The 288358-nt window shown below is 43.4% G+C and overlaps 3 protein-coding genes across 3 annotated transcripts in view; 2 read left to right on the top strand and 1 right to left on the bottom strand.

Annotated features, from left to right (window-relative positions):
* Positions 1–94023, top strand: part of LOC137321829 (ectonucleotide pyrophosphatase/phosphodiesterase family member 3-like) — a 108411-nt gene extending 14388 nt beyond the window's left edge. The window contains exons 7-25 of the mRNA XM_067984533.1: positions 6252–6331; positions 7803–7922; positions 13985–14094; positions 26013–26078; positions 28509–28581; positions 33820–33928; positions 34847–34978; positions 36267–36298; positions 37335–37465; positions 44863–44932; positions 45964–46051; positions 50675–50847; positions 50964–51015; positions 55441–55595; positions 73536–73671; positions 74987–75064; positions 83472–83604; positions 85555–85711; positions 89322–94023. Coding sequence (XP_067840634.1) covers positions 6252–6331; positions 7803–7922; positions 13985–14094; positions 26013–26078; positions 28509–28581; positions 33820–33928; positions 34847–34978; positions 36267–36298; positions 37335–37465; positions 44863–44932; positions 45964–46051; positions 50675–50847; positions 50964–51015; positions 55441–55595; positions 73536–73671; positions 74987–75064; positions 83472–83604; positions 85555–85711; positions 89322–89492 — 2066 coding nt within the window. The 3' untranslated portion in view covers positions 89493–94023. The remainder of the gene's footprint in view (positions 1–6251; positions 6332–7802; positions 7923–13984; positions 14095–26012; positions 26079–28508; positions 28582–33819; positions 33929–34846; positions 34979–36266; positions 36299–37334; positions 37466–44862; positions 44933–45963; positions 46052–50674; positions 50848–50963; positions 51016–55440; positions 55596–73535; positions 73672–74986; positions 75065–83471; positions 83605–85554; positions 85712–89321) is intronic.
* Positions 94024–106770: 12747 nt separating this feature from the next.
* Positions 106771–245547, top strand: LOC137321828 (venom phosphodiesterase 2-like). The gene is made up of 24 exons (XM_067984532.1): positions 106771–107015; positions 115922–116003; positions 138499–138624; positions 142249–142309; positions 152344–152441; positions 163202–163281; positions 173125–173244; positions 177980–178089; positions 185175–185240; positions 191281–191353; positions 192662–192770; positions 195340–195471; positions 197754–197785; positions 197952–198079; positions 203057–203123; positions 203282–203369; positions 216826–217004; positions 217118–217169; positions 220081–220235; positions 234122–234254; positions 235233–235307; positions 237514–237646; positions 241949–242105; positions 242669–245547. Exons 1-24 carry the CDS (start codon positions 106872–106874, stop codon positions 242837–242839), a joined length of 2571 nt encoding a protein of 856 aa, XP_067840633.1. The 5' UTR covers positions 106771–106871; the 3' UTR covers positions 242840–245547.
* A 30269-nt stretch (positions 245548–275816) lies between these two features.
* LOC137321827 (CCN family member 2-like) lies at positions 275817–278715 on the bottom strand. Its single transcript, XM_067984531.1, has 5 exons — positions 278462–278715; positions 277954–278170; positions 277242–277493; positions 276653–276864; positions 275817–276525 (listed from the first exon to the last, which is right to left on the bottom strand). Exons 1-5 carry the CDS (start codon positions 278534–278536, stop codon positions 276229–276231), a joined length of 1053 nt encoding a protein of 350 aa, XP_067840632.1. The 5' UTR covers positions 278537–278715; the 3' UTR covers positions 275817–276228.
* Between the last annotated feature and the right edge of the window lie 9643 nt (positions 278716–288358).

Raw genomic sequence — 288358 nt, 5'->3', positions numbered from 1 at the left:
GTTCTTATTTGACACATGTGAAAATGACTGTTGCCACAAAATATGCAGCTGATTTTTTACATACATTCCCTCTGAATTGATCTATAATTAGCACTGTATATTAATTTGGGGATAACAGAACTGAGTAATAAGTTCCCAGATTTCAGCACTCTTCAGTAAAATATTTTTCCTGGGTTTATCTCTTTCCTGCTTATAAATTTTAAGGGATTTCCAATATCTTCACTTGGATTTCACAGCTGGTTCAGGTTGGCTTGGATGATAAAATTGTTAGGAACTAAATCATGTTCCAATTGTGCCATGTGAGTCAAATGGCAGTGCTTCTGTATCATACACATTAGGTGCATTTACACTCTTAGTTTAGTGCCAGTGCAAAGTAAATTTTGGTTTCAAGGCATCTCACTTTACTTCACTATGGTGTCAGATCAGCCCCATACTGCAAATTTAGGTTGCATTTGCACGATTACTGCAGTTACACACCAATTACATTGCAAATGCTCCATAAACTATAGTGATTCTGCACTGTGTAACTTAACTACATTGGGCCAGAATTTGCTGTTAAAATAACGGTGAGACTAATGGCACTCGCCATTATTTATGCACAAATAGCACAGCAACTTCAGGCGAGGGGCAGATGCACGGTTAAACGTAGAAATCCACAAGTTGCTGGCCGAGATGCGCTGCTCTGCTATTAGCTTCAAGAAAATGGCATTTTGTTATCTGCCTCACCATTGAAATGCATCAAACGGCGTGAAGTTGCTGTATTTGCGCAGTAGATACGAACTAAACTCACAACAGAAAGTTAAGTCTTGTTTATTTCAGACTAAGTACCCTTTTAATGATGTGATAAGTGTTAATTATTGCCAGTCAACCTCTCTGGCACTGAAAATTAACTATTACAAGTGTGGAGTCTCATTCCTTCAGGTTTTAATTGTTGGAAATTTTAAAAATGTAAAATTTAAAGTCTAAAACAGGGGCTTATTTTTTCCTTTCTGTCTCTTTTTTCTCTTTCTTTTAATCCAATCTTTCTTTCCCTCTTTATTTCTCTTTCTCTACCTGATTTGACATTGAATTCACCCACTCTAATTTACATTTCCTTCTCAGTCCTTGTGCTATTATTTTCACAATCCTACAATCTGATTGATTAAGGAGATAGACAGTTGCTTGCCCTGTTCACTCAGGTCCCAGATGCCCTGTTTCCCTCGCTGCGATCATAGAATCATAGAAGTTTACAACATGGAAACAGGCCCTTCGGCCCAACATGTCCATGTCGCCCAGTTTATACCACTAAGCTAGTCCCAATTTCCTGCACTTGGCCCATATCCCTCTATACCCATCTTACCCATGTAACTGTCCAAATGCTTTTTAAAAGACAAAATTGTACCCGCCTCTCTACTGCCTCTGGCAGCTCGTTCCAAACACTCACCACCCTTTGAGTGAAAAAATTGCCCCTCTGGACCCTTTTGTATCTCTCCCCTCTCACCTTAAATCTATGCCCCCTCGTTATAGACTCCCCTACCTTTGGGAAAAGATTTTGACTATCTACCTTATCTTTGCCCCTCATTATTTTATAGACTTCTATAAGATCACCCCTAAACCTCCTACTCTCCAGGGAAAAAAGTCTCAGTCTATCCAACCTCTCCCTATAAGTCAAACCATCAAGTCCCGGTAGCATCCTAGTAAATCTTTTCTGCACTCTTTCTAGTTTAATAATATCCTTTCTATAATAGGGTGACCAGAACTGTACACAGTATTCCAAGTGTGGCCTTACTAATGTCTTGTACAACTTCAACAAGACATCCCAACTCCTGTATTCAATGTTCTGACCAATGAAACCAAGCATGCTGAATTCCTTCTTCACCACCCTATCCACCTGTGACTCCACTTTCAAGGAGCTATGAACCTGTACTCCCAGATCTCTTTGTTCTATAACTCTCCCCAACGCCCTACCATTAACAGAGTAGGTCCTGGCCCGATTTGATCTACCAAAATGCATCACCTCACATTTATCTAAATTAAACTCCATCTGCCATTCATCGGCCCACTGGCCCAATTTATCAAGATCCCGTTGCAATCCTAGATAACCTTCTTCACTGTCCACAACGCCACCAATCTTGGTGTCATCTGCAAACTTACTAACCATGCCTCCTAAATTCTCATCCAAATCATTAATATAAATAACAAATAACAGCGGACCCAGCACCAATCCCTGAGGCACACCGCTGGTCACAGGCCTCCAGTTTGAAAAACAACCCTCTACAACCACCCTCTGTCTTCTGCCGTCAATCCAATTTTGTATCCAATTGGCTACCTCACCTTGGATCCCGTGAGATCTAACCTTATGTAACAACCTACCATGCGGTACCTTGTCAAAGGCTTTGCTAAAGTCCATGTAGACCACGTCTACTGCACAGCCCTCATCTATCTTCTTGGTTACCCATTCAAAAAACTCAATCAAATTTGTGAGACATGATATTCCTCTCACAAAACCATGCTGACTGTTCCTAATCAGTCCCTGCCTCTCCAAATGCCTGTAGATCCTGTCTCTCAGAATACCCTCTAACAACTTACCCACTACAGATGTCAGGCTCACCGGTCTGTAGTTCCCAGGCTTTTCCCTGCCACCCTTCTTAAACAAAGGCACAACATTTGCTACCCTCCAATCTTCAGGCACCTCACCTGTAGCTGTCGATGATTCAAATATCTCTGCTAGGGGACCCGCAATTTCCTCCCTAACCTCCCATAACGTCCTGGGATACATTTCATCAGGCCCTGGAGATTTATCTACCTTGATGCGCGTTAAGATTTCCAGCACCTCCCTCTCTGTAATATGTACACTCCTCAAGACATCACTATTTATTTCCCCAAGTTCCCTAACATCCATGCCTTTCTCAACCGTAAATACCGATGCAAAATAGTCATTTAGGATCTCACCCATCTCTAGTGGTTCCGCACATAGATGACCTTGTTGATCCTTAAGTGGCCCTACTCTCTCCCTAGTTACTCTTTTGCCCTTTATGTATTTGTAGAAGCTCTTTGGATTCACCTTTGCCTTATCTGCCAAAGCAATCTCACATCCCCTTTTTGCCCTCCTGATTTCTCTCTTAACTCTACTCCGGCAATCTCTATACTCTTCAAGGGATCCACTTGCCTATGCATGTCATATGCCTCCTTCTTCTTTCTGACTAGGGCCTCAATCTCTCGAGTCATCCAAGGTTCCCTACTTCTACCAGCCTTGCCCTTCACTTTATAAGGAATGTGCTTACCCTGAACCCAGGTTAACACACTTTTGAAGGCCTCCCACTTACCAGACGTCCCTTTGCCTGCCAACAGACTCTCCCAATCAACTTCTGAAAGTTCCTGTCTAATACCATCAAAATTGGCCTTTCCCCAATTTAGAATTTTAACTTCTGGGCCAGACCTATCATTCTCCATAGCTATCCTAAAACTAATGGAATTATGATCACTGGTCCCAAAGTGATCCCTCACTAACACTTCTGTCACCTGCCCTTCCTTATTTCCCAAGAGGAGGTCAAGTTTTGCCCCCTCTCTAGTAAGGCCATCCACATACTGAATGAGAAATTCCTCCTGAATACACTCAACAAAATTTCTCTCCATCCAAGCCCCTAATGCTATGGCTGTCCCAGTCAATGTTGGGAAAGTTAAAGTCCCCTACTATTACCACCCTATTTTTCTTGCAGCTGTCTGTAATCTCCTTACATATTTGCTCCTCAATTTCCCGTTGACTATTTGGGGGTCTGTAGTACAATCCTATCAACGTGATCTCTCCCTTCTTATTTTTCAGTTCTACCCATATGGACTCAGTGGGCGAACCCTCGGATATATCCCCTCTCACTACTGCCGTGATGTTCTCCCTAATCAAGAACGCAACTCCTCCTCCTCTCTTACCTCCTGCTCTATCTTTCCTATAGCATCTGTACCCTGGAACATTGAGCTGCCAGTCCTGCCCCTCCCTTAGCCATGTTTCAGTAATAGCTATAACATCCCAGTCCCATGTGCCCATCCATGCTCTGAGTTCATCTGCCTTGCCCATCAGACTTCTTGCATTGAAATAAATGCAGTTTAATCTAGACTTCCCTTGGTCTTTGCCCTGCTTTCTCAGACCATCTGTCTGGTCATGTTTTGTACACTCTCCCTTACTGCCTTTTGTTTCTGTCACCACTTTACTTCCCACTGACTTCCTGCATTGGTTCCCATCCCCCTGCCACTTTAGTTTAAACCCTCCCCAACAGCACTAGCAAACACTCCCCCTAGGACATTGGTTCCAGTCCTGCCCAGATGCAGACCATCCAATTTGTACTGGTCCCACCTCCCCCAGAACCGGTTCCAATGTCCCAGGAATTTGAATCCCTCCCTCTTGCACCATCTCTCAAGCCACGTATTCATCCTAGCTATCCTGTCATTCTAACTCTGACTAGCCCGTTGCACTGGTAGCAATCCTGAGATTACTACCTTTGAGGTCCTACTTTTTAGTTTAACTCCTAGCTCCCTAAATTCAGCTTGTAGGACCTCATCCTGTTTTTCACCTATATCGTTGGTACCTATATGCAGCACGACAACTGGCTGTTCACCCTCCCCCTCCAGAATGTTCTGCAGCCGCTCCGAGACATCCCTGACCCTTGCACCAGGGAGGCAACATACCATCCTGGAGTCTCGGTTGCGTCCGCAGAAACGCCTGTCTATTCCCCTTACAATCGAGTCCCCTATCACTATAGCTCTGCCACTCTTTTTCCTGCCCTCCTGTGCAGCAGAGCCAGCCACGGTGCCATGAATCTGGCCGCTGCCACCTTCCCCTGGTGAGCCATCACCCCCAACAGTATCCAAAACGGTATACCTGTTTGAGAGGGGGATGGCCACAGGGGACCCCTGCACTACCTGCCTGCACCTCTTACTTTGCCTGGTGGTCACCCATTCACTTCCTGCCTGTACTCCCTTTACCTGCGGTGTGACCAACTCGCTAAACGTGCTATCCACGAGTTTCTCTGCATCGCGGATGCTCCACAGTGAGTCCACCCGCAGCTCCAGCTCCGAGATACGATCGGTCAGTAGCTGCAGGAGGACACACTTCCTGCACACATGGTCGGCAGGGACACTGGTAGTGTCCATGACTTCCCACATCTTGCAGGAGGGGCATATCACGGGTGTGAGGTCTGCTGCCATGACTTGCCTTAGCTTAGTTACCCCTTTTAAATTACGTTGAAATTAGAAAATGTGAACTATACTAGGGACCTAGGTTCACTAAAAAACAAAACACTACCTGCTATAAAACCTGCAGACCTTCCCTTTCTTATTACTTTACTTACAGTAAAATGGTAGAAATACTCACCTGAACCTACTCACCAATCAGCTGCCTCCCCTGTGCCGCGTCACTTTCTGACTGGTGACGTCACCTCGAACTCTGCCGCTGGTCTCAGAGCAACCCTCGGGTCGCTGCTCTTTATATCCCCGCTCTCCGGTCTCTCGCCTCTGGTTCCGCCCAGGTCCGCCGCCGCTCAGGTCTCGGGCCTCGGGTCGCTGCTCTTTATATCCCCGCTCTCCGGTCTCTTGCCTCTGGTTCCGCCCAGGTCCGCCGCCGCTCAAGTCTCGGGCCTCGGGTCGCTGCTCTTGATATCCCCGCTCTCCGGTCTCTCGCCTCTGGTTCCGCCCAGGTCCGCCGCCGCTCAGGTCTCGGGCCTCGGGTCGCTGCTCTTTATATTCCCGCTCTCCGGTCTCTCGCCTCTGGTTCCGCCCAGGTCCGCCGCCGCTCAGGTCTCGGGCCTCGGGTCGCTGCTCTTTATATCCCCGCTCTCCGGTCTCTCGCCTCTGGTTCCGCCCAGGTCCGCCGCCGCTCAGGTCTCGGGCCTCGGGTCGCTGCTCTTTATATTCCCGCTCTCCGGTCTCTCGCCTCTGGTTCCGCCCAGGTCCGCCGCCGCTCAGGTCTCGGGCCTCGGGTCACTGCTCTTTATATCCCCGCTCTCCGGTCTCTCGCCTCTGGTTCCGCCCAGGTCCGCCGCCGCGATGTTATCAGCTCGCACTTTCAGCAACTTGCCCTGCAAAATACCTAAACAGGCAAGGGCAAGTGCAAATAATGGCAGACGCCGTTAGATGACCTGCTACAGTAAATTATGACCCAACGATTTTGGACCATGTCACTCAAACTACAGTGAGATCATATCATGAGACTCCAACTGAACTGATATGAAATTTTATTTGACTTTTTAGAAATAGAATTAAACATGATGTAATTATTCCAGAAACCTGTGGAACACATTCCCCGTACCTGAGAGCCATGTACCCCACCAAAACGTTTCCCAACCACTACACAATTGTCACGGTAAGTTTTGTTTTTCAGCCACAATGACTTTCGATTAACTTTTTGTAGAAGTGAAAGGTCAAGGACTACCATAATGGCACAGTAACGAGCCAGTTAATCTGTGTATTCTCATGACTGACTTTCACTCTCTTTTTTATATACTTTTTTAAGACTGTTTTGCATCTGTAACAAAGTGTGGTATTTGAAGTAATGGACACATACTAAAGGCAAACCTCTTTTATATATAAGATACTGATAGATTTCCACCATGGCACATTATCGAAAATACTCATTGCAACCTACAAAATGGCTGTTTATTTTCCTTTACAATTTAACATAAAACTCCTCAGGGTAGATCTTGTCTTTGGGCGATAGTCAATAGAAATAAAAATCAGGAGTGTAAAATGGGCTGCTGATTCATTATCACCCATTTTACACTATCTCCCAGAGCCAACATCTACCCCTTCAGATTTAAAGGGAACATTGCTGAAGTGGGGAAACACTTTTATTCTTAAGGATCAATTTTATGAACGCACACTTTGGTGTAGATCCTTGCGCACCAGGATTGCATTTGCTGAAATCGTGGACATGCTCCATCTGATTTCCCCATATGCTCCCTTGGTGGGCAAGGCTCCTCACTAGAATTGTACTTTTGTAAAATTTACCCTTAAAACTGATTGAGAGTGCTTCCCCCTGAGAGACTGTTATTTAGCTAGGCTCCAAATAGTCTTGGGCCTGGGGTGCAATGCGGTTAATAAAGGGGGTGAGGAAGAAGCCCAGCGAGGATGGAAAATCAGGCTGGACATGGAAACACTGAATTTCAGCCCTGAAGAAATATTGAAACGAATTCCCACTGGGGCTTGGAACGGATAGAAATTCCATAAAAGGCCCATAATGTCAGAAGGAGGTTGAGCTAGCAAAATAGCTGCCACCGCTGGAATTGCCGCCCCTCCCACCTTCTTCATGCCAAGCAACCTAGAAACGGCAAGCTACTGGCATTAAGGTCTGTGGATTTATGGAAGTGGGCCCCAAAGGGGTCTGCAAGTCCAGGTCATGGGTGGGAAGACCCCTGAATATATTGGAAGTACAATATTTAATCATCCCTCTTAGAGAGAGAGCTGAATAACTGTTATCAATTGGCTTTATAGCCGGGCCCGCTGGCAGCTCACAATCGCACCTTTTAAATGCCACATCTTTCTCCCACCGCCCAAACAAGTTCCCAAGTTGCACTCATTCTTTGGCGGGTACTTGCTGAAAATATTTAAATTGGTTGACTCCACCCTCAGCCCAGATTGCATTTGAACCCATTTCTAGCCTTGGACTTGGCTAACTTTAACAATGAAATAAACCCTCACCCTCTCTGATTATCTATCTGATTTTGTCCATTTCTTCTGTATAATTACTGTTTGCTGTCAGGATAAGGTAGTAATTCTAATAGTAAATGATTGATTCAATTAATCTGAAGTTAAATACAATGTACTTTTATTTTTAGGGACTGTACGCGGAAACACATGGTATAGTTGACAACAACATGTATGATTATAAATTAAACATGTCCTTCTCTCTGTCTGGTGATGAAAAGAACAATCCAGTTTGGTGGGGAGGACAGCCAGTGAGTATAGTATATAATACTTCTTTTTTGTATAATTAGAACTTAGTACAAATCTGGCTGCCTGAAGATTTACATATGAGGAATGGTATGAAAATGACTCTGCCTGAACTAGGACTGTAGTGTCTATGTACATTCATTGTGTGCTATATATTGAAGTTAAAAAGCAATAAAGTACAAAATGTACCAATAAAAGCAGACAATGCTGGAAATACACAGCAGGTCAGTCCATATCTATTAACATAAAAGACAGGTTATGACATTTTGGATGTATACCCTTCATCAGAACCTGTGTTTTCTCTTTACAGATACTGACTGATATACTGTGTCTTTACAGTGTTTTGGGATATTTATTTCAGATTTCCAGCATTTGCAGTTTTCCTTTTTTATTTCACCATCGAATGTAAAGCAGCAGTGGTGTTCCACAGGGGTCGGTGCTGGGTCCCCAACTCTTTACAATCTATATTAACGATTTGGAGGAGGGGACCGAGTGCAACATATCAAAATTTGCAGATGATACAAAGATGGGAGGGAAAGTAGAGAGTGAGGAGGACATAAAAAACCTGCAAGGGGATATAGACAGGCTGGGTGAGTGGGCGGAGATTTGGCAGATGCAATATAATATTGGAAAATGTGAGGTTATGCACTTTGGCAGGAAAAATCAGAGAGCAAGTTATTTTCTTAATGGCGAGAGACTGGAAAGTACTGCAGTACAAAGGGATCTGGGGGTCCTAGTGCAAGAAAATCAAAAAGTTGGTATGCAGGTGCAGCAGGTGATCAAGAAAGCCAACGGAATGTTGACTTTTATTGCTAGGGGGATAGAATATAAAAACAAGGAGGTATTGCTGCAGTTATATAAGGTATTGGTGAGACCGCACCTGGAATACTGCATACAGTTTTGGTCTCCATACTTAAGAAAAGACATACTTGCTCTCGAGGCAGTACAAAGAAGGTTCACTCGGTTAATCCCGGGGATGAGGGGGCGGACATATGAGGAGAGGTTGAGTAGATTGGGACTCTACTCATTGGAGTTCAGAAGAATGAGAGGCGATCTTATTGAAACATATAAGATTGTGAAGGGTCTTGATCGGGTGGATGCAGTCAGGATGTTCCCAAAGATGGGTGAAACTAGAACTAGGGGGCATAATCTTAGAATAAGGGGCTGCTCTTTCAAAACTGAGATGAGGAGAAACTTCTTCACTCAGAGGGTGGTAGGTCTGTGGAATATGCTGCCCCAGGAAGCTGTGGAAGCTACATCATTAGATAAATTTAAAACAGAAATAGACAGTTTCCTAGAAGTAAAGGGAATTAGGGGTTATGGGGAGCGGGCAGGAAATTGGACATGAAGCTGAGTTCGGATCGGTCAATGCCCTGTGGGTGGCGGAGAGGGCCCAGGGGCTATGTGGCCGGGTCCTGCTCCGACTTCTTGTGTTCTTTAGATTTGTGGTTGGGATCAGATCAGCCATGATCTTATTGAATGGCGGAGCAGGCTCGAGGGGCCGATTGGCCTACTCCTGCTCCAATTTCTTATGTTCTTATGTTCTTATGTTTGTGGATGAAGGGCTAGTTTCAGTGGATTTGCTAAGGACACATAGCATTTTTAAGTGCTAATTTCAGAACTTCATTTTCCTGACAATGTTGCTGAAAATTGATGGTGATCTAAAACTGTACATAAAAAAAGTACAGCTGGTGAGGCACTGGATTATGTGGTGGGCTGACACACTGGATTATGTGGTGGGCTGACACACTGGATTATGTGGTGGGCTGGCACACTGGATTATGTGGTGGGCTGGCACACTGGATTATGTGGTGGGCTGGCACACTGGATTATGTGGTGGGCTAGCACACTGGATTATGTGGTGGGCTGGCACACTGGATTATGTGGTGGACTAGCACACTGGATTATGTGGTGGACTAGCACACTGGATTATGTGGTGGGCTGGCACACTGGATTATGTGGTGGGTTGGCACACTGGATTATGTGGTGGGTTGGCACACTGGATTACGTGTTGGGCTGGCACACTGGATTATGTGGTGGGTTGGCACACTGGATTATGTGGTGGGTTGGAACACTGGATTACGTGTTGGGCTGGCACACTGGATTATGTGGTGGGTTGGCACACTGGATTATGTGGTGGGTTGGCACACTGGATTACGTGTTGGGCTGGCACACTGGATTATGTGGTGGGTTGGCACACTGGATTATGTGGTGGGCTGACACACTGGGTCATTTCGCTCTGGGGCCTCGGTAAGAATTTATCCAAACTAATGGGATGAAAATTCTCACTTTCTGTAAGTCTTCCGTGTGAGATAAATTTGGGCAGTCTCAGTATTTTCTAGTTGACTTGAGCCCACAGCAGCCATGCTACACCTAACCCAGGGTGCTTGGTTTGAGATGTAGGTTTTCAGAATTAGCTCTCCTGGCAGAGAGCCTTACATGATGGGGACATTAATTTGCAAAATTTACCATCGGGTAGAATGAGCCTATACCCTCTGGAGTTTAGAAGAATGAGAGATGATCTCATTGAAACATATAAAATTCTGAGGGGGCTTGACAGGGTAAATGCTGAGAGGTTGTTTTCCCTGGCTGGAGAGTATAGAACTAGGGACATAGTCTCAGGATAAGGGGTCGGCCATTTAAGACTGAGATGAGGAGGAATTTCTTCACTCAGAAGGTTGTGAATCGTTAGGAATTCTCTACCCCAGAGGGCTGTGGATGCTGAGTCATTGAATATATTCAAGGTGGAGATAGATTTTGGACTCTAAGGGAATCAAGAGATATGGGGATTGGGTGGAAAGTGGAAATGAGGTTGAAGATCAGCCATGATCTTATTGAATGGCGGAGCAGGCTCACGGGGCTGTATGGCCTACACCTGCTCCTATTTCTTATATTCTCATGTTCTAATTTACCACACTAACATCCCTTACTTTGATAAACATAAAATTCATGAGACCATCAGTGCCAGTAGAAACCGTTCACACCAAAAGAAGTCAGAAAATCTAACCAGAAATTGCCTATGAACTGTTGAATGAGTGTCCTTACAAGGTCCTTGAAACTTACTTCCATATACAGCTCAGCACTTAGCAACCCTGGACATCCAGCTACATGGTGTGATTCAGAAATTGCAGGGACCTAGTGTAAAGGCTGGAAAAAGAGGCGGGAGACATGGTAACATCGCTCTTGCATCATTGGAATATTAAAATGAAACTTCAGTGTGTTTTGGGTGCGAACTTCGTCTGTCACTCCGGCACACTAGAATATGCATCATATGCGAAAGGGGTGGAGACTTAGCATTATTGGTCTCTTTTATTTACATGCCATCACACCCTATGAACTACCGCACGTGGGCATTACAAGACGAAACATTTTTTTAACCCTAACTTTAGAACAGCACCCCTGCACCGATGTCAAGAATTGCTTTCACAGAGTCTTGGTCAGCAAAGATCAAGTACAGAACTGTGTTATTTGTTGTAATGGTGCCTGATGCTAATGTAGACCACAGGGCTAGCACAGCCTGTGACAGTGCCGGTCAGCTGCAACCTCAAACCTGTCTCTACCTCCTTCTAGGCATGCTGCAATGTGGACTTTTGAGAATGGTCCATGGAGTGGTACAGTGTGCAACTTACTTATGCAACATCACCTTCATTTCAACTGCCATCAAACAAAGGGGGTCAGGTGCTGGGCTGCTCCATCACTTGCTTTGCAGTTGGGTTTTCTTTCCCTTCATTTTTACCTGCCACTTCTTAATCCCCTGCCCCTTCAGCCTGGGCAAAGGCCACTAATGAGCTCAGATGTCTTTTGAGCCTTTCTAAAGGCTTTCTGAATTTTTGTCACCCTATAAATTTCACTTATACTCAATTTTCTGCCCCCACCTCAATTCCCCAGCTGGATCTTTGAATAATTATGCGAAAGAGCTGACCCAGAAAATCTAAGTGTTATTAGCACAGTGCCATTCTGGCAAGATTAGCATCAGTTCTTAAACATTTAGAAATGAGTGACATCAATAAACAAAAATCAGCCCCATTGTTGGGACAGACTAAAAGGAGCTTTACTCTGTTTTTTGCTGTGCTGTGTCTGACCTGGGAATGTTTGAAGCTGAAACCGCCTGACAATAGTAGCAAAAAAGTGCTCCAATGAAATGCACACTGAGTTAGAAACATAGAAACATAGAAAATAGGAGCAAGAGTAGGCCATTCGACCCTTCGGGCCTGCTCCGCCATTCAAAATGATCATGGCTGATTGTCTAACTCAGTACCCTGTTCCCGCTTTTTCCCCATATCCCTTGATCCCTTTAACATTAAGAAATATATCTATCTCCTTCTTGAATACTAGTCTAATGACTTGGCCTCCACTGCCTTCTGTGGTAGAGAATTCCACAGGTTCACCACCCTCTGAGTGAAGAAATTTCTCCTCATCTCGGTTCTAAATGGCATACCCCGTATCCTGAGACAGTGACCCCTGGTTCTGGACTCCCCAGCCATTGGGCACATCCTCCCTGCATCTAGTCTGTCTAGTCCTGTTAGAATTTTACATGTTTTGATGAGAGCACCTCTCAATCTTCTAAACTCAAGTGAACATTGGCCTAGTCGACCCAATCTCTCCTCATATATCAGTCCTGCCATCCTAGGAATCAGTCTGGTAAACCTTCGTTGCACTCCCTCCATGGCAAGGACATCCTTCCTCAGATAAGGAGACCAAAACTGCACACAATACTCCAGATGTGGTCTCACCAGGGTCCTGTATAACTGCAGTAAGACATCCCTGCTCCTGTACTCAAATCCTCTTGCAATGAAGGCCAACATACCATTCGCCTTCCTAACTTCTTGCTGCACCTGAATGCTCGCTTTCAGCGACTGGTGTACAAGGACACCCAGGTCTCGTTGCACCTCCCCTTTTCCCAATCTATCACCATTCAGATAATAATCTGCCTTTCTGTTTTTACAACCAAAGTGGATAACCTCACATTTATTCATGTTATACTGCATCTGCCATGTTCTTGCCCACTCACTCAACTTGTCTAAATCACATTGGAGCCTCTTTGCATCCTCCTCACAGCTCACATTCCACCCCAGTTTTGTGTTGTCTGCAAACTTGGAAATGTTACATTTAGTTCCCTCATCCAAATCATTGATATATATTGTGAATAGCTGGGGCCCAAGCACTGATCCCTGCGGTACCCCACTAGTCACTGCCTGCCACCCGGAAAAAGATCTGTTTATTCCTACTCTCTGTTTCCTGTCTGTCAACCAATTCTCAATCCATGCCAGTATATTCCCCCCAATCCCATGTGCTTTAATTTTGCACACTAACCTCTTGTGTAGGACCTTATCAAAAGCCTTCTGAAGATCCAAGTACACCACATCCACTGGTTCTCCCCTATCTATTCTACTAGTTACATTCTCAAAAAACTCCAGTAGATTTGTTAAGCATGATTTTCCTTTCATAAACCCATGCTGACTTTGTCCAATCCCGTTAATGCCTTCCAAGTGTTCTGTTATCACATCTTTTATAATAGACTCTAGCATTTTCCCCACTACTGATGTTAGGCTAACTGGTCTGTAATTCCCTGTTTTTTCTCTCCCTCCTTTTTTAAATAGTGGGGTTACATTTGCCACCCTCCAATCTGTAGGAACTGTTCCAGAATCTATAGAATTTTGGAAGATGATCACCAATGCATCCACTATTTCCAGGGCCACTTCCTTTAGTACTCTGGGATGTAGATTATCAGGCCCTGGGGATTTGTCAGCGTTTAGCCCCATTAATTTCCCGAGCACAATTTTTTTTACTATTACTGGTTTCCTTCAGTTCCTCCCTCTCACTGGACCCTTGGTTCCCTAACATTTCTGGCAGGTTTTTGTGTCCTCCTTTGTGAAGACAGAACCAAAGTATGTGTTTAATTGTTCTGCCATTTCTTTGTTCTCCATTATCATTTCCCCCATTTCTGACTGTAAGGGACCTACATTTGTCTTCGCTAATCTTTTTCTCTTGACATATTTGACAGTTCTGTTGTAACAATTTTCATAGTAATTAACATGTATTAAATATGCTTTTGTTCTTTCCATAGTTGTGGCTGACAGCTATGTATCAGGGTCTGAAAGCAGGTACCTTCTTCTGGCCTGGATCTGAGGTTAAAATAAATGGGACATACCCAAACAAATATGTAAATTTCAATAAGTAAGTATTACGGCATATGCAAATAATGTGGACAATCTTGAAGTTGCTTGTTATGGGACATTCCTAGCTGGTGAAATGAGCATGATTATGTAATGATACAATGAATGAATATTTGAAATCTAGATAATCTATTCTCTTTGTAAAAGCCAACGCAGAGTTTTAATTTCTGTTGCTGCATAAAGATTGATGTTTAGGAGTTAGTAACTGCCAGAAAGTGAGAAATATGCCAACTGTCACATCTGAGCAGGACATTTGGAGATTCATAATACAACCAAGGAGAGTCAACATGGTTTTATGAAGGGGAAATCGTGTCTGACAAATTTGTTATAGTTCTTTGAGGAAGTAATGGGCAGGGTGCATGAAGGAGAACCAATGGATGCATATTTGGATATCCAAAAGGCATTCGATAAGGTGCCACATAAAAGATTACTGCACAAGATAAGAGTCCATGGTGTTGGGGGTAATATACGGGCATGGATAGAGGATTGGCTAACTATCAGAAAACAAAGAGTTGGGATAAAAGGGTCATTTTCAAAATAGCAATCTGTATCTAGTGGTGTGCCGCAGGGATCTGTGCTGGGGCCTCAACTATTTACAATATATATCAATGACTTGGATGAAGGAACAGAGTGTATTGAGGCCACATTTGCTGATGATACAAAGATATGTGGAAAGGCAAGTTGCGAGGACACAAAGGGGCTGATTTTCAGATATCCGAGCGGTGACGTTGGGGGCGGGGGAGCTCCTAAAATGGCGGAATCCTGGAGCGGGTTCGGAGCCCAGCTTCAACCCGCTGACTTCCAGGTTCCCCAGTGACGCGTTAGAATGCTTCACATGTGACTTCACATAGTTATTTAGATAGTTGAGGTAATTGACAGACCTTATTGAGTGGAGATTTTGGCAGGGGTGCAATTTTGAAGGATCCTCAGCGTGTTTTCCAGCGTGCTGTGGGAAACACTCACTGTTGGAGCAGACGTGTTTCAGCCAGCAGCCAGTGGGAGATGCAAAGGATTATTTGACAGTTGGGAGGAAAACCTCATTTATTGCCCTGATGTGGAGATGCCGGTGATGGACTGGGGTGTACAAATGTAAGGAATCTTACAACACCAGGTTATAGTCCAACAGTTTTTATTTGAAAATCACAAGCTTTTGGAGGCTTTCTCCTTCGTCAAGTGATGTCTGCAATGGAGGGAAGGCTACCCTCCATGGAGCTTCAAGCACGGCTCACAGATCTATCCATTGAGGCCCTGACAATGGCCCTTCAGACTCAGGGTGAGCAACTTTCTGCCGCCTTAAACAGGCAGGCAGATACACTAGCCTTACAAGGCTTCACACATGTCCTCCAAACTGCCATCCAGCAGGGTGGTAGGAGTGATGTGGGCCTGGCCCAGGAGAGGGATGATGGCGAAGGGGACAAGGAAGAGGGGACGCCACTCAAAGTGCTCCCACGTCTCACCTGTTGCCCTGCTCTCAACCAGTACCCACAATGCTGCCTCCTCTCCAGGTGGTCGAGTCTGCCCCTGCACAGATGCAGGTGGAGTAGTCTTTGGAAGGGCCCTCATGGGCACCGAAACCCAGAAGGCGTAGGCCCAAAGCATCTAATCGGTCAGGGCATGGCCAAGAGCAATCTGCCACTACCTCTGCTGCAGCCACAGGGGAAGCACCATGTAGGAGTACTCGTAATCGTAAAGCGAAGGTTTTGTTAATTTTTTTTAATGATTGATTTTTGTTAATGGCACATTAAATATTATTATTGTCACCACTACTGCCATGTCTTGGCCATTCTTGACTGGCTTGTGTAATAAGTCCCTTTCATGAGGTTCACCATGAACACCCACACTTGATGCCACCCATTGGGTCACCCTACAGTGGGTGTACGTGTAGTTGCACAACTATTTTGTGCAGGTGCCTGTGGCGCTGCACTGTGTTGTGGAGCTCCACGTGGCGGAGGTGGATGACGTGCCTGGCGAGGCTGGTGATGTTGCTCGTCCTTGGATGAAGTGTTGAATGCAGCCATGGTGCCCCCCCATCCTTATGGTGTGAGTTTGAGGGGGTCTGCAAAGTAGGTAAATGTGTTTGCACAACAGAGTTTTGCGTATAAATTAAGAATTTTGAGTGGAAAGACAAAGGTGTTGCAGCCAAAACTTTGTCTGAAGTGACAGAGTGCCCTGCTGCAATAAATGAAAGGAATCTTACAGCACCAGGTTATAGCCCAACAGTTTTATTTGAAAATCACAAGCTTTCAGAGGCTTTCTCCTTCGTCAGGGAATGTCTGCAATGAATGTCCCCTTCGCCATCATCCCTCTCCTGGGCCAGGCCCACATCACTCCTACCACCCTGCTGGATGACAGTTTGGAGGACATGTGTGAAGCCTTGTAAGGCTAGTGTATCTGCCTGCCTGTTTAAGGCGGCAGAAAGTTGCTCACCCTGAGTCTGAAGGGCCATTGTCAGGGCCTCAATGGATAGATCTGTGAGCCGTGCTTGAAGCTCCATGGAGGGTAGCCTTCCCTCCATTGCAGACATTCCCGCACATACCCACGACACTATCTCAGAGATGCCCTCACATCCCTGTGACAGTATCTCAGATATTCCCTCCTGCAACTGTGCCACCATTCCACTCATGCAGGAGTTGGACTCCTCCATCCTCTGCGCGATTGTGGAGAGTAGCACCTGTTCCAGCACCTCGCAAATGTGCTGCTGCCCCTCGATCATTCTGTGTCCAGCTGAGCAGAGCCTGGAGAAGAGTTCTCCCACCGACGCGGACTCTCCACAGCTGCACCTGCCACCAGTGTCTGCTCGTGCTCACGTGTATGGTGACTCACCATGCACAACCCTAACTAACTGAGGACGGGGACCCACCGAGGTGTGTGTACCTGCGCTGGTGGATGACTCGGCAGATCCTCTGAGGAATCGTCCTCCACCATCACGGCGGTCGCTGAAGGCCCTGCAAGAGAACAGAAGGCAATATTAAGCATGATGACAGATGTTGAGGTGCTGAAGATGGCAAGGCATGTTAACATCATTTGCTATTGTGAGTGCTGAATGTTAAAGTTCTGTCACCAGCCGTTTGTCGGATGGCAGTCTCGGCGTCCCCGACGGACAGGCACTGGAGGGTGCGACTTAGTTCAAGAGCCTCCTGCTCCGCGTCCATGAGGACGACCTGATGTTGCGGCCCCCCTCCGGTCTTTGCCCTCTCCCGTGCATTCTTGGCTCTCTTCTCCTATAAGGGGAGAAAGTAAAGAGGCATGTGTGAGGGATGGTGACGTGGCCAACCGCTGAATGTATTGGTTTGGGTGAGGCTGACTGTGAAAGATGCATCAGAGGGTGAGTATGAGACAGAGCCATGACATTGTATGAGGATTAGGTTGAGTGGTAGCGGTGGGATGAGTACTGGGGAGGTGAGTAAGTGCAGGTAAGTTGAGGATGAGGTTTGAGTGGGTGTGAGGAGTGATGTGATAGAGTAGTGTTGGCATGTACAGAAGGAGTTGTGGGGTGGGGGTGATGATGTGGAAGACGGAATGTAGGAGAATGAGTAAGTGTACTCACTTTGACTGACCTAGTTAGGTCATAGATGCGTTTCCTGCACTGGATCCATGTGCGGGAGACGTTGCTGCTGCTGGTGACCTCCTCTGCCACCTTGAGCCAGGCCTTCTTGGTGGCAGGGACTGGCCACTTCCTCCCGTCCGCCGGGTAGAAAATATTCCCCTTCCTCCTCACCCCATCCAGTAGGACCTGGTGTGAGGCATCGGTAAATCTAGGAGCAGCCTTTCCCCTGGTCTGCTCCATTCTGTACTTTTGGTTGTTTGCAGCAGGAGCAGCATTGGAGGACTGCCCCTTTAAATAGGGCTCCTCCAACTGACAGCCTGTGATGCCCGTGCGCAGTCCGCCCGCTGCGCAGGTTGACGACGGGAAACCCAGAAGCCATGGTAAGTGCCTTCAATTTACCCGCGATCGCGTGGGGAACGGATCGATTTCACTGGGTGGGTTACCCACGCGCCCAGCCGCCCCCACCCCCACTGCTGCCATCGCGCCTCCCTGGTAATATCGGGGCCAATGTGTCTGCAATGGGATATTGACAGGTTAAGCGAATGGGCAAAAATTTGGCGGATGGAATATAATGTGGGAAAATGTGAAGTCATCCACTTTGGGAGGAAAAATAAAAAAGCAAAATATTATTTGAATGGAGAAATACTACAAAATGCTACAGTACAGAGGGATCTGAGTGTCCTCATACATGAAACACAAAAAGTCAACATACAGGTGCAGCAGGTAATCAGAAAGGCAAATGGAATATTGGCCTTTATTTCTAGAGGGATGGAATATAAAAGCAGGGAAGTCATGCTGCAACTGTACAGGGTGCTGGTGAGACCACACCTGGAGTACTGCGTACAGTTCTGGTGTCCTTATTTAAGGAAGAATATACTTGCATTGGAGGCAGTTCAGAGAAGGTTCACTAGGTTGATTCCAGGTATGACGAAAGATTGAACAGGTTGGGTCTATACTCATTGGAGTTTAAAAGAATGAGAGGAGATCTTATTGAAACATACAAGATTCTGAGGGGACTCGATAGGGTAGATGCTGAGAGGATGTTACCCCTCATGGGGGAATCTAAAACTAGGGGGCATAGTCTCAGAATAAGGGGTCGCCCGTTTAAGACGGAAATGAGGAGGAATTTCTTCTCCCAGAGGGTCGTGAATCTTTGGAATTCTTTACCCCAAAAAGCTGTGGAGGCTGAGTCATTGAATACATTCAAGACTGAGTTTGACAAATTTTTGATCAGCAAGGGAGTCAAAGGATATGGGAAAGGGCGGGAAAGTGGAGTTGAGGTAAAAATCAGATCAGTCATGATCTCATTAAATGGCGGAGCAGGCTCAAAGTGCCAAATAGCCTACTCCTGCTCTTATCTCTTATGGTCTTATGGTCTTATGCTACATCCTTCTGTCCACAACATGATACAGATTTAGCCAGGGATTAATGTGGGGGTATAATTGCAGGTTTAAGTGTAAACATGACTTGGTGGTTGCACTCTTGACTCTGAGTCAGACCGTTATGAGTTCAAGCCCCATTCTAGGACTTGAACATTTGGGGCAGAAATTGATATCTGTTGCATCTGTTTTTCACGCGTAAAATGGACGCAGAGAATACCAATTTAGCAGTGGGACTGCCTGCCCAATCTGCACAGGCGTTGATCCCATTGCCAAATTTGCGGGGCCCTTTTTTTATGAATACCAGGTGGATGCCCCTTGAATATATAAATTAGGGGCTTAACACATATTAAAGAACCTCTTTGAGCAATTAATGATGTATGAGCTGGGCCTGAGGATTCTTCAGTGGCCTCCGTGGCCGCCAACTAAAGATAAATATATAAAATTTTGTTTTTTAAGTAACACCTTCCTAAGGAGCCAGGGGGAGTAGGAATGCTTCCCTGACTCTACAGAAGTCGCGATTGGCCCGCCCGTAGTCGGCTCCAACCCACCCCCCACTTCCCTGAACTTACTTGAGGGCCACTGCCGGCGAGGCAGGTGGTCCGAAATTGCTGTGTCCCGTCGGCTGAGCTGTCTGAAGAGGTGCATTCAGCGCCAACAGCTCGCCTCAAAGACCAATTTGAATCGATCCTCAGGCCTTTTGCTTCGGGCCAGCACTGCCTCTGCAGAGTCTGTGAATTCTTATCCCATAATCTATAGTGACACTCTCCTCACCTCTTCTCCATTGTCCAGCTCATTTGGACTGCCCTCGATTGATTCCGCTCTTACCTCGCTGATCATAGCTAGAGCATCTCCAGTAATGGCTTCTCTTCCAACCCTCAAAACAGCCGCCTCTGTAGTCATAGAATCATAGAATCATAGAAGTTACAACATGGAAACAGGCCCTTCGGCCCAACATGTCCATGTCGCCCAGTTTATACCACTAAGCTAGTCCCAATTGCCTGCACTTGGCCCATATCCCTCTATACCCATCTTCCCCATGTAACTGTCCAAATGCTTTTTAAAAGACAAAATTGTACCCGCCTCTACTACTGCCTCTGGCAGCTCGTTCCAGACACTCACCACCCTTTGAGTGAAAAAATTGCCCCTCTGGACCCTTTTGTATCTCTCCCCTCTCACCTTAAATCTGTGCCCCCTCGTTATAGACTCCCCTACCTTTGGGAAAAGATTTTGACTATCGACCTTATCTATGCCCCTCATTATTTTATAGACTTCTATAAGATCACCCCTTAACCTCCTACTCTCCAGGGAAAAAAGTCCCAGTCTGTCTAACCTCTCCCTGTAAGTCAAACCATCAAGTCCCGGTAGCATCCTAGTAAATCTTTTCTGCACTCTTTCTAGTTTAATAATATCCTTTCTATAATAGGGTGACCAGAACTGTACACAGTACTCCAAGTGTGGCCTCACCAATGCCCTGTACAACTTCAACAAGACATCCCAACTCCTGCATTCAATGTTCTGACCAATGAAACCAAGCATGCTGAATGCCTTCTTCACCACCCAATCCACCTGTGACTCCACTTTCAAGGAGCTATGAATCTGTACTCCCAGATCTCTTTGTTCTATAACTCTCCCCAACACCCTACCATTAACGGAGTAGGTCCTGGCCCGATTCGATCTACCAAAATGCATCACCTCACATTTATCTAAATTAAACTCCATCTGCCATTCATCGGCCCACTGGCCCAATTTATCAAGATCCCGTTGCAATCCCAGATAACCTTCTTCACTGTCCACAATGCCACCAATCTTGGTGTCATCTGCAAACTTACTAACCATGCCTCCTAAATTCTCATCCAAATCATTAATATAAATAACAAATAACAGCGGACCCAGCACCGATCCCTGAGGCACACCGCTGGACACAGGCATCCAGTTTGAAAAACAACCCTCTACAACCACCCTCTGTCTTCTGTCGTCAAGCCAATTTTGTATCCAATTGGCTACCTCACCTTGGATCCCATGAGATTTAACCTTATGTAACAACCTACCATGCGGTACCTTGTCAAATGCTTTGCTGAAGTCCATGTAGACCACGTCGACTGCACAGCCCTCATCTATCTTCTTGGTTACCCCTTCAAAAAACTCAATCAAATTCGTGAGACATGATTTTCCTCTCACAAAACCATGCTGACTGTTCCTAATTAGTCCCTGCCTCTCCAAATGCCTGTAGATCCTGTCCCTCAGAATACCCTCTAACAACTAACAAGTTGTTAGTTGTCAGGGTTTAATTGGATTTCACCCGAATTTTGGAAGAGGAGGAAGCCAAAGATAGGTTCCCAAAGACCTATCTTTGGCTTCCTCCTCTTCCCCACCTATGTGCTGCCCCTTTGACGATATCATCTGCAGATATGGGGTCAGCTTCCACATGTATGCAGACGGCACCCAGCTCTACCTCTCCATCACCTGTCAACCCCTCCACTGCCTCTGTGTGGTCAGATTGCTTGTCTGACATTCAGTCTTGGATGAGCTGCAATTCCTTCCAGCTGAACAGCTGTAATATGCATTCAGTACTCACAAAAAGCCCAGTTTCTGTTACATTTGCCAACACTTAGTGGCAATATATGGATAAATGACAGTAGTATGTTCTAGATTTCCTTTTTTTTACTTCAGTCTGAAATTAATGTTCTATCAGAGGGCTACAGCTACATTTCCCACTGCTAACAATTTTTGTTAAAATCTCTATTAAACCTTAACTCTGTGTGTAAATACATACGGATACTAACCTGTGGACCAGTTCCATAGCCATTTTTTCTACAGTTTTAACTTGTAAAACCTTCCTTAAAAAATTAATTAATGAAATTTTGGGAATTTAGCCTTTTTAAAAAATGAAATGGCTATAATTAGACTTTCTGAGTTTCCAGAGTTATTTTTGCCCAAATTTTTGACAAATCAGCTACGAGCTTTTTTGGGTTAAAAATAAAACTGAACGTTTGTAATCAGAAACCTCCAGAAATCACAGCAAGTCAAGGAAACCCGGTGTACTCAGGTCAACATCAGGTGATTCAATGAGCGGGAATCTATGTTTTGCAAAGGGAAGAGGGATTCTGCATGCTGTGTGACATTTTCCTACCCAATTATGGCAGAGGAAGGCAGAGTCTTTTGATCTTATGATTTCATTTGACTTGATGATAATATTTCTGTTTCAGGGTTTAATTGGATTTCACCCTAATTTTGGAATCGACCTTTCAGAGCAATTATCAGGTTTAACTGGGTGAAACCCTAAAATCAGAAGGCCTAGTTAAGTACATGTAATGAATCTGATAAAACCTGGCAGCTTAGATTTCTCTCTTGGCAGGAGCCAGCAGTGGCATTTCTACTGGCAAATGGTAGTGAATACAGATTTCACACTCCTCCTCCCTCTATTGCTGGTGTTAGCAGGTTACAGCTCATGTGGCTGTATGGGGGGATGGGGACAGACTAGTGGTGCTACTAGGTTTTGCTATTTTTAGCATGTTACCTGACGAAGGAGGTAAGCTCCGAAAGCTTGTGATTTAAAATAAAACTGTTGGACTATAACCTGGTGTTGTACAAGTCCTTACGTTTGTCCACCCCAGTCCATCACCGGCATCTCCACATCATCAAAAACAACTGCTGCACTTCCATATATTCACTACATGGTGTAGAAATATTGACATATATAAGGTGCATTTGAAAAGGGAATTTTTTGAAATGGATGGAAGATTTCTAGTGACTGTGGTAAACTGTTGCTGAGAGTCTAAAGCAAATTTGAGGCAATTGTTATTTGACTGGTTTAATTCAGCTGTAAGCCTCAAGATGACATTACAGTTGAAATTGTGCTGTGCTGTATCAGTAACAGTAACATTTGTATGAAATTCTTTTGTCTGCTATTTTAATAACACACTTTCATTAAAATAGTGGACAATGGAATTTCATTTAAAAAGTTAATAATTAATATCGCAGAGTTTGATTTCAACCCCATTGTTTTTGATGCAGGTAAGATAAACAGAATGGCTGTAAATGAAATAAAAACAGAAAATGCTGTAAATACTCAGCAAGTTAGGCAGCATCTATGAAGAAAGAAACAGAGTTAATGTTTCAGGTCAATGACACTTCATCAGAACTGGTTTTCTGTTTTTATTTCAGATTTCCAGCATCCGCAGTATTTTGCTTTTGATTTGGCTGTAAATGAATCTTGACAAAGTGACAAATGCGAACAGCAGAATGTTTTCATAATACAATAACGTGTTTTGGTGTGAATTACATTGTCCCACCAGTGTTTGCAAATTTAAAAAGGTTTGCCACTCTTTTATAAAGACAATGGGGGCTAAATTGGTTAACCCCTGAAAACGGGCGCTGGGATCGCGATTAACCCTCGCCTGTTCGTTGAGATGCAAGCAACACATAACATTCGTGCTGCCTGCTGTTTTACATGATTACAGTGTGCTGCCAGTACTACCTGCCCTGTTGAGTGGCTGCTCACCAGCAGGGGACCCAGATATCGCGAGTGGCTAGAACCACTTAAAGGCAGTCTTCACGTCTTAAAAGGGAGGTGCACTATGACTGCAGGAAGTGGTGGAAGTCAATGGTGAAGTGAATCTGTGCTGCAATATTGTGAAGCATGGTGATGATGGGAACTCTGGAATTTTTAATGAGCAACAACTTGGCTGCTCAAAGTTTGCGGGACTCTTATATTTTCAAAATATAAGATACAGGTTTGAACGGAGATCAGAAATCATACAGGTAAAACACAGATGCAGGTCCCAAACTGTTTACAAACTGTTGAGTTCTTTCAAAACATTGAATAAAGTTTGCTCACAACTACATCCCACATCCTCCAATCTGCACGCCAGACCCCGCCAATCTGCCGATCTGAGTTTGTACTGGGCCTGCGAGAGTGTGTTCACCAAGGTTCTCTGGTGATGCACTAGAGGCCTTGGTGCAAGAGGTGGACAGAAGGAGGGGCATCCTATATCTGCGGGGGGGGGGGCGGCAAGAAGCCCTCCAGATGCATGATCCCAAGACAGTGGGAAGCAGTAAGGGACGAGGTCAATGCCAGGCGCATAGCACCACGAACATGGATGCAATGCAGGAAAAAGTTCAATGCTTTGACACGAGTGGTCAAGGTGAGTGAGGTCAACTGTCAAGTGGCATCTCCTACCAACTGCATCCACTGCTCCACGCACTACAGCCCCCATCACCCACCTACTAACAAACTCTTTCAATCAGTACTCAACTCTTCCAATCAGATGCTTCCTCTCACCTCACACATTACCACTGTTGCAAGTCGCACACCCACAACCCACAGGTCACACACACTGGCAGCTATTCAACCATGACAGCCACATCACCCAAATATCCTGCAGGACACTTGACCATCCGGATTCTTTCCCCTCAGTCTGGTTCAGTAATAACTGAAGTCGAATACATTTTAAAGTTCAACACATCTTTAATAGCAGGGTTCTTAGCCTGCAGCATTGATTTGGACTCCTGATAGAGTCCCTCTATGCTGGCAGAGCAAGAACAAAAACATACAGAAATCCACACGTTTTTATACAGATGAATAGGGTTGGAACATACTTAACGAGGGTCAACACCAATCATAAGCCGGGCATAGGTTGCCATGCGAGGTTACATTATTTCCGACCAATCATAAATCGTCCATGTGCTGACCATGCTGCTGTTAGACATCAAAGGGGTTACTTCCTCACCTTCCAACTTGGAATGTTCTTCCCTGTTCCTCCTGTTCCTTATCTCCCAACCTGGAATGTCTTTCCACTTTGGCTAAGCTCGTTACCTATATTGATCTGCCATAAACATGGAGACATTCAGACCAGTCCTTGACTCACATCAAAGACCTATCATTGATAAGACAATGCAGGCCTGCTGACTAAGCAAACATATGGCCCAGCAGGAGGGCCAGGCCACTTGTATCAATCTCAGTTACTAACTAATTAACCCTTTCTAACCATTTTGCATTCTGCTTCTTTGCCACGTAGGCATTTTAATATTTTACCGAAAACTGACCACGTAGGGATTCTCATACTCACCTACACACGTCCCACTTTCTTGCAGGAGAAGGTGGCGCATAACAGGAGGCAGCAAATGGCAGTGGCTCCATGGACCATGAACCTGCTGTCCTCTCTCAGGATATCAGCATTCCTGTGCCACCCCTGCCACTCTGCCAGTACCCTTGCTGTTGCCTGTCAGCTAGCCAGCCCACTCGTGTAGAATATTGAAACTTTATTATAGGAATATAGGAACATAGGAAGATAGAAACAGTACTAGGCCATTCAGCCCATCGAGCCTGTTCCGCCATTCAATGAGATCGTGGATGATCTGTGACCTAACTCCATATACCCGCCTTAGCCCCATATCCCTTAACATCTTTGGTTAACAAAAATCTATCAATCTCGGATTTAAAATTAACAATTGAGCTAGCATCAATTGCCATTTTCAGAAGAGAGTTCCAAACTTCTACCGCCCTTTACATATAGAAGCGTTTCCTAATCTCACTCCTGAAAGTCCTGGCTCTAATTTTTAGGCTATACCCTTCATCCTAGTATTCAAGTATAGGAGACCTCCAAAAACAGATACAAATGCATCAACAGCCAGAAGCAATAATCCAGCAATGAACCTGTAACTCCTGCATGGTCTGTTTAAAGTGCTCTGGTGGGTGGGGGGGGGGGGGTCCTCCATGCCGTTTAAGACCTGTTCAGCTGTGCAAAGTTGGCTGAAGCGTGAAGTTCTAAAATCACATCTGTCCCTTTCAATCAGTGTTGCACAATGATCGACTCCATAATCTCTCTACTTTATACGCTGCCGGCATTCGTTAATTGCGTGTGCGCAAACACCTTTACCAAGATGGTGTCCGGCGCATGTCACGCTGGAACATCAACAATATAAGCAAATATTCATCTTGAATCTTCTTGCTGTCTCTCACCTTTCCATGCAACTGTTTATATATTTCAGAAATATTCCACATGAAGAAAGAGTGTTCACTATCCTGAAATGGCTAAGCTTACCTGATTCAGAGAGGTAATCATTTTTCTTCATGGTCAGTCTTACAATAACTCATTAGTAATCTATTTGTTTATTATGCATTATTTTTAAAAAATTGTGTCTGTCCATCTGATGTCTGTCAATTGTAAGCAGTCTCATTAGTCAGATGTGTATGTTCACTCTTGGCCTCTATGCCCCATTCTCTGGGTTTAGTGTCCTACTTCATGACCTATGTGCTCCACTCCTTGGCATCTGTAGCCACATTCACCAGTCAATAGGATCCACTCCTTAGAATCATAAAATGGTTACAGGACAGAAGGACGCCATCTGGCCCACTGAGCCCGTGCTGGCTCTTTGTAAGAGCAATCCAGTTAGTCCCATTCCCCCACTCTTTCCCCGTAGCCCTGCAAATTTTTCTCTTTAAGTATTTATCCAATTCCTTTTTGAAAGCCACGATTAAATCTGCTTCCACCACCCTTTCAGGCAGCGTATTCCAGATCATAACTACTCGCTGCGTAAAAAAGTTTTTCCTCATGTCGCCTTTAGTTCTTTTGCCAATCACCTTAAATCTGTGCCCTCTGGTTCTCGACCCTTCCGCCAATGGGAACAGTTTCTCTTTATTTACTTTATCTAAACCCTTCGTGATTTTGAACATTTCTATCAACTCTCCTCTCAACCTTCTCTGTTCTAAGGAGAACAACCCCAGCTTCTCCAGTCTATCCACGTAACTGAAATCCCTCATCCCTAGCACCATTGTAGTGAATCTTTTCTGCACCCTCTCTAAAGCCTTCACATCCTCTGTATCACTTCACACTTCTCTGCGTTAAATTTCATCTGCCATGTGTCCTCCCATTCCACCAGCTTGTCTATATCCTCTTGAAGTCTATTACTATCCTCCTCACTGTTTACCACACTTCCAAGTTTTGTGTCATCTGCAAATTTTGAAATTGTGCCCTGTACAACCAAGCTCAAGTCATTAATATATATCAAGAAAAGCAGTGGTCCTAGTACTGACCCCTGGGGAGCACCACTGTACACCTCCCTCCAGTCCGAAAAACAACCGTTCACCACTACTCTCTGTTTCCTGTGACTTAGCCAATTTAGTATCCATGCTGCCACTGCCCATTTTATTTCATGGGCTCCAATTTTGCTGACAAACCTATTATGTGGCACTTTATCAAATGCCTTTTGAAAGTCCATATACACAACATCAACTGCATTGCCCTCATCAACCCTCTCTATTACCTCATCAAAAAACTCGATCAAGTTAGTTAAACGCGATTTGCCTTTAACAAATCCATGCTGGCTTTCCTTTACTAATCCACACTTGTCCAAGTGTCTATTAATTTTGTCCCGGATTATCGTTCCTAAAAGCTTCCCCACCACTGAGGTTAAACTGACTGCCCTGTAGTTACCAGGTTTATCCTTATGCCCCTTTTTGAATAAGGGTGTAAAATTTGCAATTCTCCAGTCCTCTGGCACCACTCCCGTATCTAAGGAGGATTGGAAGATTATGGTCAGCACCTCTGCAATTTCCACCCTTACTTCCCTCAGCAACCTAGGATGCACTCCATCTGGACTGGGTGACTTATCTACTTTAAGTACAGCCAGTCTTTCTAGTAACTTATCTTTATCAATTCTTGTCCTCAAAGCTTACTTGTCGGCCTCTGTGTCCCACTTCTTGGATTCTGCATCCTTTTGCAACCCTTGTACCTTGCACCCTGGGCTTCTGTTTGTTTTTTCCTCCTGCCCTGCTGCATTCCAGCCTCCCTGCTACCTCCCAACCCCAGGCTCTGGCTTTCCCACTCCTTCCTGGCCTCAGGTCCCAGGATTCCCACTATTTCCGGGGACCCAACCTCAGACCCTAACCCTCTGTTTCTGCCTGTATATCAAGGAAGGGATGCAATAATTTCTGCAGCCATCAGAAGTTTTGTGCCCCAAATTTGGCTTAACATCTCCATAGGAGATGAAAGGAAAAGGAGAAAGTGAGACACATACAGAAAGAAAGGAAGAAATAAAGAATGAAGAGGAGAAACATACAGAGAGAAAGAGAGAGAAAGTATGATAGGCCTACAGAAAGAGCCATAGAAGGAAAGAGAGAAATGTGTGGGAGCAACTTAGGAAGAATGGGAGATGCTTAGAAGAGAGAAGAGACAGAAGGAAGGACTAACAGAAAGAGTCAGAGGTAGATAAAGATACAAAGGTGATAATGAGAGGAAACATGTAAGAGCTATACAGAGAGAGGGAGAGAGGCACACACTGACAGAGATAGGGAGACAGAAAGAATTAGAGAGTAGGAGACAAGCAGAGAGATAGTCACAGGAAGAGAGAAACACAACTTGTGTTCCAGTGGGCAATACCACCAGTAATCAACTAGTTTTAACAAAATTACCATTCAAATTAGCAGTGTTTGTTTGCTGAAAATCTCACTGTTGCTATACTAAGTGTTTGATTTTGTCAAATCAGGCCAAACTTTTACACCCTGTATTTCGAGGAACCAGACCATGCTGGACATTCATTTGGACCTGTTAGTGCTGGAGTAAGTTAATGATTTATAACTTTAATTAATTCTTTAAAATGCTAAAAATCATCCATTTTGGAAAATGCTTATTTAGCTTACACTTATTTTTCTTGGATCTATACTCAACATTATTGTTTTAAAGTATTCCATTTTCCTCAATTGTTATCTTTCATTAAAAGTTACCCATTAACATAGGAACAGGAGTAGGGCATTTAGCCCCTCGAGCCTGTCCCACCATTCAATGAGATCATGGCTGATCTGTATCCTAACTCTATATACCCGCCTTAGCCCCATACTCCTTAATACCTTTAGTTAACAAAAATCTATCAATCTCAGATTTAATGTCGTTTAATTCATGCCATTGAAATTTGTCATCTCAAAATCATATATTTTGACTTGATCCTTATTAGTGCAGATTGCTAGATAATCCTAATGGATTTTGTTCTTGAATCGCTGCAGTCTTTATGGCAATGATACTCCCACAATGGTGTTGCCTTTCCATATGCTTCTTCTCATCAAACATCACATTGTTGTCATCTTGTCCTACACAGGGGTCTGTAGTGGACCACTAACATTAATCCTGTCCTCTATCTCTTGTTAGCTGAAGGTAAACTATTTAATTTGCATCTTCTCCTGGGATATCAGTTCATCTTCCCTGATTTCCAAGTTCTCTTGAACGTAAAAAGCTACCCCTCTTCATTCCCTATCTGTTCTATCCTTCTGGAGTGTTCAACATCTGTATATGTAGGATTCATTACCATTTTCTAGGGCGAGCTATGCCTCTGTAATTCCTGTAACATAGAGCTTGAGCGCAGAGGTTGGTGAGGACAGAGAGTGAACTTCTAACGGGAGTGAATTGCTAACAGAGTGAGGACTTTTAACTGAGAATTTGGTGAGTGTAGGAATTAGGAACAGGGAGGAAGGAGGTGCTATGTAATTTAAATCAAAGGACTATAAACTAATCTATCGACGTTTAATACCTAAATTAAAAAAATACATAAAATAAAAAAAGACTAAGCAATTACTAATTATTTCGAAATCAAGCTAAATCCATTTACTAAATCTAGATCTCAAGTGATTCTAGATTTAGTAAATGGATTTAGAAATAAACTACTGATAAAAAATAACTAAATAAAAACTAGAAATGGCAGTACAGGTTGTGTGTCAGGACTGTAATATGTGGGAGATTGTGGACAGTGAGACTATCCTGGATTGCCACATCTGCTGTAAATGTCTCTGGCTTGAGACACTCTGGCTTAGAGTCTTTGCGCTGGGATGCGAGTTAGAGAAACTAACACATAAGGAAGGGGGAGGGATATCTAAATAGTTTTCTCCAGAGCACAGTCACACCTCAGCAGAAAGCACAGGTGCAGGAAGGGGAGCGTGTGACTGTTAGTCAGCAGGGTAGTGGGAACCTAGAAGAGGTAGAGAAGGAGGTCCCGCAGACATTCATCCTATCCAACAGGTACGAGGTACTCGATACCTGTGAGGATAAGGATGAAGGTTGCTGGGAGGATGCCCAGAATACTAACCATGGTACCTTGGAGCGTGAGGTAGTCCAAGGTTGGGGGGGGGGGGGCGGGGGGAGGATCAGAATAGAAAGGTTGTAGTCATAGGGGATTCTATAATCGGGGTTAGATAGCATCCTCTGCAGTCGCAACCGAGAATCCAGGAGGGTAAGTTGCTTTCCTGGTACAAGGGTAAAGGACATCTCGGAGCAACTGGAGAGGAACTTGGAAAGTGAGGGGGAAGAATTCAGTTGCCATGGTCCATGTCGGCACCAATGACATAAGGAAGAATAAGGAGGAAGTCCTGCTAAATATCAGAAGCTATCAGCTAAATTAAAAAGCAGGACATCACGGGTGGTAATCTCAGGATTACTACCCAAGCCATGTGTTAATTGGCATAGGGATAGGCAGATCAGGAAGGTGAATACGTGGCTGAAAGAATGGTGTAGGAAGAAGGGGTTCTATTTCCTGGGACACTGGCACCAGTACTGGGACAGGAAGGAGCTGTGCCGCTGGGATGGGCTTCACCTGAACCAGAATAGGACCAAAGTCCTAGCGGAAAAGATAAATAGGGCCGTGCACAAGCTTTAAACTAGCAAGATGGGGGGAGGGATCTGGCAGCAATAACAAAAGCTTAAAGATAAAAGAAACAGGAGATGAGTGTAAAGGTCAGACCAGAGTGAGGAATAAAGATAACACAAATGGTCAAGGAACAAATACTATTATAAAACAGAAGTATAAAAGGACTGTTAAAAATAAATTAAAAGGAACAACTATTAAAGATGAATTAAACTGCCTGTACAGCAATGTACACAGTGTCCAAAATAATATGGAGAAACTGGTGGCAATAACCCATAGCGAGGAACCAGATGTAGTAGGAATAACTGAAATATGGCTACATAAAGAACAGGACTGGCAGTTAAATATTGCAGGTTATAACATAATCAGAAAGGATAGGGAAGGAAGGGGGATGGAGTAGCTGTACTAATTAGAGATAATATAATGGCAGTCGAAAAAAGGGACATAACTAACAGAAGGATAGAAATGGAATCCTTATGGATTAAAATAAACAGATAAGGGATCGATCATGCTAATAGGGGTATACAATAGACCATCTAATAATGGAAAGGAGGTGGAGGAAGGAATATGTAGGGAAATATGTGTTTCAGTTATTCCTACTACATCTGGTTCCTCGCTATGGGTTATTGTCACCAGTTTCTCCATATTCTCCACCTTCCCCGTGGGCAGTGCATTCCAGATCCTAACCACTGACTGCATAAAAAAAGTTTTTCCTCATGTCACCTTTGGTTCTTTTGCCAATCACCTTAAATCTATGTCCTCTGGTTCTTGACCCTTCCGCCAATGGGAACAGTTTCTCTCTATTTACTCTGTCTAGACCCTTCATGATTTTGAATACCTCTATCAAATCTCCTCGCAACCGTCTCTGCTCCAAGGAGAACAACCCCAGCTTCTCCAGTCTATCCGCGTAACTAGAGTCTCTCATCCCTGGAATCATTCTAGGAAATCTCTTCTGCACCCTTTCTAAGGCCTTCACATCTTTCCTGAAGTGCAGTGCCCAGAACTGGACACAATACTCCAGTTGTAGTCGAACCAGTCCAGGGAACTATAGACCAGTTAACTTAACCTCGGTGGTAGGAAAGATAATGGAATCCTTACTCAAAGATGTAATAGAAAAACATCTAGAAACCAAAAATATAATGAAGAATAGTCAGCATGGATTTCAAAAGGGAAGGTCATGCTTGACCAACCTTATTGAATTCTTTGAAGAACAAACAGGAAGAGTAGATAAGGGCAATGTAGTAGATGTAATATATTTGGAATGTCCAAAAGACGTTCGGTAAAGTACCGCATTATAGACTCATGACTAAGGTGGAGTCAGGGGACAAGTAGCAGAATGGAAAGCAAGCTGGCTACAAAACAGAAAACAGAGAGTAGAGGTTAAAGGTAGTTACTCAGGCTGGCAAAAGGTGGGAAGTGGTGTTTCACAAGGATCGGTTCTGGGACCACTGTTGTTCATCATTCACATAAACGATTTGGACTCAGGAATCGGAAGTACAATTTCAAAACTTGCGGATGACATCAAATTGGGGGTATAGTTAATACTGAGGAGGACTGCAACAAAATATAGGAAGACATTAATAATCTTTCAGAATGGGTGTGTAATTGGCAAATGAATTTCAATATAGATAAGTGTGAGGTGGTACATTTTAGTAGGAAGAATAAGGAGGCCATAAACTCATTGGAAAATAAAAGTCTAAATGGGCTTGAGGAGCAGAAGGACCTGAGGGTACAGATACACTAATCACTAAAAGTAGTGACGCAGGTTATTAAGGCCATAAAAAAAGCAAACAAAGCACTGGGGTTCATTTCTAGAGGGATAGAATTGAAAAGCATAGAAGTTATGTTAAACTTGTATACAACCTTGGTTAGATCACACTTGGAGCACTGTGAACAGGTCTGGTCTCCATATTATAAAAAGGACATAGAGACACTGGAGAAGGTGCAAAAAATATTTACTAGGGTGATACCAGAACTGAGAGGTTATACCTATCAGGAAGGATTGAACAGGCTGGGGCTCTTTGCCCTAGAAAAGAGAAGACTGAGGGGTGACCTAACAGAGGTCTTTAAGATTATGAAAGGGTTTGATAGGGTAGGCGTAGAGAAGATGTTTCCACTTGCGGGGCAGACCAGAACTAGGGGCAATAAATATAAATAGTCACTAATAAATCCAATAGGAAATTCTGGAGAAACTTCTTTACCCAGAGTGGTTAGAAAGTGGAACTCGCTACCACAAGGAGTAGTTGAGGTGACTAGTGCAGATGCATTTCAGGGGTAGCTAGATAAACACACGAGGATGAAAGGAATCGAAGGATATGTTGATGGGGTTAGATGAAGAAGGGTGGGAGGAGGCTCGTATGCAGCATAAACACTGGCATAGACCTGTTGGGCCAAATTACCTGTTTCTGTGCTGTACATTCTATGTAATAGTTTCCTGCCTCTAAAAGACAACTTATTCCAATGCTTTTGGCATTCAAATATATTTACCTGATAGCAGTCTTTGCTGTTTCCTTAGATTGTTTAGTTTCTTTATGCTTGCTTACTTTTTACTTTGTTATTCTCAGCCTCCACCTGACCACATTCCATTGTTATTGCCTTAGTGAATCCTAAACAGTTAGAGGAGGAAGCCACTGAAATGTGTAATACCCCCATTATACTGTACATTTGGTATTGTTGCTGTGCGATGTTTGCACCACAGCGATGTCACACATGCTGAATAATGATGTAAATTTCTAGTTTCGTATCAGTAGGGAGAGCATCTGAAAAAGGAAGTCTCACATTTTTACAGCAGCCAGCTTTTTAAACTTCGTCATTCTCTATATTGCCTTGAATTTCTAAAGATAGATAAAATCTGAGTATCTCATTGCCTCTTCACTAACAATTCAAAATTTTACCGTTGTGGAAGGCCAGTGAATTGAGCTCTAGACATGCATTTAAGAATACACATGCTTTCTTCAGCCCGAGCATGGTGCAAGTGATCAGCTGTCTCCATACACTGTTCTTAGAAATGCTCCCAATACTGTACCACTTGGGGCTTAAAACTTTGAGGTAGGACTGTGTTCTACAAGTTTCTGGATTGAATTGTAAAGCAGTTACTGTTTGAACAAAACAGATTGCTGTAAGTGTTGCATCTCTTGACTGAAAGGAACTATCTCTTGTTATTTTTCAGGTGATTGAAGCATTACAGTCAATTGATCAGATTATAGGAATGTTGATGGATGGACTCAAACAGAAGAACTTACACAAATGTGTTAACCTCATTATTGTAGCTGATCATGGTATAAAGTTTTTAATGTTATTCAAAATCAAAACAAAAGATAACAAACAGAACAAAGACTTGCCATCAAAATAACTAAATTAAACAATTTTATTGGAACAAAGAAATGCGAGTTTAGGAAGAGACTAATATAGTGGTGTTATCACAAATTAACTACATCACATCACACAGGTATACTTACTATTCAGAGGGGTACATCACTGATGAAAATAATATGAGCTGTTCCAGGCTTTTTTTATTTTACCATAAATCACAGCAAAACAAATACAGTCAAGCCCAGTTAAATGATTAACTGATAAAAGAATAAAACGTTTAAGAGAATAAAATAGAATAACAGGTGAACCAGTTGATGCTCTGACTGCATATCTTCAGTGTAAGGGTTCACTAATGAGTTCAGCTATTCTCTGAGAGCTCCGAGTACTGGTGCTGATGGTGCTTATTTGTTGCAATGAAATACAGCAACCTTTAAGCTGGGTCCAGCAGAGAAACCCCACCAGATGCGCATAGTGGGATTTCATTTTCAGTCTTCATGGATGGAAAATCGTGTAGGACCTGCTGACCTCCATGCCTAAATTCCTGATCTGTGCTCCTTCTGGGCAAAAATTTATGCTGAGTGTGCAAATTCATAAAAGTTATCTCATTTGTGTATCTTATAAATGGTTAAACTTGATATCTGCACAGAGCTGTACTTGCATTAGTGTTAATTATACACAGACTATGTGAATAATAACAAAATGGTCTCAATGAAAATGTTAAAAATAAAGGAGCTTTAGTATTTTAATTTCTGAGCTAAATGCAAATGCCATTTTTGGAAAATGTACCCTTTCAAGTGGATATTGCATTTTCAAAACTTTAATGATTTTTCTGTGAGATTTTGCATTGTGTTACAGTTTTTTCCATGAATTTCTTTGTTTTCCAGGAATGGAGAAAACTTACTGTGAACAAATTGAATATATGACCAAGTACTTTGACACAGTGGAGAATTTATACGTGTATAGTGGCCCAGCTGCTCGCATTCGAGCTAAAAATGTTCCCAAGGACTATTTGTCATGCAAGTACCTTTATCATACAATACAAAAAAGATCTGTTAAAAATCACAGTTTGATGTACAACACAATCAATAATGCCAATTCCTCCAGAGTATGATGAATGGAGAGTTTAAAATTACAATTTAAAATACTAAGAGGGGAAAATTAACACATTGATTACTTATATTACAAATTAACTGTTAACATTTTTTTCTAATTTATTAACTGCAGTCTTTGTTCTGTTAAGAATGTTTATGGCCCCGAAATTCTGCAACGTGTTCTTCTTTCACCATAACTTTGGTAGGAAATCAGCAGACCCTCCACAGAAACAGTGAAAGTGACTAAAAATAGCCATTCATGCCATTTTTCTGGAGGTTCTGCTGGTCTCTTGCTAAAGTTATGGTGCAAGAATTTCAGGCCGATATTTATTCCCTTCACCTCCCTTCCCTTTTTTCCCATTTTCTCCTCTACAACACATCATGCCTCCATATATCATTTTTTTATCCTCCACTACATTTCTTTATCCCTGCCTCCTCAAGCCATGCGCCACCTACCCATACCTCTCACCATATTACTCTTACGAGGCCATTAGGAGGGGTGTAAGGACAATTCTAGATGGCGCTTTCCAAGGTTCCAAGGTTTCCTCTCGTGAGAAGTGTCTGGCCCTTACTTGGTGCCTTCCCACAGCAATGAGGCTGATATTGAGAGCACTGGAATTGGAGAATCAATTTGCATCTCACCACTCCATGGCATCACATGCTGCTGAAACCTGCTGCCGGTAGCCAAAGGAATGATAATGACTTAAATAAGTCTGTTTGTTTGGCTATTGACAGCTTAAGTAATAACATAGAAATATAAAGGTGAGCTCCTCCAATGCCTCTGTTGGTGCATGGTGAGCCAGTCAAATCAGGGAGCCTCTAGTTTTGTGCTGAGTGAGTTGATCTCAGCAGGGGCAATGATAAGGAGTCTATAATTGGCCTCATTGTTCCTGGGTTAGGAAGGGGCAGAATCCATTGAGGATCTTGCTCCTGATCACATTCCAATAACACTGGAAATGAGATCAGATGAGGAAAGGATTGGGCCCCACTGTAATGCTCTGCACTGGAGAATTATGTAGGCTCACACATGAAGTATGGCTACTTGAATGTGGTAGCGGAGGTCAGCAAGCACCAATGGAACTGGACCCGAGGGTGAGTTTGCACCTTCACGAGAGATGGGGGGAAAAAAGAGAGGAATAAAGAAATATACAGTAGCTCTGACTTCATTACCAGCTTTTTGTGGAATTACTACAATGATTTGTTTCTTTTTCAGTTGATCCAGAAGGAGTTACTAAAAACCTTTCTGTAAGTAAAGTAATAGAAAATGATTTCCATTTGCTGTAAAGGTTTAGCTAGTTCCTGCTGTATTGTATTTTATTGCTACAAGTGAACTACAGTAGTCCTTCACTGTAATATTCTTTGATATTCCAAGATTGGGGATTTTTTCTCTGAAATGGAGAAGGTTGATACGATCTGATATAGGTTTTTTTAAAGTGATGAAAGGTTTTGAGAGGACAAATAGTGAAACATTATTTCCACTGGTTAACAAAGGGAAATAGAATCAGGATGATCATTAGAGGAACAAAGTTAGAAGAAATGTTTTCACACTGAGGTATATTAGAATATGGAGTGCTTTATGACAAATGGCTATTGAGGCAGAGATTATAACATCTAAGAAGGGAATTAGATAAGTATTTGAAAAGGAAGAATATAAATGGATATAGGGAAAATGCAGGCCGGTGATTTTGGAGCAGATTCTTCAAATTAAGGAGCTACAGGGCTATTTTGGAAGTGCCAGAAATGTTTTTGCCTGCTTTTTACTAAGTGAAAGATCAGTTTTTCAACGGTCCAAATTTTCCTCACTGTTTTTTTTGGGCAGGAAATGTCAATTTAACGACTTATGGGATATATGTCCAATCAAATCTGAATATGAGATATTCCAATATGACTGAAGTAAGACTCAATTGACTATATTGTCTGCATTGCAAAGGAAAATTATTCATGATATAATGCATTTTACATTATAATAGAAATGTGTCATGGCAATTTTATTGGTGCATTAATATGAATGAAGAGCACTGAAAAACACGCATGCAGAAGTTTATGATATGACAAATAATTTACAGTTATGAAATGTCACAAAACAAGCCACTTGCTGCATTATTATAAATTGGGACCACATGACAGATAATTCCACAAGTGGCAAACATCCTGCTCCCTATGAGAACACTGCTCTTTCATAGCCCAACAGAAAACCGGTTTTGTTATTAAGGAGTTAAATATTTTAAAGGTAAAGTTAATATTTGTTATCTTTCTTATATTTGTATTACTTCTATTTTAGTGCAGGTTTCCTCACCAGCATTTCATACCTTATATGTCCTATGACCTGCCAAAGCGTTTCCATTTTGCCAACAACATTAGAATAGATAAGGAGGTCCATCTGTACTTGGATAGACAATGGCTGGCTGGAAGGTATGTCATTTCATTTATTCACACGTTCTCTGAATTATAATCTACACTCTCTGTTGCTCTTACGTATCACTCTGAACTGTCTGTAGATCTCCACCTCTATCTGTTCTCTATTGTTTGGTGGCTTGAAGTGCAAACAAGAATTGTACCATTTCCCCTATTTCCTAACTCTACCCATATGGATTCTGTTTTAATGCAATCTCCCAAGACATCCTTACGTTCTCGTGCTGTGATAGAATACTTCACTAACACTGCCACCCTACCTCCCCCACTCCCATTTTCTCTCCTTAACTCCCCTGAATATGTTACATCCAGGCATATCAAATTCCCAGTTTTATCTAAATTTAGGCCACGTCTCCGTTCCAGCTACCACATCATATCCCTCCATAGTTATTGATGCTTCTAACTCTACAATTTTGTTTAGAATGCTTTCTGTATTCACATACCTACCCTAATCCTGACTCCAATTTTTTGGAACATCGACCTTTATTTTTTTTCCTAGTTTTCTCATTCAGTTTTTTAATATCCTCTGCCCTTCAACTTCATTGTTTTAACTCTCATTATGTAATAGCATATTTATTTCTCTTTATTTATTTCAGCTAAGCCTTATGCATCTATTTTATTAAGTTTATTAATCTTATTGTCTTTCTCTAGTCTCAAACCTAGACTTTCCTCACCCCTTGCCATTTCTGTATTTACTCTCCCTGCAAGGACATTGGTGCTATTTGGTTCCAGTGAAGGTTATTCCTTTGCTATAGCCTTCCTTATTCTCGAAATTGCTCCAGGGCCCCAAGAATGTGAATCCTTCCCTCCTGCACCAAACCTGCAGCCATACCTTAATCTTCAGATTAACCTGTGTCCAGTGCAAGACACAGCAAGCAATCTGGAGATTAGTACTCTTGAGATCTCACCTTTCAATCTAATGCCTAACTCCACAAACACCTTCAAAGCCTCAAACATACTTCTATTTAAGTCATTGGTTCCAAAGTGGACCATGACTTTTGACTTCTGTCCTTTACCCTGGCGTCAGGGAGACAATATATCATTTGGGACTCCTGGTCATGATTGCAAAAAAGGCTATCTATACCCCTGACTGTAGAATACCCCACAACTATCACTCCACAGTGCTGCAGTATAGCTCAGGAACACTCTTCTCTGAGTTGATGTCCTTGTCCACCTTATACTTGTCCAACATTACGTATCTATTGGACAGTTCCAGTACTCAGGGTTTCCATGCACCTCTGAGTCCTACCTCCCTCTGCTGCCACCATGGATGGTCACCCACTTCTCTCTTTCTACATTATCCTTATGTCCTGAGCACTATTTCTTGGATGACCAATTTCTGGAGAGTGTGAACCAGAAATCCCTCATCCTCCCTGATGCTGCAGAGTATGGCCAATTGCTGCTCGAGCACATAGATCTTCTACTCCAGATACTTAATTTTCAGGCATTTGGTGCTGTCTTTGGATACACTGAGGATTCATGATGGCCCACATATCGTACTCCACATACACCACAAGGCTTTCCTGCACTGCCATCCTTTTGTGTTTCACTTAAAAATGTATATAGTGTTAACCTGAATTCACACTAGCACCAAACTCTCACAAGAATCAAACTCCTCTTACTAACTTTACAGAAGTATTAATTTTAGAGGGAAAAAATCCTCTCCAACAACACCTCAAGGCTGAATTCCCACTAAGGATAAACTCTAATCTTACAGCTGGCGATAAAGCTCTTGCTACTCAAATTTATACTCTTTAAACTTACAGGCCATTTAATTTACACTGTGAGTGCAGAACTGGAGAACAAAAGTTCAAAATTAATAATTTTTAAGTGAGACTGGAGATTTAAAAAAATTCTTCCTCTCCCTCACAGAGTATTGGATATATGGAACAGATTTCAAACAAAAGTAGTTGGTGCAGTTTAAATTAACTCCTTCAAAAAAGAGTTGATTAAAAATATGTTTGAGAAGAATTTGGATGTTCTAGAGGTTAAAAATAGACTGAAAAAAATCAAATAACCAGAAAGAAAGACATGTATTTATATAGCATTTTATCATGACTCTCAGAAATACATCAAATGTGCTTCACACATGGTGAATTGCAATGAATTGGTGTTTTGTAGGCAAATATTCATTTTGTCCACAGCAACAGCCCACATACATCAATCATCCAGGAAACATATTGGTTCCTGTGTTACGAGAGCTGGGGAGGAAGGTTTGTCTGTGAAGAGCAGCCAGCTAAGAGTGAAGCCTAGTGGCAATGTAGCAGCCCAATAGTTTTTTTATTTCTCTTCATTGGTCATTATCCAATGACTACATGTTCATATATATAATTTCAACCACACCTAAAATATCTCAGTTATTTCAAATTGTTGTCTGGCATTCCAGTCCGAAGTTTTTTTTAATTCATTCATAGGATGTGGGTGTCGCTGGCGAGGCCAGCATTTATTGCCCATCCCTAATTGCCCTTGAGTAGGTGGTGGTGAGCTGCCTTCTTGAACCGCTGCAGTCCATGTGGTGAAGGTTTTCCCACAGTGCTGTTAGGTAGGGAATTCCAGGATTTTGACCCAGCAATGATGAAGGAACGGCGATATATTTCCAAGTCGGGATGGTGTGTGACTCAGAGCGGAACATGCAGGTGGTGTTGTTCCCATGTGCCTGCTGCCCTTGTCCTTCTAGGTGGTAGTGGTTGCAGGTTTGGGAGATGCTGTTGAAGAAGCCTTGCCGAGTTGCTGCAGTGCATCCTGTGGATGGTACACACTGTAGCCACGGTGCGCCAGTGGTGAAGGGAGTGAATGTTTAGGGTGGTGGATGGGGTGTCAATCAAGTGGGCTGCTTTGTCCTGGGTGGTGTCGAGCTTCTTGAGCGATGTTGGAGCTGTACTCATCCAGGCACGTGGAGAGTATTCTATCACACTCCTGACTTGTGCCTTGTAGATGGTAGTAAGGCTTTGGGGAGTCAGGAGGTGAGTCACTCGCCGCAGAATACCCAGCCTCTGACTTGCATTTGTAGCCACAGTATTTATGTGGCTGTACCAGTTAAGTTTCTGGTCAATGGTGACCCCCAGGATGTTGATGGTAGGGGATTCGGCGATGGTAATGCCGTTGAATGTCAAGGGGAGGTGGTTAGACTCTCTCTTGTTGGAGGTGGTCATTGCCTGTCCATTTGTAACATTTAATATTAAACGGTATCATTAATAAACATTGGAGATGTGGGACGGATACGTCATCTGAACTTTTGGTTAAGTTTAGTGATCAAGAAATATTCATGTAGAACGTTCTTTCCCTGAGCAGATTAAAGACACATGGGGTTAAATTCGATAGCCCCCGAATCTGAGCACGGGGTTGCGGTGCGCGATTGAGATGCAGGCAGCATGTGAGATTTGTGCTGCCTGGTCATATACCTGATATCTGCGAGCAGCCAGGCCTAGCTGCGCTGTTGAGTGGCCAGCACCATGTAATAGCTGCCAGTGTGTGTGACCTGTGAGTTGTGGGTGTGCGGCTTGCAACAGTGGTAATGTACGAGGGTGAGTTGCAGCATCTGATTGGAAGAGTTGAGTACTGATTGAAAGAGTAGTAGTGCAGTTGGTAGGAGATGCCACTTGACAGTTGACCTCATTCACCTTGACCACTCGTGTCAAAGCATTGAACTTCTTCCTGCTGTTGACCGGAGGTCACCAGTTACGGTTAACGGCTTAGAGTCAATTCTCTCTTAACTCTCAATTCGCTTTATTCACGCTGTTAGATCATATACGTCTATACGTCTATATGTCTATATGTCTGGTTAGATATAGACATGCAGTTTACACCAGGTTATACAGTTTTATACCCAAACTAGGATCTAAACGCACACCCACTAGGTTTCTCTGACACTCCCTGAGTGGTCACAGAATATAAAGGATAATCCCCGAAAAGGAGAGGTGACGCTGGCCAGGCATTCCTTTCTCTCTCTCTCTCTCGACGTCGTCTCTACGTCCCTGACATAGGCTCTTCCACTTCCGCGATGGTTGGTCTCCGGAGTCTTCGCTCTGGCTCCACGCCCCAGATTCTTCATTCTTATTCCGAATCTTATCTCTTCAAGCTGTGCTGTCTCTCTCCCGTTGGTTTAGGCTTGCTCGCATAGTCTGTGTCTTCTTCTCATTGGCTCTGTCCCAAGGACTTAGGTTGCATTACCTCATTACTCCTTTTCTAAATAAGGACTTGTGTCTTATCACATCTCCTTTGTCTTTCACAAAACTTAGCTAATTCAAACCGGTTCCAGCCAGCTCAGGCCAGCGACTGAACTCAGGTTACTTCAGTTCAAAAGTTGCTTTTGCCTGTGTGTCAGCAGCTGGAAATCTCAGGTTACTTTCTGCAGCCCCTGGCCAATACTGCACTGCATCCATGTTCGTGGTGCTATGTGCCTGGCATTGACATCATCCCCTACTGCCTCCCACTGCCTTGGGAGCATATATGTCTGGAGGGCCTCTTGCCACCCTGTGGATATAGGATGCCCCTCCTTCTGTCCACGTCTTGCACCAAGGCCTCATCAGAGAATCTTGGTGCATGCTTTCTCGCAGGCCTGGTACAAACCTCATGGTGAGGTCTGGTGTGCAGAGTGGAGGATGTGGGATTTTGTAGTGTGCAATCTTTATTCAATTTATTATGTAATAAATTATTTATTAACCTTTATTATTTAACATAACTCAACAATTTGTAAACATAGTGACGGGACCTGCATCCATGTTTTATGTATGCGATGTTCTTTGCAAAATATAAGAAACGGGTCCCCACAGAGTCTGAACAGAGATCAGACATCACACAAGAGAAGGTGGTGCATAACAGGAGGCAGCAAGTGACAGTAGCTCCATGGAACATGAACCTGCTGTCCTCTCTCAGGATGACAGCATTCCTGTCCCACCCCTGCCACTCTGCCAATGCCCTTGCTGTTGGTTGTCAGCTAGCCAGCCCACTCCCTGTAGAGTATTGAAACTTTATTATAGGAACATAGGAAGATAGGAACAGGAGTAGGCCATTCAGCCCCTTGAGCCTGTTCCACCATTCAATGAGATCATGGTTGATCTGTGACCTAACTCCATATACCCGCCTTAGCCCCATATCCCTTAATACCTTTGGTTAACAAAAATCTATCAATCTCAGATTTAAAATTAACAATTGAGCTCACATCAACTGCAGTTTGCAGAAGAGGGATCCAAACTTCTCCCACTCTTTGCATGTAGAAGCATTTCCTAACTTCACTCCTGCAAGTCCTGTCTCTAATTTTTAGGCTATGTCCCCTAGTCCTAGTATTCAACTATAGGAGACCTCCAAATACAGGTACAAATGCAACAGCAGCCAGAAGCAATAATCCAGTAACTAACCTGTAAATCCTGCATGATCCCTTTAAATAGCGCTGGGGGTTGGGGGGGGGGGGGTGTCCCCTATGCTGTTCAGCTGTGCGAAGTTAAGACAGTGCGTTGGCTGGAGCATTGAGTTCCAAAATCATATCTGTCCCTTTAAATCAGCGTTGCACACTGATGGAACGCATATTCTCCTTACTTTACATACTGCCGGTGTTCGTTATCTGCGCGTGTGCAAATGCCTTTACCAAGATGGCGTTTGGCACTCATCACATTAGAAGCATGCACATGCATTCCGGATGTCATTTTGGGTCCTTAGGAGGCCGCGTAGCACCTACAAAACAGGTACTACATTGCCCAATTTATAGCCCATGAGGTTCAGTCCATGATAGATACCTTGTACATAGTTTGTGGAAGGAGCAGGCTAGATAGACTGAAAGGTCAAATGCCTTATCTTATTCCAACGATTTCTTATGTTCTTAATGAAGTTCTGAGGGAATACTGCAGATACTAAGATACTAACCTGAGGTTTCATCTGCCTGCTTAAATGGGTGTTAAAGATCACATGGCACTATTTACGGAAAAGCACAGTTTCCTGGTCAACCTACCTCTCTTAACCAATACCATTGAAAAAATACATTACTAGTCATTCAGCTCATGTAGGATTTTGCTTCAGAATGGCCGTGCATGTGTCTGACTAACAATGATCACTGAGCTTCAAAAAAAAATGCACTGTGTTAAGTGTTTTGATTTATTTCTGCATGAAAGGTGCTATATAATGCAATGATTATAGAATTATAACTGCTTAAAGGTTTTTTGCATATAGATATGCCTGTGTTCTCTTTGATAAAAATAGCCAATTTGCAAATCATTGTACCACTCCCATTTAATTATTCATTTAGCAATTCCATCGAACAATAATGATAGAAAACTTCACAAAACGATTCATTTTGCATTAAAGCGTTCTGATTTTGAAATTTGCTGCTGTTTCTGTGACATATAACGGTGATTGACAGCATTTAGTGTGATCAGCATTAAAAACAGCTAATTTGGGACTGCTTAACCTTGGATCAGAAAGTTATAAGACAGGAGCAAATGGAAAGGAATTGCTTCCTTGGAAATCTGTGCTTGGGGTAGTTAAGTCTGGCATTGAGTGACAAGGAAAGGAAAACAATAAGAAATGGTAGAAATATATTTTCTAATTAATTAATATTGGGTGCTTTTCATATTAGTGTATTTTCGGCGTCCTAAATCTGTTCTGCGTTCTGGGGTTTGAGAGCCTTTTAAAGTACAGCAGACAGTTTTATTTTATATACTTTAATAAAATCAGAGGTTACAAATGATTGAACTTCGGAGTGGACTGCCATACAAGAAGTGTCTGAAATTACTGCTTGAGTACTTTATCTGCATTTCAAGTAACAACATATACATGAACATGTATTCATTGGGTAATGACCAATAAAGCTGATGTTGAAGAGAAGTTTAAAAAAAACATTGGGCTGCTACATTGCCACTAGAGTAGAATATTGGTTTCCATGGTAATTACTTAGGAACTGAAGTTCCTCAGCTATTCTGGCGGACTTCTACCATAACTCCAGTGGGAGCCTGACAGAATGGCTCCGAAATTGGCCATGAACTGGATACGCCAAGTTCCAACTTGACCTTGTAAGAGGCGGAGCCTCCGCCCACCCTTTACAAAGCCAGTGAAGTGGAGGGGATGGGGCCGGAAACTCCCTACACTAGGAATTCCTGCTCTCCTGAACCACGTGAGACATGGCATGTGCCCAGTATGATGATGCATACCAACCTCCAGGAGGTGTGCAAATGGGACCACTAGGGGCATCCAGACCAGGGAAGAGGATAGCAGGCAGGTGCCAGAGTTTCCGGCAACATGTGCTGGCTCCATGCAAATCAGGGGCCCTCATGCTGACCCTGCATTCTTCAGCGGGACTGGAGGCCTTCAGTATTTTCGGGCAGTTAATCTTTATGTTCCTTTATCTTTTCCATTCTCCTCTAATCATATTGTTGCTCTCTTATAAAGTTGCTGTAATTTTTTTTCAGAGATAAGTTGACATTCAATTTCTGTGGTGGTGGAAATCATGGCTATGATAATGAATACAAAAGCATGCGAGTAAGTAATTAAATATGATTAGCAATGTACCAGATGCAATTGCTATATTGGGGAATGGTTTCCTCTGTCCTGTGTGGAGTTAGAATGTATGCCTAATAAACATGTTATGATTTCGGTCCACATCCAATACCATCCAATCTCCAATTTAGTGCAAATTGACACAGTGGGGCTAATTTCCTGTTTCTGCATTCTTGGTGCAGATTGTCACCCACCATGAGCACATATTGGAAAATTGCACAGACGTGATTGTCTGTCCGTATTGGAAAATCATGGGAGTACAGAAATTTGCCCTTACCTTTCAGTCTCACTTGGACATATCACAAAGATGGCTAATGTGGGAAGTGGATAAATTTACAATGGTGCAGTTGGAGGTAGTGTTTTGTGGTTAGAGCTCAGCACATTCTTCAGGCAAAGTAGTGAGATCACAAGTGTGCACCTGGTAGTGGTTCACTTGACCTCAAAGTGCTTGGTGCTGACATTGAGGGGATGTCATTTTTTGAGTCAGTTTTCCAGAGGGGAGCCTCACCCATTGGGAGTGCATATCATAAACTTGGGTTTGCCTTGCCCACAGTCTTCTGTTCATGATGGAAAAATCATGGGCGATGTGCACCCGAATTTCCAATATGCACTTCTAACAGGTAAGGATTGCTGCTAGAGTGTTGATTTGTGAGGTTACCCCATGGGTACAAAAATTGACAAGAAATATTCCATTTAGTAGAAACAACATTTACCAACTTGATGAGTAGAAAAATATAATTCTGTCATCATCAGGGATTTCAGGCATACAAACCAAAAATTCTTGGAAGTAAATAGGTACTAATTTGGGGATTTGAAAATAGTGGTGCTCATGCAAGTCCGTTATAACTTTCCATTGCAATTTTATCACAGAATTACCCCCTGTATACATGGGGGGATTTTTCTTTTGCAAGTTATGATGACAATAAATTCCTTTTAATATGCTCTTTCCCTATTTAATAAACAAACTTGTGGGTTTTTTTCTTCTTATGTTTTCCCTTGATGGTAAATTCCAGGCGATCTTCATAGCTAATGGGCCAGGCTTCAGATTTAAGACAGAGGTTGATCCATTTGACAATATTGAACTCTATAACCTGATGTGTGGTGAGTGCTTTCATTTTATAAACAAGTACTATGTAAGTGAATGGCTTTATTTCAACTCCAAATTACAGCTGATCTACCACTGATGTTGCTGTAAATAACATGTATCATTTAGTGGAGTAACTGCCTTTGTATGTTAAAGATTCTCCATAATGCACTTGTCTTTAATGTTGTTGCAGTAGACCTGCTTTAGAGTGTCTCTACTACAGCGGGCGAATGATGATTCAAAAATCCTGAAGCAATCATACCTCAACAGTGAGGACAAAAAAAGTTATTGAAATCATATTGGGCTGAATTTTCCTGTTTAATGACACCAACACTCTCCATAGAGCAGATGTAAAACAAGCACTTAAAGTTTGCTTCTAGGTGTATGTGATGGGACAGTTATCTCTTGCAACTTGCTGTAATTTTGCCACTGATGTAATTTTAGGATATTCTAATGAACTGTTCCTTCTTGCAGTGGTCTCACTCCACTTCCTGTAAGTTGACCTCATGCCCTCTACAAACCACAGTAGTAGCCTTTCGTTTTTTTTTGCCATTGCGGCGATCTCATACTCTACAGGATTGATACAATCCTAGATTGCCAGTGCCCGCTGCCCTTTATTTCCCTCCAAGCCAATCCAGAACAGTATAATCAAAATACCATATTCAGATTCTAAATTAACTAACAAAATTTATTTACAGAATTTAAACAAATCAAACACATACAGAACAGCACAGTGTAAAGAACAGTATTAGCCCCTCTTCAATATTTTCAAAAGCTTTAATAAATTTTATTCAAATTGCTTCACAGTGGCGACGCAGTTTTAGATTTGCTGTGGTAGCCACTATTGGAGCTAGTGCAAGAGTACTAGACATTTGTCTACAAAAGGATATACATGCCAAACACATGCAAAAGTTTCTCTCTGGACTTCAGTTGTTCCAATGCAAGGAAGATATTCGTTATTTGATTTTGCGTTACATCTGCTTTAATGGTGCTATTTGCAAAAAACGTTTTTCCTCTTCCTCAACCAGCTCATTCTACTTGCACAGGACAAACAAGCAGTGCTAAAACAAACATTCCCTTTGGCCCAGCTCCATGTGCAATAATATACTTACATTTTGAGCTGTTCTGCCAAGTATTGCAATTCAGAAGTAGAATTAAACATAAGTTTCTGTTCCAGCTCCGCCATTTGCAAATTATATTAGAACGCTGCTTCAGCTCTAGACTGACAACTGAGCTGCCATTTCATGTTCAGTGCCAGACAGAATGTGTGGTTCTACTGCCAGCAAATTGTGACCTAATTTTTTCCATTGAAGTTTGTAGATTTTTGCTGCAAGCATTTATTTTGGGATGGGGGGGAAGCACCGGTTTTCCCCCCAAGGATTCATATGAAAGTTAGCTCTTTATTGTGAGAATGAGCATTTGTCAACAGGACAAAATCTAACTTTAATAAAAAGAGAATGTGTTTTGCCACAAACCGCTTGTGCAGGTGTGAATTTGAACTATTAAACTTGATCTTTCATTGCCTGCAGCACTGAAGGGTTTGTTGCCATAAATATTTGTTTATTCCAGTACTAATGAACAGCAAGTCAGACCCTGGGGGTAATTTTAACTTAACTCGCCAGGCAGGAAACCCACGGGATTGGGTGGAACACTGGTTTTACACCCCTTCCAATATTACTCTTCATTGAATTCAATAGAGAATAAAATTGTGTGGGATGTAAAATCAGCGTTGCACCCGATCCCGTCAGTTTCCCGATGGGCGGACTAGGTTAAAATTGTCCCCTTTGTGTCTAGCAGGTTGTCCAGAGGAGATTGGGATTCTCAGTGTCATAAGATATAAAAGCTGCTTTCATTTCATAATATCTACAAGAATAGTAGGTAGCTTGCCAACGGAATGGTAATGAGGCCCAACCGTGAAAACTGGTCGAACCTCCCACCAGTGACGTTGATTGGGTGCGCTCCATGCACTGCCTGCCCGATGTCCACCAATACCGAAAATCGGCTCCCATAACATGACTTAAGTTTTTTTGACCTACATTATAACAATGACTACACTTCAAAAATACATTGGCTGTAAAGCGCATTGGGATGTCCTGAAGTTGTTAAAAGCGCTATATAAATGCAAGTTCTTCTATTGAATCTGCTTCTTTCTCAAACTAGGTATAATCTGCCCTATCATGGACTGTACATTTATTTAATGGCCCTAAGAAAGAATTTGTTGCTTTCCATGGATGACATTGCCATGGGATCCCAGCAGTGTAGGAATTATCATGTTCCATAAAATATTTGACCATTTCTGTCCATAATTAATTCTATATTTTATTAATGACAATCACGTATATATTTTTCAAAACCGATGTACATTTTAATTAAACACTACTTGTGGGAGGAGTGCATTAATACATCCAAACTTCTCAGTGTGACTGTGCTTGCACTGGGAGCTATGTGGGTCAAGGGGTTGAGGCAGTCTGCTTGGTCTTGGTGGAAGGGGATTAGTTAGGTCTGGGAATGGAGAAGAAGAGGAAGGCCATGCCTATTAGTAATCAAACCCAATAATATTTAAAAACAATAATATTTTATCCCATTCCTAACTTGATACTATCCAGATCTTTTTTAAATTAATTAATTGTTACAACACTAACTGTTCTTGGTGGGAGTTTGTTTTCTATCTGCCAGCTGATGAAAATGCTGATCCAGCACCATAACGATGTAAGACTACCTCAGGACCTGTTGAAAGCCACAGAATACTCAACAGTCATAATGATGGTAGTTAGTAAATACTCGCAGATCCTTAATGCATAGGAAATTATGGGAATAAAGGGTAAAATTGTATATTTATATTATGAAAACAAAATATCGCTGACAGCTATCTAGGAACATATGCATAGCAGTTCAGTACTGTATGGACCATAAATTGCGGGAAAAATAACGGTGAGTTCACGGCGCCTGCCATTATTAGTGCGTAAAAACCCCAGCATTTTGTGGTGAGGAAGATACACGCCATGAGTTGCAAATCACCGCAAATTGCTGGACGATTTGCTCCATTCCACCATTAGCCTCGCAAAAATTGGAACTCACCCACAACCTACCCATGAGTGTCAAGAAATTGCTGGATGTGCACCGTAAATACGAATGAATCTTGCTGCAGACATTTAAGGCTGCTAATTCATGACATAAGGACCCTGTTACTGACATGATTTAAGGTCCTGACATGATACTGAACCTTGGAGGCCCAGAAGGGGAACAATTGAAACTGTGGCCTTTCCCTCCTGCAGGTATTAAATTGTTCCTAGGGGTTTTTTAAATTGTAAAATGTTTTTCTTACTTTTCATTTCTGTCTCTTTTTTTATCTATCTCTTAATCCAATCTTTCTTTCCCTCTCTTTATTTCTCTTACAGTATCATATTTAACTCTAATTCACCCTATTTCCTTCTCCGTTGTTCGCTCTGTTTCTTTCTCTATCCTGAGATTTCATTAGTTAAGGAGATAAACCTCTGGGCCTGATGTTCACGAAGTCCCAGAAGCCCAGTTGATGTTGCTGTGCCTTTATCAGTTTGCATTTCCAGCAATTTGTGCCACAAATAAAATATGACCTGAAGGGTGAGGGAAAAGATTGAATTCACGGTGCTCGCTGTGAGATGCCCCTCTCCAGCAATATCTGGGCCATCAAAATTTGCTCTTTTGAATTTGTTATGATTTGAACCCAAACCCATCATCTGTTACTTTGAAAGTATGACTGCAGATGAGAAATCTGAAGCCCCCTTTCTGTAATATGTTCTGAACCGATCACGTAAGTATGATGACAATATATTTTGTCATTTTTAGTGACATACCACAGAGTGGAATTGTGTACAAAATAACCAAGGGGCAAATCCGGATGCAAACAAATGCAAACAAATCCGGATCCAGTGACAGTTATATTTGTAAGACGATTATAGACTTTCTCGGCACAAAACTGTCTTATCGAACAGTTAGTTTCAAGTTGATGAAAGAATGGTGAAGTCTGCCTTTCTCTGGGAATGGGTGGCATGACCTCATTCCTTTGTGTGTGAATGACTAAGTACTTCCAAGTGATTCAATGAACTGCATCGCCAGGACGCAGCCCCGGTGGCATTGCTCTGTGACCTGGGGCAGATGTAGTCACAGGCCTGTCACTGAAATAGGGAGTCTTGAAGGCAATGGCATTTTCTTTTTGTGCTGGCAGTGATGCTAAAGAGCTAGTGCTGGTACTATAAGCGGGAGAATGGCTGGCAGATGTAGGCAGAAGAGGGATGGGTTAGGAATTGCTCTCTCAAATGAATCTATTGCAAATTAAAACTTGATGCTAATGTAACACATGGGTGAAAATCTGTATCTTTGGAAAAATAAAAACTAGATACACATACCTGCCTTGAGGAGAGTCCAGTTAAAACTTCTTTATTGGTTTGTAAATTTAATGGGTGCTTATCATTTGCTCTATATCCAATGCCCATTGTTCCACTGGCACCAATTCAAGAGGTTGCCAGTAGTCCAGAGTAAACCATTCCTTTCTTCAAGCATGTCATTTGAATAAATACTGAAGGAAGGGAGATACCAAAAAACAAAAGGCACAAATGTGTTTTTGTAACAGAATTGCTCTGTGTTTTTTCTTCCCTTGTTAGATTTGTTGCAGATCACACCTGCACCTAATAATGGATCTCATGGCACTCTAAATCATCTGCTAAAGAATCCTTTTTATAGCCCTGCTTTTCCTGCCGAGGTATCTGCTTTATCTTTCTGTCCACTCTCCACACTGATTCCGAGTGACGGCCTGGGATGTTCATGTAATGGCTCAGTAAGTAGAGGATTGGAAGCTCAATAATCTGTTTGTTAAAATCACGGTATACTGAAGTGTACAAGGTTATTTTCAGAGGCAGCAAGTAAACTACAGAATGTATTTCTGCCCCTTAGACCCTGTCTGTTCAGGAAATGAATACAAGAATCAACCTTACTGCCAAAGAAGGTAAGACAATATATTGCTTTTATGGTTGTTTTGCCATGTCAAATGTTTAGCAATTCTGCAATGTGAGGGACGGCTCATAAGTATATTGTGACTAAACTCTAACAGTTAGGAGAAAGTGATTCAAAAAACTACCATAATATTACAGAACAAATTCCTCATTAAAAGTACCAGATGCACAAGATTTATCTTGGGAGTACTTGTTATAATTATGAATAATGTTTTCTTCACAATGAAGCTCTGTTCTTGAATATGTAACATGTATATGAAGGCCAGTGAAACCGGTGTTGTATCCTAATTTTCCAAGAAAATGTTCTCATGAATGGAATATTCCTGCAATAGATGTAAATGGTTTTCACTACTGTGTTTTCAGCAGAGTGTTAGATTAATGCATAATCTCATACTTTCAGGAATGTGGAGTATTGACAGTAGCCCTGTACCCACAGGCATACATGTGCACATATACGCAATAATAATTCAGTTTAATGTAAAGTATGAATATCAGCTCTCAACATTGGGTTAGCTGCCTAACGTCAGTAGTGGGCAAACTTTTAGAGACAATGAGGTAGAAATCACTCGGAGCAAATCAAATGCAGAAAAAGAAATAAAGAGAGGGAAAGAAAGATTGTATTAAGAAAGAGAAAAAAGAGAAAGAAAGAAAAAGTAAGAAAAAAAATTAAATTTGACTTTTTAAAAATCTCCTAAAACAAATCACAACCTGAAGGAATGAGACTGGAGACTTATAATGGGTGTATGCTATAGGCCAGAAAAAAGTGGGAAGGAGATAAAGGTGTAAATTTGCAAAAAATGTAAGAACTGATGCAAGGAAAGAAGATTGGAGGATGGCGAATGTAACCCCACTATTTAAAAAAGGAAGGAGAGAAAAAACAGGGAACTACAGACCAGTTAGCCTAACATCAGTAGTAGGGAAAATGCTAGAGTCTATTATAAAGGATGCGATGACAGGACACTTAGAAAATATCAATGGGAATAGACAAAGTCAACATGGATTATGAAAGGGAAATCAAGTTTGACAAACCTACTGAAGTCTTTTGAGGATGTAACTGGTAGAATAGATAAGGGAGAACCAGTGGATGTGGTTTATTTGGATTTTCAGAAGGCCTTTGATAAAGACCCACATAAGAGGTTAGTGTGCAAAATTAAAGCACATGGGATTAGGGGTAATATACTGGCATGGATTGAAAATTGGTTAACAGACAGGAAACAGAGAGTAGGAATAAATTAGTCTTTTTTGGGGTGGCAGGCAGTGACTAGTGGGGTACCGCAGGGATCAGTGCTTGGGCCCCAGCTATTCACAATATATATCAATGATTTGGATGAGGGAACCAAATGTAACATTTCCAAGTTTGCTGACAACACAAAACTAGGTGGGATCATGAGTTGTGAGGAGGATGCAAAGAGGCTTCAAAGCGATTTAGGCAAGTTGAGTGAGTGGGCAAATACATGGCAGATGCAGTATAAATGTGAAGTTATCCACTTCGGAAGGAAAAACAGAAGGGCAAAGTATTATTTAAATAATGATAGATTGGGAAATGTTGATGTACAAAGGGACCTGGGTGTCCTTGTACACCAGTCACTGAAAGCAAACATGCAGGTGCAGCAAGCAGTTAGGAAGGCAAATGGTATGTTGGCCTTCATTGCAAGAGGATTTGGGCATAGGAGCAAGGATGTCTTACTGCAGTTATACAGGGCCTTGGTGAGACCACACCTGGACTATTGTGTGGAGTTTTGGTCTCCTTACCTAAGAAAGGATATACTTGCCAAAGAGGGAGTGCAGCGAAAGTTGGCACTTAGAAAAGTATGGGGTATAGTACGGATTTGTTGAAGTAAAATCGTGTTTGATTAACTTGATTGAGTTCTTTGATGAAGTAACTGAGAGGGTTGATGAGGGTAGTGCAGTTGATGTTGTGTATATGGACTTTTAAAAGGCATTTGATAAAGTACCACATAATAGACTTGTTAGTAAAATTAAAGCCCATGGGATTAGAGGGACAATGGCAGCGTGGGTACAAAATTGGCTAGGGGACAGAAGCAGAGAGTAGTGGTGAACGGTTGTTTTACAGACTGGAGGGAAGTATACAGTGGTGTTCCCCAGGGGTCAGTATTAGGACCACTGCTCTTTTTGATATTTATTAATGACCTGGACTTGGGCACAGAGGGTATAATTTCAAAGTTTGCAGATGCACAAAACCTCGGAAATGTAGTAAACAATGTGGAGGATAGTAACAGACTTCAGGAGGATATAGACAGACTGGTGAAATGGGCAGACACATGGCAGATGAAATTTAACGCAGAGAAGTGTGAAGTGATACATTTTGGTAGGAAGAATGAGGAGAGACAATAAAAAACTAAATGGTACAAGGTTAAATGGTTGCAGGAACAGAGAGACCTGGGGGTGTATGTACGCAAATCTTTGAAGGTGGCAGGACAAGTTGAGAAAGCTGTTAAAAAAGCATATGGGATCCTGGGCTTTATAAATAGAGGCACAGATTACAAAAGCAAGGAAGTTATGCTAAATCTTTATAAAACGCTGAATAGGCCTCAACTGGTGTATTGTGTTCCATTCTGGGCAGCACACTTTAGGAAGGATGTCAAGGCCTTAGAGAGGGTGTAGAAGAGATTTACTAGAATGGTGCCAGGGATGAGGGACTTCAGTTATGTGGAGAAGCTGGAGAAGCTGGGGTTGTTCGCCTTAGAACAGAGAAAGTTAAGGGGAGATTTGATAGAAGTGTTCAAAATTTTGAATGGTTTTGACAGAGGAACTGTTTCCAGTGGCAGAAGGGTCGGTAACCAGAGGACACAAATTTAAGGCAATCAGCAAAATAGCCAGAGGCGACATGAGGAAACATTTTTATGCAGTGAGTTGTTATGATCTGGAATGCACTGCCTGAAAGGGTGGTGGAAGCAAATTCAATAGTAACTTTCAAAAGGGAATTGGATAAACACTTGAAGGGAAAAAATTTACAGGGCTATGGGGAAAGAGCAAGGAAATGGGGCTAGTTGGATAGCTCTACCAAAGAGCTGGCACAGGCACGATGGGCCGAATGACTTCCTCTTTTGCTGTACCTACTATGATACTATGATGATTAGTTACTTCCTGAGCAAGAGCGGCTGATTGGCAGTCACTAACAATTGTAACAATTATCATGTTGTTAAAAGGATACTTTTGCTGTTAATTACTAGACTTAACTTTCTGTGGTGAGTTAATGTGCAAATGCAAAAACTTCATAAAAATCACAGGGAGGCTAAAGGCAAGATGCCGTTTCGCAAATTTAACAGTAGAATGGCACAAATCGGCCAGCAACTTGTGGTGATTCACAATTCACGGAATGTCTCTTCGTCACTACAAGTTGCTGGCCGATTTGTGCATTAATAACAGCTTGCATCGTTCAGACACCGTTATTTTTCAGCAAAATCTGGGCCATCATTTTTTTCTCGTTTGGAAATGTTTCACTGCTTTTTTATCAGAGCGCATGATGGAGTGCATTAAATAATAATTAACTTTTCCTCACTTGCGATGCACATAGTTGACTCATTGGAACATATTCAAGCAGCTGTAACACCTCTAATGAGTTTCACTCAAAGAGGTGCTCAATGGTGAAGTGTTTGTTTCAATTTTAGTGTAATAACCTAGATAATGCCTCAAAACCTAAAGCATGTCATGACAGTACTTGATATATATATATATGTATTTTATAGCACGGTAGTGTGTGCAGGCAGGTTATATAGCTGTAAACACATGGGCCTCACTTTATTCATCAGTCCTCATTTCTGCCAGATTGTCAAAGTGACACAGAGGTCCAGTGACCTCTAAAAATCAGTGAGTTCAAACAATGGTGAAATTCCTTATGTGTTGCAGTTTGGATACCAATGAATCCTAATGAATGTACTAACAGTTAGGCAAGAAAGAGCTTGGATTAGGTTTCCTGCTCAGTGGAAGTTAAAAGGAATAAACATTAATTTAAAAATAATGCTCTCATGTTAAGACTAAAGCTTTTGCTTGAGCTCCCACACTTTTTCTTCGAGATCATCTTAGGATCATATTTCCTTCCTCTTGACATTCCCTCATATGCATTATGTCAAACCAAGATAGTTGCCAGACAACCTGTTTCCAATCTCTGCCAATGTTAGTCTGCAGTTAGCCATGAGGAAAGAGCAGCTCAGGATAACGGTCCATTCTTGTAGGGAAATGCACAGTCCTCACTTCAGCAGCCCCTCAGAATGGCACATCTATGAATGTAACCTCACCCTGTGGAGAAAGACAGACACACACTTGCATCATACCACGCTTTGGCACAGCAGGTTGAAGTTGCAAAACAATGGGATTAATAAATTAATTGTTATGCAGTAATCTGGCCTGAAGCACATTTATAATAGAAACATAATGATAATCTTGTGTCTTTTTAGTTATTGAAGCAGAAGCTCTTAACATGCCTTATGGACGACCCAGAGTTTTACAGAGGGACAGCACATATTGCCTCTTGTCCCATGGATCCTATGTGACTGGATATAGTGCTGACATTTTAATGCCTCTATGGAGTGCATACACTGTTACCAAACCGGTAAGTTTGTTGCTCCCAATAACTCTACCATTCATTAATTAGAAATCTGGAATACTGCTGCTCAGGGACAGAGTGCAGCAGGTTCCAACAATGAGCTCCAGCACATAGGTTTGAAACCAGTCCAGATTAATGATATGAATGAAATAAATACTAAAAGTGCTGTAAGTCTGTCAAAATGTGTAAAGAAAAAAGACAAATTGACATTTCAGCTGTAGAACTAGAAACTGGAGGTAAAGCATTCCCTTACTAGGGCTGAACAAATTAGCAGGTAAAAGTGAAGAGTTAGGAAAGCTAACTGCTGTCACAGAGAGGAGGTAATGAATTAAACAGCCAGTAAAACAGGCTTTTTGATAATCTGGCGCATATGGAAAGCCATGTCAATGACAGGGAAAATGCATTATAAAAACAAGAGACTGTGGCAGTAGTTAAGCAAGATGGTGAGAAGTCATCGGAAAAGTTCTTAGGCCTTTAAAATCTGTGGGGGTGGTATCCCAGCATAAATACCGGGATGTGCCCACTGGGAACCTCTGCCGCAGATCTGGGAAGACTTTTAATATGTTATTCAGTAGAAAGAACTTACATTTATATAGGACCTTAGCATTCAGGATGTCCCAAAGTGCGACACAACTAATGATTTATATTTGAAGTGTAGTCACTGTTGTTATTTAGGCAAATATAGCAGCCAATTTGTGCATAGCATGATTCCACAAGCAGCAAGAGAGATGACTAACCAGATAATCTGTTTTTGGTAACACTGGTTGAGATATGATTATTGACCAGGACACTGGGAGAACTTCCTGCTCTTCTTGCTCTCCTGCTCTAATAGTGCTGTGAGGTATCTTATGTCCAGTAGAACAGGCAGATGGGGCAGAAATTGCTTGTGAAATAATGGTGAGCTTGGTAGCGCTCACCGGTGCTAGTGGCGAAATGGAGGAGCAAGTTCCAGCATTTGTACATGCGCAATGAAATGCAAAAAAACGGAACTTGCTCCTACAGGTTCGCCAGCGATGTGACAGCTTCGAATTAAAGGTCTATCACACGCTACAATCAGGAAAATCAATGAAAAAGTGCCAACGTGCTTATCGTTTTTAGTGGTTAGTGTTTTGGTATCAGATAAACAGTAAAGTGCCTTAAAGCTAAACAAACAGTTTAAATAACTGTTAGCTAATATGGCAGGACAACTGGGACCCCTCGCATGCACATCCTGTGCCATGTGAGAACTCCAGAACGCTTTGTGTGTTCTGGAAAACAACATGTACAGGGAGTGCTGCCAGCTGCTTGAGCTCGAGCTCAGAGTTTCTGAGCTTGAGGGGCAGCTGGTGCATTCAGGAAGCTAAGAGTTTCATGGATAGCACGTTTCAGGGGGTGGTCACCCCGCAGCTACAGAGAGTTCAGGCAGAGAGGGAGTGGGTGACCACCAGACAGACTAGGAGGAACAGGCAGGCAGTGCAGGAGTCCCCTGGGAGTGTGGCACTCACCGGTATTCAGTGTTGAATTCCAGTGAGGGTTTTGATATCTCGGGGGAGTGCAGTCAGGTACAATCCACGACACCATGGGAGACTCAGCTGCTAAGGGGGGGGGGGGCAAAAGAAATGCAGTTGTTATAGGGGACTCGATAATCGGGGGATAGACAGGCGTTTCTGCAACCGTCAACATGAGTCCCGTGTGGTGTAAGAACATAAGAAATAGGAACAGGAGTAGGCCATCCGGCCCCTTGAGCCTGCTCCACCATTCAACAAGATCATGGCTGATCTTCTACCTCAATGCCATTTTCCTGCACCATCCCCATATCCCTTGATGCCTTTAATATCTAGAAATCTATCGATCTCTGTTTTGAATGTACTCAATGACTGAGCCTCCACAGCCCTCTGGGGTAGAGAATTCCAAAGATTCACCATCCTCTGAGTGAAGAAATTTCTCCTCATCTCAGTCCTAAATGGCCTACCCTTTATTCTGAGACTGTGACCCCTGGTTCTAGACTCCCCAGCCAGAGGAAACATCCTCCTTGCATCTACCCTGTCGAGCCCTGTAAGAATTTTGTCTGTTTCAATGAGATCGCCACTCATTCTTCTAAACTTTAGAGAATACAGGTCTAGTCTACTCAATCTCTCCTCTTACGACAATCCCGCCATCCCAGGAATCAGTCTGGTGAACCTTCGTTGCACTCCGTCTATGGCAAGTATATCCTTTCTTAGGTAAGGAGATCAAAATTGTACACAATACTCCAGGTGCGGTCTCACCAAGGCCCTATATAATTGCAGTAAGCCTCCCTGGTGCCAGGCTAAAGGACATCACTGAGAATGCAGAACATTTTGAGGGGGAAGGGGAACAGCCAGAAGTCGTGGTCCAGGTGGGAACCAATGACATAGGAAGGAAAAGGGTCGAGGTCCTGTAGTAAGAGTTTCAGGAGTTAGGGAGGAAGTTAAAAAGTAGGGCCTCAAAGGTAGTAATCTCTGGATTACTCCCAGTGCCACACGCTAGTGAGTATAGGATTAGTAGGATAAGTCAGGTTAATGTATGGCTGGAGCAATGGCAGGAGGGAGGGCTTTAGATTCCTGGGACATTGGGAGCAGTTCTGCAGCAGGAGGGATCTGTTCAAGATGGACGGGTTGGACCTCAATAGAGCTGGGATCAATGTTCTTGCAGGGAGGTTAACTAATGCTGTGAGAGAGGATTTAAACTAATTTGGCAGGGGGATGGGCACCAGGATGAAACAGTAGAGAGGAGAAACAAGGTGCACAGAGTACTGGGAGGGACAAATAGCACTAGAGTAAACAATAGTTCAGAAATAGGAGGGATCAGACAGGAGGCAAATGCGAGGCAGTCGAAGATTGGAGTACATGAGCATAAATGCACATAGCGTGGTAAATAAAGTTGATGAGCTGCAGGGTCAAGTCGCCACATGGGACTATGATATAGTGCCAATGACAGAGACCTGGCTCAAAGAAGGGGAGGGTTGGATACTTAATATTCCTGGCTACAAGGTATTCAGGAAAGATAGGGAAGGAAAGAAAGGAGGGGGGTTGGCAATTTTACAATTCAAAGAAACTATTATAGAACTGGAAAGGGATGATGTAGTTGAGGGGGTCAAAGTCAGAATCTATTTGGTTAGGAATAAGGAACAATGGAGGAGCTATTACGCTATTGAGTGTATACTATAGGCCACCAAATAGTGGGAAGGAGATAGAGGAGCAAATTTGCAGGCAAATTCCAGAAAGATACAAGAACTATAGAGTTGTGATAATGGGGGACTTCAATTATCCCAATATAGACTGGGACAGTAACAGTGTAAAGGGCATAGAGGGGGAGGAATTCCTGAAATGTGTTCAAGAGAACTTCCTGGAACAGTGGGGCTGATTTTCGGATGGCGGAGTGGGTGTGTTGGGGGTGGGGGGGATCCTAAAAGCATAGAAATCGGAGCGGGTTCCAAGCCCGGCTCCAACCCGCTGACTTCCGGGTTCCCCAGTGACCTGTTCGGGTGCGCGCGCCTCCCGAATGCGGGACTCCCACCGGCAATTAAAGCTGGCGGGATGCTGCTTTACATAGTTAGGTAGATAGTTGAGATACTTGACAGACCTCATTGTATGGAGATTTTGGCAGGGGTGCAATTTTGAAGGATCCTCAGCATGTTTCCCGTGCTGTGGGAAACATTCCCTGTTGGAGCAGACGTGTTTCAGCCAGCAGCCAGTGGGAGATGCAAAGGATTATTTGACAGGTGGGGGGAGAACCCCATTTACTGCAGCAGGGCACTCTGTCACTTCAGACAAAGTTTTGGCTGCAACACCTTTGTGTTTCCACTCAAAATTCTTACTTTCCACCCAAAACTCTGCTGTGCAAACGTATTTACCTAATTTGCGGACCCCCTCAAACTTACACCATCAGGATGGGGGAGGCGCCATAGCTGCATTCATCATTTCATCCGAGGACGAGAAACATCACCAGCCTCATCAGGCACGCCGTCCACCCCTGCCACGTGGAGCTCCACAACACAGTGCTGCACCACAGGCACCTGCACAACAGCACGGAGGGCAACAACAGAGAGAGCGGTGTCGCAGGAGGCACCACCCTCGCAACAGGGTCCACAGACCGAGGCTCAGCTTCCTGGACCTCTCTGAGGAGTAGTGCATACGGAGGCTCAGAGTCAGTCGCCAGGTAGTCGCAGACATCTGCAGCCTCCTTCATGCCGAGCTGCTCCCGGCTGGCCCGAGCAGCATCTCCTTACCTGTCGCTGTCAAACTCACCACTGCCCTCAACTTCTTCGCCTCCGGATCATTCCAGGGTGTCACTGGGGACATCGCTGGGGTCTCTCAGTCGTCTGCACACAAATGCATAAGGCAGGTCACCGACAGCTTGTTTCGTGGGGCCTCGCAGTACGTCAACTTACCCATGGATGACCTCAGCCCGACGGAGAGGGCAGTGGGATTCCACGCTCTGGCTGGCTTCCCACGGGTGCAGGGTGTAATCGATTGCACCCATATAGCAATACGAGCACCTCCACACGAGCCAGGACTGTTCATCAACAGGAAGGGCTTTCACTCCATCAACACTCAGCTCATCAGTGACCACCGCAAGAGATTCCTTCACATGTGCACCAGATAGCCTGGCAGCTGCCACGATGCCTTCATCCTCCGAGAGTCCAACATCCCGCCCCTCTTCCACGCACCGAACACCGGCAAGGGCTGGCTCCTCCGGGACAAGGGATATCCCCTGCACACATGGCTTGTGACACCTCTGAGGAACCCCATCACCGAGCAACAGCGTCAATATAACGACAGCCACATCGCCACCAGGTCTATAATTGAGCATGATATAGGGCTGCTCAAGATGCGCTTCAGGTGCCTTGATCATTCTGGTGGAGCACTTCAATACACACCAGACAGAGTGGGACACATTATAGTCGTGTGTTGTGCCTTGCACAACATGGCACAACAGAGAGGGGTGCCACTTGACAAGGCCCCATCCACATCTGCCACCAACATTGAGGAGGACGAGGAGGAGGAGCAACCCATGGGCTGAACAGCGGCTCACCTGGCTGCTCGTGAGGCCAGGGAGTCACTGATATGTGAACAGTTCTCCTAACATAAGGGATATTGGCCAAAGGCAGGTATATGGAGTTAGATCACAGATCAGCCATGATCTTATCAAATGGCAGAGCAGGCTCAAGGGGCTGAATGGCCTATTCCTGTTCCTATGTTCCTATGTTCTATGTTCCTAACATCAGACAGTGTGAAGACTCCAATCCTCACCACCTTGATAGAGCAGCGGCCACACCCCCACCCCCCGCCCCCTGGACAAAACAGTCCTGTAATTACACATACACCCACTGTAGAGTGACCCAATGGGTGGCATCAAGCATCAGCATTCATGGGGAACCTCATGAAAGGGCCTTATTACAGAAGCCAGTCAAGAATGGCCAAAACGTGGCAATAGTGGTGATAATAATAATACGTGGTGCATCCCCTGTGGCTGCAGCAGAGGTAGTGGCAGGTTGCTCTCGTTCATGCCCTGACCGATTAGATGCTTTGGGCCTACATCCTCTGGGTTTTGGAGCCCATGAGGGCCCCTCCAAAGACTGCTCCACCTGCACCAATGCAGGAGCAGACTTGGCCACCTGGAGAGGAGGCAGCATTGTGGGTACTGGTTGAGAGGGGGGCAACAGGTGAGAAGTGGGAGCGCTTTGAGTGGCGTCCCCACTTCCATGTCCCCTTTTGCCATCATCCCTCCCCTGGGCCAGGCCCACACCACTCCTACCACTCTGCTGAACGACAATTTGGAGAACACTGTGAAGCCTTGAAAGGCCAGTGCTAGTGTATCTACCTGCCTGTTTAAGGCGGCAGAATATTGTTCACCCTGAGTCCGAAGGGCCATTGTCAGGGCCTGAATGGACTCATCTGTGAGCCGTGCTTGAAGCTCCATGGAGGCTAGCCTTCTCTCCATCGCAGACATTCCCCCACTTACCCATGACACTATCTCAGAGATGCCCTCACGTCCCTGTGACAGTATCTCAGAGATGCCCTCACGCCCCTGTGACACTATCTCAGAGATTCCCTCCCGTACCTGTGCCACCATTCCACTCATGCAGGAGTTGGACTCCTCCATCCTCTGCGCGATTGTGGAGAGTGCGCGTGGCACCTGTTCCAGCACCTCGCAAATGTGCTGCTGCCCCTCGATCATTCTTCTTTTAAAGGATGGCCCCCAGGGTTCAGCATCTGTGTCCAGCTGAGCAGAGCCTGGAGAAGAGTGCTCCCACCAACGTGGACTCTCCACAGCTGCCCCTGCCATCAATGTCTGCTCGTGCTCACATGTGTGTGGTGACTTACCATGTGCAACCCCAACTAACTGAGGCAACATTAAGCATGATGACAGATGTTGAGGTGCTGAAGATGGCAAGGCATGTTAACATCAATCGATATTGTGTGTGCTGAATGTTAAAGTTCTGTCACCAGATGTTTGTCAGGTGCCAGCCTCGGCGTCCCCGATGGACAGGCACTCGGGGATGCAGCTCAGCTCCAGCGCCTCCTGCTCCGCGTCTGTGAGCACGACTACCTGTTGCGCCCCCTCCCCCCTCCTGTTCTCTTACAGGGCCTTCAGCGACCGCCGTGATGGAGGAAGGCGATTCCTCAGAGGACCTGCCGACCTCTGAGGGGGCACCGTCATATCTGAGCGAACCATCCACCAGAGCAGATACACACACCTCGGTGGGTGCCCGTCCTCAGTTAGTTGGGGTTGCACATGGTAAGTCACCACACACATGTGAGCACGAGCAGACATTGATGGCAGGGGCAGCTGTGGAGAGTCCACGTTGGTGGGAGCACTCTTCTCCAGGCTCTGCTCAGCTGTCCAGGGGGCGGGGGGTGGGGGTGTGGCCGCTGCTCTATCAAGGTGGTGGGCCTCGCCCTCTCCTGTGCATTCTGGGCTCTCTTCTCCTATAAGGGGAGAAAGTACAGACGCCTAAGTGAGTGATGGTTACGTGGCCAACCGCTGAATGCACTGTTTTGGGTGATGCGGGTGCGCAGTCCGCCCGCTGTGCAGGTTTCGGACGCCAAACCCAGAAGCCACGTTAAGTGGCTCCAATATACCCACGATCGCGTGGGGACCATATGGATTTTACTGGGCGGGTTACCCACGTACCCAGTCACCCCCCCGGCTGCCATCCTGCCTCCCCGCTAATATCGGGGCCAGTGTGTTTCCAGCTCAACCAGGAAGAAAACAGTGCTGGATCTAGTTCTGGGGAATGAAGTGGGGCATGTTTCAGTGGGGGAGCATTTGGGGAACAGTGATCATAATATCATTAGGTTTAGAATAGTTATGGAAAAGGACAAGGAACAATCAAACATGAAAATGCTTAACTGGAGGAGGGCAAATTTCAGTGAGTTAAAAAGGGATGTTGCTCAGGGGGATTGGAATCAAAAGTTGGCAGGCAAAACAGTAATTGAACAATGGGAGGCCTTCAAGGAGGAGTTGGTTTGGGTACAGAGTAAACACATCCCTACGAAGGGGAAAGGAAGTGTATTCAAAGCTACAGCTCTCTGGATGACTAAAAATATAGAGATTAAAATGAAACAGAAAAAGGAGGCTTATAACGAATGTAAGGTTCACAATACAATAGAGAACCAGGCTGAATACAGAAAGTACAGAGGAGATCTAAAAAAGGGAATAAGAGTGGCAAAGAGAGAGTATGAGAATAGATTAGCAGCTAACATAAAAGGGAACCCAAAAGTCTTAAACATATAAACATATAAATAGTAAACGGGTAGTTAAAGGAAGGGTGGGGCCGATTGGGGACAAAAAAGGAGATCTTCTTGCAAAGACAGAGGGCATGGCTGAGGCACTAAATGAATACTTCACATCAGTCTTCACTAGAGAAGAGGATGCTGCCACTGTAGCTGTAAAGAAGGAGGTAGTAGCAATATTGGATAGGATAAAAATAGATAAAGAGGTAGTTAAAAGATTGGCAATACTCAAAGTAGAAAAGTGACCCGGTCCTAGGTTACTGAGGGAAGTAAGTGTGGAAATTGCGGAGGCTCTGGCCATAATCTTCCAATCCTCTTTAGATATGGGGATGGGGCCGGAGGACTGGAGGATTGTAAATGTTACTCCCTGTTCAAAAAAGGGGAGAGGGATAAACCCAGCAATTACAGACCAGTCAGCCTAACGTCAGTAGTGGGAAAATTTTTGGAGACAATAATCCAGGGCAAAATTAATTGGCACTTGGAAAAGTATGGGCTAATAAATGAAAGTCAGTACAGATTTGTTAAAGACAAATTGTGTTTGACTAACTTAATTGAGTTCTTTGATGAAATAACGGAGAGTGTTTGTGAGTGTAGTGCGGTTGATTTTGTGGATATGGACTTTCAAAAGGCATTTGATAAAGTACCACACAATAGACTTGTTAGCAAAATTGAAGACCATGGGATTAAAGGGACAGTAGCAGCGAGTATACAAAATTGGTTGGGGGACAGAAAGCAGAGAGTAGTGGTGAACAGTTGTTTTTCAGACTGGGGGGAAGTATGCAGTGGTGTGCCCCAGGGGTCAGTATTAAGACCACTGCTCTTTTTGATATCTATTAATGACCTGGACTTGTGTATAGAGGGTATAATTTCAAAGTTTGCAGATGACACGAAACTCATAAATGTGGTAAACAATGTGGAGGATAGTAACAGACTTCAGGAGGACATGGACAGACTGGTGAAATGGGCAGACACATGGCAGATGAAATTTAACGCAGAGAAGTGTGAAGTGATACATTTTGGTAGGAAGAATGAGGAGAGACAATATAAACTAAATGGTACAATTTTAAAGGGGGTACAAGAACAGAGAGACCTGGGGGTGTATGTACACAAGTCTTTGAAGGTGGCAGGACAAGTTGAGAAAGCTGTTAAAAAAATGGGATCCTGGGCTTTATTGATAGAGGCATAGAGTACAAAAGCGAGGAAGCTTTGCTAAACCTTTATAAAATACTGGTTAGGCTTCAGCTGGAGCATTGTGTTCAATTCTGGGCACCACACTTTAGGAAGGATGTCAAGGCCTTAGAGAGGGTGTAGAAGAGATTTACTAGAATGGTGCCAGGGATGAGGGACTTCAGTTATGTGGAGAGGCTGGAGAAACTGGGGTTGTTGTCCTTAGAACAGAGAAGGTTAAGGGGAGATTTGATAGAAGTGATCAAAATCATAAACGGTTTTGACAGAGTAAATAAGGAGAAATTGTTTCCAGTGGCAGAAGGGTCAGTAAACAGAGGACACAGATTTAAGGTGATCGGCAGAAGAGCCAGAGGCGACATGAAGAAAAATTTTTTTTACGCAGCGAGTTGTAATGATCTGGAATGCACTGGCTGAAAAAGTGGTGGAAGCAGATTCAATAGTAACTTTGAAAAGGGAATTGGATAAATACTTGAAGGGAGAAAAATTACAGGGCTGTGAAGAAAGAGCAGGGGAATGGAACTAATTGGATAGCTCTTTCAAAGAGCCGGCACAGTCACGATGGGCCAAATGGCCTCCTCCTGTGCTGTACTTAATATGATACTATGATCTGCCCAGCTGGAAAGTAACTAATTACACCACAAAACAGGTACACTTAAAAATACCAGATCTAAACTAAGTTTTAACAGTGCGGTAAGTCTTAATGACTGCCAAATAACTAAAAAGAAACTTTTAAAATTGTGAAGTCTCACTACACCCTATTTTAATAGTTTTTGATCATTAAAAAACCTTTTTTTAAATTAATTTTTTTTTAAACTTTTCCCTTCAGTCTCTTTTATTTAATTCAATTATTTCTTACCGTCTCTTTTCTCGCTGTCTCTAACTGTTTTTACATTGATTTTAATGTTGTACCTTTCACTTCCTGGTTTAACGTACTAAGCCTGCAGAGAGAGGTAATATAGCTTGTCAAAAATGCTGCGATCTGATTGATCAGGGGGGAAGAGATCGCTCCTCCCATTTAGAATCATAGAATCATAGAAGTTTACAACATGGAAACAGGCCCTTCGGCCCAACATGTCCATGTCACCCAGTTTATACCACTAAGCTAGTCCCAATTGCCTGCACTTGACCCATATCCCTCTATACCCATCTTACCCATGTAACTGTCCAAATGCTTTTTAAAAGACAAAATTGTACCCGCCTCTACTACTGCCTCTGGCAGCTCGTTCCAGACACTCACCACCCTTTGAGTGAAAAAATTGCCCCTCTGGGCCCTTTTGTATCTCTCCCCTCTCACCTTAAATATGTGCCCCCTCGTTATAGACTCCCCTACCTTTGGGAAAAGATTTTGACTATCTACCTTATCTATGCCCCTCATTATTTTATAGACTTCTCCCAGGGTCCTTGCTTCGGTTGAACTGACGCTGGGCTCTTCTCCGCTTCCTCTTCGAGGAAGTGCCCGGTGAAAAGACTGTAGTAAGTTAGTGGGTTAGTATAAATCTATGGAGCGGCGAGCACTGTTGGTTCACCGCTCTGAGCAATTTCTGGGCCAATGTCTCATACAAAAGATCACTGTGACCGGCGCCAGGGACTAACTGCTTCCGCTATCGATGACGAGCATGTGCATTCCATCCCGAGCGTGTTGGGCCACTCAGCCTGACGATGAAAGACATGCACAGGACGGCGATCTTGCCGCGCATGCGCATTGCAGGTCATCACCTGCCCTCGCTGCCATTCACTAAAAGCGTGGACCAGAGACCGATCGCTGAGGATTAAAAATGCAGCCGATGCAGGTAGCCATAAGGGGTGGAGGAAAGCTGAGCGGGGGGGGGAGAAGCAGGTGTGAAACAGGAGGAGAATTGGAGAAGCAGGGGGGAGAAGCAGGCGGCAAGGGAAGAAGCAAGGGGAAGGAAAGAAGCAGAGTTGAGAAGCAGGAGGAGAAGGGGAGAAGCAGAAGGAGAAGAGCAGAAGCAGAGGGGGAAGGGGAGAAGCGGGGGGTGGGGGGGAGAGAGCAGAGCAGCGGGGGAAGGGAGGGCCGAGGGAGCAGAGCACCGGAAGGGTAGGGGTGGAGAGAATGTGATCCAGGTCCAAGTGGGGGGCAAGAGAGAGAGAGAATGTGGTCCAGATAGGGACATGGATCATGTTCTCTTTCTCCCCCCATTAGGCCTGGATCACGCTCTTCTCTTCCCCCTATTAGACCTGGATAGGAACATAGGAACAGAGGAACAAGAGTAGGCCATTCAGCCCCTCGTGCCTGCTCCGCCATTTGATAAGATCATGGCTGATCTGTGATCTAACTCCATATACCTGCCTTTGGCCCATATCCTTTAATACCTTTGGTTGCCAAAAAGCTATCTATCTCACATTTAAATTTAGCAGTTGAGCTAGTATCAATTGCCGTTTGCGGAAGAGAGTTCCAAACTTCTACCACCCTTTGTGTGCAGAAATATTTTCTAATCTCGCTCCTGAAAGGTCTGGCTCTAATTTTTAGACTGTGCCCCCTACTCCTAGAATCCCCAACCAGCGGAAATCGTTTCTCTCTATCCACCCTATCCGTTCCCCTTAATATCTTATAAACTTCGATCAGATCACGCCTTAACCTTCGAAACTCTAGAGAATACAACCCCAATTTGTGTAATCTCTCCTCGTAACTTAATCCTTGAAGTCCGGGTATCATTCTAGTAAACCTTCGCTGCACTCCCTCCAAGGCTAATATGTCCTTCCGAAGGTGCGGTGCCCAGAACTGCTCACAGTACTCCAGGTGCGGTCTAACCAGAGTTTTGTATAGCTGCAGCATAACTTCTGCCCCCTTGTACTCTAGTCCTCTAGATATAAAGGCCAGCATTCCATTAGCCTTCTTGATTATTTTCTGCACCTGTTCATGATCTATGTACCTGTACCCCTAAATCCCTTTGGACATCCACTGTTTTTAACTTTTTACCATTTAGAAAGTACCCTGTTCTAACCTTTTTTGATCCAAAGTGGATGATCTCACATTTGTCTACATTGAATTCCATTTGCCACAGTTTTGCCCATTCACCTAATCTATCAATATCCCTTTGTAATTTTATGTTTTCATCTACACTGCTTACAATGCCACCAATCTTTGGTCACAATCTCCTCTTCCCTCCATAAGACCTGGATCACGCTCTTCTCTTCCCACCATTAGACCTGGATCACAATCTCCTCCTCCCCCCATTAGACCTGGATCACGATCCTCTCCTCCCCCCATTAGACCTGGATCACGATCCTCTCCTCCCACCATTAGACCTGGATCACTCTCTTCTCCTCCCCCCATTAGACCTGGATCACGATCCTCTCCTCCCCCCATTAGACCTGGATCACGATCCTCTCCTCCCACCATTAGACCTGGATCACTCTCTTCTCCTCCCACCATTAGACCTGGATCACTCTCTTCTCCTCCCACCATTAGACCTGGATCACTCTCTTCTCCTCCCCCCATTAGACCTGGATCACGATCCTCTCCTCCCCCCATTAGACCTGGATCACAATCTTCAGCATGAACGGCAGCAAGTTGATTTCTCAGAAAACCCGGCGCATGCGCGGCAGGTAACGTCATTGGACACAGTGTCACTCTTCACTTTGTAATGTAAAAGGTGACCCCTCCCCCCCCATTTTCCACTCAATAAACCTGAAAACAATCCATGGCCCACAATCAATGCCCCATCAGTCACCGCAGCTCTCTCCCAGTATTTAGTTTGATGGAGTGATTAGTGACAGTGTGGGTACTTCCGGTTCTCAATCAACACGTGACGTGACCTTAACCGTGATCTAATTGAATGGCGGAACAGGCTCGAGAGGCTCAATGGCTGACTCCCATTCCTATGTTCCTGTGGCAGTCCAAGAGATAAAAGTAGCCGCCAGCCAAACATTAGGAGGAGGGTATAGCAGCTGTTGTCACTTCTGTAGTGGCAAAAGTTACTGCCCGCCCGTGTGTTTGAATTTAGCAATTCAGCAGCCCCCCCCCAACCCCTGTTCATTTGATTCCGGTGGGTGCGCTGCCAGCCGAATGATCAGGGCTACAGAGGGGTCACAGGGAAATCATGGCAAAAATCGAAGTGGCCAGTTCTGGTGCGGAGTTTTGGCTGAGGTGCCCTGCCCCACTCCAGTTGCCAGACCACCGCCCAGAAATGGGTGGTTTTCATAAGGAAAGTCCAGGCCTTTATGTCAGGGGAAGTTGTGAACACTCTGCTGCTCAGACCACACCTTGACTCCCTTGTGCAGTGCTGGTTACTGAGGCATAAGGGAGCTACTGATGTGTTGTGGCCAGTGCAGAGAAAAGCCACAAGGAGGATCGCCAGTATAGGAGAAAACAACATAGGTTCAAATGTAGGAACGATATCAAGAAATCATCCTTCACACAAAGAGGGATCAACACTTGATTCAAGACGAGCCAAATGGCCTTGCTCATCCATAGTTATCTAGTGATCTCTTCTTCTTAAATGAAGAAGAGAAGGAGCAATGGAAGGAGGGTGAGCAGCATTCATTGATACACATAATGGCAGGGCAGCTGTAGGAGTGAAGAGGAGGCACTGTGCAGTTTGTGTTGCCCACAACTCCCAATACCTATCGTCCTGTGTTCCAAAAGAACTGCATTATCTGCAGCTGTGGAGTAGAAGGCAATGCTGCTGTCCGTTAGCCCCATACCTGTCTGGCATTTTTCCTGCAACTCCATGTTTGAACTTCTCCGATCAGGTTTCAGCCCTAATCAAAGTCAAAAGTGACATCCTCTATAACTGTGGCCGTGATGCACTATCCCTCCTCATCTTTATTTCAGTAGTTTTTAAACATGGTGAACCACACCATCCTTCTCTTGTGCCTCTCCTCCGTTGTCCAGCTGAGTGGGACTGCCCTTGCTTTGTTCCACTATTAACTATCCAGTCGTAGCCAGAGAATCTCCCACAATAGCTTCTCTTCCCACCTCCGCACCATTACCTCTGGAGCCCCCCGTGGATCTATCCTTGGCCCCATCCTATTGCTCATTTACATGCTGCCCCTTGGCGATACCATCCGAAGACATGACGTCAGGTTCCACATGTATACTGATGACACTCAACTCTACCTCACTACCACCTCCTCTCTCGACCCCTCTACTCCCTCTGTATTGTCAGACTGCTTGTCCAACATTCAGTTTTGGATGAACTACAAATTCCTCTAATTAAACATTGGGAAGTCCAAAGACATTGTCTTCAGTTCCTGCCACAAACTCCATTCCCTTGCTACTGATTCCACCCCCTTCTCTGGCCACTGTCTCAAGCTGAAACAGACTGTTCACAACCTCGGCATCCTAATTGGCTCTGAGCTGAACTTCCGACCCCATATCCGCTCCATCACCAAGACCACCTACTTCCACCTCCACGACAATGCCCGTCTAAGCCCCTGTTTCAGCCCAACTGCTACTGAAAGGCTCATCCATGTCTTTGTTACCTTCAGACTTAACCATTCCAATGCTGTCCTAGTCGGCCTCCCGTCTCTACCCTCAATATATGTGAGCTCATCCAAAACTCTGCTCCACATATCCTAACTCGCAGCAAGTCTCATTCACCGATCACCCCTGTGCTCGATGACCTACATTGGCTCCTGGTCCAGCAACACCTTGATTTTAAAATTCTCATCCTCATGTTGAAATCCTTCCATGGCCTCACCCTTCCTATCTGAACTCGGTAGTGTTAGCGCTGCCTATTCTCTGAATTCGGTAGTGTTAGCACTGTTTGTTCTCTGAAATCAGTAGTGTTAGCACTGTTTCTTCTCTGAAATCAGTAGTGTTAGCACTGTTTGTTCCCTGAAATCAGTAGTGTTAGCACTGTTTGTTCCCTGAAATCAGTAGTGTTAGCACTGTTTGTTCCCTGAAATCAGTAGTGTTAGCACTGTTTGTTCCCTGAAATCAGTAGTGTTAGCACTGTTTGTTCCCTGAAATCAGTAGTGTTAGCACTGTTTGTTCCCTGAAATCAGTAGTGTTAGCGCTGTTTGTTCCCTGAAATCAGTAGAGTTAGCACTGTTTGTTCTCTGAAATCAGTAGTGTTAGCACTGTTTGTTCCCTGAAATCAGTAGTGTTAGCACTGTTTGTTCTCTGAAATCAGTAGTGTTAGCACTGTTTGTTCCCTGAAATCAGTAGTGTTAGCACTGTTTGTTCTCTGAAATCAGTAGTGTTAGCACTGTTTGTTCTCTGAAATCAGTAGTGTTAGCACTGTTTGTTCTCTGAAATCAGTAGTGTTAGCACTGTTTGTTCCCTGAAATCAGTAGTGTTAGCACTGTTTGTTCTCTGAAATCAGTAGTGTTAGCACTGTTTGTTCTCTGAAATCAGTAGTGTTAGCACTGTTTGTTCTCTGAAATCAGTAGTGTTAGCACTGTTTGTTCTCTGAAATCAGTAGTGTTAGCACTGTTTGTTCCCTGAAATCAGTAGTGTTAGCACTGTTTGTTCTCTGAAATCAGTAGAGTTAGCACTGTTTGTTCCCTGAAATCAGTAGTGTTAGCGCTGTTTGTTCCCTGAAATCAGTAGTGTTAGCACTGTTTGTTCTCTGAAATCAGTAGTGTTAGCACTGTTTGTTCCCTGAAATCAGTAGTGTTAGCACAGTTTGTTCTCTGAAACCAGTAGTGTTAGCGCTGTGCCTTGTCTGAACTCTGTAGCCTACCTGACAATGACTGGATCAAATTACACATTTCAGAGCACTTGAATTACTCTGCAGCAGACTGAATCAAATTACACATTCCAGACAAAGGGTTGGGTGAGTATTTTCCTCCCACATCCTGTCGGTGGCAATAGCAGAATAAGTTATTGCCATCATAATGGTGCCAATAGATGCAATCTAAAGTTATTAAGAAATTCACTGACTGAGGATGAGACAGAGAGAGAACGAATATGTGAGATAGAGGAAAGTACAAAGAGAGAAAGACTGAGAGTGAGCAATTAAAGACAAATGAGAAACAGACCAAAGAGCAGAGACCTAAAAAGAGGGAGAAACAAAGTGACAAAGAGAGACAGGGAGACCAAGACAGAAGAGATAAAAAGGCAGTATTGAGAGTTCAAGTTCTGATAGTGAGGGCAAAGCGACAGAAGCTGAGAAAAAGTGAAGACAACCAGAAATAAATAAGAAGCCCAAGTAAAACTAAGTTGCAATGTTGGTACATGGGTGAGATGTGGGAAGTGGTATTGTGGTTTGAAGACTGACAAAGGTCTATTTGTGCTATGTCAGTGAAAGCCTTGTACCATTAAAATAATCCTAACTGAGACAAAAACCACTGGAAAAAATAATCATTTCCCACATCCTCGGTGAGTCTCCAAAATTAATACCAACTCAAGCCAAATTAAGGATAATTTTGTGCTGTAGGTTTTTGCCCAAATATGTGTTATAAGCTGGACTTGATTTTGTGCCTATATGGTAAAGAAAGAACTTGCATTATATAACATCTTTCACAACTGTAGGATCTCCCAAAGTGCTTTACAACCAACAAAGTACCCTTGAACTATAGGCACTGTTTTAATGTAGAGGAATGGGTAGTTTAATGTTGCACACATAGCAAGATTCAAATGTATTCTGATGTTTGGAAAACAATATATGACGCATCACTGCTATTATAAACTTGTACCATTTAGACTCAATAACCTATTGAACAGAAAACAACAAATATTTGAGAATGTTTACTAGGGCTTAATCAAAGAGTTACAGATGATGCCATAACCTACAAGCTCATAATTTAAAGTCACTATGGGATGTCCGTTGCCAGTTTTTTTCATGTGGTAATGGACGTTTTCATTGTCTCAACTTTTGCCGATAAGAAGTGTCCAGCACCATGGAGCTTCTACAGCCATGAAGGTAGGCTGGAGACCTGCTTTATGCTGCTAATAAATCCGCACTATAGTTGGCCACTAAGAGGTGGATGAGGGCGATGTGGACCACTAATAAGCTCATGAGGGTGTCCTGGGCTACCAGGAGGTACATGAGGGTGGCGGTTTCTGATTTAACCCTCCTGTGGAAGTGTCCTTTCTCGACTCATCATCTTTCCATGTCATTATGGCACGGATTCAAAACAAACTCAGTCCAAAGCCCTCAATCTCATGCTGCTGCCACAACTATGGCAAAACAACACTTCTGACCTTCTGGTAACCTTTATGCCTGGCCAGTCAGGCAACTTGCATAATGTTGATGGACGGTCACAACAGTATTGGCAGCTTGGGTGCCCCTGGATGAGAGGGTGAGCAAAATGAAAAGCTAACAAGCCACCAGGTCTGGCTGAAGAATTAAATTAAAAGAAGAAAGTGATCCCTTTTCAGCAAACTGACCTTCTGCCAAAAAGTCTTTGAGGTAGAAATTGGACTTCGGGCATAAAACAAGTGTAATGAGCCCCAATTTCATGGAACAACAACCTGCATCCCAAAATTGGGTTGGGAAATTTTTCAGGCATCCCTGGCAGCAACCTAAAACAGGTGTTAGGTCCCTTATAGACGAGGGGCCTAACACGTCAGGCCTGCCCTGCTCAGGATTCTTCAGTGGCCACTGTGGCCTAAGCAGCAGCCGCTAACTAAAGGTCAGTTTCTTGAAATAATTTTTTTTTAAAAAAACCTTCCCATGGATCCAGAATGATCAGGAGTGGTCCCCGATTCCACAGTCGTCGTGATTGTCTCCCCCGCCTTGCCCGCTCCAATCCCCCTCCTGGGACTTACCCTCGGGCCACTGCCAGCGAGGCAAGCGGCCCAATATTATTTTACGCAAATGCGTGAGCTGCTTCTGGAAGCCGAGAGTTCATGCAAAAAACTTCAATGAGGCCCAATTTCAGGCCAGTTGGGGCACACGATGCATTTGCAGCTAAAAGTGGCCTCAGACAAATTTCCACCCCTTTTCGGGAGTGTTCCAGGTCATTAAAACGCCCTGGAATAATCTGGGGCTGACGTGCTGTACGTCTGTTAATTTCTGGCTGTCTCAGGAGCTGAGCTCAGTGCAGCAAAATGCCTCTTTTCATCAAAATGTAATTTTTTTAACCGTTTCTTGTATTTCACCAACAGGCAGATATTACTGCTCCACCACTAGTCATTTCAGACTGCCTGCGGGCTGATCCTCGAATCTTTGCAAACAACAGCCAGAAGTGTTCAAACTATAAAGCAGAGTTAAACATCACCTACGATTTTCTTTATCCTCCCAGTAAGTGCATTAGTGAAGCTTGCTTTTGGCAAAGGACACCGAGCATGTGAATGCAAAGGAATCTCAGTTAAACCACATTGGTCCCAGATTTTTTTTTTAGTATTGGGGCCACCATGCTACAGTCAAAACTGTCGATCGCCGTTTCAGGCTGTAATTCATAACCTGGTAAACCCACACACTCAGGGAAGTCCAAGTAGGAACGTCAGTTGGAATTGGGTTTTGAAGTCAGATCTCCTACTTGAACTGTGGTCAGTGCTGAGCTTTGGAACTGTGATTGAGTATTGCGATCAATATTCAGAACTGGGAACGATGCCAAACTTCAGTTTGCGAAATGATAGCTGGCCAGAGATGAACCCTTCAGATGTGTTGTTACAGGTGTAATGGGGGTGATATTAAAACGGAGCCAGGAAGGGGGCGGGGGGGTCAAATTGAGGTCGGGAAACCCATTAGTACGGGTTTCCCAGACGTCCTTACGATTTTGACGTAAGGATGTCTTTTATTTTTTTTGTCGGTTTCCCGTCCGACTGACCGGCTGATTGACAGGCTGGTCTCGGTCGGATGGGAGACCAGCCAGGGAGAGGATGTGTTCAGGTAAGTCTGCAGGTAAGTCTTTGTATGTATGGCTGGGAGGGGCGGTAGGCATGGGTGGGCAAGGGATGCATGGGTCGTCATGGGGGCATAGGTGGGCACATGTGGGCATGGGTGGGCATAGGTTAGCACGGGGGTCGCGAGTCATGGGGGATGGGATTGGAGGTCAGTCATGGAGGGGGTCCACGATCGGGGGTCGGGGGTCCGTGATCGTTGGGGGGTCGGTGCAGGTTGGACCTGGGGGAAGCACTCCTGCTCCTCCAGGCCCAAAGCTGTGCCTTTCTAGGCACCTACCTGTTAGTCTCAGACCCTCTCGCCTCCTTTCATGAGGCGTAAAACAGAAGACCCGGGAATCCTGGCCCCACGGGGTTGGAATTGGGAATTGGTGAAAAATGGAGGCCTGAAGCCTCCTTGAAAGGTTTTAAGGCCCAACCCTCCTCCTGGGAACGGGTTAGTCGCCAACCCCTCGTCCTGCCCCGGTGAAAACCGGAAATGGAGAGGTTGGGGATGGGTCTGAAATGGTGGCAATTTTCAATGCCCCCAACCCACCTGTTTTTTAATTTGAGTCCAATGTCTCTATGAGGTTGCATTTTGACTTGCAAAACAGACATTTTTTTTGTCATATGCTTCGATTGTTTTGTAAAGGGGGATGGAATGGATTCACAGTCACTGTAATTCATGTCAGAATATCCTTTCTCTTTAATAACATGTAATGGTATTTTTCCAGATCTGAATAAAACAGATACTGACCAATACGATGCATTAATTACCAGCAACACCGTGCCTATGTATATGGCTTTTAAAAGTAAGTGAGATTAAAATGCAATTATTTCCTGGGTAATTTGTCTCTTTACTAAATTACTAACTATTTGAAATACACTATATAAAGTTTACTTCTGATTGTTGGGTTTTTATTATCCAATAATTTAAATTAAACAATGTAAGTAATACAGCAAAGTGGAAATTTAGTATTAAAAAACAAATGATCAGATCATTTGAATTAAGCAAATGAATTAAGAATAGAGTTTATTAAAAATTAAGTGTATGTGTACATATTATACATATATATATATTATATATACACACATACATATTTACACACATACACATATATATGTCAATCTCCCATGGCATTATAAAATGTAAGTCAAAGAATACCTGTCTCTGATGTCATTGTGTTACTGTTTCTCTCTGTCTCTCCTTTTCTGCTTCTGTGCCCCTTTTCTCTCTCTCCTGTTTCTCTCTCTGTCAATTTCTTCTTTAATGTTGGCGGGGGGCGGGGGGGAAGTATGACCTGGTGAAAGAGCACAGGAGAGGGGGAAAGGGGAAAGAGGACAAGAGGCAGAGGGAAGAGGACAGGGGAATTGATAGAGGAAGAACATGGAGTAGTCAAAAATAAAAATGGAATTAAGAAAATGGATTAAATAAAGATGAATTTAAGGCCGCCTTACACAAAATGGGGACAAATGGCTCTAAATAAATTAATTAAAGAAAGTTGGCGATAATTGGGGGGGCAACGAATTAAACAAACTGGGGAGAAAGTTGACAAAATTAGCTAAATAAAGATGTGGAATTAATAAATTGAAAGGGCTGTTATACATAAGCAATATTAATTAAATATAAACCAGGGCTTCAGTCAACAAAATTTATTAAATAAAGATCAGGGTTTCACTCGGGAAAAATAATGCAATATAGGGGCTGGCTTGAAGGACCTGTGGGGGAGATGGAGACAGACACCAACACGCAGAGCAGGTCAGTCAATCTGACAAAAATTGAGCAGAAGGTGATGGGAATGGAACGAATGCCAGCTGATCAGAGCCACCAGTGGATTATAGATCTGCAGGGAAGGCCGAGAGGGACAGATGAGAGAGGGAGTGAGTAGGGCAATCAGCCACTGGAGGCGATTATTGGGCCACTGATCAAACAGGGTGAGAAGCTGAAGATACAACAGGCCAGTGGGTGATGGGAACCAGGTGTACAATGAGTTGAAGGAGGGAGGAGCGAGACAAACCATTCCCTGACTGGGAGCCAAATCAGTCAGCACAAATAGCTTGTGGAGTGCACAATTACTTTCAGTAGGGGATGAAGGGAAGAGCTGGCTTTGGGCAAGTGAACATATCAATGTGTGATATGGTCACATTGGTAGTGGTGCATAGATCATTAAACAGCTACAGAGAACTTTGATTTACAGGCTGGAAAATGTGACAAATGAGCAGTTTTGCTCCTATGATAATTATTAGGAGTGCTGGAGATCAAATGGCTCAGCTATGCCCACCTCAGTCAGGATGTAAAAAAAAACACAAGTAAAAAACTGCAGATGCTGGAAATCTGAAATAAAAAATAAATATAGAAGGTTCCCTGTTCTCTAATGGATGAGAAAGTGCTTTCAAGTGCATTCTAGTAGCCAATGTGTGGCGGTGAAGAGCACTCCACTATCCTTTTGAGCTTAGCTTTACCGATTAAAAACCAAATTAAGATTAAAAACCTACCAGTTCAGTCACTTCTTCTGTGTGACACCCTTTAACATTGAAAACTCTCATCACAGTGCCACCTACGGGCAGTATAATGGGTTTACCCATGGGGCAAGGTGATCATAAAAGTTTTCAATGAAATATAAGCCCGACCAAATGCATTATATAATAAAATATATATTATAGAAGTATTCTTTAGTTAAGTTTAACTGCCCAGGAGCCTGCTGGGAGTGGCATAGCTGGTGGCCTCTGAGGTAGCCAAACAGGAGATGGGGAGTTTAATCGAATGCTTAGCAAAGTGGGAGGGGGGGAACGGAGAGCCAGCAAAACGGCTCCTAAAGGATTTCTTGACGTGCTCTGCTTGAACAGAAAATCTTGACCAGTATTTTTATTACAAGGACTTGAATTGTAGCAAGTGATATCCTAATGGGATTGGGTAGTGAATGAGTTAAAATCTTATTGGATGTGCTAAACTAACTCATTAATCCACGGTACTGTAATTTTGAAAAGTCTAATGTGATACAAACAGGGTTTGTACCAACAGCAAGGCTGCTTTAGTTTTGAAAATTTTCTCAATGACAAGGTAATCAGTGCAGAGAATGAATTGTGACAAACACAACATTGATCTCTTAACTAGAATGAAAATTACAATTTACAAGTCGGTGCACAATACCTGCAGAGGCACATTTACAGTTCAAAGATTATTGGCCTGGAAATCACGCTAAGCATTATTGTCATGTGGACTCCTAACATATTCCTTTATCAAATTCCTCAGTTTGCTATTTTAATAGTGGTGTTAACTCATTTGCTGGGCTCTTTTTAAGGAGTCAGCTTTTGCTCAACGGTAGCACTCTTGCCTCTTAGTCAGAAGGTCGACGGTTCAAACCCTACGCCAAAGACTTAAGCACATAATTGAGGCTGACACTCCAGTGCAGTACTGAGGGAGTGCTGAACTGTTGGAGGTGTGTCTTTCAGATGAGATGTTAAAATGAGGCTTTGTCTGCTCTCTCATGGCACTATTTGAAGAAGAGCAGGGGAGTTCTCCTGGTGTCCTGGCCAACATTTATCCCTCAACTAACATCACTAAAAACAGGGGGTATATGCACACAAATCTTTGAAGGTGGCCGGACAGGTTGAGAAAGTGGTTAAAAAAAGCATACAGGATTGTGGGCTTTCTAAATAGAGGCAGAGAGCACAAAAGTAAGGAAGTTATGTTGAACCTTTATAAAACACTGGTTCGGCCGCAACTGGAGTATTGTGCCCAATTCTGGGCATCGGACTTTAGGAAGAATGTGAAGGCCTTAGAGAGGGTGCAGAAAAGATTTACTAGAATGGTTCCAGGCATGAGGAACTTCAATTACGTGGATAGACTGGAGAAGCTGGGGTTGTTCTCCTTAGAGCAGAGAAGGTTAAGAGGAAATTTTATAATAGTGTTCAAAATCACGAAGGGTTTAGATAAAGTAAATAAAGAGAAACTGTTCCCATTAGCGAAGGGTCGAGGACACATATATAAGGTAATTGGCAAAAGAACCAAAGGTGACATGAAGAAACATTGTTTTACACAGCGAGTAGTTATGATCTGGAATGCGCTGCCTGAAAGGGTGGTCGAAGCAGATTCAATCGTGGCTTTCAAAAAAGAACTGGATAAATAGAATCATAGAATGGTTACAGCACGGAAGAAGGCGATTCGGCCCGTCGAGCCCATGCCAGCTCTCTGCAAGAGCAATCCAGCTAGTCCCACTCCCCCACCCTATCCCCATGGCCCTGCAAATTTTTTCCCTTCAAGTACTTATCCAATTCCATTTTGAAAGCCACGATTGAATCTGCCTCCACCACCCCCTCAGGCGGTGCATTCCAGATCACAACCACTCGCTGTGTAAAAAAGTTTTTCCTCATGTTACCTTTGCTTTCTTTTGCTTATCACCTTAAATCTATGCCCTCTGGTTCTTGACCCTTCCCCCAATGGGAACAGTTTCTCTCTATCTACTCTGTCCAGACCCTTCATGATTTTGAATACCTCTATCAAATCTCCTCTCAACCGTCTCTACTCAAAGGAGAACAACCTCTTTCTCCAGTCTATCCACGTAACTGAAGTCCCTCATCCCTGGAATCATTGCAGTAAATCTCTTCTGCACCCTCTCTAAGGCCTTCACATCCTTCTGAAAGTGCGGTGCCCAGAACTGGGCACAATACTCCAGCTGTGGCTGAACCAGTGTTTTATAAAGGTTCATCATAACTGCCTTGCTTTTATACTCTATGCCTCTATTTATAAAGCCCAGGATCCCGTATGCTTTTTTAACCGCTTTCTCAACCTGCCCTGCCACCTTCAACGGTTTGTGCACATATACCCCCAGATCTCTCTGTTCCTGCACCCCTTTTAGAATTGTACCATTTAGTTTATATTGCCTCTCCTCGTTCTTCCTCACTTCACACTTTTCTGCATTGAATTTCATCAGCCACGTGTCCGCCCATTCTACCAGCCTGTTCATGTCCTCCCGAAGCCCATCACTATCCTCCTCACTGTTCACCACCCTTCCAAGTTTTGTGTCATCTGCAAATTTTGAAATTGTATCCTGCACACCCAAGTCCAAGTCATCAATATATATCAAAAAAAGCAATGGTCCCAGCACTGACCCCTGGGGAACACCACCGTATACCTCCCTCCAATCCGAAAAACAACCGTTCAACATTACTCTCCATTTCCAATTACCTAGCCAATTTCATAGAATCATAGAAAATTTACAGCACAGGAGGCCATTCGGCCCATCATGTCCGCGCTGGCTGAGAAATGAGCCATCCAGTCTAATCCCACTTTCCCGCATTTGGTCCGTAGTTCTGCAGGTCACGGCTCTTCAAGTGGACATCCAGGTATTTTTAAATGAGTTGAGGGTTTCTGCCTCCACCACCCTTTCAGGCAGTGAGTTCCAGACCCCCACCACCCTCTGGGTAAAAAATATTTTCCTCATTTCCGTTCTAATCCTTCTACCAATCACTTTAAATCTATGCCCCCTGGTTATTGACCCCTCCGCAAAGGAAAATAGGTCCTTCCTATCCACTCTATTTAAGCCCCTCATAATTTTATACGCCTCAATTAAATCACCCCTCAGCCTCCTCTGTTCCAGGAAAACAACCCCAGCCTATCCAATCTGTCATCATGGCTAAAATTCTCCAGTCCTGGCAAATCCTCGTAAATCTCCTCTGCACCCTCTCTAGTGCAATTACATCCTTCCTGTACTGCGGTGACCAGAACTGTGCACAGTACTCAAGCTGTGGCCTAACTAGTGTTTTATACAGTTCCAGCATAACATCCCTGCTTTTATATTCTATGCCTCGGCTAATAAAGGAAAGCATTCCATATGCCATCTTAACCACCTTATCTACTTGTCCTGCTACCTTCAGGGATCTGTGGACATGCATTCCAAGGTCCCTCACTTCCTCTACATCTCTAAGTATCCTCCCATTTATTGTGTATTCCCTTGCCTTGTTTGCCCTCCCCAAATGCATTACCTCACACTTCTCTGGATTGAACTCCACTTTTCTGCCCATCTGACCAGTCCATTGCTAACTTCCTGCAGTCTACAGCTTTCCTCCTCACTATCAACCACACGGCCTATCTTTGTGTCATCTGCAAATTTCTTAATCATGCCCCCTACGTTTAAGTCCAAATCGCTAACGTATACCACAAAAAGCAAAGGACCGAGCCCTGCGGCATCCCACTGGAAACAGCCTTCCAGCATCATATCCATGCTGCCATTGCCCCCTTTATTCCATGGGCTTCAACTTTGATGACAAGTCTATTATGTGGCACTTTATCAAACGCCTTTTGGAAGTCCATATACACCATAGCGTTAGGTTGAGAAATAGAACAAGCACATCATATAGGACTACCAAGCGGAAGCATGACATAGAGATTAGAGTGTTTAGCATAACGAAAATAGCAATAAATAAATAAATAGAGATTTTTTTTATTTATCAGTTGTGATTGTGGCAAGATTGTAAGTGCTGGGATGGGCAGAAAGAGGGAAATGCAGGTCGAGTGATAGAAATGTGTGCCATACTTATGGAGGCTACAAAGTGTTCATTTTCATAACACAACCACATCTGGACAGTGGCAGGAAATGTCCATTACTGAAAGTAGTTGGCAAGCAGTGCATTTCGCTCCACTCTGCCTGTCTCCACATCAGTTCACTCTATGCCGGCCTCCTCCTCCTGGGGTTCTGTGCTCCCCTTGGGATATTTAACAGCCATTCCGCTTCTGATACTTGAAGGAAAAAATTTGCAGGGCTATGGGAGAAGAGTAGGGGAATGGGACTAACTGGGTTGCTCTTACAAACAGCTGGCACAGGTTTGATGGGCCAAATGGCCTCCTTCTGTACTATAACCATTCTACGAATCTAAAAACAAATTATATGGTCATTTATCTCATTGCTGTTTGTGGGATCCTGCTGTGCATAAATTGGCTGTTGCATTTTCCTACATTACAACAGTGACTACACTTCCAAAGTACTTCATTGGCTTTGGAGCATCTTGGGATATCTTGAGGTTGTGAAAGGCACTATATAAATTCTTCCTTTGTATATCTGTGTATTTTTGTATGATTCCCAAGGAACCTTTTCAAATGGATCAATTTGAATCTAAAAGTTGACCATCATGTAACACAGGGCTCTGAAACATTGGTGAAATAGATTTTTGTTGCTGTACTGTCTTGTGAACCTTGTAATTAAACAGAGATGTATGCTGCTTTTTTTCTATGTCTCAATGTTTGTGGTGGAGACTAGGTTTAACTGGAATGAAATGTTGGCTATGTTTTTCAGTTGCTGTGCAATGCTGGCAGAGGGAGACTAATTGTTGTGTAAGATGGCAGGGTTTAGATTTTTAGGACATTGGAGTGAGTTCTAGGACAGCAGGGCGTTATACAAATTGAGAGGGTCTTCACCTGAACCATACAAGAACCAATATACTGACGGAGAGTGTAAGCGAGGAAAATCTGGAAGGTAAAACAGAACTAACAGACTCAGGTGTTACCCAGATCAGTAGTTTATTACGAGTGCACACGGGAGAACAATCTCAGCCACCCCAGCTGGAGATCTCATTCTCAAAGGAAAAGTGGCAATACAACTTAGTTTATACAGTTTATTAGACAACACCCACTAATTACTAATGGGGGTGTATATACGGTAATATTGATACATCATTGGTTTATAGGGTTAATCAATCAGCTACTAGGCCTGCCCTTTGAACTCGAGTACCCCCTGTGAGAAGCTTATAGGCTGCAGAGGCTTCACTCTCAGTTTCCATTCTTGAGCTATCTCCTACCCTTGTTATCACTGTAGAGAGGTATCTTCAGCAGGAACATGGCCTGCTGGACTACAAAGCTTTATTGAATTATGCAGCCAAACTGACTCCTTTCCCATACCATCAGCAGATGTTTCATCAATACGCCTTTGTACTCTTATCTCTTCTCAGGAACAGACACCTTCTAAACATTCCTTAAGTAAGCTTGGAATGTCCTTGGTCAGCTAAACCTATCTATGTTAGTTTGAAAAGGGTTAACATAGTCAAGTATCCCATGGTGCTTTGTGTTTTATTTCCAGCCTAACAAGACTGAATGTTACCTTTCAGACCGTTTTATACCGGTGAATTGGGGCCCACCCCTTTATATCCCTTAATCCAAATTTTATCCCTACAGAGAGGATAAATAGAACAATGGAGGTGGATTTAAATTAGTATGGCGGGGGGAGGGACATTCAGAATCAAGAAACAGACAGCATAGAATTGAACAACATTGCAAGTAAAATTCCTTCAGATCTTTTTTCATTGCCAGCAACCAAAGGAAAAGCTCTACCATTTTTTTATTTGCTCTTGGGAGATGAGCAACACTAGCATGTATTGGCCATCCTAGCTGCCCTGAGGGCATTAAGAGTTAAGAGTAGGGATTGCACATTTCCTTCTCTGAAGGACATTAATGAGCTAGTTGGATCTTTACAACAATTTGCTGGATTTCATGGTCATTTTTTTTTTGGGGAGGGGTTCACCTACAAATGACCAAATTTACTAAATTCATTTTCACAACTTTCCATGGTAAGATTTGGACTCAGGACCACCAGATTGCTAGTATAATACCATTACCATTAAACAACTTTACCCATACCAATTCACCCATGGGAAGCAATACTAAACATGGTTCAAGCTCACCTACGCTAATGCATCCCAGGGTGATATGTGATGACAGCAACATCAAGTTTGATGTCTAAAAAGTTGCCAAGGCTGAGCCTGATGGAGATAACTTGTGAAGATCTTCAGTTCTGTAATTGACTGATGATGAATGGGAGGATGTTACTTTTTAGTTGTTTTATAATTGTAGGTTTAAAGGAATTGCACTGACTTTGTATACAATCTCAAAATGCATCACAGGGCAAGAGTCTAATGCTGGAAATTATAAACAATAGTACATTTTTTTAAAGTTTATTTTATCACTGGCAAAAAAATTGCATAATTTACAAACACAAAATTTGGGTTTGTACAAGATCGAAATGCATGATTCTAAAAGCTAACGGAATGATCTGATTTAACTATTTCTGTGATTGCAATAAGCAGGCAACTGAAATAAATCTAACATTAGGGCTTGGAAAACAATCATGGGACGTAAGAGAAGAGTTATGGACATTTATAGAAATTCAACATTTAACATCTCATTAAATTTCAAAATTACCAAGTTCCATCTGGCCGATTGCTTCACAGAGATATGGCATTACTTCCACAATGTGTTGCTGCTGAGGTATGCCACACAGAAAAATGGCATCAATGTAATGAGCGGACCAGTGTTTGACTATGATTATGACGGACATTTCGATACTCGTGAGAAAATCAAAAAGTAAGAAAACATTTATTTTGTAATTTTTTCAGTTTGCTGGAAAATAAATCAGCTTTAATCTGTCCTTGGCTAAGAGCATAATTAAGAAATCATGAAGGAGAAAGCCAATTTATAGGGAGGTTTATCACGCTGCGTGAAATTCATGATACGATATCTTCTTGCTCAGCATTGGCATTATATTCCATTTATTTAATGTAGTGTAAGAATAATTTTTTTAAAATTATAATAATTAACTTCAAAATCTTTTAGTTTGGATCCGTAAATAGACTTCAGTTTGGAATAACTATTAGTCACTTCAGTGACTAGAATGTTACATAATGGCACATGGAAGATATGATTAAAAGATCTTAGTGCAAAGTTCTGTGTGTATACCAAGGATTTTACTGTGCTTTGGCATTGTGTAGTTGTCTATGTAATTAACAATGATCTAATTTTACTTTTGAAACATTTTAATTATTTTTTTAATAAGTAAAATGTGATTTATTTCATAATGAACCATAAACTACAATAAGAAACCATTAACAATAAGAACATAAGCTGACATCAAGCCCAACATGTGAGACATCAACATCAGAAAACATGGACTGATGTTCCATGAACCCCTATTATACCCCTGCAATCCCATTTCTTATCAACCCACCAAAAGAAACAAAAGAGGAATAGCACAGATAGGGGAAAAAAAGAAAAATTAAAAATAAGGAACTAAAAAGAAAATATGGGTGCTCTGCTTGACTCCAGGACGTGCCCAGCATCCACAGATGTCACTTGTGTTCCCTGTCCCCAGGAGAGAAGTTGGATCCTGGACAACTACACTAAATGATGAAAAGGAAAAGAGCAGCTGGTCCATTGAAATTGTCCTGTACGGTCATGGTGCCACTGAGGATCATGTTCCCCAATGTCCCCATTCACCAGCAGCCACGTAATCTCCTGAGAGAGGTGAAAAAAGATGAAAATCCTAAAAATCAAGAAAAAAAAATGGAAAATTCCTCTCTGACCCCCCCCCCCAAAAGGTGATCATAACAAGTTCCAGGAGACCACAGTGACCATAAAATATATCACCTGATACCACGTCTATCTTTTTTACACTGTGATATCAGCCACTGCCAGGAACTTGTCCAGCTCCCTTTTGAATGCTTGCAGCTCATCCACACTCCTTGCATGAGCTGTTGCAAAGTTCACTGACCCTCTATGAAAAGAAAAATCTCCTTATACACATGTCCCCTCTTTCCCTCTACCCTATCTAACTTAAATAATCTATCGACATGAACACAGTCTAGTCCCTTCATTATTTTAAAGACCTAGGGCTTGTAAAATTGCTTTTGGTCAGCTTGATTTGCTGAACATCTAATTGAACTAATTTAAGGAATCCTCTTTCATGTATATCCTTCACACAGATGATTTCTGTTTTAATCCAGTTATGGAATATTTTTGGCCACCAATCTAATTAAATAAGGATTCCTCCATAAGGGGTCTGCAACAGAAGATGGCCAGTCTGTCTTAAACTAGTGATCATAGATAAGTAGATATTTCCAAGGCCAGTGTATTATTTCATTTCAAGACTTCAAGTCTCTGGCAGGACCAAAAAATAAATTCTTAAGTGATGCCATTGTGACAGGAAACTCTGTCACATTTCAAGTCTGAAGAAATTTAGATGGGCCTGAAAATCCTGGTATAAATGCGTCCGCTGGTGACATCTAGTCTTGATCCCGCTGAAGTACGCAGGAAACACCTTCCTGTGTGGTTTGCTCACTAGTGGACTGGTGCACTGGTAACAAATGCTGTCAGTTGAGCCAAACTCTCTAGATTATAGACATAAAATACTGAACTATTGCTTACCTTCGAGAAATGCCATTTAAAAAATTTTTAGCAACTTAAAAGTTATTTTTCTGTAAGTACTTCTAATAATGAATGTTGAAATCTTTTGAATTATTTTGCATGTTATTTCTCTAGGTATGTAAAGGACACAGTGATCCCCATCCCAACTCACTATTACATAGTCCTTACCAACTGCAAGAACACCACACAAACCCCTCGGCATTGTAAAGGCTCACTGAATGCAATGTCCTTCATTCTACCACACAGACCAGATAACAGTGAGAGCTGCCCAGTAAGTAAAACAGAACAGTTCTGGCAAGAGCACAAATTTTGATTTTGTTTCTAATGTATAAAATCTATCATTTAAATTCATTCATTTATCTATACAAGCTTTTCATTGTTGGAAGTGTTGTCATTGTGCAAGCTTATATTATTATAATGGTCTTTATTTTTATTCATTCATGGGATGTGGGCGTCGCTGGCGAGGCCGGCATTTATTGCCCATCCCTAATTGCCCTTGAGAAGGTGGTGGTGAGCCGCCTTCTTGAACCGCTGCAGTCCGTGTGGTGAAGGTTCTCCCACATGTAGTCCTGATTGGTATTTCCTGTTTAGTTTAAATGAGGTGTAAACCAACTGAGCCACATTCTACCCCAAATTCCAATCCCCAGCCAGAACTCCACCAGAATTTGTATCCTAAAATATTGCACTTCAGTATAATTTATATTATCCTATTGTGTTTGTTAACAAACAAAAAAGGCTTCTGAAACACTTTTTCATGAAGAGTGTCTCTTTAATATTTTAACGCAGAAGGATTTTGTGATTTGAAAAAATTGAATATTTTGTTGTGAAGAATGTTGCAAATACAAATGGTGCCCCAGTATTCATTCAGAAGATTGCAGAATTATAAACAGGTCTTTAGCATTAGTGCAAAAAGCAGCAACATTCTTTTAAAAATCGCTTGTATTGCTTATGAGCACATCAGAATAAGACTGGAATATTAATTTCATGTTGGAAATTCTTTTTTGTGTATAAAAAGACCATGAGCACATTTGCCTGGAATTTCCACAGAAGTTGTCTGGCAGGAAATTGGCAGAATCCATCGAGAAATTTTGTAACCATTCCATTTTGCAATACTTGTTTAAAATGCAAGCAATCTTTGTTGTTCTTTCCTTCTGAAAACCTCATATTCTGTTATTTAGATTATAATTGTTTTGCTGTGCCTTCCACAGTGGATTATTTTTCCTGGATTCCTGCCCAAAATCCTCTTGCTTTTTCTTATTAATTACATGATTCTGAAAGATAAATTTTTCTCCCCCTTACTTGTCATAATAGTACTAAAGAGTGACAAATCCCCAGGACCAGATGGTTTCCATCCCAGGGTTTTACAGGAAGTAGGTGAGCACATTGCAGATGCCCTAATTATAATCTTTCAAAGTTCTCTAGATTCAGGAACTGTCCCTCTAGATTGGAAAATTGCACATGTCACTCCACTTTTTAAATAAGGAGAGAGAGGGAAACCAGGGAATTATAGACCAGTTAGCCTAACTTCTGTTGTGGGGAAAATGCTGGAGTCTATAATTAAGGATAGGGTGACTGAACACCTTGAGAATTTTCAGTTAATCAGAGCGAGCCAGCATGGATTTGTGAAAGGTAGGACGTGCCTGACAAACCTGATTGAATTTTTTGAAGAGGTGACTAAAGTAGTGGAAAGGGGTATGTCAATGGATGTTATTTATATGGACTTCCAGAAGGCATTTGATAAAGTCCCACATAAGAGACTGTTAGCTAAGATAGAAACCCATGGAATCGAGGGAAAAGTACGGACTTGGTTAGGAATTTGGCTGACGAAAGGCGACAGAAAGTAGGGATAATGGGTAGGTACTCACATTGGCAGGATGAGACTAGTGAAGTCCCGTAGGGATCTGTCTTGGGGCCTCAATTATTCACAATATTTATTAACGACTTAGATGAAGGCATAGAAAGTCTCATATTTAAGTTTGCCAATGACACAAAGATTGGTGGCATTGTAAGCAGTGTAGATGAAAACATAAAATTACAAAGCGATATTGATAGATTAGGTGAATGGACAAAACTGTGGCAAATGGAATTCAATGTAGACAAATGTGAGGTCATCCACTTTGGATCAAAAAAGGATAGAACAGGGTACTTTCTAAATGGTAAAAAGTTAAAAACTGTGGATGTCCAAAGGGACTTAGGGGTTCAGGTACATAGATCATTGAAGTGTCATGAACAGGTGCAGAAAATAATCAATAAGGCTAATGGAATGCTGGCCTTTATATCTAGAGGACTAGAGTACAAGGGGGCAGAAGTTATGCTGCAGCTATACAAAACCCTGGTTAGACCGCACCTGGAGTATTGTGAGCAGTTCTGGGCACCGCACCTTCGGAAGGACATATTGGCCTTGGAGGGAGTGCAGCGAAGGTTTACTAGAATGATACCCGGACTTCAAGGGTTAAGTTACGAGGAGAGATTACACAAATTGGGGTTGTATTCTCTAGAGTTTCGAAGGTTACAGGGTGATCTGATCGAAGTTTATAAGGTATTAAGGGGAACGGATAGGGTGGATAGAGAGAAACTATTTCCGCTGGTTGGGGATTCTAGGAGTAGGGGGCACAGTCTAAAAATTAGAGCCAGACCTTTCAGGAGTGGGATTAGAAAATATTTCTACACACAAAGGGTGGTAGAAGTTTGCAACTCTCTTCCGCAAACGGCAATTGACACTAGCTCAATTGCTAAATTTAAATGTGAGATAGATAGCTTTTTGGCAACCAGAGGTATTAAGGGATATGGGCCAAAGGCAGGTATATGGAGTTAGATCACAGATCAGCCATGATCTTATCAAATGGCGGAGCAGGCACAAGGGGCTGAATGGCCTACTCCTGTTCCTATGTTCCTATGTTCCTCTGATGGATTTGTAAAATTCTGCTGTTTATTTCCCCTTCCAAAATGTACTATATTTATTCTATATTAAAAATCTTATATCTGTGCATTATGTCAACTTTACATTAAAAATTCCTCGATCGGCATTTATAATGAAAACTGCCTGTTAAATTGTCACATTGTAATTATGCCTTCCCAACAGTGGGAATGCCTCAGTTTTGCAACTGCCAGCTCCTCAGTCTATACTACAAAGAAAATCCTATGTTCCCACCAATTCTACGTCTCTGTGTCCCAAATTGCAGTGTTTTACTATTTAACTATAAATAATAATATTAAATCAAACTACTGTATAAAAATAAGGACTGAATGTACGACTTCAAAATTGCAACTGAATTATTTTGTCCATTTTGACCCAGTTATCTCCTGCCTTCTAATCCCACTTCACCTGAAGACTACATTTGGTTTCGACTCCCCATATGCAATGCACGGGAGATTGACTGGTACCCTCAAAAAAAAGTTTATGATTGATGCCAAGACTGGTTATTCACAGAGTGTGTCATGACTTCATGTTTGTAATCTCACCCTTGTGTCCATTAGATTTAATTGAAGGTGGCAGCTCTGAGCTACACTCTGGTACTTGTAGTCCACAGGATGCATGCACATTAACCCTGGATCATTTGGGGAGATATGGTCTGCTACCTGGTTGAGCCTCTTCATTCAGGGAAGGCTCGGGCACACAATGGAAGAAAAGAATGTCTCTGTGAAGGAAACTATGCAAATGCACACTACATACAAGACTTTTAATTATATCAATATACTAGTTAAAGACACATGTATATTAAAACAATGTGATCCAGTACATTTCTTGAACTGTAAGCAGTAAGTAGTAAGTCTCCTTAATTTTATTTAACAATGCAGTCGGTTTATAAGAAGAATGTGTATAATCTTAAACAGGAGAGAGACCAAACTGAGTAGATAATGAATCCTGTATTCTTTGGCAGGATGGTAAAAAGGAATCCCAGTGGGTTGAAGATCGAATCTGGGCTCACACAGCAAGAGTACGGGATGTGGAGCTGATCACGGGACTTGATTTTTATCAGGACAGAAAGCAGCCAGTCACAGAGATTTTACAACTAAAAACATTTTTACCTGAATTTACACCTAAAGTTTAATTATTAATCTTAAAAAAGATTTTGTTAATTTAGAACTTATAATATATGCATGTTTCCTCTCTGGCAAATCTTTAAAACTGATTTTGAGCAGTGTGACATATATTTTGATCTCTTGCTCTCTGTGCATTTAGAATCCCAGCATTGATAGTCTACATAAATAGTCTACATCATATTACATAGATCAAATTCTGCAAAAGATAATATTCTACTTACTGTAAGGTATTATTATTTTTCCCCTACCAGGGTCATCACCGGCTTCTCCTAGATCTTTGCCAATATCATTTGATAATCAGCTGTTAGGAGATGCATTTGTCAGCTCATGGTGCCTACCCTTTAGATTTAATCTCCTCTCCTCTCCTCTCCTCTCAGTGCTTCCGTAAGATGGCCGAAATGGCTAGATCACTGCGAGAGCAGAACTAAAGATGTGATCCAGTGCCCCCCAATCTCTGACTTTTGTTCATTGCATACAGCATGTTGTACAGGTTTTCCATCACATAAGATCATTGTTAGTTTCAGGGATGGTGGGGGTGAAATTGGACCTTGTCCTACCCACTTTTCGGGCGCAGAACGGATGCAAAAAGCACAGATCTTGTAGTGCTAAGAGCCATGCCTGAACCACGCCTGAAGTCCGTCTGATGCCATATTGACTCAGACAATATATAGGCGTCCCTGACAGTCGCCTGAAACAGGCTCCATTTTTTTGTATTCTTCTGAATGAAGAGGCAGCTGGATGCCACCAACACGAAGATAAGTTTCTGAATTTTAACTTATTTTAATGTGGATCCAGGAGGAACAGGAGTGCTCCGCCTGGCACCATAGCACTACTGCGCGCTTCTGCCGGCTCGCGTTTGCCCCCTCCCATTTTCCTCCCCCACCCCCTACCTAAGGGCCGCCATCAGTGTCGCAGCCAACTCAAATTGAAACCGGCGAGCTGCACTGGGATCCGCAAGAGGTTCGACATCATCCTGAAAAGCAGTCTGCTTGATCGGCACCCCATCCACCAGCTTAAATATCCACTGCCTCCACCATCGGCATACATTGGCTGCAGTGTGTACTATCTACAGGATGCACTGCAGCAACTCACCAAAGATTCTTTGACAGTATCTCTAAAACCTGCGACCTCCACCACCCAGAAAGACAAGGGCCACAGGTGCATGGGAACACCATCACCCTGAAGTCAGACACCATCCTGAGTTGGACATATATTGCTGTTCCTTCACTGTCGCTGAGTCAAATTCCTGGAACTCCATACCTAACAGCATTGTAGGAGCACCTTCACAACACAGACTGCAGCTGTTCAAGAAGAAGGCCCACCACCACCTTGTCAAGGGCAACTAGGGATCGAGCCTGCTCCGCCTTTCAATTAAGATCATGGTGGATCTTCTACCTCAACTCCACTTTTCTGCCCTATCTCTCTCACTCTTTATGTGAAACATTTCATGGTATCGCTTCAGAATCTACCTTTAGTTAGTTTGGCCTAAGGGGTACTCTTAAGGTTTAATTAGAAATAGTGTTCCAATTTGCATCTTCTACTTTGTATCTCTGAGGTCCCTGTTTAGTCACCTCATTTCAAGGCTGGAAAACCCAAGTCTTTCTAGTCTTTTCTCATAATAATTCTCTGACACTACAGATCAATCTCATGGCTCTCCTCTTCTCCATCACCAGGACTTGAATGTTTCCCAATATCTCAGTACAAAAAGAGCCCTTTATTATAGACCTGATTTGCTTTCTTTATTGTGAGACATGGAGAGAATTGTGTCTTGTTCTATTGTAAACTTCTGTAACGAATTCAACACATTGGCATTCCCCCAGATCGCAGTTGTGTTCATGCTCTGAGCTTTCTCTGTGTTCTTGTGTTAGTATTCTTTTGTTAGGAGTCATATTATTTTGCATGTTTAGAGCACTTAAAAAGACATGAAAGAAGAGAGGTGTCTTTCCTCCAAAGAGAATGTTGTATGAGGGACTGCTTATTTCTGTTAAATTTGAATTTTCTGAACAACCCTCTGCGATGCTTTCTTTTTTTATCATTCTTGGGATGTGGGCATTGCTGGCAACCTATTTTGTTGATAGAAAACAAAAACATTCTAATTACTGACAGCTGTGCAAGATAGAGACACAAAGGGAGATACAGTTAGTGAGAGATAGGCAAACAAACAAAGAAGGAGAGAGAGAGAGACTGAGAGATGCACTTCCAAGACCCAATCACAAGTACCAATTCCTTCACTGCTGACAAACATCAAGGGGGTAATTTTAACTCCCAACAATGCGTGGGCTAGAGGCGGGTGGGTAGTGGAGATAGTTTAATTCTTCAGTGGGACCGCAGCCCAGCTCCAACTTCCAGGTTTAGGGCACGCGCGGGCAACAGAAACCTGGAAGTCCCATCCCTGCTTAATGCCGGCGGGCCGATAGTTAAAGGGGTAATGTACCTCATTGCGATAGATGAGGCATTTTTTTTGTGTATTAGAAATGTACAGCTTCTGATTCACGTCAGGTGAAAGCAGGCATGAGGTGAGTGCCTTTATTGCATGAGTACTTCATCCAGGCCCAACAAGCTCACCTGGCACAATCTGCCCCCTGTGATCTGCCGATCCCCACCCTCCCCAATGGTGGAATCCCTCCCATGGCTGAGATCCCTCCATACCTCCAACTCCTCCCAAACTCTGAACGTCTGGCGACATCCTCTGATCTTCTGGCGATGTTCTCCGATCTTCTGGCAACCTGATCACCTCCTAGCCCACGATGTCCTCCACGGTCCCCCGCCCCCCTCTACCGATGTCCTCTACGGCCCATGATCTCTCCCTCTCTCCTTTCTGATTCCTGCCTGATAGCCAGCCTGGCAATGAAGCTGGCTGCCAAACACAAAATGCAGAAGTAAAATTTATTGCCCTCATTAAGGTTGCGATTGCAGATGGCGACCCGCCAACCTTACTTCCGGGTTTCGCATCCGATTATCTTCCCCCCCCGTTCCCTTCCCACTGCATGTAAAAATCATGCCCCAGGAATCGATAAGTGAGCTAAACCCCAAGTTTCACCACTTCTGCGAAGCCCCATGTTCACCCTCCACAATGATACCAGACTAAAGAATCCCCATGCTGCCAAACCCCTGAAGCCCCATCACAGTGTGCGAACTCCAGAACCCCTATCTCAGTTCTACTAAAACTCTGGACAATTCCCCAGTGCTCACCTCCTGAGTCCCCAAAGCCTCTATACCACCTACAAGGCACAAGTCAGGAGTATGATGAAATAATCTCCACTTGCCTGGATGGGTGCAGCAGCAACAACACTCAAGAACCCCGACACCATTCAAGACAAAGCAGCCCACTTTATCAGCACCTCATTCACCAGCTTAAACATCCACTCCTTCCACCATCGGCGTACCCTGGCTGCAGTGTGTACTATCTGCAGGATGCACTGCAGCAAGTCGCCAAGGCTTCTTCAGCAGCACCTCCCAAACTCGTGACCTCCACCACCTAGAAGGACAAAGGCAGCAGGTGCATGGGAACACCATCACCTCCAAGTTCCCCTCCAAGTCACACACCACCCCAACTTGGACATATATTGCTGTTCCTTCATCGTCGCTGGGTCAAAACCCTGGAATTGCCTACCTAACAGCATCATGGGAGTACCTTTACCACATGGACTGCAGCAGTTCAAGAAGAAGGCTCACCATCACCTTCTCAAGGCCAACTAGGGATAGGCAATAAATGCTGGCCTTGCCATAGACGTCCAAATGCTGAGAATGAATTTAAAAAAAATGGGCTGAGACAAAATCCTACCCAGATGGCTATAAACCACTTCAGCATCAATCTGTGGTTTATGACATTTGAACTCCTAACAAAATTATTGCTGTCTAAATACTATTGTCCGTTATCCTCCATAAATATATTTAAAAAATAAGATTCTGTAATTTCACTGGAAAATAAATACCATCAATAAAACATGTAGACAATATTTATAGCATCTAGCTTTCATCTGTTTTATTAGTTGAAGACCAAAGGTTTAGGGTTTGGTCATTTCGTACTCATTGAGATTTCACTGAGAAACTGGATTGTGCAGTCTTAGGCATTGGTGTTTCACCTCAAGGACCCAGATTTAAAGCCTGTTCTATTTCCTGGCTGTATGGGATCCATATGAAATTGTAAGATGGCCACTGTGTTGGATTGACACGTGGAATGGCCACTATTTTAAATTGGGAAACTGTTACTAGGCTGACTGTTAATGAGAAGATGGGTTTTGCGGCCCACTGACTAAACTGATCAAGTGAGATTTGCACACAATTGATCATCATGTTGCAGCCACGATAATTGAGGACATAAATATGAGGGTGGTGAGAGATCTGGGCACTGCAGTCAAGAACCAGTCCTTGGTTTGGTCACCAAGTTGAGGCACCCAGGGCAAGGTAAGCCTGACCAACACTTGAGTCTGGGTAGCTTAAATGGGAACCCTTAAGGTATTTTCTCTGTGTATGTTGTGCTAAATTGTGTTTATGTAACTCGAGTTAGACAAATAAAAATGTTAATGGTTAATCTGACATTGTGTGTATGTGTCTGTAATTCCCGGAGTCACAAACATTGTAACGTAGGGTAAAGGCACGTTCCTTTTTGCCTACAGATTTGGCGACCTGCAGCAGGACTCTGAGGTTAGACTATTATACAGAATGTGGGGCTTAAGCTGTAAGGGGAAGAGAAAGAGGCCCACACCGGGCCATGTGCAAATACCAGTATTGTCTGCGAAAGGTAAATCCTAAGGAAGAATGGATAAAATCCATTTTGGTAGCGCCCAGTCCGAAGGACCGAGCGTTTGAGTGGTCGGGGAAAGTTCGGCTCGAAAAGAGAAATCCGAACAGGCGGTCTGGCTTTTGACCATGGATCGCAAAATTACTAACAAACAAAGGAAAAATACCCAACAAGATGGGGAGATCTTGAAGGAACAGTTGAGTTGTCAGGAAGCAGTGGTAGAAAGGTTGATGAAAGAGCTACAAAAGATGGGGGAGGAGAAGTTACAAATGCAGGAGGACTTTAAGTGTGAAAAGCTGTTTCTATAGCATTCTCTGACTAATGCGAAGGATAAATTGCAGAAACAAACACAGGAAAGAGATGAGTGGGAGCAGAAATGTGAGACGGCGAAAAAGGGCTGTGAGGATATGAAGGCAGCATATAGTTTTAATACAGCAGCAAAGTGAGACCGTTTGTCACAGTCAGTGTCAACAAGAAATTAATAGGCTGAAAACAACACTTAGTGCCCAACGAGGGGCTGTCTGTCTAATGACCCCGGCCATAGAGCGGGACGAGACAGAGGTATAAGGACCCGATGACGGGATCCAATGTGCCAAAAGTCGCCCTCCTCTATTTAACCCCTGTGGCCCTCAGGCGAGCCCGATGTTGCCAGTAGTGCAATGGAAATATACCCCCGGTCAGAATGAGGGTGACGAACCAGTACTTGCAAGCACCTTTTTGATTCCCCACACTATGGGCCAACTACAGGAACTTGCTACGAAATTGCCACCTATCAGACATGGCCAAATGCCCAAACCCACCTTCTTAATGGCCGTGCAATTTCCCGGCATTCATGACTTGGACGAGGAAGAAAATCGGAAATTGCTGTTATTTACTCTCGATCCGGGGATATACGGGGGGGCTGGGACAGAACCTGAAACTAGGTCGGGGGACTACTGCCGGCTTGAAGGTGGCGATCTTGAAAGCTGTCGGTGTGTCAGGAGGGAACCCTTTCCTGGAATGTTCCCAGACCCGACAAAAGCCAAGGGAATACCCGCAAGCTTTCGCTGATCGACTTTGGTCTTCCAATTTATGAACCCAAGGAGGAGTGGCGGCCCGCCACCAACTACATGATGGCCCTCTAAACCACTGGCTCCGGACACTGATCAGTCAGTGCCTTCCCTCGATCCAAGTCAAGGCACTTAATTGGTTTGACCCAGACAATGAGAATATCACTGAGGCAGAGGTCCTACGGAGACTCACCCTCCTCCATACTACCAACTGAGCGCCAGAACCCAAGTCTGACAAACTGCTCGAGAATCACCCAGGAGGAGAAACTGATTAGTCTCAGTTTCAGACCCCAAATAAGCAATGGAGACAAGAGGGGAAAACCCCCTCCAAACTGCTTACAGGGCTGTGCTATTAATGTGGGAGGAGAGGACATTTTGCAAAGGAATGCAGGAAACCGCAGCGCCCGTGGGATTCTAAAGACCAGTCCTCAAACAAAGACGAGCTGCAGGCCACGCTGCTTCAACTGATGCACGTCCTGCACAATCTCAAAGCCAGCCACCCCGTACATGCCGTAACGGGAATGACAAGTGGACCCCCAGGGTCTGCCCCGCAATGGCATGGCCGCGCCCAGCCCGAATATCAGACCCCGATCACCTGTGACGGGTGGGGTTGCCCCTGGGTGAAATTAAAGGTCGCGGGCAGGGAGGGAGATTATTTGGTGGACACCGGGACCTCCCGGACAGTTGTCCACGATAGCGACCCTCTTAACTCACCCCACTCACCCCTTATAATCTCTCAGGATTCACGGGCCAGGAAAGGACTGGGGCGGTATCTAAACCTTTAACAGTCGCAATCGGTCCACTCCAAACTGATTGGACCTGTATATTAATGAGATGGGAGTATGGGGACAGTGGGGTACTTGGGTCTGACTGGATGCTTCACCATCAGGCAATTATAGATTTAAGAAATAATTGTGTTTGGGCAGGGGTAGGAGGTGCTAATGCCCCTGAGGCATTGAGGTGAGTAGTTAAGAAACATCAGAACGTTTTTGCACGTCATAAGAATGACTGTGGGAGAATGACTGGTGTAGAAGTTTGCATCGTGGACAGCCAATGTCCGTCGATGTAAAAACCAATATCCCTACCCTGCGGTGACTAATGCCCACCTTGAACGAACGGTTTGGACAAGGGGTTTTGCACCCCATCGCCACTGAGGTTAATTCCCCTATCTGGTGCATGACTATAGACTATTGCATTCTAAACCAGCATATCCCAGCGTGCACGCCCACCGTGGTAGCAGTGGTGGACCTTGTTGCCCGGCCACCACCACTTCTACCGTCTTGGATATCTCCAGTGGGTTCCCATTAGAAAGGAAGATCAGTATAAATTAGCTTTCACTTTCAAGGGACAACAGTACACTTTGACCTGTCTCCCACAGGGATTCCACAATAGTCCCTCTATTTTTCACCAGTATATGGTGCAGGTACTTGATTCCCTAAGCCCTCTTCATTGGTGCAATATGGAGACGACCTCCTACTATTCACTGAAGGTGGGGAAGATCATGGGCAATTGCTGGGGGAGCTCCTCCAGTTACTGCAGCAGGCGGGGTTAAAGGTCAATCCAAAGAAAGCGCAGATCAGACAGTCACAGCTCCAATTCCTGGGTCTTACGATAAAACAAGGTGAAAGGGGCATAGACCGGGCTAAACGGGAGGCTGTTCATGCCCTCCCTATTCCGGCGAATGTCTCTGCCCTCCGATCGTTTCTCGGTCTCACCGGTTACTGTAGGGAGTTTATTGAGGACAATGCAGCAATGGCAGCCCATCTGTACTCCCTTTTAAGGAAAGATCAACAGTGGATCTGGGATCCCGTTTGCCAATGCACTTTTGAGACCTTAAAGAACCAGATTCAACAGGCCCCGGCTTTGGGCTCCATCCACCGGAATAGACTCTTTGTTCTCGAGGTAGCCGCCACAGAACTAGGGCTCAGTGCTGTCCTGAAGCAGCCCCTGCATGGTAAAGGTCAGCCTGTAGCATACACGTTGTGGTTACTGAGTGAGGTCGAGCTTGGATACTCGGCTTGCGAGCGCCACCTGTTGGCAGTCTTTTGGGCGGTCAAGCACTTCATGGTCTTTACAGGGGAGAGTCCCAATCACACTAAGTCATTACTGACCGGACGACCACAGGATGGCACTGTTAGCAGTGTTAAGCTGGCCCGCTGGACGTTCCTACTGTCCAGTCGACATAACCCTGCAACAGTTAACGGAGCCCAAACTGGCCTAAAATATGGCTTATCCAGGGACCCCTCATGAGTGGATGATCCATCTCGGCCTCCTCCCGACATCCCCACCATCACAGAAGCCAGTCTTCAGCCAATTCGATTCACTCCACGTGATATCAAGAAACGGCTGAGTGTACTGGATACAGCAAAGACTATGGGCCCCGACAACATCTCGGCTGTAGTGCTGAAGACCTTGTGCTCCAGAACTAGCTGCGCCTCTAGCCAAACTGTTCCAGTACAGCTACAACACTGGCATCTACCAGACAATGTGGAAAATTGCCCAGGTATGTCCTGTCCACAAAAAGCAGGACAAATCCAATCCGACCAACTACCGCCCCATCAGCCTACTCTCAATCATCAGCGAAGTGATGGAAGGTGTCGTTGACAGTGCTATCAAGTGGCACTTACTCACCAATAACCTGCTCACTGATGCTCTGTTTGGGTTCCGGCAGGACCACTCGGCTCCAGACCTCATTACAGCCTTGGTCCAAACATGGACAAAAGAGCTGAATTCCAGAGGTGAGGTGAGAGTGACTGCCTTTGACATCAAGGCAGCATTTGACCGAGTGTGGCACCAAGGAGCCCTAGTAAAATTGAAGTCAATGGGAATCAGGGGGAAAACTCTCCAGTGGCTGGAGTCATACCTAGCACAAAGGAAGATGGTAGTGCTGGTTGGAGGCCAATCATCTCAGCCCCAGGGCATTGCTGCAGGAGTTCCTCAAGGCAGTGTCCTAGGCCCAACCATCTTCAGCTGCTTCATCAATGACCTTCCCTCCATCATAACGTCAGAAATGGGGATGTTCGCTGATGATTGCACAGTGTTCAGTTCCATCTGCAACCCCTCAGATAATGAAGCAGTCCGAGCCCGAATGCAACAAGACCTGGACAACATCCAGGCTTGGGCTGATAAGTGGCAAGTAACATTCGCGCCAGACAAATGCCAGGCAATGACCATCTCCAACAAGAGAGTGTCTAACCACCTCCCCTTGACATTCAACGGCATTACCATCGCTGAATCTCCCACCATCAACATCCCGGGGGTCACCATTGACCAGAAACATAACTGGACCAGCCACATAAATACTGGATGCGGGATATGGGGTGAGAAGCGTAATGTGACTCTCGCCCTTAAATTGCCCACCCATTTGCACACAGGCATAATTGGCGTAGGTGGCATACGTTGTCACCCACCCCACCGAATTCCCCACTCCTTTCATTCTATGTTCTGATTCCATGTTCACCTATAAATCTATGACAGAATACTTGAACCTTTGGCAATGACAGGGTTTTAAGTCAGCAGACGGCAAACCTTTGTCTAGGCCCCCATTCTGAGGACCATTTTTAACGCTATCCAACAATCCCCCACTAACAAGGCACATAGCAAAGCAGAGCCGCACTGGGAGGGCAACCAAAAGGCGGACGCACTGGCTAAGCAGGGAGCGATGGAGGGAATGCCTTGGAACCCCCAACGATCAGGGATGCTTCAAGCAATGGGGGATTGCTCATCCAACATTCCCCCCCCCACCCAGTCGACCTTTCAGTGGTGCAACTTGCGGATCCAGTTCTCAAAAATGTTATCCGGGCTAAATGAATTGATGAGGAGATTTTGGGACCCCACCTTGACATAGTGATAAAACAGGGAATGCTCTTCCATAATGATCAATAGGTTGTCCCACACCATCATAGGGAAGAATTTATACAATTGGTCTACGGCGGACCAGGAGCAGGCCACCCGAGCCCTGTCATGACCACCAAACAAATAGAGGCTGTAGCGTAACCTCCAAGATGATGTCCGGAATTTCTGTGACAGATGCTTGGTGTGTGCAGCAAATAACCCCGACCCCCAGAAGAGAAAGGCACCCCTCGGTCACACACCGAGAGTGGAAGGGACATGGCAAGCTGTACAAATTTTTATATTGGGCCCCTCCCCACCACATCCAGTAGGAAAAGTACTGCCTTGTTGTTGTCAACAATTCCTCTAAATGGGTGGAGGCCTTCCCGTGCAAAGCGGTGACAGCCCACGGCCTGGGCAAAATTCCAGTAAAGGAGGTTTTCTCACGGTGGGGAATTCCAAGGATAGTGGAATCTGACCAAGGGAGACATTTTATGGGGCAAGTACGGTATAGGGGTATGGACCCCGCACAATATAGGGGTATGGACCCCGCACAGTATAGGGGTATGGACCCCGCACAGTATAGGGGTATGGACCCCGCACAGTATAGGGGTATGGACCCCGCACAGTATAGGGGTATGGACCCCGCACAGTATAGGGGTATGGACCCCGCACAGTATAGGGGTATGGACCCCGCACAGTATAGGGGTATGGACCCCACACAGTATAGGGGTATGGACCCCGCACAGTATAGTGGCAAATAAACGAAAAAGGAGAAAGCCACTTCGGTTTTTACCTAATTAACTCACAAACCTCCTGAGAAACGAGCCAATCGGGAGACTTACCCGTGTGTTCTCTTTTACGTTGCCATGGCGACTCTGAAGATTGGGATGTCCTGCAGAATCATAATGCCAATGCTAGGATTTGTACTTATGAGCTTCCTGGGGTCTAGACTGATCATTGCTCTCTAAACAACAGGCGAAATGATGAATGCAACGTGAATTGTATCGTATGCACCACAGACAAGTCTGTTTAAATACACAGAGCCACTATCGATGTGCCTCGGTGAGAAGGGGATATGAGATGCCTCAGAATTGGAGACCAATCTGTAATGCTACTGTAGGATGGATGCAAGGCACTTGTACCATGTTTGTTTCATGCGGTGATTGTGTTCACATTCTGGTTGATAACAGTACGTCAGGGATACATAACATCACAAAACGGTCAGGTATGAAACTATGGTGTGTATATTCGGCTACCCGGGGAGCTGGACAGTGTCAGAAATTGTACAGCTGACAGATCGTCCAGCAGACCCCCAGGGAAAGGAACCCGGTGGGCCAAAGGCAGAGACGACAGGGAAGACTGGCCTTCTTGGACTTCGGCCGACAGTATCGAGTGGCCAGCCGCCACTTTTACACATAACGGCGCCACATGTTGCAGTGATAAAGGGACAGAAATCCAGGGATCACCTTTTGAGAATAGTGTGAAAATAGTAGCGGTACCTGGAAAAAAGACCCATTTTGACATCAATCATGCAGGCACTTGCCCAGGTATTTGACAAGGGCCTAGTATTGGGCTGGTGGTACGCCACGCACACCAGATCTTGATCAATAACGTCATATGGGAGAATGTTCCTGTGGCTTTTGAGATCTCGGCTCTAAACATTCCAGAACAATTATGTGAGCAGAGATACTGACGACTATTCCAGATGCTGTTAGACCAAACAATTGAGAACTTTTATAAACACACTGCGGGAAGAGAGCGGGGAGATTAGTAGACACCAGGAGAGGAAAAATGGGTTGAGGCGCCTGAACAGGAGGGGCAGAATAGCACCAGCAAGGGGAATATAACTGTATCAAAGAGGGGTACGTGTAGAAAGAGTGACCTCATGGAATGAATGGGGATAGGAGGAGCCCTGGGAACCGCAGCTATGAATTCTTGGGACATAGAGGATTTTTGGGAGGAGCATCAGGCTATGCGCAAAGCGTTGTACGGCTTGCTGAAAGATTTGAATGAGGAACAAAAACAAAGTGAGCACACCATAACACACCAGTCAATTATTGAGGTCGTGACGGTACTCGGAAAAACTCAGGAAAAGATTAATGATATTATTTTGGAAAATGAGGAATCAGATTGTCAAGCTGCAAAGGCGGTAGCGGCACAGTGTACAGGAGGGACTACAAGACCTAGAAAAGGGGAGGATCCCCTTCTGGGTGTCTGATGACCAACTCCGCAGGTGGGTCTTTCCAATGTACCCTGGAATTGACTCCGCTCCTCTGTGTAAGATCTGTAGATACAGGAGGACGATGGTGGCCTGAGGACCATGCCCTAGTAGTAATCTCATGGATAACAGTCCCGGACTCTTCGTTGGGGCAGCCATCCGGTTGCCCAAATTGGAGAAGTCACAGGAATGGGAACTATTTACGGTGTCCTCGGTGGGAGTATTAGAAGGCGAGGTACATTCGGAACATAGTAAACCGGCCCTAACCTTGATAAGGAGAGGCGTAATTTGGAAGGTACCTAACACTGAATGTTGCCACCCGTTTGGAGGAGCATTGGTTTACTCCTGTGATGTAACCGAACCAGAGGATCCGGGATGTGGATTCACCTTAAATGAGGATGATTCCCCGGTCTGTTCCACGAGCGTTGAAAAACGGGACCACCCAAATCATAGGGGGGTTTATGCTCCCAATGGCACAATCTGTGGAATAACCAGTCGAAAAACGTATAAACGTTGATTAAAGACATGTGTGTTCACAACCTCTAACTTCTGCTTCCACCCTACTGAGAAAACCATAATTGGGGAGGATCAGTACTATCCCCACACCAACACAATTCCACCACCCTCCGAATAAAAATCAAAGGAATCCCTGCGGCCGTTGAGGCAGCGCACGCCTTCAGGCACCCAATTCCTCTACTCTCTCTAAATCTGAAGCAAATCTTGCAACGCATCTCGACCTCCCAGAAACATCTGATAACCATGCAACAGAGAGTTAAGGAAAGAGCTAGTCAGATAGATGAGGAACTAGGAGCGGGACCCTGGTATGAGACAACAACAACCTGTCCCAAAATCCCTGGCCACGTCTAACATCTATGATATTGTTATTTGTACAGTCTTGGTTAGTCCTAATAATGCTTATGTATTGCTGTTATGTTCATTGCCTGGTGAGGAGCCTGCGGGCTACCCAGGGCTGGATAGAAATGGTGCAATTACTATACTTTGCGAGAGAAAATAAATTACTTTCAGTCATTAAAGGCATGTGAGGGGGGACATGTAAGATGGCCACTGTGTTGGATTGACACGCGGAATGGCCACTATATTAAATTGGGAAACTGTTGCCACGCTGACTGTTAATGAGAAGATGGGTCTTGAGGCCCACTGACTAAACTGATCAAGTGAGTCTCCAGTCTTGAGGCCCACTGACTAAACTGATCAAGTGAGTCTCCAGTCTTGAGGCCCACTGACTAAACTGATCAAGTGAGTCTCCAGTCTTGAGGCCCACTGGCTAAACTGATCAAGTGAGTCTCCAGTCTTGAGGCCCACTGGCTAAACTGATCAAGTGAGTCTCCAGTCTTGAGGCCCACTGGCTAAACTGATCAAGTGAGTCTCCAGTCTTGAGGCCCACTGGCTAAACTGATCAAGTGAGTCTCCAGTCTTGAGGCCCATTGACTAAACTGATCAAGTGAGATTAGCACACAATTGATCATCATGTTGCAGCCACGATAATTCAGGACATGAATATGAGGGTGGTGAGAGATCTGGGCACTGCAGTCAAGAACCAGTCCTCGGTTGAGGGACCCAGGGCAAGGTAAACCTGACCAGCACTTGAGTCTGGGTAGCATAAATGGGAACCCTTAAGGTATTAACTCTGCATATGTCGTGCTAAATTGTGTTTATGTAACTCGAGTTAGACAAATAAAAGTGTTAACGTTTAACCTGACATTGTGTGTATGTCTGTAATTCCCGGAGTCACAAACATTGTAATGTAGGGAAAAGGCACGTTCCGTTTTTGCCTGCAAAATGAGATTGGGTAGCCTCACTCCAGTGTGTGGGTGTGGGCCTATAGCACAAAGCTGTCCCTAATCTGGCACTCAGGAGCAACCTCATTCTCATTTAGGCCTCAATTTTAACTCTGGGTGGGTGGGTAGCAGCGTGAAATTCACCTGGCATCCCAGAAAAGGCCTGTGGGCTGGGTAAGGCCTTCTTCGAGCAGCCCCCTCATCTACTTTCTACTAACAGGACCACCTGCTGCTTTTCCTGGTTCACCAGGCTGCTGCAACTCTTCCTCCAACTGTTCATCCATCCTAAGGAGTGAAGCAAAAACAGCATCCATGAGAGCCTGAGTGCTTAATGAAGGTAGATAAGGGGAAAAATAATCAGAAAGACGCAATCTGGAAGCTCAGAACTGGCTTGGAAATGCACTACTCATAATGATCACAGATTCTAATGACCTGTGCCTGCAGCTGTGTGCCTTTTTACATTCAGCATCCAGTCATGTCAGTCACTGTGAAGTCAATGCGGCCAAGTTTTAATCAGCGGGGTTGCCGCTGGGTGGCACTTCTGACCCACTCAATTAAAATCGTTTTGGGATCCAGATGACATCATGGACTTCATGAGGCACACACACATTCCTGACGGGTGCGTTTCTTCTCCGAGTCAGTTCCTGAGGTAAAATGGCGGTCGTCGGGATACTAGTGGGAACAGGGCGGTAAATCGACTTTCGCGATTTTAACTGCTCACCTGCCCTGTTCCCGCCAGGTGGGTTGGGTTAAAATCAAGACCTTAGTGTTCCTACAGGATGGCTGGTGTGGGAAATGAAAAGAAATGCCACACTGGCAGTAGTGGTTGGTGGTAGAGTAGAGAGAGCCTGCTGTGCAACTGTTTGCGCTATTTTTGTGCTGTGAGTGTTTGATGCCTTGAAATGGGAAGAGTTCTATTCCTTAGCACCTCACTTGATGAGCACAAAATTTAAACAGGAAAATAATCTAAATGGTATAAATGTATTTGCAAACAGAATATGTTGTTACTCACTCCTGGTCTATCAAATTGCATTATTATTTAATCGCTCCACCATTGGTGGCCGTGCCTTCAGCTGCCTAGGCCCTAAGCTCTGGAATTCCCTTCCTAAACCTCTCCATCTCTCTCTCCTCCTTTAGTACACTCCTTCAAACCTACCTCTTTGGTCACCTGTCCTAATATCTCCATATGTGGCTCGGTGTCAAATTTTGTTTGATAGCGTTCCTGTGAAATGCCTTGGGTCATTTTACTATGTTAAAGGTGCTATATAAATGCGAGCAGTTGTTGTTGTAAATATATCTTACAGAAAGGAAATTTCTAAACAGCGAAATAAATGAAGTTTCGGCATTAACTTGTTATGTGTGAAGACATATCTTCAGAGGTCACATTAAATGTCAAAGGTTTTTAATCAACAATTACAAATCCATCATCTTCACCTGAAATTGAATTGTGAAAGTGTGACATCTCAGAAATACCTGTTGGTGGATAATCTCCAGTATTTTCACCAGTACACAATAGTAACTTTTCTTGCAGACTTTTTCAATGTGCCCATAACAAACGGCAGACATATATTAGGAGCAAGATTTTAAGCATGTTGGATAGGGTCTTGTGGATTTTAATCTAGGACATACTTTTCTTTTATAGTTCTTCTGTTAGTGGCAACGTTGCATCAGTTAAGCCTTTCAAAACTCCACAAATGTAATTTTGTCCTATCTCTGCACTGATGGGAGAATGTTTGAAAAATGGCAGGGATTCTGTAGGTGTAGAAATAGAGGTTTTTTTTTTATTTATTCGTTCATGGGATGTGGGCGTTGCTGGCGAGGCCGGCATTTATTGCCCATCCCTAATTGCCCTTGAGAAGGTGGTGGTGAGCCGCCTTCTTGAACCGCTGCAGTCCGTGTGGTGACGGTTCTCCCACAGTGCTGTTAGGAAGGGAGTTCCAGGATTTTGACCCAGCGACGATGAAGGAACGGCGATAGATTTCCTAGTCGGGCTGGTGTGTGACTTGGAGGGGAACGTGCAGGTGGTGTTGTTCCCATGTGCCTGCTGCTCTTGTCCTTCTAGGTGGTAGAGGTCGCGGATTTGGGAGGTGCTGTCAAAGAAGCCTTGGCGAGTGCTGCAGTGCATCCTGTGGATGGTACACACTGCAGCCACTGTGCGCCGGTGGTGAAGGGAGTCAATGTTTAGGGTGGTGGATGGGGTGCCAATCAAGCGGGCTGCTTTATCTTGGATGGTGTCGAGCTTCTTGAGTGTTGTTGGAGCTGCACTCATCCAAGCAAGTGGAGAGTATTCCATCACACTCCTGACTTGTGCCTTGTAGATGGTGGAAAGGCTTTGGGGAGTCAGGAGATAAGTCACTCGCCGCAGAATACCCAGCCTCTGACCTGCTCTTGTAGCCACAGTATTTATATGGCTGATCCAGTTAAGTTTCTGGTCAATGGTAACCCCCAGGATGTTGATGGTGGGGGATTCGGCGATGGTAATGCCGTTGAATGTCAAGGGGAGGTGGTTAGACTCTCTCTTGTTGGAGATGGTCATTGCCTGGCACTTATCTGGCACGAATGTTACTTGCCACTTATGAGCCCAAGCCTGGATGTTGTCCAGGTCTTGCTGCATGCGGGCTCGGACTGCTTCATTATCTGAGGAATTGCGAATGGAACTGAACACTGTGCAATCATCAGCGAACATCCCCATTTCTGACGTTATGATGGAGGGAAGGTCATTGATGAAGCAGCTGAAGATGGTTGGGCCTAGGACACTGCCCTGAGGAACTCCTGCAGCAATGTCCTGGGGCTGAGATGATTGGCCTCCAACAACCACTACCATCTTCCTTTGTGCTAGGTATGACTCCAGCCACTGGAGAGTTTTCCCCCGATTCCCATTGACTTCCCACACTCACCTGACGAAGGAGAAAGCCTCCGAAAGCTTGTGATTTTCAAATAATACATTTGGACTATAACCTGGTGTTGTAAGATTCCTTACATTTGTCAACCCCAGTCCATCACCGGCATCTCCACATCATACTGAATCAGAGCAGCATATAATGTACCACCGGGCTGATTGCTTGCCTTCCATTTATTAGGGTGAAAAGCAGTAATCAAAGTTATGGAGGGACAGTAAAGCAGAGTTCCCATTCCATCCCATTGGTACCTATCTCTGGATAGGGAAAGTACACTGCAACTGATTTTCTTCAGGATTTTCTGAAAATGTACTATAAGTGACTTCAACAAAACTCTTTCTAGGTGTTAGTTAAAACAACTCAAAAGATCTATGTCATTTAAAAAAAACGAAATTTCCAACGATCAGACCCTAACAATACTGCCTATGCCCCCTAAACAGGAAGGCTCAACTTACTTTTGGATTTTCTCACTTGCCATAAGCGTTTAAATTCCCATTTTTTTTCATACAGTTTGGTAATTACACTCCAATAAAAGTAGAGCAAACTGTCGCAAACAACAGTACGTGTGCAACAGTCCCAGTGGGACGCCTTTGAGCCCTGCGTGGTGTTGCTGGGGTTTACTTGTCCTCAGGAAGCCCTGCATTGTCCCGGCCTGGGGGGAGCAGCTCTCAGGCGGGGCGGTTCCCTCCTCTCCCCTCTCAGCAGCAACACTTCTTGGGGATTGGTTCGCCCAGTGAGACGGGGCGTGCTGACGGAACGCTTCACTCATGCACCCTGGCCTTTCTGCCTTGTATTTTTTTTGAAGTTGTTGCTTTCTGTGCTAACAGAGAGGTGAAAGCGAGCGGGATGGATCTGGAGCGAGGCAAAGAAGGGTATGAAGCGCATTACTCCAACGAGGAGCAGCGGGCATCAATGCTGCCCCCAGCCTCGGAGCCGGCAGTGAGGAGCCGCAAACCCCAGCACAGTTACAAATGCCGAGTAATCACTGCGGTGAGTGGAGCGACTGAGGAGCAGTGGGTGGAGGGTCCACAGCAAACTCCCCACTGCAGGCAGCCCCTGACCGACTTCCTATCGCTCGTTATTTTGTATTAACAGCAATGAGCACGTGTTGAAAAACTACAGTGTATCGTCTAACCAACTTGCTCACTGTTTCGGGATCAGTGCCATTAATTCAGATTAAGACAGTTGTTAGTTGGGGAATATGTATAATTTCTTTTATCTAAAATTTATTTGTTATTTTAATTCTAATATACAGATCAAAAGTATTAGAATGAGAAGAAATCTGCAATAAAAACAGAAAATGCTGGAAATACACAGGCCTGGAGTTTTCCCCGTATTTGCGCCCAGAGACACCTGTAATTTGGGCGCAAACAAATTACGTGGCTTAAAAGATCGCAGAATTTTGGCTGTAAGCGAGTTACGTGCGTAACTACAATACGCCCAAGTTTCCTCGATCTTCTACGTCCGTCCATCAACCTCCCCGCCTGAACGAATCTCCACCCTCAACCTACCGCGCCTCTAAATCCCAATTGCGCTTGTTCGGCGCCAGGGGCTTAACACTGCGATCAGATTTTCAGATGCAGCAGGAAACAAAGTCATTTTTCTGGTCTTTTAATTGCTATTTTGTGAGCGTTTTAAAATTTTTATCCTCACTGAGATCTGCTCTGTATTTTCTGTTTCTTTTAATGCATTTTTATGGTATAAGTCACATTGAAAAGCTTCCCCGATTTCAGATGCTTAAACACGCTGTGCCTGATGTGCATGAATGATGGGTAAATGAATTGCAACCTAATTTTTAAGACTTGAGTAAGAAATACGAACGTACAAAAATGACAGGCAGGAAAAGACCAGTGGTGTGGGTTCAGTGTTTCCTTGGCACCCGATTGTTTACACTGATTTAGGCCCTTTGTGCCCATTTTAAGTCTGGGCATATTCTAATGAGATTGGGAGGACAGTTGGGTGTAATTTGACATCGAAAAAATGGGCACAATTTTGGGTGCAACTTCCGGGTTGTGCCCACGAAGGAAGCTCCAGGCCACTGTGTGTGTAAGGAGGTTAATATTTTAGGTTTAGGTTCTTGGGAGTTCTTTCCTCTGAACAGTTGCTGATGGATCCACTGGCCCAGATTTTGCTGGAGCGGGGCATCTCGCAGCGTGCCCTGTTAGTTAGTCTTGTTCATGCATGTTTAGGTTTTAACATTTTTTGCCCTGTAAGTTGCTGGATGTGCGAGCCGATAACGGCGTAGTGAAGGTAACAGGGCATCTGGGACCTTGGTGAACGACGGGACAAACAGTGCATCTCCTTACCCAACGAGATTTAAAGATTGAGAATTAAATAGAGGAAGGACTGAGAAGGAGGATGAATTAGAGTGGGTGAATTCAATGTCAAATCAGGTACGGAAAAAGAAATAAAGAGAGGGAAAGAAAGATTGGATTAAGAGCGAGATTAAAAAAGAGACAGAAAGGAAAAGTAAGGGAAAAAAAATTTAAATTAAAAATTTGACATTTTAAAAATCTCCAACAGTTGTTCACTTTCTGAGCAAGAGAGGTTGATTGGTAGTCATTAACAATTATCATGTCGTTAAAAGGGTACTCACGTTATTAATTACCTGACTTAACTTTCTGCGGCTAGTTTAATGGGCAATTAAGGTGCAAATGCAGCAACTTCATGAAAATCACAAAGAGGTTTTCACGAAGCTAACGGCAAATCAGCCAGCAACTTGTGCCAATTTGCAGTTTGTGGGGTATCTCTTCCTCACTACAAGTTGCTGCTAATTTGTGTATTAACAATGGCGTGCGTCGTTCAGACACCATTATTTTTTCAGCAAAATCTGGGCTAATGTATATTTGCAGCAATTTTTGTTTCTATTCATGTATGTGTATAATTTTTGTTCTGGGCATTTGTAAATGTGTCTCAATCAAATTACACATAGTTACGTGAGGCTTAGTTACATAGAAATTACAACATTGAAACCAGCTGTTCAGCCCAGCCAGTCCATGTTGGTGTTTATCCTCAATACAAGCGGTAGTCCTAATCCCATCTGCCCATCTTATTCCCTTATCGCTTTATTCACCTTTCGTTCAACCACTTCTCTAACCTATTCTTAAATGTTGACATGGGCTGTCAGTTTCCTTGGAACTGCTCCTGGTCCATTCCCATGACTTCACCGATCGTGTGGCGGAAACCACGTTAATGCATGTAAATGGGGTTTCTGCTGCACTTCCAACAAAGTTATGGTGGTGGAGCAGGAGCTGCTCTGAGCAAATTCCAGGCCATAGTACCTGTTTCAATCACTAACTGTGTTTGTACATTTCATAGCTTCACAAGCCTCTGTGTATAAAAACAAAGGTTTCTCCTGCTCTCTGTCCTTAATCTCTTGGATTTAATATTGTATTTATACCCCCATATTTTTGACCCTCACTGGAAATAGTCTGTTTCTACCTACTCTGTCTCAGCCCTTCATAATTTTAAGCATCTCTGTCAAATCACCCCTTCATTTCCCGAGCTATTTTGCTGTATTTATTGTTTAAAATGGTACTGGTTTATTCATAGCAATTTAGTGAATACTGTGTATAATCCTCAAGCAAATAAAGGCCATATAATTTGAGAGAGAAAATCACAACTGTGTTCTACAGACTGTGGTCTACAAGTGCCAGCTTGGCTCTGTGGTCTACAAGTGCCAGCTTGGCTCTGTGGTCTACAAGTGCCAGCTTGGCTCTGTGGTCTACAAGTGCCAGCTTGGCTCTGTGGTCTACAAGTGCCAGCTTGGCTCTGTGGTCTACAAGTGCCAGCTTGGCTCTGTGGTCTACAAGTGCCAGCTTGGCTCTGTGGTCTACAAGTGCCAGCTTGGCACTGTGGTCTACAAGTGCCAGCTTGGCACTGTGGTCTACAAGTGCCAGCTTGGCTCTGTGGTCTACAAGTGCCAGCTTGGCACTGTGGTCTACAAGTGCCAGCTTGGCTCTGTGGTAGCACTCTCATCTCTGAGTGTTATGTTGTGAGTTCAAGCCCTCCTAGAGGACTTGAGCATGTAACCTAAGCTGGTGCTTCAGTACAGTACTGAGAGAGAGAGAGCTGCATTGTTGTTGTTGTTAGTCCGCAGACCCCCCTTCCCGTTCAGGTGGATGTAAGAAATCTCATGGCAGTTTGTGAAGACGAGCAGGGGAGTTACCAAAGAATGCTGGCCAATGTTTATCCCTCAGCCAACACCAAAAAAAGCCAGATTAACTGGTCATTATCTCATTGCAGTTTGTGGAACCTTACTGTGCACAAATTGGCTGCCGTGTTTGCCTACATAACAGTGCCTACACTTTGAAAGTAATTAATTAGCTATAAAATGCTTTGGGACACCCTGTGGATGTGAAACACACTATATAGATTCAAATTGTTTCTTTTCTCAGTATCATATATAGTATTCCAATTATGCAACATGTATGCATGACTTTTGCATTTTAGAAATTAACATAAATTTGTTTGCTTTGAGCAGAGTTTTGGCCAGATATAGTGTCTTATTTATTTTTTGGTGATATTACAATGGTTGTGATGCCATCTGTTGCCATTTATTGTCTGAGGGAGATCAGCTGTTGAAGAGATGCAGCAATAGAGTGCAGGTTATCAGAACATGCCCTTAGTGGGGAAATTTGCTTGTTGATTGTATTTGTAGAATGTATAAATAGTTAGTGGGTCATTTGTGCAGATCACTTATCATTGGGTATGGGTTTTCTCACTGGTTTATAGATCAGATTCTACATATAAATAGAATTAGCCTGCCAAAAACATCCTTTTAGGAAATTTATTACACATGTTCATCCATATGTTCAAAATGTCTTGATGTGTGCTTTCTCCTGACTAGGTGAATGACAATTTGAAAAATGAAAATGTGCACTTTTCAACATATTTCAGTTGTCCCTGCTCTAGGCAGTGATATCTGCAACATGGATCCTCAGTGAACTTGGAGAGTGCCTGACTTAACAACATCTGCAGATAGGATAATCCTGCTGGTATGCCACTAACCAGTAGGTCAATTTAGTGGTCTTGCACAGAAATTGCAATGTATCCATTCTCCATTCTGACAAGTTGGAAGTTTTCCTGGAAGCTAAAAATATATACATTACAAATTTACTCCTCTGAACTGGCCCTCGAGTCATGGAAGCTCTGTGGCACATAGTCACTGTGTCATATCTGACTGATGGGCCAAGTGAAACAGCTGAGAGCTGAGAGATTGGAGTAGCAAATCTGCCTCAGCCAGCAAGGAGTCACACAATGGTTGTCATTTTCACTGCTAACTCTTGTGTTATGAAGTAAAAAACGTACAAAAATTTCTCCTGCCAGGAAATCAACAGGCCATCGAGGGCTACTGCTCTATTATCTCTGAACCTGCAGTGACTTCTTGTTGTGAAAAGTAGCCATATGATCCATATCTGGAAGACCCCATCAGTTGAATGCCGAATCAATTACCTCTTAATGAAGGTTCTGCCTTTGCAGCTTGAACCTTCCTTCCACTTAGGATGTGGAGATGCCGGTGATGGACTGGGGTGGACAAATGTAAGGAATCTTACAACACCAGGTTATAGTCCAACAATTTTATTTTAAAATCACAAGCTTTCGGAGATTATCCCCCTCGTCAGGTGAGTGAATGAGTGGGGAAATTTGCTTGTTGATTGTATTTGATATTTCTTACCTGACGAAGGGGATAATCTCCGAAAGCTTGTGATTTTAAAATAAAATTGTTGGACTATAACCTGGTGTTGTAAGATTCCTTACATTTGTCCACTTAGGACAGGCACTGCATTATTCTGCATTCCTGTGCCTTGCTGAGCTAACAGGTGTATAAAGTTAATCTGGCATCTGCATTCCACCACAGAAGAGAATTAGGGACCAAATTCAATTGTGCTTGTTAATGTATAAGACTACGGTTACATTTTTAGCCTATAACCTCTGTCATTTATTGAAGGTCTGAACTAAAAAGCAATTTGGGGCCCTGAAGGTAGTGCAAGGGAGGGTCATAGGGCTGATGCTACAGTCAGAGGACTGATCTATAGGGAAAAGATTTTTAAAAATTGGACTTTTCAGCTTTGAAAGGGAATCTTATAAAAGTATATGATACTAAGTTGAATAGAAGAAAAAAAAATCCTGAGTACTATTTCGAATTAAACCATGACCACAGGACAAGGGGATAAAGGTACAATCTGATAAAGGCAAGTTGAAGGCTGAAAAAAAAACAGAAAATGCTGAAAATTCACAGTGGGTCAGTCAGTACCTATGAAGGGTAAAGGGTGATTTGAGTGTGCACCCTTGATCAGAACTCTAATTCTGATGAAAGGTACACACCTGAAATATCATAACTTGTACTTTCTCTTTACAAATGCTGATAGAATTACTGTGTATTTCCAACATTTTCAGTTTTTCCTTTTTATTTTACAAGTTGAAGACTGATGTCAGGAAGCAGTGCAAAGAAATGAGTTCAATACGTGAAGCAGTCTTCTAGATAGTCTAAAGTAGGCAGGAACTCTCGAGCTATTCAAGAGGCAGTTGGATACAATGATGGATTATAGGTTCCTGTGGAAAGATGAACAAGATGGGCCGATTGGCATCCCTCTTCTTCGCTTATCTATCTGACAGTTAGTATTGTACAGGCATCCCCTATTACCGTAGGTTTAGGCTTCTCTCCGATACTGAGGAGACTGTAAAGGAGACATTTGTCACTAGTACTAGTGAGAAAGGTGGGGCTACAACTCCGATCCTGCCATATGATTGGCTTCTTGTATCTACCATAAAAGGCTGTTGTATGTTCTTGATTTATGGATACTTCTGAGAGTCTTGCAAAAGAAAGTGCTAAGATCAATGGGTAAGAGAGTTCATTGATAGCTGTGCTTAAAGTACCACATCATGGTTGATGCAATCATACTGAGTATTCTCTTCCCTAACTGTTCTAGAATGCAGCAAAACAAATGTATAGTCTAAACTACAGTCAAAGATTGGGATTATGTCTATGCAAGTTGCAGACACAGTCCTTCGAATCGGAGATCAATGAACATAGACTATTTGAACAAAAATGCAGATTACTCCCATTATACACATATTTTCTGGTAAATCTTATTGTCTTATTGAGTAAATATCATTGGTTTGTTTAACATCTGCCTCTTGTATGGTTCTGACAAATCCAGTGCATATAATAGCAATTGTTCTAGTAGAAAATAAACATTGAGTTATATTCCAAAAGAATGATGTTCAATAGCTGGATGACAATACATATCTCAAGAGCACCATATGAAAGTTAACACTAATCCATAGGAGTTTTCTTTATAAATTATAGGTATTCTCCATGATAATAAATGAGACCTGTGTTTAAAGGATGTTCCACTTGGTTGCTTATTCACAATGAAAAGTTACTTATTAGGATATGACCCGGATCTAGTTGTGATGCATTGGTGGATTCATTTAATGGATGTTATTCTTCAATTGTGACCTGTTCAGAAGCAAATTTATTAAAATACTACTACAGGAGGCAGCTTCAAAACGCACTGTGACAGAACAACAGTGATTTTCATTAAAACCCAAGCTAAAGGAAATTAAGGGGCAGGATATGAGGCAGCCCAGGATTATAAAATGGGTAAGTGCATCTGTGTGGCAAGAAATACACGGTGAGTAATGTGCCATTTGCTGTTACGCTGCAGCAGAAACAATGCTAGAACGCTGGAAAACCACCACTGACCACTTTGTTGATGGCTTGGTATAAAGTTTGAGTTAGCATATGGGGAAAGGCTCCAGTAGACTTTTGTGGGGAACTATGGAAGAACTTATTAGGAATATGGCACTAAAAGTCTACCTTATGCATAACTTTGCTCAGAAGATTAAATGCGTGGGATAGAGCTCATGATAGAGTGGACTGTACAAGGTCTATGGAAGGAACAAGCTAAAGTCCCTTTCTCATTCTGTACTTTCTTGTATACTGTTGAATGTAATATTTGAAAAAAAAAATCAAGTGTTTAGAAATGTTTTATTGCTCGCCCAATGTCTTGGTGAGTTTAGCCAATGAGTAGCAGAACCGTACAAGGTAGAAATGTCCCAGCTTCATTATTGAGCTAGTTGATCTCAGCAGGTGACCCTGGGGACACCTCAGTTGGCATCAGCTTCTGGGTTAGGGAGGGTGTGTGTTCAGTGAGACCTGGATATGACTTGACCGTGATGTTACGCCCCCCACCCCCAACTCCCCTAGTGAAACGGCTTACCAGCATTCACAGCAAGATCTCGCACACAAAGAGCAGCCAATAAATGCAATGTGATTATTTAGAAAAAGAGATTTGTTTCCTTTAAATCTAAATCTAATTTGTAACTATTTCTTTTTGTCAGTAATTGATAGCAAATTTGGAAAATTATTTACCCCCCAAGACAATTCCAGTACATTTTCTTTGTCTTAAATGCTCCCAACAACCACCAGAATCAAATTCGTGAGAATGTTGCACTAAGAAAAATACATTTCAAAAATGATTAATGGATTTTCTTGCATAAACAAACAGTTTTAATTTGAAGTTTCAAGCATTTTGCTAACTAAACAGCACCGAAAGTTAAAAGTATATATCTTTAATGTAACAATTTTATATAATACAGACCAGAGATCTATATCCTCTGGGAGCACTATGTACAGCTTCGCAGCTAAATAGATTATCCACTAAGAGTCTATGTGTATTTGTTGGAAACATCCAGCAATAAGAAACACTCAGTCTGGCGTATACAGATAAACCTCAGTACATGGTGCCAGAAGAACTAAAAACCAAATTGTTCAAAAAACCACTGAAGCTAAATAGAAGAAATGACTAAAATACAAACTCCTAATTGAAAGCCTAGCATAGAACATTAAGAAAACAAAGCAAATCTGGGTGATTTATATGTTAGCCACAGCTATTATAGGTAAAAGAAGAATCAGAAGGTTTCAACCCTCCTTACTGTGATTGGTAATGAAGCAGTAAATCTTTAACACATTTAAAGGTGATGAAAATGCAAAAAGTTATAGTGAAGTTTGAGAATTTTTACTAGCCAAGGAAGAATACTGCATCTGAAATGTATGTTTATTTATAGAAAACAAGAGTGAGAAGCTGATTGATCATGGTTATTATGTTGAAAAAACTCGCAGATTCTTATGGCTTGCGGTGGATTAAATATTCACTGATTTGTGATGGAAAGCCATGAGCCAAGAATAAATTGCTTGATGGGAAGCCCAAAGAAACAGAAGCCCAAGCTGATTCGAGATAAAAAGATTTGTGGAAATATCCGGTGGATAAGAATCAATGCCCAGCGTTCAGATATGTAGCAAGCATCGTTTAAAAAAATCACATTGTTGCCAAACATAGAAACAGGAAAACTGTGCTCTGTAGAGGCAGATGAACAAGATTGAGTACAAATACACAACTGGAGAAGTGGAGACATGGCGTAAACTATTCCAAAAGAGTTGTTTGTGACAAAGAGGATCATTGACATTGTGGACGTTTCAGGTAGATTGTGGAGCTATGTGCAGTCTTCTCCTTCTTAGAGGACAAAAATAATTATGGGAAATTCTGACGATCTCTATCTCTAAAGGAGTAAAGTTAAGCAAATATTGAGGGTAATTTTCACCTTCACTGGTTGGGCAGTTAACTGGCAGAGCAAATTGCCCACCCATTATGGAACATGCCAGATTTCCATCCCATTGAAGTCAATGGAAATGAGATTCGGTCAGGTTCTATAATGGGTGGCCGATCTGCTCCGCCATGTATTGAAGGTGAAAATAAACCCCATCATATAATGAGTCTGTGAAGCTTCCAGCAAACAAATGGTTCTTCATCGTAAAATATAGTAAAATTGAGATGGTTACACATGAATGGATATGTGAAAACTTATGACAGTTATTTTCTTCTGCATAGGTGCTGCTTGTGTCTTTGATAATTTTACTTCTTGGACTTGGATTTGGACTTGGCCTAAGATCATGTAAAAGTTTAACAGCAGGTATTTGATACTACTTTTTCAAATTTAAAATTTACAAAAACGTATTTTTCCCATTATTGATATTAATATTTACTTCTATTTTATCTTTTTATTGTGATTCCTTTGCCATTTCTGATAAAAGAAAGTGACTCGTGCTGGCTTTATAATAACTTAAAATTAATTGAAAGACAGGTAATTATTTTCTTTCATAGATTTAAAGGACAAGGTTATATTTAGATGTATGGAAGTGTATCTAGCTTTTTGATTCAGCCTACAATCAGCTCTATCGTGACCTCTACCATGCTTGTGTAAACTTCCCTCACCCCAAAAGTATCTCAATGAAACTCCAGATATCTACTGATCATTACAGAGCCGTTATTCAATCCTGAGTGTCGCTTTCTATTCAAAATATTTCTGTGGTCGCAGCATTGCAGGCACTATCTTCTTCCAAGGATCACGTAATTTCTTTGTACTTATACCTATAATCTTCAAACCCAATCCTAACTATATATTTGTTCAGCTCTTTTTTTGAGAGAATTAATACAACGTTGACTGTTTTTATTAGGAGTTTGCTTCACGTGCTCAAAGTGGAGGGGGAAGCAGAAAAAAGGGGCATCCTCTAATCTTTGGTCTTCCCATGATTGTGGATGGGGTGGCAAATGGGAGCAAGTTACCAACAAAGGGGTTGGAAAATTGATAGCAAAATTGCCTCAGCTCCTTTTGTGCACCACCTTGTGATGAGTTACAAAGCAGCACTGGCAGAGCCCTAGAAGTGTGGAACTTACCTGCCCTTTCCACGAATGAATAGTGCATGAAGAGGGAGACTTAAAGGAGCTCAGCAAATTAGTTACAGCAGTTCTAATCATTTATAATGTATAGTGTTTTAAAATGACTTGACATGAAAGTATTATTATAATACATGTTAAAATCATGGTTCTTGTGGCCACAATGATTTTATGCCATATACTAAACTTATTTGTGGATGGCACCAAATTGGGGAGTGTAGTTAATACAAAGGAACAATGCGTCATAATGTAAGAGGACATTAATAAACTTGCAGAATGGGTGTGTAATTGGCAAATGAATTTCAGTATAGATAAGTGTAAGTGGTGCATTTTGGTAGGAAGAATAAGGAGGCCACATACTGCTTGGATAATAAGAGTCCAAATAGGATAGAGGAGCAAAGGGATCCAGGAATCACCTAAAAGTAGCAATGTAGGTTAATAAGGCCATAAAAAGGCAAATCAAACACTAGGGTTTATTTCTAGAGGGATAGAATTGAAAAACAAAGCAGTTATGCTAAAATTCTGCAGAATCTTGGTTAGACCACACTTGGACTACAGTGCACAGTTCTGGTCTCCATATTATAGAAAGGATATAGAGGCATTGGAGAGGGTGCAAACAAGATTCACAAGGATGATACCAGAACTGAGAGGATATTCTTATCAGGAAACGCTGAACAGGCTGAGACTTTTTTCTCTAGAAAAGAGAAGGCTAAGGGGTGACCTGATAGGGATCTTTAATATAATGATAGGGTTTGATAGGGTAGACATAGAGAAAATGTTTCCACTTGTGGGGGAGACCAAAACTAGAGGTCATAAATATAAAATAGTTGCTAATAAATCCAGTAGGGAATTCAGGAGAAACTTCTTCACCCAAAGAGTGGTAAGAATGTGGAACGCACTCTCACAAGGAGTAGTTGAGACAAATAGCGTAGATGCATTTAAGGGGAAGCTGGATAAGCACATGAGGGAGAAAGGAATAGAAGAGTATCCTGATTGGGTAAGATGAAGTAGGGAGGGAGGAGGCTTGTGTAGAGCATAAATGCCGACATAGACCAGTTGGGCCGAATGGCCTGTTTCTGTACTATAGTTTCATGTAACTTGATGTATTCTGTAAAATGTCTCGTTCATTATTAATAAGGTAACTACATTTACAATGGTGGATTGTTCGCTATCTTTATATCTTTTTCTTTTGGTGCATAAAAAGGAAGGAGAGTCTGAGGGTGGAGTGGCGTGTGATGCTTTTTATTATTTGAAGGGATACCTCTTCAATTAATAGAGAAAAAAATTGGTCTCGGAGGAATTTTTTGATTGACATTTAAAAAAAATGTTCTTACTGCCGGGGGACATCTGTGATTTACCAGAGAAAATCTCGAAGTGAAGGTACCTGCAACTTCATTTTGGTCTAAGAACTGCTCTTGAGCTACCTGACCCTGGGAAACCAGAGCACTGGCTGGAAGTAGAGGTCTATTTATCAAACCTCTGAATCTGACCTTCAAAGTTAGATTGCTTCATCAACTTTTCTAAAATGTCCAAAGCTAGCTGAGTAGACAAATTTATAAGAATGTGAACTGTCTCAATGTAGACTTTGAAACCACTTCAGACTTTTAACGATCAGATGTCATCTCGTCCATATGTTCTAGAAGTTTTTGTTTAAGAACAAACATTCAAAACAAAGGGATTAGGATAATACTTGAGGAAAGCAAATGCATTTCTATGTGTTGTTAGAGAACTTGACAAGGCTTCCTTGGTGGAGTCCAATTCTTCTGGTCCTCTTTAGATTTCAGTTGGACAAATTGTTCTCCTCAAACATCTAACCACCAGCTTCAGGAGAAAAAAGCAATTTGGTTCGTAAAATTAAATAAAAACACAAAATGCTAAAATACACCAGCAGGTTTGTCAGCACCTGAAAAGATAGGCTAACTGTTAGGGTAGAGGTCCTTCGTTAGAACTGGAGGGAAAAAAATGAGGTAAATTTATAAGACTCAATGAAACAAAGAGAGGAAATCAACAGGTGAAGGTCATAGGTCAAATATGGTAAATATTAATACAAAGAAAAATAATTTCTAGGCTATTAAACTCATTATCTGTTGCTTTGTGCTAGTATCGAGCATATTTGATCGGTGCGTCTAGAATTTCCATAGAAGTGTTCTGTGAAAATTACAGCAGGTGATCAGGAAATTCAGGGTCATGACCTTTATCTGTTCTTCTTTCTCTTTCCCCCCCCCCTTTAATTTGGTTGGCTACTTTAAGATCATCTAACTTCCTTCCCCAGTTCTGAAAAAGACTTTTATATAATGTTTCAGTAATAAGATGAAAAAACGAGTTAAGAAGTGAAATACATTTCCATTAATTAATTGGCTTACAAATGTTCAAATCAGCAACCCACGATGCAGTGATACAAGTCTTATTCAACAATAATCACTGATCATCATCTAAATATATTCTGCACAACTCATGAAGCAAGCTGAAGAACCTTTTACATAGAGCAACATGATAACCATACAGCTCGTTTTGTTTGATTTCTACCAAACTTTTTACATTGTCTATATTTCAAGTCAAAAGTAATCAATAAAGAATTTCAAGGATTTTTTTTGTGGGGGAGGAGAGGAGCACACCATGAAGCTAACTTGCTGCCATAGTACATCTTGTTCCATTATATTTATCACTCAACATTAGGACTGGTCTGGCAGACACCCATTTAACAGCTGTATAACTGAATTTATTTGCAACACAATACTTGTACTATTCACATATGCCCTACTTAAAAAAAAAACTTACTTGGTTGTTGAAACTTCTTGACAGTGATTTTGACAAGGTCGCATTTACTACCAATCGCTAGTTGCCCCGATAAGGTGATGCTGGACTTTCTTGTTGAAGACCTTGTGGTGATGGTACTCCCATAATGGCGTTAGGTACCGAATTCCAGGATTCTGACCCACATCAATAAAGGAACGGTGATAAATGTCCAAGTCAGAATGGTGTGTGGCTTGGAGCTCATGATGTTCCCACAACTACTCGTCTTCTTGGTGGTAGAGGCCGCAAGGGAGGGAGGTGCTGTCGAGATAATGCTGGTGAGTTGCTGCAGTGCCTCCTGTAGCTTGTACATACTGCAGCCTCATTTTACCGTATGTTTTAACTGTACAGTACCAGGGGACAGAGGCTATCAGGAAGATCAGAGAGTGACCCATTTATCTGATGCATTGTAAAATCATCGGGCCAGAAATCGCGCAGAGTGGCAAGTCAAAGCATACCGCGGCTCCTGTGAATTAAATTAACGAAAATACTTGCTGTGGGCTCTGTGGCCTCGAATTGCTTGATTTTGAACTTTTAAAAAAAATTGCGCGCTATCAACCCAGCCTCTGAGCAGCGTGAGTTGATGCGCAATGTGTGAGAATAGAAAACATGTCCACAAAATCTGTCAGGAAGAGAAGTCATGCCCACAGATTCAGGCTACATTGCTCAAGCAGAATTCATTCATTTAAAGTTAGTATTTTGGATGTCATTGTAAATAAAAATGTAATTTTTTAATATAAAAAGCCAAACAAATAATTGAATTAAATAAAAGAGACAGAAGGGGGGGAAAAATAATTTTAGTTTTTGGTCATTATATAAAAAATAATAAAATAAGGAGTAATATGAGACTCCACATTTTTAAAATTTAATTTTTAGTTGTTTGGCCGTCATTAAGACTAACTTTTAAAACTTAGTTTAGACCTGTATTTTTAAGCGTACCTGTTTGGTGGCATAATTAGTTACTTTCCAGCTGGGCGGATGAGCAAGTTCGCAATTTTTCAATGATTTCTCTGATTGCCACATGCAATGGCCCTTTAATTCAAAGCTGTCAAATTGCTGGCGAACCAATAGGAGCAAGTTCATGATTTCCACGTTTTAGTGCACATGTACAAACGCGGGAACTTGCTCCTTCAATTTGCCATCAAAAAATGGAGAGCACTGTTGAGCTCCTCCGTTATTTCGGGAGCAATTTCTGGCCCATCATTATTGCTTAATTATGAGAGATTCTAGCACTACATGAATCATAAAAGGGAGCAGTCATTAGAGACAGATTTTTGCAACAAATACAAGGCAAATATTATCCTAACATTTATACCATTTGAGCCAGCCTTGGCTCAGTGGTAGCATTCCTGTTTGAGTCACACGGTTGTGGGTTCAAGACCAACTCCATAGATTTGAGCACATAATCTAGGCTAACATTTCAGTGGGAGTGTTGCAATATTGGGGTGCTGTCTTTTGGATAAGATGTTAAACCAAAGCCCTTTCAGGTGGTCTCATGGCACTATTCAAAGAAGAGCAAGAGAGATCTCCCGGTTTCCTAGCCAACATGTATCCCTCAACCAACATCATGAAAAAAACAGATTATCTGTCCAATTATCTCATTGCTATTTGTGGGAAATTTTGTACCCTGTAACAGTTAACAAAGTTGTGTGTCTGAAGTTTGGTGCATTGATACTCCAAAAGGAATGTGACAAATACAAGAATTGTTAGAAACAGAAGAAGTGCTTGCATTAGTAAGGTGCATTATCACAGCTCTCAAAAGGACCTACGACACTTCATGTGAAATAAATTATGTAGGTAAATGTCGTTGCCATTTTGTGAGCAGCAATGGCGCATGTACAGTAATGAGAAAAATGACCAGTTAATTTTTTTTGGTGTTGAATGAGAGAAGAACGGCCTGGACAGCAGAAATGCTCTCTGCTCTTCTTTGAATTATAACATGGGATCTTTAATATCAACTAGAACAGTCAGAAGGAGCCTTTGGTTTATTATTTAACGCAAAGGATAGCACCTCGGACTATGCAGCACTGCATTCAGATTTTTTTTATTCATTCATGGGATGTGGGCGTCGCTGGCAAGGCCAGCATTTATTGCCCATCCCTAATTGCTCTTGAGAAGGTGGTGGTGAACCGCCTTCTTGAACTGCTGCAGTTCATGCGGTGAAGGTTCTCCCACAGTGCTGTTAGGAAGGGAGTTCCAGGATTTTGACCCAGCGGCGATGAAGGAACGGTGATATATTTCCAAGTCGGGATGATGTGTGACTTGGAGGGGAACATGCAGGTGGTGTTGTTCCCATGTGCTTGCTGCCCTTGTCCTTCTCGATGGTAGAGGTCGCGGGTTTGGGAGGTGCTGTCGAAGAAGCCTTGGCGAGTTGCTGCAGTGCATCCTGTAGATGGTACACACTGCAGCCACGGTGCACTGGTGGTGAAGGGAGTGAATGTTTAGGGTGGTGGATAGGGTGCCAATCAAGCGGGCTGCTTTGTCCTGGATGGTGTCGAGCTTCTTGAGTGTTGTTGGAGCTGCACTCTTAGTCAAGTGGAGAGTATTCTATTACACTCCTGACTTGTGCCTTGTAGATGGTGAAAAGACTTTGGGGAGTCAGGAGGTGAGTCACTCGCCGCAGAATACCCAGCCTCTGACCTGCTGTTGTAGCCACAGTATTAATGTGGCTGGTCCAGTTATGTTTCTAGTCAATGGTGACCCCCAGGATGTTGATGATGGGGGATTCGGCAATGGTAATGCCGTTGAATGTCAAGAGGTGGTGGTTAGACACTCTCTTGTTGGAGATGGTCATTGCCTGGCACTTATCTGGGCCACTTATCATCCCAAGCCTGGATGTTGTCCAGGTCTTGCTGCATGCGGGCACGGACTGCTTCATTATCTGAGGAATTGCGAATGGAACTGAACACTGTGCAATCATCAGCGTACATCCCCATTTCTGACCTCATGATGGAGGGAAGGTCATTGATGATGTAGGTGAAGATGGTTGGGCCTAGGACACTGCCCTGAGGAACTCCTGCAGCAATGTCCTGGGGCTGAGATGATTGGCCTCCAAAACCACTACCATCTTCCTTTGTACTAGGTATGACTCCAGCCACTGGAGAGTTCTCCCCCTGATTCCCATTGACTTCAATTTTACTAGGGCTCCTTGATGCCACACTCTGTCAAATGCTGTCTTGATGTCAAGTGCAGTCACTCTCACCTCACCTCTGGAATTCAGTTGTTTTGTCCATGTTTGGATCAAGGCTGTAATGAGGTCTGGAGCTGAGTGGTCCTGGTTGAACCCAAACTGAGCTCAGTGAGCAGGTTATTGGTGAGTAAGTGCTGCTTGATAGCACTGTCGACGACACCTTCCATCACTTTGCTGATGATTGAGAGTAGACTGACGGGGCAATTTTTAAGCAAGTACAGAGCCAGGGAAAGGGAGAGGAAGGGGAGGGGATAAAAGAACAAAAGGGAAGGTCTGTGAAAGGGTGGAGGGCAAGAGTGATTAAATGACAAAAGGGATTATGATGCAAGGCAAAGGAGGGCAGTAATGGGACAAGTAAAGAAACAAAAGATGGGTCTAGAAGAGCTGTAAGTGGCAACAGCAGAACCATTACCAGCACCTGTTGCCTGAGGGGGAAAAAAAGGAGCAGCGGTTATGATCTGAAGTTATTGAAGTCAGTGTACAGTCGGGAAGGTTGCAAAGTGGCTAATCAAGAGATGAGGTGCTGTTACTTGGGCTTCTGTTGCGCTTCATTGGAACAGTGTAGTAGGCCAAGGATAGAAGGGTCAGAGTCGGAGTGGGACGGAGAATGAAAATGGCAAACGGTTGGAAGATCAGGGTCACGCTTGCAGACTGAACAGTGGTGTTCAGCAAAGCGATCACCCAATCGGCGTTTGGTCTCCCCAACGTAGAGGAGACCGCACTGTGAGCAGCGGATTACAGTGTACTAAATTGAAAGAAGTACAAGCAAACCGCTGTTTCACCTGGAAGGAGCATTTGGGGCTCTGGACGGTGGGAAGGGAGGAGTTGAAAGGGCAGGTGTTGCATCTCCTGTGCTTGCACAGGAAGGTACTGTGGGAAGGGGACCGGGTGTTGGGAGTGATGGAAGAGTGGACCATGGTGTCACGGAGGGAATGGTCCCTTTGGAATGCTGAAAGGGGAGGGGAGGGGAAGATGTATTTGGTGGTGGGATCGTGCTAAAGGTGACGGAAATGGCAGAGGATGATACTTTGAATGTGGAGGCTAGTGGGGTGGAAGGTGAGGACAAGGGGAAACCCTTTCCGTGGTTTTGGGAGGGAGGGGAATAGGGAGAGGGCAGAAGTGCTGGAAATGGGACGGACATGGTCGAGGGCCCTGTCAGCTTTAGTGGAGGGGAATCCTCAGTTGAGGAAAAAGGAAGACATATTGGAAGCACTGGTGTGGAAGGTAGTATCGTCAAAACAGATGCGACAGAGAAACTGGGAGAATGAAATAGAGTCCTTACAGGAAGCGGGGTGGGAAGAAGTGTAATCAAGGTAGCTGTGGGAGTTGGTGGGTTTATAGTAGATATTGGTTGGCAGCCTATCCCCAAGGGAGTTTGTCAGTATATGTTACAATTCTTCGGCTGTAGACATCGGAGGGTGAAGCCAGATAAGATTCCAGACAATGTGCATTTATCTCTGCACAAGTATTCCCTGGGGTCTTTAACCGGATATTGTGGTCAAATCTTAGAGAAATATTAAGATGATTTATATTGTCACATGTCAAATAATATTACTCTGTCCTGCAAAGGAATTAATGGTTTAAAGCAATATATCCTTTCTTTTGTGTTTTGAGTTCTTTTTTCTGAAGGACATTCAGACTAAACAGTTTTCTGAATGGTGTTTCCAGATCACAAGCTTTTGATGCAATAATAGAGTTTTTCGTAGAGTCCACGCTGGTTGTAACATGTCTAATGACGTGATTATTAACTATCATTCTGGATCTTGTAATCATTCTGACTACTCAGATCCGAATGCTGCTACAAGTAATTATTTGGAGAGCTGAGCTTCATTAAGTATGTAGCTCAACATTCTATACCAAGGAAAACATTTACCTACATAGCAAGTTACATAGAACATACAATGTTTTCGCACAAATCAATACAACTGACAACTATGGCTGGTTCTCTGTAAGTTATCCATCACTAAGGATGGTATTATTCTACATGGCAAGTGCACAGACATACCAGCAGAGCTGCAGGATCAAGTGCTACCTCTTGCCCAAGTTGGCCATCAAGAGATAATTAAAACCAAAGCCCCCATCAGAACCAAAATGTGGTTCCCAGGCATAGACAACAAGGTGGAAAAAACACTTAAACAATGACTGAGCTGTCAAGGTGACAACTGTTGAACCCAAGGCAGCACCACTCAGTATGTCAGATTTATCTGATTATCTGTGGCATAGAGTTAGGGTTAATTTTGTGGCCTCTCCCCATCAGGAGCCTTTGGGGTAGAATTTCAACTGGGGCTCTTCAATCTCCCTTGTAACTTTGGCAGCCGTTTCTCCGGGGTTCCCGTTGATCTTCCGTCGAAGTTACAATGGGAGATCGGGGAACCATACGAACATACGAATTAAGAGCAGGAGTAGGCCGTTCGGCCCCTCGAGCCTGCTCTGCCATTTGATGAGATCATGGCTGATCTGATTGTGACCTCAACCCTACTTTCTCGTCTACCTACTATAACCTTTGACTCCCTTGTTAATCAGGAATCTATCTAACTCAACCTTAAAAACATTCAATGGCCTTGTCTCCACCGCTCTCTGGGAAAGGGAGTTCCACAGACTCAGGACCCTCTGAGAGAAAAAATTTCTCCTCACCTCCATCTTAAATGGGAGACCCCTTATTTTTAAACAGTGGCCCCTAGTTCTAGTCTCTCCCACAAGGGGAAACATCCTCTCAGCATCTACCCCTTCTAGTCCCTTCAGGATCTTATATGTTTCAAAAAGGTCACCTCTCATTCTTCTAAACTCCAATGTATACAGGCCCGACTTGTCCAACCTTTCCTCATAAGATAACCCCCTCATCCCAGGAATCAGTCAAGTGAACCTTCACTGAACCGCCTCCAAAGCAATTATGTCCTTTCTTAAATAAGGAGACCAAAACTTTACACAGTATTCTAGATGTGGTATCACCAATGCCCTGAACAACTATAGCAAAACATCTCTACTTTTATATTCCCTTCCCCGTGCAATAAATGACAACATTCCATTTGCCTTCCTAATCACTTGCTGTACCTGCATACTAACTTTTTGTGATTCATGTACCAGGACACCCAGATCCCTCTGTACCTCAGAGTTCTGTAATCTCTCTCCATTTAAATAATATTCTGCTTTTCTATTCCTTCTGCCAATGTGGACAAGTTTATACTTTCCCACATTATATTCCATCTGCTAAATTTTTGCCCACTCACTTAACCTATCTATATCCCTTTGCAGACCCCTTATGCCCTCTTCACAACTTACTTTTCTACCTACCTTTGTGCCATCAGCAAATTTAGCAACCATACATTCGGTCCCTTCATCCAAGTCGTTGATATAGATTGTAAATAATTGAGGCCCCAGCACTGATCCCTGTGGCACTCCACTCATTATATCTTGCCAACCTGAAAATGACCCATTTATGCCTACTCTCTGTTTCCTGTTAGCTAACCAATCCTTTATCCATGCTAATATGTTGCCCCCTACACCATGAGCTCTTATTTTGTGTAGAAGCCTTTGATGTGGCACCTTGTCACAAGCCTTCTGGAAATCCAAGTATACCACATTCATAGGACCCCTTTATCCATGTTGCTTGTTACTTCCTTAAAGAACTCTAATAAATTAGTCAAACATGATTTTCTTTTCACAAAGCCGTGTTGACTCTGCCTGATTGCATTGAGATTTTCTAAATGCCCTGCTATAACCTCCTTAATAATAGATTTTAGCATTTTCCCTATGACAGATGTTAAGCTAACTGGCCTGTAGTTTCCTGCTTTCTGTCTCCGTCCTTTCTTGAATAGAGGAGTTACATTTGCTATTTTCCAATCTGATGGGACCCTTTCAGAATCTAGGGAATTTTGGAAAATTAATACCAATGCATCTACTATCTCTGCAGCCACTTCTTTTAAGACCCTTGGATGAAGTCCGTCAGGACCTGGGGACTTGTCAGCTTTTAGTTCTAATTTTTTTTAAAACCCTTTCCCTGGTGTTTGTAAATGTTTTAAGTTCCTCCCTCCCCTTCACCTCTTGATTCATAATTATTTCTGGCATGTTATTTGTATTCTCTACATTGAAGACGGACGCAAAATGTCTGTTCAATTCATCCGCCATTTCCTTATTCTCCATTATTAATTCTACAGACACTCTCTCTAGAGGACCAACACTCACTTTACTTACTCTTTTCCTTTTTAAATACCTGTAGAAACTCTTACTATCTGTTTTTATATTTCTAGCTAGCTTTCTCCCGTACTCTAATTTCTCCCTCCTTATTATTCTTTTAGTCATTCTTTGCTGTTTTTTATATTCTGTCCAATCTTCTGACCTGCCACTAATCTTCGTGGAATTGTATGCTTTTTCTTTCAATTTGATACTAACTTTAACTTCCTTAATTAGCCACGGATGGTTCGTCCTTCCCCTAGAGTCTTTCTCACTGGAATGTATCTTTGCTGAGTGTTTTGAAACATCTCATTAAATTTCTGCCACTGCATCTCTACTGACATATCTCTTAACCTACGTTCCCAGTTCACTTTAGCCAGCTCTGTCTTCATGCCCTCATAATTGCCCTTATTTAAGTTTAAAACACTAGTCTTAGACCTACTCTTCTCTCCCTCAAACTGAATGCAAAATTCAATCATATTGTGATCACTGCTACCTAGAGACTCCATTTTAATGAGGTGATTAATTAATTCTGTCTCATTACACATTACCAGATCTAGAATAGCCTGCTCTCTGGTTGGCTCTAGAACGTGCTGCTCTAAGAAACTGTCCCAAAAGCACTCTATGAACTCATCTTCCAGGCTATCTTTGCCAATCAGATTCTTCCAATCTATATGTAGATTAAAATCACCCATGATTATCACGGTTCCTTTCTCACAAGCCCCCATTATTTCTTCCTGTATACCCTGTCCTACAGTGGGGTTACTGTTAGGGGGCCTATAAACTACTCCACAAGTGACTTCTTGCCTTTACTATTTCTTATCGCTACCCAAACTGATTCTACATCTTGGTCTTTAGAACTAAGGTCATTTCTCTCTATTATACTCATGTCATCTTTAATTAACAGAGCTACCCCTCCACCTTTTCCTAGCTTCCTGTCCTTCTGAAATGTCAAGTACCCTTGAATATTCAGGTTCCAGCCTTTGTCATCTTGCAGCCATGTCTCTGTAATGGCTATCAGATCGTACATATTTATTTCTATTTGAGCTGTCAATTCATCCATTTTGTTACGAATGCTACGCGCATTTAGATACAAAGCCTTTAGTGCTGTCTTTTTACTATTTTTGCAACCTCTAGCCTTATCTGCTGACGCACTCTTAAGTTTGCATGTTCTGTCCCTTCCTGCCACTCTCTGATTATCATTTCCCTTATTGCTACCTTGCTCTCTTGCCTTGTCTTCTTTCTTTAATTTATCACATCTTCCCTTACTTGCACCCTCGCCCCCATTATTTAGTTTAAAACCCTCTCTACCGCCCTAGATATACGATTCACCAGAGCACTGGCCCCAGCACGGTTCAGATGAACCCTGTCCCACGGTACAGCTCCCACTTTCTCCAGTACTTGTCCCAGTGCCCCATGAATCGAAACCCATTTCTCCCTTGCAGAAATTACTAGTGTACCTCTTAGTCATGTTCAACCACTTTTCCCAATTTCCAGTATTGAAATAAGCAAATTGATAGCCAGAGCCACCATTCCAAGCCTAGACAAGATCTTTGCAGTAGAAATAATTCTAGAGGTGTTTGACAGACAACAGGGGAGTAATTTTATAACCCAAGAACGGTTGGAGGTAAAAATTTTTTTTAGCTTTTTCCAGCGTGACTGCAACCCGGCACCAACGAGCCCACTTCTGGCTTTAACAGGGAGTGTTTGGATGCGTACGCAGCTGAAACCTGTAAGTCACGACCCCAATTAATGCCGGCGGGCAGATTGTTAACGGGGCAATTTATGTACTTGAAATACTGGAGGTAGGTCATTTTTAATTGATTCTGAACCAGAAACTAATTTTACTTCACCTGCACGGGTTTCCCATGGCTTCTAAATCTCGCCAGTGAAACAGAAGCGAGATTCATACAGAAGTTGATTTAGCCCTTTAAACCTGTGATTGACACATCTCAATAAAAGATCAGGCATTGCAGCAGGTCTCTCGGTTCTCTCAGGCAAACGTTTGGCTGAGAGTTCTTTATTGAAACTGAGGGCTATAAATTGGGCTGTGTAGCGCCCGTTTTTTAGGTGCTACGTGACCTTCTTAGGTCCCAAAATGGCATCAGGAAAGCACGCGCATGGATGCCATCTTGGTAATGGCGTTTGCGCAGGTAACGAATGCCTGTACCATGTAAAGTAAGGAGAATATGCGTTAGATCAGTGTGCAACGCTGATTTAAAGGGATAGATACCATTTTGGCACTTAACTACAAACAGCTGAACATGGCATAGGTGGCCTGGAGGACCCCCCCACCAGTGCTATTTAAAGGGACCATGCAGGTTTGACAGGTTAGTTTCTGGAATATTGTTTCTGGCTGCTGATGCATTTGTACCTGTTTTTGGAGGTCTCCTATACTTGAATACTAGGACTAGAGGACATAGCCTAAAATTTAGAGCCAGGACTTGCAGGAGTGAAGTTAGGAAATGTTTCTAAATGCAAAAAGTGGTAGAAGTTTGGAACGCTCTTCTGCAAATGGCAGTTGATGCTAGTTCAATTGTCAATTTTAAATCTGAGATTGATAGATTTTTGTTAACCAAAGGTATTAATGGATATGGGGCTAAGGTGGGTATATGGAGTTAGGTCACACATCTACCATGATCTCATTGAATGGTGGAACAGGCTTGAGGGGTTAAATGCCACTGCCACTTGCTGCCTCCTGTTATGTGCCACCTTCTCCTGCAAGAAAGTGGGATGTGTGTCAGTGAGTGTCCTGCAGGATGTTTGGATGATGCGCCTGTCATGGTTGAATAGCTGCCAGTGTGTGTGACTTTTGAGTTCTGGGTGTGTGGCTTGCAACAGTGGTAATGGGTAAGAGGAAGTGTCTGATTGGAAGCGTTGAGTACTGATTAAAAGAAATTGTTGGTATGGGGGTGATGGGGGGTGTAGTGCGTGGAGCAGTGGATGCCGCTAGTGGTGCAGTTGGTAGGAGATGCCCTCACTCACCTTGACCATTAGTGTCAAAGCATTGAACTTCTTCCTGCACAGCATCCAAGTTCATGGTGCTATACGCCTGGCATTGACTTCGTCCCCTACTGTCTCCCACTGCCTTGGGAGCATATGTCCGGAGAGCCTCTTGCCCCCCTGCGGATATAGGATGCCCCTCCTTCTGTCCACTTCTTGCACCAAGGCCTCTGGTGCATCATCAGAGAACCTTGGTGCACGCTCTCTCGCAGTACAAACTCAGATTGGCAGATTGGTGAGGTCTGGCGTGCAGATTGGGGGATGTGGGATTTAGTAGTGTGCAACCTTTATTCAGTGTTTTAATGTATCTCAACAGTTTGTAAACATAGGGATGGGACCTACTTCTGTATTTTACGTGCGTGATGTCTGATCTCCGTTCTGACTCTGTGACCACACATGTACCTTATATTTTGCACATAAGAGGTGCAGGCTGCCTTTAAGAATGCGAGGAATCTTACAACACCAGGTTATAGTCCAACAATTTTATTTGAAAATCACAAGCTTTCGGAGGCTTTCTCCTTCGTCAGGTGAGTGTGGGATTCCATGAAGGTTACCGCATATATAGTCAGAGAACAATGCCTGGTGATTACGGATAATCTTTCCAATTGCCTGTTGTCAAGGCAATCAAAGTGTTCAGACAGAGAGACATTACGTACAGGACTACTGAATATACAAACGGTCAGAACCCAAAGACAGAGAGAGAGAGAGAGAGAAACATCCAAAAGGAAGAGAAAGAGAGAGAATGACCAGTTGTATTAAAAACAGATAACTCTTTATTCGCTGGTGGGGTTATGTGTAGTGTGACATGAACCCAAGATCCCGGTTGAGGCTGTCCTCATGGGTGCGGAACTTGGCTATCAATTTCTGCTCGACGATTTTGCCTTGGAGAATGCTTACCCGAAGATCGGTGGCTGAATGTCCTTGACTGCTGAAGTGTTCCCCGACTGGGAGGTGGTCGCAGACATCTGCAGCCTCTTTGAGGAAGAGCTGCTCCCCGCTGGACCTGGTGGCCACACATTGCCCGGCGCAGTAAAAGTCACCACTACCCTTAATTTCTTCGCCTCTGGATCCTTCCAGGGCACCACTGGTGACGTCTCCAGGGTGTGATTTTCAAATAAAACAGTTGGACTATAACCTGGTGTTGTAAGATTCCTTACATTTGTCAACCCCAGTCCATCACCGGCATCTCCACATCATCTCCAGGGTATGTCAGTCGTTTGGACATAAGTGTATAAGGCAGGTGACGGATGGGTTGTTTGTCAGGGTGTCTGATTACGTGAACTTCCCCTGCGACGATATCAGACAGAATGAGTGAGCAGTAGGTTTTGCCTCTCCGGCTGGCTTCCCACGGGTGCAGGGCGCAATCGATTGCACACACATGGCAATCTGAGGACCACCACATGAGCCAGGAGTATCCATAAACCGAAAGGACTATCACTCCTTCAACAATGCACACACCCATTGCACATCCGCCCAATGGGCCCCATCATGTATTGGCATTCATCATGAACCAATATTATAGAAAGGATATTATTAAACTAGAAAGAGTGCAGAAAAGATTTACTAGGATGCTACCGGGACTTGATGGTTTGACTTATAGGGAGAGGTTAGACAGACTGGGACTTTTTTCCCTGGAGAGTAGGAGGTTAAGGGGTGATCTTATAGAGGTCTATAAAATAATGAGGGGCATAGATAAGGTAGATAGTCAAAATCTTTTCCCAAAGGTAGGGGAGTCTATAACGAGGGGGCATAGATTTAAGGTGAGAGGGGAGAGATACAAAAGGGTCCAGAGGGGCATTTTTTTCACTCAAAGGGTGGTGAGTGTCTGGAACGAGCTGCCAGAGGCAGTAGTAGAGGCGGGTACAATTTTGTCTTTTAAAAAGCATTTGGACAGTTACATGGGTAAGATGGGCATAGAGGGATATGGGCCAAGTGCAGGAAATTGGGACTAGCTTAGTGGTATAAACTGGGCGACATGGACATGTTGGGCCGAAGGGCCTGTTTCCATGTTGTAACTTCTATGATTCTATGATTCTATGAAAGGTCGACTTAACACTCGGGACGCAATAATGGCCAAGACGTGGAAGTGGTGATAATCAATAAATTTTGTTGTGCCAATATTAAAAAAAAGGAGACCTCACAACATAACACGTCTTCAAACACCCTTGTGCTTGACCTTGGTGAACTACAATTGCTTAAACCTATGCTTCCTACCGCTTCTACGTGGTACATCCCCTGTGGCCTCAGCAGAGGTAATGGCAGGCTGCTCAGATCCCTGCTCTGACTGCTGAGATGCATTTACCCTACGATCTCTGGGTTTTGGAGCCAATGAGGCCCCCGCCAAAGACTGCTCCACCTGCACTTGTACAGGGGCAGACTTGGCCATCAGGGGAGCAGCATTTCGGGTACTGGTTGAGGGCGGGGTGGGGTGGGGGGGGGGGAACGGGTGAGAAGTGTGAGTGCTTTGAGTGGAGTTCCCACTTCCAAGTCCCCTTTCACCTTCATCCCTCTCCTGAACCAGCACCACATCACTCCCACCACTCTGCTGGACAGCAGCTTGGTAAACATATGTGTCGTGTTGTAAGGCCATGATAAGTTATCTGTCATCCTGTCTAAAGTGGCAGACATCTCCTGCACGGCGTGGTCATGGCCTACGTAGACTCGCTTGTGAGCCATGCTTGAAGTTCAATGGAGGCGGCCATTCTCCCCATTGCAGACCTTCTGGCACTTATCTGTGTCAACAATCCACTAGTGTTGGCATTAGACTCCTCCATCCTCTCCGTTATTGTGGAGAGTGTACGTGGCACGTTTTCTACTACCTCGCAAACGTGCAGTTGTACCTCAATCATTCTCGTTCTTAACGATGGCCCCTGGGTTCAGCATTTATGTCCAACTGAGCAAGGCTTGCAGAGGAGTGCGCCCTCTGACACGGACTCTCCACAGCTACTCCTGACACCAGTGCCTGCTCGTGTTCACTTGTGAGTTGTGAATCACCAGGTGACAACTCGACTAACTGGCTAAGAGGACCCATCGAAGTGCGGGTATCTGCGCTGGTGCATGGCTGTATGTCCTGTGACGGTGCACTTGCAGAAGGAATGAGGTCCTCTGAGAAATTGTGTCTTCCACCTCGCCACATTCTTCTTGTACGGGTGAAGGCCCTGGAAGACAACAGAAAGCGATATGAATTAGTCATGGCAAAGTAACAATCTTTCCAATCACCATACTCAGGTCTCTCATAGTTATGTCATTGATGAAGTAAAGTCATCACGTATGTGAAAGATGTTTAAGTTCTGTCATCAGGCATCTACGGGTTCCCAGTCCCTCCATCTTCGATGGATAGGGATGCAGCTGTCCCATTTATCTCCATGGCCCCCTTCTGTGCATCTGTGAACTGGACTATTTGTGATGGGCCATCTCCAGTCCTTGTCTGCTCCCTTGCCTTTTGCACTCTGTTCTCCTACCAGGGGCGAAAGAACAGACTTGTGAGTGACTGAAGGAGACGTATTCACCCGATGGATGCAGTGCATTGGGTGAGGTTGCATCAGAGGGTAACTGAGACTGATTCATCACATTGCATCAGGATTGGAGTTAGTAGCAGTGGTAGGTGCATAAGTAGGGAGGTGAACAAGTGCATAGACAGTGAAGGATGATTGCCAGTGACACTTAAGTGGGTGTGAGGAGTCATCTGATGGAGTAGGCGTGCCAAGACTGAGTGACAGGGCGGGTTTTGTACAATACAGGATGTGGGTGAATCAGCAAATGTACTTATTTTTCCTGACCTGGTTAGGTCATTAAACCGCTCCCTGCACTGCAGCAAGACCTGGGCACCATGCTTCTGCTGCTCACCTCTTCTGCCACTTCCAGCCATGCTTTCTTGCTGGCAGAACCAGGTTTCTTCCTCCCATCACTTTGGTAAATTACCTCCCTCTTGGTTCTCACTGCACCCAGAAGTACTTCCAGTGAAGCATCATTAAACCTGGGTGCTGCCTTTGCTCTCCTGGAATCCATTCCTATATTTCTTCCTTTCTCTACCATTTTTGCATTGGCCCTTTAAATAGTGGACTTCAGATCGCATCATGTGGGTGCACAGTATGCCTGCTGCGTAGCTCGTAGATGTGAAACCCAGAAGTAAAATTAGTTGCTTTCAATTGAGTTGCAATCGCAGATTTCGACGCACTCACTTCACTTCCGGGTTTCCCATGCGAAAATCTACCTGCCTGCTCTCTTCCCGGCTCCAAGTAAAAATCATGCCCCAGATCTCCATTCCACAGTTCAGAATCCCAGCAGTTTGCAGAACACCTTGGATTTTGCCACCTTTGAGTCATACTACAATGACCAGCTGCAAATTCGGAAGCTAAAGGTTTCTGGAGAACCATCAGAGTCATGTTGTTTGAGCTGAAGACTAAAAAATGGTCACCCCAGGGAGACACTCATTTCCTTTCACACGGTTTCCCAGTGGTCTTAAGGATTTATGTTATAGTTTAGCCTTTTTATGTTAGTAATGAAAGGGAATACTTGTAGCAATAAATGTTATGAATGGTGATCTTCGTGGTAATTGTTTGAATTTGAAGGAACTTGCCTATAGCCAGATCTTGCATGTCTATCCATACAGCAACATGTTTAAGATATTGTTAAATTATCAACAATATAGCTATCATGAGTTATTAAAGGGAATGTAATCATTTTAGAGAGCAAGTACCTTTCATTGGGACTTGTACGTTGTACATGTGTCTTTTATGCTGCTGTACCTATATGGTTTTCTTTTTTTTTCTACAATCCATTCTTTGTTGTACAACCATGGGCAACTCTGATGCACTGCACTATGGAATGGTAAAAAATGGATTTGTGGCTATAGTTGCCCACATAATGAGAGGTTCAGAACAGAGGCCGCAAACATCCACAGCATGGAAGGAAAGCTGGAAGAAGATTTACCGTGGGTTCATCTTCCATACATGCCACATCCTAACTTGTGGTAATGGAGAGCCATTGGAAGAAATCTGGGAGCAGTTCTTCTGCCTGTCTCTTTGTGAACAAAAAAGGGAAAAATATTTGTATATGTGACACTTTAAACAAAATTGCCTCTAGTAATTAAATCTAGTTAGTTGTGCTGGAAGCCGTACTTCTAAACTTGGCAAGATGTATCACTGTGATTGGGCTGCTTTCTGTTGCTGCAGGATGCAAGAAACTATCCTTCCATTTCTGCTGTCACTGATTCAGAGTAGAGCCCTTGGATTGTCTTATCTGCAAGGAGAGCTGTGTTGGTGCAGTGCCAAATGTTATTGTAGCACATTAGTAAGTTATATGAAACATGTATTGAGTATTATTTTGGAATAAATTAATCTGGATTTGGATTAGATTTTTTTTATCATGGCTTTGTAACAATCATGCCACAGCCAAAGTTCTGTGTGTGTGTTTGTATTCGCTCATAAAATAATGTACTGTACTGTCACAAATGAACTTGTTGACAGTTTTTGCATGGGTCGGATTAGCTCATGGTGCCTTCAACGTCTAGACCCTAAGCTCTAGAACTTCCTCCCTAAACTTCTCCACCTCTCTCTCCTTTTAAAACCCTCCTACAACCTACCTCTTTGACCAATCCTTTAGTCGCCTGTCCTAATATCTCCTCCTTTGGCTCAATGTCAATTTGTTTTCTTATTTTGCTCCTGTGAAGCACCTTGGGACGTTTTCCTCTGTTAAAGGTGCTATATAAATGCAAGTTGTTATTGTTGTTAGTGTTCATTCCTTTGGAGAGTTCTGAATGTTAAAGGGAAAACATGGGCTGAAACTGTAAACTAAAATTAGCAACATTATGATGGAAAATCTTTCATTGGGTAAAAAGGCAGATATTCTGAAACCTACAGCCACATCCTTTAGCAATGCCATAAAAAAATCTTCAGTAAAATACAGATTGCCAGCTTGAATATAAAAATAGGTCTGTGGTTTCAAGATAAACAAGGAATTCTCTTATGTGAGCACAAAACCAGTTTTGGAAAGCAGATGCTGTGGGAAAGAAATTTTCAGTTTTGAGGATTTAATTTACTTTTAGAAAAGTGAAAAACAAACTGGGATTGGCTTTAAATGTTCTTTTATCGCCTTGTGGTAGCTGCTAATTTATTTTACAGTGAATTTGCTGTTGCTATGAATTGAAACCTGTGGTGTGGATGGTGTTAGTGTTAACTTGGGTGCTACCACAAGTGAAAAATGTGCTTTTTTCCGGTTCTGTTTCTCAGCCAGCTGCATATCGGAGACAGCTGGAATCGGATTTATTTTGCACTGGTCAAATAAAAGCAGTGTAAGTGGGAATATCATCGTACATAGAGGCAATATTACATATGGAGAATTTAGGAAAAGTACACAACATTGCTGAATATAGTGATCAATGACCAACTTCCCAGATCGGAATGATTATTTTGCCAAAGTGTCCGTGTGTGGCTTTAAGCATCTTCCTGTAGGTGATAAAAATCAGCATGAACTAATATAAACAAGTATTGTAGAGCACATAGTGGTTCCTATGCTGCTGGGGAAGCAGGGATGGTGAGGTGGAAGGTCAGAGAGTGATCTGTGCTTGGCAGAAGGCAAGGGTTGTGATGTGGGATGAATGGATATTCTGGAGTTCAGTTTGATTACTTCTGACGATCAGGGAGTATTTATGGAGAACTTTCTTTCAGGAGATTAAATGGGTGAGTGTAGCATATTGTGTCATCATATGATATTACAATTAGAAAAAAGGCCCATATGCTGTCAAAAACTAAATGCCTTCTAAAAATGGATGGAAACCTTGCAGTTGTGGTGCTATTTTGTGAAGTAATAAATGTTGTCCATCTCACTTATACTGAAGAGCACCACTTTTCTGACCCATATCTAGCCCATTCCTCCTGAGTTGGAATGCCTACCTGCACTAAGGGAGGCTGACTCAGATTAATAAGGAGGAGGAGGAGGGATGATGGAGGCGACAAGTCATCCCCGTGCACGCCAAATTTTAATCAGGGTTTTCCTGTAATATCTGAGAATCCCGCAGTTATACCCCGGCTCATTTAGTTCAGCTGACTGTGTTGGTGGTAGAACACTTTCTCAGTACTGTCCTCTCCCTCTCTGCTCTCCCTCCCCCTCCCCCCCAAAATGAGCATCAGTAGTCTTCAAAACCTAACTAGTGAATTCAAAGAACACTGAAGTGAAATTCCTCCTAATATTTAATGTTAGAGGAAAAGTCAGAATGGGTACAGAATGAATTTCCCGGTTAAGACTTGGTGTGACTCTTCTGCTAAACATTCTCAGTAGGAGGAATTTCATCCCAGAGTGATGGATGGAAGTGCCTGTAGCATTTGTGCAAGAGTCCTTGTGAAATCCCTGTAATGTGCCACTCTCAATCCCATATCCTGTACATTTGATCAATGGTAATGCTGCAATTGTATTATTTTGAGCTAATAGTAAGTGTTTAAACCTAAAAAAAAATACAGTGGGTGATTTTTTTCTGCTTATGAAAGTGAGCAGTACAATTGTTGGAAATGGAATACTTTTCCACCTTAGGCACCCAGACCTAGAAATTTGATGGCACTGCGCCTTTTTTTTTTACATCTCGAATATGGCAGGCAAGAAACTCCGCTCATTACTATCCAGGAGTGCGAGCATTGGTACAGGCAAAAACATAGGCGTCTAGGGCCAGTGCCTTAAACAGGTATTAGTCCCTTTGTATATGTAAATAAGAGGCCCAATGTTTGGTTGAGGCCCTCTCTGCAATATTGGTTTACCCTGAGCGCCAGTTGCATTCAGGAAAACCAGGTTCACCTGCGGCCTTCTGGCAGTTCTTAACGGAATCGGCTGCGGGCGCAGCCAAAAAAGTAAGTTTATTAAAAATACTTGCCTGAATTTGGAGCTGGGAGAAGCAGGTCAGCAGCTCCTGGCTCCACATTTAAACTATATAGGCCGCTGCTCAATAACCCCCCCTCCCCCTCCCAGCCTTCCTATCGTGACTTCCCCGATCCCAGCCACTGCTACTCTCTATTTCCCATGCCAGCCATCCTATGGCCTCTCTAAAAGTGCTAATTTTTTTTGCACCCAGTAGGATTTGGGTTGTATAAACTCATTACAGAGAGAAGGGATGTTTTTACCACTCCTACCCACAATTTACTTTCCTCCTTTTCTGATGGTAGCCAAGCATCATCCTATCCTCTACCAAAGCTCACACACACTTGCATTTTACAGCAGGAATCACTGAAAGCTGGTACGGCTCACTTCGATAAGCAGAAAAATCCGCGTCCTACTGGGAGTCTTGGGTGACATTTGTTTTGTTCCCTACTTTGCAGATAGAGGCAAATTACAGTGACAAATTACAGTGACATTCACTTCTCCCTCCCCTGCCTGGCCTGGCCTGGGGTAGTTCGGCAAAGACCCATTGAGCCAGTAGAGGAGAATTTAGTCCCATCAATCTGGGTTGGATTCAAATTTTTGGTGAAATGACAGTGTCCCAACTCACTACATCACCAGGGTCTTCCCCTCTCCCATGAATTGTGCTAACTAAAATTGGTGTACGTTGTGGAATAGATTCATATTAAACTATGTTCTAAATTTGTTTTAGCTGAATCCTGGACATGTACTAAGTTGCGTTGTGGTGAGAAGCACTTAACAGAAAGCCACTGTTCATGCTCTGATGACTGCATCAAGAATAAAGATTGTTGCACCAACTACAACAGTATCTGTAAAGGTAAAGTTCTTGCATATATCATAACTTTAGAAAGGAAGTAAGTTAAACTCAAACACTTCTCTGCAATTTCCATTCATGTTAATGTAAAATGAATATACTCTGTATTAAAGATTCTCAAATATTACAAATGACACATTTGACATTTTATTAAAGTTAAATTTGTTAGAAAATCCCGTATGCCGGTACGGTGATTCCTTTCAACCAATCTGAACTGACACCATATTGGTTAGAGACTTGAGGTTTATATTGTTCACAGACAGCATTTGATCATTTTATATAACAATCATTGAGCGGTAACTAACAGTCTTAAACAAGCGTGATATTACCCGTTTAGTGACTGGACAGCCGTGCAGATAGCCCTTTCCTAGTTGTTCCTCGGAGAGTTACACAGGGTTAGGCCAAAGCCAGCGTTAACATCCCCTGGAAATATATATTTTTAATTTGTTTATGGGATGTGGGCATCGCTGGCAAGGCCAGCATCAATTGCCCAACCCTAATTGCCTTTGAGAAGGAGGTGGTGGTGAGCCGCCTTCTTGAACCTCTGCAGTCCGTGTGGTGAAGGTTCTCCCACAGTGCTGTTAGGTAGGGAGTTCCAGGATTTTGACCCAGCGATGATGAAATCCTCCGACTGTGGGGCTTCTGGCTAAAAGCCAGCCTTTATATACCCTATTTCTGCCTGAGGAATGTACAATTCTGCACGTACTGTTTGCAGGTGGTGAGTTAGATAATAGTATCAGCTCCTCTATTTTCTTACTTGGGCAAGGGTGGTTAAGATATTCCCGGAATCGGTGCAAAGGTCATCCTGCAACTGGTACCATTTTTGCAGAAGCAGAATGAAGGTTTTCCAAAATAGCTGATTCAGGCAGTTTCCTGAGGGTCTGCAGCTTTCCAGCTTTCCTGTTATCTGTCCACATTGTCCTGTTAGAAGGGTCAGTAGTTTTCCATGCTGCTGCTTCATTATACTTTGCCCCCTGCCTGGTTTGCTATTTGATCTTAGTTTTTAATCTGTTTACAGCTAATTTCATATTTAATAGATTCTTAGCTTACTCGATAGATTCTTACAAATTTCATTAATGTTTGTGCCCATTGTTCCATCCGTATTAATAGTTCCTCAAGAAATAGCTAATTATCTATCAATCAGTCATTGTTTATTAAATACATCACACTTTTAAACTGATTCTAATCAGATTCTCATTATTTTGTTAAGACATTATAATTTGTTTGTCAGATATTCCCATAAATATTGGGGGTTAAATTGGATAACCCCCAAAACAGAGCGGGGGGGTCGCGGTGCGCAATTAACCTGCGCCCGGTCGTTGAGATGCAGGCAGCACGTAACATTCGTGCTGCCTGGTCATTTACCTGATTGCTGCGAACAGCTAGGCCCAGCTGCGCTGTTGAGTGTCTGCTCACCAGCGAGAGGGGCTCCGATATCGCAAATGGCTAGCACCTCTTAAAGGCAGCCTGCACCTCTTATTTGCAAAATATAAAATACGGGTCTGCACGGAGTCTGAAGAGAGATCAGACATCTCATACATGTAAGACACAGATGCAGGTCCCATCCCTCTGTTTACTAACTGTTGCGTTATGTTAAAACATTGAATAAAGGTTGCGCACTACTAAATCCCACATCATCCAATCTGCATGCCAGACCTCGCCAATCTGCCGATCTGAGTTTGTACCGGGCCTGCGAGAGAACGTGCACCAAGGTTCTGTGATGATGTACTAGAGGCCTTGGTGCAAGAGGTGGACAGAAGGAGGGGCATTTATATCTGCAGGTGGGCAAGAGGCCCTCCAGTCATATGCTCCTGAGGCAGTAGGGGATGAAGTCAATGCCAGGTGCATAGCACCACAAACATACATGTATTGCAGGAAGAAGTTCAATGCTTTGACACGAGTGGTCAAGGTGAGTGAGGTCAACTGTCAAGTGGCTTCTCCTACCAACTGCACCACTAGCCGCATCCACTGCTCCAAGCACTACACTCCCCCTCCCCCATCACCCACATACCAACAAACTCTTTCAATCAGTACTCAACTCTTCCAATCAGATGCTTGCTCTCACCGTCACACATTATCACTGTTGTAAGCAGCACACCCACAACTCACACACACTGGTAGCTATTCAACCATGATGGGCACATCACCCAAACATCTTGCAGGACACTCACTTACACACTTCCCGCTTTCTTGCAGGAGAAGGCGGTGCATAACAGCTGGCAGCAAATGGCAGTGGCTCCATGGAAAATGAACCTGCTGTCCTCTCTCAGGATGACAGCATTCCTGTGCCACCCTTGCCACTCTGCCAGTGCCCTTGCTGTTGCCTGTCAGCTAGCCAGCCCACTCCCTGTAGAGTATTGAAACTTTCTTATAGGAAGATAGGAACAGGAGTAGGCCATTTATCCCCTCGAGCCTGTTCAACCATTCAGTGAGATCATGGTGGATCTGTGACTTGACTTCATATATCCGCCTTTGCCCCATATCCCTTAATACCGTTGGTTAACAAAAATCTATCAATCTCAGATCTAAAATTAACAATTGAGCTAGAATCAACTGTCGTTTGCAGAAGAGTGTTCCAAACTTCTACCACCCTTTGCGTGTAGAAGCATTTCCTAACTTCACTCCTGCAAGTCCTGGCTCTAATTTTTAGGCTGTGTCCCCTAGTCCTAGTATTCAAGTATAGGAGACCTCTAAAAACAGGAGCAATAATCCAGCAACTAACCGGTAACTCTTGCATGATCCCTTTAAATAGCACTAGTGGGGGGGGTCCGAGGTGTGCGAGGTTAAGACAACGCTCCAGCCAACACACTGAGTTCCAAAATTGCATCTGTCCCTTTAAATCAGCGTTACACACTGATCTACCGCATATTCTCCTTTCTTTACATGCTGCCGGCGTTCGTTAGCTGTGCATGCGCAAAAGCCTTTACCAAGATAGCGTCCGGCGCATGTCACACTAGAAGTGTGCGCGTGCATTCCAGATGCCGTTTTGGGTCCTTAGGAGGCCAAGTAGTGCCTACAAAGTGGGTGCTACGCAGCCCTATTTATAGCCCATTATGTTTCCAGCATTCCATCTTAAGTATATGTAATCCATGGCGTAGTTATTTCCTAAAGTCTGCAGAAAAAAAATTCTATTGCGTTGATCCACTGGAGCTACCTTGTATTTAAAACAGTCCTAGTGTCGTTCCTTTTGAGCAGCAATAGTAGTAGGGAGTTAATTGTCAGTAGATTAGATGGGAGCTGTAGAAGTCTGGTATATCCAGAGTGGTATCAGTGCTCTGTACGAGGACAATGAATGCATTTTAATATTTGATGGCAGAATTGGGACAAATGAGATTAATATCAAAATATTTTCTAAGTAAGAAGAGTAATCTTGCTAATCTTTAATTAAAATTTGAGGTGCTGTATAGGTGATGACATATACATTCAATATGGTAAAGATTAAATGATCCCTTTTCAATAATGAAAGAGGAATTGTTTGGTGCAGATAATTTATGACCTTAATAAAGCCGAGTTACAATTGTCTGAAGTAACCACATTATTAGAAATGTATTTATATCAATAGAATTCCTCAAAAGTGTTTTCTTTTAAAATAATGTCTTTTTACATTAACGTTTTATTTTTCCATAGATGAAAAAAGCTGGCTGCAGGATGAATGTGAAGACTTTGACACACCCCAGTGTCCAGCAGGGTAGGACTTCTAAAGCTCCTTCAGGTTAAATATTGTAGGTCAGTTCATTGGGCAAGTAATTGACAAAGTAAGAACAGAGCCTGGGTAGGGCAGTGTGTTATTAAGATTTGAGTTTGACTAGCTCAGACTGAAAGTCTGTACTCTGGCTTCAAGGGTCATAAATTAAATGAATTCAGAAATTCCTAGTGCGCACATGCTTACAACGTGCAGCTACGCACAACTCTTGGATATAAGGATAATAAAAAAATAATTTTGAGGATAATTTTTTATTATCCTGAGAACACATAAAAATAACACTGGTGAGGCCAAATTTATTGCCCATCCCTAGTTGCCCTGCGAAGCTGGTGATAGATTAAACCAGGACCAGAGGAAATAAATTTGCAGTGAAACAGTTAATTATGACATTTTATTTTACTTAATGGACTAATAGATATTTAGAATAATCTTCCGGGTGGGGAAATAAAAGGATGTTTATAAAGATGCCAGATAACTACAAAAGAGTTAGCGTATTGCAAGAACGTGTATTAATGGACCAAGTGCTTTTTCCTTGTTTTGGACTTTTTTTACGCTCTTATGTTATTTTCATTCCACTTCCAGTAACGGTTGATACCACTTTTAGTAACTATGTGGGATTTTGCTTTTGGGTGGGTGGGGGGTGAAACACTCATTTTGCCTCCCTCCATCTCTTTCTGTAATAGGTTCTCGAACTTCAATAGTTCTGTGTAGCTTTGCTGGAATTTGAAACTATAGAAGGATCTGGTTCCATATTGAGTTGAGGAAAGGATACACATAAGGAATGAACAGCTGAACTAACAAAACCAGTAATCTGAGGTAATAATGTTTACCTCTTCAGACTTAATCTTTGAAACCAGTAGAGTGTGCATTCTCAAGAGATCACCCACTCAGATAGCTGTCGCTATAGAGTCATAGAGTTATACAGCACGGATAGAGGCCCTTCGGCCCATCGTGTCCGCGCCGGCCATCAGCCCTGTCTACTCTAATCCCATATTCCAGCATTTGGTCCGTAGCCTTGTATGCTATGGCATTTCAAGTGCTCATCCAAATGCTTCTTGAATGTTGTGAGGGTTCCTGCCTCCACAACCCTTTCAGGCAGTGAGTTCCAGACTCCAACCACCCTCTGGGTGAAAAAGTTCTTTCTCAAATCCCCTCTAAACCTCCCGCCTTTTACCTTGAATCTATGTCCCCTTGTTATAGAACCCTCAACGAAGGGAAAAAGCTCCTTAGTATCCATCCTATCTGTGCCCCTCATAATTTTGTACACCTCAATCATGTCCCCCCTCAGCCTCCTCTGCTCCAAGGAAAACAAACCCAATCTTCCCAGTCTCTCTTCATAGCTGAAGCGCTCCAGCCCTGGTAACATCCTGGTGAATCTCCTCTGCACCCTCTCCAAAGCGATCACATCCTTCCTGTAGTGTGGCGACCAGAACTGCACACAGTACTCCAGCTGTAGCCTAACCAGTGTTTTATACAGCTCCATCATAACCTCCTTGCTCTTATATTCTATGCCTCGACTAATAAAGGCAAGTATCCCATATGCCTTCTTTACCACCTTATCTACCTGTTCCGCCGCCTTCAGGGATCTGTGAACTTGGACACCAAGATCCCTCTGACCCTCTGTCTTGCCTAGGGTCCTCCCATTCATTGTGTATTCCCTTGCCTTGTTAGTCCCTCCAAAGTGCATCACCTCGCACTTTTCCGGGTTAAATTCCATTTGCCACTGTTCCGCCCATCTGACCAACCCATCTATATCGTCCTGCAGACTGAGGCTATCCTCCTCGCTATTTACCACCCTACCAATTTTTGTATCATCAGCGAACTTACTGATCATACCTTTTACATTCATATCCAAGTCATTAATGTAGACCACAAACAGCAAGGGACCCAGCACCGATCCCTGTGGTACCCCACTGGCCACAGGCTTCCAGTCACAAAAACAACCTTCGACCATCACCCTCTGCCTTCTGCCACTAAGCCAGTTTTGTATCCAAAGTGCCAAGGCACCCTGGATTCCATGGGCTCGTACCTTCTTGACCAGTCTCCTGTGGGGGACTTTATCGAAGGCCTTACTGAAATCCATGTATACCACATCCACTGCGTTACCCTCATCCACACGCCTAGTCACCCCCTCAAAAAATTCAATCAAATTAGTCAGACATGATCTTCCCTTTACAAAGCCATGTTGACTATCCCTGATTAATCCTTGCTTCTCCAAGTGGAGACTAATTTTGTCCTTCAGAATTTTTTCCAATAATTTTCCTACCACTGATGTTAGGCTCACTGGCCTGTAGTTCCCCGGTTTTTCCCTACTCCCCTTCTTGAATAATGGTACTACATTAGCGGTTCTCCAGTCCTCTGGCACATCCCCTGTGGCCAGAGAGGTTCTGAATATATGTGTCAGAGCCCCCGCAATCTCCTCCTTTGCCTCACACAGTAGCCTGGGATACATTTCGTCCGGGCCTGGGGATTTATCCATTTTTTGGCCTGCTAAAACCGCCAATACCTCCTCCCGCTCGATGTTAATATGTTCGAGTATATCACAGTCCCCCTGCCGTATTTCTATGTCTACATCGTCCTTCTCCATAGTGAAAACAGATGCAAAAAATTCATTTAGAACCCCTCCTACATCTGCCGGCTCCACACACAGATTGCCATTTTTGTCCCTAATGGGCCCTATTTTTTCCCTAGTCATCCTCTTACCCTTAATATACTTATAAAACATCTTAGGATTTTCCTTTATTTTGCTCGCCAGTGTTATTTCATGGCCCCTCCTTGATCTCCTAATTTCTTTTTTAAGTATCCCCCTGCACTTTTTGTACTCCTCTAGGGCTTCCTCCGTCTTTAGCCTTTTGTATCTGCCAAAAGCCCTCCTTTTTTTCCTAATCCATTCTCGTATATCCCCTGACATCCAAGGTTCCCTGGAGTTCTTGGAACCACCCTTGACCTTTACGGGAACATGTTGCCATTGTATGGTCTCAATCTCCCTTCTGAAAGACTCCCATTGCTCCGATGCGGATTTTCCTACAAGCAGCTGATCCCAGTCCATTTTGGCCAGATCCTGCCTTATCCTATTAAAATCGGCCTTCCCCCAATTTAGAACCTTTATTTCCGGCCCCTCCCTGTCCTTTTCCATGACCACCTTAAATCTCACCGAATTATGGTCACTCTCACCAAAGTGTTCACCTACTAGCACTTCTTCCACTTGGCCGGCCACATTCCCTAGAATTAGGTCCAGTACCGCCCCCTCTCTTGTAGGACTTTCTACATGCTGGCTCAAAAAGCTCTCCTGGATGCACGTTAAGAATTTTGTACCCTCTAAGCCTTTTACACTCTGAGTATCCCAGTTAATATTGGGGAAGTTGAAATCCCCCACTATTATTACCCTATTATTTGCACAATTTTCTGAGATTTGCCTGTTCCTCTATCTCCCCCTGACTGTTTGGGGGCCTATAGTACACTCCCATCAAAGTGCTTGCCCCCTTTTTGTTTTTAAGCTCCACCCATATGGCCTCATTAGAGGAACCTGCTAATATATCATCCCTCCTTATGGCAGTAATTGATTCTTTAATTAATATTGCGACCCCCCCCTCCTCTTATACCTCCCCCTCTGTCTCGCCTGAAGATTCTGTACCCCGGAATATTGAGCTGCCAGTCTTGCCCCTCCCTCAACCATGTCTCTGTGACAGCAACAATATCATACTCCCATGTGTTTATCAACACCTTCAGTTCATCCACCTTATTCGCAAGACTCCTTGCATTAAAATAGATGCCATCCAGCCTTGCCCTCACATATTTGCCCTGTCTTCCAAGCTGACTTGTTTTTTTCTCTATATTTGGCTGCACATCACCCCCTATTGTAGCTCCACTCTGTATCCCATCCCCCTGCCAAGTTAGTTTAAACCCCCCCCAACAGTGCTAGCAAATCTCCCCGCAAGGATATTTGTCCCGCTCTGGTTCAGGTGCAACCCGTCCGACTTGTACAAGTTCCACCTTCCCCAGAAGCAGGCCCAGTGATCCAGGAAACTGAAACCCTCCCTCCTGCACCAACTCTTTAGCCACGCATTCATCTGTTCTATCCTCCTATTTCTATACTCACTAGCCCGTGGCACTGGGAGTAATCCAGAGATTACAACCTTTGAGGTCCTGCTCTTTAATCTGCTACCTAGCTCCCTAAATTCTTGATGCAGGACCTCATCTCCCTTCCTACCAATGTCGTTGGTCCCATCAGTGACATCCATGACCCTGGCACCAGGGAGGCAACAAACCATCCTGGAGTCACGTTTACGGCCACAGAAACGCCTGTCTGTTCCCCTTACGATAGAATCCCCTACCACTATAGCTCTTCCACTCTTTTTCCTCCCAGCCTGTGCAGCAGAGCTACCCCTGGTGCCAGGAAGTTGGCTGCTGCTGCCTTCCCCTGATAAGTCATCCCCCTCAACAATATCCAAAGCGGTATATTTGTTTGAGAGGGGGACGGCCACAGGGGACCCCTGCACTGCCTGCCTGCTCTTCTTACTCTGCCTGGTGGTCACCCAATTACTTCCTGCCTGTACAACCTTTACCTGCGGTGTGACCATCTCACTAAGCGTGCTATCCACGACGTTCTCAGCATCGCGAATGCTCCTTAATGAATCCATCCGCAGCTCCAGTGCCGCAATGCGGTTTGTCAGTAGCTGCAGCTGGATACATTTCCCGCACACATGGTCGTCAGGGACACCGGAAGGGTCCCTGATTTCCCACATAGAGCAGGAAGAGCATAACACGGGGCTGGGCTGTCCTGACATGACTTACCCTTTAACTAATTAATTCAAATTAAATGAATCCCACCAATTTCACTTCAATTAAAAAGGTATACTCAAGGGCCCTTGCTGAACAGCAGTCCCCCACTACACAACAGTTATTTGAATAGATAAAGCAAATAACAAAGATTGATCGTGCCACTGTAGACCTGCTTTTCAAAAGTATAAGGGATATATTAGTAAATCTGCAATAAAATCAGTATAGAATGATATTTGGTTGGCTTAGACTATCAGGTAGATTTGTCCATTGTGGACACACACAGATCTGCAGTATTAACTCTGGAAAGCTTTGAAAGCAGTGCAGAGAAGAAGAAATTCAGAGTGGGGAATTTTAGTTGTCTTTTTTTGGTCAGAACCAGAGTTGATTGTTCAGGTAGTCATTTTAGTTGTTCACATGACTGAAATTAATAGTCTGTACATTGAAAGCAGATAGCAAAAATGGAAATGGTGTCACCACAAACCGTACACAGAAAGGTTAACCCCACATCGTACAGTTGTAATAAATTTTCCACTCCTTGCAGGCTGTTTCTCACTACTTGCTGTCTTCCAGTCAGGAGGGTGGAGCACTGAACTGTGGAGTTGTCCATAATTGCAGTCCATGCCACTCTCTGACCGGCTGTCAGGAGATATTGGGGCCGATTTTCAGATGGCTGAGCGGGTGCATTGGGGACGGGGTGGGGGGGCTTCGAAAATGGCAGAATCCAGGAGCGGGTTCGGAGCTCGGCTCCAATCCGCTCACTTCCAGGTTCCCCAATGACGCGTTCGGGTGCGCGTGCAGCTCCCGCATGCGGGACTCCCACCGGCAATTAAAGCCGGCGGGATGGTAATTTAGATACTTATTTAGCTAGTTGAGGTACTTGACAGACCTCATTGAGTGGAGATTTTGGCTGGGGTGCAATTTTGAAGGATCCTCAGTGTGTTTCCCGTGCTGTGGGAAACACTCCCTGTTGACGCAGACGTGTTTCAGTCAGCAGCCAGTGGGAGATGCAAAGGATTTTTTGACAGTTGGGGGGAAAACCTCATTTACTGCAGGACACTCTGTCACTTCAGACAAAGTTTTGGCTGCAACACCTTTGTCTTTCCACTCAAAATTATTAATTTATACCCTAAACTCTGCTATGCAAACACATTTACCTACTTTGCGGACCCCCTCAAACTCACACCGTCAGGATGGGGGGCGCCATAGCTGCATTCATCACTTCATCCGAGGACGAGCAACATCACCAGCCTCGCCAGGCACGTCATCCACCTCCGCCACGTGGAGCTCTACAACACAGTGCTGCGCCACAGGAACCTGCACAAAATAGTTGTGCAACTACACATACACCCACTGTGGGGTGACCCAATGGGTGGCATCAAGGGTGGGAGTTCATGGTGAACCTCATGAAAGGGACTTATTACACAAGTCAGTCAAGAATGGCCAAGACGTGGCAGTAGTGGTGACAATAATAATATTTAATGTGCCATTAACAAAAATCAAATATAAATAAAAAACATGACAAACCGTCAAACACCCTTTGTGCTCACAAAACCTTTGCCATACGCTTCCGACTACTCCTACGTGGTGCCTCCCCTGTGGCTGCAGCAGAGGTAGTGGCAGGTTACTCTTGGTCATGCCCTGAACGATTAGATGCTTTGGGCCTACGCCCTCTGGGTTTCCGTGCCCATGAGGGCCCCTCCAAAGACTGCTCCTCCTGCACCTGTGCAGAGGCAGACTCAACCACCCGGAGAGGAGGCAGCATTGCGGGTACTGGTTGAAAGGGGGGCAACGGGTGAGACGTGGGAGCGCTTTGAGTGGCGTCCTCACTTCCATGTCCCCTTTCGCCATCATCCCTCTCCTGGGCCAGACCCACATCACTCCTACCCTGCTGGATGACAGTTTGGAGGACATGTGTGAAGCTTTGTAGGGCCAGTGCTAGTGTATCTGCCTGCCTGTTTAAGGTGGCAGAAAATTGCTCACCCTGAGTCCGTTGTCACGGCCTCAATGGACTCATTGGTGAGCTATGCTTGAAGCTTGATGGAGGCTAGCCTTCCCTCCATCGCAGACATCCTGCACTTACCCGTGACACTATATCAGAGATTCCCTCACGTCCCTGTGATAGTATCTCAGCGATTCCCTCCTGTACCTGTTCCACCATTCCATCCTCTGCGCGATTGTGGAGAGTGCGCGTGGCACCTGTTCCAGCACCTCGCAAATGTGCTGCTGCCCCTCGATCATTCTCCTTTTAAAGGATGGCCCCCAGGGTTCAGCATCTGTGTCCAGCTGAGCAGAGCCTGGAGAAGAGTGCTCCCACCAACGTGGACTCTCCACAGCTGCCCCTGCCATCAATGTCTGTTCGTGCTCACGTGTGTGGTGACTCACCATGTGCGACCCCAACTAAGTGAGGACGGGGACCCACCGAGGTGTGTGCATCTGCGCTGGTGGATGGTTCGCTCAGATGTGACGGTGCATTCTCAGAGGCCGGCAGGTCCTCTGAGGAATTGCCCTCCGCCATCACGGCGGTCGCTGAAGGCCCTTAAGAGAACAAAAGGCAACATTAAGCATGATGACAGATGTTAAGGTGCTGAATGTGGCAAAGCAGGTTAACATCATTTGCTATTGTGAGTGCTGAATGTTAAAGTTCTGTCATCAGCCGTTTGTTGGGTGCCACTCTCGGCGTCCCCGACGGACAGGCACTCGAGGGTGCGGCTCACTTCAAGATCCTCCTGCTCCGCTTCCGTGAGGACAACCTGATGTTGCGGCCCCCCTCCGGACTTCGCCCTCTCCCATGCATTCTGGGCTCTACTTTCACCCCTTATAGGAGAAAAGAGAGGCGGAGTGAGGGATGGTGACGTGGCCAACCACTGAATGCATTGTTTTGGGTGAGGCTGACCGTGAAAGAGATGCATCCGAGGGTGAGTATGAGACAGAGCCATGACATTGTATGAGGATTGGGTTGAATGGTAGTGGTTGGATGAGTTCTGGGGAGGTGAGTAAGTGCAGGTAAGTTGAAGATGAGCTTTTGAATGGGTGCGAGGAGTGATGTGATAGAGTAGTGTTGGCATGTACAGATTGAGTTGTGGGGTGGGGGCGATGATGTGGAAGACGGAGTGTAGGAGAATGAGTGAGTGTACTCACTTTGGCTGACCTAGTTAGGTCATTGAAATGCTTCCTGCACTGGATCCATGTGCAGGAGACGTTGCTGCTGCTGGTGACCTCCTCTGCCACCTCGAGCCAGGCCTTCTTGGTGGCAGAGACAGGCCACTTCCTTCCGTCCGCTGGGTAGAAAATAACCCTCCTCCTCCTCACCACATGCAGTAAGACCTGGAGTGAGACATCAGTAAATCTGGGAGCAGCCTTTCCCCTGGGCTGCTCTATTCTATAATTTTGGTTGTTTGCTGCAGGAGCAGCATTGGAGGACTGCCCCTTTAAGTAGAGCTCTTCCAGCTGACAGCCTTTGATGCGGGTGTGCAGTCCGCCCGCAGTGCAGGTTTCCGACGGGAAACCCGGAAACCACGTTAAGTGGCTTCAATTTACCCGCGTTAACGTGGGGAATGGACGGATTTCACTGGGCGGGTTACCCCGTCGCCCCACCCCCCCGCTGCCATCCTGCCTCCCTGGTAATATTGGGGCCATTATATCAACGTAGTAAGTTGGGTGATATCTGTTTTTTAAGCCCTGTAATCTGGGTTGCTTCATGTTTGTGCAATGATGCATTTTATGGCTTAAGCAAGAATTTATGAACTTTCTAATTTAAACAAGTGAAATGACAACCTTGGGAGTTGAATATTCAACCTTTTATTTGGGAGTCAAGTGCCTGAGCCACCAGGTCACCTTGAACTTCCCAAATCCTGTTTTATTACCTTAAGTGAAGTACAGTTCTTTGGGATAGTTAGCCAGTGTGATTTTTCTTTTCTTGGGTTGCACGTATAGAGCAAGATATAATTTAGAAGTTGTAGTTAATACATGTCGCTATTATAAATCCAACGCAACATTGTTAAGCATAGAAGTTATGGCTTCTGGTTGTTACATGGTACTGAGTGCATTAGCATTCAACACTATCACCAGGTTCCATTCTGTCCTATGAATTATTTTGATAACTAGGATCCTGCAGTATCTTATCGGTCTAACTGTGGGATAGGGATGTATTTAATAATAATGAAATTTCTCTCTCCTGTTTCTGTCTTAAAGATGGTGACTCATGCAGGAGTACAGCTCCATAGGTTTACAAGTCTGAGATTGATAGATTTTTGTTATGTAAGGGTATCAAGGGATATGGAGCAAAGGTGGGCAAATGGAGTTGAGGTACAGATCAGCCATGATCTAATTGACGGGTAGAACAGGCTTGAGGGGCTGAATGTTCTACTCCTGTTTCTATGGAAGTTAGGCATATTCTTTTTAGAAGGTGATCTATTTAAAGTATTAAAGATTATGAAGGAGATGGACAGCGTTGATCCAGGCAAGTTGCACGCTGTGGCAAAGGATTGAAATACGAGGGAATCAAATTTGAAAACTAAGGCCCTGATATTTACGGGGTGGGGGGGAGGGGGGATTAGCAGGGGGAGGGGTAGGGACCGGGAAACCTGGAAATGCCTGTTTCCCTGAAGGCAGGACCTCATCTAAATATTTTTCTCCGTTTCACAGTCAGCAGCCAGCTAGATTGAGAGGCTGTTGGGCGGGGAGGCCTGCGGCACCAGGCTGCAGCCAGGGAGTGGAGAGGAGGGAGGAAAGGCGGGGGGTGAGATCGGGACATCGTGGCGGGGGGGGGGGGGGGCAGAGAGGAGAGTGCGGGCTGTAAGAAGATCGGGGGAGAGATCGCGGGCCGGGAGGAGATTGGTGTGGGGTCGGGCCGGGGAGAAGATTGCGGGCCAGTCGGATATTGGGGAGGTGGGTCCGATCGCGGGAGGGAAGCAGGTTTGCTTGAGGGGCCAGGGGTAAGCAATCCTTCTCCTGGCCCACAAGCAGTGCTGGAAAAGCACTTAACTGCTGGATCCGGCCATTATTACCTCCCTTCAGCTGCTGGGTTTCCCGAGCCTTGGGTCGCTTAGATAATCCACTTTGTTTTATTTTACATATTCTATGATATGTGTAAGAGCAGTGTTGGTTATTTCATCCTAAACTAAGAACATCTGAAGCAAAGTTACCTGCTTGATAGAATTCAGTTAGTACTTATTTCTGTGAAAAAGTTACAATCGTAATTGTAATCTGAATTTGCTTCCAACATGCTGATTTTATAGGTATACTCGGCCTCCTCTCATCTTGTTTTCATTAGACGGTTTCAGAGCTGATTATTTGCAGAAGTGGAAGAGTTATGTGCCTGTTATAGACAAACTGAGTAAGTATCATCAAAAGGGAGAAAAACAAATATATTCCATTCTCTTGTAAGTGTCTTTAGGTTGTTATTGTTTGCACTCTTTCTCCCCTCCCAGAAATTAGTTTCAATATGCATTGTTGGTGAAAGTTACTTGGATCATGCAAAATGTTCAATACCCTTGCCATATACCAGCTATTCCATTCCCTTATTGCTTAGCTAATGAATAATTGACTATGCATTAGACCATAGAATTTCCTGGCAACCAACTGCAAATTATGTCTTAAATTGCGGTATTGATGTTGTTGCGTTTTATTATTTAAGCCAATTGTTATTGTGCATCAGTGCCATAGAAGTGCCAACTGGAATAGGGACAAAAGTGGATCCAAAATTTAAAAAGAAGTATCCTTACAAAATGCACAGAATCTACTTTCCAGAGGTTGCCATGGCTCAAACTCACAAGGCAACTTAGCCGACAGTGTTTGCAATGATGCTAAATAATGGCCAGGAAAATGGGCAGCAAATGGAATAAATCTTCTTACCAGCCCCGAAGTGTGTATAATTTAAGAAAAAACATTAGAGTAGAGGATAATCTTACCTTGGGAATCATATAGTGGTTATAAACTTAAGCTTTTCTCTTAAGATATTCAAATAACAATGCAAATCATGAGAACAAATCCATTTCTGTTGTGTGTCAAACCATCATAGAACTGCTGTAACCTTGAGCCTGTGACTCGTGTATCTGAAGAGATTTCCAATAGAGTAAGTGTTAATGCTACTTAATAACTGCTACACACATTTGGCTGAATGCATTTTTCACACTTTAAAACAGGTACTTTGGTTTGTCAAATTTGTCAGATTTTTAAAACAACTATGTTTCATGATTTTCAGAACTTTTTCAAGTACTCAAAAAATTACATTTAACATCTTTTTATACAAAGATGCTACTGTAGTGATTGGAGAACTGAAGCTGAAGTATCTAATGAGCATGCTTTCATATTTTAAAAGTTCATATTAAAATGGCTTGCATTTCAAATCTAATCCTTTTTCGGTTTTTCTTTCCAAGGTGTCCCGATTTGGTGATGAGCATTGCTGATCACTGCTCTTTGTCCCCTAACTGCTGTTGCTGTGATTGTCAGGAGAAGGCAATGAGTAATAGAGCACAGCATAATTAGTAAACAAACCAGGAAGGTTACAGAATTCCATGTATCAGACACTTTTTAAAAAAAAACATGAACTATTTGTGTGGAACACTCAGCATGACAACCAGTGCTGTTTTATATTCAAAGTAGTCTATACTCACATGATTTTCATTAGAATTAAATGTGTACAAAATCAAATTGTACCATCTGTTATATGGGGGTAAATTTTAACTTCCAGCTGGGAAGGGAGTGGGGGTAAGATTTCCAGGTGCAAAACCCGGAAGGTAAGTCGACGGGTCGCGATCATGACCTTAACGAGGCCAATCAATTTCACTTCCGGGTTTCGCGTCCAGCAGCCAACCTGATTGACAGACTGGCTGGCTGTCGGGCAGGAAGGCCTGCGGTAGCAAGTGGCAGCCGTGTTTCGGAGGGAGGGAGGGATTGTGGGCCTGGGAGGAGATCAGGGGGTGGGGGGGTTGCTGGGGAGGAGATTGGGGTGGGGTCGGGGAGGAGATTGGGGTGGTTGGGGAGGGAACATGGGTCGGGGAGGAGACCGGGGGAAGTCTGGAGTTCGGGTGAAGAGTCAGAGGTAGGTGGGGGTCCACCAAGGGGGATGGGGATCCTGTCGGCCAGGTGAGCTTGTTGGGCCTGGATGAAGCACTCCTGCTCCTCTGGGCCCACAAGCAGTGCAATAAAGGCATCACCTCATGGATCCGGCCCTTCCCGCCTGCTTTCACCTGATGGGAATGGGAAGCGATGGGAAGCCCAAACATGTTAATTGTCCAAGCCGCAAAATATTGAGTACCTCAAGTATTTCAATGAGGTACATTGCCCCTTTAAATATCGGCCCGCTGGCTTTAAGTGGCGGCAGGACTTCCTGGTGCCTGCTGTGCGCACGCATACAAACCTGCCTGGGTTAAACCCAGAAGTGGGCGAGTTGGAACCGGGATGTGGTCCTGCTCCAAAAACCTGTTATTTTTACTCCCCACCCACCCCCAATCCACCCGTTCTAGGGGGTTAAAATTTACCCAATTGTATCACTTTCCCACCAATAGTCATTGTGTAACTCTTTCCAAAACAAAGGCAAAGCGCAATAAGTTTTAAAGTCTCTGAACTGAAAGTAAATATGCTGACTGAAGTTTTTTGTTCTTTGCGAAGTTTGATTTCATTAATATATTGGGTCGGATTTCTAGCCGTTCATTAGACTTGCATAGACGTGCCCATAGACTTTCCATGAGATTTTGCACAGCAAGTTACTGTAAGCAGGAGATCCAAACAAGGCATCTGGGACCTGTGTGAACAGGGCAAGCAACTGTGTATCTCCTTAACCAATCAGATTGAAGGATTGTGAAATTAACAGCGTAAAGTCTGAACCAGGAAATGTAAGTTAGAATACTGAATTCAATGTCAAATCAGGTACAGAAAGCAAAATAAAGAGAGAGAAAGAAAGATTGGATTAAGAAAGAGAGATAAGAAAGAGAAAGAAAGTTTAAAAAAATTTTTTTTATTTAAATTGTTTTTAAAAAAAATCTCCAACAATAATTAAAAGCTGTAGGAGTGAGAATCCACCTTGTAAAAGTTAATTTTCAGTGCCTCAGAGGTTATTTGGCAGTAATTAAGACTTAGCATATCGTTAAAAGGGTACTTAGACTGAAATGGACAAGTCCTAACTTTTTGTGGCGGGTTTAGTCCGTATCTGCTACATAAGTACAGGAACTTCATGCCATTCAATGTATTTGACGGTGAGTCAGATGGTGAGATGCCATTTTCCTGAAGCTGACAGTGGGGCAGCGCATCTTGGACTGCAGCTTCCGGATTTCCGCGTTTAACTGTGCCTCTCCGCTCGCCTGAAGTTGCTGTCGAATTTGCAAATAAATAACTGAGTGCTGTTAGCCTCACCATTATTTTCACAGCAAAGTCTGGGCCATTATTTGTGTGCATGTAGCTAGAGGGTTATTTTCTGAGCACACACATGTACTTGAAAAATTACCCTCATGATATAATCTCTCAAATCTCCCATGGTGTTGCACACTTTAAGTTGGACATGCTCTGCTTTATAAGGACTATATTATATCATGTAATAAAGAATATATTATTCAGCTGCTAAAATTATGCTGTGTCCCTTTAAGGCACAAAGTTAACTTCTGTTAAGTAAACATTGGGTGAGTTTATTCAGAGTTTAATAGGTAATTAGGTTGCATTGTCTTTTTTTAAACTGTACTTGGTATGGTCATTTAAGAGGCTGTAGCCATTCTGAGCTTAATTTTAAACATAAATTGCGGGGGTGGGGGGCTGCGAAAATTGCAGAAATGCAGAGCGGGTTCGGAAGCCGGCTCCAACCCGCCGACTTCCGAGTTTCCCACAGATGCACCTGTATGCGCGGGCATCCCGAATCCGGAAGTCCCGCCGGCAGTTAAAGCCGGCAGGATGATAGTTAAAGAACCAAATGTACCTCATTGACGTACTTAAGGCACTTTGCTTGTGACATTAGGTAGTTAGAACGATTTTTAACTTAACTGGGCGGCTTTCCCACGGTTTCTGATTCATGCCTGGTGAAACCAGGCGTGAAGGGCTGGATCAGGTAAAAAAGAAACAAAATAAATTAAATAACAAACCATTACACAAAATCAACCTACCTTTCCACCCTGCTCTGATGTCCAATGTGTGCCTCTCCAATCCCCCCCCCCCCCCCCGATCTTCCCCCTCTCCTCCTCCCGCCACCCCCCCCTCCCCCAATCCCCATCCCCGATCTTCCGTTCCAGCGCCGGCTGGCTGCTGACAGGAGCTGCAACGCTGAGTTGGGTGGGTGGGGGGGAAGAGAGAGAGAAAGAGATGTCATCCGGCGCTGGAGCAGAAGATCAGGGTGGGGGGGGAAGAGGGGAAGATCGGGCACGAAACCCAGGAGGAACTTTAACCACCATCAATTACATTGCGATTGCGTTGGAAATGGTAAGTTTTTTTTAAAATTCTGTTTTGCCACGCGCTCCTTCACCCCCCCCCCCCCACCCACCTCCACCCGCCCCAGCTGCCAACCCACCACCATTTCAAAATTGGGCCCTCTGACTTTGGTATTTTCTGTTCCTGGAGAGCTTCTCTGTACATTCCAAATGACTGCCCATGTTTCTTTATACATTTTGAACTGGTTGATACTTGAAGTGTAATGGATAGGACATGTGCAGTAGATTTAATGTTTTTATTGTATTAAATAGATATAGATACATAGGGCCGATTTCACAAATACGGCTGGAAGCATTATTCGCCAGGAGCACATTGGGAAATCGTGGGTGAGCCAGTCACAATTTTCCACCCATTGAAATGAATGGATGAAAAGTTGTGGGGAGCCTCCCTGTGATTTCTTGACACGCACTCCCAGTAGGTGAGACTCCGTACTGGGACTGTACAATCATAAAATCGTCCTCCACTTTTATTTAGAGGAGCAGTGATTTACAGGTTCTTTTGTCAGTGATATCACTCTAAAATGTAAGTTTGATGCCTAATTACTACATAGGATGAGCTATCTTTCATTGTTTGAAATAAGTGGTATAACCAGATAGCTCCACGCAAAGCCCAAATATAGAAGCGATTTAATTGAGCCCATCTTTGTATATATTAAAGTTGCAGCTATCAACAAAGCTGAAAAATTTAATAGAGATCTTTGGGGAAATTATGGAGTGTATTATTAAAGGAAATGCCATGAATATTGTGCGTATGGATTTTCAAAAGTTGTCTGATAAGGTGCCACATATGAGGCTTGTTGATTAAAATTAAAGCACATAGTTTTAAAGGGAGTATGGCATTGCTCTTAAAATATATATAGAAATTATATGGACATGAGTATAAGGGTACAGTATCAAACAGCACAAGAACAGGGAGCGTGGTTAACTGTGAGGAGGAACGTAAGTAACTCCAGGAGGAGATAGAGGTTGGAAGATTGAGCAAATAAATGTCAGATGAAATTTAATGGGGAGAAGCGTGATGTGATGTATTTTGGGAAGAAGAATGAAGTTAAAGCTTTAATACGAAAGGAGCAGAGACTCTTGGGTTCATAATGACATCTTTAGAATTGGGAGAACGTTGATAAAGCTGGAAAAAAAGCATATGGGATCCTAGGTTTTATAAATTGGTGTGTAGAATACAAAAGCAAAAAGGTAAAACCAAACCTACACAAAGCATTGGTTAGGCCACAATTAAAATATTTTGTCCTATTTTGGGGACTTTACTTTAGGAAGTATATCAAGGCCATGGAGAGGTTGCAGAAGAGTGATGTGATGTATTTTGGGAAGAAGAATTGGGACTAGCTTAGTGGTATAAACTGGGCGACATGGACATGTTGGGCCGAAGGGCCTGTTTCCATGTTGTAAACTTCTATGAATCAATTTTTTTTTTTATTATTCGTTCACGGGATGTGGGCGTCGCTGGCAAGGCCGGCATTTATTGCCCATCCCTAATTGCCCTTGAGAAGGTGGTGGTGAGCCGCCTTCTTGAACCGCTGCAGTGCGTGTGGTGACGGTTCTCCCACAGTGCTGTTAGGAAGGGAGTTCCAGGATTTTGACCCAGCGACAATGAAGGAACGGCGATATATTTCCAAGTCGGGATGGTGTGTGACTTGGAGGGGAACGTGCAGGTGGTGTTGTTCCCATGCGCCTGCTGCCCTTATCCTTCTAGGTGGTAGAGGTCGCGGGTTTGGGAGGTGCTGTCGAAGAAGCCTTGGCGAGTTGCTGCAGTGCATCCTGTGGATGGTGCACACTGCAGCCACAGTGCGCCGGTGGTGAAGGGAGTGAATGTTTAGGGTGGTGGATGGGGTGCCAATCAAGCGGGCTGCTTTATCTTGGATGGTGTCGAGCTTCTTGAGTGTTGTTGGAGCTGCACTCATCCAGGCAAGTGGAGAGTATTCCATCACACTCCTGACTTGTGCCTTGTAGATGGTGGAAAGGCTTTGGGGAGTCAGGAGGTGAGTCACTCGCCGCAGAATACCCAGCCTCTGACCTGCTCTCGTAGCCACAGTATTTATATGGCTGGTCCAGTTAAGTTTCTGGTCAATGGTGACCCCCAGGATGTTGATGGTGGGGGGGTTCGGCGATGGTAATGCCGTTGAATGTCAAGGGGAGGTGGTTAGACACTCTCTTGTTGGAGATGTTCATTGCCTGGCACTTATCTGGCGCGAATGTTACTTGCCACTTATCAGCCCAAGCCTGGATGTTGTCCAGGTCTTGCTGCATGCAGACTCGGACTGCTTCATTATCTGAGGGGTTGCGAATGGAACTGAACACTGTGCAGTCATCAGCGAACATCCCCATTTCTGACCTTATGATGGAGGGAAGGTCATTGATGAAGCAGCTGAAGATGGTTGGGCCTAGGACACTGCCCTGAGGAACTCCTGCAGCAATGCCCTGGGGCTGAGATGCTTGGCCTCCAACAATCACTACCATCTTCCTTTGTGCTAGGTATGACTCCAGCCACTGGAGAGTTTTCCCCCTGATTCCCATTCCCTTCAATTTTACTAGGGCTCCTTGGTGCCACACTCGGTCAAATGCTGCCTTGATGTCAAGGGCAGTCACTCTCACCTCACCTCTGGAATTCAGCTCTTTTGTCCATGTTTGGACCAAGGCTGTAATGAGGTCTGGAGCCGAGTGGTCCTGGCGGAACCCAAACTGAGCATCGGTGAGCAGGTTATTGGTGAGTAAGTGCCGCTTGATAGCACTGTCGACGACACCTTCCATCACTTTGCTGATGATTGAGAGTAGACTGATGGGGCGGTAATTGGCCAGATTGGATTTGTCCTGCTTTTTGTGGACAGGACATACCTGGGCAATTTTCCACATTGTCGGGTGGATGCCAGTGTTGTAGCTGTACTGGAACAGCTTGGCTAGAGGCGCAGCTAGTTCTGGAGCACAAATCTTCAGCACAACAGCTGGGATGTTGTCGGGGCCCATAGCCTTTGCTGTATCCAGTGCACTCAGCCGTTTCTTGATATCACGTGGAGTGAATCGAATTGGCCGAAGACTGGCTTCCGTGATGGTGGGGATATCGGGAGGAGGCTGAGATGGATTATCCACTCGGCACTTCTGGCTGAAGATGGTTGCAAACGCTTCAGCCTTGTCTTTTGCACTCACGTGCTGGACTCCGCCATCATTGAGAATGGGGATGTTTGCAGAGCCTCCCGTTTAATCGTCCACCACCATTCACGACTGGATGTGGCAGGACTGCAGAGCTTTGATCTGATCCGTTGGTTGTGGAATCGCTTAGCTCTGTCTATAGCATGTTGCTTCCGCTGTTTAGCATGCATGTAGTCCTGAGTTGTAGCTTCACCAGGTTGGCACCTCATTTTTAGGTACGCCTGGTGCTGCTCCTGGCATGCTCTTCTACACTCCTCATTGAACCAGGGTTGATCCCCTGGCTTGTTGGTAATGGTAGAGTGAGGAATATGCCGGGCCATGAGGTTACAGATTGTGCTGGAATACAATTCTGCTGCTGCTGATGGCCCACAGCGCCTCATGGATGCCCAGTTTTGAGCTGCTAGATCTGTTCTGAATCTATCCCATTTAGCACGGTGGTAGTGCCACACAACACGTTGGATGGTGTCCTCAGTGCGAAGACGGGATTTCATCTCCACGAGGACTGTGCGGTGGTCACTCCTACCAATACTGTCATGGACAGATGCATTTGCGACAGGTAGATTGGTGAGGACGAGGTCAAGTAAGTTTTTCCCTCGTGTTGGTTCGCTCACCACCTGCCGCAGGCCCAGTCTAGCAGCTATGTCCTTCAGGACTCGGCCAGCTCGGTCAGTAGTGGTGCTACCAAGCCACTCTTGGTGATGGACATTGAAGTCCCCCACCCAGAGTACATTTTGTGCCCTTGCTACCCTCAGTGCTTCCTCCAAGTGGTGTTCAACATGGAGGAGGACTGATTGATCAGCTGAGGGAGGACGGTAGGTGGTAATCAGCAGGAGGTTGCCTTGCCCATGTTTGACCTGATGCCATGAGATTTCATGGGGTCCAGAGTCAATGTTGACGACTCCCAGAGCCACTCCCTCCTGACTGTATATCACTGTACCGCCACCTCTGGTGGGTCTGTCCTGCCGGTGGGACAGGACATACCCAGGGATGGTGATGGAAGAGTCTGGGACATTGGCTGAAAGATATGATTCTGTGAGTATGGCTATGTCAGGCTGTTGCTTGACTGGTCTGTGGGACAGCTCTCCCAATTTTGGCACAAGTCCCCAGATGTTAGTAAGGAGGACCTTGCAGGGTTGACTGGGCTTGGTCTTTTGCCGTTGTCGTGTCCGGTGCCTAGTGGTCCGATGCCAGGTGGTCCGTCCGGTTTTATTCTTATTATGACTTTTCGTAGCGAGATTTTACAACTGAGTGGCTTGCTAGGCCATTTCAGAGGGCAATTAAGAATCAACCACATTGCTGTGGGTCTGGAGTCACATATAGGCCAGACCGGGTAAGGGCGGCAGGCTTCCTTCCCTGAAGGACATTAATGAACCAGATGGGTTTTTACGACAATCCGGTAGTTTCATGGCCATCATTACTGATACTAGTATTTTAATTCCAGATTTTTATTTAATTAATTGAATTTAATTAATTAATTGAATTTAAATTCGCCAGCTGCCGTGGCGGGATTTGAACTCATGACTCTGGATTACTAGCCCAGTAAGATAACCACTATGCTACCGTATTTATTAAGATGATCCCAAGGATCAGAGGGCAAAGAAACTTTTTTTCATTAAAATAGGATGCTCAGGAGGAGACCTAATGGGGGATTCAAATTTGTGATAAATTAAATTGGGAAAAATAATATCACTGGCTAATGTGCCAATAAATAAAGGGCATAAATTTATGATTGTCACCAAAAGAACAAAGAGAGGTTAGGAAAATTTTTCTTTACATAGAGAGTTGTTAGGATATGGAATGCTCTACCAGACACAAAAGTGGAAGTAGAATCCATGATAGCTAAAAGGGAAGTGCATTATTATTTGATTTTTTTTTAAGTGAATGGGACTGAGGGGATAGCTCTTCCATGATGGGCTGAATGGCTTGTGCTGTACAATTCTACGGTTCTATGCTTTCTTAACCAGCTTATTTTGAAATTAAAAATCTGCTTCCAATTTCTTTGAATGGCTGAAAAGTACATTTGTGTTTATGTGTTAAATATATGCTTTGGAGTTGTCAGTGAGTCATTAGACATGCCTTGAGTCACGAGTTGCTGTTTGACTTCAGCTTATGGTTTTGGTTATGCTGTGTGATTTTGATTAGCAACTGTAAAGGAAACAAAGTCTACAGAGCTCTGTCGCCAAAGTTAAACCAAATTTGAGGCTGATTTTATTTTCCTTTTTAAGGTTATTTTGAGATGTAAAAACAATGTGAGATACAGCAATTTTGTTTACTTTCTTCCAATAAAAGGTATCTTAGTAATTCCTTTATCTGATTTTAGTAACATGGTAACACTATCCAGGCAGAGGTAGACTACTGCTACATCTAACCTACCCATCCAACTTCTCACAAAATTGCCTAGAAGTATTTTTAAATCGAATAACCTTAAATCCCATTTGCTGACAGGAACTTGTCTAGACCTTTTTTGAACCCAGTCATAGTTCCTTGTGCCATAGTTCCTTGTGCCATAGTTCCTTGTGCCATAGTTCCTTGTTGGTAGTCTGTTCCACACATTTACCACCCTTTAAATGAAAAAAAATCATTTTCTGTTGTGCATAGTTTGAAGCCGTGACCCCTTTGTTCTTGAATTTCATACACAGCAGAAAAACTTAGCTGAATCCACATTCTTGAAATACCTAGTAGCCGTCTATCAAATCGCCCCTTTCACGAAAAGTCAAGTCCCATGGTAGCTAATCTCTCCAAATTGCGCTGTCTCCTTGGTTCTGGAATTAATCTAGTAGCTCTCTTTTGCATTCACTCCAACAACTTAATATCCTTTTTTAAAATGGGGAGACCCAAACTGTATGCGGTACTTTCACCAAGGCCAGATATAATTTTAGAGCTACTTCTCTCAACTTACAAATTACGCCTCTAACCATACATCCCAACATTCTCTTCACTTTCCTAACTTTAAACACTGTTCCAACAGTTTTAGTGACCTGTCCACCGAAACCCAAGATAATTTTGCTGTTGCAACACCGCAAGCAATTATTGTTAGTACATAATCCACACTGTCTTCTGCTAAGTCTCATAACTTTACACCTCTCTGTATTGAATTATATTTGCCATTTCCTGCCTACTGACATAGCTTTTCTCTCTAGGTCCTTTTAAACTTGTTCACGTTGATCATTTATCATTTTGCTACTGCTCCCAATTTGGTGTTATTTGACCATTTAGACATCTTGAATGCAATTCTATCCTCCACATCATTTTATAAAAATTATAAACAATAGCAATCCCAACACCGACCTCTGTGGTACACCACTGCCACCCGGATATCTCCCCATACACCACAACACAATGGTCTCCACCAACTCGACAATTGCTGATCCATTCTAGTACATTGGTATCTATTCCATCGACCTAAGTCTTTCTTGGGAATGTCTTTCTGAAATCCAAGTTTATGTTGACAAGTGCATTTACTTGCAGTGAAATACAGCACACTGAGTAAAAATATGTTTATTCCATTTATCGTGATTCTTGGCAGGTACCTGTGGCGTGCATACTCCATACATGATACCAGTGTACCCAACCAAAACCTTTCCCAACCACTACTCAATTGTCACAGTAAGTAGGCTTATGTTGTTCCATGATATTGGATGTATGTTCTGTTACATGTGTTGCTTCATGATTTTAAATGCACACTAATAAAACTAATTTTGAAGTCAAGAAAATCTTGGTACATTGCGACGTCTTAACCACAAGATGTTTCAGGTAACCAGAATATAAAATATAATTTCATTTATCTTGTTTCACTTACATTTTTAAACAGAAATCATCATTTTAAAATTCAAGAACAATGTTACACAGAGCTGGGTGATGAGGAGTGAATGGCAGTAAGTTGTTCGGAACTGCACAGTGTGCCAAACCTAGATTATGTACTTCTGACACACCCAGCAACTGTTCCTCTTAACATTATGCGTTTATTTGTTTGGTAGCCCAACTTTGCTTGATTTTCAGGATGTTCATAGCTCAACAATCATTTTTAAAAAATCATCAAAAGTAGTCTTAATATTTCTCAATTAAACCAACCCAAAAATCATAAAATAAATGTATGTTGTTTTGTGCACCACAACTTTATCTAATACTGTTCTAGTATAATAACAGCAAATCCCAGCATGTCAACTGCATACAAATGAATGAAGGACTAAGTCCAAAAGACAAGTGATAAAGACTTCACCTCTGCACTTTACAAGCATGTATGGGTTATTGAACTAAATATTGCAACATATACTTATTAAAAAATTGATTGCATTGGATTTCCCTCTGCAACTGCAACTCCACTGGAAGTGTGGTAGAGCAGGACTTCCATCCATTCCATGTATTTGGTGCTGGCCGTGACAAATTTATAATCTTGATGGAATTCCAGCAGAGCCCCATTCATTGTTGGCCCTGGGAGGAGTGGTGGGGGGAATAATGTTGCTGCAGGTTTTAAAGTCCTGCTGCCCTTATATGGCCAGGCAATGTAAAGAGGCTTTTGGTCCCCTCCCCTCACCTGGAAGTTAATAGAATCGTAAGGGTAGGACTTTCAACTTGGGAACGCCCAGTTTATCTTCAGAACATTAGTGCTAAGACGTTGAAAGTTGGGCCGTGATCTCACATGGCCATTTTGTGCACGGAATTCGCCCGTCGCCACTTTTAGGCGTCCAGCCACCCAGCTGAAATCAGCAAGCACCTATTTAACCATGCTAATTAAGGTCCTCTGCTTGCTTTAAAACCCACATGCCCTTCTCATCAAGTCTACTGTCTTATTCACCAATTCTAAATCAGTAACAGAAATAATGGATGTGAACAGTCTGTGGAGTGCCATTTCTAGTGATATTTAAAGGAATCATCAGCTGCTCGCAGGTAAATCACTGGTTACTGCTGCTTTTGAGCTTTTTGGGAGTTTTATTTGCTGGAACCGGCAGTAGTTGTGTGTGAAAGTAATTGGTGAGTCATCAGGGGGCCTCTGGCAAACATCTGTTTGGTTTCAATGGGTTTGGTGCTTGCACTGTCATTTTGGCTGGAAGAGAAGGAGGAGGAGGAGGAGGAGGAGGAGGAACAGTCTAGAGTCTAGGGACCTGCAGGTGCAGAGAGATGAGTCAGAAGAGAGCAGCTTGCAGGAGACCTTACCCTTCATGAGTCTACAGGCCCAGAACTTCTTACCTGCAGTTCACTGAGTAGCAGTGTGTGAAAAGACTTTTGCAGAGTTCTGTCACTTGCTGCAGTACCAACTGCAGCCTAACGCCTGGTCACATAAATCCTTGCCTGCAGCTGTTAAAGTCACTGTGGTCCTGAACTTTCATGCCTCAGTGTGTTTCCAGGCTACAATATGTGACATCTGCAATATTAGCCAATCAGCTGTGCAGGTCTGTATTTTCCAGATGACTGATTGCCAAAGCCAACATCTGTTGGGAAATTACTAGAGTCTGTAATTCAGGATAGAGTGACGGAACACGTTGAACATTTTCAGCTGATCAGAGAGAGCCAGCATGGACTTGTAAAGGGTAGGTCGTGCTTGACAAACCTGATTGAATTTTTTGAAGAGGTGACTAAAGTAGTGGATAGGGGAATATCTATCGATGTTGTTTATATGGACTTCCGGAAGGCATTCGATAAAGTCCCTCATAATAGACTGTTAGCTTAAGTTGAAGCTCATGGAATTGAGGGAAAATCATTGACCTAGTTAGGAAATTGGCTGAGAGGCAGAAGACAGAGTAGAGATAATGGGCAGGTACTCAAATTGGCAGGATGTGACTAGTGGTGTCGCACAGGGATCTGTGTTGGGGCCTCAACTATTCACTGTATTTATTACGACTTAGATGACAGGGTAGAGAGCCACATATACAAGTGGCTCTCTACCCTGAGATAGGCAGCATTGTAAGCAGTGTAGATGGAAGCATAAAATTACAGAGAGATATTAATAGATTAAGTGAATGGGCAAAACTGTGGCAAATGGATTTCAATTTCAGCAAGTGTGAGGTCATCCACTTTGGACCTAAAAAGGATAGATCAGAGTACTTTCTAAATGGTGAAAAGCTTGAAACAGTGGAGGTCTAAAGAGGCTTAGGGGTCCAGGTACATAGATCATTAAAATGTCAGGGACAGGTACAGAAAATAATCAAAAAGGCTAATGGAATGTTGGCCTTTATATCTAGAGGACTAGAATACAAGGGGGTAGAAGTTATACTACAGCTATACAAAGCCATGGTTAGACCATACTTGGAGTACTGTGTTCAGTCTTGGGCACCGCACCTTAGGAAGGATATATTGGCCTTGGAGAGAGTGCAGCGTAGATTTACTAGAAAGATACGTGGACTCCAAGGGTTAAATTATGAGGAGCGATTACACAAACTACGGTTGCATTCCCTGGAATTTAAAAGATTAATGGGTGATTTGATTGAAGTTTTCAAGATATTAAGGTGAACTGATACGGTAGCTAGAGAGAAACTATTTCTACTGGTTGAGGCGTTTAGGATTAGGGGACATAGCCTAAAAATTAGAGCCAGGACTTTCAGGAGTGAAGTTAGGAAACACTTCTACACGCAAAGGGTGGTGGAAGTTTGGAACTCTTCCGCAAACAGCAGATGATGCTAGCTCAATTGTTAATTTTAAATCTGAGATTGATAGATTTTTGTTAGCCCCATATCCCTTAATACCTTTGGTTAAGGCAGCTAAATGGAGTTAGGTCACAGATCAACCATGATCTCATTGAATGGCGGGACAGTCTCAAGGGGTTAAACGGCCTACTCCTGTTCCTATGATTTCATCTCCTTTCCCTTGAAAGCCTTTAAACAGGAAGACAGGGTTCTGAGCTTTGCCAGGATTTAAGGCTCTCCCCAGGTGCAGGGCACCATCGACTATATACACATAGCCTTGCATGCTCCAGTAGAAGCGCCAGAATAGGAAAGGAGTGCCTCCCCCTGTGTGGGTCCTTTCCCTGGCATTGTGCACTAGTTTGTCCTGCAAGAGGAAAGGAATTATTAGTGAGTGGTGTGCTAAAAAAATTCTGAACATCTGTGTGTGAGGGTAAAATAGTTTGTTTGGGCTATGAAGAACCATCAGGTATGTGCAAGACAGGGCATTAATAGGTGGAGCAGTGGCAGAGTTTGGGTGTGGTAGCAGGAGGAGGGCCACTGAAGAGTGTTACAATGATTGGATGAGAGGAATGTGAAGTGGGGGAGGTCAACATTTTCATTGATGCTGTTACAGTGAAGTGGTGCAGGGCTGTGCTGACAATGAGCAAGAAGATTGTGAACGGGAGTCTCACCTTAGCAGCCTGGGTCAAGTCATTGAACTTCTTTCTGCACTGCTTCCAGGTCCGAGGGGCTAAACTTCTGGCATTGACAAGCCCATCCACCTCTGACCGCCCAGTATGGTGGGGCACTCTTCTCCTATCTGGTGGAAATAGGATATTCTTCTTTTACCTTACTTCCTCATTAAAGCATCCAGGGCATTATCGGACAATCTGTGTTTAAATTGGATAGCCATGTGGTGAAGGATAGAATACTCAAGCCTGATCTTTAGTTGTTCCCAAGCATTTATTCATAGAGATTCCCCTTACACACACCACACCCTAGATAAGCTCTCCTATAAAAAGCATACAAGAGCGTCCCCAATTGATACCCACCACCTAAATACAATTAACACTGATTGATATAAATCATACAATTAACAACCTGGGATTGCCTGGTGTCATCAAAAATAAACTAACAAAAATATAGTGAAAAAATAGACGAACCTCATGCCATCAAAAAGGAAAAAAAAATCAATCTGGGCACTCTCCCAGTCGACATTTATTTTTCTAGTACATAAGCAGCCTTCAGTTGAGCTCCACAATGTGCACAGCATCTCACCTTTTAAAAGGTGCAGGCCCCCCAGTGGGCGAGATGTCCAATTACCGGAGTGATTCGTACGGGCAGCACGCCCATCAAATTTAAATGAGGCGCAAACCTCTTCGGTCAAGTAAAGTGGTCGACCCAATAACTTCCCACCTGTTTTGGGCACAAGTTGAACGTCCACCCCCAATAGAATTTTATTGTACAGAAAGAGCTCATTCAGCCCATCATGCTTGTGCTGGCTCTCTGAAGAGCTAGCTGTTTAGTTTCATTTCCCTGCCCTTTCAAATATTTAGCTACTTTGGATTCTGCTTGCACCACTGTTTCTGGTAGGCTACTCCATGTCCTAACAACCTTCCTGGGCAGTTGCACAGGACCAAATATGTGAAAATCCACCTTTTTAGGCACAGAACAGCCAATTTTTCTATCAGTGATCTTGAGGTCCTGCTGCATGAGATGAGATTTAGGAGGGACAGACTTTGGTAGGTGGGGGAGAAGGTTGGTGAAAGGAACTGCTTCTGCTTTGTGGAGGGAGGTGGCATTGGCAGTAAATGCCACCTCAATAACCCCTTGGGCGATTACTTTGTGCCAGAAGAAGCTTAATGAGTTGATGAGGGCTGGCAAGATAAGAGGCATCCCCCACAGCTTTCAAAAATGTAATGTACTTTGTATCATTTACAGCCAACTTATCCTCATTGTGTTTAAGACTAGTTGACTATTGACAGTTGACTATTAGTGTGCAGGCTCAAACCAAGAGGTAAACAGTTGTTAATAGTATTCCTTTGAATGTAGTAAGTTTTTGAGCTGAATGGATTATTGTGCATTCCTAGGAATAAAGTGGCAGAGAGATTACCTGCAGTTCCATTTACATGATGTTACTGTAGAGATGCCCAGTCATCCACATGTGTCAAACTGGATTTAAGGAGCCCATTCCCTGCTCTGTACTCACATCCCTCGTCCGCCTGTACTCCACTCCTGGGGCTACCTGTGTTACACGATCTGGCTTGAATTTCCTTTTATTTCATAAGAACATAAGAACATAAGAAATTGGAGCAGGAGTAGGCCAATCGGCCCCTCGAGCCTGCTCCGCCATTCAATAAGATCATGGCTGATCTGATCCCAACCACAAATCTAAAGAACACAAGAAGTCGGAGCAGGACCCGGCCACACAGCCCCTGGGCCCTCTCCGCCACCCACAGGGCATTGACCGATCCGAACTCAGCTTCATGTCCAATTTCCTGCCCGCTCCCCATAACCCCTAATTCCCTTTACTTCTAGGAAACTGTCTATTTCTGTTTTAAATTTATTTAATGATGTAGCTTCCACAGCTTCCTGGGGCAGCAAATTCCACAGACCTACCACCCTCTGAGTGAAGAAGTTTCTCCTCATCTCAGTTTTGAAAGAGCAGCCCCTTATTCTAAGATTATGCCCCCTAGTTCTAGTTTCACCCATCTTTGGGAACATCCTTACCGCATCCACCCGATCAAGACCCTTCACAATCTTATATGTTTCAATAAGATCGCCTCTCATTCTTCTGAACTCCAATGAGTAGAGTCCCAATCTACTCAACCTCTCCTCATATGTCCGCCCCCTCATCCCCGGGATTAACCGAGTGAACCTTCTTTGTACTGCCTCGAGAGCAAGTATGTCTTTTCTTAAGTATGGAGACCAAAACTGTATGCAGTATTCCAGGTGCGGTCTCACCAATACCTTATATAACTGCAGCAATACCTCCCTGTTTTTATATTCTATCCCCCTAGCAATAAAAGCCAACATTCCGTTGGCTTTCTTGATCACCTACTGCACCTGCATACCAACTTTTTGATTTTCTTGCACGAGGACCCCCAGATCCCTTTGTACTGCAGTACTTTCCAGTCTCTCGCCATTAAGAAAATAACTTGCTCTCTGATTTTTCCTGCCAAAGTGCATAACCTCACATTTTCCAATATTATATTGCATCTGCCAAATCTCCGCCCACTCACCCAGCCTGTCTATATCCCCTTGCAGGTTTTTTATGTCTTCCTCACTCTCTACTTTCCCTCCCATCTTTGTATCATCTGCAAATTTTGATATGTTGCACTCGGTCCCCTCCTCCAAATCGTTAATATAGATTGTAAAGAGTTGGGAACCCAGCACCGACCCCTGTGGAACACCACTGGTTACTGGTTGCCAGTCCGAAAATGAACCATTTATCCCAACTCTCTGCTTCCTGTTTGATAACCAATCCTCCACCCATGCCAGAATATTACCCCCAATCCCGTGATTTTTTATCTTAAGTAATAATCTTTTATGTGGCACCTTGTCGAATGCCTTCTGGAAGTCTAAATACACTATGTCCACTGGTTCCCCTTTATCGACCCTATACGTTATATCCTCAAAGAACTCAAGCAAATTTGTCAGACATGACTTCCCCTTCATAAAGCCATGCTGACTTTGTCCTATTAAATTATGCTTATCTAAATGTTCCGTTACTGTCTCCTTAAAAATAGACTCCAAAATTTTACCCACCACAGATGTTAAGCTAACTGGCCTATAATTTCCAGCCTTCTGCCTACTACCCTTTTTAAATAACGGTGTTACATTAGCAGTTTTCCAATCTGCCGGGACCTCTCCTGAGTCCAGGGAATTTTGGAAAACTATCACCAAAGCATCCACAATCCCTACTGCCACTTCCCTCAAGACCCTAGGATGGAAGCCATCAGGTCCAGGGGATTTATCCGCCTTGAGTCCCATTATTTTACTGAGTACCATCTCCTGAGTGATTTTAATCGTATTTAGCTCCTCCCCCCCGAGAGTCCCCTGTTTGTCCAGTGTTGGGATTTCATTCATTTTCTTTCTTTATTTTCTCAATGCACAGCCCTGCTACCTCCAAACCTCAACCTAGCATTGTTCTCATTTTAAGCCTTGCCACTGTCCTCCACGTTACACCCGTACCTTGCTCAAAGAACTGGTCCTACCTACCTACAAGCATCTTGATTACCTCCTTAGTCTGCAAACAACACCAGGAGCGATCCACTGATATGTTTTAAAAAATCATCAAATATTAAACAGTTTGGACATATTAGAAGATGTCAATAAAATATATTTAAATAAAAACCTTTTTTCAAACGCAGCGAGTTGTTATGATCGGGAATGCACTGCCAGAAAGGGTGGTGGAAGCAGATTCAATCGTAACTTTCAAAAGGGAATTGGATAAATACTTGAAGGGGAAAAATTACAGGGCTATGGGGAAAGAGCAGGGGAATGGGACGAAATGAATAACTCTTTCAAAGAGCTGGCGCAGGCCCGATGGGCCGAATGGCCTCCTCTTGTCCTGTACCTACAATGATTAAATTCTCCAATATGCTCAGCTTAGTTATAGTAGAGATGTTAAGCCTTCTTTTGTTTACAGCATACTCCAAGGATTAATGGCACAAAATTTCAAGTAGTGCAAAAAAATTAATCCATACTAACTACAAATATATAGGGGCTTGGAAGTTTTTGTTCCTTTTGAGAAGCTTAGTTTACAGCATAGGTGCAGGGGAGCAACAGCTCCCTCACTGTTAATATGGAAGTCCAGTGCACCACGAATCTGAGACAGTTGCCTTTGCCTCACACAGAGTGGGCCTGTTCCAGTCTATGACACACATGTCTGCCCTCCACCATGATAATAAATGCTTTGTTCTTCAAAAGCCACAGGCACGTCTTAGCTGCTGAATTGTTGAAAATTAATGCTGTCTTGTGGAAATGGCTCAGAAGCTTATCCAGCATTTTCTTTTTAAAATAACACAAGTGGTATTACACCAGATCTAATATTCCCCTAACAATTTAAGCATATACAGAGTAATGGCTTGCCTCACAGTCAGAGCGTGAACAGAGTATCGGGACAGTGGGACTTGGGGGCAGTGCATGTGTGAATTAAACAGCTATATCAAATTTCCAGCATTCTTGGGAGATGGCATGACTTTTAAGAACTTTATTTTTAGTTTTCTGGCCTCTTTCAATTAGTCACTGCACATCAAAAGTAACTCATCGTATGTGACGCACTTGGAAACATGTATGAGAAATGTGATAAGGCGATATAGAAATGCAAGTCTGACTTTATCTCTTTTTTGTTTTACTCCTATCTATCTCTTTCTCTCTCTCTCTACCTCCTTTCTATCTTTTCTATTGAATATCAAACCAGTAGGCTTTAAGGCTGTAATTTATTTGAGTAGGCTCATGTCACACTGTCCTTGGGTTCAGTCATTAGTTATTTCTGTAAGGAAGTTTGTGTGTTTACACACAGCTGTTGATTTATAGTGAAAGCTGCCCACTTACAATGGGAACCTTACAATTGTATCACAAAATAGGAGTCACCACTAACTCGTATTGAACATTTTATTTTTAAGAAAGTTTTAAACAATATCCTATAAGGTTCATCAGTTTAAGAAGTTGAAAATATTTTAAAATGCTAAAATATGCGAAAATGAATATCATGCCTCAACTCAGTGTTAGGGTATTATGCAGCGCTTCATCTGACCTGGACATTCTTTGTGCAGTCACTGAGTGCAAAGTGAAAACTGTACCAATCTTTTGCATTATATTCTCTTTCTATCTTCTTCACCATTTCCTCATTCACACTTATTTTATTCCTCAGAGCTGCTATCTTAGTTTTTCCTGTAAACACCAGTTATGATGTAGAGACCAACGTTTTCTGTTCAATTATGATAATTATGATATTTTTATAGTGATATCAGTATTATGATGCCTTTGTCAATTTTATTGTAATTTGGCCAGACCTTTGTGTCCACTGTCTCAAGTCGAACAGACTTCATTCAACAAAGTATCTGCAATCTCTAGGATTGCAGTATTCTGGTGCTACAGTATTAAGAACATAACAGACTTCACTAATGGCCAAGGCACCTGAAAATGCCAAGAGTTGTGGTTGATGTATGATAATCAAGTGAACTGTAATATTATCAGCAATGTATCCATTTTATAGAATTAGACTCCTTGGCCTAGAAGTTCGATCACGTTTGAGTCGAGGTGTGACCCTGGTGCTGCACATGCCTAAAGAGGCCGGTGGCCAGCTTCATTTGTTTATTACACGTGAGCAGCAAGCACCAAAAGCAACTCATCGGTCCAAGGAGTCACCAAGATCGGCCGGCTTGAACACTAGTTGAGGTTGTAAGGAGAGTCTGGTGGGGGTCTGGGAGGTGAGCAGGGGCTGGCAGCGGTCCGTGAATTTAATGTGGAGCTGGGAGGAGCACCCCTTCACCTCCCAGCTCCACAATATAGTAAGTTTTAAAAAATAAAATAAAACCTACCTTTTACGGTGCAGGCTGCGGTCAGTTGCAAACAAATTTTGGAAAGAAGGCCCACAAACGGCGTATGGACCCTATTTGCATATGCAAAGGTACAAACTCCTGTTTCAGGTGCGGACTCTGGATGCCTATGCAGCTGGCTTTATGGCGGGCCATGCACGCTGCTCGCCATATTAGACTCTTGGGCTCCCTTAACACGGACGCGGTGCAATCCAATTTCTTGGTCCGTTATTATGTTAATTGAAATATAACCTTTTGCTAAAACAAACACCAGAGTAGTCTTGTGTCATTGATTTCACTTTCAGGGGCTATATCCAGAATCTCATGGTGTGATTGACAATCGCATGTATGATGTGGACATGAATGCCACTTTCAGCCTTAGAGCGGAAGAAAAGTTCAATCCCCTTTGGTACAAAGGACAACCTGTGAGTATTAGAAGCAATAATATTTGTGTGTTGGAACCGCAACAGTATGATTATAGTGCACAGTTTCTTTGGAAGTATTCTAGCAAATAAACATTCTAAAGATGCTGAAATATAATTGAACCACGAATAGAAAGAATAGTGTAGTGACAGTCCTGTGAGTATTCGAAGCAGTAATGTCTGTTTGCTGGGCCACACTGTCTGCTAATAATTTTCCATGCATATTGAAGAATTGTTAATTTAATTTTAAGCTTGTGTACATATACGTGCTGACTGGTGCACCCACTAGTGTTCCCCAGGTAAGGCAACTGCAAGATATTAAAGAAATGAAAAGAAGAAACTACAAATACTAGAAATTGAAATAAAACCCAAAAATGCTGGAAATGCATAGTACTCTCAACATTTGTGGAGGGTAAAGATGGACAAACATTTTAGGTGTAGACTATATGCACAAAATGCAAATCTGTCTTTTCTCTTTACAGATGGTGATAGACCTACTGTTCAAGCATTTTCTATTTTTATTGTGGAAACATGAGAAATAATGTCCTTTTAAGAACTAAGTACTTGCAGTTGAGAAACATTCGCTTGAAATTAAAAATAAATGACTATAGAGCAGCCCAGGCTGGTGCTCCAACATGTTATGCTGTGAAGTGGTAGAACACAATTTTGCAGCCAGATTTCTCAATAGGCCTTATTCCAGATTTTAGTTGCTACATTTGAGTGGCACTGATAAGAGGTCAAGTTCTTTTCCACAGCAGAGGGGAAAATTACCAGACTAGCCCCCCTAAGGGACCACTCACTACTTAAGAATAACACTGGGAGAGGTCTGTTCTTCTTGCATTTTTGTTCAAGGAATGTGCATTATCGTGGAGCAGAGAGTTGGAAAATGGGGGAAAAGGCAAGAACATACATCATAAATAGTGTAAAGTAGACACATTTTAAGTAGAAAAGTAGCATGTGGAAAGGCAGGGTGCAGTGAATTGTCAGCAATAATACCTCTTTCTAAAGTTTATGGGGGTGATTTTTAAACCCCAAGAACGGGTGGGTTGGGAACGGGTGGGAGTTGAAAATAGTTGTTTTTTTGGGTAGCAACCGAAAATTTTTGGACTTTGCATTCCCAGTGGGAAGCCTGTACTTTTACGCGCCGATGTTAAACCCGGAAATAAAGCTGGGTTGCGGTCGCGACCCAAAAAACAACTATTTTCAACTCCCACCATCCCCAACCCACCCGTTCTTGGGTTTTAAAATCGCCCCTTATATCTTTGAGTGCTTGTTGTCAACATTCTCTTACCACTGTGGTATGAATTTTAAATATAGAATATTGACTTTAGATAATGTATTATATAAACTATTTAGCTGATAGTTGGAATGCAGTTGATTTTTAGGACATGTTACCTAAATCATTCAATGGCTGTGGGTGTTTACCTTCTGTGCACTATCCACCCAGAAGTGCTGTACATTCAGTTGACACCTAACTTTAGAGACGATTCATTGGTTTGTAGAGGGTTAACAGAATCACTGTAGTTGAATCCAAACTTTTCAAATGTGTTACATATGTTGTGAAATGAGCCACATTACTCTGCCCCTTATTAAAATGTTCCATTTTTTTCTCGTCAAATGTTTATCCCCAACTATAGTGGTTTCAGATGGTAGGATCAGAGTTACATTTTGTCACTTCATAAAACTAAAGAAAATGTTAAAATCACATTCTTTTTAGTTTCTGCCTTCCTACCCTCCACATCTTGCTCCAGCTGAGTGGGAAGGTAAACATAGCCTGGATTTCTTGGCATCTGCTATTGCGATTATAATTCTGTGCCTGAGCTGTTGGAAATAGTGTTCTTCTGTTTGCAAGGATTCCTGCTTGTTTTTAGGTAAAATGCATCTAAGTTAAACACAGAAAACATCGCCAATAGTGAGGTTTTAGGCAATTGCTTCTGATCCAAATTCAAAATAGTTGTCTCATGTTTCATGAATCTAAAATGATACTGTAAGTTTTGTGCTAGCTCACTGGTCTGGTTCGCTGCTTGGGACACACATAATGGTTTTGCTTGAGTTCCCTTGCATACAGATAAAGCTGCACCCAAAATGAGAAGTTCAGTCCTGTAGCTCTTTGTTAACTATCATAATGGTTTTATTATTTGCATGCTCAAAGCATTTTCAGTTATAATTTATAAACTGTGTTAGAGACGTTAAACAAATATTTTGTATTTGTCTTCACAGTAGAAGACACAAAAAGCATACCAAAAATAGTGGGGAACCAAGGGGTAAATGAGAGTGAGGAACTTAAAACAATTAATATCAGTAGAGAAAAAGTAATAGAGAAACTAATGGGACTAAAAGCCGTCAAATCCCCTGGACCTGATGGCCTACATCCTAGAATTCTAAAAGAGGTGGGATAAACGGGTCATTTTCAGTTTGGCAGGCTGTAACTAGTGGTGGGCCGCAAGGATCGGTGCTTGGACCTCAGCTATTTACAATCTATATTAATGACATAGATGAAGGGACCGAGTGTAATGTATTCAAGTTTGTGGACGTTACAAAGGTAGGTGGGAAAGTAAGCTGTGAGGAGGACACTAGACAGATTAGTGAGTGGGCATGAAGGTGGCAGATGGAATATAATGTGGGGAAATGTGAGGTTATTCACTTTGGAAGGAAGAATAGAAAAGCAGAATATTTTTTTAAATGGTGAGAAACTATTAAATGTTGGTGTTCAGAGAGATCTGGGTGTCCTCGTACAAGAAACACAAAAAGTTAGCATGCAGATACAGCAAGCAATTAGGAAGGCAAATGGTATGCTGGCCTTTATTGCATGGGGGTTGGAGTACAAGAGTAAGGAAGTCTTACTACAATTGTACAGGGCTTTGGTGAGATCATACCTGGAGTACTGCATACAGTTTTGGTCTCCTTATCTAAGGAAAGATATACTTGCCTTGGAGGCGGTGCAACGAAGATTCACTAGATTGATTCCTGGGATGATAGGATTGTCCTATGAGGAGAGCTTGAGAAGAATGGGCCTATACTCTCTGGAGTTTAGAAGAATGAGAGGTGATCTCATTGAAACATGTAAGATTCTGAGGGGTCCTGACAGGGTAGATGCTGAGAGGTTGTTTCCCCTGGCTGGCAAGTTTAGAACTAGGGAACATAGTCACAGGATAAGGGGTCGACCGTTTAAGGCTGAGATGAGGAGGAATTTCTTCACCCAGAGGGTTGTGAATCTTTGGAATTCTCTACCCCAGAGGGCTGTGGATGCTGAGTCATTAGGCATAATCAAGGCTGAGATTGATAGATTTTTGGAATCTAGGGGAATCAAGGGATATGGGGATAGGGCCGGAAAGTGGAATTGAAGACAAAGATTAGCCAGGATTTTATTGAATGGCGGAGCAGGCTCGAGGGGCCGTATGGCGTACTCCTGCTCCTGTTTCTTATGTTCTTATGTACAGGGAAGATATTTGCTTTTCTAGCAAGAGAAAATTCGATCAGGCAGTCAAAACTGAGAATCTGAGAATTGGCAAACATTTCATATTTATACTTAACAATTAAGTATATTTAATCAGCTTATTTGATCACTGAGAATTTAAAAATTAACTATACTAAAAAATATTCTGGAAATGTAAAATATTGCAATGCAACAATGATCCTATGATCCTCTTTTGTAAATTATTTATTCTAGGAGGCGTTTCATCTCAGTGCATGAAAGTGCTGGAGAACATGTGTCTTCCATTTATAGAACAACATGTTTTCCAAATTGAAATAAAAGCAGGACTTGCTGGAAATGCACAAAATGTCTGTCAACATCAGTAGAGAAAAGACAGGTTAATGTATTTCCAGAAAGATTTTTATTTAAATTATCAGCATTTGCAGTTTTTTGTTTTAGTTCTCCAAGTTGAGTTTTGCTCAGGTACCTCTGAATCAATATCAAGACTGGTTGTAAATAGTTTTGGAGCTGTTCCTTTATGGAACCTTTAATTGTCAATGGAGCAAGGGCAGACCTGAGTGGTAGGCCTCCTGGTGGCGAGAAACTCAAGGCTGCAAATTACAAAAGCTCTTATAAGATAGAAGATTCTTAAACCATTCTTTTTATTTCTCCTGTTATTTCCCTCCTGAAGGAACGATTCCTTGTTAGAATACAGCTCTACAGTGCTGGTGCTTTTCCTGAGTGACTATTATTCATCTATGAACTTTGATCATTTCTGTTTTGACTGCAGTGATTAGGAGCATCACGGATGAACCCAGTCATTTCCTCACCTGATGCACACAAATATGAGTTCCAGTAGAATAGAAATATAAAGTGGGAACTTTGGCTGATCTCTTTCCCTCTACAGCCCAGGGATGCTGAGGCTAATTGAAGTGCCCCACTGTTGCCCTGAGATAATGTATCTCAGCACAGACCAGGAATTGAACCTGAGTCCTTCTTTACCTGTATGGCTTAGCTACTCATTGGATAATCTTACTGAGCTATTGGGGGAAGCCTTCTTAGATCAGCTTTTGATGTTATGTATTTAGTCATGATGGGATGGGGCAGCGAGACTGCATTCAGTTTTTCTCCCTAAGCTACTCTTCTGTTTTTAAGCAATTCTGGAAGTATCCATGACGACGCAACACAGTGTGTACTTCCACTGTAGTACAAGCATCAATTTTCTATGGTACCCCACAAGCAGGCACAAGAAGTGCTGGGTAAATTCTGTCAGAGTGTTCAGAGATCTCATTAGTTAATAACTGCTATTTGTTCTTCCTGTAGTTTTGGCTGACAGCAATATATCAGGGTCTGAAGGCAGGTTCCTTCTTCTGGCCTGGATCTGATGCCAAAATAAATGGATCATTACCAAACATTTACGAAATATTTAACAGGTGCGTATAACAATGGCTGGTAGATGTTCCTATCTTAAACATTTTGAATGGTATTTGGATAAGTTAGTGGAGCTATTAGTATTACCTCCAGACAATATTTCAGGCATTGCAAGCAGCTACTGGGAGGGCATGCATGTCCTGTTATCCAGAGAGTGCAGCATCATGTCATGCCATGTCACTAGTACAGGACAACATCTCCAAATGGCCAATGAGTTACAGGAATGCAGACCTAATGAGAACACTGTAGCCCCAGGAGCTACTTGGCTGCAATCCAGACCCAATTGTTTGAAGACCAGAAGAGACATCCTCTCCAATCTGATACCCCAGGCCTCTGGAGGAACCATAGACATTTTTTATTTGTTCATGGGATGTGGGTGTCGCTGGCGAGGCCGGCATTTATTGCCCATCCCTAATTGCCCTTGAGAAGGTGGTGGTGAGCCGCCACCTTGAACTGCTGCAGTCCGTGTGGTGAAGGTTCTCCCACAGTACTGTTAGGAAGGGAGTTCCAGGATTTTGACCCAACGACGATGAAGGAACGGCGATATATTTCCGAGTTGGGATGGTGTGTGACTTGGAGGGGAACGTGCAGGTGGTGTTGTTCCCATGTATCTGCTGCTCTTGTCTTTCTAGGTGGCAGAGGTCGCGGGTTTGGGAGGTGTTGTCGAAGAAGCCCTGGCGAGTTGCTGCAGTGGACATCCGCTACAGATCTCTCTGGAGTTGCCACATGCGTCCAAGTTGGACTACAGTGTTGTGAATCCATCAACTGGGTACATGTGGAAGTGGACTCCTCCATTTGACTCATCATCTGCAGCAAAGTGTCTGACTCAGTCCCCAGTGCCTGCACATACTTTTGTTGCCCTGCAAACATCCTTTTAAAAGAAGCACTTACGAGATCTGAGTCCCTTGGCTGTTCAGCCAAGGAGTGATGTCTCCTCAACCTCTGGTCAGCAATGTCTTCCTTCTCATCTTCCATCCCAGCTGTTCCTAATTACTCATGCTCAGTGTTTTACCCTATGCAGTCCCCTCTGCCTCGCACTAATTCCCTCAGGGTGGATGCTTCTGGGCTATTGTTTGGGAGGGAGAGTGAGTGATAGTGTGCGTTGTGAGGTGCTGGTAAGGATGCAGTGGGGACTTTCTCCTCCTGCCGCAGGTGAGTTGTTGGATAATATCCCACACCGTCATCCTCCTCCTGAATTAATTTCGATTGCTTTCAGGGGTCAGAGAGGAATTTCCCAATTTTTTCTCCCTGAATTGGCCTAGGATTTTAAAAAATCTTTTTTTTGTCTCTCCCAGGAGATTACATGGCTGCAGGTGGGTGGGGAGCGTTGGGGGTCATGATGCCTAATTGCAACATTACTGCATGGGACAGGCTTGATTGCCCAGCTCGTCTTTTTCTGTCTATCATTTTCATATGATCCCTGGGTTACACTGCTTCCATTCTTTCTCCAATCCGAGCAGCAGCCATTAATTCTAGCCCCTTGTTTCCTGTCTGTCTACCAACTATCTGTCTAACGAGCTTAATTGAATTTTTTGAGGAAGTAACTCAAGTCGTAGTCAGGGTAATGTCTATGGATGTAGTTTATATGGACTTCCAGAAGGCATTCATTAAGAGACTGTTAGCTAAAATTAAAGCTTATGGAATTGAAGGCAAATTATCGACCTGGTTAGGAGATTGGTTACGCAGCAGAAGACAGAGAGTAGGGATAATGGGTATGTACTCAAATTGGAAAGAAGTGATTAGTGGCGTCCTACAAGGATCTGTGCTGGGGCCTCAACTATTCACTATATTTATTAATGAGTTGCCGTATATCCAAGTTTGCCGATGACACAAAGATAGCTGGCACAATAAGTAGCCTTATTACAAAGAGACATTGATAAATTAAGTGAGTGGGCAAAACTTTGGCAGATGGATTTCAGCACAGGTAAATGTGAGGTCATCCATTTTGGACCAAAAAATGATAACTCCAAATATTTTTTAAATGGTGAAAAGCTAGGAACAGTGGAGGTCCAAAGAGATTTAGGGGTCCATGTACAAAGATCACTAAAATGCAGTGGTCAGGTACAAAAAATAATCAAAAAGGCTAAAGGTATATTATCCTTTTATATCTAGAGGGTTAGAATATAAAGGGGAGGAAATTTTGCTACAGCTATACAAACCCCTGGTTAGCCCACATCTAAAGTACTGTGTACAGTTTTAGGCACTGCGATTTAGAAAGGATATATTGGCCTTGGCAGGAATACAGCGCAGATTCACCAGAATGTTACCAGGGCTCCAAGGGTTAAATTATGAGGAGCGATTACATTATCTAGGCTTGTATTCCCTGGAATATAGAAGGTTAAAGGGTGATTTGATTGAGGTTTTTAGGATTTTGAAAGGAATTGACAGGGTAGATGGAGAGAAACTTCTTCCGCTGGTGGGGGAGTCTAGGACAAGAGGATGTAACCTTAAAATCAGAGCCAGGCCATTCAGGAGAGAAGTTGGGAAACACTTCTTCACACAAAGGGTGGTAGAAGTGTGGAACTCTCTCCCACAAAAAGTAGTAGATGCTAGCTCAATTAATAATTTTAAATCTGAGATTGCTAGATTTTTGCTAGCCAAGGGTATTAAGGGATATGGAGCCAAGGTGGGTAAATGGATACAGATCAGTCATTGAATAGCAGAACAGGCTTGAGGGGCTGAATGGCCTACACCTGTTCCTAATTTTTTATTCATGTTACTATACCATGCTCCTAAATTTTTGTAACAAGCCTCCTGTGATACACCGAACCAGATGCCTTCTGAAAATCTATATATGCTGCATCTACAGCATTCATGTCATCTATCCAATCTGTTACAAAAAAAAATTGTCATACATGACTTATCTTTAACAAATTTGTGCTTTAGAGGATTGGAAAAGTTGTGGCCATAGCATCTGCTATCTCTTCTTTGACATCTTTCAACAGCCCAGGCTTGGTGTTTTATCCACCTTGTTCTACTATTCTTTTTCTTTTCTATAGTTATCTTTAACAGTTGTTTCACACACTTCCCTAGCACACCTACATTCTCACTTCCACCATCATTTGTAAAAACTGATGCAAAATATTTATTTACTATTTCCACTGTGTTTTCATCTTCCTTAATTACATTTCTCTTCTCATCCTTGAGAGGCTGCCTTTCTCTCTCTCTCTCTCTCCCTTTCTCTCTCTCTCTCTCTCATACTGAAAGCCACCATTTGTTAACTTTAGTCGTTATACTTAAATCATACTTTGAGTTATAGTGAAGTCCATACAAAGGGCATGTAAATAGCTAAGGAAGTGGGAGGCCTGGGAAAACGCAAGAAAATGGAATACATGGGGGTCAGATATGAAATTTGGGCCTGGCTTGGGCTGATAAGTGGCAAGTAACATTCGTGCCAGGCAATAACCATCTCCAACAAGAGAGAGTTTAACCACCTACCCTTGACATTCAACTACATTACCATCGCCGAATCCCCCACCATCAACATCTTGGGGGTCACCATTGACCAGATACTAAACTGGACCAGCCACATAAATACTGTGGCTACAAGAGCAGGTCAGAGGCTGAGTATTCTCCGGTGAGTGACTCACCTCCTGACTCCCCAAAGCCTTTCCACCATCTACAAGGCACAAGTCAGGAGTGTGATGGAATACTCTCCACTTGCCTGGATGAGTGCAGCTCCAACAACACTCAAGAAGCTCGACACCATCCAGGACAAAGCAGCCCGCTTGACTGGCACCCCATCCACCACCCTAAACATTCACTCCCTTCACCATCGGCGCACTGTGGCTGCAGTGTGCACCATCCACAGGATGCACTGCAGCAACTCGCTAAAGCTTCTTAGACAGCACCTCCGAAACCCGTGACCTCTACCACCTAGAAGGACAAGGGCAGCAGGAAAATGGAAACCACACCACCTGCACATTCCCCTCCAAATCACACACCATCCTGACTTGGAAATATATCACCGTTCCTTCATCGTTGCTGAGTCAAAATCCTGGAACTCCCTTCCTAACAGCACTGTGGGAGAACCTCCACCACTTGGACAGCAGCGGTTCAAGAAGGCGGCTCACCACCACCTTCTCAAGGGCATTTTGGGATGGGCAATAAATGCTGGTCTTGCCAGCGACGCCCACATCCCATGGATGAATAAAAAAACATTACAACAGGTTTGAAAATGAGGATATAGCTAAAGTTTCAAGTAACTGAAATCAATCTTCAGTCAAGAGCGTTGCAGGTTGCTGAGGAACTGCAAGTTCCAAAAGATATAGATTGAAATAAGGGGAGTTGAGAAACTGAAAGAGCCGTTATCATACCAGCAGTTCTTGATGAAAAGATCAAGAAGCAAGAGGCCTGAGGGAGAGGTCCAGGTGGACAGCAAAGGCTGAAGTCCAGAGAAAGGGTCAGATGCACGAGGGAGCGTTCCTGGCCGAAACAGAAAGCACAGAGGTGGAGGCAACAGAAGAAGAGCCCAGCAGTATGTTGAGCTTGGAATTAGTTGATGTAGCATAGGGAATGAAGCTGAGGTCCTTGCTGAGGGCAGACTGTTCAGGGTTAGAGAGGAGAAGGTCAGAGGAAATGGGTAAAAATTGGGCAATGAGTAAAATTAGGTGAGATGACATTCGCGGGAGATGAAAGTGAAGAGGGATCAGGAAGCAGACTGGCATCCAAGAGTTGTTTGTGTTTTTGATCCTTGTCACCTGAAAGGAAGAAAAATGTCTGGTGAATATCCAGATGATATGGGGCTGAGGAACATGATTGCTCTGAAATATAGGCCTGAATTTCCTGTATTTTTTTCTCCTTGTCCAGTCTCTTCCAACCTCCATCTGCGACTCTTCCAATGTTCTCCACTACTTTAACCATTTCCAGTTTCCTGGCCCCATCTGTCTCCTTTTCACCATAGAAATCCGTTCCCTCGACACCTCCATCAGCACCAGGACAGTCTGTGGGCCCTCCAATTCTTCCTTGAACGGCAACTCAACCAGTCCCCGTCCACCACCACCCTGCTCCGCCTGGCCGAACCTGTTCTCACATTGAACAACTTTTCCTTTAACTCTGCTCACTTCCTCCAAATAAAAGATGTCGCTATGGGAACCCTAGCTATGCCTTTTCGTGTGCTACGTGGGCCATTCTTTGTTCCAGTCCGGTCCCATCTCTGACCTCTTTTTCCGCTACATTGATGACTGACTGTGTTGGTGCCGCTTACGGCTCTCACCCTGAACTGGAAAATTTCACCAACTTTGCTTCTAGCATCCACCCTTCCCTTACCTTCATGTGGTGCATCTCCGACTCTTCCCTTCCCTTCCTTGACTTCTCTATCTTCATTTCTGGGGCTAGGCTTTCCACCAATGTCTACTATCAGCCCACTGACTCCCACTGATTATACTTCCTCCCACCCCGTTTCCTGTAAGGACTCTATTCCATTCTCCCAATTTCTCCGTCTCCGTCGTGTCTGTTCCGACGATGCCACCTTCCACACCAGAGCTTCCAAAAGATTATTTCCCATTTCCTGCACTTCCGCCCTCACCCCTTCTCCTTCCTCCCAAAACCACGATAGGGTCCCCCTTGTCCTCCCCTTCCATTCCACCAGCCTCCACATTCAACGGATCATTTTCCGCCACCTCCAGCACGATGGCACCACCAAACACATCTTCCCCTTTCAGCATTCCGAAGGGACCATTCCCTCCGTGACACCCTATCCACTTTTCCATCACCCCCAACAACCGCTCCCCTTCCCACGGCACCTTCCCTTACAAGTGCAGGAGATGCAACTCGAGCCCCTTCACCTCCTCCCTTCCCACCATCCAGGGTCCAACACACTCCTTCCGGACGCAACGGCGATTTACTTCTACTTCTTCCAACTTTGTTTACTATATTTGCTGCTCACGATGCAGTCTGCTCTACATTGGGAAGATCAAATGTAGATTGGTTGATCGATGAGTGACCCTGAGCTTCCGGTTGTTTGCCATTTTAATTCTCCATTGCACTCCCATTCTGACCTCTCTGTCCTCGGCCTCCTACACTGTTCCAATGAAGTGCAACGTAAGTTCGAGGAACAGCACCTTAGCTTTCTATTAGGCACTTTACAGCCTTAACATTGTGTTGAACAACTTTAGACCTTAACTGCCAGCCCCATTTTCTCTTGGACAGCAGGTGCTGGTAATGGAGAATGTTTACACCAGAGCAACTGTGAGTGGAGGAGGTTTGGGCTAGTGCTTGGGGTGGGGATCCCCTACACGGCCAGTGAGGTGGTCTGCACCTCTAGGATCTGCCTGTCTTCCACTTCATTCCCAAGCCATGGGAGCCTTCTCTTTGCCAGATTTTTCGTTCTTCCCTCCCCCTCTACTATTCTTCTGCAACCATTTATTCCTCCTCTGGATCCGTCTTTTGTTTCCATGTTTCTCCCATTATCCTCCTTTCACCGTCATCACTTTTATCATTTAGTCAGTCCTGCCCTCCACCCTATCACAGACCTCTCCCTTTTCTTCTTTTCCTGCCTCCTTTTTCCCTGGTTCTGTACCTACTGTTCATCTTTAATGTCTTCCAGTTCTGAAGAAAGGTCATTGACCTGAAATGTTAACTCTGTTTCTCTCTCCACAGATGCTGCCTGATCTGCTGAGTATTTCCAGCATTTTCTGTTTTTATTTCAGATTTCCAGCATCTGCAGTATTTTGCTTTTGGATAAATGAATATTTTTTCTGCCAAATGTCTGTTAGCATAAACATGCTCCATTGCAATCATAAACCTTTTAGAAACGGCAGGGGTTAGGGGGGTGGTAATTTTCACCTTCACCACTTGGGTGGCAGAGCAGATCACCCACCTGGTTTTCAATTCCATTGTGGAAATGAAAATCAGGCGAGCTTGACAATGAGTGAACAGTACACTCTGCCCGTTTATCACCCAGGTGGTGACTGAAAATCACCCTTAGTGTATTTGGGGATCTTATGAAGTACAGAATAACTCACTTATGTGGTTGCACTGTAAAACATAAACATTGTCTGTTCTTTTGTTTAGCACTGAAACTTGGCACCTGTGAATAATTACTGTGAATAATAATTTTCAATTTGTGTATTTTTTCTCTCTCAAGCAAAATTCCATTTGAAGAAAGAGTTTTCACAATTCTTAAGTGGCTTGATTTGCCAAATGAAGACAGGTAATCATTTTAAAACTATGGAATATTTATAAATTACTTTGATGGAATGATTAAGCAGAATGTACTCATTGAACCATTTTCATTGTTGTTTAGTCCATTAATAACAACACCCCCCCCCCCCAAGAATTATGGGGTTGAATTTCTCTCTGGGTTCTCATCGCCCACAGTAACTTTGGAGGAAGATCCCTGAAGAAACGGCATAAACACACCATTTCTCTGGGTTCCCGCAGATCTTCTGCCGAAGTTACGGTGGATAATTGGGAGAACCACCATGGAAAATCAACCTCTATATTTTTCAACTTGTTCAAGTCAATCACAGTTCTTTGTCATGAGTCTTGAGTTATCTTCCCCTTTTCCCTCCCTCCTTGAAGGCACTGGCCCATGCTGAGATATGATTCCACAGGCACTGGCTTCCCTCCAAGTCTACATCTAAATGACCATTCATGTGTGAGATTACAGAGGGAGTGTTAGCAGATTTCTGGGGGCAAAACACAGCTATGTCCAATCTTATTCTCACTCATGGGCTACCCATGCATGCAGGGACCCCTGGACACTGATAGATAGTGGGAACCCTAGACGACAAGATTATTTTTCCCATCCTAGTCTGGGAACACCAAGGCTATTTGTAGCGCCTCCACTTGTATCCCAAGATAACCTGAGCTAACTCCGCACAGACCAAGCATGCAAACTTGGAACCTTCTTGGTCTCCTTTGTTTCAATACCGCATGACACACTGCATTTATAAATTGAGCTATGGGAAGGCCGCAAATTTTAATTAACCCCTCCTTTATTTTAAAATTATGAATGCGAAATACATGAGTCAGAGGAGCTGAGCTCATTGGTACACTGAGATTGATTTAATGAGTGTATGTGACTTTGTGTGTTCAGTCAGCTCTCTTACACAATAAATTATTCCCCGGACTACTGTTTAAATAGAAATGACCTTTCACATTCTTATTTCCCTAAATTCTTAGGTTGAGCTGTCACTTGTCCAGAATGTCTTTTAGCAGTTTACAGGTTTATGTTTAAAATATGATATTTTGGGATTCAGTTGGAAATGGCCCACTCCTTAAAAAATCTGCTTTAAAAAGGAAGAAAGGGCAGCTTCCCTCCGAAGTGGGGTGGGGGGGGGAGAAAGAGAAAATATTGTTGTACTTCCTCTCCTCCCCCCCCACCCCAATAATGATCTTTTTGTTGAATAATAAAAAACACTTTAATTGGAAGCATTTATTTTTCAAATGTTTATCCAGTTCCCTTTAAATAATGTTAATCAGGATGGTTCACGCTCCTACCTTTTCCCATTGTGGGGCAAATTCAGTAATAATGACCTTGACATTGCACCTTATATATGTCTCGAAGTGCTTCATGTATGATGAATTATTTTGGAGTGCAGTGACTGTTGTTATGTAGGCACAGTAGCCATTCGGTGGACAGCAAGATCACAAAGATAGGAATCATTAAATCTATCCTTTCTGAGCATAGAGATTTTCAATACTAAAAAGTAGTCAACAGATCGTGGAGATGACCATGCTGAGTATCCCAGCAGTAAGAAGTCTACTTCAAACGTATCCAGTGACAGCTAGGATCAGCATTACTCCTGTTCCTGGATGCAGGCCCCATCCATCCTGAATGCAAACTGCTGAGAGAGGAATCTCCCAAATATGTCACGCCATAGTATCAGCTCTGAAATGGCAACTTTCCACCAAATGTTTTCCAACCTTTAATAACTTAGGCTTTAGTTATGCTGCCAATTTCACATCAATGTGAAGCTATTTTGAGCGCACATCAATATACAAAGTGACTGACAGTGTTACTCAGGTGCCAGTGTACTAAAACCCATCTTAAGACAAAATGTTTGCACCCCTGTGCTTTTCTGACATTATGGGCTCGATATTGCCAGGGCTGCGGGTTCGCGGTGGGGGGGCGACTGGGCGCATGGGTAACGCGTCCGGTGAAATCAGTCTGCTCCGCGCGCGATCGCAGCCTAATTGGATCCACTTACCTGCTCTTCCGGGTTCCCCACTGCTGATCTGCGCGTCGGGTGGACTGCGCATGCGCAGTAAGGTCTGTCAGCTGGAGGAGCTCTATTTAAAGGGGCAGTCCTCCACTGACTGATGCTGCAAGAAATAGGAAAAATTACAGCATGGAGCAGCCCAGGGGGAAGGCTGCTCCCAGGTTAATGATGCCTCACTCCAGCTCTTAATGGATGGGGTGAGGAGGAGGGGAGGACAGAGATCGTCCCCCCGGCGGGCGGGGGAAAGCGGCCTGCCTCTGCCACCATGAAGGCCTGGCTCGAGGTGGCAGAGGAGGTCACCAGCGCCACCAACATATCGCCCACCTGCATACAGTGCAGGAGACGCTGCAATGCCCTAAGTAGGTCAGCCAAAGTGAGTACACTTACTCATTCCCCTACACTCCGTCTGCCAAAACACCGCCCCCACCCCACATCTCCTTCTGCACTGCCAACACTACTCTGTCACATCACCCCTCACACCCACTCAAACCTCATCCTCATCTTACCTGCAATTACTCACCTCGCCAGTACTCATCCTGCCACCACCACTCAACCCAATCCTCATACAATCTCATGGCTCTATCTCATACTCACCCTCCCGTGCATCTCTTTCATGGTCAGCCTCACTCAACCTGCCACTACCTGTGCTGCAGCCACAGGGCATGCATCACGTATGTGCAGTCAGAAGCGTAAGGCAAACGTGTCGTGAGCATGAAGGGGATGCACAAGGGTGTTTGAGGGTTTGTCATGGTTTTTACTTATATTTAATTTCTGATCAACTCCCATCACATATTATATTGTCACCACTACTGCCACGTCTTTGCGAATCTTGTCTGGCTTGTGCAATAATGCCCTTTCCTGAGGATCACAATGAAGACCCACACTTGATGCCATCCATTGTGTCACCGCAAAGTGGGTGTAGGTGTATTTGCAGGGCTCTTTTGTACAGACGACTGAGAGACGTTGGCGATGTCCCCGGTGCCACCCTGGAAGGGTGTGGAGGAGAAGTTGTTGAGGGCAGTGGTGACTTTGACAGTGGCAGGTAAGAAGATGGTGCTCGGGCCAGCCGGGATCAGCTTGGCATGAAGGAGGCTGCAGATGTCCACGACTACATGTCGAGTGACTCTGAGCCTCCGTGTGCACTGCTGCTCAGAGAGGTCCAGGAAGCTGAGCCTCGGTCTGTGGACCCTGTGGCAAGGGTAGTGCCCCCTGCGACGCATCTCTCTCTGCGGTTGCCCTCCCTCCTGCTGTGCAGGTGGATGTGTCACAGCACTCTGTTGTGGAGCTCCACGTGCCAGAGGTGGATGGTGAGGCTGGTGATGCTGTTCGCCCTCCAAGGAGGTCATGACTGCAGCTACGGCAGCCCCCATCCGGAAGATGTACATCTGAGGGGGTCCGCAAGGTAGGTACATGTCTCTGGACCCCGGGGTAAGTGTGCAAGTTGGTGAATTTGATTGTCAGGAGGAGGGTGGTGGAGGCCAAACTTTGTCCCAAGTGACAGAGTGGCCTCCTGCAATGAGTGAGGGTCTCCCCACCCCCACCTGTCAAATGGACCTTTGCAGCTGCCACAGGCTGATGGCTGCAACACGTCCATTTGAACTGGGAGTGTTTCCCCCAGTATGGGAAACAGTCCCAGTTGTCTCTAAAATCCCACCCCTGCTGACATATTCCCATAATCAGGTCTGTTAATGACCTGAAATACCTGAATAAATACTCTCAAGTGGCACCCCGCCGGCTTTAATTGCCTGCGGGAGTCCCACATGTGGGGGCTGCGCGCGCACGCTGGCGCATCTGTGGGGAACCCGGAAGTGGGCGGGTTGGAGCCGGGCTCCCGACCCGCTCCGGGATTCCCCGATTCTCAGAGCCCCCCCTGCCAGGAACGCACCCGATAGCGGGTGCTAAAATAGAGCCCTATAAATTAGTTGTTAGGGGAGCTGAGCTCTGCACATGACAGCTGGCAGATACTATTCTCAGATTAGTATCTCCAGCCAAACAGGAGATATATTTCGAAATCTTTTCAAGGAAATCTCCCCAGGTCCTTCCTTCCACATCTTCCAGTTCCGAGCCTCCTGTAACCATAGACATTTGGCATAGAAGAAGGTAATTTGGTCCATCGTGCCTGTGTTAGCTCTTCAACCAGAACTATCTACTTTGATGCCATTTCCCTGCATCCTTTTATAATTCTTCTTTTTCAAATGTTTTTTTTGATTCGTTCATGGGATGTGGGCGTCGCTGGCAAGGCCAGCATTTATTGCCCATCCCTAATTGCCCTTGAGAAGATGGTGGTGAGCCGCCTTCTTGAACCGCTGCAGTCCATGTGGTGAAGGTTCTCCCACAGTGCTGTTAGAAAGGGAGTTCCAGGATTTTGACCCAGCGACGATGAAGGAACAGCGATATATTTCCAAGTCGGGATGGTGTGTTACTTGGAGGGGAACGTGCAGGTGGTGTTGTTCCCAAGTGCCTGCTGCCCTTATCCTTCTAGATGGTACAGGTTGCGGGTATGGGAGGTGCTGTCGAAGAAGCCTTGGCGAGTTGCTGCAATGCATCCTGTGGATGATACACACTGCAGCCACAGTGTGCCGGTGGTGAAGGGAGTGAATGTTTAGGGTGCTGGATGGGGTGCCAATCAAGCGGGTTGCTTTGTCCTGAATGGTGTTGAGCTTCTTGAGTGTTATTGGAGCTGCACTCATCCAGGCAAGTGGAGAGTATTCCATTACACTGCTGACTTGTGCCTTGTAGATGGTGGAAAGGCTTTGGGGAGTCAGGAGGTGAGTCACTCACCGCAGAATACCCAGCCTCTTACTTTCTCTTGTAGCCACAGTATTTATATGCTGGTCCAGTTAAGTTTCTGGTCAATGGTGACCCCCAGGATGTTGATGGTGGCGGATTCGGTGATGGTAATTCCGTTGAATGTCAAGGGGAGGTGGTTAGACTCTCTCATGTTGGAGATGGTCATTGTCTGGCGCGAATGTTACTTGCCACTTGTTGAAATGTTGACCCATTTCCCTTTTAAGTGATGTGATTAAAGGTAAATTTGATCATTTCACACTCCTGCTGCAGAGCTTCGCTCACTGGGAATGTATATTGGGAATTTGAGCACCGAGATTAGGGAGCCCCACATGTTTTTCCGTCCATAAAATTACCTGCATAGTTTCTGCCTCAATATTCACTTGTGGTAAAGGATTCCATGTTCTAATAATCCTCTGTATGAAAGCATATCTTCCAACTTCCCCCTTCATTCCTCTAGTGATAATCCTGAGCCTCTGCCCCCTTGTTACAGATTGGTCAACCTGTAGAAACACTCGTTCACTATTCACCTTCACAAAACCCGTCATAATTTTAGAAACCTCCGTTAGATCCTTCTTAGTCTTTTGTGCTCCAGTGGATAAAAAAACATATTTTCAAACTTTTCTTCACAACTATAACCTTTCATTCCTGGTATTATTCTAGTGAATCTTTGTTGCATCCTTTCCATAGCTTGAAAATCCTTCCTATAATGTGCAGACCAGATCTGCACCTGTGACCTAATCAATGTCTTGTACAAATTCAACATCACTTCCTTTTATATTCGTTGCCCCTATATATAAAACCCAGAATCCGATTTGCCCTTTTTATTGTCTTTGCCACCTGCATACCTGCCTTTAAAGATATTTATGTATCCGCACCCCTAGATCAAAGATGAAGCTATCACATTGTTGCACGTAAGTTCTGAATGCTTAGAGTAGAGAATGAGAATGGTTAGCTGTTGTCTACTCTGTTTCTACCACATTTTTGTAATTTTTGTCATTGGTTAAATTGTGATGTGAACTGTTATTAGCACAGCCGATACTTTAATAGTATGTTTATATTCAGTGGATGTTGATCTTCATTTTGTGCTGTGAGTCCCCATCATTGGGGATATCTGTTACTCCATTGACCGATTACTTGTGATTCTCATGTTTTCAGTGCCAACATTTTACAGTATTGCTGAACTGTAAAGGATTAATGCATATATGCTGTTTCAAAATAGATTTGTTGTTGTTTCAGGCCTGATTTCTACACCCTATATTTGGAAGAACCAGATTCTTCAGGGCATTCATATGGGCCTGAAAGCAATAAAGTGAGTTAATTTTGGTTCTCTGCCTGGATGGTGATTGTAGCTTAATTTAATAATTTTACAAAAAGTAAAATTATATCCAGATACTTCTAATGCAGCAAAATGAGATTCTGGGTGTTAACAGTAATCGAAGTTAACATTACTTATTACAGGGAGATCCTATATACAGTTCTCTAGTCTCTGCTGGATTAGCTGATTTCATCCAGGAAGGCAGTGAGTGCTGCAGTTAGCCTCAGTGTCCCTGGGCTACAGAAAGGGAATAAATCAGCCCAGGTTGCCTTTTGGAAAGTACATTTATGTAAATGTCTGGTAAGGGAAGAATCGAGCTTGGCTATGCACACCATGGTTAATTAGTCCCCCCCCCCCCCAACACATACCCTGCATGAATTAACACTTTCTATAGAGGAGGGCAAAATTACTTGTTACACTCCGTTACTTAGTGCAAAATTATAGGACCAGTAATTCTTACCAGAAGTTCATTTTAACAGAAATTTGAGTCCTTTTATTTAGTTATAGAATTATTGTTGTGCAATTATTGTGACAGTGAGCGTTTGTAAAATGAAGTTCCACTATAATTATCATGTGATGCTTTCAGAGTGAAATATAGTTGTAAACCTGTTTCAAAATGATGGGATCTGTTACAATTCAGGCTACTTCCCAAAACTTTTACTTTTGCACAGTACAAAAGTTGGCTTCCGTAGGCAAGCCAATGAAATAGGATAGCAGGTTATAGGGTGAATGATAAACCCTTTTACCATTGTATTATGCACTGGAACTACTACAGACTACCCAGTGTGCTCCAGATCTCCCGAGCTGGAGTTAACCACATAATTTGTGTTTATTAAAAAGTGAAATTATACAGAAGCGAGAATAAATCTACATAATTCAAAAAATACAGTTCTTAATTCTCAAAGTAACTTTAAAATTATTTTCCTTGAATCAAAATAACAAAGATCTTTGAGGTGCTCTTTATGTAAATACACAAAGTTGGGCTCACTGCTCTCTGTGGATTCAGGACTCTTGTCACAGAAGTCATTTTTGAAGTGCTGCAATACTAGGCATGGCTACAAATTCCTATGAAAGTATATAACATATGTAAGCATCGCAGTAACATTAGCTCATTCATTATTCCCTATCATTTTGGGGTCAATTGACTGTTGCCTGCTTAGCTGAAATAAAGATCTTTCTGGGATCTAGAACTGCAGCAGAAATGATATGAATAATGTTGTAATAAGTGAGTTAGTAAAACCATTTTGGCTTGTTATGTATTGTGCACTCCAGGCTTTGTATTTTTTTTCTCTTGATATGTAGGTGGCAAAAGCACTGCAGAGAGTGGACATGATAGTTGGAATGCTGATGGATGGGCTCAAGCAAAGAAACCTGCAGCGATGTGTCAACCTAATTCTGTTATCTGACCATGGTATGACACCAGAGCTTGCACACACAACCCCTCAAAGGCAGTGGTTTAATTGCTACAGCAAACCTAAAGGGGCAAACTACAGTCTTTCACAGCGCTTCTCACAATTTGCCATACTCCCAATTTGATGTCATCAGCAAATTTCAATATTGTTTTCTTTTCCTACATGCAGATTATTTATTTACAGTAAATAAGAGCAGTCCAAATGTAGATTTGCATGGAATACCATTTGTAACATTGGTGAATTTTCTTTTATTTCTACCCTTTTGCTTTCTCCTTTCCAATCATATCTCTGTCGATGTAGCCACAATCCCCGTAAGTCCATGTGCCATTATCTTTGGCATAAGTCTCTTATGTAGTATCTTAATAGATGCTTTTGAAAATCCATATAAACCACATCAACTTCATTTCCTTTATCAATCCTCTTTTTTTCTACAAAGAATTCTATATGGTCAGTCATGTATGACCTGCCTTTTTGAAATCCATGTCGGCTAGCACTGGTTAACTCCTGTTTCACCACGTACTCAGTAATTCAATCCTGTGTTCTAGATTCTTAGGCCCTTAAAATGAGGATTTCTGGCAAACCTCCACAGTAACTCCGGCAGAAGTTCAGCAGAAGGCCCAGCGTATCTGAGTCCCAGTCTTCGCTGGGAGTTACTTTGGGGGCCTTGTTTGGGGAAAAAAATCTCTGTCCACCCCAAACATGATCTGCATCAATGGGGGCAAGGCTGGGGCCAGGGACTGCAATGCTGGGTTCCTGAATCCCTGGCTTCCTAGGGCTTGGTGACAACTTGCATTTATATAGTGTCTTCAATGTAGAAAAGTGTAGTGGAAATCTAGAACTCGCTCCCCCAAAAAGCTTTTGAGGCTACATTAATTGAAATTGATAGATTTTTGTATATACCAAGGCGAGTAAATGGAGTAAATATATAGATCAATCACTATCTAATTGAATGGCAGAACAGGCTTGAGGGGCAGAATGGCCTACTCCTGTTCCTATGTTCCTAAAAACATTCCAAGGGCCATGATGAGATGTACAAACCTCCAAGAATAAAAGGGACCCCCAATGGTTGATGCAGGCTAGGAAAGCAGCCTGTACCCTTAAAGATAAGGTAATTTAAAAACGTTATTTTTTGTTAATAGCCCCTTTTATTAGGGGCCAGCGAGTCAATTTTCCAGTTCTTCTCCTCCCTCGATGGCACCAAGGTGCCAGAGATTCCTGCCTGTGTAGGCTGGCAGGTGCCTGAGATGTGCCCCTAGTGATGTCAGTGGCCTGCCAGGCCTATGCAAATGAGGTGTCCTCCCCACCAAGCCCCGCATACTCTGGTGGGGCCAGCACTGAAGGGTACAAGAGAGGAAACACTACATGTCCTGGATCTGGGTAATGAAGTGGAACAAGGCCATAGAGGGATTTGAAGATAAGATCAAGAATTTTGAAGTCAATATGCTGGGGGATAGGGAGCCAACGGAGGTCAGTAAGGACAGAGGATAGGTGTGTGGGATAGGATGCTGGTTGCAGATGATTTGGAGTTTGTGTAGAGTGGAGTTGGGGACGCTTGGGAAGAGAAGTTCAAGAAATCAAGCCTTGAAGTGATGACTGAATGGATGAGGGTTTTAGTGGCTGTGGGGGTGAAGGGCATAAAAGGGTTATGTTCTGGGGCTGTATTACATGGGATGAACCAGATGTGGGATTTGAAATTCAGCTCAGGATTGAACAGGAAAGTGAGGTTGTACACTTTGGATTTGGCCTGATGTCAAGCAAAAACATGATTAGATTTAGTTGTGATGCCTCTGACAGTCAAGTAGCCTGCAATATTCAGTGTCTAAGCTTCACACATGAAGGATGGCATTGTAGGGAAGGTACTGGAGATCTGCTCATATCTGCCCTGGTATGAGCCAATGCCTTCTGGAGGGGGATATACAAGAGCATAAGAAAAGTCAGGGACAAGAAAAGGTCATTCAGCCCATTGACATTTATCCCTCTAATATCCCAACTCTCCCATTACAGTGTCTTGAACAACAGCATGTTTTCACCTCTACTATCCTGCCTGGCAGATTATTGTAAACATTTACCACTTTTAAGAATTCTTCCTGAAATGTCTACTTTAAATTTATTTTTCACTAATTTCAATTTATGTCCTCTGATTTATTGGTCCTGGTTTATTTTAAAGCAATAATTTAGGTTTACTTTTCTGACCACATGCCATCTAATATTTCACATACTTAGATGAATTCTTCTCTCCCCTTTTAACTGCTTAAACCTCCCATCTTTACTGGCAGCTTCCCCTTTCCCCTTGGAATGTCCCATTGCTCGTCTCTGTACCCTTTCCAATGCATGGATATCTTTTAACTACTCTGAAGTAGGTCTAATCCATAGAGTTCTAATTAAATGGAGAAAATTGATGGAAAAAAGAAAACCTGGTGACAAAAAATTCAAAGCTTATTGTCTGTTCAAAAATTGTCTATTTTAGCTGCTTGCATACAGAGAACAATGGCCATTTTATAATAAAGTCTTATGCTTTTAGAGAAATGTTATATTCACTGTAATCTGCTGACTTTTAATATCTTTCAGGAATGGAAGAAGCTAATTGTGAAAAGATTGAATATATGAACAGTTATTTGGACAAAGTCGAGAACATCTACTTGTATTATGGGCCAGCTGCTCGGATAAGAGCTAAGGATGTCCCTAAGGAGTATTTCACATGTAGGTAATCAACAAATTTAAGTATTTCAGATATTTGCAGAGTTGAGGATAGTAAACAAAGATGACATTTCTCTTTGGTGAAACTATGTGGACTGCCCAACAGTTTGAGAAGAGGAGAAATACAAGTGTGTGCTTTGTGCTGTTAAACTTACATTTGCCTTCCCACAATCCATAAAAAGTAATGTGAACTACTGCAGCAACATTCTATGAGCAAAGAGATGACGGCTGATAGTTGATACAATGTATACTCTAAGGCAGTCTATATTCACCATTTAAAAATAAGGGGAACACAGGGCAGAAGCTGAGAATGTTTAAAGTGCATCCAATTATTTTTCTGACAGCCACTGTCTACTTATTGTAATGACCCTGAGGCGCTGCTGATGTTGAAGACTCCATTATTTAGTGCTGTGTGTGGGTCTACACAAGTTTCTCTCTCTGCTCTCAGAATCTTCCAGGTCTCGCTTTGTATATTAAATTATGAGGACAGGTTGCATAAACTTGACTTGTATTCCCTTGAGTATAGAAGATTGAGGGGTGATCTGATTGAGCTGTTCAAAATGTTAAAAGGTTTTGAAGGGGTAGATACAGAGAAACTAATTCCTCTGATGGGGGAATCAAGAGCCAGGGAACATAATCTTAAAATGAGAGCTAGGCCATTCAGGAGCAAAATCAGGAAACACTTTTTTTACACAAAGGGTAGTAGAAATCTGGAACTCTCTCGCCAAAAGGCTGTGGATGCCATGACAATTGGAGCTTTCGAGACTGAGATAGATAGATTTTTGTTGGGTATGAATATCCAGGGATATGGATCAAAGGCGGGTAGATGGAGGTGAGGTACAGATCAGCCATGATCTAATTGAATGGCGGAACAGGTTCGAGGGGCTGAATGGCCTACTCCTGTTCCTGTTCCTATGTTCCTATACCCGATCCATCCCTCCCGGGGTGGGGAAATGATGACCTCGTCATCCCACAGTGCTCTCCCCAGGGTTGTTACATTTTTCATTACCCCTTTGTTTTGAATTCTAATAGCTCAACAGCAACAAAGTTTCTGGATATTGCACATACAATAAGATACTTGAATGAAGTCTTTCAAGTGAAATGGGCACATAATCTGCTACCTGTAGAGTGTGTCTCAAGAAAATATCAAGGCAAAAATAAAGAGGTCACATTTTAAAATGGAATCAGTTTTTTTAAAAAAAAAACTTAACTGCAGTGTTCTGTTATGACATGCTGGCTGTTGCAGGATCAGGTGATACAGATTTTTTTCCGTACCTTTTTTATGTGTCCAAAGGTTTTTTTAAAATACCAGCAGATCTCCCGTGGTGTTGCACACGGTGAGTCGGAGGATTTGCTTTTTGATAACGCTATGGGGGTTTCTGCCAGTTAGGAGATAACGTTAACGGCCACTGATTTACAGAGAGCGAGTAAGTCAAATTCCACTTTCATTAAATGATATTCTGGGAGTTTCTCTGGTGTTTTGGGGATTGAATTCCCCAACTCTGTCCATTATTCTGTGAACACTGTAGCTGTGGTCTTTATTTTATTCATCTATTCCTCTAACTATATGTATTTAATATTTATCCCTTATCAGTTTTAAAGCTGAGAATACACAGCAGGAAGAGATATCAGTTGGAAGTAGATAACTGGAATTTAGCATGCCTGGGTAGGAGGAATGGGTCTAGCTGCCCTGGAGGTGGCCTTGCTGTTTGGTAGTAAAGGCAGACCTGGGCTTTAATAGCTCTGGGGACAGTCATGGTAAGTTGTAAGACTGGGGGATGGTCCTGGGGTTCAGCAGAGCTGAGGTGGATGACCTGCAGTTTGACAGCATGAGAGGGGCGTCCTTTGATCTGGCATTACTATGTAGGGGGAACCCGAGGTTTGACAGAACTCGGGGTTGGGGGGGGGGTTGGCGGTGGAATGTGGGGTTTGGCTCACTGGTGGGCTTGTGGTGTTCGTCAGCAAAAAATGCAGGAGTAGTAGAATGCGAATTTGCCAAGCTGAATTTCTGCTCTCAGCCATTCCATCATAAGAGATATTTAAATGGTGGTACACTCTTTGCCATGATGGGCGAGGAAAGGAAAATGAAATCAGCCCATGCCTCCTACTGACTGTTTGTTTGTTTATAGAGTATTATTAACAGAAGCCAGTAGGACTTTGGCTGGAGTCTGGGACTTCAGCCTGTTCTTTTGGCTGGGAAGGTGTGAGGTGCTAGGATGTGGAAAAGGTATTTATCTTAATTAACAGTTCCTTATGTGACTAATTCTCCTGTATTTTTGTTTCAGTTGATTCAGAAGGTGTTGTAAAAAATCTTACAGTAAGTGGATTTCATAAACTTCTAATACGCATGATGGATTTCATACTTTCCTTGAATAAGCACAATTATAATTGAATAATATAAATATGAAGTGGTAGTTAAGTTCTAATATAGAAATTTTGGAATGGTAGTACAAGAAATTAATATGTAATCTTTGTTGCGTTAGTGCAGATCATCAGATCAACACTTCAAGCCCTACCTGAAACATTTCTTGCCAAAGCGTTTGCACTATGCCAGCAGTGGAAGAATTGAGGACGTTCATTTGTATTTTGACCCACAATGGCAGGCTGCCCTGTAAGTTAAAGACAAAGCAAAATACTGCAGATGGTGGAAATCTGAAATAGAAACAGAAAACGCTGGAAACGCTCGGCAGGCCAGGCAGCATCTATTGAGAGAAAGCGAGTCGACATGCCGGGTATCGCACTCCGAACCGGAGGAAGAGTGCTACAAACGCAACGTCGATTTGTGTTCTTGCCACAAATCCTGCCTGACCCGCAGAGTGTTTCCAGCATTTTCTGTTTTCAGAGTCATGGAATCATAGAATGATTACAGCACAGAAGGAGGTCATTCGGCCATCGAGCCCATGCTGGCTCTTTGTAAGATCAATCGAATTAGTCCCAATCCCTTGCTCTTTCCCCTTAGCCCTGAAATTTTTTTCCCTTGAAATACTTATCCAATTCCTTTTTGAAAGCCATAATTGAATCTGCTTCCACCACCCTTTCAGGCAGCGCATTCCAGATCATAATTACTCACTGCGTAAAAATGTTTTTCCTCATGTTGCCTTTGGTTCTTTTGCCAATCATCTTAAATCTGTGTGCTCTGGTTCTCGACCCTTTCGCCAATGGGAACAGGTTCTCATTATTTACTTTATCTAAACCCTTCATGATTGTGAACACTTCTATCAAATCTCCTCTCAACCTTCTCTGCTTTAAAGAGAACAACCCCAGCTTCTCCAGTCTATCCACATAACTGAAGTCCCTCATCCCTAGAACCATCTTTTCTGCACCCTCTGAGGCCTTCACATCGTTCCTAAAGTGCGGTGCCCAGAATTGGACACAATACTCCAGCTATGGCTGAACCAGTGTTTTATAAAGGGTCAACATAACTTCCTTGCTTTTGTACTTTATGCCTCTATTTATAAAGCCCAGGATCCTGTATGCTTTTTTAACCAAGCTGTGCTGCCATCTTCGAAGATTTGTGTACATAACCCCCAGGTCTCTCTGTTCCTGCACCCCCTTTAGAATTGTACCATTTAGTTTATATTGCCTCTCCTCGTTCTTCCAGCCAAAATGTATCACTTCGCAATCCCCTGCATTAAATTTCATCTACCACGTATCCGTCCATTCCACCGGCCTGTCTATATCCTCTTGAAGTCTTTCACTATCCTCCTCACTGTTTGCTACACTTCCAAGTTTTGTGTCATGTGCAAATTTTGAAATTGTGCCCTGTACATCCAAGTCATTAATATATATCAATGTCTGTAAGTTAGTTTTAGTTGTTAACTTTGAATTATTTGCACATGGATAATTCTAATTCTTTACAGACAGAAAATTCTAATATACCCATCAGGAAAGACTAAACAGGCTGGGGCTCTTTTCTCTAGAAAAGAGAAGGCTGAGGGGTGACCTGATAGAGGTCTTTAAGGTAATGAAAGGGTTTGATATGGTAGATTTAGAGAAAATGTTTCCGCTTATGGGGTAGTCCAAAACTAGAGGTCATCAATATAAGATAGTCACTAATAAATCCAATAGAGAATTTAGGAGAAACTTCTTTACCCAAAGAGTGGTAAGAATATGGAACATAAGAACAGGAGTAGGCCATTTAGCCCCTCGAGCCTGTTCCGCCATTCAATGAGATCATGGCTGATCTGTAACCTAACTCCATATACCTGCCTTAGCAACATTTCCCTTAATACCTTTAGTTAACAAAAACCTATCAATCTCAGATTTAAAATTAACAATTGAACTAGCATCAACTGCCGTTACCACAAGGTGTAGTTGAGGAAAATAGCATAGTTGCATTTAAGGGGAAGCTAGATAAGCAGACGAGGGAGAAAGGAATAGAAGGGTATCCTGATAGGGTTAGATGAAGTTGGGAGGGAGGAGGCTTGTGCGGAGTATTAACATCGGCATGGATCTGTTGGGCCGAATGACCTGATTCTGTGCTGTAGACTTGATATAATAGGCACAAAAGTATGCATAAAATAATGGTTTAAACTTCAAGGATGGCTATGGCAATGTGATCTAATTAAGTGCAGATACCACGATGACCCTCTCTCCAGTGTTTCTGCATGATAATTCCATTACTTTTACAGGAATCTCTGGATCAAGATTATATTTCACAAACATAATATAATCTTATATTTCCCTGTATGACACAGTTAATCTAATATCTCTCATGGAACTTGGTGGTGACTTTGTTATTTTTGCTTTTTATAAAAGAGCTCCTCTTACTGTTCTGCTTTCCTTTATCAGTTAGCTCTAGGCAATATCTAATTGGCGATTAACCTCCTCAAATATGCGCGCCATTAATTTCCAAGGGGGTTCTACCGATCGTCTGCTGTAACTTCTGTGGAAGATCATTGTTTCTATAGGGTTTCCATGGATCTTCTGCCAAAGTCACGGCAGACAGCTGGGAGAATCTCTGCAGAAATTTGACACCTCAATGTATATCAGATGCAAAAGGGTCAATTTTAGGATGGCCGAACGAATACGTTCATGGCGGGGGGGGGTGGGGGTTCCTAAAATTGGGGAATCCCGGAGCGGGTCCGGAGCCCAGCTCCACCCCGCCCACTTCCGGGTTCCCCAATGACGCAAATTGGTGCGCGCGCAGCCCCCGCATGCGGGACTCCCACCGGCAATTAAAGCCGGCGGGATGACAGTTTAGATAGTTAGGGGGGTACTTGAGGTCATTGACAGACCTCATTGGGAAGAGATTTTAGCAGAGATGTGATTTTGGACTCTCCTCAGCGTGTTTCCCATGCCGTGGGAAACACTTCCTGTTGTTGCAGACATGTTTCCATCAGCAGCCATTGGAAGATGCAGAGGATTCCTTGACAGTTGGGGGGAATACCTCATTCATTGCAGCAGGGCACTCTGTCACCTCAGACAAAGTTTTGCCTGCCACACCGTTGTCTCCACACTCAAAATTATTACATCATACCCTAAACTCTGCTGTCCAAACACATTTACCTACTTTGTGGACCCTCTCAAACTCACACCGTCAGGATGGGGGAGCTGTTCCATAGCTGCATTCATCACTCCATTGGAGGACGAGCAACATCACCAGCCTCGCCAGGTACGCCACGTGGAGCTACACAACAGTGCTGCGCAAGAGGCACCTGCACAAAGTAGTCGTGCAACTACACATACACCCACTGTAGGGTGACCCAATAGGTGGCATCAAGGGTGTTCATGGAGAACCTCATGAAAGGGCCTTATTGCACAAGCCAGTCAAGAATGGCCAAGACGTGGCAGTAGTGGTGACAATATATGTAATGTGAGTTGATCAGAAATCAAATATTGGTAAAAACCATGACAAACCCTCAAACACCCTTGTGCATCCCCTTCATGCTCACGACACGTTTGCCTTGCGCTTCCTACTACACACATGCCCTGTGGCTGCAGCACAGGTAGTGGCAGGTTGGGTGAGGCTGACCGTGAAAGAGATGCATGAGAGGGTGAGTATGAGACAGAGCCATGAGATTGTATGAGGATTGGTTGAGTGGTAGTGGTGGGATGAGTACTGGCGAGGTGAGTAAGTGCAGGTAAGATGAGGATGAGGGTTCAGTGGGTGTGAGGAGTGAAGTGATAAGAGTAGTGTTGGCAGTGCAGAAGGAGATGTGGAGTTGGGGTGGTGATGTGGCAGATGGAGAGTAGGGGAATGAGTAAGTGTACTCACTTCGGCTGACCTGGTTAGGTCATTGAAGTGCCTCCTGCACTGTATGGAGGTGCATGATATGTTGGTGGTGCTGGTGACCTCCTCTGCCACCTCGAGCCAGGCCTTCATGGTGGCAGAGGCAGGCCAATTCCTCCAGTCCGCCGGGTGGAAGATCTCCCTCCTCCTCCTCCTCACCCCATCCAGTAAGACCTGGAGTGAGGCATCATTAAACCTGGCAGCAGCCTTCCCCCTGGGCTGCTCCATGCTGTAATTTTGCCTATTTTCTGCAGCATCTGTCAGTGGAGGACTGCCCCTTTAAATAGAGCTGCTTCAGCTGACAGCCTATGATGCGGGTTCGCAGTCCGCCCGTTGCGCAGCTTTCCAGCGCGAAACCCGGAAGCCAAGGTAAGTGGCTTCAATTTACTTACGATCGCGTGGGGAACCCACCGATTTCACTGGGCGCGTTACCCACGTGCCCAGTTGACCCCCCGCTGGCAATCCACCTCCCTCCTAATATCGGGCCCAAAGTATCAGTCTTATCATTGCATCTGATTAGTTTTTCCTTATTTGGGGCTGACTTTTTTTTCAGTTTGCAATGCAATTTTGTAGCAGTGCAGCATTGTGCACATATTCAGTTCCATTTTTATGCTGTATTTCTTTTACATTACACTGCAAATGAGATCCTATATGATGGGAATTGCTAAAAGTATTTCAGTTATTGTTCCGTTGAAGTCAATGGAAAGAAAAATTGGGAGAGATGTAAAACAGGCTGCCGACTTGCTATCACCCGTTTTACACAATTGCACAGAATCCATGTCTACCCCACTGTGACTAAGCTGCATGGCACACTTTTGAAGGTGGGGATGACAGCCGAGGAACAGCAGACAGGTGCTGCAATACCTGTGGCTGAGATGCTGCTTTGCTATTAGGGCAGCTTCTTAGTGGGATTGGCAATCATGGATACAGAGGATAGCCTTATGCTCCACCCAGTGTTTATTTTCCTTTAATAATGCCGACTCTGGAATGCTGCATAACGAAGGCATCATGGCTACTTTGTCCACATTGGCTCCATGCGATTCTGCACTTGAGGGAGCCCTGCCATCTAGTGAAAGCTGTACGTCCTGTCCAACTGGTGCCTTCTCTCCACAGGAAAAGTGATGAAGGTGCACGCAGAATATTTGTCACTTCACTGCGCCCTCCTCGATTCACTGCGCCTTCCCCGATTCACTGCACACTCACTTAATTTTGGTGTCTTTTGAAGAATTTACTCCACTCATTTTCAGGATTGCCTTTTGGTTTTGTTAACTATTGTATAATTTTTTTTTTAGATTTTGCGGTACATGTCATTCTGTGTAGAGCTAACATTTCAACCATTCTGCACTCTTTTCTCAGGAAGTCTACAAATAAAAATTGCAGGGGGGGATTTCATGGTTCTGATAATCAATACAAGAACATGCAGGTGAGGTGCAGATGTTACTGGAGGATTTCTATCCTACTTGTGTCTTGCATTATGCTCACTAACCAAGACAGTAATTTAAATATTGACTTCTTTTTGGAATGTAACTTATTACCATGAGAAGTAATTGCATTTCCATTTTCTTTCTTTGACAATGGAAGACCATCTTTTTAGGTCATGGACCTGGATTTAAAGGCAGGACTAAAGTTCAACCATTTTCAAATATTGAAGTCTATAACCTGATGTGCGGTAAGAACATTAAGATTTTTATGGTTACATTTGCTCAGTTATGATTGTGTATTTAAGGCTTTTTTTATTATCAGATAGTTCACAGACAACCCAAATCCCACTCTAAACTTGTGGTTATCGGATCATTGAAATGGGTGTTGATGTGACACACAAAGTAAATGCGTGGAAAAAAAGTAATGATGGAAATTTCACAAAATTAGGGAACATTATTGTACTTCAATTAAAAACTTCATTGGAAACCAGGGCATTGGCTCTAAACTGCAACCTGTGATTAAAGTGCTACTCTATCAAGTCCAGGAAGTGGGTATTTTATTGAACAGATCTAAAATGAATACACTTCTCTGATGTTGCAAAGACAGTTCACTATGGAATTCCATATAATTATGCTGAATAGGCTGACTGAAAAACTATTTAAAATTATTGTTGTCTAGTTGTGCTGTTGTATAGGTTTAAAAATAAAAATGTGACTGCTACTTAATGTTTGTAAACAATTTTACAACACCAAGTTATAGTCCAACAATTTTATTTTTAATCCCACAAGCTTTCGGAGGCTTCCTCCTTCCTCAGGTGGTGTGGAAATAACATTTTCGAATCCTTCGCATTTTAAAATCACAGAACAATGCCTGGTGATTACTGCCCGTTGCCAAGGCAATCACAGTGAGCAGACAGAAAGGTGTCACCTAAAAAGGCCACCGAATATACAAACCCCCAAAAACAAAAAAAGAGAGAGAGAGAAGGAAGACAGTCAATGACCCGTTATATTAAAAACAGATAACATTTGTTCGCTGGTGGGGTAACGTGTAGTGTGACATGAACCCAAGATCCCGGTTGAGGCTGTCCTCATGGGTGCGGAACTTGGCTATCAATTTCTGCTCGACGATTTTGCGTTGTCGTGTGTCTCGAAGGCCGCCTTGGAGTATGCTTACCCGAAGGTCGGTGGCTGAATGTCCATGACTGCTGAAGTGTTCCCCGACAGGGAGAGAACCCTCCTGTTTGGCGATTGTTGCGCGGTGTCCGTTCATCCGTTGTCGCAGGGTCTGCATGGTCTCGCCAATGTACCATGCTCTGGGGCATCCTTTCCTGCAACGTATGAGGTAGACAACGTTGGCCGAGTCACAGGAGTATGAACCGTGCACCTGGTGGGTGGTGTCCTCTCGTGTGATGGTGGTATCTGTATCGATGATCTGGCATGTCTTGCAGAGGTTACCGTGGCAGGGTTGTGTGGTGTCGTGGACGCTGTTCTCCTGAAGGCTGGGTAATTTGCTGCGAACGATGGTTTGTTTGAGGTTGGGTGGCTGTTTAAAGGCGAGTAGTGGAGGTGTGGGGATGGCCATAGCGAGGTGTTTGTCATCATTGATGACATGTTGAAGGCTGCGGAGAACATGGCGTAGTTTCTCCGCTCCGGGGAAGTACTGGACGACGAAGGGTACTCTGTTGGTTGCGTCCCATGTTAGTCTTCTGAGGAGGTCTACGCGATTTTTCGCTGTGGCCCGTCGGAACTGTCGATCGATGAGTCGAGCATCATATCCCGTTCTTACTAGGGCGTCTTTCAGCGTCTGTAGGTGTCCATCGCGTTCCTCCTCGTCTGAGCAGACCCTGTGTATTCGCAGGGCCTGTCCATAGGGGATGGCCTCTTTGACGTGGTTAGGGTGGAAGCTGGAAAAGTGGAGCATCGTGAGGTTGTCTGTGGGCTTGCGGTAGAGTGAGGTGCTGAGGTGCCCGTCTTTGATGGAGATTCGTGTGTCCAAGAAAGAAACTGATTCTGAGGAGTAGTCCATGGTGAGCTTGTTTTTAATATAACGGGTCATTGACTGTCTTCCTTATCTCTCTCTCTCTTTTTTTGGGGGGGTTTGTATATTCGGTGGCCTTTTTAGGTGACACCTTTCTGTCTGCTCACTGTGATTGCCTTGGCAACGGGCAGTAATCACCAGGCATTGTTCTGTGATTTTAAAATGCGAAGGATTCGAAAATGTTATTTCCACACCACCTGAGGAAGGAGGAAGCCTCCGAAAGCTTGTGGGATTAAAAATAAAATTGTTGGACTATAACTTGGTGTTGTAAAATTGTTTACAATTGTCAACCCCAGTCCATCACCGGCATCTCCACATCATGGCTACTTAATGTGTGCAGGGTATACCTACCTCAAACACAGTATGGATGTGCGCACACATTCCATGAGGATCTGCATACCTGATATCAAGAGAACATCCACTGCAATGAAATACCTTTCTCCTAGGCCCTGGGGTGGAATATTTAGGTTTCTTAAAATCTAAAGTACTTAACTCTCCCACGCACAAAACAGACTTAAGGGCTGGCTCCTCGGAGACAAGTGATACTCCCTGCAGATGTGGCTCATGACTCCTCTGAGAAACCCCACCAGTGAGGCACAGCAGCGGTACAACGACAGCCGCATCACCACCAGGTCTGTTATTGAACGAGCAATAAGAATGCTCAAGATGCGCTTCAGGTCCTGGATCGATCTGGGGGAGCCCTTCAGTACTCACCGGCGAGGGTGTATAGAATAATACGTGCGTTGCGACCTGCACAACATCGCTCAACAGAGAGGGTTACCGTTGGATGAGGTACCATGCACTCAAGAAGCAGCCGCATCTGACATCAACATTGAGGAGGAGGAGGAGGACGACGATGGGCAAATCATCGGCAGAGCAGTGTCTCACCTGGCTACTCGTCATGCCAGGAAGTCACTCATATTTGATAGATTCTCATAGGGAGATCTACAAAGTGAAGATAGTCAAGTATTCAGACCGCCTGTAAGGATCACCAGCACCGCCCCCCAAATTGCACTACACATACACCCATTGTAGATACATCTAATGGGTGGCATCAAGTCTCACTGTTCATGAAGAAGCACATGAAAGGACGCTTTCACAAAAGGGACTCAAGAATGGGCAAGATGTGGCAGTGGCGGTGATAATCATAACATTTAATATGAAGTTAACATAAACCAAATATAAATGAAAAACATGACAGTCTGTCAGACACCCTTGTGCATGCCCTTAGTGATTACAAAATCTTCGACTTCCTCTTCCTATCGCTTCTACATGGTGCATCCCCTGTGGCAGCAGCAGAGGTAGTGGCAGGTTGCTCAGATTCATGCCCGGACTGCTTAGATGCTTTCGGCCTACGACGGAGGCTGTGAGGGTCCCTCCAAAGACTGCTCCATCTGCACCTGTGCAGGGGCAGGCTTGGCCATCTGGAGAGGAGGCAGCATTGCAGTTACCGGTTTGGGTGGTGGCGGGGAGGGCAGTGGTGCAACGGGTGAGACGTGGGAGCGCTTTGAGTGGCGTCCCCACGTCCATGTCCATTTTGCCATCATCCCGCTTCTGGGCCACAGCCACATCACTCCTACCACTCTGCTGGACAACAGCTTGGAGCAGATCTGTGAAACGTTTCATGCCCGCTGCTAAAGTAACTGCCGCCTTAAACAGGCAGACAGACATGTTGGCATCCTGAGTCCGCACGGCCGTTGTCGGGGCCTGAATGGACTCATTTGTGAGCCGTGCTTGAAGCGCAATGGAGGCTGCCATGCCCTCCAATGCAGATATTCCCGCACTTACCTGCACCACCAGTCCACTAATGCTGGACGTGGACTTCTCCAGCCTCTGCGTCAATACGGAGACTGAGCATGGCAAGTCTTCCAGCACATCACAAGAATGGCCCCGGGGTTCAGCATCTGTGCCAAGCTGAGCAGAGCTTGGAGAGGTGTGCACTCACCGAAACGGACTTTCCACCGCTGCCCCTGCCACCATTGTCTGCTCAGGCTCACTTGTGAGTGGAGAATCACCAGGTGACAACCCAACTACCTCTCTAATAGGACCCACCAAGCTGTAAGTATCTGCGCTGGTGCATGGCTTACCAAGATGTGACAGTGCGCCTTCAGAGGTAGGGATCTCCTCTGAGGAATCACCCTCATCCACGTCTTCAGTCCGTGATGCACCTGGAAGAGAACACACAGCAATATTAAGAATCATCGCAGGGGTAGTGTGTGGCAATGAGCATTCTGAGGTGTGAAACAGGTCAATCATTGATAACGTCAATCCATGTTATGTGTGAGGGATATTAAAGTTCTGTCACCAGACGTTTGCGGGATGCCAGCCTCTGCATCCCCGATGGCCAGGCACTCCACCGTACAGCTTATCTCCGAGGCCTCCTTCTCTGCCTCTGTGAGGGCCACTATTTGTGGAGGCCCCCCCTCCAGTCCTCGCCCTCTGCCTTGCATTTTGCGCTCTCTTCTGCTACAAGCAGAGAAAGTACAGACTGTGAGTGAGTGAGGGTGACCCGGTCACCCGATGGATGCAGTGCTTTGGGTCAGGATGACAATGAAGCAGATGCATCAGAGGGTGATTATCAGACAGATTGATCACATTGCATCAGGATTGGGGTGAGTGGGAGAGGTGGGTGCACAAATGGGAGGGTGAAGAAGTGCATAGAAAGTGAAGCCGACTTGACATTGAGCCTTGAGTGGGTGTGAGGAGTGATGTGATGGAGTAGGCTTCACAGGGCAGTGTGTAGGGGGGAGGGGGTAATAGTCACCACAGAATGCAGGTGAATTAGTAACTGTACTCACTTTTCCTGATCTGGTGAGGTCAACTAAAACATTTTAAACATGCATTAGCGCAAAACATATTCATACACACTGCCACGTGTATTTTTGGGTTCCTGCCCATGTTAAGTTGAATATGATTGTCAAGGACAGAACTGGTAGTCTGACTGATAGCAGATCTCTTGTAAAGAAGGGTGGGACAGCTGCAACAGTGCAGAAAGCAGACATAATTGGAGGTGGCCTTTTGATTACGCCACTGTTCTTTCCTGCTCATGCTGGTTATAAACAAGAACCACACATTAAATAGATCACACTATCAAAACAAAGGCAAAAACATCAGATAGTAGGGTAGATTTTCTGAAATGGGTGGAGTTTACAGCTAAATAACTAGAAACAGGCGCCAAATTCACCTGCGTGCTGGGTTTGTACGCAATTTTCCACACTCTGGTCATCATCATAATTAAGCATAGCTTCAAATGCAGATTTGGATGTGCGCAGGGAGCATAATAGTGGCGGGAATAAAAAAAATGTGATCCAACTGAAATTTAAATCATAGGGATAGTTATAAGGAGTGCCAGAATAGAGGGAGAAAAATCTCTGCAGCCTTTGGAGAGACTCCAAAGATATTTCAGCTCATTGGCAAACTTTGCCAAGTCTGAAGGGGGAGAAGGCTAAAAATTGAAGGGCAAAAATGAAATGAAAAACTGAATGGCCCCGATGTACATGGGGAAGCGGGGATGGAGGGGGGGTGAGGGTGGTGGCGGGAGGGCTTGTAGCGGCCAGGAAACCCAGAAGTACGGGGAACACGGAGGTCCTGCCCAATTTAACGGCAGGATATCATTTGATTTTTCTTTCTCCGTTTCCCGGCTGGCAGCCAGTCAGATTGAGAGGCTGGCTAGCTGTCGGGTGGGAAGACCTGCAGTGGATGGCCATAGTTGGGGAGCAGAGCTGCGGGAGGGAGAGATCACCTCCAATTATGTCTGCTTTCTGCACTGTTGCAGCTGTCCCACCCTTTTTTACAAGAGATCTGCTATCAGTCAGACTATCAGTTCTGTCCTTGACAATCATATTCAATTTAAAATAACATGGGCAGGAACCCAAAAATACACATGGCAGTGTGTACGAATATGTTTTGTGCTGTTACATGTTTAAAATGTTTTGGTTGCTTCAAGTACATGATGTAGGAAATAGAACCAATAGTAGCTTCTGAGAAAACTTTATTTTATTTATACATTGCTTTTCCATAGGCACAGACTTATTTAAATGTTTCATTCTATTGCATTTAGAGATGTGGTTGCATAAGATATGTTACTTATCCAGTGCACAGCTGAGCCGTAGAGACCAGGAATATCTCAGGTTAAATGTCTAGTCTGTGCTGAGTTAGTTGATATCAGGCAGAGTATTATATTTGACCTAAGCACCTCTAACTTAGAGGGGTGAGAATTGGCTAGGTTTCCTATTCCTGATTGCTATCCAATGACATTGGGCCAGATTTTGCTGTAATAATAAGTGAGGCTAACAGCGCTCACTGTTATTTATGTGCAAATTGGAAAGCAACTTCCAGTGACTACACATGCTCAGTTGCACGCGGAAATCCAAAAGTTTCTGGCTAAGATGCCCTACTCCTCCAAAAGCTGCGGGGATGCTACATCACACCATCTGACTCGCCATTCAAACGTATTGTACTGACCTCATAGGTACAGACTAAATGCGCCAAAAAAAGTTAAGGCTTGTCCATTCCAGTGTAAGTACCATTTTAATGGTGTAGTAAGTCTTATTTACTGCCAAACAACCCCTGTGGCACTGAAAATTAACTTTTACAAGTGTGGAGTCTCATTCCTTCAGGTATTAATTATTGTTGGACATTTTTTTTAAAAATTACATTTTATTTTTACTTTTTCTTTGTCTCTTTTATCTCTTCAATTTTTCTTTCTCTTATTTTGCATTGACATTGAATTCACTATTCTAACTTACACTTCCTGGTTCAGTCTGCGCTACTCATTAATGATGCTTCAATCTGATTGGTTAAGGAGATACACAGTTGTTTGCCCTGTTCACACAGGTCCCAGATGCCCTCACCATGCTGAATGGATTTCTAATTTACAGGAACTTGCAGTGCGAAACCCCACTAAAGTATGTGTTGTGATTCTCTAAAATAGACTACATTGATAGTAATTTTTACCAAAACCAATTTTCATATCCCATTTAGTGGTTAAGCCACTTATGAATATTTTGTTTTGGGTTTGGCCTCAGCAGAGGTGGCTGCTCTGACCACATCATTTTGCCAAATTGTAGACTGTTGAAGGAGAATCTAAGTTTTTGCTGAAGAAAGCATTGTGCTAACTGAGCCTTACAGAAGCACTTATGTCTGCAGCTTAGAAATGATTGTTAGCTACATTAGTGCATAAGAGCTTAACTTTTTCATATGACATTTCTTTGTGCACTATTTCAGTGGTGGTGTTATCTCCACTTTGAATAGGTTAATACCTGTTGAAATAACCCACAGAGGAATGTCATAAATTGCGCTATGGGTTCAGATGCTAATTTTGCAAACTATGTTTGCAGGCTCAGAATTCTTATAGTCACTTCTGCGGATGTATTTAGATCACCTTTATAGTGATGGGCTTTATTGACCCCTCCAAGCCATCAGCCCCGTCTCAGATGAGATCATCTAAGCCATCAGACCCCTCCAAGCCATCAGCCCCGTCTCAGATGAGATCATTAAATTTCTAAAAGTTAATTCTAATTCTTTTTAACCGGTTGATTTTTTTTTTGAAAGAGATCTGATGGTGAGACATCAGGTTTAGTTAACATGATAATGTTGGCAAACAGATATTTATTTCAGTGAGTTAATAACATTCTTCCAGTTGTTAACAGGCCTCTGGGACAGGCAACACACATCAGCTATTCCTTCATTTAATTTCCACAACATTAATAATACATAACTTTAAACTTTCACGGGAACAGTATAAGTAATTCATTATGAAATTCATGCCCTAACAAATGATCATTCCTTTTATTTACATTTTACTTCCTGAAATGTTGAATTGGCTCTCATCTATAACTTTCATGTTCAGTCACATCCCTTCTCCATTCCCTAAAAATACAAGGAAGCTTGGGAAGACAAAAGGACATTTGATACCTTGTGGAAATAGCTACGGATGAAGTTTTTCTTTTGTTTTGAACTTTGTAGCAATTATTCACGACTGAGTGACTTGTGAAGCCAATTCAGAGGGAATTAAGAGCCAGCTATGTAGTGTGGGACTGGAGTCATGTGTAGGCCCTTTCCAGGTAGGGGTGACATACCCTTGTCAGGAGGACATTAGTGAACAAGTTGGGTATTCACAACAATCTGGAAATTTTCATGATTATTTTTTGCTGCCAGACCATAAATTAGCAGATTAATTAAATTCAATTTAACAATTTGCCATGCTGGGATTTGAACTCACAAACTCTGTTTCTATTGTAGTATATCCACCAGGCTACCATACCTATCCAAGAATATGGAAGATTGCCCTATCCTCAAAAAACAAAATAAATGTAACCCAGCCAATTACAATCCTAATAGCTTCCTCCCAATCACCAGTAAAGTGATGGAAGGAGTCATCAATAGTCCCATCAAGCAACATCTACTCATCAATAACCTACTCAGTTCAGGTTCTGCTGGAATCACTTGGCTCCAGACTTCATTTCAGCATTGATCCAGATATGGCTGCAGGAGCTAAATGTCACAGAAGTGAAAGTAGCTGCCCTCAACATCAAGGCAGCATTTGACAGAGTTTGGTACCAAGGAGCCTTAGCAAAACTGGGGTGACGGTGGGTGGGGAGGTCAAGAGACAAAGGGAAAACACTTCAACAGCAGAAATCATACCTGACACAAAGCAAGATGGTTGTTGTTGTCATCACAGCCCCAGGATATTGCTGCACGAGTTCCTCAGGGGAGTATCTTCAGCCCAACCATTTTCATTTGCTTCATTAATGACGTTCCTTCCATCCTAAGGTCAGGCTGTTTGCTGATGATTCCAAGTGTTCAACTCCATTCACAATTCCCCTGATAATGAAACAGCCCATGCCAGCCTACAGCAGGACTTGGATAACACCCAGGCTTAGGCTGACAAGTGCCCGATAATGACCTTCTTGAGCCGGGGAAAGCCCATCCATCTCCTGTTGCCTACTGCCAAATCCTCCACCATCAACATCTTGTCGGTCACCCTTGATCAGAAGGGTAACTGGACCATCCATGGCTATAAGAGCAGGATAGAAGCTAGGTATTTCTGTGATGAATGGCTCATCTCCTGACCCCTCAAAGCCGTCTACAAGGCTCAAGCCAGGAGGGTGATGGAAAACTCACCACTTGTCTGGATTGGTGCAGCAGCAACAACACTAGAGGTCCTACATCATCCAGGACAGAGTAATTTGCTTGACCGACTCTGTTCCACTGGATTCAATATCCATCTCCTCCACCACCAGTGCACTGTGGCTGCAATATGTATGATCTACAGGATGCACAGCAGCAACTCACCAAGTTTACTTTGACAGCACTTTCCTCTCCTTTGATCTTTACCACTGAAAAGCAGCAATCTTATGGAACACCATCGCCTCCCAGTTCCCCTCCAAGACACACACCATTCTGAGTTCGACATGTATTGTTGTTCCTTCATTGTCACTGGGTCATTGTCCTGGAATTAATTGCCTAGTACTATCGAGAGTGCCATCACAGCATGTTATGCAGTAGTTCAAGGAAAATGCTCATCAACACCTTCTCAGGGTGGCCAGTGATGGGCAATAAATGTGGCCTTGCCAGTGTCGCCCGCAGCCCAGGAACAAATGTTTTTAGTCAATTTGACAGCTTCATGATCACTTTGACTGATATCAGCTTTTTATTTCCAGATTTTTAAAACTGAAATTCAAATTCTAAAACTGCCATGGTGGGATTTGAACTTGCGTTCTCTGGATCATTAGTCCAGGCCTCATGCCTCTCATCACGACATTCGTTAGGGGAAAACGTGGTTATGTACAAAGGGACTGTCCAATGCAGTACAATTTCATTGCTGATATTGTATGTATTTCAATCAAAAAAAATTGTGCAAATTACATTTCCAGACAAGGGGACCATTGGGAGTTATTTTCAAAGTTTTGAGCATGATTTAATGCCATTTGGAAAGTAGCTAACTTGGCTTGTAATTGTGTTTATAGGGAATGCATAATTAGAAACAACTGGATGAGTGGCTTTGGATAATCTGCAGCTGTGGCTGATAGTTGTGAGAAGGATTTAGTGGTAGCAAGGTCTGCGTGCTGCTGATCTATGGTGTGAGGACTTCTAGGTAAAATGTGATAAAAGACAAGTATGGTTTACAACCTTGGAACAATACAGGCAATCATGAAATCAGTAGAATTTCTTTGTGTATTACTAAGATATTGCACCAAATAAGGATAATAGAACAGGCAATAATGCTGGATAAAAATGGAACATTTAAGACAGCGGAGCCTGTTGATCTGGAAGATGTGTGCTTCAAAAGAGAAGTGGGATTTTATATTAATGACTTAGATGAAGGGGCCAAGTGTAATGTATCCAAGTTTGCTGACGATACAAAGCTAGGTGGGAAAGTAAGCTGTGAGGAGGACACAAAGGGCTCGATTTTCGCACCCGCGATCGGGTGCGTTCGTGGAGGGGGGGCTGCGAAAATCGGAGATTCCCGGGGCAGGTCTGGAGCTCGGCTCCAACCACCCCATTTCTGGGTTCCCCACTGACGCACTCACGTGAGCACACAGCCCCCGCATGTGGGATTCCTGCCGCCAATTAAAGCCGGCGGGGTGCCACTTAAAGTACTTGAACAGGTGCTTCAGGCTGTTTACAGACCTGATTGACCTGATATTTCAGCACGGATGGGATTTTGCAACCGTACTGGGGGAAACACTCCCAGTTGAAATGGACGTGTTGCAGCCATCAGCCTGTGGCAGCTGCAAAGGTCCATTTGACAGGTGGGGGGTGGGGGGGGGGGAGACCCTCACTCATTGCAAGAGGCCACTCTGTCACTTTGGACAAAGTTTGGCCTCCACCACCCTCCTCCTAACAACAAAATTCACCAACTTGCACACTTACCCAGTTGTACAGACACATTTACCTATCTTGCGGACCCCCTCAAACGTACATCTTCCGGATGGGGGCCGCCATAGCTGCAGTCATGACCTCCTCAGAGGACGAACAGCATCACCAGCCTCGCCGGCCACGCCGTCTACCTCTGACATGTGGAGCTCCACAACACAGTATTGTGACACATCCACCTGCACAGCAGGAGGGAGGGCAACGGCAGAGAGAGATGCATCGCAGAGGGCACTACCCTCACCACAGGGTCTGCAGTCCGAGGTTCAGCTTCCTGGACCTCTCTGGGCAGCAGTGCACACGGAGGCTCAGAGTCACTCGACATGTAGTCGTGGACATCTGCAGCCTCCTTCATGCCGAACTGCTCCCGGCTGGCCCGAGCACCATCTTCTTACCTGTCGCTGTCAAAGTCACCACTGCCCTCAACAACTTCTTTGCATCCTTCCAGGGTGCCACCGGGGACATCGCCAACGTCTCTCAGTCGTCTGCACAAAAGAACCCTGCAAATACACCTATACCCACTCTGCAGTGACACAATGGGTGGCATCAGTTGTGTGTCTTCATTGTGATCCTCAGGAAAGGGCATTATTGCACAAACCAGACAAGATTCGCAAAGACGTGGCAGTTGTGGTGACAAATAATATGTAATGTGAGTTGATCAGAAATTAAATATAAGTAAAAACCATGACAAACCATCAAACACCCTTGTGCATCCCCTTCATGCTCACGACACGTTTGCCTTACGCTTCCTACTGCACATATGTGATGCATGCCTTGTGGCTGCAGCACAGGTAGTGGCAGGTTGAGTGAGGATGACTGTGAAAGAGATGCATGAGAGGGTGCGTATGAGATAGAGCCATGAGATTGTATGAGGATTGGGTTGAGTGGTAGTGGCGGGATGAGTACTGGTGAGGTGAGTAGGTGCAGGTACGATGAGGATGAGGTTTGAGTGGGTGTGAGGGGTGATGTGTCAGAATAGTGTTGGCAGTGCAGAAGGAGATTTGGCGTGGGGGCGGTGATGTGGCAGACGGAGTGTAGGGGAATGAGTAAGTGTACTCACTTTGGCTGACCTACTTAGGTCATTGCAGCGCCTCCTGCACTGTATGCAGGTGGGCGATATGTTGGTGGTGCAGGTGACCTCCTCTGCCACCTCGAGCCAGGCCTTGGTGGCAGAGGCAGGCCACTTCCTCCCGCCCGCCGGGGGGAAGATCTCTGTCCTCCCCTCCTCCTCACCCCATCCATTAAGAGCTGGAGTGAGGCATCATTAACCTGGGAGCAGCCTTCCCCCTGGGCTGCTCCATGCTGTAATTTTTCCTATTTCTTGCAGCATCTGTCAGTGGAGGACTGCCCCTTTAAATAGAGCTCCTCCAGCTGACAGACCTTACTGCGCATGCGCAGTCCGCCCGCCACGCAGATCAGCAGCGGGAAACCCGGAAGCACAGGTAAGTGGCTCCAATCAGCCTGCGATTGTGTGCAGAGCAGACTGATTTCACCGGGCGTGTTACCCACGTGCCCAATCTACCCCCCACCGCCATGATAATATCGGGCCCAAAGAGTCTGTAAAGGGGCTATAGACAGGTTAAGTGAGTGGGCAAGAAGGTGGCAGATAGAGTATAATGTGGGGAAATGTAAGGTTATTCACTTTGGTAGGAAAAATAGAAAAATTGGATTTTTTTTAAATGGTGGGAAAGTATTAAATGTTGGTGTTCAGAGGGATTTGGGTGTCCGTCACATGCGAAACACAGAAAGTCAGCATGTCGGTACAGCAAGCAGTTAGGAAGGCCTTTATTGCAAGGGGGTTGGAATATAAGGAAGTCTTGCTGCAATTGTTCAGGGCTTTGGTGAGACCCCACTTGGAGTACTGTGTGCAGTTTTGGTCGTCTTATCTAAGGAAGGATATACTTGCCTTAGAGGCGGTACAACGAAGGTTCACTAGATTAATTCCTGGGATGAGAGGGTTGTCCTATGAGGAGAGATTGAGTAGAATGGGCCTATACTCTCTGGAGTTTAGAAGAGTGAGAGGTGATCTCATTGAAACATATAAAATTCTAGGAGGGCTTGACAGGGTAAATGCTGAGATGATGTTTTCCCTGGCTAGAGAGTCTAGAACTAGTGGACATAGTCTCAGGATAACGGGTCGGACATTCAGGAGTCAGATGAGGTGGAATTTCTTCACTCAGAGGGTCATGAATATTTGGAATTTCTTGAGGCCTGCTCCTGCTCCTATTTCTTATGATTTCCATCTACCACTACAATTCTAACAATAATAAAATTTGCATTTCTATTGTAATACAGATATTGGAAAAGCTACACATGCCTGAAGCTGTCTCCCATTGGAGCATTGATTTGCCATTCAACGTATATATTTTTTGTCTGTATGCTAATTTCTATTCTTTAGTAATATCTTCCAGGTCAGGAGGTCCTGCTGTCTTAAATGTTCCATTTTTATCTCGCATTATTGCCTGTTCTTTTATTTTTCTTTGGTGCAATATTTTAGTAATATACAAGGAAATTCAGCTGTTAATGTGTCACTGATTTCATGATTGTCTGTATTCTTCTAAGGCAATAAGCCATACTTGTCTTTTATCACATTTTACCTAATTCTATTGAAAATAAAGAAAATTACAGATAGAGATAAAAAAGAAAAAAATGCAAAGCCAAAATAAAAACAGAAAATGTTGGAGATACACTGCAGGTCCCTCAGCATCTTAAGAAAAATGACAGATTAATATTTTGGTAAAAGACCCTATATATTCCTTGTTTTAAGTTTTACTCATTTGTTCCATTAGATTTGTTGCAGATCATTCCTGCACCCAACAATGGAACTCATGGAAGTCTAAATCATCTTTTAAAGAAACCTGTCTACACCCCTACTCATTTCAAGGAAGTATCTCCACCTTCTTCCTGTCCTTCAACCAAATTTACACCAACTGCTATTCCACAAATGGAATGTTCATGCAGTTCTCTGGTAATTAAAACTATTATTATGACAATTATTATCTTACAAATACGGTTACAAGTGACTAATTACTTGCAAAGCCCCTTATGTTGGCTTCTTACACAAATATTTTAACATTTTAGGAATCATTGCCAGGAAATGCATGCGATGAATTAAAACTCTCCTCAATTGAAGGTAGGAAACTGCCACACATACTGTTCCTGTATAATAGTTATTGAATGTTGCTTATTCAGGCTTAGAGAACTTGGGATAGATTTTCATCTTCACTGCCTGGGTGATATCTGGTGGAGCAGATAGCCCGCCCTTTATAGAAGCCAGTTGATTTTCATTCCATTGATTTCAGTGGAATGAAAATCAGGCAGGTTCCACAAAGGATGTGCGATCTGCCCTTTCAGATTACCACCCAGGTGCTGAAGACGAAAATCTACCCCCTTGTGTTTGAATAGTTATTGCAGTATGAATTGTAATATGAAGTTTTCTCTGTATTGTCCACTTGTTACATTTGCTTTCGTGGGTAAGGTAGCTGATTCAACCAAGAAAATAGCTGAGACACTCATTTCCTTTTAAGCGATTTCAAGCCCAGAACTGTGTGGTTTCTCTTCCTGCACTACATAAGACGCTTTTTCTCCCCTCAGCCCCAAACCCAACAGCCATCTTCAGTTACTTCTCTTCCACCATGGAAGTGACACTACTGCTTTTCCACAATGCAGAAAAAGCTCAGGAGTATCATGTCACCAAATGAGATGGTACTCCTGCTCCCTGAAGCGGTTTGAAAGGGTTGGTGGATGTTTATTTTGGTTTAATGTTATTTTGCATCAATTGTCCTGCACCTAGTGTTGCACTCCAGACATCGAAAATAGCTAGAGATACAAAGTTTATAATACTTTAAAATACTTGCCTGTGCACACGTCCTGTCAACTTTTCCCATTGTAAATTTCTATGCCCATATTTAATGGAACTTCCTATGTAAACTTGTTATGCTGTAATTACACCCTCCCAACAGTGGGGGCACTGTTGGGCTACCACTGGCAGGAGAGTGTATAAGTGTGATAGATTTACATAGAAAGATTCCATTATAAATGTGGACATATGAACTTATAATGGAAATATAAAAATAGGGACAGAAGGTATGATGTTAAAATGGGGACAGATGTATATCTGCACACTCTGGTTCAAATGTTGCCCATCCTCTAACCCTAGTTTCCCTGAAGACTACAATTGGCCTTGATTCTCAAAGGAGATCAGCTATAATATTCCAAAATAGAAACAAAGCCAGGTATTTCATCCTGGAACCTAAAATTTACAAGTAAATTATTGACCTTTAATTGACTTGAGGTATTTACAAGCACAAACACTTATCTGGATTCCTACAATAATTGACCGGTGGCTTTAAATGGAGAAGCCACACATCACAATTGTGTTCTAGACCACAGACTACCCATCAATACTGCTTAGGCTGTTCCAGCTTGTGGATGGGGATGGTGGCGCTGATACACACTTCTGTCTGAAGGGCTTGCATATGTGTTCATGCCTCAGAAATTAGCTTGTTAGGATATATGGTCTAGAACTGACCATATTAGATTGTGCAAATGCACCTAATCAAAAATCCAGATAGGCCACTGCCTACCTAATAGTTGCTGGAATAATTCAGTTATCACTCAGTTATAGCAGCCTCCCCTGCCCCCAAACTCATATCTTATGCAGGGCATATTTATACAGATATATATTGGAAATGCTTCTGGACAGACAACACAAGTGGTTTTGAACTTAACAGGTATTAGAATATTAAAACATCTTTGGTTACTTTGTAACAACTTAAAGTTGCATTGTCCCTAATCCTGTACTGGTGTGTATTTTCCAGAGTGGGTCATTTTTTGAACCTGGTTTTAAACTATATATACCATAACCAGAAAGAAAGAAGCAAATAATAAAATATATAATACACCATTTGTCTAATGGTAACAAAGAGCAAGACATCCTGAATGAGATACAGTGTAGGTGTATGGAACTGGCACATACCTCACACACCCTGATGAATGGGGGAATCATTAGAAGTGTAGTTTAATGAAAAGAGCTTCAGAAACCAAGCACCAAATCAAACCTCTTACCTTGACTGGTCCCAGGCTAGTATTTCATGAGCTCATTTAGTCTTATTTGGCTGAATACAGTAATCTGGCATTGTCTTGGCAAACTATTGCTGTTATTGGTCTCATCTTTTTCTGAACATTGTTTTTTATGTGTAAATAATTTGTACTTGTCCCTTTCTTTGATTAAAAAGCAAATTAGATCTGGACTGCTTTATTATTAATGCTTCCAATAATCAAAGGAACTGAGAAGTACTGGTTAGACGAGGGAAGAGATGGTCTGAAATCTTTTAAAGGGACAAGCATCATTTTAATTTTTCTGGTTAGGTTTGTTACCTTACTCATGATACAATATGTGGGGCCAAAGTTTTCTTTTTTGCACTTGGGCGTAAATAATTGCCTGAGTGAAGTAGATAGAGGAAGTTTGGGTGAGCACCGTTACAGGCAAGTGATCCTCTCCAGCTGACTTTCCTTCTAGACAATTCTTTACACCCAAGCACCAAAGAGAAAAATTTGCCTTGTGGTGTTTTATCTTTGTTCAAAGAATGGTGATCACTATACCTAAATGCAAATGATCTGATTTGAGCATTTTTGGAAGGGTTAGAACACTAAAAATGAGACATTTCTGCAGTTTGAAACGTTTAAGTGTGAATATTAATGTTAGCTGTTACAGTTTACAGCATGTTCTGTCCTCTTGATAAAGTTCTTTAAATGTACCAAAAGATATTCCTCAAGGAAATGGTTCTTGCATATTGCATGCAGTTTGAGTATCAAATACAAGCTAGTGTTTAAGGCCCATGTGCCAACATTTTATACCATTCCAATGCAGTCTTATTTATTTAGATGGCATGGCAGGTCTTGGTAATAGTAGACTGTAATTTAAAAAGTGAATATGGTATACATCAGTGGTTACTGGTCTTGTGACTGCATTGCAGCTGTTAGAAGTGACTTATATATTGCATAAAACAAATGTTGCTGACCTAGTATATTGTATGTTTTAGTGAAAGATGCAAATGCTCATCATTTACCATATGGACGACCAAGAGTTGTGCAGGAGAACAGTGAGTGGTGTCTCCTGCATCAACATTTGTATGTAAGTGGCTACAACCATGACATTCTAATGTCATTGTGGAGTGCATATACTGTCAACAAAACTGTAAGTTTCCTATTCATATCACTTTTGCATTTATTTAAATATATCATAATTGTTTATTATCAGAGGTCTCTGTCACTTCTTCCCCTTTGGCCATTCTCCAAGTAACTCACTGGTCCATTTAAAAAAAAAATACATTTCCAGTTGTTTGCATGTGCTATTTTATTGAAATAAACAAGAAAAGATCCTCGCCTCAAATTGAATCAATTCAGTCATATATAACAACAACAACAACTCACATTTATACAGTGCCTTTAACGTAGTAAAACATCCAAAGGTGCTTCACAGGAGCAATTATCAAACAAAATTTGACACCGAGCCACATAGAGGTATTAGGACAGGTGACCAAAAGCTTGGTCAAAGAGGTAGCTTTTAAGGAGCGTCTTAAAGGAGGAGAGAGAGGTAGAAAGGCAGAAAGGTTTAGGAAGGGAATTCCAGAGCTTAGAGCCTAGGCAGCTGAAGGCACAGCGTTCAATTAAGGAAGCGATTAAAATTGGGGATGCGCAAGAGGCAAGAATTCTGTGATCAAGTGAAATTTGCTGTACTGATTTTCTGTTGCTGTCTACCATTAGAGGCATAAGTGGCCTGTCATCATTGGTAGAAGTTACTAGCTGACAATTTCTTCTCACAATAAAACTGAGGACTGGAACATGAATATAAGAATTAAGTATTTTTTTGGCAAAAGAAACGTCTTTGATTTACAAGTTTGTTCTTTGGATTGAAACCAGAGATTGTCTCCATAACTTGTGGAATTTGAAAGTCATCCTATATTTGGAGAAAACAGATAGTAAGAGCTACAAAAAGGGAGTATGAAAAGAAACTTGCAAAATCAACACAAAAACTTTTACAGTTATACTAGGAAAAAGAGGGTGGTCAAGAACAATGTGGCCCCTTAAAAACTGATAACGGTGATATTGTAAATGAAAATAAGGAAATGGCAGACATGTTAAATAATTACTTTGCATCAGTATTTATAGTAGATGAAGAGGATAACATGCTGGACACCCCAAGGAAACTAATTTTGAAAGAGGGCTGGGGACTCTCCATAATTAACACAAGCAAATTAACAGTAATAAAGAAAATAATGCACAGAAGAGTGACAAATCCCTAGGACCGGATGGTTTCCATCCCAGGGTTTTAAAGGAAGTAGGGGAGAACATTGCAGATGCCCGAACTACAAGCTTCCAAAGTTCTCTCGATTCAGGAACCGTTCCTTTTAGATTGGAAAATTGCACATTTTACTCCGCTATTTAAGAAAGGTGAGAGAGGGAAACCAGGGAATTATAAACCAGTTAGCCTAACATCTGTTGTCAAGAAATTACTAGAGTCTCTAATTAAGGATAGAACACCGTGAAAATTTTCAGTTGATCAGAGAGAGCCAGCATGGATTTGTAAAGGTTAGGTCATGCCTGACGAACCTGATTGAATTTTTTGAAGAGTTGACTAAAGTAGTGGAGAGGGGAATGTCTATGGATGTTATTTATATTAACCAAAGGTATTAAAAGATATAGGGTTAAGGCGGGTATATGCTCTGGAACCTCCCTAAACCTCTCTGCCGCTCTACCTCTCTCTCCCCCTTTAAGGCGCTCCTCAAAACCTACCTCTATGACCAAGCTATTGGTTACCTACCCTTATATCTCTTTATGTGGCTCGGTGTCAAATTTTGTTTGATAATCGCTCCTGTGAAGAGCCTTGGAACGTTTTACTATGTTAAAGGAGCCATAAAAATGCAAGTTGTTGTTTATAGCTTCTCTGATATAAAAATAAGAAAATGTGCAAAATCTTGATAACTTAATAATTCTAAATCAGGATTAACGTCCATCACAAAACTTACATGTGAGGTTTCATCTACCTTAACTTGAAATCTCCAGTCTGCATTTTGATTGGTTCAGAAGAACTGAAGTGATGAATTAGAGAAGGCCATCATATTGACCCTCAGAATAAACAGTTCCTGGTTACAAAACTGGTTGTCAATTGGACTTCGAAGGTTCAGGGCCCTTTTCTCAGAACCCATCTCAAGCCAAATAAGCTGCAAATCTGCCAGATTCAATAATTGATAACTATGCACATAGTTATCTGAAAGTGCTTTTGCCATTTAAAAAGCATGATCGCATTAAGACCAACTAGTCTTATCTGCAGCCATGTCATTTGTGTAAGCAGTTTTCCCTACAGTGCAATTTCTAGCCACATATAAAAAACATCAGTGCCAGGGTCCCTGGCAGTTCGTCCTGCTCCAATCCTGCATTCCCTCCATGATTGAGAAAAGGCAAGAATCCAAGAGCTGGCTGCTGGAGGACCTGGGCTACCTGTTGTTGCCATGGGTCACTGCGGTCACCATCTGGTGAAGTGGAGCAGAGATACAATGATGTTCGTGCTTCCACCAGAGTCACCGTGGAGAATATAGAGGCAGACTAAAGCAGAGGTTCCGTTATCTGAATCATTCAGGGGAAGTCCTGCAGTACAATCTGGCAGAGCTCTCCAGGATCACTGGCCTGTTGAGTGCTGCACAACCTAGTTGTTGACGGGGGGCCTGCCTGTGGAAGAACAATAAGTGGAGCGGGCAGCGGAGGACCAGGAGTTTCTTCCTGCCAAACCTCCATGGGGCTCATTTGCATACCAGTCAAAATAATATTGGTGAGAAATTCATGAAGTAATTTGAGAAAGAAATGAGAGAGAAGCAGTGTTTGCAACTTAATTGTTCGTCACCTAGAGTGCTGTTGAACAGCTGTTTTAAAAGGCTGCATAGAAATTTCCTAGCGGCTCAGCTGCTTACATCTGTTCTACACCGTTGCTCGCACCAAGAGATATGCAAATAAACATACCCAAGAAACAGCTGCATATCTCCCTCTAGAGGTCAGCGGCAGATGTAATACTTTTTTAATTTAAAGGCACAACGGCAGTGTAAATCACATCAACCTGCAACATTTGGAACAGCTGGCAAACAGCTTCAAATTAGCTGACATTGTCCCAAAAAAGTTGACAGCTCAACAAATAATGTACAACTTAAAATCAACCCTGTATAAAGGCCTATGACCAAGGCCACTGTTTTAACGCAACTGAATAAATTAAATTCCTTTTTATTATATTCAGGATCTTTATTTGGCTTTGATATCACAATTCAATTTGTTTTTCTGTGAAAACTGAAATTCTGTGATCTCACATGTTATACAAAAGGAAGTAATGACATTGAGGTGTAATGGGACATGAACTTGTTAAGACTCAAGCTGCAGATGTACTAGAATTCCATTGGGGATGTTATAGCAAAAAAAATTGTGTAGTACACAAAATCTTTTTGTAGTGGTAGATTTAAAACTTTTTGAAGGGAGGGGTGAACTCTTGCAAAATTTACTTCTTAGGAGGTCTGGCTCCCCTCCAAATAATTTTGATTTTTGCATGTTTCTGGTGCATTTCCAGCATTTTAAAGTGTACCGTGACTCAGAATGATTTATTCTGGAATGATGTATATAATATATTAAATATTAAAATAAATTAGTTGTTATGTGTCACAAATAACTCTTGATTTTTGAACCATCAGAAGGTAATGCTCAGTGAGCCTAATACAGCAGGCCTATATGTATGCAGGTGCCATAGCTGAATGAGATAACAATATGAATAATAATGGTCTGTAGGCTGATTTACAATATTATTGAAGATAATATCAATAACACAACATTTTAATACAAAAAACATTGGGATGTAAAGAAAGTAACAACTTGTACTCCTATAGTTCTCCTCAAATGCAGGAAGATGCTTATTGCACTCCAACTCCTGTTGCTTGTCAAAAATGAAATAATAAGGCACCATTATAGCAATACTTGTGACATCATTGTAATCATCTGCAACATCTCCACTATTTAGAAATTCATTTAGATCAGTTTAATTATATTTGGGCCATCTTGTCCAAGCTGCAGAGATTCCTTAACTCTCTTACTTGCTACTTAGGTGGGAAATCTCCACTTGCTTTTATCTGTGTTGCTCCATTCCTGTTCTTGTACCTTCAAGGAGAAATCTCACTTATATCTTTGCAAGCTTGTGTCTTTTCTTTGTTCTCGTATATTGGTGCCCATTCCCATAGTGAGATTTCCAGGCCTCACGAGATCTCAAAATCCTGCATGCTTGAGCATGTGAATGCTGTTACACACAGTTGGGGAGGCAGCAGGGAAGTTAGAGGGAGGGGAAATTCCCAAGAGAGAGAAAAATGTCCCTAATCTTACTTACTCTACAAAATGCAATAACTTAGCTATTCCCTTCCATCCCACGTCCCCAGAACACAGACTTTAGTGATAGAGAGAGGGGTTGGCCCAGAATGAATACAGTAGATTCAAAGTACTTTCAGTTTTATGACAGGATTTTTAAAGTAAAGTGCTGATGATTTCATTATTTTTGTGGTGGGATTCAGCTGACCGAGATTAAGAGAATATACATATTTTCAAATTAGAAGTCAGGTGCAACAAGTGAAGGGGCAACTTTGAGCAATATGATTTGTGTTGTATGTTTTAAGGATGAAGGATCACATAGCAGTTTTGTTTGATTAGTCGCTCAAATCAAAAGATTGATACCATTCTGTGCAACCACTTTCTGTGTGAACAAAACCAATATCCCATAACTGAGGTTTTGCAATCTACTGATTCCTTTTTTTTTAGAGACAAGAAACATAAAAATGAATTACTTATAGCTTTTATAATTGTAAAGAATCTTACAACACCAGGTTATAGTCCAACAATTTTATAACCTGGTGTTGTAAGATTCTTTACAATTGTCAACCCCAGTCCATCACCGGCATCTCCACATCATAGCTTTTATAATGTTACAGCTGTCGTATTGTCAGAATTTTAAAGTTTCATAGGACTGGGGTTCTAATACTCTTGTTATAGGAAAGCAGTGGTGTCACAGAGATATTACCATACTCAAAGAGAAGCATACAATCACTTTCTCCCCAGACCAATTGATGCCTCTAGATCAGTAAAGGTCAGACCAAGTTAAGGAACAAGGTAACATAAACGGTCAGGGAACAAACATAGTTATAGAACATGAGTACAAAATGACTGTTAAAGACAAAGGGAGGGGAACAATGACTAAAAACAAATTAAATTGCCTGTACAGCAATGTGCACAGCATCCGAAACAAAACAAGGGAACTGGAGGCAATAATTCATAGCGAGGAGCCAGATGTGGTAGGGATAACTGAAACATGGTTACATAAGGAACAGGACTGGCAATTACATATTGCAGGATATATGATGTATTTAGAAAGGATGGGGAAGGAAGAAGGGCGTGGGGTAGCTGTACTAATTAGAGACACCATAATGGCAATAGAAAAAAGGGACGTAAGTAACATTAAGATAGAAACAGAATCCATATGGATTGAAACAAATGATAGGAAGGGATCGATCACGTTAATAGGTATATTCTACAGACCACCTAATAGGGGAAGGGAAGCGGAGGAAGAAATATGTAGACAAATCTATGAAATGAGTAAAAACCATCTAATAATAATGGTGGGAGATTTCAACTACCCCCAAATAAACTGGCAAGAAGATGTGGGAAAGGGGAAAAAGGAATGGAGTTTTGAGAGTGTGGACGTGACTCCTTTCTTACCCAGTATGTGAGAAGCCCAACAAGAGAGGAATCACTGCTGGATCTAGTAATGGGAAATGAACCAGAACAGATGAGCGAAGTAAGTGTAGGAGAACATCTAGTTAATAGCGATCACAACATATTAATGTTTAAAATAATGATTGAGAAAGTCATAAGTAAGACAAAGACCAAAGTAATAGATTGGATAAATGATCATTTTGAGGGGATGAGAATGGAACTAGGGTAGGTAAACTGGAAAAAAAATTTGACAGACAAAGAAATAGAACAACATATTTAAAACGGTGATCAATAGAGTTCAGGAGAAATATCTAAAAAGCAAGGAGAAACTAGCCAATAATGAAACACCATGGATGAATAAAGAGATAAGGGTAAAATTGAAACTAAAGAAAAAGGCATACTCTAAGTACATTGACAATAAAGGAGAGGATGACAAAAGGAAATGTGTAAAGATTAGGAAAGAAGTCAATAAAACAATTAGGAAGACAAAGAGGAATTACAAGATTAAATGATCAAGGAATATAAAAAGAAACAGTAAAGTATTCTACAGACACATAAAGAACGAAAGAAAAATCAGAATAGGGATAGGGCCACTAAGGGATGGACAAGATAAACTCACAGGTAATGACAGCGAAATGGCAGAAATATGGATAGTTACTTAGTCTCCCTGGTAAATACGGAGGCTAACAAGGTGGGCAGGACATTAGAAGAAGAGATCGAAAAAGATAATAAAACATTTAAGATAGAAAGGGGGAAGTAATAAACTAATCAAACTTAGGGAGAATAAAACCCCTGATCTGGGTGGATTGCAGATGTCCGGTGAATATTAAAAGAAGTTAGGGAGGAGATAGCAGAGGCACTATTACATATATATAAAAATTCATTAGAAAAGGGAATAGCGTCAGAGGACTGGGAGACAGCTAATGTTATTCCTATATTTAAAAAGGGAGATAGAACAAGTCCAGGGAACTATAGACTAGTTAGCTTAACGTCGGTGGTAGGATAGATAATGGAATCTTTACTCAAAGATGTAATGGAAAGACACCCAGAAAATGAAAATATAATGAAGAAAATCAGCACGGATTTCAGAAGGGAAGGTCATGCTTGACAAACCTTATTGAATTCTTTGAAGAAGTAACAGAAAAAGTAGACAAGGGTAATGTAGTAGAGGTAATATATTTGGATTTTCAAAAGGCCTTTGATAAGGTACCACATTGTAGACTCATGGCTAAGGTCAGAGCATGTGGAGTCAGGGGACAGGTAGCAGAATGGATAGCAAGCTTGCTACAAAACATATAATAGAGAGTTGTGGTTATGGGTAGCTATTCAGAATGGCAAAAGGTAGGAAGTGGTGTTCCACAGGGATCGGTGCTGGGACCACTGTTGTTCACAATTTACATTAACAATTTGGACTTTAGAATCAGAAGTACAATTTCAAAATTTGTGGATGACACTAAAATGGTGGGGGGGGGGGTGGTGGAGTGTAGTTAATACAAAGTTAATACGGGTTCCCCAGTGACGCACTTAGATGCGCGCGCAGCCGGAAGGATGCCACTTAAGGTAATTATTTAGGTACTTCAGGTCGTTTACAGACCTGATTAACATGAGGGGTGGGATTTTCCAAACAACTGAGACTGTTTACCGTACTGGGGGAAACACTCCCAGTTGAAATGGACGAATTGCAGCCATCAGCCTGTGGCAGCCGCAAAGGTCCATTTGACAGGTGGGGGGGGAGACCCTCACTCATTGTAGGAGGCCACTCTGTCACTTTGGACAAAGTTTGGCCTCCACCACCCTCCTCCTAACAACAAAATTCACCAACTTGCACACTTACCCCGGGGTCCAGACACATTTACCTACCCCTCGAACGTACATCTTCCGGATGGGGGCTGCCGTAGCTGCAGTCATGACCTCGGAGGACGAACAGCATCACCAGCCTCACCGGCCACGCCGTCCACCTCTGACACGTGAGCTCCACAACACAGTGCTGTGACACATCCACCTGCACAGCAGGAGGGAGGGCAACCGCAGAGAGAGATGCGTCGCAGAGGGCACTACCCTCGCCACAGGGTCCACAGACCGAGGTTCAGCTTCCTGGACCTCTCTGAGCAGCAGTGCATATGGAGGCTCAGAGTCACTCGACATGTAGTTGTGGACATCTGCAGCCTCCTTCATGCCGACCTGCTCCCGGCTGGCCCTGGCATCATCTTCTTACCTGTTGCTGTCAAAGTCACCACTGCCCTCAACAACTTCTCCTTTGCATCCTTCCAGGGTGCCACCGGGGACATCGCCGACGTCTCTCAGTCGTTTGCACAAAAGAGCCCTGCAAATACACCTACACCCACTCTGCAGTGACACAATGAGTGGCATCAGTTGTGGGTCTTCATTGTGATCCTCAGGAAAGGGCATTATTGCACAAACCAGACAAGATTCGCAAAGACATGGCAGTAGTGGTGACAATATAATATGTGATGTGAGTTGCTCAAAAATTAAATATAAGTAAAAACTATGACAAACCCTCAAACACCCTTGTGCATCCCCTTCATGCTCGCGACATGTTTGCCTTAAGCTTCCTACTGCACATATCTGATGCATGCCCTGTGGCTGCAGCACAGGCAGTGGCAGGTTGAGTGAGGCTGACTGTGAAAGAGATGCATGAGAGGGTGAGTATGGGATAGAGCCATGAGATTGTATGAGGATTGGGTTGAGTGGTAGTGGCGGGATGAGTACTGGCAAGGTGAGTAAGTGCAGGTAAGATGAGGATGAGCTTTGAGTGGGTGTGAGGAGTGATGTGACAGAGTAGTGTTGGCAGTGTAGAAAGAGATGTGGGGTGGGGGCGGTGATGTGGCAGACGGAGTGTAGGGGAAAGAGTAAGTGTACTCACTTCGGCTGACCTACTTAGGTCATTGGAGCGCCTCCTGCACTGTATGCAGGTGGGCGATATGTTGGTGGTTCAGGTGACCTCCTCTGCCACCTCGAGCCAGGCCTCCGTGGTGGCAGAGACAGGCCACTTCCTCCCGCCCGCTGGGGAGAAGATCTCTGTCCTCCCTCTTCTCCTCACCCCATCCAATAAGACCTGGAGTGAGGCATCATTAAACCTGGGAGCAGCCTTGCCCCTGGGCTGCTCCATGCTGTAATTTTGCCTATTTTGTGCAGCATCAGTCAGTGGAGGACTGCCCCTTTAAATAGGACTCCTCCAGCTGACAGCCTGTGATGCGCCTGCGCAGTCCACCCGCTGCGCAGCTTTCCAGCATGAAACCCGGAAGCAAAGGTAAGTACCTTCAATCAAGCTGCGATTGTGTGCGGAGCACCCCAATTTCACTGGGCGCATTACCCAATAAATCCAATAGGGAATTCAGCAGAAACTTCTTTACTCAAAGAGTGGTAAGAATGCGGAACGCGCTGCCACAGGAGTAGTTGAGGCAAATAGCATAGATGCATTTAAGGGGAAGCTAAATAAGCACATGAGGGAGAAAGGAATAGAAGGGTATCCTGATAGGGTTAGATGAAGTAGGGAGGGTAGTGTGGAGCTTAAACGGCGGCATAGACCAGTTGGGCCGAATGGCCAGTTTCTTTGCTGTAGTTTCAATGTAATTCAATGTAATTCTTATTTCTGACTGGCTGTAAAAGGTGCACTTCTGAGATAGATCTTCATAGGTCATAGATTTTGTAAAGATGCTCATTCCTATTTCTTATAGGATATATCATGTGTAAAACATGGACTAATGGTGTCTTACAGAAATATAACGTTGCGATGTGAAAAATACTCCTTGTGCAGCCACAGGCGGAACATTTGTGGTAACTGCTAAAATGTATTTTAAAATAAGTTTTAAAGAGCTTGCACTTAAGGTCATGGAGCTTTTTATTGCTGCTCTCGAGTTATTTGGCCTAACAGCCAATGGTGTATTTTTAATTTTACCGTCACTACCCATTGTGGATCAACCAACAGTCAGGTGTGGTTCCTAATTCTGCAATATGATTGGGAAATGAAAAACCTAGTCATACCAGACATCACCCACAGTTATAAAGGTGCTGGGTGAGTCTTCTACCCATCAACAGATGGGGGCCGATTTTCGGGTGACAGGGCCAGGGGTGGGGGGGGCTCCGAAAAGCGCTAAAATGCTGAGCGGGTTCGGAGCCCAGCTCCAACCTGCTGACTTCCGTGTTCCCCAGTGACACGTCCAGGTGCGCGCGTCTCCTGAATGCGGGAGTCCCAAATAAAGCCGACGGGATGATAATTTGCATAGTTTCTCCGATAGTTGAGGCACTTGAACAACTTGATTGACTAGATATTTTGGCAGGGGTGCAATTTTGAAGCATTCTCAGCGTGTTTCCCGTGCTGTGGGAAACACTCCCTGTTGCAACAGACGTGTTTCAGCCAGCAGCCAGTGGGAGATGCAAATGCTTACTTGACAGATGGGGAGAAAACGTCATTTATTGCAGCAGGGCACTCTGTCACTTCAGACAAAGTTTTGGCTGCAAGACCTTTGTGTTTTCACTTAAAATTCTTACTTTCCACCCAAAACTCTGCTATGCAAACATATTTAACTACTTTGCGGACCCCCTCAAACTCACTCCATCAGGATGGGGGGCGCCAAAGCTGCATTCATCACTTCATCCGAGGACGAGCAACATCACCGGCCTCACCAGGCACGGCGTCCACCTCCGCCACGTGGAACTGCACAACACCGTGCTGTGCCACAGGCACCTACACAAGAGCACGGAGGGCAACAACAGAGAGAGCGACGTCAGAGGAGGCACTACCCTCGCCACAGGGTCTACAGACCGAGGCTCAGCTTCCTGGACCTCTCTGAGGAACAGTGCATACGGACACTCAGAGTCAGTCGCCAGGTAGTCGCAGACACCTGCAGCCTCCTTCATGCCGAGCTGTCCCGGCTAGGCCGAGTAGCATCTCCTTACCAGTCGCTGTCAAAGTCACCACTGCCCTCAACTTCTTTGCCTCCGGATCATTCCAGGCTGCCACCGGGGACGTTGCCGGGTTCTCTCAGTCGTCTGCACACAAGTGCATAAGGCAGGTCATCGATGGCTTGTTTCGCAGAGCCTCGCACTACGTCAACTTCCCCATGGACGACCTCAGCCCGACGGAGAGGGCAGTGGGATTCCACTCTGTGGCTGGCTTCCCACGGGTGCAGGGTGTAATCAATTACACCCATATAGCAATACGAGCACCTCAACATGAGTCAGGACTGTTCATCAACAGAAAGGGATATCGCTACATCAACACTCAGCTCATCATGATCCTTCATGTGTGCGCCAGATACCCTGGCAGCTGCCACGATTCCTTCATCCTCCGGGAATCCAACATCCCGCCCCTTTCCCACGCACCAAACACCCGTAAGGGCTGGCTCCTTGGGGACAAGGGATACCCCCTACACATGTGGCTCATGACACCTCTGAGGAACCCCATCACCGACCAACGGCGTCGATATAACGACAGCCGTATCGCTACCAGGTCTACAATTGAGCATGCTATAGGGCTGCTCAAGATGCGCTTCAGGTGCCTTGATCATTCTGGGGAGTGCTTCAATACGCACCAGACAGAGTGGGATGCATTATAGTCGTGTATTGTGCCCTGCACAACATGGCACAACAGAGAGGGGTACCACTTGAGGAGGCCCCATCCACATCTGCCACCCAAATTGAGGAGGAGGAGGAGGAGCAGGAGCAACCCATGGGCAGAGCAGCGGCTCACCTGGCTGCTCATGTGGCCAGGGAGCCACTGATATGTGAACGGTTCTCCTAACATCAGACAGTGTGAAGAGTCCAGTCCTCACCACCTGGACAGAGCAGCGGCCACACCAGCACCGCCACTGCACAAAACAGTCCTGCAACTACACATACACCCACTGTAGAGTGACCCAATGGGTGGCATCAAGTGTTGGTGTTCATGGTGAACCTCATGAAAGGACCTTATTACAGAAGCCAGTCAAGAATGGCCAAGACGTGGCAGTAGTGGTGACAATAATAATAATATGTAATGTGAGTTTAACAAAAAGCAAACAGAAATAAAAAAAAATATGACCAACCGTCAAACACCCTTGTGCATACCCTTCGTGCTTACAAAATCTTCGCCTTTCGTTTCCAACTACTTCCATGTGGTGCTTCCCGTCGCTGCAGCAGAGGTAGTGGCAGGTTGCTCTTGTTCATGCCCTGACCGATTAGATGCTTTGGGCCTACGTCCTCTAGGTTTTGGTGCCTGTGAGGGCCCCTTCACAGACTGCTCCATCTGCACCTTTGCAGGGGCAGACTCGGCCACCTGGAGAGAAGGCAGCATTGTGGGTACTGGTTGAGAGGGGGGCAACAGGTGAGATGTGGAGGCGCTTTGAGTAGCCTACTCCTACCACTCTGCTGGACAACAGTTTGGAGGACATGTGTGAAGCCTTGAAAGGCCAGTGCTAGTGTATCTGCCTGCCTGTTTAAGGCGGCAGAATGTTGTTCACCCTGAGTCCAAATGGCCGTTGTCAGGGCCTCAATGGACTATTTGTGAGCCGTACTTGAAGCTCCATGGAGGCTAGCCTTCTCTCCATCGCAGACATTCCTGCACTTACCTGCGTCACTATCTCAGAGATGCCCTCACGTCCCCGTGACAGTATCTCAGAGATTCCCTCCCGTATCTGTGCCACCATTCCACTCATGCAGGAGTTGGACTCCTCCATCCTCTGCGCTATTGTGGAGAGTGCGCGTGGCACCTGCTCCAGCACCTCGCAAATGTGCTGCTGCCCCTCGATCATTCTCTTTTTATAGGATGGCCCCCAGGGTTCAGCATCTATGTCCAGCTGAGCAGAGCCTGGAGAAGAGTGCTCCCACCGACGCGGACTCTCCACAGCTGCCCCTGCCACCAATGTCTGCTCGTGCTCACCATGTGCCACCCCAACTAACTGCGGACTGAGATCCGGCTGGTCCTCTGAGGAATCGTCCTCTGCCGTCACAGCGGTCGCTGAAGGCCCTGTAAGAGAACAGAAAGCAATATTAAGCATGATCACAAATGTGTCATGATGCGATGAGCATACTGAGGTGCTGAAGATGGTGAGGCATGTTAACATCAACTCATATTGTGTATGCTGAATGTTAAGGTTCTGTCACCAGACGTTTGTTGGGTCCAGTCTCGGCGCCTCCTGCTCCGCGTCTGTGAGGACAACTATATGTTGTGGCCCCCCTCCGGTCCTCGCCCTCTCCCGTGCATTCTGGGCTCTCTTCTATAAGGGGAGAAAGTACAGATGCGTGAGTGAGTGATGGTGACGTGGCCAACCGATGAATGCATTGGTTTGGGTGAGGCTGACCGTGAAAGAGATGCATCAGAGGGTGAGTATGAGACAGAGCTATGACATTGTATGAGGATTAGGTTGAATGGTAGTGATGGGGTGATTAATGGGGAGGTGAGGAAGTGCAGATAAGTTGAGGATAAGCTTTCAATGGGTGTGAGGAGTGATGTGATAGAGTAGTGTTGGCGGTGCAGAATGAGTTGGGGGGTGGGGGCGGTGATGTGGAAGACGGAGTGTAGGAGAATGAGTGAGTGTACTCTCTTTGGCTGACCTAGTTAGGTCATTGAAGCACTTCCTGCACAGGATCCAGGTGCGGGAGACGTTGCTGCTGCTGGTGACCTCCTCTGCCACCTCGAGCCAGGCCTTCTTGGTGGCAGAGACTGGCCACTTCCTCCCGTCCGCCGGATAGAAGACATCCCTCCTCCTCCTCAGCCCATCCAGCAGCACCTGGAGTGAGGCATTGCTGAATCTTGGAGCAGCCTTTCCCCTCTGCTGCTCCATTGTGGTCTGTGGGTCTTTTCTCCAGGAGCCGCCATTGGAGGACTGCCCCTTTAAATAGAGCTCCTCCAGCTGACAGCCTGTGATGCGGGTGCGCAGTCTGCCCGCTATGCAGCTTTCAGGTGGCATACCTGGTTAAGTGGCTCCAATTGACCCGCGATCGCGTGGGGAACGGACAGATTTAATTGGGCGGGTTACCCACACACCCAAACGCCCCCCACCCCCCTTGCCATCACGTCTCCCCGCTAATATTAGGGCCCATGGAGTATTTGTGCTGATTTCTAAAACGGAATATAAAATGCATTATTTTATGGTAACTATTATAAAATTGCATTAGCTGCATACTTTGTCACTAATGAAAAAGTAAAGAGCAAAGTTCTGAATGAGAGTTCATCCCTCAATGATTTGTATGTTACATTGACCTAAGGAATACTGCTCAGCTTATGATTGATTGAGAACCTTCATTGCAGAAACTTCATTGCATACCATTGTTTTTCTTTTGTTTTGCTAACAGCAAAATCTATTTACTCCTCTGCCGGACATTCCAGACTGTGTGCTTGTTGATGTTCGAATTCCTTTTACCACGAGCCAAAGTTCATATTACAGTGAAGATCAAAACATAACTCACGGGTTCCTTTATCCACCCAGTAAGTGTAGCATTGACTTGTATCCTAAGTACGGGTAACTCTTGAAATACCCCAGATTTTCACCAACATCTGCCTGGAGATTTCATTGCAACTATGACACTTGTGCAAGCTGTTGTTTCATATCTATAACGAGATGTACCTTTAAACATTAAAAAAGATTGCCATTGTTGCTTTCTTGATGATGTTTGTGGATGGATTGCTGCTGTTCACATTTATTGTTGTTACAGTTTTGGCTGTCTGAATTTAAAATTTGCCACATAGGTTTCCTCTCTCCAACAGCTGTTCCTGAAAAAGTTTCACAGCACTGTAATAAAATTACCATATTTCATCACAGTTGCAAATTACAGTTCTATGGTGACATGAAGGCCTGGATATTCTTTGGTAAAAGTGTCCATTTTTGGGCAGGTTGGCGGTGGTAAGGGAAGGAAATTGAGGTGGGGGAGGTAAACCTTGCCCCAAAATAAAAGCCAGTCAGTGAGGCCACCTGCCCTGAGTCTGCCCCACCACACTTACACGTGGACAGTTAGCTATAGATTACTTGACCCCACTTGGTTACTGCCCCTATGCTACCTGTAAAAATCTCTCCGAGCCTGCTGCTCACCCCGGTTCTCCCCCCTCCCACCTCCCCATCCTCCCAGTAAAATTAATCCATACGAGTTAGTTGCCAAATTATACCAGAGGTGCCCATTCAACAAGAAGACTGTAATTCTTTCTAACTGTGTGCTTTTAGAACTGTGCTGAGGGTAACTAATTGAAACAATAGTGTGAGATACCTTGTTTTAAGCTATTGTTAATTAATGATACATGAAGAAGTTTTGCACACAGAATAAGAATTACTAAACTTATTCAGTATTATGTAGACTATATCTACATCCAGTTTTGACAATGAATAAAGCAAAAACAACCAGACAAATGTGCTTTCATCTGTAACAAGCTTCAAACTGATAATTTTTAAAAACATGGTCACTTTTTATCTAGACTTGCAGTCAGGACAATATCAATTTGAAGGTCTATTCATCAGCAACCTTGTACCCATGTACAAAGCCTTCCAAAGTAAGTATAGAATATCTCTTATTACATGATACAAACTGTCACAATGGAAGATCAATTTGCACATTGTAATTTATTCTGTAATCATTATGATTATGTGATCAATTGATGATTTCATTGTGCCCCAATTTGAATTTAAGTTGAATGTGCTAATTACCTGCACTGAAGCATCATTTAATATTCTCACTGGCTGTGCTCAGAAGTAACTGTAATCCTAACTAAAGGAGCCATGATGTGGAGATGCACGGTGATGGACTGGGGTGGACAAATGTAAGGAATCTTATAACACCAGGTTATAGTCCAACAATTTTATTTTAAAATCACAAGCTTTCGGAGATTATCCCCTTCGTCACCTGACGAAGGGGATAATCTCCGAAAGCTTGTGATTTTAAAATAAAATTGTTGGACTATAACCTGGTGTTGTAAGATTCCTAACTAAAGGAGGTTATGGCATCGGGTGTCTTTATTCCAATTCTGATGATTTACAGGACATGTACTCTCCTGCTGCCCTTGACTCATTCATATATTTGATGAAAACCAATTCAGGTCCACTTATACCTCTACAATTCATCACTAATGATGAAATGATCTTGCTTAATATATTATACCAATATACATAAAATCTAAAGTGCTGAATTTTCTGAAATAATAAGTTAATACCACTCAAAAGTCAATTCTTTAAAGTACTACATCAAGTGGCAGCAGTGTACAAACATAAGAAGGCCAACAGATTGTGTAACTTCATCTTGGGATTCTAAAACCTATTTAATATTTAAAATTCACTGCCTATTGTATTCTGCTGTTTGTTGTTATGTAACTGCAGTTGAATTTGTAGTTTAGTGAAGTCATCCATATCATCATATCTATGACATCACTAAATAATTAGGTTTTTTAAATGCCACAGTCCAGTGACAAAATGCTTTTATTGCAAAGGTTGAATCCTTTTTAACCCTTTCATAAGCTTCTGTACAGAGAGGGGTAGATTTTAACTATCGGGTGCCCAACAGGTGGAGAGCGCCGCCCGACCGCCCAACCCTGCAGAAGGGAGGGCCAGTCCATTTTGAGGGCCTGGCCTGATTAACATAGCGATAGCGAGCTGTGGGCACCAAACGGGCACCCTGCTGCAGCTTGTCGATTCCGGGCCAGCAGGAAAATAGGCCCAGGGCAGGGTAGGCGGCAGCGGCCCACATTCTTTTGGAGCCCAGAGGAGCATCCCTACTTCTGGCCCCATAAAAATAATTTTAAAATAATCTTTTTGGTGCCGCTTCTGCTGCACCACCCCGTAAATCTGGGCAGAGTGTGCATGGCCTACACTCTGCCCAGTTCTTTGTCAAAATTACAACCGGTGTCCTATGTACATAATAGGACCCCGATCTGTATATTAAAAGACCCTGCTGCCTAAAACAGGCAGGTGCTTTGGCCACCCAATGGAAGGTGCCTTTGAGGCTGGCGGCTGCTCGAGTGCCACCGTAAACAAGGTGGTAAGCCATTTTCGAGCTGCTACCCCCCGTTCACAACAAGTAAAATCTACCCCAATAGGTTTTCACCAAACCGGATACCTGGAACCCTATATGTAAGCTATTCACCTAGCCCACCAAAGCAAAATACTCACTGTACCTTTAGAGCAAGGAATTATACACAAGGCTAGAGAGGCGGTTAAATACAATTGTGGATCATACTTTTTTAATGAGAAGTCTGATTTGAGGTTTGGAAACATATCAGATACCATAAATGAACACATAAGCTTCCTACTGAATATTGAACCCTCGACACCTTGGGCTACAGTTATACTGAAGCTACCAATCTCCGTTTCTGTAGAGTGTGATGTGCAGCTGGCTGACCAGAATTGTACAGTAGCTGTGTGTTACATTGAGGCTAGACATCTGATTCAAGGCATTTCACTTTTTGCGTGGAAGCTTCTATGAGTAAAGGATGATTTGGGCACTTGTGCAGTTTCTGTCTATTCTTTTCATTCCTGGGCGTTTGACTGGTAGAAACACAGTAATTACATAAGCTGAAAGTCGCTGCTCCCAATCTCTACTGCAAGTAAGTAAATACATTACAAAAGATTTACTGGAAGGCTTCCTTAGCTCCAGGAAAAGTTTCATAGTGGAGTACCTTTACAGCTATCTTGCTCACTTTGGTATTTGTGCACAATAAAGCTGCACAATGAAAGACGTTGTGAATTAATTGTTTTGTTATTTGACAGAGATATGGAATTACTTTCACAATGTTTTGCTGATGAAGTATGCTATACAGAGAAATGGCATCAATGTGATCAGTGGACCAGTGTTTGATTTTGATCATGATGGACGGCCTGATACTCTTGACATAATCGCAGAGTAAGCAGTTTCTACCACTTTTCAGTGTTGCTATGTTTCATAGATTCCCTGTGCCTTTATATAATGGCCGAAATATACTGGTCTTAACTTAATCCAGAGCAGACACTAATGAATTTGTTGTCATCTGCTAATCTCCATTTCCCCTTGTGGCAGCATTGCTGAAACTTTAATATTAAAATATCTGCAAGTGATTTTATGTTTAATAGAAACATTAAAAAGTCAAAGATGAGAAATGCAAGCCTTTCAGCTCATTGAAGCCCATTTCTCCAGTATCATAGTATGTTACAGCACAGACAGAGGCCATTTGGCCCATTGTGCCTGTGCTTTGAAAGAGCTAACCATTAGTCCCACTCCCTTGCTCTTTCCCCATAGCCCTGTAAATTTTTTCCCTTCAAGTATTTATCCAGTTCCCTTTTGAAAGTTGCTATTGAATCTGCTTCCCCCACAATTTCAGGCAGTGCATTCCAGATCATAACAACTCTCTACGTAAAAAAAATGTCTCCTCATGTCGCCTCTGGTTCTTTTGCCAATCACCTTAAATCTGTGTCCTCTGGTTACCGACCCTTCCGCCACTGAAAACGGTTTCTCCTTTACTTTATCAAAACCTTTGGTTCCTGACCATTTTGCCACTGGAAACAGGCTCTTCTTATTTACCCTATCAAAACCATTCACGGTTTTGAACACCTCTATCAAATCTCTAAGGAGAACAACCTCAGCTTTTCCAGTCTCTTCAGATAACTGAAGTCCATCATCCCTGGTAACATTCTAGTAAATATCTTCTGCATCCTCTCTAAGGCCTTGACATCCTTCCTAAAATGTAGTGCCCAGAATTGAACACAATACTCCAGCTGAGGCCTAACCAGTGTTTTATAAAGTTTTAGCATAACTTCCTTGCTTTTATACTCTATGCCTCTATTAATAAAGCCCAGGATCCCGTATGCTTTTTTAACAGACTTCTCAACTTGTCCTGCCACCTTCAAAGATTTGTGTACATATACCTCTAGGTCTCTCTGTTCCTGCACCCCCTTTAAAATTGTAGCATTTACTTTATATTGCCTCTCCTCATTCATCCCACTAAAATGTATCTCTTCACACTTCTCTGCGTTAAATTTCATCTGCCATGTGTCTGCCCATTTCACCACACTATCAATGTCCTCCTGAACTCTGTTGCTATCCTCCACATTGTTTACTACATTCCCGAGTGTCATGTCATCTGCAAATTTTGAAATTATACCCTCTAAACCCAAGTTCAGATCATTAATATATATCAAAAACAGTAATGGTCCTAATACTGACCCCTGGGGATCACCACTGTATACTTCCCTCCAGTCTGTAAAACAACTGTTCACCACTTCTCTCTGCTTTCTGTCCCATAGCCAATTTTGTATCCACGCTGCCACTGTCCCTTCAATCCCATGGGCTTTAATTTTGCTAACAAGTCTATTATGTGGTACTTTATCAAAAGCCTTTTGCAAGTCCATAGACACAACATCAACCGCACTACCCTCATCAACCCTCTCAGTTACTTCATTAGTCAAGCACGAGTTTCCTTTAACAAATCCATGCTGACTTTCATTTATTGGCCCATACTTCTCCAAGTCCCAATTAATTTTGCCTGGATTATTGTCTCTAAAAGTTTCTCCACCACCGACGATGGGCTGACTGGCCTGTAAATTGCTGGGTTTATCCTTCTCCCCTTTTTTGAACGGGGTGTAACATTTGCAACCCTCCAGTCCTCTGGCATGCTTCCATATCTAGGGAGGATTGGAAGATTGTGGCCAGAGCCTCTGCAATTTCCACCCTTACTTCCCTCAGTAACCTTGGATGCATCCCATCTGGACTGGGTGACTTTTCTAGTTTGAGTACTGTCAACCTTTTAAGTACCTCCTCTTTATCTATTTTTATCCTATCCAATATTGCTACTACCTCCTCCTTTACTGTTACATTGGCAGCATCCTTTTCTCTAGTGAAGACCGATGCGAAGTATTCATTTAGTACCTCAGTCATGCCCTCTGTCTTCACAAGATCTGTTTTGTCCCTATTCGGCCCCATCCTTCCTTTTACTATTTATATGTTTATAAAGACTTTTGGTTTCCCTTTTATGTTAGTCACTAATTTGTTCTCATACTCTCTCTTTGCTCCTCTTATTCCCTTTCTTAGATCTCCTCTGTACTTTCTGTTTTTAGCTTGATTCTCTACGGTATGATCCTTATGTTTATCATAAGCCTCCAATCACCCAGCCTAGCATCCAGCTGCATTTTTGAAGGCCCCTTATGATTTTGACTATTACCTTACCTTACCTGGTAGATTATCCCAAACATTTATCAATGTCTGAGTAAAGAGATTCTTCCTAATATATTTTAAAAATTTTCTTTCACTAATTTAAATTTATAGTTGTAGTGTCTGCCTTGCCTAACTTATCGTGAAGTAATGTTCTAGAATATTCTGTATTCATCTTATCTAGAACATATAATACCTTGTATAGTTTGATGAGGTTTTCCTTAACCTTCCCTCTAAACTCCAGAGTTTAAACTTATTAAATTTTTTCTCATAATTTAGCTCCTTTCCACTTGGGATCGTTCTTGTTTCTTTTCTCTCCTGTAGCTCCATTACATCTATGTTTCGAAGTGTGGTGATCAAAATTATACTTAGTACTCCAAGTGTGGTCAGACCAGTTCATTCTAATGTCTCAGTGTAATCTTTGTAGTCCTTTTTGTAAATATTCCTGAGTAGTCACATGGATAGTGGGATGGAATGCTGAGAGCAAGAGTAAATTAATGTTTTCAGGATGGCAGGATGTGGGTAGTGATGTCCCCAGGGTTCTATACTGGGACCTCATTTGTTTTTATTCACATAAATATTTTGACATAGGGACAAGAGTAATGATATTGGAGTTTGCTGATGACACCAAATTAGGGGGCATGGCAAACTATACAGGTTAGAGGAGTGGACATCTTGGCAAATGCAGTTCATTGCAAAGGAATAAAGAAAAATGAAACGTGTACACTAAATGGTAAAACTTTTAAGAGTGGAAGAGCAGAGAGATGTAGGGGTGCAGTTTATAGTTCTTCCAAAATGAGAATGCAGATAGAAATGGTCATATGAAAGGCAAATGGGATTCTGGGTTTTATGCATTGGGCATTGCATATAAAAGGAAGGAAGTAATATTGAATTTATTGAAGGTATTGGCTAGGCCACAGCTGGAGTCTTTCAGATTTCTGGTACCCCATTATTGGAATAATATTAGAACCATGGGTTTTGTAAGTTTGCACTACATCTGAGTGAATCAGAGTAAAATACACACATGAACAATTAGTGATCATGTATTAACTATAAATAAACAGCTATTTTTGTACAAATTATACAAAGAAGCCTTGGTGAGTTGCTGCAATGCATGTCGTAGATGGTACACACTGCAGCCACAGTGCGCCGGTGGTGGATGAGATGTCAATCAAGTGGGCTGCTTGATGAAAATGTGAACCTGTCCACTTTAGCAAGAGGAATAGAAAAGCAGTATATTATTTAAATGGAGAGAGATTGCAGAACTCTGGGGTACAGAGGGATCTGGGTGTCCTAGTACATGAATCACAAAAGTTAGTATGCAGGTACAGCAAGTGATTAGGAAGGCAAATGGAATGTTGTCATTTATTGCAAGGGGAATGGAATATAAAAGTAGAGATGTTTTGCTACAGTTGCACAGGGCATTGGTGAGACCAAATCTAGAATACTGTGTGCAGTTTTGGTCTCCTTATTTAAGAAAGGACATAATTGCTTTGGAGGCGGTTCAGAGAAGGTTCACTCGACTGATTCCTGGGATGAGGGGGTTATCTTATGAGGAAAAGTTGGACAAATTGGGCCTGTATACACTGAGGTTTAGAAGAATCAGAGGTGATCTTATTGATCTTACTGAGGGGACTAGAAGAGGTAGATGCTGAGAGGATGTTTCCCCAGGTGGGAGAGATTAGAACTAGGGGCTACAGTTTAAAAATAAGGGGTCACCCATTTAAGACTGAGATGAGGAGAAATTTTTTCTCTCAGGGGGTCGTGAGTCTGTGGAACTCCCTTCCCCAGAGAGCGGTGGAGGCAGGGTCATTGAATATTTTTAAGGCTGAGTTAGATAGATTCCTGATTAACAAGGGAGTCAAAGGTTATAGGAGGTAGACGGGAAAGTAGGATTGAGGTCGCAATCAGATCAGCCATGATCTTAACAAATGGCAGAGCAGGCTCGAGAGGTCGAATGGCCTACTCCTGCTCTTAATTCGTATGTTCGTAAATTGTTTATTTACTTTTTTTTTTAAAAAGGTATGTTAAGAACACAAACCTCCCCATCCCAACTCACTACTACATAGTCCTTACCAACTGCAATGACACAATGAAAACCCCTCTGAATTGTGAAGGCTCACTGGATGTACTGGCTTTCATTCTGCCTCATAGACCTGACAACAGTGAGAGCTGTGCAGTAAGTAAACCTGAAGCGATAGAGGTGGGAATCACTGAGAGAAATTAAGGGGGTGATTTTAAACACCAAGAACCGGTGGGTTGGGGGTGGGTGGGAATTGAAAATGGTTGTTTTTTGGGTCGCGACCGCAACCCGGCTTTATTTCTGGGTTTAACGTCAGCGCGTAAAAGTACAGGCTTCCCACTGGGAATGCAAAGTCCAAATATTTTGCAGTCACGACCGCAAGTGCACAAGTTACTGCTACAATAATTTTGGAAAATGTTTTGATGTGATTTTTTAATGAGGTAAAAGAAATTGCATCAATTTTTTATTTTAAAAATATTTTAAAAGGAACTATATGGTACTAAGTCGCTACATAAAACTAAATGTTACATAGGATCTATTCAGTCTTCCCAGTGTTGGTACTTGGCTGGTTCTAAAACCCATCAGTTTTGTTTCCTTTTACATTTCAGGGCTTTAATTTTTTTTTCTATAGAGTGATCTGCCTTAACGACATAATCTTACAAGGTTTTGATTTATATATAAAAAGTGTGTAAATTATTGAATCCTGTATTCTTTGGCAGGATGGCAAAGAGGAATCCCAGTGGGTTGAAGATCGAATCTGGGCTCACAGAGCAAGAGTACGGGATGTGGAGCTGATCACTGGACTTGATTTTTATCAGGACAGAAAACAGCCAGTCACAGAGATTTTACAGCTAAAAACATTTCTACCAAAATTTGAAGATCAAATGTGATTTGATTTTATTAAATTGCTTGTGAAGTATACAGTGACATTTTTATGTTTATAATGTATTTATTTTGTTTATGCATAAGTTTAATTATGGAATTCAGCGTGCAGTGCACTTCAGACATGCTTTAAAAAAGGTTCTGATAGCACCCAAGAGATTCAGGGCATAGAGAAAGTAATGGAAGTGTAATACAATGGAATGTATTGTCATCATTTTCATTGAGAATATTCACCTAATTTGTTTTTAACTTCAGATTATTTTTAAACAGAGATCCGTTGTTTTCTGTTAAGTTTTTTAGCACAACAGTTTTGTAGGAAGAATTGGATTGAAATAAAATAGGAAGAATTCGATTGGGAATTACCAAGTATGTCTAGGATCATGTATGTGATACCATTTGGCTTGAGGATTCATCCTACATAAACAAGTAATTCTTACCACACTTGGAAGACCTCAAGGACCTGACACAAAATTGAATGTAGTGCTTTATTTAAATACATCTATAATGTTATAATTATCAACACTAAGTTGCACTTGCAATATCAATAATCACAGTAAAAGTTTAGTTGGCAGAATCAGAATCATACAGTAATATAGCATTAGTTGGGATTACCCAATGCCAGTAACAGAATACAGTTTTCAAGATTACAGCATTTACTTGGCATTAAAGTGCAAAGTAGTTTTCAACTTAAATATCTAGCTTTAATTTATAAATACAGCTTCATGTAGTAACAGGTTAGGTAGAGGGTTCAACAGTTCAGCCGGTTTTAATGATGCACTGATTCAGGTTTTGTTAGTTTGTCTTTTGTTGTCTATTTTCTTAGCAATTTTCTTATTCTTCTTTGTTTGAACGTCTAAATATCCTTCCCAAACAATTTCTCCTCAAAATCTTCCAAGTAGGCTTCCCAAACATCATCATTTCCAAAACCTTTCCAAATTAGACATATATTAAGTTCAACATTTAATTACCAATAATTGAACATCATTTCACACAGTTGGACCAATCATAGAAATAAGTGCATTGTCCTCAATTATTTGAAGAGAAGTGATTTAGCTAGAAAAGTTGTGGATGCCAAATTAATTTGTATAATATCATAACTTTACTAATTGTTTTGTTTCATTTGAAGGATTTTGCTGCACTATTATCGGTCACAAGAGCAGGGAGGATAAAACGCTTTGAGCTAGTCCAATTAACTTTTATCTATATGATATTGTTACTGGTTGCAAGATCAAAGAAGATAAATCCCATTATCTTTACTTGAGCTAGTTAAACACATCCTGGAAAACTCAGCAATCATGGCCGGGAATTTCCTCAGATCAGCTGCCGCTCCATTGCTGTAACCTTTTTAGAAGTGCAGTGTAGATGCTGTTTACATGTGTTAAATGGGGTTTCTGCTGCACCTCCAGCAAAGTTACATAAGCAGAGCAGGAGCAGCTCTGAGGAAAATCCCACCCCATGTTTACTTTATTCACTCATGCAATTTTAACTTATTAGTCACAAGACTAGAAAAAGAAAAACCTTTTTTGTTGTTATTTTGTTTGCTCATCATTCTTGATAGTATAATTTCAGTATTGTCTGTACCATATCATTAATTGAATGGCAGGATTAACCTTAAAATTTAGCCTATAATTTGAACTCCTAATTTTATGTAGTGTACACTGTGTTATTGTTACCTGGATATTCAGACCAATTATATTTCAGACAACACAATAGATATTCTTTGTATCTTTTATTTTGCTCTTATAATGGTGGTGTCATTGCAGTGTCAATACTACCTGTGCAGTGATACTGCCCACTCATACTGCCATGTATATGTGATCAAGCACTTTTTTGGAGTGCAGTTTAACCTTCCAATGGTGGTGTATTTTGTACTGTTTGAAAAGAGCTGACTGTGCAGTCACCCTTTTACATTATTAGAATAGAAAGCTCAAATTATAGACTAAACTCGCGCATATTTGTTCGCTGGTTTGAAGATGTTCCATTTTAGTTTGCACTCAAACTAGCCCTACTATTCTGATATTACATTTTTTTCAAAGGATTGAAATTAAAATGGCCTTGAATGGACTTAGCCTTTTTATTTAATAATTGCTTATTTCCCCCTCCCTGGTGTAAAAAGTGGGTGTGGGGGGGGGGGGGCGGGGGATTTGGAGGAAGAGTTACCTTGACTAACTAACTATCCCTATCATTTATATCGTGCTTACCTTAATTAAAACCTGTCTAATGTACTGCAATAATAGTTCCAGAACTAGCACAAATTAAAAATATTTGTCCTTTTATGCATCCATACACCTATAATAGAATTGTGACTGATGTCTCTCTTAATTCCATATGAAATGCACAATTCAAGCAGTGTACCTGAGGTGGGAATTGTTTTTGTATTTCAATTTACAGTTTTTATACAGTGTATTGGTATATTTGCATCTTATTAGCTGCGAAAATGTCACTGAGAAAATAATATATTATGTTTATGAAGAGAGGGCATCTTGAGAGTTATGGCCATGCTTTTGTCACTTCTTTCTTAATATTGGTTGTTTTGAGTTGGTACATGAGACTTACAATGAAAGGGCTCAATTATAGAGCAATGTCATTTTTGGTCGTGTTCGAACTCTGGGACATACAAGGGCAACTCATTAAAGCTCATAATTCATTAAAGTGTCAACATAGCAATGACTACTCGTATGTTTTTAAAAATCAGAAATAAAAAGTTGAAATTTTAGATAGTGTTTTTGATTTTCTATGTTGTGTGTTTAAAAATTATCTTTATTGCAAGTCTCTATTAATCTCTATATAACATGGAGATTATTATCCATGGAAAAGTCTTTATTAACAGACAGATCTTCAATAGAAGAAAAATGCACTATACCAGTATTAAGGATCCTCAATTGCATTATTACAACAGCTAATTCAACCAGGGTCTACTGCATACTGGCATCTCAATGTACTGTTAAATCTCTTCTTTTTCTCTAAATCCCCAGTAAATATGTTTAATGAGATTGAAATGCTGTCCCAATTGTTTCTTGTATATCCCTTAAATTATCTAAATGGCTTGATTACCAAGTGCCTTTCTGTGATTGGCTGCTTGCCTATCTCCCAGAGTTCCATACATGCCCTTTACTGGGGCAATAGGTGAGCACTTTTGACCACCCATGTTAAAGATTTTGGAACTCTTGATGGAGAACTCCCAGATGGATCCTGTCAGGACACTGAATTCATAAAATCCAGGTTCTAGTCAGTCATGGCAATAGTTTGTCAAAAGAGCGCTTGCAGGAAATCCAGAAATTTTCATCCTTCACTGCTCGGATCATGATTAAAGCAAAAGCCTATCTCAGGGCTTCGAGCCAGTCATGTTTGTAGTCCAGTATGCAAGCTCCTCTTGAACCCAATTCAGGTAGCAGAGAAACATCTGAGTGAACCTGGAATGGTTGAGGAATAGACACGGCAAGTTCTCAGTCATCAGGTTTAACAGCTGTTATCATTGTCAAGGCATGACTGATGGGCTGCTCATCTGGATATGGATATGATTTGAAAGCTGATTTTCCTCTTTGGGGAGGAGATGGTGCTGCAGGGTGCCTGATAGGTGCTCCAAAATTTCCTGTACTGGGCCATTTGCATCGTCCTCCCCTTGGGGCCTTGCGCTAGGATTAGTGGTGGAAACAGGAACAAAGCTACAGGCCTAATAAACATGCAGCCACTCTCCTGATGGCAGCATCGAGGCCCTCTAGCTGCTGCAAAACAGCAGCAACCAGAAGGACTCAAGGCTCACAGATTGAGCTGGGGGGAAAATGATTTTCTCACCTTGCCTGTCCTGTCTCCTTTGAGCTTCAGGTAAATCTTGGGGCCCTCACAGGCTGACTCTCTGATCCATGTAGGATCCTGGCACAAGCCCCACCTCCTGCTTTTTTGAGCGTTCCTTCCATTTGGGCACCCCATGGATGTGCATAGAGGAAAGTGAGACAGGAAGGCCAGGAACTCCACATAGTGCCTCATCTACATTACACCAATTTGGGTAACCCCCAGAAATCCTAGGAAAGCATTGTGGGGTGTTAAAATGATTGTTTCATGTCTTTGTGCCTAAAATCAGTCTTCACCCCATTTCTTCTTTGCCACACCTGTGAACTGAGTGTTCTCCAGGCACAACAAAGAGATTAGGCATCATGCCAGAAGATTGGAATTTGAGCAGCCTGGATGGAATTCCAGCAATCTACTTCCTGAGGGAAGGACAGTTAGTCCTTCGCTAGACATACAACATAACAGAAATTAAACTTTTAATTGAGTGTTGGGTGGTGGGGGAGGCGGCTTTTTAGGGGCAGAGTTAATATTCATTACCTTCTGCAGTGAACTGTTAAGAGATTTGGTACTGAACTATTACTTTAGGTAATATACCAGTTTTGGACTGAGGGAGGCTGTGATAGCACCATCACTCCTGTTTCCACCGAAAGAGTTCTCTGAATCTCACAATAAGAATGGAAGCAGGATTGAATAGAACTAGGTCACCAATGCACTTGAGACTTGAAGGAACATGGACAAGGATTGAAAGGAAATTAAGGCATGAATGGGAACTAGACACGGTGCACCACAGGAATGGATTTGATAGGAGATAATATATCATTTCCAAGACCACCAGTGCACTTACTACCATTTAGAAACCTTGGATGCCCATTTCACATAGGTATGATTAACGTGGGATATCTCCCTTTTAAAAACACCATCATCTCCCTCTGCAAAATAAACCACTCTTGACCCTATATCCTTGCAAACTACTACCCAAGTCCAACCTTCCGTTCCAAAGTCCTTGAATATTTGTTGCACCCCAAATCCATGGCCATCTTTCCCACAACTCTGTTTGAATCTCATCAGATTTTCCCCCACAGAACTGAAAAAGTCATAATTAAAGTCACAAATGATATCCTCTGACTGTCACCATCATGCACTATCCCTCCACATCCTTTTTAACCTCACTGCAGCCTTTGTCCTGGTCAACCACACCATCCTCCTTCAACATCTCTCCTCTCCTGTCCAGCTCAATGGGACTGCCCTTGCTTAATTCCACTCTTACCAATGCAATTGTGGCCAGTGCATCTCCAGCAATGACTTCTCTTCCTGTCTCCACACTGTTGCCTCTGGAGTCCCCAAATGGTCTATCCTTGGCCCCCTCCTCTTCCTCATCTACATGCTGTCTCATGGTGACATAATTTGAAGACTAGGGTTAATTTTCACTTGTACGCTAATGACACCAACTCTATGCTCCTGCTCCGTCGGCATTACTTCACTGGAAGTGGGGCAGAAACCCCATTTACGTGCATGAGCTGGGTTTCCACCACACTTCTACCCAAGTACGCCAGCAGAATGGGAGCAGCTCTGATTTCCTGGCCCATCTCTCCACTACTTGTTTCGACCTCTCCACTGCCTGTGTTGTCAGACCACTTGTCCAACATCCAGTCTTGGATGAGCCACAATTTCCTCCAGTGAAACAATGGGAAGACCAACGCCATTTTCTTTGGCCCCCATACCTGTGCTACCAATTACATCCCCTACCTGCTTACTGTCTCAGGTTGAATGAGATTGTTTGCAATCTCTGTGTCGTATTTGACCCTGAGCTAAACTTCTGACCCCATATCCTCTCCATTATAAAAACTGCCTACTTCGACCTCCAGAACACTGCCCACCTCTGCTCCTGCTGCAGCCCATCTGATGCTGAAACCCTCATCCATTGCCTTTGTCATGTCCAGACTTGATTATCCCAGTGCTCTACTGGCCAGCCTCCCTAAACTTCAACTCAACGGAAACTTTGCTGCTCATATCCTATCCCACACCATCCCTAAACCCTGTCCTTGCTCCCAGTCCTCTAGCATTTCCAATTTAAAATTCTTATTCTCGTGCTAAAATCCCTTCGTGACCTCGACCCTCTCTGTCTCTGTAACCTCCTCCAGCCCTACAAACCTCTCCACCTCTCTATCTAGCTCTCCTACTTTAAAACCCTCTTTCAAATCCACCTCTTTGACCAAGTTTTTAGTTACACCTCCTAATATCTCCTTCTTTGCCTTTGTGCCTGTTTTGTCTGATTATGCTTCTGTGAAGTGCTATATAAATGCAAATTTCATTGTTATCTAAGTTATTTTAGCCATTTCTTGACCATTTTTTCCATATATTTTTTTTTATCCCTGCTGAGATTTAGATTCTCATCAGCCTTTGTGCCAGTTGTTCCAAATTATTTTTTTTACTCACAGCACCATTATTGGCACCATATTTAAAAGAACAGGAAGACCTATGGGGCGATGCCAGGCAGGTCAGGCTGCACTAAAGATGTCCTGTGCCCACCTCTTGGTACTTTCACACCTGCATCTCCAGACAGAAGTAAACATGTCGCACTTTAATCAACAGTTCATGTGGAGGTTCCTATTCTAAAAAGAATGGGGCCACAGATCTGATGTCTCCTCTAAGACAAAAGCAAAGTACTGTGGATGCTGTAAATGTGAAATAAGATAAGATGAAATGGTGGAATGGACTCGGCCGATTTTAACCCCTCCCACACACCGTTCATATCCAAACACCCCCTGAAAAAAAAATCCTGCTCAAACAACTGCCCTTCTGCCTTGGCAAAGGATACAAAGGTGATGTGATGTCTTCTAAGGCTCTCAAAAGTGTTTCAGAATTTTTTTTCACCTTATTGTGAAAGTCCCATTTAGAGTCATAGAGTCATAGAGTTATACAGCACGGATAGAGGCCCTTCGGCCCATCGTGTCCGCGCCGGCCATCAGCCCTGTCTACTCTAATCCCATATTCCAGCATTTGGTCCGTAGCCTTGTATGCTATGGCATTTCAAGTGCTCATCCAAATGCTTCTTGAATGTTGTGAGGGTTCCTGCCTCCACAACCCTTTCAGGCAGTGAGTTCCAGACTCCAACCACCCTCTGGGTGAAAAAGTTCTTTCTCAAATCCCCTCTAAACCTCCCGCCTTTTACCTTGAATCTATGTCCCCTTGTTATAGAACCCTCAACTAAGGGAAAAAGCTCCTTAGTATCCATCCTATCTGTGCCCCTCATAATTTTGTACACCTCAATCATGTCCCCCCTCAGCCTCCTCTGCTCCAAGGAAAACAAACCCAATCTTCCCAGTCTCTCTTCATAGCTGAAGCGCTCCAGCCATGGTAACATCCTGGTGAATCTCCTCTGCACCCTCTCCAAAGCGATCACATCCTTCCTGTAGTGTGGCGACCAGAACTGCACACAGTACTCCAGCTGTGGCCTAACCAGTGTTTTATACAGCTCCATCATAACCTCCTTGCTCTTATATTCTATGCCTCGACTAATAAAGGCAAGTATCCCATATGCCTTCTTTACCACCTTATCTACCTGTTCCGCCGCCTTCAGGGATCTGTGAACTTGGACACCAAGATCCCTCTGACCCTCTGTCTTGCCTAGGGTCCTCCCATTCATTGTGTATTCCCTTGCCTTGTTAGTCCCTCCAAAGTGCATCACCTCGCACTTTTCCGGGTTAAATTTCATTTGCCACTGTTCCGCCCATCTGACCAACCCATCTATATCGTCCTGCAGACTGAGGCTATCCTCCTCGCTATTTACCACCCTACCAATTTTTGTATCATCAGCGAACTTACTGATCATACCTTTTACATTCATATCCAAGTCATTAATGTAGACCACAAACAGCAAGGGACCCAGCACCGATCCCTGTGGTACCCCACTGGCCACAGGCTTCCAGTCACAAAAACAACCTTCGACCATCACCCTCTGCCTTCTGCCACCATCCAAGATAAAGCAGCCCGCTTGATTGGCACCCCATCCACCACCGGCGCACTGTGGCTGCAGTGTGCACCATCCACAGGATGCACTGCAGCAACTCGCCAAGGCTTCTTCGACAGCACCTCCCAAACCCGCGACCTCTACCACCTAGAAGGACAAGGGCAGCAGGCGCATGGGAACAACACCACCTGCACATTCCCCTCCAAGTCACACACCATCCCGACTTGGAAATATATCGCCGTTCCTTCATTGTCGCTGGGTCAAAATCCTGGAACTCCCTTCCTAACAGCCCTGTGGGAGAACCGTCACCACACGGACTGCAGCGGTTCAAGAAGGCGGCTCACCACCACCTTCTCGAGGGCAATTAGGGATGGGCAATAAATGCCGGCCTTGCCAGCGACGCCCACATCCCGTGAACGAATAAAAAAAAAACTAAGCCAGTTTTGTATCCAAAGTGCCAAGGCACCCTGGATTCCATGGGCTCGTACCTTCTTGACCAGTCTCCTGTGGGGGACTTTATCGAAGGCCTTACTGAAATCCATGTATACCACATCCACTGCGTTACCCTCATCCACACGCCTAGTCACCCCCTCAAAAAATTCAATCAAATTAGTCAGAACATTTAATTGTTCCCAGCTCTTTCTATTTCACCTACACATTATTTTCCACTCCTTCCACTAGTCTGCTCCCCACAGCCATTTGAATCTGCATCTGAAGCTCAGGAGGCCTCAGAAAAATCGATGCAAACATACTTTTATTTGAGTCTATCAAAAACCTGTCATTAGCCATTCTGGCGTAAGTTATGCCAACAATGGAAAACCTAGCCTATCAACTCCATGTCATTCAAACCAGATCGATCGCCAGTGTCTGCTGGGTTAGCTGATCTCAACCAAGCAGCTCTGTTAAAATTGTTCCTGCTCACGATTCTATCCGGCGGACTGCGCTGCTCACGATTCTATCCGGCGGACTGCGCTGCTCACGATTCTATCCGGCGGACTGCGCTGCTCACGATTCTATCCGGCGGACTGCGCTGCTCACGATTCTATCCGGCGGACTGCGCTGCTCACGATTCTATCCGGCGGACTGCGCTGCTCACGATTCTATCCGGCGGACTGCGCTGCTCACGATTCTATCCGGTGGACTGCGCTGCTCACGATTCTATCCGGCGGACTGCGCTGCTCACGATTCTATCCGGCGGACTGCGCTGCTCACGATTCTATCCGGCGGACTGCGCTGCTCACGATTCTATCCGGCGGACTGCGCTGCTCACGATTCTATCCGGCGGACTGCGCTGCTCACGATTCTATCCGGCGGACTGTGCTGCTCACGATTCTATCCGGCGGACTGCGCTGCTCACGATTCTATCCGGCGGACTGCGCTGCTCACGATTCTATCCGGCGGACTGTGCTGCTCACGATTCTATCCGGCGGACTGCGCTGCTCACGATTCTATCCGGCAGACTGTGTAGACATCTAGTGAGGAGAGAATCAGGCTCAGATGAGATGGAGAAAATTGATCAGGATGATTTTCTTTTGTTATATTACATGGCATAACAACAAGGTGCAGCCAGAGACAAATTTAATAAGGCCAAGGTCATGATTTTAACCCCGAAGAATGGGTGGTTTGGGGGTGGGGGGAGGGGGGGGGCAGTAAAAATTTTTAAAGTTTTGAGCAGGAATGAATCCCGGCTCCAATGCACCGAAAAATGAGTTTCGTCCAGACTCATCTGGGCGCACGTGCGCTTCAGAAACCCGAAAGTCCCGCCGGCAATTAAAAACGGTGGGATCACATTTAAAGGGACAATTAACATCGTTGAAGTACTTAAATCAATTAAATTTGTGTGGATTGAGGCAGAGAAATGATTTTAACTCTGCCTGAACGTGTCTCCCTAAGTCTCTGAAACACGCCATGGAAACAGAGGTGAGTTGCAGCCGGCAGTCATTTGGACATTTAAACCAACGATTGACAAATGGGGATTAAAGGTGAGTTTTTGCTGCAGTTCTCTCAGACACACATTTGGCTGAGAGTTCTTAGTGTTTAGACTCAGATTACTTTGTTCACACCCAGAATTCTTCTGTTCAGACATAGTTGCCTACATTTTGGACCCCCTCAAACTAACACCATCGGGAAGGGTGGGGGGGGGGCAATGGATTTATTCAGCACTATATCTGAGGAGGAGGCACATCACCATCCGCGGCAGACACTGCGTGCAGTTCTGGGATTTGCAGCTCCACAAGAGAGGTGGCCACAAGGACCTGCAGAAAAGCAGAGAGGGGAACAACGGAGGGCCCGACGTCGCAGGAGGCACTACCCATGTGAGAGGGTCTACAGGCAGAGACTGAGCTTCCCGGACCTCTCTGAGGAGCAGTGCCTACAAAGGCTGAGATTGAGTGGCCAGATGGTCGCAGACATCTGCAGGCTCCTTCATGCAGAACTGCTCCCGACTGGGTCTGGTGGCCATGCATTGCCCGTCGCAGTTAAAGTCACCACTGCCCTCAACTTCGCTTCTGGATTCTTCCAGGGTGTCACCTGTGACATCACCAGGATCTCTCAGGCATCAGCCTATAAGTGTATGACGACAGGTTACGGATGGCTTGTTTGCCAGGGCATCCCACTAAGTCAACTTTCCCATCGACAACATCAGCCAGAGTGACAGGGCAGTGGGTTTCCACTCTCTGGCTGGCTTCCCACAGGTACAGGGCTCAATTGGTTGCACACACGTAGCAATCCGAGGACCTGCACATGAGCCAGCAGCGTTCATCAACCGAAAGGGATATCATTCTATCACTCCATAAACGCGCAGCTCGTTTGCGACCACCGGAAGAGGTTCCTGCAGGTATGTGCCAAATTCCCGGGCAGCTGCCGTGATTCCTTCATTCTGCACGAATCCAGCATCCCGGACCTCTTCCACACACAAGACAGACTTAAGGGCTGGCTCCTTGGAGACAAGGGATACCCCCTTCAGACGTGGCTCATGACACCTCTGAGAAACCCCACCAGCGAGGCACAGAAGCGGTACAACAACAGTCACATCATCACCAGGTCACAGAACAAGCCATAGGAATGCTGAAGATGCGCTTCAGGTCCTGGATCGATCTGGGGGAGCCCTTCAGTATTCACCGGCGATGGTGTGTAGAATAATTGTCGTAAGTTGCGCCCTGCACAACATCGCTCAACAGCGAGGGTTACCGCTGGATGAGGCCATCAACATTGAAGAAGAAGATGAGGAGAATGAGGAGGAGGAGGATGAGGATGAGGAGGATGAGGAGGACGGTGATGGGTGAACCATTGGCAGAGCAGTGTCTCACCTGGCTGCTCGTCATGCCAGGGAGTCACTCATATTTGATAGATTCTCGTAGGGAAATCTGCAAAGTGACTACAGCCAAGTACTCAGACCACCTGTAAGGATCACCACAACCACAACCACAACCCCCACCCAGGTTAGACAAAACAGTCCTACAACTGCACATACGCCCACTGTAAACGCACCCAATGGATGGCATCAAGTCTCACCATTCAAGAGCAACCACATGTAACCACAAAAGGGACTCAAGAATGGGCAAGATGTGGCAGTGGTGGTGATAATCATAACATTTAATGTGAAGTTAACATAAATCAAATATAAATGAAAAACATGACAGTCTGTCAGACACCCTTATGCACACCCCTGGTGATTACAAAACCTTCGATTTCCTCTTCCTACAATTTCTACGTGGTGCATCCCCTGTGGCAGAGCAGAGGTAGAGGCAGTTTGCTCAGATTCATGTCTGGACTGCTTAGATGCTTTTGGCCTACAACCTCTGGGTTTTGGAGCCCGTGAGGGCCCCTCCAAAAACTGCTCCACCTGCACCTGTACAGGGGCAGACTCAGTCACCTGGAGAGAAGGCAGCATTGTGGGTACTGGTTGGGGGTGGGGGGGCAACGAGTGAGACATGGGAGCGCTTTGAGTGCCGTCCCCATTTCCATGTCCCCTTTCGCCATCATCCCTCTCCTGGGCCAGGGCCACATCACTCCTGCCAATCCCACAGGGATCAGTGCTTGGGCCCCAGCTATTCACAATACATATCAATGATTTGGATGAGGAAACCAAATGTAATATTTCCAAGTTTGCTGACAACACAAAACTAGGTGGGATCGTGAGTTGTGAGGAGGATGCAAAGAGGCTCCTCGGCAATTCAGACAAGTTGAGTGAGTGGGCAAATACATGGCAGATGCAGTATAATGTGGACAAATGTGAAGTTATCCACTTTGGAAGGAAAAACAGAAAGGCAGAGTATTATTTAAATGGTGATAGATTGGGGAATGTTGATGTACAAAGGGACCTGGGTGTCCTTGTACACCAGTCACTGAAAGCAAACATGCAGGTGCAGCCAGCAGTTAGGAAGGTAAATTGTATGATGGCCTTCATTGCAAGAGGATTTGAGTACAGGAGCAAGGATGTCTTACTGCAGTTATACAGGGCCTTGGTGAGACCACACCTGGAGTATTGTGTGCAGTTTTGGTCTCCTTACCTAAGAAAGGATATACTTGCCATAGCGGGAGTGCAGTGAAGGTTCATCAGACTGATTCCTGGGATGGCAGGACTGTCGTATGAGGAGAGATTGGGTCGACTCAGCCTGTATTCACTCGAGTTTAGAAGAATGAGAGGGGATCTCATTGAAAGATATAAAATTCTGACAGGGCTAGAGAAACTGGATGCAGGGAGGATGTTTCCCATAGCTGGGGGGCCCAGAACGAGGGGTCACAGTCTCAGGATACGGGGTAAGACATTTAGGTCTGAGATGAGGAGAAATTTCTTCACTCAGAGTGGTGAACCTGTAGAATTCTCTACCACCGAAGGCTGTGGAGGCCAAGTCACTGAATGTATTTAAGAAGGAGCTAGATAGATTTCTAGACACAAAAGACATCAAGGGGTATGGGGAGAGAGCGGGAATATGGTATTGAGATAGAGGATCAGCCACGATCATATTGAATGGCAGAGCACGCTCGAAGGGCCAAATTGCCTACTCCTGCTCCTATTTTCTATGTTTCTATGTTTCTAAACTAAAGGGCACAATTCTAAAAGGGGTACAGGAACAGAGAGATCTGGAGATCTTTGGGTATACGTGCACAAATCGTTGAAGGTGGCAGGGCAGGTTGAGAAAGAAGTTAAAAAAGCATACGGGATCCTGGAACTTATAAATAGAGGCATAGAGTACAAAAGTAAAGAAGTTATGATGAACCTTTATAAAACACTGGTTCGGCCGCAACTGGAGATTTGTGTCCAGTTCTGGGCACCGCACTTTAGGAAAGATGTGAAGGCCTTAGAGAGGGTGCAGAAGAGTTTTACGTGAATGATTCCAGGTATGAGGGACTTCAGTTACGTGGATAGACTGGAGAAGCTGGGGTTGTTTTCCTTGGAACAGAGAAGATTGAGAGGAGATTTGATAGAGGTATTCAAAATCATGAAGGGTCTGGACAGAGTAGATAGAGAGAAACAGTTTCCATTGGCGGAAGGGTCAAGAACCAGAAGACATAAATAAATTTAAGATGATTGGCAAAAGAACCAAAAGTGACATGAGGAAAAACTTTTTTACACAGCGAGTGGTTAGGATCTGGAATGCACTGCCAGAGGGGGTGGTGGAGGCAGATTCAATCATGGCCTTCGAAAGGGAACTGGATAAGTACTTGAAAGGAAAAAAATTGCAGGGCTACAGGAATAAGGCAGGGGAGTGGGACTAGCTGGATTGCTCTTGCATAGAGCCAGCACAGACTCGATGGGCCAAATGGCCTCCTTCCATGCTGTAACCTTTCTATTTCTACTTTGCTGGACAACAATTTGGAGGATATGTGTGATGCCTTGTAAGGCCAGTGCTATTGTATCCGTCTGCCTGTCTAAGGCAGCAGAATGTACTTCACCCTAAGTCCACACGGCCATTGCCAGGGCCTGAATGGACTCATTTGTTAGCTGTGCTTGAAGCTCAATGGAGGCTAGCCTTCTCTCCATTGAAGACATTGCCGCACTTACCTGTGCCACAATCCACTAGTGATGGAGTTGGACTCCTCCATCCTCTCTGCTATTGTGGAGAGTGTGCATGGCACGTTCTCCACTCCCTCACAAAGTTGCTCCTGTACCTCTATCATTTTCCTTTTCAAGGATGGCCCCCAGGGTTCAGCATCTGTGCCAAGCTGAGCAGAGCTTGAAGCAGAGTGTGCCCACTGAAACGGACTCTACACCGCTGTCCCTGCCACCAGTGTCTGCTCAGGCTCACTTGTGTGTGTTGATTCACCAGGTGACAACCCAACTACCTCTCTAATAGGACCCACCGAGGTGTGAATATCTGCACTGGTGGGATGGCTCGCTAAGATGTGATGATGCACCCTCAAAGGTAGGGAGCTCTTCTGAGGAATCGTCCTTGACCACATCTTCAGTCTGTGACACCCCTGGAAGAGAACATACAGCAATATTAATAATCATCACAGAATAATGTTGCAATGAGCATTCTGAGGTGTGCAACAGGTCAATCATTGATAACATTAATTCATGTTGTGTGTGATGGATGTTAAAGTTCTGTCACCAGACGTTTGCGGGGTGCCAGTCTCGGCATCCCCGATGGCCAGGCACTCCACCGTACAGCTTATCTCCATGGCCTGCTCCTCTACCTCTGTAAGGGTCACTATTTGTGGAGACCTCCTTCCAGTCCTCGCCATCTCCCTTGCATTTTGCGCTCTCTTCTCCTACGGGGAGAAAGTACAGACACGTGAGTGAGTGAGGGTGATGTGGTCACCCAATGGATGCAGTGCTTTTAGTCAGGGTGACAATGAAGCAGATGCATCGGAGGGTGACTATCAGACAGATTGATCACATTGCATCAGGATTGGGGTGAGTGGGAGAGGTGGGTGCACAAATGGTGGTGGGGGGGGTGCGGGTGGTGAAGAAATGCACAGAAAGTGAAGGCAACTTGAGCCTTAAGGGGGTGTGAAGAGTGATGTGATGTGTAGGCTTCGCAGGGCACTGTGAGGTGGGGTAATGTTCACCACAGATTGCAGTTCAATCAGTAGCTGTACTCACTTTTCCTGACCTGATGGGGTCATTAAATCTCTTTTTGCATTGCAGCCACGACCAGAGCACTGTGCTCCTGTTACTGACCTGGTCTGCCACCTCCAGCCACGCCTTCTTTGTGACAGAGCCAGGTTTCCTACTCCTGTTTGGTGGATAAAGCACCTCCCTCCTGCTTCTCACTGCACCCAGCAATGTCTCCAGGGCAGCATCAGAGAACCTAGATGCTGCTTTGGCTCTGGAACGTTGCATAGTCATTGTAGCCTCCTTTCTCCTTCAAAATGCATTGTTGGAGTGGCCCTTTAAATAGTGGGCTTTAAACGTGTCATGTGGGTACGCAGTCCGCCCGCTACATAGTTTGAGGACACAAAACCCAGAAGTTGAATTAAGTGGCTTCAATTGAGTCGGGATTGCTCGGGAATCCGCACAATTTTTTTCTCCGGGTTTCCCACCTCCTAGTTAAAATTTAGGCCCAGATGTCTCCCACATTTGAATGTCTGCTGCCGGGAGCACAGAACAACTTTGAGAAATAATACAGAGTATGAAAGGGCAAGTTCGAGATTTCCCACAGCCTACTGAAAGCTTCAGAAATCCTAATTCAGCAAATGTAGGCAAATTACAGAAAGATACATTTGAATCACTGCTTCAAAGGGAAGGAGTTCCCAAGTGATGACATGATCTGGGCCAGATTTCCACAAGTAAGAGAAGTGGTGCGTGAGACATCATAATATTTTCCTGAAAAATTCACATTTTGCTCTTTTATAACTTTTGTGCAGCCTTTGATAATTGTGCATAAACTTTATTTGAGAAGTTGAGGTCAATGTGTGTAAAGCACCATCTAGTGGTAAATTAAATTAGCTAAAATATTTGAACCTTGGCTTAATACAATATTTTACATTGTAGAGGTTTGTTGCAGGAATGAAATAAGTTCCTTTGTTAATGCATTTTTGTTTTATCCGCCAACATTATTTTCTTTCTTCCCCTCTTATCTACATGAAGACGTTGACTACTTGCTGGAGTATAGTTCCACAGGCACCGACACCCTCTTGTACCAAATGATCATTCTTCACCGTGGTTGGCTGTGAAGGGAGGGACATTACAGTAGAGCCTGATTCTGTCCTTACTTTGGAGCAGCTGACACTGGACAGTGATCAAGAAGGAGGAAACCCAGTCTATTTCCCTCTCCCCAGCCCAGTGTTGCAGATATCAAATACAGTGCCCCACAGCAACTCAGATCAACTAACTTTATCAACTGAACTATTGGTGGAACATTTTGATTACAATAACAATAACAAAAACAACTTATATAATGCCTTTATTATACTAATATGCCCAAAGATGTTTCAAAAAGGCAACAAATAGATGGACGGGTTGCACCTGAACAAAGCTGGGACCAATGTCCACACAGGGAGGTTAACTAGTGCTGTTGGTGGTTGGGGGGGGTTTAAACTAATTTGGCAGGGGGATGGGCAACATGATGAAGTATTAGAGAGGAGAAACAAGGTGCACAGAGGACTGGGAGGGACAAATAGCACTAGAGCAAAGAAAAGTTCAGAAATAGGAGGGATCAGACAGGGGCAATTGAGAGGTAGTCTAAGATGAGATTGAAATGCATGAGCATAAATTCATGTAGCATGGTGAATAAGGTTGGTGAACTGCAGGTTCAAGTCACCACATGGGACTATGATATAATAGCAATAACAGAGACCTGGCTCAAAGAAGGGGAGGATTGGGTACTTAATATTCTTGGCTACAAGGTATTCAGGAAAGATAGGGAAGGAAAGAAAGTGGTGGGAGGGGGGGGGGGGGTGGCAGTATTGATCAAAGAAACCATTGTAACACTGGGAAGGAATGATGTAGTTGAGGGGCCAAAGACAGAATCTATTTGGTTAGAATTACAATAGAGGAGCTATTTCGCTACTGGGAGAATACTATAGGCCACCAAATAGTGGGAAGGAGATAGAGGAGCAAATTTGTAGGCAAATTACAGAAAGATACAAGAACTATAGAGTAGTGATAGTGGGGGACTTCAGTTATCCCAATATGGACTGGGTCAGTAACAGTGTAAAGGGCAAAGGAGGGGAGGAATTCCTGAAATGTGCTCAAGAGAACTTTCTGGAACAGTGTGTTTCCAGCCCAACCAGGAAGGAAACAGTGCAGGATCTAGTTCTGGGGAGTGAAGTGGGGCAGGTGGAGTATGTTTCAGTGGGGGAGCATTTGGGGAACAGTGATCATAATATCATTAGGTTTAGAATAGTTATGAAAAAGAACAAAGAACATTCAAACGTGAAAATACTAAACTGGAGGAGGGCAAGTTTCAGTGAGTTAAAAAGGGATCTTGCCCAGGTGGATTGGAATCAAAAACTGGCGGGCAAAACTGTAATTGAACAATGTGAAGTCTTCAAAGAGGAGATAATTCGGGTACAGAGTAGATATATTTCTACGAGGGGGAAAGGAAGGGCATCCAAAGCTAGAGCTCCCTGGATGATGAAAGATATAGAGATTAAAATGAAACAGAAAAAGAAGGCTTATGATGAATGTAAGATTCATTATACAATAGAGAACCAGGCTGAATACAGAAAGTACAGAATCCAAAAGTCTTTTATAAACATATAAATGGTAAAAGGGTAATCAAAAGAAGGGTGGGACCCTGAAGGCAGCAGGACAGATAGATATGGTGTTTAAGAAGACATACAGGATACTTTCCTTTATTAGCCGAGGCACAGAATATAAGAGCAGGGAGATTGTGCTAGAACTGTATAAAACACTAGTTAGCCCACAGCTAGAGTACTATATACAGTTCTGGTCGCCCTATTACAGGAAAGATGCAATTGCACTAGAGAGGATACAGAGGAGATTTACGAGGATGTTGCCAGGACTGGAGAATTTTAGCTATGAGGAAAGATTGGATAGGCTGGGGTTGTTTTCTTTGGAACAGAGGAGGCTAAGGGGGGATTTTATTGAGGTGTATAAAATTATGAGGGGCCTAGATAGAGTGGATAGGAAGGACCTATTTCCCTTAGCAGAGAGGTCAATAACCAGAAATTGGTAGAAGGATTAGAGGGGAGTTGAGGAGAATTTTTTCACTCAGAGGGTGGTGAGGGTCTGGAACTCACTGCCTGAAAGAGTGGTAGAGGCAGAAACCCTCATGACATTTAAAAAGTACTTGGATATGCATTCGAAGTGCCATAACCTACAAGGCCACGGACCAAGAGCTGGAAAGTGGGATTAGGCTGGGTAACTCTTCCTCGGCTTGCACAGACACGATGGGCCAAATGGCCTCCTTCTGCGCCGTAAATTTCTATTATTCTCTACGATTCTATGATTAGGGACAAAAAAGGAGATCTTCTTGTGGAGGCAGAGAGCATGGCTGAGGTACTAAATGAATATTTTACTTCTGTCTTCACTAGAGAAGAAGATGCTGCCATTGTGGCAGTAAAGGAGGAGGTGGTAGCTATATTGGACAGGATAAAAATAGATAAAGAGGAGGTACTTAAAAGATTGGCAGTACTCAAAGTAGAAAAGCCACCCAGTCCAGATGGGATGCATCCTAGGTTACTGAGGGAAGTAAGGGTGGAAATTGCAGATGCTCTGGCCACAATCTTCCAATCCTCCCTAGATATGGGGATGGTGCTGGAGGACTGGAGGATTGCAAATGTTACACCCCTGTACAAAAAAGGGGAGAGGGATAAACCTGGCAATTACAGGCTAGTCATTGGTCGGTGGGGAAACTTTTGGAGACAATAATCCAAGACAAAATTAATTGGTACTTAGAAAAGTATGGGTTAATAAATGAAAGTCAGCATGGATTTGCTAAAGGAAAATTGTGTTTGACTAACTTGATTGAGTTCATTGATGAAGTAACGGAGAGGGTTGATGAGGGTAGTGCAATTGATGTTGTGTACATGGACTTTCAAAAGGCATTTGATAAAGTACCACATAATAGACTTGTTAGCAAAATTAAAGCCCATGGGATTAAAGGGACTGTGGCAGCGTGGATACAAAATTGTCTAAGGGACAGAAAGCAGAGAGTAGTGGTGAATGGTTGTTTTTCAGACTGGAAATATAGGAGAGGCAATATAAACTAAATGATACAATTTTAAAGAGAGTACAGGAACAGAGACTCCTGGGGGTACACATACACAAATCTTTGAAGGTGGCAGGGCAAGTTGAGAAGGCTGTTTAAAAAACATATGGGATCCTGGGCTTTATTAATAGAGGCATAGAGTATAAAAGCAAGGAAGTTATGCTAAACATTTATAAAATACTAGTTAGGCCTCAGCTGGAGTATTGTGTTCAATTCTGGGCACCACACTTTAGGAAGGATGTCAAGGCCTTAGAGAGGGTGCAGAGAGATTTACTAGAATGGTACCAGGGATGAGGGACTTCAGTTATGTGGAGAGGCTGGAGAAGCTGGGGTTGTTCTCCTTAGAACAGAGAAGGTTAAGGGGAGATTTGATAGATGCGTTCTAAATCATGAACAGTTTTGATAGAATAAATAAGGAGAAACTGTTTCCAGTGGCAGAAGGGTCAGTAAACAGAGGACACAGATTTAAGGTGATCGGCAAAAGAACCAGAGGCGACATGAAGAAACATTTTTTTATGCCGCGAGTTGTAACGATCTGGAATGGACTGTCTGAAAGGGCAGTGGAAGCAGATTGAATAATAACTTTCGAAAGGGAATTGGATAAATACTTGAAGGGAAAAAATTACAGGGCTATGGGGAAAGAGTAGGGGGATGGGACTAATGGGATACCTCTTTCAAAGAGCCGGCACAGGCATGATGGGCCGAATGGCCTCCTCCTGTGCTGTACCTATTATGATACTATGATACTTTGAAATGGAGGGATTAGAGGTCATGACCTAAAACATCTAAAAAATAGATTTTGAAGAATCTTTTGAAGGAGGGGAGAGATATACCAAGATGGAGGGATTTAGGAAGAGTGTTTCAAAGTGGGGGGCAGAAATGGCTCAATGCTCTGTAGTCAGAGAAGGAGTAGAGAGAAGGAAGATGCAAAGGAGGCCAGAGTCAGGACAGCAGGGGGCATGTATGGGAATATAAGGCTGAATGAGTTTCCACAAGTGAATCATGGATAGGGCGAATAGGGAGGCAGTGAAAGTTGGCAAGCACAGAGTTAATAGGGGAATGGATTTAGTGCGGGACAGGATGCAGGCACTTGGATTTTGGATGAGCTGCAATTTGTGAAGTGTGGATCTCGAAGGCCTGGCTAAGAGAGCATTTGAGTAATCAAGTTTGGAGATGACAAAGTGTAAATAAGAGTTCCAGTGGTAGTAAGAATGAGGAAGACTGGAGTTGGGCAATGTTGCAGAGGTGGAAAATGGCAGTCTTGTTGTCGAGTAGTGTAGGGTTTGAAGGTTAGCTCAGAGTCAAACAGAATACTGAAGTTACATACCATTGGGCTCAGTGTGAGGGAGCTTCCAGAGAGAGAGGTTGTTGTTTGCTAATGTGTGGAGTTTTAGGCAGAAGTCGAACTGGATGGCTTCAGTCCTGCCAATGTTGAGTTGAGGAAGTTCTTGTTCATCTAAAACTTGATGTTGGCTTAGCAATAGAATAGCACAGTGATGGTTAAGGATTCCAGACTGATAGCAGAGCTAGGTATTGTCAGCGTACATGTGAAAGTTGAATTCGTACATTGAATGATATTGCTATATAGACAAAGAAAAGAAAGAGGGCTGCTATGTTTATGTTTTGGATATTCTTAAACCTTTTACACTTTGGTACTGGTATTTCTGACCACTATAATGAACGAGTCACGACCTCCCAAACCTTCAAAAGTGTCCATCTTTGCCGTGAGCTTTTGGTGACATGTCCAGGTTAATGAACAGCAAATCTTATTTGGTAATCCCTATTAGGTATTACACCATAAGATTTGCAGCCTTTGAAGGCAAATAGAGTCTCGCAATAGATTTGGCTTAACAGTTAAAATGTGAAGTGAATTTATTAAATAAATGGTGAACAAGTGAATAGCCCAACAATGATATAATAGATATATATTTACAGCAGAATGCCTTTCATCATTCTCCTTGAAATAATAAAATAACAAAAGACTGTGGAGGAAAAAATTGGATAGGGGCCGTTTTTGAGCGCAGGACGCAAGTTTCAGCCCATGCCAGGACTGACCTGCAATCAGCGTTCCTTTCCAGGCCTTGCACGTGGAATCAATGCAATTTGCACTTTCCACCACTAGAGGGAGCTCAATCTCTTAAAGGGAGGATGTTTCTTACAAATCTCTTAAAGGTAGCTGGTACCTGTTGTTTGCTGAAAATAACAGTCTACTGTCTGCATGGAGTCTGAACGGAGATCAGACATCGCACATGTATAACACAGATGCGGGTCCGATCCCTATGTTTACACACTGTTGAGTTATGTTAAAACATTGAATAAAGGTTGCGCACTACTAAATCGCACATCCTCCAATCTGCACGACAGACCTCACCAATCTGCCAATCTGAGTTGGTACCAGGGCTGCGAGAGTGCATGCACCAAGGTTCTCTGCTGATGCACTAGAGAGGTGCAAGAGGTGGACAGAAGGAGGGACATCCTATATTCGCAGGCATATATCCAAAAGACAGTGGGAGACAGCGGGGGAAGAAGTCAATGCCAAGCGCACAGCATCATGAACATGGATACAGTGCAGAAAGACGTTCAATGCTTTGACATGAGTGGTCAAGATGAGGTCAACTGTCAAGTGGCGTCTCCTACCAACTGCACCACGCACTAAACCCCCCATCCCCCACATACCAACAAACTCTTTCCATCAGTACTCAACTCTTCCAATCAGATGCTTCCTCTCACCCTTACACGTTACCACTGTTTCAAGCCACTCAACCACAACTCACAGTCCACACACACTGGCAGCTATTCAACCATGACAGGCACATCACCCAGACACACGTCCCGCTTTCTTGCAAGAGAAGGTGGCGCATATCAAGAGGCAGCAAGCAGCAGTGGCATTTAGCCCCTCGAGCCTGTTCCGCCATTCAATGAGATCATGGTGGACCTGTGACCTAACTCCATATACCTGCCTTAGCCCTATATCCCTTAATAATCTTGGTTCACAGAAATCTATCAATCTCAGATTTAACTTTCACAAGTGAGCTAGCATCAACTGCCATTTGCAGAACAGCGTTCCAAATTTCTCCCACCCTTTGCATGTAGAAGCATTTTCTAACTTCACTCCTGCACGTCCTGGCTCTAAATGTTAGGCTATGCCCCCGCATCCTAGTATTCAAGTGTAGGAGACCTCCAAAAACAGTTACAAATGTCTCGGCAGCCAGAAGCAATAATCCAGCCACTAACCTGTAAATCCTGCATGGTCCCCTTAAATAGTGCTGGTGGGGGGGTCCTCCAGGCACCCTAAGACACGTTCAGATGGTCGGGATTAAGACTGTGAGTTGAGTTGAGCATTAAGTCCAAAAATGGTGTATATGACTTTAAATCAGCGTTGCACGCTGATTGAAGCCATTTTCTTCTTACTTTACATGATTCCAGCGTTCGTTATCTGCGCCTGCGCTAACTCCTATACCAAGATGGCGTCTGGCGCACGTCACGCTGGAAACGTGCGTGCCCATCCAAGACGCCATCTTGGATGTCAGAGAGGCCGGGTAGCGCCGAAACATATATGGCTGATATATATGATTCTGTGATTATGACTGTGTCAGGATTTTGCTAGGCTACTCTGTAGGACAGTTCTCTCTGTGCTCTCCCACTCAACCAGCCTAGTCTTTAATTATCAGATATGGCTGGGCCACGTCAAGCATTGCCATGGTTTATTCTCCTCAGCCAAAATTGCCTACTACCAGTCTAGGATTTCCACATCCAACCTCTGATGTTAATGAGGAAGAGTTCAGGGTTGAGTGGACTGAGATTGCCTAAGTTTTAACCTGATACGATGCCGGTGTCATTGCCAATAGGTTTGTCTGAATTTCTTCTTCATCTTTAATTTTAAGGCAATTGTTTACAACTCGATGGTTTGCTAGATTACTTTAGAGAGCATTAAAAATCAATCACATAGAATGGAACTGGAGTCACATGTAGGCCATACTGGGTAAGAGTGGAAGGCTCCCTTCCTTGAAGAACAAGGATGTATAGGTGAAGGCTGGGTTTTATGAGGAGAGGATTGATTATAGGAGATTTAAATAGAAGAGGAATGGTGCCTGAGAAAAGGCAACCATTGAAAATATCTGCTACTATGTGTCAGGAAGGGGAGTTGATTGATCAGGAGTTGAATAGGAATGCAATTAAGAGAGCAGGATGGGACTCATGGATGGGACGAGTTTCGAGAGAACGGAGTAACTGTAACAAAGTTACAGAGTAACAAAGATGGGGGTTCAGGGCTAGAGTTGGTGGCAGATATTAGGAGCTGGGATGAGAAGAAGGGGAGGATGAAGCAGAAGCAGCTGGTCAAAGAAACCCCTTAGATTTTCATACTTGGTGTTTGAAATGAGAATGATGGGGCGGGCACAGGGGTTAAAGTAGGAGGTTGGATGTGGAAATCCTGGACTGGTAGTAGGCAATTTTGGCTGAGGAGAGTAAACCATGGCAATGCTTGACTTGGCCCAGCCATATCTGATAATTAAAGACTAGGCTAGTTGTGTGCGAGTATGTTTGAGTTTGCATTCCTCTGACTTGAAGTGGTGAAGATAGGAGGTGTACAGGGGAAATGACAGGGTGGAAGACAGGAGTTGATTTAATGCTAACAAGGTTTTGGAAGTCAGAGTCGAGGGAAATGCCAAGTAAATGAATAGCATTGGAGATGTGATGAATAGAGGGTCAAAGGCAAGGGAGTTGGGAATTTAAGAATGAGATTATAAGGGGACTATGGTTATAATGGGGCTGGGGGACAGTTTTTTCCATGGCTGGATGGTGAGAAGAGTCCGACGGGGGAAGAGTTGGGGGGTGTGGGTGGTAAGGGGGATGAAGAAGTGGTCGGAGATAGCTGGTCAGAGATCAAGAGCTGATACATAAAGTAAAACTATTATAATAAACCTTCATCCCAGTAAAAGCTCTAATCTTGTTCTTAAAAGAGCTTAGATTTCCTTGAGTTGTTGTTTACCATAGGTCTGTAATGACATATTTACACACACACATGCATAATTTGAATTCTGTGTACAAATCAGTTTAAAAGAAGTCAGTTTTTCCCTGCAATTCCATTTTTAGTCACTAAGTGACAGTGTTGGTTAGGCAAAAATTAATCTGAAACTTTCACATACAAATATTGTTAGAAGCAAATAGTACTAGCAGTACTTGATGATGTGGTTGAAAATATTAAAAGTTCCAGGAAGGAGCTAAATAGATTTTTATGGCAAGAGAGTTCAAAGTACAAAAAATGGAAGAATAGAGATTGCCTATAGACTGATCATTTAATTATAATAGACCATAAATTGTGTGAATCTGAGGAGCATATTCAGCTATATTGCCAATGGCCAGGGTGCGGGCTGTATTTTGGGGTGGAACCTGATGTACTGGCTTTCAGCCCCGTTGATAAATTTGCACAAAGTTGCATTCTGGGGAGGGGTGGGGGCCGTTCTTCTTCTGCCCCCGTTGTGTATCTGAAGAACTTTGCAGGCATGTCTGTGCCCATTCCAGGGCTATCCTGGGAATTCCACACAGAAGGATCAACATCTGACCTAACCTATTGTTAGCATATAACCATGCCACCTTGTGGGTTGTCTGTATTATTTCCATAAAACCATGTAAAGTATTGACTTTCTCTCCAGTAAAACAACTGTTTTCAGGAGTCAAGCCAATATTTAATGTTACATTGCTGATTCCTAAAGGTGGCTACTTATTCAGATATGCTGTCTGCTGTTTTGCAAAATTATTGTACATAGTGAAGTAATTGTATTGTAGAATGTTTTTAAAATAAATTAATATACTAAGCACAGTAAACACAGCTTCATGCTATGAAACGCATACAGACATATGATCATACAGACAAAGGATAGGAAAAGACCAATTAGTCCACCAAGGCTGTCTCAGTGATGATCCAATCTATATGCACCTGCAACCCCACTCCCCATAGCCACACAACCTCCCAGAAAAGGCAAAAAGCCTTAGGCCAATTTGATCCCTAGAAACAACCAAGCAAGCTCCGGGAGACCATGGTGATTGATATCACTAGTCCCAGTTGACCCTCCTACCTTTTATAACTCGAGATGTCTTCCACAATAAATAAACAAGCAACCATTGCAATTCTGTTTCAGTTCCTTTGACTTTGCTTTGTGTTCCATTTATGGCACATTGTGTCCTTCCCACTTCAAATACTAAGTGGGAAAAGTCTGCATCAGCCATCAGATATGTCTTTGAATAAATGTTACCAAATCAATTTTGAAATTACTTTTCCTTGGTGAAGTTGCAACCATAAAGCAATAAATTGTGCACATCTGAAGAGAGCCAACTGTATGTGTTCCATAAGAACTATCTGGTAACTCTTACAGTAATGATGCTAAGTTATTTATTGCATCATATTAACAAGAATTTTTGTGATATTTTGATATAAATATGGAGTTAATAGCTTACCAAAGCCAGTTTTTCTTTCAGTGTTCATCCAAGCCAAAATATCTGAACAAAAGACATTATGAAAAAGTAGCACAGAATATAATTTAGATTGTGGAAAAGTTCTTGTCCATTTGGAATACTGTATAGTTATAGTAAAGATTGAAGATTTCCTTTGTTTTCTATTTGTAATTAAATCATAAACTCGTGCTTTATATATTCATTTAGATTTTGCTACGAACAGCAAACAGAAGAAATCTTCTTCCACCTGCTAGTTTATTTCATGTTTGCTGAAGGTTACACAACTTATTCAAATATGCTTAATGGTTGAAGATATTTTGTGGTTTTTAATATGTTAATCATCAAAGTGTTTAAGGTTTATAGAGAAGTTAAAAAAAATGTTTTCAAATATCTTCTGAATTTCCACCTATGAAAGGATCTGTTTTTCTCTTTCCAGAACTGCAATCTTACCAGCCTTTGAAGCTGTAAACCACAGAGATACTTGTGTACTGACTTTATTGGGACTTTGGCTTTTTTCTTGTTTCTTTGGTTTGTTGGCTGGGATTCTTATTGGTTTCAATGATGCACTGCTAAATCCAATACTTAAAAGGTTACTCACATTCCAATCTTTGGTTTTCTAAATCTTTATAACTTCTCACCATGATTCAAGTAGGTGGCTGTCTCAGTTTCCAGTACAGATGTATAAACCAACAATTGATGCACTGAGATGTGCCTTACTCTTTAGAAAACTGGTAACATTTATTTTCTCTGCAACTTGTAACCTAGGAGATGGCATTTTATTTGTAGCTTTACTGCTTTAGGTTTGGCATGGCTGTTTGGAGTTCGAGGTATTTCTAACCTGGTTTCCACCTTCTGGAAACTTCTCACATGCTTATCTAAGCTCCTCTCTCTCAAAGTACTAGTTTGTAAAGCTTGCTCTTCACCTACAGTCTGATGACCTTCAATTTAATTTTAATTCACACATTCTTTTAGTCCATTAACTTCAGTTAATTTTGCTTTAAACCTTAACTAAAATCCTGCATAGATACAAGGATATATCTTCTTGGCACGCTGAATTGAGAGGGTAGACCTCAGCATGATCGGTGCTGAACTCCCATTTCCGGCTTCAACTGCTGAACTTATTTTGCGGGAGAAAATGAGGATCAAGTGTGGTAACACATTGTTACTTGTCAATGAGGACTCTGTGACTCATCTGTAGTGCAGCCTCTGTTTCTACTTGGCCAAGAACTATCTCTGTCCCTACTGTCAGCACCTTAGCTGGCTGCTGCTTTCCTTTGTAGCTTCTACTTTTGCAGTCCTTTCAGTGGACCAGTTGGGAGGGAAAGAAGGGTCTTCAACATGAGAGATGAAGTCCTCATTCTTCCTCCTCCTGCTGTTATCCCAAATGCTGACTGTGTCTTGTAAACAACCAGGGATATGTGTGGGGACAGACCATTGTCTGCCACTAAAGAACATGAAGCCTGCCATCAAGGTCCTCTGTAGCCAATTACCTAGCCTCTGTAGACCTGAAATAGGAGCCTCCTGTAAGTTGGAGCCTAAGGTCTCAATAGCAGCAGACACAGTGTTGGTGAGCAAAACCGAATCAGCACTTGGTCTCTTTATCCTTGGGGGCTCTTCCACAGGGCACTGTGAAGTTGTCACTCAGTTCATGATACCCAAGCCCTCTCGCCTGCCTATATAGATATTGGAGCCGCACTGCTGTATGTTCTCCAACAATACGTGCAGGGAGCTGTGAAGATTCCTAAAGGACTGTGAGAAAAGCTTCTGCTTATTAATGTGTGCTGTTCTGTACGCAGCACCTGTAAGATACAAATCCATGGGTCCTGCAGCAGCTGATCATCTGGCCCTCACCCTCCCTTCCTCCTGTTGCTGCTCATCTGCTGCCATCTTCACTTGCTCATCCTCAGTGGTGTTGGGTGCTTCACCTGGTGCTCCCTCTTGACTGCCCTTATTTAACTGCCCTGAAGTGGATGCACACAATAGTAAGGCCACATCAGTGCCTTGCAGCAGAGGGCAGATGTGGCTGTCTGTTAGTACTTATTGAGTTAGGTACTAGCAAGAAAAGGAATTTTAAGCACCCACTCACCTCATTAGACTGGCATGAAACTTTACCTTTCCCACTCCCTGGACGGCCTCCATCCCACTTAGCTGGAGGGCCTGCTGCTCGTAGTGAGTGAAATGTCACAGGTTGGCTGTTCCAGCACTAGTGCAGGTTCTCTCTTGATGGCTATGCACAGCCTTCTCCTTTAAAAAGAGAAGCTTTGAGCATTTTGAGATAACAGGAGAGTGCCCCAATGATTAGCCTACATTGCACCGGGTGTGAAAGAATGAGTAGAGAGTGTGCAAGTAGTTCTAGGAGCCATATAGTGGGCTGGTGAGAAATCAGGACAGTGGTGTGTGAGTGAAAGGAAGCTTGGCAGCCACCAAATTGCAGCTATATCTTCAGATATTTAGGAGGTGTAAGAAATGAGAGAAGGGATCAGTGATTTTCAGGCTGCATTGCAGATATGCTAGCATATTGTGAACTGGGTGCTTGGTGCATTCACAGATCAGTCAGTCCCTTGCTTTTACTCATTAGTGTTCCCTACCTTGGCCCTCATCCTCAATTCAGAAAACTTTCATCTCATTTGCTTCCATGCTGAGGGGGCAGCTCGTAGTGGGTGAGGTGTCACAGGCTGGCTGATCCTGTCCATTAACTAAGCTTCCGTTAAAAATGCTGCCTCCCTTTAAGATTCTGCACCCTACATGTGCAATAACACTCTCCATGAGAAAATAAAAAGGGAGCATATTTAAGTTATTTAAATGAGCTGACCACATGGAATCCAGTGGGATCAGTCTTATATTAAAAGCGTGCAGGTGTGCTTGGAAGCGTGGGTCATTTTTTGGCCCAAATGCTGGATTGGTACTTATATCTCAGCGTCAAAGTACAATCCCGGGTCAATAAATCCTTTCAAAGTACGATTCAAAGTCTTTGCTGGATACCAAATGTAACTGCTAAGCTATATAAAGATATATATATTGTGCTTCACCCTCCATCCCTAAAGCTCCATGGATGTAAGCATGACTGAGTTCTTACACAAAAGCATATCATCTATACTAGTGGTGCAAAAAGGCAGCTTCAATCTATATACAATCGAAAATGTTACAACAGACACACAATCAGACAGTTATGCTTTCAATAGAATATTTATTTTTGTAAGGAACATCAATCGAATGCACGCAGCAGCCAAAACACCATTTATATTGTTCCTGAGACTGATCATTAACCAGGGTTGTTTTAAATTACATTTCTGTTGATTTCTTTAAAATATTTTTGATTTCATTATGAGCATTGAAAACATGACTGGAGTTAAAACAGAAACAGTTGAATATATAGTTAGTTGATGAGTATCTGAAAGGGAATGAAAAGTTGGTGTTCCAGTGGGACCCTTCAACTGATGGTTACATTCAAATGTTAACATCTTTCTCTTTTAGATGCTGATCAACCTCATGTTTATTTCCAGCATTTTCCATTTTTATTTCCAGTGGGATATTTTTACCTTTGCTACATGATTGAAGATAATGGTTTGGAGCAGTGTAAGGGAGGTGCAGTCAAATCTGTAGAGATGTAGGGACAATATTCAGTATCAATACATCTATCATCTACCTATCATTATGAATTGTAAACAATTTTACAACACCAAGTTATAGTCCAACAAATTTATTTTAAATTCCACAAGCTTTCGGAGGCTTCCTCCTTCCTCAGGTGAACGGTGTGGAAATGAAATTTTCGAATCCTTCGCATTTGAAAATCACAGAACAATGCCTGGTGATTACTGCCCGTTGCCAAGGCAATCACAGTGAGCGGACAGAAAGGTGTCACCTAAAAGGCCACCGAATATACAAACCCCCCAAAAAAAAGAGAGAGAGAGAAGGAAGACAGTCAATGACCCGTTATATTAAAAACAGATAACATTTGTTCGCTGGTGGGGTTACGTGTAGTGTGACATGAACCCAAGATCCCAGTTGAGGCCGTCCTCATGGGTGCGGAACTTGGCTATCAATTTCTGCTCGACGATTTTGCGTTGTCGTGTGTCTCGAAGGCCGCCTTGGAGTATGCTTACCCGAAGGTCGGTGGCTGAATGTCCATGACTGCTGAAGTGTTCCCCGACAGGGAGAGAACCCTCCTGTTTGGCGATTGTTGCGCGGTGTCCGTTCATCCGTTGTCGCAGTGTCTGCATGGTCTCGCCAATGTACCATGCTCTGGGGCATCCTTTCCTGCAACGTATGAGGTAGACAACGTTGGCCGAGTCACAGGAGTATGAACCGTGCACCTGGTGGGTGGTGTCCTCTCGTGTGATGGTGGTATCTGTGTTGATGATCTGGCATGTCTTGCAGAGGTTACCGTGGCAGGGTTGTGTGGTGTCGTGGACGCTGTTCTCCTGAAAGCTGGGTAATTTGCTGCGAACGATGGTTTGTTTGAGGTTGGGTGGCTGTTTAAAGGCGAGTAGTGGAGGTGTGGGAATGGCCATAGCGAGGCCTTCGAGACACACGACAACGCAAAATCGTCGAGCAGAAATTGATAGCCAAGTTCCGCACCCATGAGGACGGCCTCAACCGGGATCTTGGGTTCATGTCACACTACACGTAACCCCACCAGCGAACAAATGTTATCTGTTTTTAATATAACGGGTCATTGACTGTCTTCCTTCTCTCTCTCTCTCTTTTTTTTGGGGGGTTTGTATATTCGGTGGCCTTTTAGGTGACACCTTTCTGTCTGCTCACTGTGATTGCCTTGGCAATGGGCAGTAATCACCAGGCATTGTTCTGTGATTTTCAAATGCGAAGGATTCGAAAATTTCATTTCCACACCGTTCACCTGAGGAAGGAGGAAGCCTCCGAAAGCTTGTGGAATTTAAAATAAATTTGTTGGACTATAACTTGGTGTTGTAAAATTGTTTACAATTGTCAACCCCAGTCCATCACCGGCATCTCCACATCATATCATTATGAAGAATATGTCAGGCCAGGCACTGAGGGTACTTTGAATGCATAACCCACTTTATATATGCTGAACAGCAAACAAATAGATAATACAAAGACCAAAATAATAGATCGGAGAAAAAAAAGCCAACTGTGAGGGAATGAGGATGGAGCTAAGGAAGATAAACTGAGAAAAATATTGATAGACAAAGAAGTAGAACAACAATAGACAATATTAAAGGGGGATCAATAGAGTTCAAGAGAAATATATTCTACCAAAAAATAAGAACAGGCTATCCCTTCATACCCTTACCATGCAGACACTGTGACAACGGATGAACGGACACCGCGCAACAATCGCCAGACAGGAGGGTTCCCTCCCAGTCGGGGAACACTTCAGCAGTCAAGGACATTCAGCCTCCGATCTTCGGGTAAACGTTCTCCAAGGCAGCCTTCGAGACACACAACGCAAAATCGTCGAGCAGAATTTGATAGCCAAGTTCCGCACCCATGAGGACGGCCTCAACTGGGATCTTGGGTTCATGTCACACTACATGTAACCCCACCTGACGTAGAGTCATCCAGACTCAAGTTGTAGTTGGCTTGTTCTCCATACACAGATGCGGCCGGACCTGCTGCGATTTCCAGCAAAAAAAAGTTATCTGTTTTTAATACAAACCCCAGCATCTGCTACATTTGACCCCTTGTGACCCCACCTCAGTATTCTTGGATGTAATGTTTCCCTGACTAACCTGTTTGAACACCATTCACTCCTTTGATTGCTGTGATTATCTCTCTGCCGAGGTGTGATAAAGGGCAGTTAGAAAGATTATCTGTAATCACCAGGCATTGTTCTCTGACTATATATGCTGTGCCTATATGCATCTCTTCACTTCACCTGACGAAGGAGCAAAGCTCCGAAAGCTTGTGATTTCAAATAAAGCTGTTGGACTGTAACCGGGTGTTGTGCGTCTCCTTACAGTTACACTTAGCAGTACAATAACACATTGTGCATCAGATTCTATAATGCTGTTCCTATAAAACTATATTCTCGGACCTACTGTGAGCAGTGCCACTGGACATCCACTAATATACCAATAATCCATTGCATCACACACTTCAATACAGATACAAGGCAATTTCAAAAAAGAAAACTAATCATTTACAACTGCCCTATTTCCTATTTAGAGCATGGCGTTAAAGGGGTAGGCCAAACTAGGAGCAAAACAACATAATTGTGCCCCAGATTAATTGTGAGCATTGCCACATGAAATCCACTAATATACGTAAGTTTCGATTCTGTGACACTTCAGATGTCACATATCAAAATATAAAGAAGGCAGTCATTCAGGCCAGTTTCTTCTGACTTGGAAGCTGTAAATTTACAGGCATCTGCCAATCTGCAAACTTCCCTTATCAACAATAATTAACCTCCAATTGACCTTAAGGTCTCATATTTACAGCAATTTGGCTTTGTGGCCTTAAAAGAGAAAAATCTTTAAAGCCCACTGTGTCATAGCAGCAGAATTATAACACTGAAACAGATGTCCTGCACTGTAAAGCATTTTATACAATGCTTATTTCATTTCAGAGACTGACTGCACAACCTACAATGATTTAGTAGCGTGTAATACCTGTCTTACCTTAGGAATGGAATAAAATTATATCAGAACGCTTTAACATATGGAAGTTATGCTGTGCAATATTGTATTATGAATGCTTAATATATTTGTATCAAATTCCTAAACTAAATGAATTAATGCTTCCATTAAAATAGTGGGCAGATGATTTTGATATAATTGTATTAAGCATTCATACGGTAATATTGCACAGTATAATTTCTAGGTTGCAGTATTGTGTTTATAGTGTCAGTGTAGTTGTTTGACTGCAGTATGTTTTTAGACACTTTCTTTACTTGTATTTTCAATATGGGAAAGGATTGTATGATCTCTATATAATTAGAGTAACCTTATCATGGCTGCATAAATGGAGCAATATATTTACATTTTATGCAAATATCATGCAGCAGTTCTCTCCACATTTATGGTTAGCTTATACCATAATTGTGGAGTAGCAGCTATGCAACTAAAAATGTTAATTAATACAGATATCCTCAATAAATTCATATTTCAGTTTTCCATGCAGCTTTGAAATAGAAAACCACTGATGATGTTTGTCATTTTTAGTTAATATTAGGAGCGCTGCAGTGTGCTAAATGCTTCTTCCAATATATATGCAACTACTGGTGGGGAAGATGAGGGGAATCCACGGCCCAAATTATTTTGGCACATTGACTATCCCTTCTTCCCCCACTCCAAATCCCAGATTTGCCACTGATATCCCCGTAACTATTTATGCATCTTTGCATGTCTGGCTCCAAATTCTAATGATAACTTTTTGTTGAGTATTGAGTTTTCACTGGATGGAAAATGAATGCTGCTATAAAACATGTATGATCACTAAAATTCATGGCACATGGATTGTTAAACTGAGAAAGAATGCATTATTTACATCATACCACATTTGTATATATTAAGAAACTATATATTGATCAAACTGATAGTGTATTTTAAGTCTGATGTAATAGTTTTTGCATGTTCTGCCAAATCTTAGTGTCTTGCTGTAATTGCCTGTTAAGTAATAAAAGATTGTTCTATTTGCGTTGATCTGTTCATTAAGAAAGCATTATTTTGTATCAAAAATATATTTTATTTTGAACTAGAAAAGTGCAAACATTTAATTTTTGGTCACACTTCTCAAATGTTACAACAACTGTTCAAAAAGAAAAATCAAAGAACAGTCATTTTGTCAAGTCTATAACTACAGTACCCAAGCAATAAACACCACAAGGCACATACATTTAAATTAACTTAGACAACTGTACATATATGTACATTATTTACAATGATATTACAGCTAACAGTGTACAAGCAATGTAGTTTCAAAATCTAGGCTGAGTGCTGTGACATGTTTCCATTCTCTCATTTGATAACTGATAATGTCTCAACATGTCAATATTTTCTTTTGTGTTAGGCAGTGACCTTTGCATGAGATGGAAAATCTTTCCAGTTAAGAAGTCTTGGATCGATTACACAGTTTATGCCATGTCACCCATCATTTTCCTGTAATACAATGACTGGAAGACATCATTGTCCATGGGGCAGTTATAGTGGCAGGCGCAGGTCTTGATGAACATCATCTTCTTCTTCATGAGTTGTCCATCAGGACATTTGAACTCAACGGGGAGAGTAGCGGTTCTGTGAGGGGTGCAGCATCGGCCATCGGTGCAAACACCACAGAATTTGGCTCTGTAAGACTTCACACTGGTACAGCCAGAGAATTCGAATTTGGTGGGTCTGTAGATCTTTGGAGTGCGGATACATCTTTTGCCTCTCTATGGGATGAATGAGAAAAGAGAAAATTCCGTTATAATGAAAATATTCAGAGTAAATACAAAGATAAAACAAAATAAATCCTGATGTTACTTTAAATCAATTGATCTGGGGAGGGTTATTTTTTACCTTAATGGTCTCTTTCATATCCATTTCGCAAGGTCTGACCATGCAAAGTCTAGTCTGTTTCTCCAGTCTGCATTCTCTGTTGTCATTGGTTACCCGGGTGGAGATGCCCATTCCACAGGTCTTGGAGCAGGCACTCCATTCAGTGGTCTGTACAAGACAGTTTGCACGGAACATGGAGGGGTCAGGACCATAGGTGGCTTCTTCTCTATAAGCTGTAGTGAAGAGAAAAAAAAATTATCAACATTTTTTTGTAACGTAAACAGGGGTTCTATTAACTATGGAATAAGCATTAACAATTGTTTATTTCTGTCGCCCTCAAGCTGTATAATGTTACTAGTCAGTTAAGTATGTTTTAAAGATTGGCAAAATAAACTCAGTAAAAAAATTTAAATTTGACAATGGATAGATTGCTGAATCATAAAGCATTACTATGCTGAATTGAATCTATTGATATAGTTTAAAGGATGTTTTGTATCATTCTTATTTGGTCTGGTGGTTGCAAAGCACACTGCCCTGGTTCCTACTAACATTGATTGCCTAAAGATGTCTCTTTGGAGTTGAATGTTTTGATGACTGACAAACAGCTTACCTGCCAGTACAGGTCCAACCATGGTGTGGTGTTTGGGTTGTTCACAGACCCATTCCTCGCAGCACTTGCCAGACACTTTGACCTTCTTGGGCATGGGACAGTCCGGGCTCGGCAGGCGGATCTCCACACTGCAGATAGGGACACAGCCGATGGAGCCATCTAGACAGGTGCACTTGTACTTGCATCCACTCTGAAAGGTCTCACCATTCCTGTACACAACACCATCAAACACGCAAGGAGCTCCTTCTTTAGCTACAAGGGAATGTGTAAAAATATCCCTGTAAGCAATTTAGTTCAACTGACAAAACATTTCAGATGACAGTAAACACTAGTGGGGTGACAACTGCCACAATTTCACTGCTAGTGTGATTATAAGCAGTTTCAATAGCAGAGATTAAATTATTCACCAATTGAGGAGGCAATATATAAATGAATTTGCTAATTTGTACCTCCACGTTAATGAAATAAACCCAACTTGATGGCATTTAAATCTCCATAATAACAACAGAAAATGCTAGAAGCAATCAGCAGATCAGGCAGTATAATGTTGCCTGACCTGCTGAGTGCTTCCAGCATTTTCTGTTTTCATTTCAGATTTTCAGCATCCGCGGTATTTTGCTTTTGTTTAAATCTCCACAATTGCTTTAACAAGCACTGCGGGACGGGCTGCAGAACTGGTGGGGGTGGGGGGTGTAGATCCGACAACTCTTACCTGCACAGACTCCGACTTTGCTGTATGCGGCGGATCCGAAGTCGCAGAACAGGCTCTTGTGGGGGTCGCAGGGCTGGCGCCGGGTGCACACCTCGCCCGCTTGTTTGGCGCAGACGCTGCAGCAGCCGCAGCCGTCGGTAACCAGAGAGACTCCGGGAGGGCAGAGCGGGGGCCGCTCGGGACAGCGGCAGGCAACTCGACAATCATCGGCAGAGGCCTGCGAAGCACATCACAACATTTACAACCAACCCCACTCTCCAGCACTGAACTCTATTAGATATTAGACATCTACAGTGTGGACAACATAAATGAATCACGAGTTACTGCTGCATTTAAAATCTAAAATTCCTCAGCAACGTGGATTGGAATTGCTACATAATAACATTGAAGGATTAAAGTCAATTATACACATTCTAAAGCAAGTTTTAACCTTGCTCATATTAGGCTGGCTTTACCTTCTCACATCATCATGTCACAACATTGCTGCAAAATGCAGTCAGTAACTCACCAAACAAGCCAGTGCCAGTGCCAGTCCCATCAGCAGCAATGGTGTAAACTTCACGCTCCTCAGTCCAGCAAACATTTTCGCTCAAGTTTTCGGTTGGACTTTCACAAGTTTTTTTTTTCTTCCGCTTGAAAGTTGTACGATCGAGTCGATCTCGTCAGGATTGCTCCTGTACTCACTCACTCACTCACTCTCTCTCTCTCTCTCCACTTTCTTGCCTTTTCTGCTGTGGAGCAGTTTGTGTGTGTTGAGTGGTGGAAGCTCAGGCTTTTTATCCTGTCCAAGCCCTGGTGACGCACAAGGGGCGGCCGCCCTGCCAGCAGACTTGCCTTTGGATAAACACCAAACATTCTTGGGCAGCTTCCCAGTTCCTGCCTCACACCGGATTGTATGTGACCTCTTGACACACCGCATACCTCCACTCCAGAAAGCAGGCACATTTCAAAATAAGAGGCTGTGCAAAGAGGCTTCATCATTCGGAAACTCGAGTGACGCGAGGTTTCAACAATGCTCAAGAGCAATATCTGCTAAAATAACCATGAAGATATGTTCGGATTTCAACGTGAAAACATTGCTTGTCCTTTGAACAACGCGCGCGTATTGTATGTAACAAGTTAGCAAAAGGATAGAGGTCGAAATAAATGTTATCAATTCAAATCGTCTAACTTTTTTATTATGACATGGAATTTATTTAAATACAACTATATATAAAGCGTTTGGTGAATACAATGTGTTCAAATTGGAAGGATTGACATAAGAGTGGCAAAAAGGTTGTTATGTCTACCAAGTTTCCAAGATCTCAATGGAACTAAGGCGGACGTGTAGGAATGTTGTACTTTTTGATTATTTTTATTTCTCACTGCCCGATTAGATATTAGACAAGTTTCAGACGGCCAGGATTGCAGGAAAGCGGCTAGACGATATATGTGTATACAGGAAGCGCACCTTTCCCCCTATAGGTCGTGATCCTAGACATGACTTGTGAGATCGAGTTGAGTTCTGGCCGCTGCAATCGGAAATAAGAAAAAAAAAAGTGACGGCTTGGAACCACAGGAACGCGTCGAGGGAATGTGAAAATCAGTCAGTCTGAGAGGAGGAAGCCTCGCCATGTATGTCAATCTCTGGGTCTAGCTCTCTGCTGTGGAAACAAATAGCTTAATAACAATCGTATCAGGGCAAACGTACAAAATTGCATCTCATCCAGGATTAGATGTTGGACAAGTGGCCTGACAACACAGAGACAGTGGAGAGGTTGAGAGAGGTGGTGGAGGTACAGCTGGGTGTGGTCAATATGCATGTGAACCATGACCCCATGTCGCCAGATGATGTCGCCAAGGGGCAGTATGTAGATGAGGAAGAGAAGGACCCAAGGATAGATCCTTGGGAGACTCCAGACGTAATGGTGCAGGGGCAGGAGAAGCCAGTGCTGGAGATGCTCTGGCTACAATTGGATAGATGGGAGTGGAACCAAATGAGGGCAATCCCACCATGCTGGACAATGGAGGAGAGGTGTTGGAGGAGGATGGTGTGGTCATCTGTGTTAAATGATGCTGACAGGAAGAGGAGGGATTGTGCACCTTTAACCCTACTTCACTTGAAGAGTATACTTGGTCTTGACTCCTGATGTGACATGCCATGGGAGTTTAATATCTATTTTATTTTGTTATGGTATAGGTGAACAATTTGGAAGGCTGTGTTCTCTGTGTCACTGCTATTTAATGATGTCCACATTGATGGGTTAATGATTAAAGGCATATTCACACTACAAGTTTAGCACTGATGCAACACTGTTTTGGCTTCACTTTGACACTAAACTTGTGGGGGCAGATTTTCATCTGGATGATTGAATTATAACCAGAGCAAATGCAGGGAGGAAAATTGGGCAGGATTGCACACTGATAACACAGCCCACCTAATTGACTTTCCATTAATTTAAATAGAGGGATCTGTTATGGGTGTGCGATCCTCCCCATCTGATTTTCCATTCTGTTCACTGCTCATACAGTGCTTTTTGCCCAGGTGGTACAGATGAAAATCTACACTGTGGAAGGTAATTTGGGTATCAAGGCCCAAATTGACTCCAGAGCATAGCAGCATGAGACAACCTCCTCTTGGGAATCTTATTCCTTTTTACTCCAGTATCAGGTTGGGCCCTGACTCTGGATTCAGGCTGCATTTGCACTATACCTGCCGTGTCGGTGTGAAGCAAAAATATTTTGCACCAACGCTATAGCTTTGGTGTGAATACACCGTAAAATGTAACCGTGTGTACAGAACTAATTATTTCCAACTCTGATTTTTAATTTTAGAAGAGAGTGAGCGGACAGCCACATTGTTCTAACATTAAAAATAAGTTTTGAAAGTTCCCAGAGGTCCTCTGAGTCATCTAAGCACTTTTAAAACAAGACTTTACACTGGGTTGGAGACCAGTAAGAGAAGGCTGTGCAAAGAGGGTTCCCACACTTGACTGGGACCTGGTATCCAAACCTATTGTGCTAATGTGCAGTGATGCAAATGTGGCAATAGAATTATGGTGATAATGCAAAAATTATGTGGGAAAATAAAATGTGCAGCCAAGAATGTTTATAGAATAAAGAATATTGACACTTCATTTGACTATTAATAAATGGTCTTTAATGTAAAAAAAATAGCCATTTATAATATCAAGCATTAGTACACACTAAAGATAAATCTTTGCAGAAAGTGGAACAGTGGAGTGGTCACTGAGCAATCACACAATCAGGATAATTTACTCCTTCTCAGACTGGGCGGTAAACTGGTGGAGAGGATTACCGAACCATACACAATGCACTCGATTTCCATTACCATCGATTATCTGATTACACCTCAAGAACATAATAAGTTATTAAGAGGGCAGATATAATCCTAGAAACAAGAAAATCTCTACCAATAAATCCAAAGGGCTAAGATAATGCAGTAATTATGACACACTTTCTGGATCCAGTGTTGCTGAGAAAACAAATCAGTTGATTGCCAGGTATACAAAGGCTCATGGCCCAATTCAGGACTAACGCACATACTCGCGGTTGATGCTTCAGTGTAGTATTGAGAGAATGCTGCACTGTTAGAGGTGTGATCTCTTGGATGAGACATTGAAAAATAAAAATTTTAAAGGATATGGGGAGAGGCCAGGGGACTGGAACTATGGCTACCTCTTTCAGAGAACCAGCATTGGCATGACAGCCTATTACTTTTTCTTAGGTTTCCTTTTGTGCTGTAATATTCTATGATTTTATAAACAGAGCCCATTTGCCTGCTCAGACAGACATAAAAGAGTATAAATTCATCTTGGGCAATAACGCAAAATGGGCGGTAACGAATCGGCAGCCTGGTTTGCATTCCACCTGATTAAGAAAATTGAGCAAGTGCAAAAACCGGCAATGGATTCATTCTCACAACCACCCAAGACAGATTTATACTCCGAACGGCCCCATTGCATCATTCAAAGAAGAGCAGCAAGTTCTTGCAGTATCCGGGCGAACATCCATCACTCAACCAACGCCATGAAAAACAAATTATCTGGGCAATTATCTCATTTCCTGTTTGTAGGACCTTTCTGAGTTCAAATTGGCTGCCTTGTTTGCCTATATTACAAAAGCGACTACACTTCTAAAGTACTTCATTGGCTGTGAAGTGCTTTGGGACGTTCTGAGGACATGAAAGGCACTATAAAGATGAAGTTAGAATCTTTAGCTAAAAAGGAGGGTTGGTGATTTTATTTTTTAAAAAAGGTAATTAATTTGTCACAACTACACAACCCTTTCATTTTAGAGCTACTTCTAATAATGACCTTTTGAAAAAAATCTGCTTAATTTGGAAGATGTGATTTTAAAATAATTAAAAGGTAATTGCTTATTTCTAGATGGACTGATTATAGTTCTGGTCCAATACAATAGAGCAGAATTTTGCACTGATTAGGTACATAGAAGACTTTATTGCTGGTGATCATATACATGCATTTTAATGTGTTGGCAGGAGGGTGGAATGTGGGTTAAAAGTGATTAATGTGCTGCTGTAAACTGCAAGTCCTGGTTTGACATTGGGACCGTTTGATTCCCCCTTTATACTACAGACACACTAGTTGTCAGAGGCAGTGCCAACCTCCTGAAGCAAGGTTTTAACTTCCTGCCTCAGACTAAAAGCACACCCGTGCAAATCTTTAAAAAAATATGTACTGTTGGTACAGTTTCGGTGTCTGGCTACCGGAAGGCTGAACTGTCAGTCAGAAATGCACTATGGGTATCACTACCCTGTATGGACTTTGCCTTGACATCAGGGCAAGTTTTCAACTAGACTGGTAAAGTAGGAGGTATGACTTCCAAACTGAAAGAAAACAGAACAGCGCTGATGAGCAGCTCTAGCAGCCAGTGTTAAAATAGCATTGAAAATCTTAATGTTACTGAAAAGCTAACTGCCCTGTTGATCTTCTATATATTAAAATTAAAAACTTAATGTAGATTGTCTGGGAATCCTTTTTTATAATTATACCCTAATCAGTGCAAATGCCAAGTGGTCCCCATCTGAGGCCAGTTTGGCATCAGTTACATAGCATATTTCACATTGAGGAGAAGCCAAAATTACGTTAATGCAAAATGGGCGTCATAACGGCCAATTGAGGTTATTAAATTATTTGCAGTAGCTCTACAGGTAAAAACAAAGGGGCACCATTTTAAAATTTGGGAAAATGCAAAGATTTTTGCACAAACTTTTTGCTGACAAATGACAGGTAACATTTGCACCACATGAGTGACAGGCAATGATCAGCTCCACTACGAAAAGGGAGAACCAAGTCAACCTGACCGTAAACGGCACCATCATTGCCAAGGTCCCCACCATCAGCATCCTGGGGATCAAAATTGACCAGAAGCTTAATCCGACCAGCCACATCCACATCAGCGTCAATAAGAGCAGGACAAAGGCTGGGTACTCTGTAATGAGTGGCTCACCTCCTTACCCTCCAAAGGCTGTCCATCATCTACAAGGCTCAAGTCAGGAGTGTGATGGAGTACTCACCACTCACCTGGATGGGTACAGCTGAAACAATACTCAAGAAGCTCAAAACTACCCAGGACAGAGCTGTCTGCCCAATGCCCCTGGCACTGGAACTCAATATCCACCCCCTTCACCACCGGTGCACTGTGGTTGTAGTATGTACTATCCGCAGGATTCACTGCAGCAACTCACCAAGCTTATTTTGACAGCCCCATGACCTCTATCATCTAGAAAGACAATAGCAACAACAGCAAGGGAACAACATCACCTGCAAGTTCCCCTCCAAGTTTCACACCATCCTGACTTGGACAAATATCTTTGTTTCTTCATTGTCACCAGGTCAAATTTCTGGAAGTCCCTATCCTACAGTATCATGGGAGCACCATTATAACAAGAATGGGAGTGATTCGAAGAGAAGCCCCACCACCACTTTTTCAGGGCAACTAGGGATGGGCAATAAAAGCGGTCTTGCCAGCATTGCCCACAACCCAAGAACAAATGATTAAAAACAAGAAGACAATATAGTGTGTAGAACAAACTGCCATTTAGAACCATGAAACTTAATGGTGATTTCATTAAAAAAAGACATACTTTTGTTTTGAAAGTTTACATATAGAGTAAAATAAAGGCAGCCTGATGCATAGTCAGGGGTGGGAGGGAAATATTTCTACAGTTAGAAAGACATCTGGATTGAAAAAAAAAGGAAAGTCTGTCTACATCATTGATTCATAACTCTGAATTATAATGGAATGTATTAGATGGGTGAAATGACCTTCTCCTATTCCACATTTCCTCCGGCTCATTCAAGTAGTACGTAATTGACACTCCTTGATCACAGAAGCTTGTGTCTTCAACTTACGTAAAATGAAGTCTCGGGCTTTGTCTACAGAGCAGTTCTCAGGCCACAGCAGGCAATTTGATATTTACCTGCAAATGTATCAAGCATTTATTAGTTCGTACTGCTACAGAATTCTGGATACTGCCAGCAGAGGGCAATCTGTTTAAAATCAGAACACACACCCACATGCACATAGTACAAAAATGTTACAAGGATTATTTTCATTTATATATATGTTTTCCTTGGGCAAAATAGGTCTACTTCTTCAGAGTAGGTGAGAGTAGGTGGCATTTTATGCCATTTGTATGAAATGGCATAAAATATTTGCAACATTGGTTTTTAGAGTTAAGATTCTTCACTTATTGCATTGGAGTGCACCAGTTCATCAAATCTGAGTGTTGCTGTACTTCAGGAGTGGTGTTAGGGTGGGGGATGGAAGGGGGTGGAGAGACAACCACTGCTAACAATCCACACCGAACAAACCTTCAACTAGCAAATTTGGCAATTCAGCTTTTACGTTTCTCTGAGTAAAATAAATAAATTTGTCTCTCACTGACTGGAGAACCATTGCTACAGAGAATGATAACTGGAAGATTGGCATCAATCTGGAGTTAGACTGCAGTCTTTGTGAACTAAAACTGACAAGGGACAGTTTCCTGGAAGGGACCTCATACCTCAGGGCTTTAGTCTGCTAGTTAGTTATACTGCTACTTTATCTTTAACTATTTTCATATCACTACAACAGTGACAGCATAACTGTTCCATTACATATTTGCCAGGTCTCACTCATTTGGAGTGGGACTCACTCATTTTGATTTAAAAATGTAACCTATTTTGAGATAACTCAGAATAAATAGGGCTCCATGGAGGCGATTATAGACTTCCACTCCGAATGGGTGTGGTCGGCAGAGCGGCTTTTCTGCCTTCTCGAAGGTTTGGATCTCATTTAAATGCCGCCGTGAACTGCAGGCACCAAACGGTCGTCCCACTGCAGCTTGCCAGTTGTGGAAAGGTGGGAAATCCGCTGGGTCCCAAGCTAAGCCGGCTGGCAGTTTGGGCCGGGAGGGAGAGAGGTTATCCAGGGGGAAGGGCTCATATAGTGGGTCAGAGTTTCTTCTGGGCCCAGGAGGCACATACCTGTTCCTCGAGGCCCCACAAGAATAAAAATTGGCCGTTTCATGAGCGGTCTCCAGCGGTCCCTTTAAGTACAGTTGATTAAGCCTCGTGATGCCTGCTATAAATAGGCAATAAGCTGTGTCCATTCATACCTAAAAATTGCAATTGGGATCTTACAACCAACGTAAGATTCAGATTTGCATATTTAAACAGCCTCCTGCTGGAAACAGGTGGGTGTACTGCTCATCCATTTACAGGCCTGCTTGAAAATTGGGCATTAACGAGGTGGCCCAGGTGCCCGCTCTCCCGATTTTCAACTACCAATTGTCTGTTTTTCAGTCCTCTGGCCACTGGCAGTTGAAAGTAGTGTCTCCATATATCTAAATAGGTTTGTGATCAGTCTCAGATATAAGGCTATACAAAAAAAAAATCAAAACTGAGAAAGGACCATTTGGTCTCTTATAGCATCTAACTTCCTTTTACAAATCCTTTGGCCTGTAAATTCGGCCATGGAGCGCCCATTTTGGGGGCACTAACTGGCCTTCTAAGCCCCCACTATGGCAGCCAGAATTGTGCCACCCGCCATATTGGTACAGGAAAAAAAATAGGCGTCCAGGACCCACACCTGAAACTGATGTTAGGCCCTTTACATATGCAAATAACAGGCATAACATCAGTTTGAGGTCATCATTTCAACATTGGTTTGCCTCGAGGCAGCCGACGCCAGTACTGGCTGCACTCAATAAAACCAGACCTTGGAACCACCTGCTACTTATAAGGTAAGTTTTTGAAATTTACTTACCTGAATGTGGAGCAGGAATGAGCAGGAGTGCTCCTCCCAACCTCACATTTAAAGAACGTGGGCCGCTGCACCTCTCCACCAGGCCTCCCATGCTCCCCTCCAGCCTCCCATGCTCTCCCCCTCCGGCCTCCGATGCTCTCCACCCCTCGGCTTCCGATGCTCCCCCCGACCTCTGGTGCCCACTCCCCCCCAGCCTCGGATGCCCACGACTGTTGATTGGCATGTATAATGCCATCAATCCCTCCACTGTACGCGTGGAAAGTGAGCAGTGTGGTGAAATTGAGCAGCCCTGTCATGTACTGTTGCTGATCAGTCGGAAAGTAGATGAAGGTATTGGCTCTGTTGAATTTCATGCATGCACATAACAACAATAACTGCGCAATGGAATTCAGAATTCATTTTATGAGGTGCCAAACACATAAAAATTGAGGGCATGGTGGTGACTGGCATTGCAAGGATGCCTGCGGCTCTTATTCAATCAGAAGACATATTCTGTAACTGCCTCCCTGTTTAACCTTTTCTAGGATGCAACGATAATAAATTCTTTAGCTGTAGTAATGGCACTATGGACTGGGATTTTCTAACAAACCTTGATTTGATGTAAGATTACAGAGTGGAACCAGATACTTTTAAGAAACCCTTAAATGCCAATTATCATGTTTATTTAAAGTAGTATTAATAAATGAATATTTTACTCCAAATAAACCTTCATTAAGTTTTGAACATGTCAACTATGAAGCTCTCTTTCCAACGGGTTTACTTTCTGCAGGTAACAGGTAAATTTTCATTCGAAATAAGGAATTTGCTAAATTGTAATATTCAGATTGGTTTGCTTAGTGTCCACAGAAAGTAAATCAAGGGGCAGGGTAAATCTGCTTTTGTAGGATTAAATCCACAACATTTACATATTAATTAGGTGACATTTTAAATCTGCAAACTTCTAATTGGTTATTTTTCTTTGAGATCGCTAAAGCAATCTCATGGTGTGAATGCCCTTTTGTTGCAGTTCTAAATAAATTACCTTTTTGTAGCTAAAAATTTCTCTGTTGAGGTACTTAGTGACCTTGTATGGCACATTTCCACAAGCCAAGTCTTCAGCTAAATAGATGCGCCTCAGACGTTATTGTCCTGGTAACAACGGCATTGCTGTGCTGTGGAGACAAAGAAGTTTCCATTCCTTGCTCTTGACAATAGTTACTTTAAGAACACCCCCACCCCTCCTCAAAATATGGCTTTTCAGCAACAGAATTAAAGTACAATATAACTCATACAAGCTAGCGTTGGATTCAACTTAAATAAAATAAAATATGCAATTAAAGCAGTCTGTTGCTTAGTGCATTTCAATTCCACAGATAAATAATGTGCGAGTGGCATGTGATGTATCAATTTGAGCCCAAAGTTGAAATGCTTAATGAATTTGAATACCACAGGCATTTTTTACTCCTGAATCTTCTGTTAAATAGATGGGCCTCATACAATATTATTTTGGTAACTGTGTTATTGCTGTACTCATAACCTAGAATTTCCTGGAGCCACGCACCAAAGGGAAATAACGACCTTTGAACAATGCAAAAGAAAGAGGAAATTATGGAGTAAGTGACATACGCCATCATTTATGGCACGCCATGATTTCCAGGGACTTTTGCATCGCTCCACCGTTACCCTCACCAAAAACAGTAATTATCATAGCTCCGCCCTCATTAGAATCAATGGTGATCGCGAATTTCTGAATTAACATTAGTTTCATGGCCACTGCTACTTAGACTTAAAAGCAATGGTGCTAGTAGGCCCTTGGTGATTAGGCAGAGGCGTGAATCATTGCTCTGAGATCTGTAACTTTTAAACATATTTTCCAGTTGGCCTGAGTTTGTTTGCTTATCTGCCAAATAACCTGATCTCTAGCCCTGTTGGAGACTTAGGGCCCGATATTAGGAGGGCGGCAGGTTCGCAGCGGGGGGTCGACTGGGTGCGTGGGTAACGCGCCCAGTGAAATCGGGGTGCTCCGCATGCAATCGCAGGCTAATTGGAGCCACTTACCTTTGCTTCCGGGTTTCGCACTGGAAAGCTGCACAGCGGGCGGACTGCGCATGCGCAGCATAGGATGTCAGCTGGAGAAGCCCTATTTAAAGGG

This window comes from Heptranchias perlo, chromosome 5 (genome assembly GCF_035084215.1).
Source record: "Heptranchias perlo isolate sHepPer1 chromosome 5, sHepPer1.hap1, whole genome shotgun sequence".
In the NCBI taxonomy this organism is placed as follows: Eukaryota; Metazoa; Chordata; class Chondrichthyes; order Hexanchiformes; family Hexanchidae; genus Heptranchias; species Heptranchias perlo.
The sequence above is the reverse complement of the archived record's forward strand: the minus strand, read 5'-3'. Positions and strand labels throughout refer to the sequence as shown.

Bases quoted from the DNA above. Each gene is read 5' to 3' on its own strand.
- LOC137321828 (XM_067984532.1), top strand. From the start codon at position 106,872: ATGGATCTGGAGCGAGGCAAAGAAGGGTATGAAGCGCATTACTCCAAC. The intron at 152,442-163,201 runs GTAAGTATCATC...GATTCTTGGCAG, and splicing joins GCCTGTTATAGACAAACTGA to GTACCTGTGGCGTGCATACT. The intron at 195,472-197,753 runs GTAGGTAATCAA...TTTTTGTTTCAG, and splicing joins CCCTAAGGAGTATTTCACAT to TTGATTCAGAAGGTGTTGTA.
- LOC137321827 (XM_067984531.1), bottom strand. From the start codon at position 278,536: ATGTTTGCTGGACTGAGGAGCGTGAAGTTTACACCATTGCTGCTGATG. The intron at 277,494-277,953 runs GTAAGAGTTGTC...ATTCCCTTGTAG, and splicing joins CAAAGTCGGAGTCTGTGCAG to CTAAAGAAGGAGCTCCTTGC. The intron at 276,865-277,241 runs GTAAGCTGTTTG...TCTTCACTACAG, and splicing joins GGTTGGACCTGTACTGGCAG to CTTATAGAGAAGAAGCCACC.